Source organism: Coffea arabica, chromosome 2e (genome assembly GCF_036785885.1).
Source record: "Coffea arabica cultivar ET-39 chromosome 2e, Coffea Arabica ET-39 HiFi, whole genome shotgun sequence".
In the NCBI taxonomy this organism is placed as follows: Eukaryota; Viridiplantae; Streptophyta; class Magnoliopsida; order Gentianales; family Rubiaceae; genus Coffea; species Coffea arabica.
Window position 1 is genome coordinate 5,595,157 of NC_092313.1, and position 210,246 is coordinate 5,805,402.

The 210,246-nt window shown below is 36.9% G+C and overlaps 29 protein-coding genes and 1 non-coding gene across 46 annotated transcripts; 15 read left to right on the forward strand and 15 right to left on the reverse strand.

The window, feature by feature from the left end:
• Positions 1-6,800: 6,800 nt before the first annotated feature.
• LOC113730370 (protein yippee-like) lies at positions 6,801-9,773 on the forward strand. Its single transcript, XM_027255008.2, has 6 exons — positions 6,801-7,148; positions 7,376-7,548; positions 8,464-8,507; positions 9,152-9,260; positions 9,345-9,400; positions 9,488-9,773. The coding sequence occupies exons 2-6, from the start codon at positions 7,453-7,455 to the stop codon at positions 9,570-9,572; spliced, it is 390 nt and encodes a 129-aa protein (XP_027110809.1). The 5' UTR covers positions 6,801-7,148; positions 7,376-7,452; the 3' UTR covers positions 9,573-9,773.
• A 543-nt stretch (positions 9,774-10,316) lies between these two features.
• LOC113730371 (arginyl-tRNA--protein transferase 2) lies at positions 10,317-16,245 on the reverse strand. 2 transcript variants are annotated; one of them, XM_027255010.2, is made up of 7 exons: positions 15,666-16,245; positions 14,563-14,601; positions 14,244-14,394; positions 13,454-13,608; positions 12,460-13,309; positions 11,369-11,690; positions 10,317-10,907 (listed from the first exon to the last, which is right to left on the reverse strand). In XM_027255010.2, the coding sequence occupies exons 1-7, from the start codon at positions 15,826-15,828 to the stop codon at positions 10,758-10,760; spliced, it is 1,830 nt and encodes a 609-aa protein (XP_027110811.1). In that variant the 5' UTR covers positions 15,829-16,245; the 3' UTR covers positions 10,317-10,757. The 2 variants fall into 2 exon arrangements, with proteins under 2 accessions (XP_027110811.1, XP_027110810.1); XM_027255009.2 differs by having other exon boundaries at positions 12,460-13,608.
• A 3,966-nt stretch (positions 16,246-20,211) lies between these two features.
• LOC113730372 (uncharacterized) lies at positions 20,212-24,751 on the forward strand. Its single transcript, XM_027255011.2, has 5 exons — positions 20,212-20,860; positions 21,241-21,355; positions 22,133-22,247; positions 22,899-23,942; positions 24,282-24,751. Exons 1-5 carry the CDS (start codon positions 20,668-20,670, stop codon positions 24,537-24,539), a joined length of 1,725 nt encoding a protein of 574 aa, XP_027110812.1. The 5' UTR covers positions 20,212-20,667; the 3' UTR covers positions 24,540-24,751.
• A 971-nt stretch (positions 24,752-25,722) lies between these two features.
• Positions 25,723-28,366, reverse strand: LOC140036558 (clathrin light chain 2-like). The gene is made up of 3 exons (XM_072078407.1): positions 27,921-28,366; positions 27,348-27,501; positions 25,723-26,303 (listed from the first exon to the last, which is right to left on the reverse strand). Exons 1-3 carry the CDS (start codon positions 28,313-28,315, stop codon positions 25,956-25,958), a joined length of 897 nt encoding a protein of 298 aa, XP_071934508.1. The 5' UTR covers positions 28,316-28,366; the 3' UTR covers positions 25,723-25,955.
• A 2,788-nt stretch (positions 28,367-31,154) lies between these two features.
• Positions 31,155-34,754, forward strand: LOC113730373 (uncharacterized). The gene is made up of 2 exons (XM_027255012.2): positions 31,155-34,125; positions 34,295-34,754. The coding sequence occupies exons 1-2, from the start codon at positions 31,410-31,412 to the stop codon at positions 34,648-34,650; spliced, it is 3,072 nt and encodes a 1,023-aa protein (XP_027110813.2). The 5' UTR covers positions 31,155-31,409; the 3' UTR covers positions 34,651-34,754.
• Positions 34,755-35,215: 461 nt separating this feature from the next.
• LOC113730375 (pleckstrin homology domain-containing protein 1-like) lies at positions 35,216-36,095 on the forward strand. The gene has a single exon (XM_027255014.2). It carries the CDS (start codon positions 35,459-35,461, stop codon positions 35,894-35,896), a length of 438 nt encoding a protein of 145 aa, XP_027110815.1. The 5' UTR covers positions 35,216-35,458; the 3' UTR covers positions 35,897-36,095.
• A 3,859-nt stretch (positions 36,096-39,954) lies between these two features.
• LOC113730378 (small ribosomal subunit protein bTHXc-like) lies at positions 39,955-40,831 on the reverse strand. The gene is made up of 3 exons (XM_027255018.2): positions 40,539-40,831; positions 40,348-40,412; positions 39,955-40,262 (listed from the first exon to the last, which is right to left on the reverse strand). Exons 1-3 carry the CDS (start codon positions 40,792-40,794, stop codon positions 40,134-40,136), a joined length of 450 nt encoding a protein of 149 aa, XP_027110819.1. The 5' UTR covers positions 40,795-40,831; the 3' UTR covers positions 39,955-40,133.
• Positions 40,832-41,237: 406 nt separating this feature from the next.
• On the reverse strand, positions 41,238-46,831 carry LOC113730377 (anthranilate synthase alpha subunit 1, chloroplastic-like). 2 transcript variants are annotated; one of them, XM_072078408.1, is made up of 11 exons: positions 46,329-46,831; positions 45,931-46,115; positions 45,634-45,823; positions 44,485-44,636; positions 43,870-43,985; positions 43,525-43,771; positions 43,379-43,435; positions 43,128-43,280; positions 42,833-42,913; positions 42,485-42,571; positions 41,238-41,875 (listed from the first exon to the last, which is right to left on the reverse strand). In XM_072078408.1, the coding sequence occupies exons 1-11, from the start codon at positions 46,510-46,512 to the stop codon at positions 41,474-41,476; spliced, it is 1,854 nt and encodes a 617-aa protein (XP_071934509.1). In that variant the 5' UTR covers positions 46,513-46,831; the 3' UTR covers positions 41,238-41,473. The 2 variants fall into 2 exon arrangements, with proteins under 2 accessions (XP_071934509.1, XP_071934510.1); XM_072078409.1 differs by lacking the exon at positions 42,485-42,571 and having other exon boundaries at positions 46,329-46,821.
• A 10,483-nt stretch (positions 46,832-57,314) lies between these two features.
• LOC113730379 (probable zinc metalloprotease EGY2, chloroplastic) lies at positions 57,315-64,216 on the reverse strand. 3 transcript variants are annotated; one of them, XM_027255019.2, is made up of 15 exons: positions 64,078-64,216; positions 63,315-63,391; positions 62,428-62,525; positions 62,222-62,288; positions 62,063-62,101; positions 61,814-61,909; positions 61,474-61,524; positions 61,249-61,359; positions 60,889-60,963; positions 60,700-60,805; positions 60,471-60,564; positions 60,056-60,209; positions 58,465-58,672; positions 58,030-58,190; positions 57,315-57,813 (listed from the first exon to the last, which is right to left on the reverse strand). In XM_027255019.2, exons 1-15 carry the CDS (start codon positions 64,106-64,108, stop codon positions 57,565-57,567), a joined length of 1,617 nt encoding a protein of 538 aa, XP_027110820.2. In that variant the 5' UTR covers positions 64,109-64,216; the 3' UTR covers positions 57,315-57,564. The 3 variants fall into 3 exon arrangements, with proteins under 3 accessions (XP_027110820.2, XP_071934511.1, XP_071934512.1); XM_072078410.1 differs by having other exon boundaries at positions 62,027-62,101; XM_072078411.1 differs by lacking the exon at positions 64,078-64,216 and adding an exon at positions 63,613-63,753 and having other exon boundaries at positions 62,027-62,101.
• On the reverse strand, positions 63,831-67,609 carry LOC113731262 (uncharacterized). 3 transcript variants are annotated; one of them, XM_072078414.1, is made up of 5 exons: positions 67,228-67,609; positions 67,029-67,127; positions 66,609-66,755; positions 65,051-65,168; positions 63,831-64,586 (listed from the first exon to the last, which is right to left on the reverse strand). In XM_072078414.1, exons 2-5 carry the CDS (start codon positions 67,110-67,112, stop codon positions 64,141-64,143), a joined length of 795 nt encoding a protein of 264 aa, XP_071934515.1. In that variant the 5' UTR covers positions 67,113-67,127; positions 67,228-67,609; the 3' UTR covers positions 63,831-64,140. The 3 variants fall into 3 exon arrangements, with proteins under 3 accessions (XP_071934515.1, XP_071934513.1, XP_027112222.1); XM_072078412.1 differs by having other exon boundaries at positions 63,831-64,583; positions 67,224-67,609; XM_027256421.2 differs by having other exon boundaries at positions 67,224-67,608.
• A 1,283-nt stretch (positions 67,610-68,892) lies between these two features.
• Positions 68,893-72,660, reverse strand: LOC140036559 (uncharacterized). Of its 2 annotated transcripts, XM_072078419.1 has the most exons (5): positions 71,901-72,646; positions 71,702-71,797; positions 71,351-71,605; positions 70,120-70,273; positions 68,893-70,043 (listed from the first exon to the last, which is right to left on the reverse strand). In XM_072078419.1, exons 1-4 carry the CDS (start codon positions 71,928-71,930, stop codon positions 70,139-70,141), a joined length of 516 nt encoding a protein of 171 aa, XP_071934520.1. In that variant the 5' UTR covers positions 71,931-72,646; the 3' UTR covers positions 68,893-70,043; positions 70,120-70,138. The 2 variants fall into 2 exon arrangements, with proteins under 2 accessions (XP_071934520.1, XP_071934521.1); XM_072078420.1 differs by having other exon boundaries at positions 68,893-70,273; positions 71,901-72,660.
• Positions 72,661-72,798: 138 nt separating this feature from the next.
• LOC113730380 (auxin transporter-like protein 2) lies at positions 72,799-77,711 on the reverse strand. Of its 6 annotated transcripts, none has more exons than XM_072078418.1 (10): positions 77,095-77,709; positions 76,937-76,982; positions 76,641-76,832; positions 76,315-76,500; positions 76,024-76,136; positions 75,680-75,863; positions 75,498-75,595; positions 74,632-74,839; positions 74,289-74,546; positions 72,799-73,367 (listed from the first exon to the last, which is right to left on the reverse strand). In XM_072078418.1, the coding sequence occupies exons 3-10, from the start codon at positions 76,815-76,817 to the stop codon at positions 73,167-73,169; spliced, it is 1,425 nt and encodes a 474-aa protein (XP_071934519.1). In that variant the 5' UTR covers positions 76,818-76,832; positions 76,937-76,982; positions 77,095-77,709; the 3' UTR covers positions 72,799-73,166. The 6 variants fall into 6 exon arrangements, with proteins under 6 accessions (XP_071934519.1, XP_071934518.1, XP_071934516.1 ...); XM_072078417.1 differs by having other exon boundaries at positions 76,937-76,994; XM_072078415.1 differs by having other exon boundaries at positions 76,641-76,840; positions 77,095-77,708.
• Positions 77,712-85,700: 7,989 nt separating this feature from the next.
• LOC113730382 (large ribosomal subunit protein uL10) lies at positions 85,701-88,462 on the forward strand. Its single transcript, XM_027255030.2, has 5 exons — positions 85,701-86,249; positions 86,377-86,445; positions 87,498-87,596; positions 87,674-88,066; positions 88,169-88,462. The coding sequence occupies exons 1-5, from the start codon at positions 85,992-85,994 to the stop codon at positions 88,310-88,312; spliced, it is 963 nt and encodes a 320-aa protein (XP_027110831.2). The 5' UTR covers positions 85,701-85,991; the 3' UTR covers positions 88,313-88,462.
• A 10,150-nt stretch (positions 88,463-98,612) lies between these two features.
• On the forward strand, positions 98,613-100,456 carry LOC113730383 (nematode resistance protein-like HSPRO2). The gene has a single exon (XM_027255031.2). The coding sequence runs from the start codon at positions 98,823-98,825 to the stop codon at positions 100,266-100,268; it is 1,446 nt and encodes a 481-aa protein (XP_027110832.1). The 5' UTR covers positions 98,613-98,822; the 3' UTR covers positions 100,269-100,456.
• Positions 100,457-102,038: 1,582 nt separating this feature from the next.
• Positions 102,039-106,021, forward strand: LOC140036560 (uncharacterized). The gene is made up of 3 exons (XM_072078422.1): positions 102,039-102,627; positions 103,182-104,715; positions 105,387-106,021. The coding sequence occupies exons 2-3, from the start codon at positions 103,448-103,450 to the stop codon at positions 105,655-105,657; spliced, it is 1,539 nt and encodes a 512-aa protein (XP_071934523.1). The 5' UTR covers positions 102,039-102,627; positions 103,182-103,447; the 3' UTR covers positions 105,658-106,021.
• On the reverse strand, positions 105,460-111,378 carry LOC113730385 (glycosylinositol phosphorylceramide mannosyl transferase 1). 2 transcript variants are annotated; one of them, XM_072078424.1, is made up of 5 exons: positions 110,591-111,378; positions 109,121-109,517; positions 107,583-107,746; positions 107,396-107,466; positions 105,460-105,890 (listed from the first exon to the last, which is right to left on the reverse strand). In XM_072078424.1, exons 1-5 carry the CDS (start codon positions 110,794-110,796, stop codon positions 105,853-105,855), a joined length of 876 nt encoding a protein of 291 aa, XP_071934525.1. In that variant the 5' UTR covers positions 110,797-111,378; the 3' UTR covers positions 105,460-105,852. The 2 variants fall into 2 exon arrangements, with proteins under 2 accessions (XP_071934525.1, XP_071934524.1); XM_072078423.1 differs by lacking the exon at positions 105,460-105,890 and adding an exon at positions 106,100-106,664 and having other exon boundaries at positions 110,591-111,373.
• Positions 111,379-117,642: 6,264 nt separating this feature from the next.
• Positions 117,643-119,457, forward strand: LOC113730387 (aquaporin PIP1-2). 2 transcript variants are annotated; one of them, XM_072078425.1, is made up of 4 exons: positions 117,643-118,073; positions 118,294-118,589; positions 118,740-118,884; positions 118,992-119,202. In XM_072078425.1, exons 1-4 carry the CDS (start codon positions 117,743-117,745, stop codon positions 119,129-119,131), a joined length of 912 nt encoding a protein of 303 aa, XP_071934526.1. In that variant the 5' UTR covers positions 117,643-117,742; the 3' UTR covers positions 119,132-119,202. The 2 variants fall into 2 exon arrangements, with proteins under 2 accessions (XP_071934526.1, XP_027110836.2); XM_027255035.2 differs by having other exon boundaries at positions 117,647-118,073; positions 118,740-118,880; positions 118,992-119,457.
• Positions 119,458-121,240: 1,783 nt separating this feature from the next.
• LOC113730389 (eukaryotic translation initiation factor 3 subunit F) lies at positions 121,241-125,209 on the forward strand. Its single transcript, XM_027255036.2, has 6 exons — positions 121,241-121,593; positions 121,717-121,796; positions 122,857-123,086; positions 124,020-124,141; positions 124,225-124,338; positions 124,860-125,209. The coding sequence occupies exons 1-6, from the start codon at positions 121,372-121,374 to the stop codon at positions 124,947-124,949; spliced, it is 858 nt and encodes a 285-aa protein (XP_027110837.2). The 5' UTR covers positions 121,241-121,371; the 3' UTR covers positions 124,950-125,209.
• Positions 125,210-126,885: 1,676 nt separating this feature from the next.
• On the reverse strand, positions 126,886-127,476 carry LOC140037399 (uncharacterized). Its single transcript, XM_072081534.1, has one exon. The coding sequence runs from the start codon at positions 127,474-127,476 to the stop codon at positions 126,886-126,888; it is 591 nt and encodes a 196-aa protein (XP_071937635.1).
• A 541-nt stretch (positions 127,477-128,017) lies between these two features.
• LOC140037400 (uncharacterized) lies at positions 128,018-129,864 on the reverse strand. The gene is made up of 4 exons (XM_072081535.1): positions 129,346-129,864; positions 129,202-129,254; positions 128,657-129,041; positions 128,018-128,488 (listed from the first exon to the last, which is right to left on the reverse strand). Exons 1-4 carry the CDS (start codon positions 129,862-129,864, stop codon positions 128,018-128,020), a joined length of 1,428 nt encoding a protein of 475 aa, XP_071937636.1.
• A 300-nt stretch (positions 129,865-130,164) lies between these two features.
• On the reverse strand, positions 130,165-130,969 carry LOC140037401 (uncharacterized). The gene is made up of 2 exons (XM_072081536.1): positions 130,622-130,969; positions 130,165-130,464 (listed from the first exon to the last, which is right to left on the reverse strand). The coding sequence occupies exons 1-2, from the start codon at positions 130,967-130,969 to the stop codon at positions 130,165-130,167; spliced, it is 648 nt and encodes a 215-aa protein (XP_071937637.1).
• A 5,309-nt stretch (positions 130,970-136,278) lies between these two features.
• Positions 136,279-137,234, forward strand: LOC113729715 (WUSCHEL-related homeobox 5-like). Its single transcript, XM_027253967.2, has 2 exons — positions 136,279-136,669; positions 136,814-137,234. Exons 1-2 carry the CDS (start codon positions 136,351-136,353, stop codon positions 137,014-137,016), a joined length of 522 nt encoding a protein of 173 aa, XP_027109768.1. The 5' UTR covers positions 136,279-136,350; the 3' UTR covers positions 137,017-137,234.
• Positions 137,235-141,830: 4,596 nt separating this feature from the next.
• LOC140036561 (26S proteasome non-ATPase regulatory subunit 7 homolog A) lies at positions 141,831-146,633 on the forward strand. The gene is made up of 10 exons (XM_072078426.1): positions 141,831-142,309; positions 143,554-143,646; positions 143,755-143,836; positions 144,277-144,373; positions 144,560-144,635; positions 144,734-144,792; positions 144,903-145,025; positions 145,719-145,776; positions 145,903-145,988; positions 146,192-146,633. The coding sequence occupies exons 1-10, from the start codon at positions 142,123-142,125 to the stop codon at positions 146,261-146,263; spliced, it is 933 nt and encodes a 310-aa protein (XP_071934527.1). The 5' UTR covers positions 141,831-142,122; the 3' UTR covers positions 146,264-146,633.
• A 378-nt stretch (positions 146,634-147,011) lies between these two features.
• LOC140003879 (uncharacterized) lies at positions 147,012-148,002 on the reverse strand. Its single transcript, XM_072078427.1, has one exon. The coding sequence runs from the start codon at positions 147,858-147,860 to the stop codon at positions 147,258-147,260; it is 603 nt and encodes a 200-aa protein (XP_071934528.1). The 5' UTR covers positions 147,861-148,002; the 3' UTR covers positions 147,012-147,257.
• A 4,045-nt stretch (positions 148,003-152,047) lies between these two features.
• On the reverse strand, positions 152,048-153,856 carry LOC113730392 (BAHD acyltransferase DCR). The gene has a single exon (XM_027255040.2). It carries the CDS (start codon positions 153,725-153,727, stop codon positions 152,312-152,314), a length of 1,416 nt encoding a protein of 471 aa, XP_027110841.2. The 5' UTR covers positions 153,728-153,856; the 3' UTR covers positions 152,048-152,311.
• Positions 153,857-172,328: 18,472 nt separating this feature from the next.
• Positions 172,329-173,490, reverse strand: LOC113730393 (uncharacterized). Its single transcript, XM_027255041.2, has one exon. The coding sequence runs from the start codon at positions 173,390-173,392 to the stop codon at positions 172,445-172,447; it is 948 nt and encodes a 315-aa protein (XP_027110842.2). The 5' UTR covers positions 173,393-173,490; the 3' UTR covers positions 172,329-172,444.
• A 1,008-nt stretch (positions 173,491-174,498) lies between these two features.
• LOC140036562 (peroxisomal nicotinamide adenine dinucleotide carrier-like) lies at positions 174,499-183,784 on the forward strand. Of its 3 annotated transcripts, none has more exons than XM_072078428.1 (11): positions 174,499-174,835; positions 174,925-175,002; positions 175,109-175,183; positions 178,068-178,198; positions 179,612-179,666; positions 179,920-180,021; positions 181,189-181,257; positions 181,325-181,432; positions 181,606-181,674; positions 182,784-182,838; positions 183,326-183,784. In XM_072078428.1, the coding sequence occupies exons 1-11, from the start codon at positions 174,755-174,757 to the stop codon at positions 183,520-183,522; spliced, it is 1,020 nt and encodes a 339-aa protein (XP_071934529.1). In that variant the 5' UTR covers positions 174,499-174,754; the 3' UTR covers positions 183,523-183,784. The 3 variants fall into 3 exon arrangements, with proteins under 3 accessions (XP_071934529.1, XP_071934530.1, XP_071934531.1); XM_072078430.1 differs by having other exon boundaries at positions 174,659-174,819; XM_072078429.1 differs by lacking the exon at positions 182,784-182,838 and having other exon boundaries at positions 181,325-181,406; positions 183,326-183,778.
• Positions 183,785-184,272: 488 nt separating this feature from the next.
• On the forward strand, positions 184,273-188,703 carry LOC140036563 (signal peptidase complex subunit 2-like). Its single transcript, XM_072078432.1, has 5 exons — positions 184,273-184,513; positions 184,596-184,747; positions 185,461-185,542; positions 188,091-188,233; positions 188,344-188,703. The coding sequence occupies exons 1-5, from the start codon at positions 184,388-184,390 to the stop codon at positions 188,438-188,440; spliced, it is 600 nt and encodes a 199-aa protein (XP_071934533.1). The 5' UTR covers positions 184,273-184,387; the 3' UTR covers positions 188,441-188,703.
• Positions 187,716-187,842, forward strand: LOC140037422 (small nucleolar RNA snoR74). Its single transcript, XR_011841327.1, has one exon. It is a non-coding gene; the product is annotated as a small nucleolar RNA snoR74 (small nucleolar RNA).
• Positions 188,704-192,829: 4,126 nt separating the features above from the next.
• LOC140036564 (uncharacterized) lies at positions 192,830-198,820 on the forward strand. The gene is made up of 4 exons (XM_072078433.1): positions 192,830-193,441; positions 194,209-194,324; positions 196,994-197,237; positions 197,315-198,820. The coding sequence occupies exons 1-4, from the start codon at positions 193,067-193,069 to the stop codon at positions 198,656-198,658; spliced, it is 2,079 nt and encodes a 692-aa protein (XP_071934534.1). The 5' UTR covers positions 192,830-193,066; the 3' UTR covers positions 198,659-198,820.
• The last annotated feature ends 11,426 nt before the right edge of the window (positions 198,821-210,246 follow it).

The following is a 210,246-nucleotide window of genomic DNA, read 5'->3' on the forward strand; positions in this document are numbered from 1 at the left end:
AGCTTATGATTAAATTTTCGACTATCAAATTGTATCTGTATATATCATGCTATTGATCTCTTTTCTTCTTCAGATTTATACCAAGCTGGACTAATTACCTTTCCAAATCGTGCTATGGATATTCTTATAGAATACTGATGATATTAGTAATAGGAAGTCCTGAAAAGTGGTTTTGCTTTTTGCTGCCTTTTCTAATGTGAAGAAAGATTAACATCAGTCACTAATGATCATTATAGCTCACAAAGCAGTGATAATGCAGCTCATGATCCAACATACCATACCACCCTATATGCTGTGTATGGAGACGTATTTTTTTGTAACCATGAAATTATTAATGTTTATGTATTAATTGCCAGGTCGGTGTGATGTGAATCAACTTTCCATGGTTGTCAAAGTGTCGACCATTCCATATTATCATTTGTCCAAACTGGCAATCGATGATCGATCATTCCTCTGTTTCTTTGGTTTTTCTTTTGGCCCTTTCACGTTTGCTTTCACCCCTGATGTATCTGTCACTGGATTCTTCTGTCTCCTTACAAGTCTCTCCAGCAACTTCATATATACTTTCATTTTTTTTCTTTTGTTTTTGGCTCGTTGTAAATGAACATTTTCATCGATCTCCTTGAATCAACGACGATAATTAAATTGCCAAGTCTTTAATTCAGATCGTTTTTTGGCATTTCTATTGATTGAGTTCGATATAATGGGGTTCAAGTTAGGATAGAGTTCTTCTCACCGACTAAATTTCAAGATTGGTGTATATGAAACCGATTCCAAAATTTTCACATTATCTTGAGGAAGTTTAACCTATTTGATACGTAAATGAATTGAACATAATTAAGCAGATAGTGATGTGTTTCTGCAGAGCACAGACCAGAATATGAAACAGATAGATTAGTTTCCTGAAGTTGCAATTAGCTTGCAATATCGTCTGATTGCATGTTATCATTATGTTATCACGTGATGATGACGAGAAACAAATCTTTGTTAATTTTAGGAACTGGCTTTAATTATCACCCCCCCTTTCTTGTATTAGTTCTAATGATTGATGATTATCTATTGAAAAGCAATCATCGGCCAAGTTGTACACCATGGTGTGGGAGTTGCATGCATCATTGCGCAATCTTCAGATATACTGAACAAAGTATATTTGTTAGTGGCGTTTTCCTCTTTTTCTTTTTTTTTTTTTAAATAATTGGAAGATGGTAGATGATCAAAGTGCTGCAGTCATTCAGCAAGCTAGCATAATAATAATAACAATAATAAAATGTTTGAACGCACTCTTATGCAAAAGGGGTTAGAAAAATGGATTTTTTATTCTATTTTTATGTTTCAAAGAAATTGCTTTAGGAGTTATTATTAGAAAAGAAAGGGAGAGTAAGGGACTAAGTGTAAGTGAGAAATCTGGATTTGAGACCTTTCCCTCACCAAAAAAAAAAAGTAATAATAATAATAATAAAGGGCAGAAAATTTACTTAGGAGTGTGCGTTATTTGGGCCATGTCTTCGGTCTAAGCGTTTCCCAACTTGTATCACTGCGAGTGTCACTCTGGATCTAAGTCAGAGTTTGTTGGGCCTCCTTACTTTTTTAACGTTCTAGACTGCAAGAATTTGGGCGGGTTGAAATTTACGGGCTAAATCGTAAAAGTTGTACAGAGTTGGCAGATCGAGGTGATCCGATTGGTTGAGTTGTCAATCTGGCAAAGATGGTCTTCATTTAAATATAGAGAAAAATACTTGGGCTAATTTAAAAACCTATGCATGGAGTATAGACTATAGTTCATGTGACATATACTGTAGGTTTTTTTTTTTTTTTTTTTCACTTAGGGGTATCTCAACCTTTCAGTCAGACTAATTCCCTAGAGTTGCTAAAGTTGTGTAGAATTTTGCCCCAAGAATATAGAAAAAGGTAACACACAAGGATCAATTACGTAACCTATTAGTAATTACCATATTACGAAACCAATCATAGTATCCGCTGAGAGGCATATACTGTAGTTACATTAAAGTTTTTTTAAATAAATGACATTCTGGCCTTGCATCATTACACGGGAGTCATAAGTAGGCTTGTATACCAGATTACCATAAATTTTCTTAAGACCAGAAACTTTGACCAACTATACAAGTTTCTCAACCAGTACAGATGAGAAGGGCTAAGTTGGGCAGATCAGCTTACACAACTTGGGCTTTTTATTGGGTCTGATCTTGGGCTAAGTTTATGGCCCAATAATGAGTTATTGACATGTGTAAGCTGATCTGATCTGCCCAAAATTGGGCTAAGTTGGGTAGTTTTCAGAGAAGCAACTGGGGCTAAGTTGGGCAGATCTGATCTGGTCATTACACAGGAGCACTAAATTTGTCAGCAACCCAGAATTCAAAGTGTTATGGCTCAAAGTGGACTGACGAGAGAATATGTGGGCTTGGGGTAGTTTCCATTTTCATGTATTAGCCGAAAGATTTGATTGGATCAACGCGTGCTGACCAATCTGCAGATGATCTTGTTTAAACTTTAAATAGATAATCTTGACTACACCTTACATCCGGGTAAATTCCAAATGACTAAGAAGGAACGTCACTATAAGCAGCTACTATATCCAATTGTCGGTTTGCTTACCTCATCATCCATCCACAAAGAACAAACTACCCACAGCCACAGGGAGACCTCGTGGTCCATTACGATAAAGGGCATTTGCATTATTGCTTGTAAAGGCTGAAGATTAATTTGATGGGTGCTATCCTTCCCCAATTGCAATATATAGTCATCCCTTTTGCAAAAATCCGTAGCTCTTTTGTCAACCCTTGTGCTAAATGATAATGGAAACGGGACGAGTTGGATAACTAGCTTGCATCTTCAGCTTGCTGTACTAGTAGTACCCCACTGATCATGAATCGTTATGCATGATTGATTGTGGTTTGGCATCGTACGTGTTACTGTTGGCAAGTAGACTGGTTTACTTGTGCGGAAAGGGTGCCGCTAAGGAGGGATGTTGCATTATTGCAAGTTTAAAGTACACTCATCACCATGCATGAACAGAAGGATACACTTCGAGAATGTCAAATTGGAACCTATTTTCTTGGTTTATCTGTGTTATCCTATGTATTCATCGTTTATGGTTTGTACTCTGGGATTATTATTATTATCATTCTATTGCATTTTTATACGGTAAACATAGGCATTTTATTTGGTCGTGTCATTTTCTCGTACATAAAATTGAGCTTTGTCACGTACATCATATCACATATAAGGTTTTCTAAGCGTGTATTTTTACTTGCAGTACACACAATGCTGCTGCTCCTGTTTGTTTTCATTGTCTTGTTACATTTGGTACAATTAATTTACGGGCCAAAGAGGAAACAAGTCCAATCTTGCAAGTGAATTGATGGTTGATGCGTAGGCCTGTCAACGGGTCGGGTCTAGACCCGGATCCGGACCGGATCCGTGAAATTATTGCGGGTATGGGTAGGGATTTAATTCCGTTTTCCGGATCCGGATCCGTTTTGTCAAACAAAAAACGGGTCGGATACGGAATATAGTATTCCGACCCGTATTAGACCCGGATCCGGATATAAATGAATTAATAATTGGTTTTTTCTTTGCATTAGTTAGAATTAGTCTACAAATATATTTTTTTCTCATTTTTATTAGAAATTATAAATTCTGCTAAATTTGTTCGGGTAGACCCGACCCGGATCCGGGACCCGCCGGATCCGAATCCAGAACATAGAATAAAAGACCCGTCGGGTAAACAGGTCGGATCCGGGTCCGGTATAGTAATTCGGGTTCGGGTCCGGAATAATGAATTCCGGCCCGGACCCGGCCCGTTGACAGCCCTATTGATGCGGACATCCCTCCTTTATCGAATTTTGGAACAAAACAATCTCTAGAAGACTAATTCTAAGGTTTGTTTTCTTCGTCTTTATGATCGAATAACACGCACGCAAAGAATTGAAGAGGAATAAGCATAAAACTTTGTTATATATCCGTCGCATGGGATTTGTTTAATACATCTTACTTTTTTGTATTATTGACGGGTTATTATACGGGACGAAATTTATCCAATATACACTCTCAAATAGCAATTACGGTTTCCTTGTGAACAGGAAAAAAAATCGCATTCCAACATTCGAACTCTGAGGCCTCCGCCTCACCAATATAATCTACAAAGAATAGATTTCTGTTGTAAATTACTACGTGTCATCATTGATGTATCCCCAAAAAGAATAGGAAAAGAGCTTTTGCACAAATAGTTTATTGTGTACGCAGTACACTGTACAGCATCGCATCGCACTGATGAGTAACGTGGTCGGTCCACCCTTAGAAGTTAGACCAACAAATCCCATGATCCCACAAAAATTGTTTTTAAATTTGATATGTGAGGTCCGTGCGCACACAAGATCCTCAGTGTCACTTCTATATTTATGTCAAGTGTTCTGTTTATTTAATTTGTTATGTACTGTTTATTTAAATTTCTTCTATCATCACGTGATAAATAAAATTGGCACTGGATTTGGCACCGAATAATAGCACAGAGGATCCCAACTGCGAGCCAGTTCATTAGATTAGAGGCCTGAAGTCACGCATTAGATTAGAGGCCCTTCAGTCGTAGTCGCGATTGATAGATTCCTCAATTCATCGAGTACTTGAAGTTGGCAATTAATACTACTAATTACTGCTAATTTGGTGGAAGAGAAACTTCGGAATTCGACATATCATGTAGATTTTAGAATTTAGAGACAGGAAAGCTCCGCAACGTTGGTGGTGGTGGACTACGTCAGGTCATAATAAAATGTGTATGTGATTTTTTTTCTTTTTATTTTGGCAACAAGAAGGTTGGCTGCCTGATTGGCATTCGCTTTGTATTGACTTGAACCAACTAACGGGCCCCAAGTTTCTCTTCAATTCCGGGAACGGTCATTAGGTGATTGCGGACCACCTGACAGGCAATTCTCCTCCCCAATCCCACCTTGAAGAAGCCAATAATAAATGAATTCAAATTTTGTATAGTTATCATTCATTTAACGATAGTATATACATTGTCAGTATAGAAAAGATTAATTCATATAAATAAATTAGGATGGATATTTTTACGGTGCAACGGATCTTCTGTCCCACTTTTTATTATATTACTATTTTTTATAAATATCATATTTTAGTTCTTTTTTTATTTTGTTTAGATTAATAACTATTAACTAAGTAAAAATTAAATACAATAATTTCAAAAGAATTTATAATAGAAAATTAAAAATATAGTATAAAATTCATTAAAAAAATCTCATTTTCATGCATTTTAATTTTTGAATTTGTTAAATTTTGTGTATTACTCAATTAACAGTTATTGAACTTTAAAGAAGCAAAAAAGAACTAAAATATAATATTTATAAAAGACAAATAATTTTAGTGGTGTAACATGTTTACACCACTAATATGTTTATGACGGACAAATAATATGTTTACACCATATTAGTGGTGCAAACACCACATGTAATTTTTGAGATCGTCAGTTTGTAAAATTTATTGCTGTCGTGATTTTCCATTAGTAGACCCCAAGAAAAAAAAAAGATCACTGCCTTGATCAATTAGGGTGCATTTGATAAAATTGAAATTTGAAATTTGAAATTTGAATCCATTAAATTATTGAATTATTAAGTATTAAATATAATACATTTGAGTGCATATCACATTCAGTGATAAGTAAATAGTTTACCACTTATTTTTTAGAGCAAGTTTTATCTAAGAAATTCAATGCTATTTAATTAATTTAAATGTTCAATTTTTGGTTTATCAAATAGTTTGAATATGTTAAAATCTAAATTCATTAAGTTTAAGCGGTGAATTGGATTATCAAATAGAGCCCTAAATTTAATGAATTCAGATCTTAATATATTCAGATGTGTTTGATAAAAAAAAAATGGAACATCTGAATTAATTAAATGACACTGAATTTTTTAAACAAAATTTATCTCCAAAATTAAGTGATAAATGATTCACTTATCACTGAATGTGATATACACTCAAATGTATCAGATTTAGTATTTAATAATTCAATAAGTTAATGGATTCAGACTACAGATTTCGAATTTCAGTTTTTAGATTTCAAATTTATCAAACGCACCCTAAGTTTTTCCTTTCCCTGACAAAAGCACTTTATTGTAAGTTGATAATTTAATTTCTCATGATGTATTTTTAGTAACAAAAAATAAGTGAGTACATAAATCTTAGCCATAAGAAAACGTCATTATTAGGTGTATTTAGCCATATCATGCTCGTTTGAACGGTATATTTAACTAATTAAGTGTTAGTGCATCCTTGTACTCTTGGGGTTTGGAATTGGAAGGCATATCAATGATAATTAATAATTGTTGACTATATACTTAACCATTATCCTTCCTTGTGCAGTATCTAGAAGGGACTCTTTTTTTTTTTTGGTTTTTAACGCTTTCACCTCTCTACTACTATCTTCAACCTCAACGGTGAAGTATGCCATTCGAACTCTAAAATTGACAGCAGGATTTTAACTCTGAATCAACTCTAAGGTCTCAATCTTTTTTTTAATCCGAAACATAACTGAAAAATGTTTCTAAAAAAACTCTTATAGTTACTGATGGTTTTCTCTTTTCTTCCCTGTTGGATTATACTAGTAGAGCACTAACAAGTACTAATTAACTTCAATGCTTGAGTAATTATTTTCTTGAATTCTTTTCTTTTTCTGTCTCAAAAAAAAAATTCTTTTCTTTTTTAATTTTGTTTTGCGGAAGAACTTGGGGGTTTCCCATGGTTAATAATACACAGCATAGTATGAACAGAGAGAGCGAGGGGGTCTGACGAGATAATAATTCTGCAAGGGGCAAATGTATGGGTTGATGGACTCTGTAGTTTGCTCCTTGCTGGTGGCTAAAATGCCGAAACCTCCCCAGACCCAGAGGGAAATCTGGCGAATGGGTTGGGTTTACACTGCGCAAAGCCACAAACACGTGTTGCAAGAATTGGCAGTGTGCGTTGGAGACTTGTCCACATAAACCGCAAGAAACCCACCCACCTTTCTACAATTTCTTTCTTGGTTTTTGCCTTCCTAACCATTTGGTCTTTCTTTTGCGTCTTCCTTGCTTAGTTGCTTCATGCTTGCACCTTCATTTCTTCTTCTTTCAGAGGTTAGAGTTTTGCTTTTAGACTACTACTAGTATTACATTCTTTATTACCCTTTGTCTCTGTCCCTCTCTCTCCTTTTGTATCAATTTTATTCTTTTCTTCACTTTCACTGCATTATCTCATCGCCACCCCCTCCATAAAACTATTCTTTTACTCCCATTTTTTTATACTTCCTTGAATAGCCCAGTTCTGAATTCTTTCCCTTTTCCCTGTTTTTACTGTATACAAGAAACTAGCAAGGAGTACGGAGAGAAAGAAAATAAGACAGCCAAGGCAATTGCGTGAAGTAGTGAAAGAGAGAGAAAGATGGGAAGGCTGTTTGTGGTGAGTCTTGAAGGGAAGATCTATTGCTGCAAGCACTGTGGTACCCATCTTGCCCTTTGGGAAGACATCGTTTCCAAGGTTTTTTTCCTTCATTTCCATCTATTGTTGTTGTTAGTCTATTCGTATAAAAGATCGATACTTTCTCATTGTATCTGATTTGATTTACTGTATGCTTTCTGATTTGTCAATTCTTTCCTTTTTTGTTCCGTATGTGTATTTTTGTAATTGAGATTGTGCTTCTTCGCTGGAATTATCATTATATTGTTTGTGATGGGATTCTTTGACTTCAAGTTTGTGCAATTCTGCTGGAGTTGTTTGGTAAGCGGACATGTTTGATTAGAATTCTGCTACTTCAGTGGAAACTGGAAGGGAGGAGAAGGGGCTAATACTTTTCTCATTTGGGACTAAGTCAAAGCATCAGCTACAAAGTGATGCTCTCTCTGGTGCTTTATGTTGATTGATTTTCGAGAATTTGGCATTTCCTTCAATTCTCTATAAGGTTGTGATTTGAAGGGTTGACACTATATAGATTCATTGCCTCTCATGGTTAAAATGGGGCATTCGCTGTACTGGTTTCAAAATAGACCGAAATGCAGTACCTTGATCGTTGAATGCATTTTGTATTTTGTGAGCTTGTGTCGCGTGCTTCTGCTTGGCCATCAAGGACCTAGTGACCAGTTTTCACTTGTTATTTGTCCTGTTATGAAAATAGTATTTATGCATCAGTTAGGTTACAATATTCAAATGCATACTTCTAGCTGATTAATGGGGTTCACGTATGCAACTCTTTGGTTGATTTGAAACATGAGGCTTTACTGCTTTACACCCATGGAAAATAAGCAACCATGGAAAATAGGTGCAATTATGAATGCATTCTTCATTGTTCTAAGGACTTGAGGTTACAGTTCTTTAGAATTTGACTATTCGAATTTCTGGGAGTTTTGGTCATGCACAAAACTGACTTAGTGGTTTCCCTCTGTTCTTTTCCTTCAGTCTTTCCACTGCAGGCATGGGAAGGCTTATCTCTTCAATAAGGTGTAAGTTTTCTGGATATTGTGCACCCAATATCACAACTCAACTAGCAATTTCATGGATTCAAGTGCGTTACAGATGTATTACCTTTACACTTAATGGAGTCATCTGATGATTTTACATAATGGCTACCAGGAAATGAATTGCATTCTTAAGTTTCTTAGCCATGCAAAAGTTTCATGCTTGAGTTTTGCCTTTTGTTGATGTTCATGCTTGCCTGTAGTAGCTTGTTTATTGCTAGTATTCGTGCATCAAATTCTTGGGGATGCCCTGTAGTTTCCAATGAAACTACTTGTTGTTTAACAACTCATGAAGAGATCATGTGGTAGGCTTCTAATTCGCTTTAGGATTCAAGCATGATTTGTAACTGACCACCACCAGCGATTGCCTGAAAAAATTTGTTGACGAGCTACACATTTAGATGTAACAGACCTGATCAAAAAGCCAAGAGGAGCTCGATTAGGAATCTCTACGCCAATGCTTTTGAGTGGATTAAGATTGAAGTTCAGCTGGCTTTGTTGCCACATACAGTTTGCGGTGTCATATCTTTTCAGTTGCCACATATCCAGCTTCAGAGTTAAAATTTACTGAAAATTATCTTATGTTCATTTCACTTGAGTGATTCCTTGTCCTTTGCTGATTTTATCAGAGCAAATGTAACTGCTGGAGAGAAAGAAGAAAGAATGATGATGACTGGACTGCACACTGTTGCTGACATTTTCTGTGTCCGTTGTGGGTCCATTGTTGGATGGAAATATGTAAGATCCAGAGGCATGTTATGTTAAAAATTGTGGTACATGTTCTTCTTTATGGTACTAATTGCTTCAAATGGTTGCTTCCAGGAAACTGCCCATGAAAAGAGTCAGAAGTACAAGGAAGGGAAATCTGTACTTGAACGGTCAGTGAATTCTAGATTAAAAGGTTTTGGATATCTTTTTGAATGCACCGCGTGAATCTTGACTTGCTTCTCTTGAATGATGAGCAGGTTTAAGATTTCAGGTCCCGATGGGAGCAACTATTGGACGAGCCATGAAGCATATGTAGGAGGAAGTGACGCCGATGATGTTTGATTATGATTGAAAGCCAATTTCCATTTCCAACTGTACATTCTTGCTACTGTTATTGCTTTTTATTGGACTATTGGATTCTTAAATTGGTAAATCCTCGTGCCCTGGATTCCTCAGCTTGCTGAAAGGGATCATGTATGTAAATCTGCTGGACAATGTTCATATTGTTTGACCGAACATGGAACTTATGGCCATTGATCACAAGTTCTAAAGCTCTTTTGGTTATAACTAGAGATGCATCTGATCATCAAAACATGGTTGGCGAATGCTCATTTGTTTTGGCTTCACATTTGCTTGTATTTTGATCAACGTCAGCACTTGGCAACCACGGGAATGTCTTACCTTACCTTCGGTACTGGAGTCGAGAGATTCCAAGATTACGAACCTGGGTTACCAGTTGCTTAACAGAAGTGGAAAATTGCATTCCACAGACTTGCTGTCGATATGTTACTTCTTTCTTGGTCCTGGTCCAAGGAAACCTACTCCGCATGATATTAGGGAAGCTATTGTCCTAAACCGCTTCTGGGATGATGAATTTCTTGGTCACAGATTTTTTTTTATTTGCGTGCGAGAGTTAAAAGAGATTTGGCCCAAAAAGACTTACTTAAGGAAATGGATAAGAAGGTTTATCATCGCGACGAAAAGGAAGGTTGATATTCTTGCTTGCTTAGCATACTAAATACAGTAAACACCAATAACATTAATTAACAACCCGCGTTTGGCAAATCATGCAACTCGAAAGTCAAATCGATCAATAATCCTTCGTCTTTCCTCTTTCATAAATATTCTAGAACACCTACAAAAGAAACTGTAGAAAAGAAAGTCATGCATGACCTCATGAAAAGTAGAACACAAATAGTATCATCCCTGTTTGAAACTGAAAATGATCATCTATAGCTAGTCTCGAATTTGCAAGTGTTCGGTCATTGTCTTGCAATTAAGACATACATTTAACTTAAAACATGAAGGTCGGTCAAGATTACATCTTTGAAGCAGATTACAGGCAATTTGAGACTTAAGGTGAACAACTTGCTAAGTGAACCACTCAAAATCAGTTCACCCAAAATCAATAAGCACCAATTTTTCTTCTTTTGTTTCAAGACTCCACAACCTGATCAGCAATCGGTTACTCTAAAATTCCACGCAGACAGCAAGTTTCATTTCAATCTGTCCCGATTTTCCTTTCAATCACTCGTCTATTTCTTGCATTCTTGTCAATGGCAGATCAGGCTGATACACAATGCGCTCAGAGAGTTCGGCACCAACAGCTCTCATGTATCTCTGCAATTGGGTTTCCATGTACCTCCTTTCGCTGGAACCAAAAGCTTGACACAGGTCCTTCAAGCACAATAAGATTTAGATTAAGTTACACTGCAGTACAAAGTGGGGAAATTTGATCTACCTTAGTGAGTTTCTTAGCGATCTACAGTAAGACATTCCAGGGTGATTGAAAACAGTACAAGTTAGGTAATGACTAAGATCGAAGCATAGGCATGTGTAATGTGTCAGGGTCGCTGAATTCAAGGAGTTGTCAGCAGCAACTAGAGGTAATCTTTACAAACAGGATAATGTGTTAATATTGAAAACAGAATTACCATTTATAGACTGGCACTCCTCTTTTTTTTTTTTTTTGCCTTTTTAAATCTAGATTATTTAGAAAGGAAAAGCTAATATTTCCATAACTGTCTTACTAGATTAACATGGAAGATACCAACTTAAAAGAAATGTCTTCTCTAACGATAAAGGATACTGACAATTAGAATATACCATAATTAAAGTAAAGAATGTCATGTAAATACCTTAAATCGTAACCGCAATGACTTCATACCAATCAAGATATTACCAACATCTCCATCTTCAGCTGCTGCAGGTGGTGAAGAACTAGTTTCTGGCTCTGAGTCAACATCAGAATCTTCAGAATCAAGTTCAATCATTTCCACGTCCTCATGAATAAATACATCATCTTTGCATTCACTGAAGAGATCACCATGGAGATCTTCCATATGGTTTTGAAGAGTGGTAGGCGGCAACGGCTCCCCCTTTGTTAATGAGGCAAAATCAGATAAAACAACATATCTTTTCCTGTCAAGCAGGGGCTTCGCAACATCAAATGGAATCCACCTACAGAAAATAATGCCAGTTAGAAATAACTTAAAAGCTTGAAGACCAGGTGGGTTCCAAAGACTGTGACTTGCTGACAAAGTAAAATCCATTGCAATTATTAGTGAATATGTGGAAGAATAACATCTGCGTTACATTAAGGAAAAATTGGGCTTCATAGACTGGGGAAAAAATACTCGTTTTTAATTAAACCTTCATGATTATTTAGACGAAAAATGATGATATTCAGGCCATAATTAATCTCCCAAAACCTCACATCGATCTGTCTGACACAAATGTTAAATGGTTAAATTTAATATAAAGCTTTCTAACTAATATTGCACACACAGGGATTCCAAGGGCGACCATGTGGATTTGACCATCCCAAGCTAGCCTTGGAATACATCTTTCAGGTCATGCAACTGAAATGTACAAGAATGGTCCACCAAAAAAAGAAAAGAAAAAAAGGAGTGCAACTGATGCCACTAGTGTGGCACATCCACCCCTCCAAAAATATGCCTTTAAAGTAAAAGAATTGGATGTAACTCATCCCAAAACCGTAGCCTTCACGAGGACAAAAGCAAATTCCTAACAGCAATAGAAATCATAGTGCATAGAACAAACTTATATTGGTAACATTTAATAGGTTCATCTTATGGGGCTAAAAGTATGATATAACACCCAAAAAGAATGGAAAACAACCATGCTGTGGTGCTCCAAACTATGAGATTAATTGATTATGATATTTCACTTAGTTGTCCCATTTTCACAAGGAAGAAGAATAACTTACTGATAGCGAAGAGGGCAAAGGAGTTCAGAGGGTCGATAAGCTGCTTTGTATCTCATCTTGTTGCATGAGTGAATGTAATAACCAAGATAATAGTATTGTAGACTGGGACAATGTACTTGATTCTCTTTCACCCATCTTATTTCTTCCAGGGCTGAATACTTACCTAGTGATAAGAAGGCAAGGTCTGGGTCCCAGAATAAATATTTACTAGACAAACATTTAGGAAGAATATCTATTACACCAACTGCAACTAGCTGCCCGTCGATCAGGTACTGCTGATGGAAAGAACCAAAGCCACAAGGGGGAACTGTACCATCTCCAGTAGGAGGAACAAATATTAAGGGAGTATCAACCAGAAATCTCCTGTATGAGAATTCAGAGACCTGATCGGGAGTATCATTATGCACTCTAAGTTGGTACTTCCTGTACAAGGAATATTCTTCAGGATCATAACTGGACCTTCTCAAACGAATCTCAAGCTGCCTTCTTTTGCCTTGAGAAGTTACAAAGATTTTATTCAAGCAGCTATGTTTCCTACCACTTTCTGCAGGTAGCTGCTTCCACATTGTCCCACTTTTAACGATATCATTGTACATATTTTGGTTGCCAGTAGAATAGAAATTAATGTGCCCATTGCAAGCTCTAATTGACAAACCACAGGATTCTGGCACCTCCTTTAGGTGCCTTGCAAGAATTTCTGCAATCAATTTTGGAGAAATCTCAGGATACTGACCATTTTCCTCTGTACTGCACTTTGAATATTGTACATGTCCAATGCCCTTCTTAGCTTGTCTTAAAGCAGCAGAGATCTGGAATGATACATTGCTGGTGAATAATAAGTCTTCTGACCCTTCAACAAGTAACTTTCTTTTAGCTGGTGCAACTACTTTGACAGAAGCTTTTGGCAATTCAAGATCACAGGAAAATGCGCTTTTAACATATTCTTGAACCACAATATCTATCTGGTCTGATAAGCAGTGTATAATCTGTTCACCTTGGTTCTTCTGTTCTTCGTGATCACCTGAGGAAAACTCCATTGCCACGCAGTTTGCACTTTCATTTTGGGAAGAGCTGCAGGATCCCCCACTAATACTCCATTCATTCATTACTTTCTCTGGTTTTCTAACATCCAATGTGCCATCTAGAAACCTAGAAGAAAGTCACTTTTGTATTTAATTACTTTCACTGAAACTTTTCATTGTATCTAGATAACTTATATTTCACTGTATAATTTTGCACTCAATTTGGAATCACAATTTTGGAAAGACTAGCAAATGAGCCATTGAGGATTCCAGAATTCCAACACATAAATTGTAAAGAACCCGGATACAAAGAAGAAAGCACCAATTGGAAAAGAAGGAACCAGAGTTATGATAGCAAGTACATTCTATAAATTGGACAAACAGACAGTAGCAAATACTTCAAGATTGATTCCAAACGGTGCAAAATTCTTTTCCTGGCAAGCCGTGAACTGGAGCTGACATGAAAAATGTAGCATTATACTAGAGTTGGCATTTATATCAACCAAGAATAGTTGGATCTAAACCTCTGGAGAAATACAAGGTTGTCATTACTCACATTCACTAATATATGCACGTACGAATCAAAACAGCACATCCAACAGAGAGAAAACGATATAGGCACTTATGCGCTTCCCAATGGTATATAGATGCATGTGTATCTATGTTAACTTTGCCCAAACTTTTCTTTGCCTTGGGTGAACATTCAACGATAAACCGAAGAATAAACATGAGGAGATAGAAGGAGTTGCAACACAATAAAACCTTTGCACTCGTTTTGATACTCGAAGTTGCTCTTTAGTTGGAACAAATTCACTGGCTTCGAGACGGATGGTATACGACGGACAGCATGTCCTCTCCATCTCAGGTTTGTATACAAAGCAGCCCGACCTTCTCCAACCTCTATCAAGAAGAGCTACAATGTAGAGAGATTTCACTAAAACTCGTAACATTCAAGAAAAGGCTCCAAGATAAAATACCAAAGCAAAAAGGCCCTATTATACTTTTTAAACAACGAAAGATCAAGTATTTGCTATCTAAAGTTCTCCAGAACAACTTTGTTAGAAAAACAGGAGATACAGACCTTGATAGTCATCAACTGTCAGACTCAGAGCCCATAATCCTGCAAATTAAGAACAACAAAATTTCAAAGAGAAGGTGACACCAAAACCTTTTAAATAATAATATTCAACAAAGGCAGAAGAAGATATTAAAACGTCATATCAAACTAATTTCCAAAGTGGAACTTGTTTGCAATTATTATGAGCATGTAACATTGAATAACATTATTAATCTCTTCTTTCTCTGATATCCCTTTTAGTGGTCCAATAATCCCAAGAGAAATACATCCTTAATCATTCCTTCTCTATAAAAGATCAACTGTTGAGCTCCAAGAATCAAATATTTGGATTTCAGGTATTTAATTTAACTTTCTATCATTCTCCAAGTATTTCCAATTGAGCTCCAAAAGTAGGTAATTCAAATGGATTATATTTCAAAGAAGAGAATGTTGGTGACGTACATATATTTTTTTCTATACAGACACAAGAATAAATAAATAAAGGGGAAACAAAAAGAAAGAACTGCATTGACCATTTGAACTTGGCTTATTGCAGAAGTGATATCTTTGTCATAATCGCATGACCATTTAAATCTATCAAAATAATCTTTTGTACAAATATCCTCGCCCCGTAACTACCATAGGTTTCGCATGGAAAAAAGTAAAAATCAAAAGAATTGCATGGACTAATAGCGGTCTCATTGCAGAAGTGATATTTTTGTCATTGTTGCATGACCATTTGGAAATAATCAAATTCAGACTAAGATCGAGTAGCTGTCGTTTACATTTTGGCAATCATAATGACGGCCTATTGCCATAGTGATGAAAAATTTACTATCACCGGTATGTCGATCAGAAACAAAACAAAACCAAAAAGATAGAAGCCGAGAATTGCAGCTTTTTATGAGGAGAGAGGGTGAAGGAGTAATAAATAATCTTAACTAATTGCTCACAAACTTCTGATCGTTTCAACAGAATTAACCTCCACAGAACACATAATTCTGACAGAAAAATAACAATTCTCCCAAAAATTTAAACTTTGCCATAACAAAAAACTAAATTGAGAGCGCGATGACATCAAAATTACCTGGATAAGTATCAAAATTAAGCATAATTAAGAGACTGACCGTGAGAAATACTTGTATGACTGGCGGATCTGCAGTAACCGCAAGAGCTCCGACGGCGGCCAACATCCATGACGACGCTTTCTGCTCTGCTACTATTTTGACCACCGCTGCTATTACTGTTACTGCTGCTAGCTTCGCTTTTCATCTTCTTCTTTTCTGCCATAACCGATCTTCAGGCACCCGGAAAAAAAAAGAACAATTAATGATGATTTGGGCTATATGGGGAAGGAGAGACAATCGGCAGCCTTGTCACTGTTTTACCAGTATCGATAATGTTTAGTTGCACTAATCCAATTAATTTGTAGCATTTGACCAAAAAAATTTAATTTGTAGCAAAATATTTTTTTCCTACTGTAATTGAGGTGGCCATTTTTTTTTTTTGTATCGACCAAAATTACTTTGAACCCTCAATGATTTCAAAGATTCTCAGTTTGCATTCTCAACTTTTAAAAAGAAAAAAATAAAAGTGCACCCTAAATTGTTATTAAAGTGTTTCAAACCAAATTAACCCATCCCCAATGAACATGAACAAAATCACAGGCGTTCACTCAGCTTATTTAAGTTAGGTTCTTGAGGAATTATGGCAATTTAGAAAGTATGACGTACTCTATACATGCACATTTTTATAAGATCTTCAGGTTTTGTTTGTGTATTATACGAGCAGGTGTCAATTTTGACTCAAATATTAAATGAACTATAAGTATTGATCAAATTTGATTCATTTTGTTTATTTGTACAAATATTCGAGTCTAAGTTTGAGCTAGACTTGTTAAACTAAACGAGCCGAATTTGAGTTCGAAATCGAATCTAACTTTGGAGATGATTTAATTTGAGCTTGAGATCTAAATTTAAGTTTGGAGTAAGTAATATATATTATTTAGAATAAGTTTAATGGTATTTCTTGATTTTAAAGAAGTAAATAATACAAATTTATGTATAATTACTTTGTTTAGTAAAATGTAATATGCTTTAAATAATTTTAAATGTATTTATGTTTGTATTTATTTATTTTTATAATTACATATGTGTTCATGAACTATTCGAATAGTTCGCAAATAAGTTTGTATTTGCCTCGATTATTAAACGACTCTATTATTGTGTTTGAACTTGAGCCATTTATAAAATGTTTTTTTTTTCAAATTCAAACAATTCGAGTACCTCCGTTCATTAAAAGCTCTAACCATATCTAAACAAACGTGATATCAACTCTATGCTATAATAGGACTTGTAAACACAAATCAAAGGAGATACTCATCAAAATTAGAAGCAATTTTGTATTAGGGATTATTGCAGGTGCAGTTGAATTTGATATAATTATATATTATTGTTATATATAATTTTTAAATTTTTATTGTATTTTTACAAATCAAGTTATATGTATACATTGAATTGGTATGTACGAATAAAACTTCCACGTACAACGAATAATTATATAATAGTATATCAAATTATAAAAATATGATACTATAGAATTGCATCAAAATTCCAACCATTCCTGTATTAGAAGGCATTGGTGTGTTTAGATAGTGAATGAATTATTTGCTCTTTTGTATTTATATACATCATCAATATATTTTTCAATCATTTTTTTATCTTACGTATGTTACATCAAAAAAATGTTACAGTAATTTTTTTAAAAAATTAATCTGTTTTAGTGAGTTGCTGAGCTTCCGCGTAAAAGCCTTTTAAAGTAGTAGGTATTATTGAGCCTTTTGTGTCTCACCAACTTATGCTTCCGGAAATTAGGAAAAAGTCACCATGCATTGCCTTTCTTTCTCAATCACATTTTGGAGCTGCAGCAGTTGTCAACGTCGAGATACGCCTATCGTTGGCGTGTCGAACTTTAAAAGTTCCTTCGGTTCCCATCACATTATTCTTATCAGAACGTAAACACCTTCGTGTAGGCAAGAGAAAGTGATCAATTCTGTTTCCTTGCTTAAACTGTTATACGTGTTCACCGTAAACCACAACCACGATTCGGTTTTAAACTGTTAAATGTGTTCACGAATTCCTGTATTAAATTAGTTAATACTTGCTATTTCATTTCTGTAGAATTCATATACAGCATATTAAAATTTAAATTGACCCAGTTCAATGCATTAACAATGCTAACCACCGAATTTAACTGATTAAGATGGTTTTTAGGACATTCATCAATAGCACTGAGAGATTTTTAGACTATAGTGGTGAATTAAAACGAAAGAAATAATCGAAAGGTTTAGATGAAGTAGACAAAATAAGGTTGTGTTTGGATTGCATTTTTCTAGATTTTTTGTAGAAAAATTACTGTAGCGATTTGATATATACGAGGTAAAAAGGTGTTTGGGAAATATGTTCACGGAAAACGTAACAATTTTCTTTTCGAGAATGGCTGTCCAAACAAGGCCAAATAAACAAATAAATAAAGCCATATCCAGATCGACCCAAGAGGCAAAAATGGAATATCATCCAAATTCCAATAGGCCAGCTTTTAGCTCAACGGAAGCCAAACTGTCAAAATGAATGTAATGAAGAGGTTTTCAAGCAAAGTTCCATGGTAATCCAACTTACATAGTACTAGTATTATGTAATTGGAAGTAACTTAATTTGGGGTACAAAGTAAAACATCTGATGATACAGAAAATTCAAGAACAATTGTCCCGTGATGGACTACAACATTAAATAATTATTGATGCATTCATTACACATGAAATAGCCTACGGAACGTGATTGCAGAAATAATAATAATAATAATAATAATAATAAAAGAATACTAGCACAGGCAAATTTAAACATGCCACCCTTTGCTTCAAGAAAAGATTGAAAAGCAAAAAGTAACCTATAATAATCAGCACAATTAGATAAACCCGAATGATAACCAACTACTCTAACAACTACTTTTAGAGTCCTTGGCAGTTAGGGAGAGCTTTTAGACTCTTCTTCGGTGCAGATTGAAGGACTAAATCCCTTGACTTGCATTCATATTCAGAATTTTTTTGAAAATTTTATCAATAGTGCAAAGGCACTCGTTTTTGTCCAGTGGTGGTCCGATTCCCTCATAATTTTTCTTTGGCCATTTGGACCTACCCCTCCCTCTTAATACAGAGTATGAGTAGATATAGAATAAAAAAGTTATCTGGACTTACTCCTCCCCCTTAGTATAGAGTAAGAGTAGATATAAAATAGAAAAACTATCACTTGTGCTGATGATTCAAAAAAGGGGAAATCATTTTCCATTTTAAGAATTTACACATTTAAGGGTCCGTTTGTTTCAACATAAAATATTTTCCATGAGAAAATATTTTCAGCGAAAGACATTTTCTGTAAAAAAATTTTGATTTTTCAAGATTTGTGTGATGTTTGGTTCAACTTTTAACATATAAATTTGACAGAATGTCTGCAAGTACTCTACTCTGTTTACCATTCATGAAGGCATAAACTGATTCTTTCCCAAACTAGAAAGTAAGATCCCACAAGAATAAGCTGTCAAATTTAGGTTGATTTAAAGATTTGAGCAGTTATGGAGATTTAAACTAGTGAAGCAAAACTCAACAATCTCTTCGTCGCTCATCCCCTCCTCCTCACCAAATCTCCTCAGGTATAATTCTATCATATCTGCAAATACTCGTGATCCGTGAGAGAGAAGTGGAATCTATAATTAACGAGGAGCCCTAGAGTGGATTTGATGGAGTTGGTGATGGGGTTGCCGGAAGAAGGATAGATCTTCAGTGATGATACAAATAGACAGTTTGGGATGTTAAATTCATAATTCACGACAAGTAAGGAAAGTAACTTCAAAAGATCTATTTGTGTAAGTTGTTTTCCACTAGAGGATGAAAATTATTTTCCTAAAGAAAAGGTTTTTAGTGGTCTAATTGCATTCAAATGCTGAAAAATTTGGAAAAGATTTTTCGAAAAATATTTTCCACTGAAACAAACAAATCCTGAGTATGTTACGTACTCGTCCCATTGCTTTGTTAGCCGAGTCGGTTTGTAAGCCAAAAAAACTACATATAACATGTTACTAGTACGTAAAGAGTTGTTGGCCACCATAAAAAACTTTAAATTTTAGTGGGTTGGGAGGTCAAGGATTCAAACCCTAACTCCTATCAATGTGTTACTATTTGTGATTTCTTCTAAATCTAAAACCCCCGGTAAGCTAGGTAGAAGTAGGTCTAAGAGTAGACTAGATTAGTTGTTAAGTCTCATAAAAAAACATACTACTAGTACGTAATTAAAAGAAATCTGGAAGTTTCAAGGAGCATGATCGCAAATACATAAAACTAAAGGGGGCTTGGATCCGCAATTATCCGTCCCGCAGGAAAGAAAGCAAGAAAGAACAATCTGAAAATCTGATAACGTAACTTTTAAGAGAAGAGGAGATGAACAAGCAAACGCTCGTTTTTGTTAGTTGCATTAATAATACCCCACCCCCGTGACTTCCCCTCTCTCTCTCTCTCTCTCTCTCTCTAATCTTTGTATCTAGTGGAGCCCACGCCCCGAAAATATCAAAATCAACCCTCGTTATATTGTTATTTCCCCCCTTTAACCCCTCCAATTAACATTCGCAGCCACTCTTCTGATCTCAAAGTCCTTGCTCAGGTTCTCTCTCCGTCTCTCTCTAAACTAAAACCTCCTCCTCCTTTCCTTTAGCTCCAAAATTTTTTTTTGAATATATGTTTTCCAATGCTATTGATTTCATCCTAGAGCATGTTTTGATATCCTAGTTTTTGACATTATCGAAATAAGCGAGGGATTTTTTTTCTCTGGAGAATGCGAAAAGCTTGATGAGTCTGAGCTGATTTTTGGCTGAAATTTTGAGAGCGTTCGAGGTTTAGTATCGGATCTGTGATTGTTGGATAAAATGTTGAGAAGGATAGGGATTAAATGTTTATGTTTTGAGGTGGTGAATCGACAAAGCTAGGGTTTTGAGGTGAAAAAACAGTGATGAATTAAGTGTTTTAGGGTTTGCGTGGCTGTGGAAACGGTTTGTGTGGTTGTGCAAACTTTTTGGTTTCTCGAAATGAATCGGAGTTTTAGGGCCGAAGAGACAGGGTTGAAGCAGAGGCAGCAGCTGCAAATGGGGAGTCTAAAGACGTCGATGATGAAGGAGAAAGATGAGGAGCTGGCATTGTTTTTCGAGATGCAAAAACGCGAGAAGGAGCGGAACAATCTTCTTCTACTTAACAACTCCGACGATTTCGATGCTCCCCTTGGTATGAGATGTTGATCTTGGATTAACATTATGTTGTTTTCTTTCTTCTATTAAAAACTCTAAGGCTTATGTGGAATTTGTTCTGAAGTTGATGGAAATTTCGTCTTTGTGGTAGTTGTTGGGTGGTGCATGGATCTTTTGATAGATTTGATTTGAATATTGAGCCATTTGTTGACGTAATCCGATGGCTTTCTCCAATTAAACAAGTGCGTAGTCGTAGAATTATTGTATAAAGTGGATATATACTAGCATTAGGTTCGTGGGCTTTACCGGTTATTTTTCTGGATCACTGTTCTGTTAATCATATGTCCTTTTCTCTTCAAATTATAGCATCGTTTAATTTGATTATTGATTTTGTTTTTAATTCTTTTCTGCTTGCAGGCACAAAATCTGGTAGTTCTATTTTTAATATTGCATCTACAACGCCTGCACCAGTGCGAAAGACAGCCACCGATGATTTCCTGAATTCTGACACTGATAAAAATGATTATGATTGGTACATTGGTGAATTTGAATTTTTTTTTAGTTGGTCTTGAGCTTATTGGGTATTGTAATTTATGGAGTTATTGTGCTTGGTAATTGTTTTACCACTAGCTTTTGAAGGGAGTTTAATGCCTAACATTAACTCTATAAGTGAGAGGGAGTTTAGAGCCTTGCACTGATGAAACTTTTCACTACGGATTATAGCTGATACGTTTAATGCTCAAAAATTATTTCACACTTCCACATTTAAGAGAGGACTCTGTGAGTGTTGTTTGCTTATGCACTTTGCACTTTCCATTCTTTTTACTCTTTGCTGTAAATTCCTTTGTCAATTAAAATTTTTATGCTGCTGGCAACTTTAGTGGATCAGGACACAGCATTACCCTTGTATGTTTATCAACAGAATTATGTATTATTTTCTTTTCCTATATCCTTGCCTTTTTAATTCAGTTGAGAGGTTAAAGTACTTGTTTTATGACTTGTGGCCATTGTGGTATCTTGCACTTTACACATTAGTCTGGCTAGTAGAGTCGCATGCAAGAAGCTTATAGTCATGGAGTTCTAATGATCTGGAATGTTTGTCCTTCAAGGCACTATAACTAGAACATTGGATACTATCATATGTATATGGTAGTATTTTCTTAGGTATTCACGATGAGAGATTTCTACTTCAATTTTTTTTAAAGATGATTAGCTGAAACATGAAATTGATGGTTTTCTGTTAATTTGAATACAAGGTGCTTATAAGCGTTTTTATTTATTTATTTCTATATTTATCTAATGTTTTCAGGCTTCTTACACCTCCTGGTACTCCCCTTTTTCCTTCATTGGAGATGGAATCTCAGAAAACTGTTATGAGTCAGCTGGGAACACCTAAAGCTCGTCCCTTAACACTCAAATCTAGGGTAAGAGCTTAAGAAGAATAAGATTATAAGTATTTGTGTGCAGACTTTGCAATCTTTGAGGATTTTGGTAATATGAAATCTACAGTAGTATATGGCCTAAATTGAGGAGTTAGAATATTGAGTTTTTGACTCATGTCCTGTGATTGACCAAAGCCACTTTAGACTCCTATATGGTAAAAAGCAGTGTGTAAACTCACGCTCAATTCATTTTTTAAAGCATTGTATGCCAAATGAAATTTGGATCTCCTTGGATGAGAACCATTCCATTTTCTGCTGAAATTGTAGTTTGTTTGTCTTTTTATCCGGGATCTTGATAGGGGTTTCGTTAAAGGAAAATTGGCAATGCAGTATATCGGGGAGGTTGAGATTATCAAAACCAAAAGGATAAAAAATAAATAAAGTAAGTAAACTTCCTATCTGATTGTGTTTTAGTACAACATTGATGTCATCATATGATTTGCTGAATATATTCTTAAAGAGCACTTGAATATTCTGTTAAGACAATGTGGGTCAACAGTACATCCTGTTTAAGGCTTCCGTAGTTTAGAACTATCATTATGACTGTAATTTAATATGTAGTTGACACGTCCTGAGTATGTACTTGTGAATGTGGCAGTAACTCTATTGTGCAATTTGTTTGCTTTGTTGAAGTTAGCAAATCCACAGACAGAGAATGCAGTAAGGAGCAACTTACCATCTAGACAGCAAACTTCATCTACTGGGTTGACCACTTCGAGTGGAGGAATTCGCAGACCCTCCTCATCAGGGGGATCAAGGCCTTCTACACCAACTGGGCGCCCCACTTTAACTGCAACATCTAAATCTACCATGACCTCAGCACCTAAACCAACATTAAGTACAGGTTCAAAGCCGTCGTTAACCACAACATCCAAAGCAACATCAGCTGCCATGTCTAGACCTACAAGGTCGGCAACACCTACTTCACGTGCCAGTTTGGCTTCAGCCAAGCCAACAGTTCCACCAAGATCTTCTACACCTACTTCCAGACCTATGGTGAGATCGTCAACGCCAACTGCTAGGCCAAGTATACCTGCATCGAAGCCTACATCAAGGTCAGCAACTCCAACTCGTAGGCCTGCAACAACATCAAGTGCAACAATTACATCTGTGCCATCAGTTAAATCTCCATCCTCCTCATCAGTTACCAAGTTGGTCTCTAGCACCACAAAAAACCCAGTGCCAGCACGTTCAAGTTCTCCGACTGTGAAACCTAGGCCATGGAAGCCTTCAGATATGCCTGGCTTCTCCCTTGATGCGCCTCCAAATCTTAGGACATCAATACCAACAGATAGGCCTGTTTCAGCAAGTAGGGGTCGGCCTGGAGGTCCCACTGTTCGATCTTCATCTGTCGAGCCTGTGGCAAACGGAAGGGTCAGGCGACAATCATGCTCTCCATCAAGAGGAAGACCTCCTAATGGCATTATTCACAGCAGTGGAAGCTCTGTGCCTGCTGGGAATAGATTGCATGCCAAAGCAAATGACCATGTGAGCCCTGTTTTAATTGGCACTAAAATGGTTGAAAGGGTAATAAATATGCGCAAGCTGGTTCCACCAAAACAAGATGACAAGCATTCACCCTTAAGTAACTTATCCGGAAAGTCTTCATCTCCTGACAGCTCCGGGTTTGGAAGAACTCTCTCTAAGAAGTCCTTGGATATGGCCATAAGGCATATGGTATGGCTCCATTTCCTCCATTTTTCATTATTTAAGCATTTTCATTTAGAATCTTGTAATTGTGCTTTGGTACAAATAGGTCATTGGAAGTGTTTATTTGGTAATACATTGTTAGATCAAGCCAGATTGTCACACTTACTAGATGTTCCAATGCACATTTGGTGAAACTTGTTTCTGTGTTCTATTTCTTAACCATGGTCTTCTTTAACTTTGTGTGGTTTTAGTTGTGAGAGGTTAGATTTTTGTAAACAGTGTGGTCAAAAGTCAACTGGATTTTCTTTTTCCTTTGCTTCTTTTTCTTCCCTTCGCATCATTTAACTGGTGTTTCCTCTTGAGCAGGATATACGGCGTACAATTCCAGGTAATCTTCGGCCTCTGATGACTAACATCCCTGCCTCCTCTATGTATAGTGTGAGATCAGGATCTACTAAAAGCAGGACACTCAGTGTCTCTGATTCCCCCCTTGCAACAAGCAGTAATGCTAGTTCTGAAGTGAGTGTCAACAACAACGCGCTGTGTGCTGATGCAAGTGAAATAGAAGATGACGTTAACAGTGATAAAGTTGTTAGATCTCCTGCCAGCATGCGTGCCAGGTGAAGAAAAATAAAAACTTGATAACTAGTCGATATATTTGCCTTTCTATTATTCCATTATGAGGCTGTGAAAGTTGAAAGACCTGTTTCCTGGAAGCACTGACCAAAATTTGGCTTGCATGATTCGTGTAAAGTTCATGGACTGATAGCTGTATCACTTGAACCCGTTGTATAATCAGCAATTAAAGTAATATGATTAACCATATTTCTTGTCAACCGTTTGGGGGTGGGGGAAAGGTTTGGTTTCTATCTCGTTTCAACTTTTCTGATGAGCTTTGAATGCTGCCACATTCGGACTTTTTTCACTGAAGTGAATGTGTAGCTGCCCGAATTTACAGTACTCGGGATCCCCTTTGTTAGTTATGTGCTGTTTCCATTCTAATTTTTTATTCTTTTTGGGTTGAGGGTTGTTTTTTTCTTTTTTTTTTGGGGGGTGGGGGGGGGGGGGTACTAGAATTAGAAGGTTGTTTGCATTTAAAGGAATCGACTAACAGAATATGAGCGAGAGAAGAAGTACAAGTGAAAAATTTCGAGTTTGAGTCCTCTCACTTTACTAAAAAAAATACTCAAGAATGCGGAATTGCCCTTGTAGAATTCTCTTGCATCAGTTAACAGACTAATCTTGTTTGCACAACTACGTACCCGACTACCGGGTGTGGATGGGCAGATGGAAATGAGCGATATTGGTCATATTTCATGAAAGGTTTGCTGCTTTCTTCTGTAGCTGCGCGTAGCATCCGCAGGGGGTATCCCACTTTCGCTCTGTATGTTCACATGAAATTAGAAGATTGCTGGTGATTTCTAACCGGCCTATAATTTCAGCAATGAATAAAGTCCAAAAGCTCTTCACCATTTAGAGCGCATTCTCTAAGTTGGTTGGATTGATCGGCGCCTTGTAACGCGTTAGCTTAATGCTTGGTTTTAGCTGGCCTCTCAAATGGAAAATTTTACTCATCACAGAAAAAAAAAATCAACGATAATAGGAGATAATTCCGGACCCACCTTTTCACTAGCATGGTGACCTCCGGAAATTAATACCATCATCTGACGAAATTATTAGAATCATGCTGGTTGCTTTCATATTCCACATTAAACCCTGCGCAGAATCATATCAAAGAAAAGGCTAAACCTTCTAAGCGCATACTTCTGCGATTGCTGAACAAAAAGGTACACAAAAAAGCACCTCATACAAAATACAAGCTAAATATCATCCCTTGTAAGTGAAAATTTCCAGACCTATAGAAGAGTCCAAAGTATACAGGCATAATGACGAGTCTTAAAAAAAAAAAAGAAAGAGGAGCCTAGAAGCAATTATACTACAATGGAGAAGTTTCCCTAGACCCACCTTTTATACAAAACAGGTAAAAAAATAATTTCACGACACAGACCACGACAAAAGATAGAGCAAAGAAGAACATAATCAAGCAACAATCACCGGTGCAGGAGAGACTGTTGCAGATGTGGCATCAGAAGTAGCAGCAATAGCAGATTTGGAGTCTTTTGTGGTTGCAGGGGCTGGAGGTGGAGAATGCTTCAAGTGGCTTGGAGTGTTATGTTTAAGTTTTAAGAGTATCTGCCTCAACCTCGCCAAGTCAGTGGGCTTACCAGGCTTTGGCCCTTGGATTACAATTAAAGAAGGCTTCTTTTCTTGGTCTTTCTTACCCTTCTTTTCAATGGTAGGCACTTCATTAGGGATGAGTTCTGCAATTGATTTCCAATAATTCTTGTCTGCCTCAGCATGAAACTTCTCTTGGCTTGCCAGAAACACCTAATCAAACAATATTCTGGTCAGAAAATTTGCACAAGCAATTGTCACTCACCCACTCTTTTTTTTTTTTTGGGAGATTCGCTATTACTCATGCCTTCGTGTTGGAGCATAAAAAAGTAGAGAAAAATGTTATACAGAACTAAACATGAATAGCATCCCCGCCTTTAAGCAAATTCATACTAGACTGTGGAACTCCAAACTTATATGTCAGTTCTCCAACATGTTCAGTTTTAGAACAACAATGACCAAAAGTCAGTCTCACAATGTGCCAAGCCAGGGCAAATGCCTCTAGAGGTTGACATGGCTAAAAGTATGTTAAGTCCCTCATTCACATGGCTGCAGCCAAAACCAAAGCTTAGCTACGATTGCACACAATAAATTCCAAGACAGGGTTAGTGAACCTCTAAATGGATGTTCTTTATGTTAGTCATGTTGCTTCCCCCCACCCCCACCTCAACACAAAAAAAAAACCCCCTTTTCTTCCCTCTTGTGAGTCTGATATGATGTGCTTAGGTTACATAAAATATGACACCTAACATTTGAATTGACTCAGACATTTAAATATTTCCATACGGGATTTGCATATCACGTCTTACCTCTACACACACAACTTCAAATTACTAACGCAATTACCAACTAAAGCAGCATACTGGAATGTCACTCAACCCATGAGGCACACTGCCTGACTTGTCTGATAAGGTTACCAAATCCAGTTACTACAAATTAATTACTCATTAACATTCCTACAGAAAGCAGAATTTTCAAACCCAATGCCTTAGCAGCATAATTGCTCCCCATGGTAACTATGACAAATAGTGATCAACTGTAGTAGACCTTGGGAACTATAATCACTTCATAGCCATCTCCTACAATACCTCACTTTCACTCTTTCAGTGCCATTTCGATTCCACGAGCAGTCATGAAGCAATCATGACTAACAGTATTTGAGACAACAAGATATGCATAGACATTGTAATTGTTGCCTAACATATTCTCATGCAAAATAAATGCTGGAAGAATCTCAGTTTGCTACTGAAAATTTACCTTCTCCCTATCCCGATTAGTGGACTTGTTGCTTTCACATGTAATCTGCCTCTTCTTGTAGAATTCAAGTTTGTACACGTCAGCTTCATCAATAATTTGGCTCAGCAATTGCTTCTCCCTCTTTTCATTCTCTTCTAGTCGAATGGCATTTTGTCTGAGTATGCAGTAGAACAATTTAATAATATTGAAAAAGGAAATTATTCACGTTTGAAGAAGTCCAACCATATCAAAGAAATTCCTAATAAAATTAGGATTGACAACAACTAAACTGAAAGTAGGATGGAAGCGATTAATTTGTAACCGAGTTAATCACTACTTCCTAATTCAATCAAAGCATACATTAGATCATTAACGTTGCTCATGGACTAAAAAAGTCTAGACTCTTAAGAGTTTTGTCTACGTACCATCTTTTGAAACAGTTAAAAGAAAAACCAAAACTTCCTGGTTGAAAATCAAGTTTGGCCAATCATCGTTCAATCCAAAAAGTTCGAAATTATACTATGATTAAATGAAATGAAGTAAACCAAGACAAATTACACAATTTAGCAAGGTGACACCAGGCTATGAAATCACCTTCTCCACTCTCTAAGAGCGTATCCCTCCTCGGCCTGCATCTCCGCCGGTGGCGGCAGAATCGGTCCATTAGACTCCGAGTGTTCGCCCTCGAACGGCTTTCCATTAGATTCAGGAGATAATTCGGCAAAATCGGAGCTAAATCCTCCACCGGATACATGGATCGGTGTTGGAGATGAACTTTCGGCAATCGTGTGCGAGGTTAAAACCGGGGAGTCATCCGCCGCCGAGTCTTTGACTGACTCCGACTCGACGAAATTTGAGAACGAGTCAAATCGCTGGGACGAAAGGCGAGGATCGTAGCCTAAGTAACCATCGTCGAATGGACGAGAGGAGCCGGCCGGTGAGTCATCGCCGCCCGACTGGCTGTAAGAGTCCGTAAAAGAAGACGACATCGTTTCTCTCCCCTCTGGTTCTGAATTTGCAGAAATAGAGAATGCGTTTGGCTGCGGGTTACCCGAGTCTTTATATGGTGGGCAACTAAGTGTACTAAAGATGGGCGAGTACATTAGGCTGGATCTAATAAATTTTTCCCTGTTTAATGGGCTGGCATTAGGCCCTTCGGATGTTGCAAATGTGGGCCTAATTTGTTCAACTTTCGACATCAGTTTCCTTTTACATTGGAGAATTTTTCTTTCTTTTTTTTTTTTTTAATATTATGTGTAAGATTTCGAATTCGAAGCCTTTCACTTACACATTTTTCCTTGGTACCACCTAACTCATTCCTCTCTTCTAAAATGAAAAATTGGTAAATGATCGTAAACGAATTGAGTCCTTTCAGACTTGATTCATTAAGAGTTCAATTCGATTTCAATTTTTAACAAGTTCGAACACAAATTCCAATAGGAATTAAGGTTTAATTAAAGTATTGAATTGAGTTCAAATTTTTACATATTTGGCTGGATAATGTTCTAATAAATTTAAATAAAATTTATTTAAAAATAGTTATTAATAATTTATATAAAATTGTACATTTATCGCTTTGTTATATGGATTATATATGTATTAGTGATAATTTAATATTAATTAAATAGATTTTTGGTCTTTTGAATCGAACTCGAACCTATCGAATATTAAATTGAATCAAACCTGAACTTAAATTTTGAGCTGATATAGGATTTGAGTTCAAACAAAAAATTTGAATCCAACCTGATAGGTTGAAAGTTTGATTCAATTTGATTCATTTACAATCTTATCTCCAACAGCAGCTCAACTGCTAGGTACATTAATCACGGTAAATGTCTTGTTTCTCAAGTCTTTCCTTTCTGTCTTTTTTAAGGCTTTAAACCAAGAAAAATTCAAGAGTCTTCAAAAATGAAGACGCCATATTCTCCTCTCATTTCTTTGGTTTTGTGTTTTGACTTTCGGGTCATAGTTTTCTTGGACGTGCAGCACTACATAAAATGGGGACTCATTGAGCATTTGTGCTGGCTCCCGAGATTTTGCGGACACGGGGAATGCATTTAACTGCATGTGACCCGACCCGAGCAATTATATCGTTGGACAACTGGCTGTACTAAAGATGGGCGAGTACATTAGGCTGGACCTTAAAAAGCATTTCCCTATTTAATGGGCTGACATTAGGCCCTTTATAATGTTACAGGGCTCGAATTATTCAATGTGTTAAAATCAGTTTCTTTCTTTCTTTTTCTGTCAAAACATTTTCTTTTTTTAATTGAGAGAGTTTTGGTAAACGCTCCCCAGGACTAGCTGGTGGAGAGATTAATCTCAAGAAGTTCATTTTGCTTTCATCATTGTGAGGCTTCGAATCTACTGTAAACAAAACAAAAGGAAAGAGTGTTCATAAATGAAGACAACCGTTTCTCCTCTGATGTTTCTGGTTTTGGGCCTTTCGGCTTTCGAGTCAGAGTTGTCTCAGTGCAGTACTACAGATTGGGGAGAAGAGTGAAGGCTGATTGATTGAGCTGGGCGGAGCTGATGAGCTTTTCTGGGTTCAGTAGGCCTGATATGAGACCAAATGTTATTGGGCTTAAAAGCTAATCCAAACCAATTGTCACCAAGAAGGATTAGTTGGGTGATTAATTGATCATGAGATTCTCATCTGTACATTAAAGTTTGTCTAGGGATGGGAGTCAGTCCAGCATCCTTGAAAATGCCTCTAATTGAATTCTAGCTTGTTTTTATCTAAATCTGTTATTAAACTCTATCGAGTCACCCTACTTTGTTACCCGTCACCAAACTCTTTTACTCAGTGCCGATGTTCAGATTATCTATTGGATACCCTCTACCATCTTATTTATATAGATAGCAAAAAAGAAATTAACTTTTATAAAACTAAAATCACTACATGTATCATGTTAAACCAACGCATTAGATTATAATTTTAGCAAAAACATCTAAAAAATACAACATCCAAACGCCCTTCCTGGTAAGAAAAATGAGAATACATTATTTGACAGAAAAAACATCTGTCAGAATAGATTATTCGATGTCCAGCATGTTACAGTAGTTTCATGGCTATCTTCAGTCCAAAACCGATGTAATGGTTGGAAGCATGGCATGTGGGTGCTGCTGATCCCATGCATCCCATTTTGGGCACATCTTACCTACCGGTTTCCCCTTGAAATATCGGACAAGTGAGAAATCGTCAAATCGATGGACAAAAGTCTTCTGACCAGGCAAAATTGCGCCTTGTTCATATGATTCAACGGGAATTAATGCTCAGTCATTTTCTTATCTTTCTTTCTACGAAAGAGTCAAAGACCGACTTTAGTGTTGGGCTGGTAGAATTGGAAATGAGATAGCTCAACTGCTCAAGTATTCAATTATTTGTACGTGATCACTTCGTCTTATAATTGCTAGTCAACCGGCCATACTGGGTGAAGATGCGATTTTTGGTGGGTAGTTGAACCGATCAGAATCAGGCTCCTCTGAGATGAAGTGAGGTGTATCCTCGTGTCCGAAGTGAATGGCGGGGCTTCTCTCCTGGGATCACTCCGACGATCAAGTTAGTATGAGAACGAGAGAAAAGCAGTAGTATTGTCAAATGAACAGTATGCTTACTTGTTGGGAGTGTGTGGGGTATTTATAGAGTGGGAGTGGAGGTCAGGACGGAGAGTTCATGCTGGTGGGACCCATGTCCTGACATTACGGTTCTGTTCCCTGCCAGGAGGCCTGACTCTGACACTGTAGCCGCCTGGGCTGGATGACGGGGTCCTGCGCAGTAGTCATTAAGATCACCCAGTGCTTTATCTGAAAAGCACTGGTCCTGGGTGTTGTCAGGGGTGTTGACATCATCAGCGTCTAGCCGAGGTGGTAGCCAGGGGTGCAGAGGTCATCCAAGTAGGAGACCATGGATCGAGCCAAGCTCAAGGTCCGAATCGGGGAATGACTGTGTTCGTGTAGGAGACGAAACGAGGTCACCTCGACAACAAGGTACGGCCGAGGTGAGCACCTCACTGGGCAACACCAAAAAGATTAGAGTTGGGAAAACTTTGAGAAGCGAATCACAGAGTTCCAAACTGGGCAATGCCGAGATTACTAATCTCAATTCCTGCTACAAGAAGAGTTCCTCTGGCGCTGCTTACCGTAGTGGCGTTATATTTCACAAGTATTCCTCTGGACACAGCTTCCACAAAAACCATGAAGGGCCAAAAAGAAGCAGATGATCGTGATGTTGTTGCTTTATTGGCGTTCAAGTCCATAATTCAGCATGACCCTTATGGGATCATGAACTCGTGGAATGATTCTCATGACTTGTGTAGATGGGAGGTTATACAATGTGGTCGCAAGCACAAAAGAGTAACCAGCATAAATCTGAAAGACAAAGGCTTAGTGGGCTTCTTGTCACCTTTTCTGGGCAATCTAAGCTTTCTTCGTGCATTAAATTTAACCAACAACACCTTTCAAGGTGAAATTCCTGCCCAATTCGGCCAGCTATTCAGACTTCAGATTCTGTCTTTGTCATGGAACTCAATAGAGGGTGAAATTCCGGCAAATCTATCCCGGTGCTCCAGTCTTGTGCAACTTTCTCTGAGCTATAACAAGCTAGTTGGGAGATTACCGCCGGCATTTGGTTTTTTGCGTAATCTTGAAACTCTTGCCATTCTCACGAACGACCTAACAGGAGCTATCCCTTCTTCCCTTGGAAATCTTACTTCCCTGACTTCACTTGCTGTAGTAGATAATCATTTGGTGGGGAATATTCCCGAAACCTTAGGACAGTTGAGAAATTTAAGGGTTTTTGGATTTGGTGGGAACGAATTATATGGAACTATCCCACCTTCGATTTATAATCTTTCCCAACTTAAGACCTTGTCCGTGCCTGCTAATCAACTGCATGGAAGTCTTCCTTCAGCATTAGGCCTCATGCTTCCTCATCTTCGGTATCTCTTGTTGGCTGATAACCAATTCACAGGAATGCTTCCAGTCTCAATAACAAATGCCTCTGATCTAACCACGATTGACATTGGACACAACAGATTCAAAGGCAAAATAGCTGTTGATTTTGGAGGGCTGCCCAATCTCGTTGTCCTATTTGCGCCAGGTAATAATTTTGGGAGTGGGGAACTGGATGAAATGCATTTTCTGAGTACCATGACAAACTGTAGCAATTTGGTTGGTGTGGACTTGGGGTCCAACCAATTAAAAGGGGTGTTGCCCAGCAACATTGGTAACCTGTCTCAATTCTTCCGTATGTTGTCACTGGGTGATAATCATATATATGGAGGGATACCTTCAGTACTAGGTAATCTCGTCAGCCTAGATAATTTAATTCTAGAAGGTAATCAGCTCACGGGCAGCATCCCAAGTACGATTGGTAATCTTCAAAAGCTTCAGATGCTAGCCCTTGATTCCAATAAATTGTCAGGAAAAATTCCAGACTCTTTAGGAAACCTCTCATTGATGAACAAGCTATATCTGGGCGGTAACATGTTGGACGGAACCATACCACCATCTCTGGGTAACTGCCAAGGTTTGTTGTTCTTAGAACTTTCTCAAAACAATCTTAGTGGTTTCATACCGAAAGAAATCTTTGGGATTTCTTCTCTATCAATTTATTTAGGCCTTTCTAACAATCATTTATCTGGAACCTTACCATTAGAGGTTGGCAACTTGGAAAATCTAGCTGAATTCGATGCCTCTGAAAATCAACTGTCAGGTGAACTTCCTGAAACCTTGGGCAGTTGTAGTAGCCTCGAAAGCCTTTCCCTTGCAGGTAACTTGTTCGAGGGTTCTATCCCAAAATTCTTAAGTTCTATGAGAGCTATTCAAATTCTTGACCTTTCTCGTAACAATTTCTCTGGGCAAATCCCCCACTTTTTGGAAGAACTTGCAATAAAGACCTTGAATTTGTCCTACAATGATTTTGTGGGTAAGGTACCAAAAAAAGGTGTTTTTGCAAATGCTAGTGCTATATCAGTCGTTGGGAACAGAAGACTTTGTGGAGGCATTTTCCAACTACAGCTACCAAAGTGCCGCATCCTGAGAGACTCAAAGAAACATAAGAAGCCTCTCAGAGTCATCATACCCATAATAATTCCAACCAGCATTGTTTTCCTTGGAGTAATCCTGATCTCAATTTTCCGACAGCGCTCGTTGAAAAAGAGAAGCTATGAAACATGCTTATCGGGTGGATTATTCCTGAAACTCAACTACAAACAACTCTTACAAGCAACCAATGGTTTCTCTGCAGAGAATCTAGTTGGAGTTGGGAGTTTTGGCTCAGTGTATAAAGGCAACCTGAATGAAGAAAGAAACTTAACTGTGGCAGTTAAAGTATTTAATCTTCTCCACCACGGAGCCTTCAAGAGCTTTTGTGCTGAGTGTGAAGTATTGAGAAACATTCGGCATCGAAACCTTGTAAAGATCATAACTTCATGCTCGAGCCTAGATGTCCAGGGGAATGAATTTAAGGCTTTAGTCTACGAATTCATGCCCAATGGCAGTCTAGATAACTGGTTGCATTCGTGGGAAGAAGATCAGCAGAACAAATCTGGTAGACCAAACCTTCTTCAAAGAATTAATGTTGCTATTGATGTGGCTTGTGCCCTTGATTACCTACATCACCATTGCCACGCAGAGATTGTTCACTGCGATCTCAAACCAAGCAATATTCTCCTTGACAATGATCTCACAGCTCATGTTGGAGATTTTGGGCTAGCCAAATTTCTTCAATCACCTCTTAATTTACAGGAGAGCAGCAGCGCTGGAATTAGAGGAACCATAGGATATGTGGCTCCAGGCAAGAAAGAACTTACTTATAAACTGATTAGTATTTAATAAGATTAAGCTAAAAGTATGCAACATTATATAGGCCACGAAGTTCATTTTTTGGTAGTGATCGCTATGCTTGACATTATTGTCTAGTTGTTAAACTCTTGCCATCTGACAAAGTTTCGAAATATATGCAGAGTATGGCTTAGGTGCTGAGGTATCAACTTATGGAGATGTCTACAGCTTTGGGATTCTACTGCTGGAGATGGTGACAGGGAAGAGACCTACGCATGCTTTGTTCAGCGAAGGCCTTGATCTTCACAAGTTTGTTGAAATGGCAGTCCCAGACCGCGTGATGGACATCGTGGATCCCGTACTCCTTATCTTTGCAGGTGATAGCAGCAAATGCAGTCAACTGGAGGACTGTTTGATTTCATTGCTTAAAGTTGGCTTGGCTTGCTCCACGGACTTGCCGCAAGACAGAATGAACATGGCTGAAGTTTTTTCTTCTTTGAAATCCATCAAGGATACTTTTAGCATGGCAGGACTCTGAAACAGCTGCTATAAAGTATAAACACTAGTCCTTCAAATTCAAATACATTTGTGCTTGAATCTTCTAACGTCTCATTTGCTTACAGAAATGAAGTGTTTTTTATCTTTGCCGGTACATTAGTTAATCATCTTGAAATCCTTGTTTTATCTTTAAACATTTGGTAGTAGAACGCTAGCCGGTAAATTAATGTTGTTGTCTACCAATTGCTCATTTAAAAAGCTCACACAGCATTGTTTGGTAGGGAACTATTTAGAAGAACTTGCTGCTCCGATGAGGGATTCAGAGTAAAATTAGTTTAGGAACATCGACTTTAAGAAAAAGAGCTCTAGTGATTGATGTCAATTATGATGGAGAAGGTTTAGCTAATTGATCATTTTTTTCAAGTTTCTTCTAACTATTCGATTCTATGACGAAATAAAAGAAAAATTTTACATAATTGTGTAGTGGTTTTTTTTTTTTCCTCCCTTCCTTTTTGGGCAGTTGATGAATTCGACACACACTAGCGAAGGATCCAAAATGGCTCAATTACAATCTAACAAATCATGCTGTTACTACTAAGGCTCCGACAGAATTCTCAATCTTCAACGCCTATTTTCTGTTGCTACAATCAATCACCTTTTTTTGTAGTTGCAATGTTGCATATACATAACATAACATAACAGCCACCCGACGCAAGCTATCCTAATATGCCTCCAAATTAGAACCGACAAGAGTGGGGGAAAGGGATCAACAACCTGCCTCCTCTGCCCTTTGTGTCTTCTTCTCTCTGAAAAACGTTTTGAGGGCTTTTGAGATTCCCCAAACAAATATGGCGTCTCTATGGCGGGCCGCGACGGGCTCGGCGGGCCAGTCCAACGAAGAGCACGGCGGCGTCGAGTTCTGGTCCAACCCGGAGCGAACCGGCTGGCTTTTAAAACAAGGGGAGTATATCAAGACCTGGCGACGCCGTTGGTTCGTTCTCAAACAGGGGAAGCTCTTCTGGTTCAAGGAGTCCACCGTCACCCGCGGCTCACAGCCACGCGGCGTCATCCCGGTGGCCACTTGCCTCACGGTCAAGGGAGCTGAAGATGTGCTTAACAAGCAGAACGCCTTCGAGCTCTCTACCCGCTCCGAGACCATGTACTTCATCGCTGATTCCGAGAAAGAAAAGGAGGATTGGATCAACTCCATCGGACGATCCATAGTCCAGCACTCCAGGTCCGTTACTGATAACGAGATCGTTGATTATGACAGCAACAGGAAATAATCGATTGAGATGAGTACCGAGTCAAATCAAATTTACAGAAGAAAAGCTTTCTTCTTTCTTCTTTCTGTTGTAAGTGTGCATTTTGGTTTCCTAAAAAAGGGTGGATTTTTGTTGTGTACTCTGCTGAGTGTGCAATTGTGGATATGGATATATTACATGATGAACAATGTACTGCAGCAGCAAGTACTTTGTTTTGTGATCTTTTGTTTGAAGTTAAATATTTTACTTCTATGTATATTTGCACCTGTTAGGGTTTGGTAATTAGTTGCTTGCGGGAGATTTAATGGTAACTGTTAAAAGGTAGTTTTGAGGAACTTTTTGGTTTTGCTGATGATTCTTTTGTGTACAACTGTTTTGGAATGTCAGAGATAGCTCGATGGATGAATGAGAGTCTCTATGTAGAGATCTTCTTCACTTTTAGCTTAATATGGAGGTAATCGGATTTGGTAATCAGTGGGTTGGAAGGGCAGTCTGTGTGTGACTTCGTGGTATCTGAAATTATGTATAATGCCTAAAGCTAGACTTTTATAAAGACTGTGGCTTCATGGAATTGAGATATAGAAGTGAACTGTACCTTAAAGAGCTTGATATGGGGGTGGATATCCCTGTTTCATGCTGCTGGAAAAGGTTCTTTCTTGCCTTTTGCAGTTTGTTTAACTCCACCAAATTGGTAAGGTTCATTGTGGGTTCTTGTCAGACTCTGAAATGTGCTCTAGTAACTTGTACCAGGGATAGCACCACATTCGCTTATTTTGAGTTTCTTAATTACTTAGGCTTGCCACAGCGTAAAGCATTTATATCTCTATTCCATGCTGCCGGAATAAGTTCACTATTGCCTTTTGCAGTTTGTTTAACTCCACCAAATTGATTAGGTTCATTATGTCTTGTTCTCGACTCCTGAAATGTGCTCTAGTAACTCTAACCTGGGATTGCACCCCATTCACTTATCTTGACTTTCTTAGTTACTTAAGCTTGCCACACTGTTAAGTGTAAACCATGCATGGGCTTTTCTGATGTTATATGTGGTTACTCAATGTAATAGAGTCCAACTGGACTTTATATAAGCAGTTATGAAGAGCTAAAAATGGAATCCATCTGCTGGTCTATTTTTACACCATCTCCAATAGCTGAATCATGTGAGTAAAATCTCCCCCCCCCCCTGCCCCCCCAAGAGGCGGGGTTTTTCTCCAATTGGACGCTCTGCAAAAAAAATTTTGGTAATTTGATACATGTGTAATTTTTGTAACAAATAAGCAAGACTGACTACCTTCCTTCTGTGAGTCTGAAGTAGGACTTGGTCAATAGTTGGCGTCTGCAAAGATGTTGAGCACCCAAGCAAATGGACAAATGGTAATATTCCAGAAAACTTCCTTATGCTGTTGCTTATCTACTATTTATTCTTAAAACGGTGTGATTTTTGGTAAGCAGCATTAATCTGAAATTGCATTGCCTTTTGGATTTCTGATCAACGTTACCATGTCCAGGAAGCCATCATGAGCACTAATTTTTTCTTTCTTTGTTTGATTTCCTGCAAGGAATTGGAGGAGGTGGATGCTTCCAGAAATAATTTATTCTAGATTATGATCTTTCGTTGTTTTTTCAGTTGCTTAAGTTGCTTTAGTTACGGCATGGAACATGTTGTCAGAATCATCATGCATCTAAAGATTGTTAATGGAAGTTAAGCGGCAAGCCTGTAAAAAGTTTGCAAATTAGGGTGAGGGAAGTTGCCATAAAATAGTGGAATGCCATCAGTAAAGAAGTATTGGAAGGAAAAAATGGAAGCTTTAAACTCTTTTGTTTTGATTGTTTGGTAGAGTTTATTGACATCCACTTTGTGCAAAGATGCCCAATTGGAACTCTATCGAAGCAGTTGTTTTGGATGGGAAATTGTGTTCTCCTGAGTTTTCCTGAAACTCAGTTGCTTTCCTTGCATTGGCACCCTTAATTATTGCGGAGATCTGAATTGGAAAATGCATTATATCAACTCATGTGATCGATTACAGGTTGGTTTAATAATCAGATGAGCCGTATTTGCTGATAAAATCGTGTTAAGTGCTTCTCGTGCGAGTAGTTACAGGTTCCTGCTATCAAGGCAATTCTTTGATAGTTGAATGACTTTCCGACTATCTGCATGGAAATTACCATAAAATAACAAAGATGGCAATTCTTTGATAGTACCGTAACATGTTGTCGTGGAAAACAGGCATGTAATTAGCTACTTGTGGCATGGCTTAATCACCATCTATGTGCACTTTTGGAAGAGATGAAGTAGTTGACCCATTTTTGCCATCTTGTTTAGACGATGTGTTCAAATTAGTGAATCACTTTCACGAAGAGCACTACTTAGTGGGATTAAATTCACATGGATGGTAAGCTTCTAACTTCAACGGGTGATGCAATGTTTAAAGGGCAAACTTGCACCAGCTCAGAAGTTAAGAAAGAAGAAAAGAGATGGTGCAGCTGACTGCAGTCCTGTCATTTGCTTGTTTACACACCAATGCTGTGAATTATATCAGCCATGATTTAGACTGTTCGACATTGTTCTGAGAGATGAAATTTACGAAACTGGTCTGGCCAGGCTGATCGAACTTGCGTCAAGCTGCATATATGCTACGAAGGACAGGTAAGTGGCCACTTAAAACTCCTTGTTAATTAGCCAGTAAAAACGGGATTTAGACGTAGCTTGGTGGTTAAAGATTCTTTCCTCTTTCCACTCTTGCCAGCTTTTTCAGCCCATCTATTTCCTTCTCAAAAACAGGAAAATACCACACACCCAGCAAAAAGAAAAAAGACATAAACGAGGTTCAGCTTTGCTGATACCCATATAAATATGGTGTCATTCATTAGATTTAGAACGTTAGAGAACTGATAATGCGATTCTCATGGAGACTATAATGACATTTTTCTGTTAGTTTGCCCCGGTTGGATTGTATTTTTCATGATTTTTCATGGAAAAATTACTGTATCGATTTGATGTACGTGAGGGAAAAAGGTAATATAAAAATGTGATCACAGAAAACGACGCAATTTTTCGGCAAAAAATGACAACCCAAACAGGGCAACACCAGGATTAGCAACAAAGATAGCTTCTCTTCTTAAAGTCATCACATCTACTGAAGTTTCTTGTAGCCAGTCAAGCAGAGCAGAACTAAAACCTAGCACTAGTAGATAGAATGAGTAATCCAGTTCAGATATGAACCGTGACTTTGAAGATTTTCCCGCCATTGCCTCCAATGGCCATGTCAAGTGTGAGCGAAAACTTGCACAAGGGACTTACGTTTGTTTGGATTGGGCTTTATTTCCCCAAATTTATTTGCTTGCATCATCATTATAATTTTCAATACACCTTTTTACCTTCCCAATTACCTTTTTATCTCACATACATCACATCATAAAAAGTGCTACAGTAAAAATATCTCTAATAATTCACAATCCAAACAGACCGGCTTTAGTAGAGTAAGACTGCATGTTAAGGAAGACGTAAAAGCAGAGGTCGACAGTTGAGAAATAACTGAATGATGCGGGCAAAGCAAACAAATCAAATTCCACAGTCCGGTCGGTTAAATAGGAATATTATATGCCCTAACCGTATTCTGGCATAATCTGCAGTAGCCCTCAAAAAGAAGGAAGCATCAAGTGTACGGACACAAGAAAATCAGGGAGAAGATATTTGCTGCTGAAGATTTGAGAAGTGGGAAAGGAAATCGAGCTTGTAATTTACCTCACCAGCCAGAACTGCAATCTGTTTATTGCAGAAAGCTCAACTTAGCATGAGAGATAAATATATCTACAGAGACTGCTTCTGACCATAGGCAACAAAGCTCGCAGCCATTCTCCGGCATCAGACAAATTTATTGCCCAAAGCCTCCGCTCAGCATCAGCTTCCTAAAATCTTAACACCAGGTTCACAACCTTGCACCTTGACGAAAATCATTCTACCTGTCCCATACTATATTTTTTTTCTTTCCTACACCTAAAAGGGTGGACAATTAATTGTCCAGAGCTCGACTTACAAATAAGGAAAAATGGGGTAAAATTGAAGTGATGAGTGAATAAAATAGTAGAAATTGCAGTCCATACTCCATAGCTTAGAGAACGCTGAAAAAGACAGTGGCAACAACAAAGTAATCAAGGTAATGAAATTGCATGAGAGATGATGAGAGCGTAACTGCAAAAGCCACATGTAAGCTCAGAATTACACAACAAAAAGGAAAACCAATTAAAATCCGTCATCTGCTCAGCCTAGAGACTCGTCAATCTCAATCTTAACAACCTCGCCGTCGTCGTATCGATCTTTCCTGGGGGGCGACGGAGGTACAGCAACCCTAGGTGGTCCTCTCCCTTTCTTCTTGTTCTTTGGCCTCGCCTACGGACATAGTATATCCATATTCGAGAAAGTAAATAACTCCTGTTGAAAATATAAATAAGGAAATATAAATTAGTTCACTCACGTTTCCAAAGGAGTGATTGAAGCGTTTGCCTTTTGCAGTCTTTTTGTCTCCTCTTCCACAATAAACTGAGAGGCCAAGAAAATAATTCAATTACTTTAGCAACTGAAGAAATAGACGCATGTGAGATCGAGTTCTTTTTTTCTTTTCTTTTTGGGGTGAAGGATTAGGAGATATAATTAATTGCTACTTACTGAAAGGGAGTGTTGAAGAGGCGGGTGAGGAGAGTGAGAGTGAAGTTGAGAGGGAGGAGGAGGAGGAGGAGGAGGAGGAAGAAAGCAGGGATTGAGGACGAGACAAGGAAGGAGATAGAGGAAAACACAAGGCCGTTTGAGAGGCTGCCATTGGGACTGCTCCAGCTAACAGAGACGCCATTGTTGATGCAGCGCTGAAGGAGATGAAAGATTGCAGACAATCCCTCCGTATTGGCCGCTTAAAAATTAAAACCATTAACTTTCGGATAAAATGCCGTCAAGTCAAGAAGGATGAAGTGTCTTTTTTTTTTTTTTGGGAATTCTTAAATTACTAGTTTAGATTTTGGGCTTGTTTAGATAGTTTACTTTGTGGGCGGGCTTTGATGCTCGATGATGATGGTTGGTCCTGGGGCCCAACTCCTGATACTTGGGAGAAACGGGCAACCGTTTGATCATCAAAATGAAAGCGTTGCTTGCCCCCTCCCGGTGGTGCCCTTCAATAATATTAATGATTCAATTAACAAAGATTTCCCACAAGGATTATGTTAACAATACGTATGTTGATGATTCTTTGTTTTTCTTTCCAAGTTCAAACCTCCTCCTACTTTTTCCAGCCCGTAAGCAACATTACATCACTTGAGTTCTTTGTGAAACGTGCACTTTTCTGAGCTTCACAACCAGACCAAGAGTTCCAAGTCCTAACAAGGAAGGAAGTTGGGCTTTACTTAAAAGAGACTACAAATTATAATGCTCCATCAGAGGCTTCGGAGAATACAGGTGCCTAATTCCAGTTCTACAAGTTTTTCAGTAAATTGCAATATACAACAATGATGGAACCCATGACTCACAGAAAATGATTTTTTTTCAGCCCCACGGGGGATTTTATAGTACAGACACCACTATATTCCTTCAGTAACCCTACAGTCCCAAGTAATTCAACTTTCCACCTGCAACATCGACCTTTTTCTCAGTACAGGGGTGGGAAATGAACTCTGATTGGGTTTGATTTCTTGTTCTCTATTCACAAATGCAGACTCTGCCAACTCAATGGCGCGAGCAAGACCGGCAACTTTGTTTTCACACTCCATCTGCTCATCCTCAGGAATACTATCAGCTACAATTCCAGCTCCAGCTTGGAGGTGAGCAACCCATTCCTCACGTTTGTTGGAACCTTGGTATGAATACATTGTGTCATAGTGGACTCCAGTTGGGAATACAATTGTCCTGAGAGCCAAAGCAATGTCCATATCGCCAGAAAATGAGATACCGCCAAATCCACCACTGTAAGGCCCCCGCCTCGCCACTTCTAATTGATCAATCAGTTCCATGGCCTTCACCTGTGAGACATTGCACATGCTGGTTAGAGGAAACAGGGAAACAACTTTATGCAACAAAGCTTGGAGAGATGTTTAAGTTCGCATGAGGATTTCTAGTGCTGGATGTTATTATTATGCTTGAGAAATGATCCTTCAGTTACGTAAAAAGCCACAAAAGGCAATGACACTATTTTGAATATTCAACTTCAATTTTATTTCCTTGTATATGAGAAAACTTCCAAATTTCAGATTTTAAAGCTGGAATGTATGTTAATCAGAAGGCAAGGCATGTCTCCAGTTTAAATAAAAAAAGAATGACGCTTCCAAGTTTAGCTTAGTTTACAAGGCATCTCTTTCTCCTCAATTTCTCATTTGTATTGGCAGAGAGAGAGAAAGAGAGACCTACATTTGCAGTCCCACAGCATGGCAAAAATAGAAGCACACCAGAACACTAAACTATCACCTTACTATTAGGATGTCAAATTTCAAGGTAACCATACCATATCTAATTTTAGATTTCTTGATTGTTCTTTCTGGCCCTTGGGTGAAATGACTAAATCATTTGGAAATTTTTTGCTAGTAATTCAATTTAAAAATACATTGGGCACAAAGTAAGGATATAGTACTAACTTTTGGTGCTCCACTAACTGTACCAACAGGAAGTGCAGCACGCAGTGCATCCCAGCAAGTAAGATGATCAAGCAACTCCCCTGTGACCTGTAATAATGTCCCAATGGTTTTAAACAAAATGGTTACTCAAATAAAGCCTTCTTCAACTCTCATGAGTTTATGAAGGTGTTATGAGGCCAAGACATTTAAAGCTACTGAAATGAAACAACTTCTACCCGCAGGAAAACCGGCAACTCTCTAGTATGAAAACCAAACTATATTGTCCATACTATGTAATTACTGCAACAGGGATGAACAATTTTATTTGAAAAACTGATAGTCAACAAGGCTTTATGATGATATTCTCACCGTGGAGCTTATGTGCATCACATGGGAGTACCGCTCAACAGTCATAAGTTTTTCAACATTTACAGAACCTGGCTTCGAGACCTACATTTGACAAATCTTATAATGTTACTTATGACAGTGTAGAGAAAGCATAGAAAAATATGGAAGATCCAACATACGTTTTCTGAAAAGTCTGCAATAGATACCATATGTTTAGGGCAGGGAGCAGATCATATTTACAAACTCCCAAATATAAACATTAATAACAAAAATGCAAGAAAATTTTTTACAAGAGAGTAAAGTAAGTCAGTAAAACCTTTCCCACATCATTACGGCCCAAATCGACCAGCATTATATGTTCTGCACATTGCTTTTTATCTTTTAAAAGCTGCAGCTCCTGCATCTCATCTTCATGAGGTGTCTTCCCTCTTCTTGTAGTTCCAGCCAATGGTCGATTAACAACCCTTTTCTGTCAATAACATTGATACATCCACATTAATTCTGTATCAAGAGCTGTATACTCAAGGCCAAAGTTTAATGATTTTCAGAATTTAATCTGTAAATAACCTTCTTGACACGAGTAAGAATTTCTGGGCTTGAAGCAACATGAATACTTCCTCTAGCCTGATCAAATAATGAAGACACCATAGTTGGAAAACTTACTTCAGACAATTAAGAGAATGGATGTTCTTTGTATTAATAGAAGTACTAACCTGCAAGTAAGCCATGTAGGGACTTGGATTTATTACTCTCAGTGCTCTGTAGACTTCAAATGGATCAGCAAATGTTCTCTTCTCAAAGCGCTGACTTAAAACAATCTGAAAAATATCTCCAGCAAGGATATGCTCCTTTGCCTGTATGACAGCCTTCTTGTACTCTTCTCTTGTCATGTTACTCTTGTTCAGAGAGAATCCAAAATTGTTAGTCCACAATTCAACAGATCCTGCTGATAGCCTTGGACTGAAAATGGAAATTTAATATGTTATGATACAGAAGATGTAAAATCAAAATTGAACCAAGAAAATGTTATGATATAGAAGATTCAAACAGTAACTTACGGATCAATATTTTGTACTTTTGACATTAGTCTTTCCAAGCGTTTCATACCACTAGTGTAAGCCTTCTCTTTTGATGGATACTGATCTAACTGCACCCAGTGGATAACATATGCTTTCTGCATGAACAAGAAGGATTCTTAATAATCACTCAGGAAGAATTTCCGAAACAAATGCAATTGGGTGAGCCCTGAGAGAGATCACGGTGACCATAACTAATATATAAGGGTAAAAGCTATTTTCCGTCAATCTAGATAAGAGGCTAAGACAAGCTGGTTCATGTTCAAGAACTATTAAGGGAGGATAAAAATAGTGGTTAGTGACCTCCCACGTTCAATAAAGATTCCATGATATAACAGCTATTAAGATGAAACTCACTAAAGCTTAGATTGTGCATTAATACATTAGCATAGATCTTATCAAATTGTCTTTACTACCATAAAGCTGGCTGAACTCAGCTAACAAAACAATGTGAACAATCAAGTTTAGACCTCCTTATAGGTAATTGATTAACTTGTACATTCCATTCACTGTCTGGACTCATTATACAACACAAAAACTGAAAGAATTAGACAAACACAGAAAGGCATGCACATGCAGAAAGTGACACAAGAATACCTTCTCTACATGATCAAATACTATCACATCATCATACAGCCCCAGATGAATGTCAGCAAGGCTCCTATCATCGCGTGGCGCCTGAGAGAATGGCAGCTTCTTCTTCTCAAGGTACCTAACAGTGTCATAAGAAAAATAACCAACCCATCCACCTGCACATGATGCCCAAAGAACTCGTAATTAAGTATACAAGAAAAGTTGTAAACCTAGCAATACAGTCTCCACTTTTATTTCTGTTCACCTCTCAAGTAAGAGCCTACTGTACAATTTTTCACAGAAAATTCGTTTCAAACATTGACTTTATGTCTAAAATGCAGTAACTCTATCAAAAGACATGTCAGGCACAAAAGAAAGCACATCCAAAACAGGAATGAATAGAAAAAATAGCTACTTCCGAACTAAATTCATCTACTCCCAGTAATGGAAGGTAGTTGGGAAAGTAAGAGAAACATAATAATACCAAAAAGTGTGTGATTCTTCGAAATATATGGATGTCCATGATTATTGTCCCTGTATTAAATAAGAATTTTGACGTCTAACATTCCGATGCCTCCACCAGTTCAGTCAAGAAGAGTGCCACTGATGGAGAAGAAACAGCAAGTTTCTGGGACACACTCAAATTACATCTTCTACTTTCTACATTTGAAGTCACTAGATACTAATTTCGGTAACAGAGAGAACCCATAAAACCTCTCCATTACAACGGCCAAATTCCTGTCTATCACAAAACAATCTTCATCCATGGCTACAGCCTGCTGGAACACAATTCTGGGAAGGAAAAGCCCAAAAGTTTATGTCCATCACAAATCTTACCCTAACTCCTTCACGGAATCCTCATAATCTGATGTGCAAAAACATTACTTACTGTTCTTACAGAATAAACAGGAAGTTACAGGATACAACCTCAAAAAAGGAAAAGTATTTCACGAGTTTACTCAATTATGAAACTTCACGTTTTTATTCGAACTTCAGAAAAGTTTTTTTTTTTTTTTTGAATGATGCACAATTAAATTTTGTTTTAAAAGAAATGGAAAACCTGAGCCGACTTGAAAACAAAAGAATAGACAGATAAATAAGAATATTCTAGTTAACGAGTCCAACTAGAAAGGAAAAACGAAATTACTGGTCCGAGTAATGTTAAAGTCATACCACAAAATGTATCAGGAAGTTCACTAATCAACTGAGGCTTCCAACTTTCAGAAATTTCTCTAGGAATCGTCATCGGGTCCTCCACAACAATCTCCTTCAACTTCCCTCTGTAGTGATCCAAGATGGTGACATCATTTTCTTTTGCCACGATTTCCACCGCTGGCTGAGCACCGACCACGCTGTACCGACCCTAACAATTCCCATTTTCAACACCAGTTAAACCAAAAATCTACAAACATCATAAAACACATGCTATAATGGAAAAACCATATTCTGAAGGGGAACATAGAGGCTTACAACATGGGAAGTTCGGAAACCAGGTTCTACGGACTCGAAAAGAAAGCTAGGAGCCTCCCGGTCGTCTTCTTTAACTAAGCAGCGGTATGCAAGCACGGGAGTCAGATGATCCGAGAAAATACATTGGTAGAGCGGAATGACATTTCCATGTCTGGAAGCTTCCATAAATCTTTTTTTATCCGTCACTGAATAAATTGAGAACACAAAAGAATAAATAAAAAAGATCCACGATTGAAACAACCATGTAATTAAAGCATAGTTGAAAAATGAAGGGACATTTTAGGGATAACGATACTATTTATGGCAGCGTTTTCACCTGCACGAGTGAAACAAAAATCATGAAGTCCAGCACAGATTATACAGAAACAATTTGAGCATTAACCAATGAATGAGCGTACCTGGAGATGAAGACTGGAGAGAGCAACATTGGAGTGAAGGAAGGGAGCGACGAAGAGAGAGACGTGAGCTAAAGCTGTGACTAGGGGAGAATTCGAAGGAAACAACCGGACACAAGCGGCGGTTCACCGGAGAAAACCGGTAATTGGCAGGAGAAAGTCGATTGGGAGCATGTAGGGCTTGCATTATTAGTTTTTTTTTCTCTTTAATTATAACGGCTTAGTGCATTCAACCGTCTGAGGGACTCAGAAGAAGGAACGGAAACCAATGCTGAAAATGTGAAATGCAGCTTATTACACTTCACCGTCTGCGAATGCAACTCAGAGCAAATAAGGACAGGAAGGACAGCGGTGAGGGCACCAGACTCCAGAGGAGATTTTGGGGGATAGTACAACTAAGAAGAAGAGAGTTTAGGAATCTGGTTGAGAGTTGAGAGTTGAGACGGTGCGTCTCGTCTCGAAGTTGTGTCGGATTTTTTTACATCGAGCATGTACTCCTAATATGCACCGCTTCCAAGCCATTAGCCACTCTATTTATAGTCACACGCCTCTGCCCATTTACTCCAGAGGGCCTGTTTCACTGGGGCGAAACTTTCACACCAAAAATGTGAAGAATTAATTTTTAGGATTAATTACAATTTGCTTCCTTAAACTCGACCCTTTATAACATTTTGCCCCCATAAACTTTAAATATATATACTTTGCCCCATTCATTGACTAGTCAAATATTAATGATGAATTCTCCATCCAAAATTTTAACAAAATGGCATTAATGCCCTTACATAATAGTTCTACAATAATGCTATACTTTTAATCGGAATATAAAACATTTTGTTAGAAAAAACACAAAGTCATATGATTTAAAAAATTTAGAAATAAAAGATGGTTTAATACCAAAGAATTGAAAATTTTTTTATGGAGAAAAAAAGAATTTAAAAAATCCTAAAACATCAGCACAAGTTTTCCATTACTTATCTTTATTCCTTTAAATTGTAAACGGATTAGTTTTGATAATTTTCATTTAATTTGCAGCTGTCACAAGATTTTCACGAGTCAATAAAACGTTATTTGGTAATTTTATATCACATTCATACGTTGCTTTGTATTTTATTTGCATTCTACATTCTACATTTTTTTAAAAAAATTTAAGTTCTCTAATACATTTTTATTTTTAATTATGTTTTTTTCTCTCATATCAAACACATAAAAAGTGCTACAATAAAAAAATAAGCAAATAATTTCATTCCAAATGCACTAATTAATTTTATTTCATTTAAAATAAGTATTGCTATCGACATTGAGATAAATACATTGAGTTGGTTAAATTCTTTTTTGCGAATTATCTAATTCATTTTAAGGCTAAAAGATCGAAATGCCTAGTGTAATTGTATTTAGATGCATTTAGCAACTATAAAAAAAATAGGTGTTTATTATGTTATGAGTGTTTAAGAATTAGCCAAGGATATTTTTGTCATGAAAAATATAACTTCATCTTAACCCCATCAAAAAGTTGACTATAAAGGGTAAAGTATATATATTTGGAATTTGGAGGGGCAAAGTGTTACAAATATCCAAGTTCAAGGGAGCAAAATGTAATTAATCATAATTTTTATACATTCATTGTGTATAGACTTTTTAATTAGTGCGAAACTTCACGCGAAAAATATAAAGAATTGATCTTTTATATAATGATAATGTATATACTTTCAGCATGATCTAGATTTGAATTTAAAATCCAATCCTATGTAGATTACTCGAATATATGCCTTCTTTTAGCACAACCATGACGACTTGTAATCCATATACAAAACTTGATTTTACAACCGTGGAGACAGTTTTCTCTGGCCTTCATCTCTAGACAAAACCATGAAACGAACAACTATTAATATAATTTAGGTAAATGAACTAGTCATTAAGCTATAAACCTTCAATTTATGTTAATATGCCCACTTGTCTTACGATGTCGTCATTAGGTAACTGTATCCTTCCTTCATCAAATGATAATTGATCATTTATTCGAGGGCATTCCAGAAATGTTAACAGATCTAATTTACAGATTTTTCACCTAATATGAGACCAAAAATGATAAACAAACAAATGATGTTTAGTTAAGTTTTATATGCCGACTTATTTTTCGATGCCATCATTAGGTAACTATCTTTCCTTCATCAAATAATAATTGATCATTTATTGGAAGGTTTTCCAGAAATGTCAACAAAATGTAATTTATAAATTTTTTCCCTAAGATGGGACCAAAACAGATAAACAAAAAATAAAACAAAATGGAGAAATTTTATTACAATCTAAATCAATTATTAGTTTGGCATAATTTTATTTGAAGCATTTTCATTGGTTAAAAACTAGTAACTATTAGGTTTGATTGTAATAAATATTTTTTTCAGACAAAAACGTAGGTTTGACACGCAAAGAATACTAGTTCTTTTTACGAAATTAATGAAATGATTAGTATGAAATCCATTCGTCTCCCCAAAAGATACATTGAAACATTCATCTTTAAAGGTTCATTGGAATAGCATCTTCTTATAGTTTGTTTGTTGGTTCATTATGGAGCTAAATTCATGTATTTGAAGTAGTAAATTCATGTACTTATATATTCATGCTAGTACACATACCTTTGATCTTGTATCATTTATGAATAGAGGTATATAAGACTCATTTGTAATATTTGAATAAAAAAACATTCTCACTATTTCCTTTTCTCCGTTCTACAATCTTCATTTTCTACTTGTTTGTAATTTATTTTATTAATTTCACAATAGTTTATTTAATATTAATGAATTCTCAAAATTCATACGTCTCTTTTCTCAACCTACACTAAACGTCTAAAACAAAAAAAGCAGCACAGAACTCGGGTTTAAAAACCCCCGATTGAAAGACATTATGACATCTATTAGCATTCCACACTTTTGTCTTTTTTTCTTTTATGCTCCTCCGTCCCACTTTGATAATTATGTTTTCCTTTTTCATCTGTTTCAAATTATAATCCACTTTTCAATTGAAGAATGTGGTTATCTTTTAATTTCTCTAAATACCCTTATTCAATGTAAGTTGTTAGCACAATAAATTATCTTATTTAATATAGATTGTTAGTATTAAATATAACGTATCTCATTAATGCATTTAGATTTTTCAAAACATATTGATATATAAAAAGCCAACTTTATTTAATGTAAGAGTATTTTAGAAAAATAGCAATCTAATTTTTTTTTTTTAATAAAATTAATTATTTCTTTTAAAACTGTGTGAAAAAAATTAGAACTATCAAAATGTGACAGAAGGAGTACAGTTTACTATTTGGGTTTGTTTATCTATTTGCATTCAAAAGCGCATACACGCTTTTACTCTTAACTTTTACCTGCTTTTGGAGTTCGGAGGATCAGTCGACATCTGCTCAAAGAATTCCCACGTGTTCACTCGAAAGATTGATGTTCGTGGATTGACATGGAAGAGGGCATTAATTGTACGGTGCTGATTGTTAGTCCGCCATAGCTATCTTATTGCTGTGTTAATAGTGGTATATCCGAGAAATTGTTTTTGAATAACAACAATGGGGGATTTAGGTTTATTAATTCAAAAGTCTGAGTTTCTCAGCTTTAGATAAAAAAGACAGGAAACTCTTTCTCGGGGAGTCTAGGGGATTTTTACTTCTTAGCAGCGGGGCACCCTATGGGGTTTCCTATCCCACATCGTAATGGGGGGGTTGGGTTTCTGGGTTAATAAGTCCCCTGGACGCCTTCAAAAGTTGCCGGCTTTTGAAGGTTGTTTGGGGATTTAGGTTTATTAATTCAAAAGTCTGAGTTTCTCAGCTTTAGATAAAAAAGAGAAAAATGCAGTTTTGGTACCGAAACTTTGACGCACGAGCGGTTTTAGTTCCCAAATTTTGGACGAAAACAAATTTGGTACCCGAACTTTCAAATTTTGAGCACATTAAGTACCCTTGACGATTTTTTTCCAAATTATTACCGGAAAAAGCCATGTGATAGTCACATGTCCGGCCGAAATGGAATTAAAAAAGGCCAAAAATGCAGTTTTGGTACCTAAACTTTGACGCACAAGCGGTTTTAATCCCCAAATTTTTGACGAAAACAAATTTGGTACTCGAACTTTCAAATTTTGAACACATTAAATACCCTTGATGATTTTTTCTCAAATTATTATCGAAAAAAGCCATATGACAGTCATGTGTCCGGCCACAATTGTATAAAAAAAGGCCCAAAAAATGTCAAATGCCATTATAATACTAAGTATTAAATTTAAGGACTAATAGCGTAATAAAGAAAAAATTCAAGGACTAAATAACAACACATGAGTCAACAAAACCCAAGAACTGATACAAATGAGCTCCAATTCCAGACAAATTTTGTGACTTGATTCTTAGATTAATGTACTAGAATTGGAGCTCATTTGTATCGGTTCTTGGGTTTTATTGACTTATGTGATGTTATGTAGCCCTTGGATTTTTTCTTTATTACGCTATTAGTCCTTAAATTTCATACTTAGTATTATAATGGCATTTGACATTTTTTGGCCTTTTTTTAAATACAATTATGGCTTGACACGTGACTGTCATATAGATTTTTTTGGTAACAATTTGGAAAAAAATCATCAAGGGTACTTAATGTACTCAAAATTTGAAAGTTCAAGTACCAAATTTGTTTTTGTCCAAAATTTGGGGACTAAAACCGCTCATGCGTCAAAGTTTAGGTACCAAAACTGCATTTTGACCTTTTTTTTTCCATTTTCGCCGGACACCTGACAGTCACATGGATGTTTCCGGTAACAATTTGGGAAAAAATCGTCAAGGGTATTTAATGTGCTCAAAATTTGAAAGTTCGGGTACCAAATTTGTTTTCGTCCAAAATTTGGGGACTAAAACTGCTTGTGCGTCAAAGTTTAGGTACCAAAACTGCATTTTTCTCGATAAAAAAAATAACAACAATGGGCCATGGGGAAGAAAGGTATGCTTTTGGGGGTAGTCTAGGAATTTCATTAAAATTGCAGGCTGACAATCATTAAAATTTTAACAGTCAACGTCAACTGACTAACGAGAGGGTGCATCTGTTATACTTTTTTTTTTTTTTAAATTTGAAGGATTTTTATGTAGTTTTGCTAAACCTTAGGGATTAAATAGTAGCTTGATTAAATTTCAAGGAAAGTAAATGTAATTAACCCAGAAGATTATCATAGGCTGCAAAATCAGATTCTTTTTTATTTCTTTTATTAATACATATTTAACTTCATACTTTTGTTTCAATAAAGATAAGAAGATGAATGTGAAATCTCTATACTTCAGTATAGAACCTCTTAAATCTCTATGATTATCTCTATGGTTTGATAAAGTGTTGCCTCGAGCGGATTGGAACTTACCAATATGTAGTAAATTACGTGACCTATTAAAATCATTAATTCCAAGAATCATGAAGGCTTATATAGGATGGTGCAGCGTGGCTATTAAGTTGTAAGGATTTATTTTAGCAAGTGTCCTCAAATACCACTCATTAACGCACACATTACATTTGCTTATTTTTTAATAAGTTTAAAACCACCGATGTCGGTCCAATGGTCAAAACGTGTGTTTAAAAGTCTTCGCCGTTATTAAGTTCAAGATTAAAATAGAAACACACTCTTTAGAAGACTCTTTATTGTATTGTCAAGCAAGCAAGCTTCTTTCCTTTTCAGCGAAAAAGAACTAAGACGGGGGGGATCGAAATGGGTCACAATATGGTCTCCTAGAATCTTGACGGTCGGCACTTCTCGAAGACTTTTCCGCCGAAGTAAATACTTTCCCACGTTTGTTCCCTTTATTTTTTCTTTTTTTTTTGACATCGACGGCCGGTGTCGATCGTCCTGAAAAAACGTGACAATTGAATCAGTGCAAAGCCTCAAGCTGCGCCGTAATATCGTCCGCAACCACTATTGTTAAAACTGCGTATTTTTATAGAAGGCATCCCAATCCGAGACCGAGAGTGGTTTTCAATTTTCACTTTTCAGAACTTGGCTATCATCCCCACGAACTTTCAGAAGAAGAAGAAGAAGAACGGGACACGAACTTTCGATGAGATCTCTAAGAAAAGATCCCCATTTATCACGTGTTATTACGTGTAGGTGGTAAGCAAACTTATTTAACTAAATTTTAGCTCATATCTGTTCATGAATAGATGGATATGGATATTTTAAATTTTTGTATATAGATATTATTGGGTAACCTATTTTTTAAATGGATATTATTTGGTAACTCACCAAATTCAATTAATTCATTTAGAATTATCTTTTCTCAATCCTCCTCTCATTACCCACCGAATTTTTTTTTTTTCAAATTCTTCATTTTGTCATTACTTTTGTTTTATTATTATTATTATTTGTTGGTTTTATCTTATCATTTCATTTTCTCTTAGTTTGTTAACTTGTTAATTTTTCAGTATTACCAATTTATAACAAGTTTTAACTTTTTTTCCTATCTTTCCAAAATAAAATTTTAAATTTACACACGAAAAAAATGCTAAAAGTTCAAAATTTTTGAAATAAGTTTTTATGTTAACTTTTATAGTACTTAGTTTAGATTTTTATATTTTTATTGTTCAATTATTAAATAGTATGTAATTTTACGACATAAAGTACGGATGGAAAAAAATTAGTAATTAAGATGATTGAACATTATAAGTAAATACTTAAAACTAATGATGGGTGCAATGGGTGGTATAAAATTGATAACTTAGTTTACAAATATAAATTTAAATGAGTTTATAAAAAATTAAAATAAATTAGTTACAAATGGATAATTGGGTTACCCAATTCATTTTTTGACTTATTCATTTATATCTATCTAATTAAATGGATATAAATGAGTTGATTTATTTATACCAATTACCCATTTTAACCAATCCAACCCCGTCCAAATCACTCATTTGACACCTATACTATTAAGACATAGGATAACAAATTAACAATAAACTAATCAACAAAGTAGACGAATTACTTCTTAGAAGAGTCTCATTATTTATTTATTTACTTTTAGCGTCTATTTATTGCTGATTGATTGTGCGCCAAAAGAAAGTTCATGGAGTAATTATTGTTAAATACCTGTTCTCATTAATTTTTTCCAATTGGTTACTGAACAAACTCCAATTAGTAATATTGCTCTCAAAGTTTGTTGTACCAATGAGAACTAGGATTCTTATCATCAGCAAATACACCTATGAATTCAAGTTTTTTTTAATGTATTTTACTGAGAAAGCCTTGATTGAACAGCAATTTTTCAAAGAAAATTTGATACGTTTTTCGTGAACATATTTTTCAATCATTCTTTTATCTCACATATATCAAATCGTTACAGTAATTTTTTTTTACAAAAAAATCTAAAAAAATGCAATCCAAACAAGACTATGCATGCCCCCGCGGGGTAGCTCGAACGGTCCGCCCCCCTCCTTATGGTATGGCGACCTTCCTGACTTGTTCAGGGTTAGAGTCCCGCTGTTAACGTGTTCGGTGTGGAGTGAGGCCTCCTCTCCCGGGCTGCAGGGGATTAGTTGGACCCCGTAAGGATTGACCTGGACACCCCTGTGTCGAAAAAAAAAAAAAAAAGACCATGCATGAATTTTCGCCACAATCCGGTAAAAAGCCGCAGCATTATCTACGTGTTGACGCTTCGAACCACTTCAAAGCTTCCGTCATCTGCTCTGTGCAAAAATCCTGGTCATCATATAAGCAAAGTTTTAGTTAGTTCCGTTGTTAAACTTTTATTCTTCTCTGGGGCTACGTGATAGGACCGGAGCAGCTAAACGAGTTCAACTTCGACCGTACACATCCGGATGACGGCGTTTGAGATCTTTCTGAGGGATATTTTTCCCTTAAAGATATGGACGCTCTAATTTGTCCTCGTTTTTTTCATTGAGTGCCGCCACAAATAAAATCGGCAGTAGCTTTTGCGGCAAAATCGTACTCTCAGTTTTTTCTAAGTAGCGTGAATATTAGACATACTTAAGCATGAGACGGTGACCCAACTGATCAAATTTCTAATCGTTTTGGATTTCGATGACAGTAAGCTATAGCAGATTGAATGTACTTACTGGATTGCATAAGTGTATAGATTTAATTTGCCGACTCATATTCTTAATATATCAGAACAAGAATATTTTGTTTGGATTACTTTTTTTTTGGCAAAAATTTTCTTTTTTATTTCATATACATTAAATCGCGACAATATCTTTTTGTAAAAAAGATTTTAAAAAATAGTGATTCCAACGTGCTCTAAAAATGCATGTACTAATGATATTTTTCGTGCTAGCCATGGTACCAACATCCATATGAAACTCACTTCAAATTTATGCGCCGGCCATCAATTAACCTGCATGGCCAGTCTGATATAGATAGATCTTCCGTATCTGGCACTTTGAATTACGTACTTTAGTTTAGTACTTTCAAGCTAAACACCACCAAAAAATCCTCTACATAGCCAGGTCGCGCGCGACGCGGGTCGGTCCGAATTAGTGGGACAAAGCTTCGGATACCAGGCGGGCAACCAAAAAAAGAAAACCAAAAAATCATCTACATTTTTTTCATTATGGGTTTACATGGTTACATCGAATATAGCAAGCCTATTACAATTTACAAGTACTCATGCTAGCATCCTTTTGTCATGGAATCCCAGAGTCTAGAGAAAGACCATGAGAAGACGGTGAAGGAAACCACATTGAATTTCGCCCTAGAAAACACATGATACATATATTCATCATGTATCATGTGAAATTGACACCACAGTAACAAATATCCAGCAGATATCACGCCAAGGTCCCTCGCAAGAATTTGATATCCAAGAAAGTTACGCCAGTACACACTCTATACTCTGGAGTTTGGTAATCTTTATGAACTTTAAACTTGTTGAAGGTTTTTTGCTACAAACTAAGGTCACAAACGAATCGAATTGCTTGTGAGTCAAAATTCGACTTGAGTTCGGTCAATACTGAGTTTGAGTCCAGTTCGAGGTAAAAAATATTTAATTCGTTAGCTTGCGAGTCAGTTCGATTATATATATATATATATATATTATTTTAATAGTAAAATTACATATAGATTTTTATTATTTTATTATTTGTTAAGAAAATTTATTATTTTATTTATTATTTTTTAAAAAATTGAGCTCGAGCTGTTACATTAATAAAATAATTTTTTTTTTAAATTTGAGCTCGAGCTATTACTTTGAGAACTCAACAAATTCAAGTTTAAATTCGAGTTTGATAAAACTAAATCGAGACTCGATTCGATTAGATCAAAATTCAATTTGATTCAACTCATTTGCAACCCTACCACAAAACGATGATGACGTCTAGACGGAAATGCTTAAAAGTACTTCTTTCCTTAGATCGGTTACGCTAGCCATCCATTTCCATCTTGTTAACTTTTTCCTCTTATAGTCAAAAAAGAAAAAATAGAAAAGATCCCTCATTGTATCATGTTTGATACACGTTCTGCCTTTTTTTTTTTTTAAAAAAAAGGACTTATCAATAGGTAGGTATTAAAGGGCAAAAATAAAAAAGGAAAAAAACTCTGCTGCGCAAAGCATCTATCATGATGGCTAGCGTAACATACTACATACATAGGCAAACGCACAGCCAAGAGCTATCGTCTCATTCAACTTGAACAGTCTTCACCCACCATTCCCAGCTGGTTCTGCCCAACTAATCAAACATTAAATGAGAAATTCAGTTAGCAGTTACATCTTCTTTTGTTATACAGAATTATTTCACCTGTAAATGAGGCGAAAGAGATAAAAGTACTAATTCTCTCCGCTCTCGATCGCCTGGCGGCGGTGGGTGGGGGAGCACGGGATATGCGCATTCATGATTCATTACAAGGCTTCGGACTTAAAAAGACGGATATCAGTCGAAAAACGGTTGAGCTCTAAATCAGTTTGGATAATGTAACGGCGTGGACCAACATCGGAACCAATTCGTCCTGCCCACCTACAGACTGTAAAGTGAAGAAGCTTTGAAACCGAGTCTTAAATGAATGGTTTCGTGTTTTTAACTACTTTGATCTATTGCAGAAAATCATACTACTGCTATATAGCATCTGAAGAACGTGTCTTTGTATTCTGCAACACAAACAAATTACTACTAAAATAAAATGCTGATATTGTTCTAGTGTTTCGTAGGTTGATGTGATTATTTTTAAAAAATTTCTGTTGGAAAAAAAAAAAAAGAAATGTGACAATTGGCCGGAGCTCAACTATTGAGCCCAACAGTCTACGGACATAGTTGTAGTGTTCTGCCGCTTGGAACATGTGGGCGTCATTCTCATTCTGGCAGACGAAAATGAAGTAACAGAGATTCAGATAAAGCCAATCCTCCCCCCCCCCCCCCCCCCCCCCGCCCCGCCCCGCAAAACAAAAAAAACCAAAAAATAAAAAAATAAAACTAAAAACTTAAAAAAGAGATCGTCTGGATTATCCCTATATCAGCAATTGACAAATTTAGCTACAATTAATAATAAATAAATAAAAGACTTTTAGTTGATAGACTAGATCAGATGGATAGACTAGTTGCATGTTTTGTTTGTCCCATTCCCAATTTCTCGGTTGAATGAATGTAGTTAGGAAGAAGATTGCATGCTTCACCAATTGTGTACAAAGACCTGGCGAGCAAACAACTCTGCTCTATATTTCAATAGAGAAATGATCAAATCAAGCTTTCTAGTTAATGAGTTTCTGTAGCAGCTATGCTTCCCATAAGTGACTAATTGGCTGCATAGATGAACAAGGCACCGTAGCAAGGACCATGCTACGATGCTCAGTGAGAAGACCGTTGCATACTAAGAAGTAAACCGACACTTGAAAGCAATGCTTAGTTTTGTGATCATTTCCAAGTTCCACAAGTGAATAAGATGAAGGCTGCAACAAGTAAGACATAGCCTGAGATCCTCATTTCATATCATTCATTCATCGTGGCAAATAAGATATAACATAAATCAGAATGGAAAAAGCAGCACGGCTTCAACCGTCTTGAATATGTACACCAGATTTCCCCCTTATCTGATTGCATTGTGGAACAATTATTTGGAACAACTCATCCCCTTCCAGGAATAGGAATTGTTCCATCTATGAGACCATAATGTACATCACTTTGTCTGAATGATACTAGTTTATAAAATGGTGATTCTCACGAGCCTCAATGGGCTATTGAACAAAATTTCCTACTCTTTTAACTCTTTAACTAATACAACTCTAGAAAGTAGAAATGGCTTCACTAGTGAAAGGGAAGGGGTATGGTAAGTAAACCAACAGGCCTAAAAGCAAAACAACAATTCCAAGGGTGATATAAGTGTTGTCTGGATCAGTAATTTCTTCAGACAAAGGAGCTATTGGCCCTCTCTGCAAGATGAATATCAGAACCACCCAGTAAAATGCCACATCATTAAAGAGTGAGGCTATTCCAAGGAGCCCAATAGCCGCTGCACTCAAGCGAGCTGAAGCCTGCAAAATAATTAAGATTCATTAATTTAACATTCATATGGTGTTATATCTTTATGCCAGTATCTACTGCTTTCAAAAAACGACTAGGTTACAAGTCCAATAAAACTAGGTGACATAGCATGTCAATAGCTCTTCGTGCTTAAGATCACTTTGTTTCCCTTATATTTCTCCTCATCAATGCAGCATGGCTAGAGGAATGCAGTTCTAGTCACATACCTTCCTTCCCCACATGGCAAAAGAAATTCGGCCACCATCTAATTCTCCGGCGGGAATGCTGTTGATGGCATTAATTAGTAGTCCAGCCCATGCCCAGAGTACAAGTGGGTTTACAGATATTGCGGTGCCTTCCTTGAGGACATCTCCAAGAAGTAGCTTAGCTGTAAATGAACAAAAAGAAAGAAGAGGTTTCAGGCCTTCACAGTTGCAAATTTATTACAGGACACAGCTTGACACTTGTATCGGAGCTTCTGCAGTAATTAAACCTAATTGCGTGCAATTATAGATGTCGATAGCAAAAAGAATGAACACATAAAAAGTCAACAGGAAAAAAGCAAAGAAATTATTGTGGCTCGGGTATCCAAGAAAGCTCACTCTTGTGCCTGAAACATATGCTGTAAGGCCTCAAAAAATCTTTGTCAGAAAATTGCTTACCAATGCCCCCAGCTAGAAGTGAATCGTGGAAGACACTAGCATCGACAACAACACCAAGACCATCACTTGGTGGCAAGATAAAACCTAAAAGCAGGAGAAGAACCCCCAAGGAGAACCCAGCTAATGGTCCAGCTGCTGCAAATTTCAAGAGATCCTCCCGCTTCTTCACAATACTCAAAATCCTAGTTATAGCACCAAAAGAGCCTATCTGCCACCAATGAAGCTCTTTCATTAGACTTGCTCTGGCTTCAATGAACAAATAAGTGCAGACGGAGGAAACAAGAGGGACAGGAACTCAGATAAGACTGCAACTTAGATTTTCTGGACTCTCCTTGACAAACAAACAAATCAAAAAACAATGAAGAAGCAATGAGTTTGTTTGGACAAGCCAAATTTGGTTTGTTTAATTTGTTTTCACAAATCCCAATCACCTTTTTATCTTCCCAATCACCTTTTTATCTCACATACATCACATCACAAAAAGTGCTACAGTAAATATCTCAAATAAATCATCCAAATAAACTCTTATCCAAACAAACTCAATGTATATTTGCTTCTAAAGTAGGCATGAAGATTGAAGCAGGCCCAGCTAGGCGTTTGTGCTGATGTAGTGGCTAAGAGCTATGTTACTTGAACTCCGGTATGGATGGATGTTGGATTCGGATATGTGTCTAAGTGTCTAATTTGTCAACTATCTAAAATTAGGATACGGGAACACTTCTAAAGACTCAGACATGGGTATGTGCGTGTGCAGCAAAATATCTAGTAAATATAAGAATTATACAGTACAGCCAACATACAAGTCACAGCTCACTCAGGATTGGAGAATTCTAAAGTAACCAACAAGTCATGGCTCAAAAGGGTTCTAGTGCAATAAGGATTCCAATACAACAAGTCTTCTACATCTATGAGTTTTCTCAACCAGGTCTCCTCCTCTTCCTTCAACATCAGACCTCACATAAGTCAAAGTGTCCAAAAATTTTTCAAACTGTCAGACACATATCCCAAACCAGCACCAGTGTCATGTCATGTTGACACAGGTACTTTGGGGTAAAATAAAGAGTCCAAGTAACATAGGCTATAGATTAGGCCAGGATTGAACACTGTTTAACTCAGAAACTATGGACTTTTGCTTCAACCACAATCCAGAACCACTTGTCAAATCCTCAAAGTGCTATTAACTTTAAAACAAGTGTCATACAGATGAAGTTGGATTGCAGGTCTTCAACAAAACAGAATCTATTGCAAGGCCAAGCTCTACAACAATTTGATCCCACTGATATCTAATTGAGATCATCAGCACATAGATAAACAGCTCTAAAATAAGGAAAGCCAAAAAAAGAGCTTATGCACTATATTCATACCAGATGAACAAGGCATGATACGAATTAAATTTACTCCTAGTTAAACCTTCAATGTCAAAACCTTAGAACATGCTAAAGAATGCATAAATGACATCCAGAACTAAACTCAATGACAGCAATATCTATTGATTCTGAATCTTATGATAACAGAGAGAGGGGGAGAGAGAGAGAGAGATGGAATATAAGCCACCCTCCAGTATAAGGCGTAGAGGAAGGGGATACCTCACCTGCCAACTAGGGATAAAATACGGCACTCCTAGCTTGATTCCACTTTCACTTGCTACTAAAATGTGGCAGACTTCATGGGCACCAAGAACAAGTAATGTTACAAGGGCACCAGGAAGGCCATCCTTCAACAGTTCGAGATTGTCAAAAGTCAATCTGAAGAATGACAGGAAAAATCTTGTAATCACTAAATCTAAATTCAGACTCTTGTTACATGAATGCCACCCACAAGAGAAAAAGATGAAAAAAAAAACAGACAAATGAAAAACATAACCACGCAATCAGTAGAATTAAGGGGATTCCTTGCCCAAAACTTAAGTCAAACTGTTTGTAGTAATTTTGCATAAGGCCAGATACTCCTAAGCACAACAAGTCTAACCTAAACACATTGCATATACAGTTTGATGGAGTACGCACAAGAAGTTTGATTGTAGTGCTGGTACATTTCGAAGAAGTAAGGTGAACAAGGTGACTAATCCAAAAGCCCCTGCTGCAAACCATTCTGGAAGAGCTGCAGAATTCGAAACGAAGTTATGGTCATGCATCAGATCTAGGTGTTTCAGGTTCATCTTGTCTGGATAGACAACCGTGTTGGAAATTTTGGTAATTCGTTTCTGGAAGGAACTCTGCATAGAGAAAAAGTTACCAGTGGTATCTGGTGGCAGGGATTTTCTGGGAACCACAACCGCCACAGGCTTATCATCCTCTGGATTGATCAAAAGGAAAAGCTTATATTCATCTCCAAACTTGTCCTGTGCATAAAAAATGGATCATTTTGGAAAGTCCAAGGCCACAGAACTGCTCAAACTCCAATTCTAGGAGCAAATACACCCACCTCCATTCTCTTTGTTATCTTCTCATAACTTTTTGTAGCTTGCCCACGTAGGTTTCCCTTGAATAGCACTCCACCCTTTAAAAGTTAATTTTTAGGGTCACTAAGAAAGAAATACCAGAGATTGACAACTTTGTCCACTCCATATAATCAAAAACATTAGATTAGAGCAGCATCAGAGTAAACGAGGTAAATGTATATTACTTTTTGAAGATCTTTCACTGGTTCATGAAATTTTACCTCCATATTGCACGATGAGATTAACGAAGATATACTTTAGAGAGCAGCAAAGCCCTTTGTGTTATCCATCTTCAAACAAGAGATCGGTCATTCTATAAAAAGTCAGCTACCTAACTCACTCACCTCATAGGGCTCCTGGCCAGTGACAAAAAAGGTATCAAAACCAAACACTTGATCTCTCAGAACATCAATTGTTTCCTTTGGGATCCTAATTGATTCATCAAGTTGCTGTGGCTGTTTAGATCATATCACAGGGAAAGAAAGAATTCAAATTAAAAACTTCATGCCACATAGAAAAGGGTATGTAAACCCATATGATGTTTCATCAGTATCTCTAGTTCCTATCACCTTCACACCTGGCAGAGGTGATCCAATTGAAACTTGTAAATCCTCGCCATCCTGTAAGAAAGGTGTCAACAGAAACAAAGTTAAGAAATAATTCAGAAGCCGCACAAGGTGCAGGCATCCGTTCCAGAATGTTGTTTCTCCATCTTGTCAGTCTTTACAAGTAAAACAAAAGATTGGGGTATAAAATTCCAAACCCACTATTGGCAGATATAAGAACAGATTATCAACTGGGAAAAAAGGAAGGCTCAAGCGTCAAGTCTAGGCTATGAATCAAGAAATAAGTAATAACTAAATAACCCAAACAAAAGCAATGACGGCATAAAACTAAGATAAAATGCACCTCAGCTCCTCCCGTCTGAGCATCGGTTTCAGGACTGTGCTTCACTTCTAGGCTATTAGACTCGAGCATGCCTGTCTCGGGAGACTGGTGCTTATCCTAATACAACAGTGTATAACCATCAGAAACACTACCTATTCCAAAAATACAAATGAATTTTCCTCAGCACAGTTCTTCGCATCGAACAAAATAAAAACCAACTATAGAAATAATCACATGATCAGAGTCATTTCCCACAACTAACTCACTCACCGACTTCAGCTGATCCTCCTCGTCATGTACGCTTTGATCCTATATTATCAGAGTGGGAATACAAACCACGTCACAGGGAAAAAGGTATCAGCTGTTTCGACTTACATATACTTTATAGGACAAATATCTACTTGAATCAACATAACTACTGAACTTTACCGTCTCATTATTATCGCTTTCAGGATCAATTTCCGTCTCACTCATTCTACAGACAACTTTTCCATTTCTACGGAACAAAGAAAGCACAATCATATACTCATTCAATACAAAAGAAACCCAGAAAACTCAAGGGATAAAATACATACATATAAAAACAGATAAATTTCCGGAATAATAATCTGCATACAAGGTAAGTTTCAAGTTACCTGCGTAATTGGGTAGCCAAAAAATGGGCCTTCAATTTACGACTAATCACCGGAGGAAAAGCTAACGGCTGGGAATGGATTACAGAGCAAGAGCCGCACTGGGATAAAGGCAGGAGACTTGCTTGAAAACTCGCCCCCAAATTCATATTACTAGATGAGTTGAATGAAAAACAAGATTATGCGTACATTGATTTATTTATGTATTTATTGGGAGTAAATGCAGGGTTCTGACAATTTAATAGGTGAAAATCAATTGTTTTGCTTAAACCTTTGCTGGGAGATTGGGAGGTTTTGACAGAAATATCTTATCCGTCTTTTTCTCAAGGGAAGAATATCTCTGGACTGCAGTTCGGTGCCGTATTTTGTTCCTTTTTCCTTTTTTTTTTTTTTTTTCTTGGTTTCAGAATTTTTGTTCGTTGAGGTTTCGCCCGCCGAAAAATGAGAAATCTCTGTTGAGCTGGGATGGTTCTCGTTGGAAGGCTAAAACTTTAAGTGACTAATTAGATTCAGCCACGTGTCACCACAATCCTAATCCTTTTTCAGAACTGGGCCTAATTGGGCTCGTGCCCTGGTTTCAGTGTCCGGCAACCAATGAATAATTGGTTTGAACGAGACGGGGAAGCTTAATAGTCAATAGTTAGTATTGGATAATTGGAATAGTTTTCGTTTTTCTTCTTCTTTTTTTTTTTTTTTAAAAAAAAATTCTACCTGAAAAAGATTCTTTAGAGTCCAAATTAAACTTCGGGAAATAATAAGCTTGATTCGACAGCCCAAAAAAAAAAAAGAAAATTGCAGAGTACGTGCAGAGAATGAATTGAGTGGATGCATGCCCAAGTCTTATGCTGCAAGAGAAGGGCAGAACACAAGTTCAATATTTGGTGATTCACCTTTTCTAATTCTCTACATCCATCAGAGAGACAGAGGACTCGGACGTGGAAGAGAGAGCAGAAAGAGAGTTTGCAGACTGCAAAAACGAACCAATTGACATTAAACTGATGAAGATAATTTCTACCATATAACTTCAACAAATGAAGATAAAGAATACTGAACTTTCCAACTCGTGAAACAAAACAATAAAGACTACTAGTAATTAAGAGAAGTAAATAAAGCCACCGAGCAATAGCAGAGATGATTCAAACATCGCAAGGAGGGTAGAAAACAGACAAAGAACAGTTAGTTAGTTACCTTTCACATGCAGTGATTAAGAAGCGCAGTGCATTTGCGCTACAGCTTAAAACTGCCATTTGCACTAGTAGGTCTAATGGACAGCAATCTCCTGCCCTTCTGCTAGCCATTTCATCCAATCATAGGCAACTTTTTCTAGCATGAACAGATACACACACACACATATATATAGAAAGAGAGGGAGAGAGAGAGAGAGACTAAATTAAGAAACAGAAACATCAACGATCAAAAGGTTTTTACAACCTTTACAAACATGCATAATATTAGCAAAGGGAACTTATACTTTCCTAAACTTCGTTACCCAACATGAAGGTTTGAGGTGAGAAATAATGTAAACTAGCTTGCATGGTTAATCAAGAATGAATCTCAGCGGCATTCACCCTCCCCCTTTTGTCATCTCTTCCTAAAAGTAAAGAGGAATAAAACATATATAAAAAAAAAGAAGGTTTGATATATCAGATGCACCTCTTAAATAACAGTAGCACAGGGAAACCATGAAACAACACACGGAGGGAGGTACAGCGAGACTCAGATATCCTCAGGTCTCAAGTCCCATCTTGAGCTTCGCTTTGCCTTCTTAACAGTTCCCCAACTCAAATCTTCCCACTCTATAGCCGGTTTTAGGTCTATCATATCCTCATCCTCCTCTTCATCACTCTCAAATATCCATCCATTACATGGCTGACGCCTTTTGCTCTGAACGCGCTTAACATTTGGAGGTGAGATCTTAGGAAAAGGAGAGAGCACTGGACAGTTTTCAGGTGGGCTTGAAACACTACTACCTCCTGGTGTTGTAGGAGTCAGAGACGGAGGGGTGAGTATTACACTATTTGCACAATCCTGACTGGAGCCACCTATCTCATCGTTGTCAGAAATGCCAGCAGCCCTCCCTTTCTCACTTGAAGACTGATCCAAGCCAATGTCTTTCCAGCCTTTTCCGTCCCTGCCACTGGATGGAAGCCGGTCTGCATCTTCTGCAAAGCAAAAATAGGCAATATAACTTGTGTAGTCCACAAAACTGCCCCTCAAAATTATTAAATACTTCAATGACCTTATTCTCCATATATTGCCAAATGTTAGCATCTTAAGTACAGCATGGCAGGCATATCTCATAACAGAATCAAAAAAGATATTGGAGGACTTGATAAAAGGTTTGTTGTTTAATTATTTAAATGAAGGTTGAGGAGGATTCTGAATCCTGCTCTACCATTACTATTACTTAGCACCTGCTTGAGCAATAGTTCAAATTTTGAAACATCTAAAGAAGTTTCCAGCCATTATATTGTTCTAAAGATAAAAGAAATGGGAAACTATAAGCAAAAAATAATACATCTTATGTATTGGAACATTAGCTGTGGCTGATCAAACAGCACTGACAACTTCTTGTAAAAGCCACTCCTAGGAAAAACAAGAAAGAAAGAATAGTAAGCATCATTACCTTTGGTGTTTGCCTCCAATTTATTCTCAACAACCTTAGAGCAATTGGCTTCCGAAACTACACCAGAGGGCTCTGCTAAAGCATGTTCTGCAGCCCTTTCATCTTGCAAAGAGATATTCTGGAAAGAACATGCAAACATGAGCAAAAAATTGGCGATGCCACTTAACTGCTGCAATTGGAAATTCACTTTTGCCCAATGCAACCTGATGAATTAGGCACAATTGCACTAATACTCTTATCTGACATTTCTAGCACTGCAGCTTGTGCTGCATGGTGGAATGAATGAAATATTATGACCAAATGTTGCGGTAACTTACTTAGTCTGGGTTTGAAGACGCAATTATGAAGAAAGACCATGAACCTGTCCATTTGCATAACTCAGTATAATAGTTACCTAACCTAGTCCACTCCTAGCACATGACCAGACCATAGAATCAATAATACGAAAAAAAAAATTCCTTGGATGGTCACCGAAAAGATATAACATTGTTGAGAACATATCGAAATTATTTTGTCCATGCATTAAAGGAAGGCCCTAGTTAAGAATCTAAATATGTTCTTGTTTCTGGATACCAAATCCAGCATTCTTTTTGTGATCTATCTTGTCTTCATGGGTGGTTGGAAAAACAACTGTCTTCTGGTGCATCATTGTAATTGAAAACCAGATAAAGCAGAGACAAGCACAGAAAAAATAAGTTTGAAGAGGAGATGAATGATCACATTGAAAGTCCAGAAAGTACTACCAATAAAATCTATGAAAAAGATGCAAGAGGTACAAACAGAGGGTAAAAAACATGACACCTTTGCATGCATGCATCGACAGAAGTGGTCACGAAAGCCATAGTATTCATATGACAAAGTGGAACCAGTGTTGCTACAATGATAATCTAGTACAGAATGGCTGAAGTGGAGGCAATCAGTTATAGCAGATTGTAAGATGAACTTACTAGAAGTAAATCCACTTCGCTAACTTGATACATTTCTGACATGTCAAGTTCTACATAAACGGATTGCTTTTTGCATCAAGGTTCCATCTCAAATGTAATGTCGATGCAGTATTTAAACCAGGAAAATCCCTAATAGCAGGATTAGACTAAACAGTTACGTAGTGTTAATGAGCATATCATTTGACTTACAGTGTGAAATTTCAAAATGAAGCCTGCAACAGGATGACTATATCTTCAGAGTATGGGAGAAAGAACAGAACAAAATCAAGAAAATTTGGAATGCCCACATATTTCCTTAATAATTATTTGCACCTCGGCAGAATATACGAGGCACGTATGTCCATCCTCGTAACACCTCATTTTGTTTTACATTATACTTCAGAGTAATGCACGCTTTTGTTTATCATTAATACAAGCACTTTGCCTTAGTATCTTCAGTGCAAAAGGGCAATATTTGTTTTCACATTTCTTTTTCTTTTTTTTCGTTAAGTGCCTCAAAACAAATAAATAACATGAGTAGCTCATACTTTGCAGTCATAAAAGCAATTAAATTTAAAACACAATAAAAAAAGAGGCTGAATGCTAAACAAATATTACCCCAATACTAATACCTGTGGCAAAGCATCCTCTTTCTGATTAGGAGGAGCATCGTGCCGATCATTTAGCTCTTGATCCAGCAAAAGCGCGTCAACCAATACTTGGTAAGAGCAGTCCTCGATGAAAAACCAGCCCTCATCTCCTTGATCTCCCTCATACTCCTAAATATGAACAGAGAAACAAACATCCACAGGTAAGCACCGACAAAACCGTCCCCCAAAAATAAAAATCAGAAAAACAAAATAGGAAGATAAATCTTTGTCTTTCAAAAACAGATTGCAGTAAAACAAAAGGGCAGAAGTCAGCCGATAATAAGGGAAGCCCCCTTAAAATCACTTACTACTTCCTTATGTAAGCTACATTTTTGTTAATATACAGGGTTTTTCGGAGGCCAAACAAGGGGGAACAAAAAGAGTAAAAAGACTCGGGCGTACTTTGAGCAGCTCTTTTGCTACCCTCTTCACAATTTCCTCAGGAAACCCATAGTTTTTCGTCATGGCATCAACGGCTGCGTCCATCCTCGTATCCCGGGACTGAAAAAACCCCCTCAAAAAAGATGTCAAAAAGAGCGTGGAAAATAACCATGAACAAAAGAAAATCAGAGCTGGAGAAAGTTGATGAAAGAAAACCTTCCTAGATCTTCCTCTAGGGGCCATTATGAATAGCTCCAAAGGTCGTCAGCTCTCAACCCCCTTCACAGTTCGAGACAGTCCTTTTGCCAGAAAAAGGGAGAAAAAATAAAGACACCGGAGCTCTTTGGCGATGACCCCGTACGGTACCACTATTCTGGTATTAAAGTATCCAGCGAACACAATTTAACAGGGTCAAAAAAGAGAGGGAGAAACTTTGGGTGGAGAAAATTGAAGAGTAACAAAAAGGAATATCAACACAAAACAGAGTGCGGGGAAAGTGCAGAGGGATTTTTGGTTAAGATGGCAGAAAGGAGAGAAGAGAGGGGGAGGCTGTCCGTTGTCTCGTCGTGGGCGCTAAATATGGCAACGAGAGAGTGATGAGTGAGGACCGACTTTGGCTTTTGCTCGTAAGCAGCTACAGTATGTGAGTGTAACGTACGTACGGCACGGCACGGTACGTACGTGGCAATCGGGGAGAGGTTGTGATGTGGTAGGCCCCATTTGCATTCACCAGTTCATGTTCACTTCATGGGGGAAAAGCCACGTAGGCCTCCTCCTTTTGTTACTTAAAATTGCTTGGGCCTCAACAACCTCGGAAAACCTTTAAATCTTATAAAATTTACGAAATCAGATTCATTGGGTTCACAACCACTAGGTCCACTACTCCTTCAGGCTTCAACCATATGGACAGAGTACACAACCCAAAAAGAGTACACTCTTGCAACTTTTTCTGAAGCCTCTTTTCCTCCTAACATTTTTCTGACCCCCCAAAAAAAAAATGCATTTGAATGGTAGATTAATTGGGATGGTTTTTTGAAAGAAATACTGAAGCACTCTTCTTTTTTTTTTTTATGTGATCTATGTGAGATAAAAAGATGATTGAAAAATGTATTGATGATTCTTGAAAGAAAACTAACTGATCAAAAAAATTTATTTTTTAAGCTCATCAAAAATTTTGACTTCAGTAAAAGCTTATAATTTAGAATTCGAATCTTGTATTTAACACAAAAAAAAATAATAATAATAAAATAAATAAAAGTCACAAGTGCTCGTTTTGGGTTCATAGGTGCTTTAATGATATGTACGACCTAATATCGTGTCTTGTGACCATGGTTCAAAGTCTCGGCTCAGTTATCACTAGAACAGATTTCTCCCGTTCTAATATCGAGACGAGATGACTCCGAGATACATGGATAGTTTCAGTTGAAATATCGACCGAATCACTGAGAATTGGGTAGAGAAGTTTCCGATACAGATAGTCTCATTGAATTAGCCCAAATCAAATTGCAAATTTACATTTTATAGATTTTTTTTGCTAATTTTTTTATTATTTTTGTTCAGCAAATTTTTGAATATTATTCACAATTTTTAGGATATTAAATACTTTAAAATTTACATCTCACCGAGACAATGACCGATATACCGAAATCGATGTAAAATAATCTAGACTGTGACTGTGACTGCGACCGCGACTTTGATCCATGATTGTGACGGGTTAAAGAGTACGGATGTTAAGCGGCCTATTTAGCATAAATGGAATTTTAGTTGGCATCACTTCAACCCCATCAGAAACATTTGTTTGAAATAAAGCTAGTTAACAAAATTTCAAGTTATAAAAATATAAATATAAGCTGGCTAAACCGAGTGATATAAACATAAACTGTGATTGGCATTAATCGAGGAGTAAATATTATTATGGTGACATTTCGAATTCTAAATTTTAGAGTTTCGCTCACATCCAAATATTTTACTTTCAGTATAAATTTGCACTTATTTTCGAATTCTAACAACAAAGCATTTGCTGAATTCACAAAGGTTATGTGTATCAGCTGGCATCACAAATCCTAGAGGGCCAACATGCTAATTCTTCTCCAGCCACAAATGAGAAGCAAGAAAGAGTTGATCCAACTTCATATCCTTCTTATATGGAATAAAATTAGCTCACTTCACTTTTTACAAAAGGACAAAGAATTGATAAAACTTCTGGTCCCTTCTTTTTCCTTTTTGTGCCAAGCACGTTTTCTTCGTAGTTTCTCTTTTTCCTTGAAGGAGTACTAGGTGATGTATTTCGTTTCAGCTTCTTCCTTGTTTTCACCCCTCTAAATAAGAAGACAGTGGTGGTGATCTTCACAGTAACCATTGGCAAAAAAATTTTCCCTGCATTAAATAGCTCTAGTGGGGAGCAAAAGGGGAAAACAAGATGCCTAGATTATATACATGACAAGTACAATATGAAAAGCTTCAAAGCATATGCCCAGCGTCGTTTACTATTTGCCTCCTAGTTTTTAACATCGTAATCAGGAAAGTGTAATCTCCAACAAAATTACCTTTGGGGCTCTGCCAAGTACCTATGGTCCGCGGGGGAACGAGAGACTTAACCAACCACGTATGTAATCCAGGATTATAACATGTCCAATAAGCCGCTGCATAAAGAAATATTGCAAATTTTTACGTTGTACTGGGGCTGCATTTGGCCCAACCTACTCCAAATCCTATTTCCATGGCCTGATTCAAGATGCTGTTTTGCTACACTGCAACGAAATTTATTAAGTAGTTGAAAAGGAAACAGGAAATTCACAACTGTGCATGTGGGAATTTGACATCAACTTGATAAGATGCTGGCTAACCCAAAGGAGAAAGAAACATAAGCAGCTACTTAAGGAAACATGAGCAGCTACTTACTTCTGCACTTCTGGTGCAAGATGTCATATTTACAGCTGTAGATGATGGTGCGCCAGTAATTAGCGCATCTATAACCACCAATATCTAAAGTTTGCGTAGTAGTTAACTAGTAACATCAGTTTGGGTTAGAGATATCTGCAAAGCGAAACGGCAGAAGATCATAATTGGCAATTTGTCCATTTACCACATCATTTTGGAATAGCACCATTACCAGGAGGCAGCGATAGAAACTAATCTTCCTCATCATCAGCATCGAGCCATCCACAAGATGGTTTTTGTGTTTGGTTAGTCAGTACACAGTCCATGGGAGAGTAAGTTGGAGCAAAGTCCACCGGTGGACCGAGTTGAGGTTGCCCAGAGTCATCCTTCAATGAGTAGGACTTGGTTATAGCTTAGATACAATGCAGATTTTAAAGGTACAAAAGGTACAATGCAGTTATAAATTGGTCTGAAAATCAATAGAAAAGTTAGTTCTGAATCTTCTGATCGGATGCTGCAGATCATATATACAAGGGAGACATCCCAATCAGATTATATCAAGTATATGCAAATTTTTCAAGAAGCCCCTACAGGTAAGAAAGTACTAATGAATCACCAACTCCCCCAAAAAGTACAGATGCATTCGTCTAAACTCTCAACACTTCTTCACAACAAGGGAGTGCATATTCTACGGTACGATCAATTAGCAATATAACCCAAATTTTACCAAGTAGTAGCAGAGACACAGTTATTTTACCAAAAACCTCTGAACTCTTCGGGGATGTCTGCTGCGTCATTACTGTATATAGAGAAAGTTCAACACGATTACACCAGAAGAGCTGTCATTTTCCTTTGCTTCAGAAAATTTTCTCATGGAAAATCAGCGTTGACATTTCGAAAATCCGTAACTGAAGGGAGAAACTTAGTAAGCTCTAAGCTCTTTAAAATTGTGACAGAACATTTGACGGTAACCAACAGAACAAAAAATTCAATAGCAAGCACAATAAAGCTAATTGGCTTGTTGCAAGCAATTGGTACTTCTCTAATCGTTCACATTAGCATTCTACACATTACTTGTGCTGTATTTACAGGATGTTTCTGTCAAATTTGACAGCAAGTCATTTTAGTTTCACTGATAAGTAAATTCCGATGATTGGTGTTATGCAAATTGAAAGAATGAAATTGTCAAATTCTTTCTGATAAGTAAATCCTGATATTTGGAGTTATGCAAACTGAAAGATAAAATTGCAATTCTGTGGGGTATCAAGACTCCGACTTCTGAAGGCCAAAAGTGTGGATTACTTGACTGATTTAGTCCCCTTCTTTCTCAAAGCTGTAATATCAAACGCTGATAACCTAATCATATGCTATGAATCCTTACAGTCGCTATCAATTTCTCTTCCAAGTGCTCTAATTAAAAAATCAGCAAAGTTACTAAATAAATGGAAAAAAAAAGGCATTACCTTGGAAATGAAGTGATGGTGGGTCTGAGAATTTTTGCTTGGACTTTTCTCAGCATCAATCTCCACTGGTAGACACTTTTGTTCCTGGCAGCGCTCTTCCTTATCACACATCTCTTCTAGTGATCCAGATTTTTCACCACTCCCACTTCCATCATCTCTTCCTGCTCTGCCTTCTTGCTGTCCTTCAATAATCGTTTCAATGAGGAGCTTGTAAGAAGCCTCCTCAATGAAAATCCATCCATCCTCCCCATAAACCTTGACGGGGGGAAAAAAAAAAAAGAAAAAACCCATTCAAAACAGCAGCGAAATAGGTGGGAATTTAGTTACAAGGAATCGAGTAACATTGGAAACCTTGAGCAAGTCTTTGATGGATTTGCGAACAACATCATCCGGGAACCCCATCGGACGCATAGAATCCAATGCGGCATCAATTCTCATCGAACCAACCTGCAAAGGAAAATCTTTCCCATAAAAGTCCAGTCTTTGAAGGAAAAAATTAGAGACAAATTTAAAAAAACAAAATGCTGTTGGCAAGTGTAAAAGTATAGACCTTTCTGCGTCTATTTCTTGGGGGAGCCATGTTTTTTAATTCTAGGAGGAAGGGTGAGGAGTAGCTGAACCACAAATAAGTTAAAAGTTTAGTACTAGTTCACACTTCACAGCTTTGGCATGGGAAGGACTAAAGATGGAGTTCAGATTGATTCCATGCGTGAGAAATGGGAAACTACAAAAGCGAAGGGAATATGGAAGTTGAGCAGTCCAGATGGGCAAAAGCGGCCGTCTGGGCAAAATTGGGGAAGGTGATTTCATTTATCGGGTAACAATAATAATATACTGTACTACATATTTTTGGTTTGCATAAACTGTGCAAAGTTTTGTACACTATCCTTAACGATTGAAAGCATTTTCCATTATCTGCCTTCTTGCAAATTTGGGAGTAGTATAACTTGTGCAGCGCGATATTCAAAGAGTTGCTGGGATTTTGAGGTTGCACAAAGAAATTGGGCGGAGATCCAAGATTCCATGCTCCTTGGTCTTCGGGAAATTATTGCTAGCCGACTTTATTTTGGAAACTGGGAGAAAATCCGCCTAACTTCCAGCCCATCCCGCAAATTCCCGCAAACGATTAGGGCCAAGCAAGCAGTAAACCCTGACTCCAGTTTTGCACTTTGGACCGGTATCACTGGGGAATCATTAATTGTGTTGGACCTTACAAGTCTCCAAGAATTTTTTTTTTTTCTTAATGAGCTACGTTTCATAATAAGTTGAATGTTCATGGAGGAATCATGTAGTTTTACAAGTTAAATCAGAAATGGATATTGCAAAGTATTAGCATAAATTCCAGGCACGAGCTTTGTGGATGCATCAAAGAAACTATCTTGTCAAACGGAACCCGGGTAAAGACAACACATAGCAGTAGTGTCGTGTCAATCACACGGTAGATGAGGTGACCCAAGAAAATCTTTGCCTTGAGAACTTCATTGACAAAGAACTGAAGGGTTGGCAAATGACAATAATGTAATGCAGATGCCACGCCGTGCTAAAACTTTGACTAACTAGCCTGTAGAACCTAGTCGTACAAGCTTCAGAATTTAACAAAATCTATTACATACTATGTGATAAATGATGATATTACTACTAATAGAGACTTGGCTATTTTGCGTTTGAGCCTAAAAAATTATCAACAAGCATCCAGTACTAGAGACTAGTGCATCGATCATACATATGCTGAACAAAAATATTGGGAGAAACAACAGCACACCGCACACAAGTGGACATTGCGAGGTGGTTAGTATGATGCTAATTGCATCCCGACTCAGTGATGATGTGCAGGAGGCTTGCACTGATAGCATTTGGCAAACAGACCAAATGAATCAACCTGATTGATGAAGTTGCTCATGCTTGCCCACCCTCCGAATCCAAATCCAACCACGAAAACCCATCCCACCACGAATGTGTTCAAAACAAACATGGCGGTCCAGCTCGGTAGGAAGAATGGTGGCTTTTCTGCAGCATTCTGGACATCCAACATCAGGGTATCGTAAATTTCATAGTCCATAAACAACTGCAATAAAGTACCACGCTATCGTGCAAAATCTCTTACTAGTTCCTTCAAGATGCCAAACCAAGAAAGTAGTCTGTCAATACATATTAGATAGCATGACAAAATGTGGACAACGATAACAATATATCTGGCAACCCTAGTAGAGTAGGTATTGGTGGGTCAGCTAGCCAGCTCAATGTAGGATGTGACTAGCATTAGCAGGACTGACTGCTGCAAATAACCAATGACAAGGAAACTCTACCAAACCTATCTCGTAAATTTGCTGATATGGATTCTTTCAACCGCGAGTAAAATTCATGGGTTTATTTCTGAGTCCCCTTGAAATCTAAACCAGTAAAAAGTTAAAATTGGGACTTAGCCAATATCACATAATTGTGCTTTCCTATTTGCCTCACATGAATGATAGTGATGCTTTTCTAATCTCCCAGGGATCACTGAATCTTCTCTTGTTTATCTTACTAGATACGTCGATGTTGCTCATACTCTCCAGCTATCTAAAGGCTCCATTTATAGCGTTTTTGGATGTGCTCTTACTACGATCACCTGTCGTGGAAGCCTATATGTACTCTTCTGGTGTGACAATCAAGAAAGAAGCTAGAAGGAGCTAGCTGACTATTTAAGATAAAGTGCTCAACCCCACCATTGATGCCTACAGAAGTTTGAAATGTCCGTATGCCAAATAATTTCCCAATAATTGATTTTTGAAACTATAATTCGCAATGCTCCATGGCTAACCAGTCACAGTCAATTTCGACACAAGGGTTAGCCAAACATATGGTGTACCAATCGTGGATAGTAAATAACCAAGGGGGACAGTTCCAGCAAGTAAAAAGCATCCAAGTAATGAAAGCCAAAAGAGAATGGAACAGTTACCTGCCGCGCTGAGGCCTTTCGGTAAGTAAGCATATGTGCAAGAGAAGGGATAATGTAGACGGTGAAGCTGACTAAAAGTGCTCCCACAGCTGAATTGATTGGCCCAAAGAAGGGAAATATTATGGCCAGGAACCAAATTGGTATTACCACCGGTATCCTGACCAATGCCCTTAAACATATGCTTTTTGTGTCGTGCATCCTTACCACTTTTTCCCACACAAAATACAGAGGGGTGCAAGCAAATCCAAATGTTATGAACTGCATCAGAGCCATTTAATTAAAATAATCATCAATTACACTAGTCAAATGTGAGAATTTAGTCAAAGAAATAGTGACTAAAGACCTGATGGATTAGCATTAGAATAACAGCTGCATCACGAAAACCAGTGCGAGGAAGTAGTGAGAAGGCATTTGCATGGTCAAGGAGCTGGTCACCGAAGGCCCAATAAACAGCAGCAGCCGATGGAATTGTTAGTGTGAAGACGTAGATGGTCGCAAACAGATACACGTACTTGAATTTCCGCGGCTTCCACATTGCATGCATGATCTCCCTGAAGGAACCAAGACTCTTGCATTAGTACATTAATCCATGACCGATTTGTATTTTATACTGTCACCTGTCAAGACAAACAGAAAAGTGGGACATCTGACTTGTGTTTTAGATACTTGCTATATTCACCATCAGCTTGACATATATCACAACAAACCTATTGAATATAAGCCTGTCCATATAATTGAACTGATAACGTTACAGTCCCATTCCAAATGACAGGCGAATAAATGCTTTAGAGATTGTATTCATCCTGCAGAATAACGCTTGTTTCCAGGATAGATTTAGTCTCCATTTATCCTACAAGGATCATGATCTTCATAAACAACTGATACATGTAACAACTCAATTTTAATACCAAAGCACATGCATTTTATCGAGGAAGTACTCATGTGTAGCGCCTTCTAATATCTTTACCTGACAGATAAATAATCAGCTTTCTGATAAAACATCTCTAAATTGCTCTTCAAATAGTCTTTTTAAAACTTGTTCAATTAAGGAGCATAGTTAATGTTAGTGGTCTTATACCAGATCTGCAAACATGTGTGCTCTTACTTGATAAGAAGATTTCCCAGTATAAAGAACCGTTAAAAGACAAAAGATTTCCAAAGGGGTTTTACATATGGAAATTCCCCCGCAGAGTTGAAGAAACTACTCACACAGTGACAGCATGACCACCGAAAGTGTAAAGTACGTTGGTGGCACCAGTAAAATACAATACCAGTTTTGTTGGGCCAGAATGTTTTACCCCATCAACCTACAAAAGAGAAAAGTAATTGCTGATTTAACAACAATTTCCGAGCAAAAAAGTTAGTGATGATCAGCATCGTTTCCATCATACCTGGCCATGAATAAGGGCCGCAATAGCCAGGTACCATGCAGTAAAAGTGGTCATGCCCAGACCCAAAAATGACCAAATCCTGTAGTTGTGAAACGAGGGGATGAACACGGTAGTTGCACAACACGCCCCAAATATGTATGTCCATGTTCTCTTGTCCAATCGATCATTAATGTAATATATATTGCTGCACTTACAAGAATAACAAGATAAGTAAACTAAGATAAAAAACTTAACCAAACTTTGTAATCAAAATTTGCAAAATCTAAAGAAAGTGCTAACAGCCTAGCAAATCAAAAAAGAGAAATTGGCCTTTTGCCAAGTCTGATGATTAAAGATAGACTGACCTTGCACAAGCTATAAGCTGTATAACAGAACCAAACAGGAGGAAAGTGCAATTAAAAGCTAATCCAACAGCTTTCCATTGTGGACCCAATAAACCATCCAACACCTCGTACCACTGCGTAGACAGGTAGGAACACTCTAGTTTGTTTGAAAAAAAAAAAAGCATATTCTTAAACTGCTTGCAGACTATAATGGTGTTAGTATTTAACTATTTATTCAGTTAGTGGGGAAAAAGGCATAGACGGATTTTCGGGTTCCCCAGAAATGTTTGCAGATTCGCATATAGAGCTAACCTGAATAACATGGTTTTTGAAGCTGACATTCTCCTTCTCCTTTCTGGTCCGGTACTCAACATAGAGGACACTGATCAGATAAGCAGTCCAGCTGCCTAACAAACCATAAAATACCTGCAGAATTACTCCTGAAAGCATTCCCAGTTGGGAGAAAGAGTATGGCAAAGTCAATAGAACCTGTGCCACCTGCGATCAAATAAAGCCAATACTCGATTTTTATTTCTTTCGTATTTTCTGTTTTTCTTTAGGCACTATCGAAATAGAATTCTGCTTGTAAAAAAAAAAACACTTTAACAATGTGTGGAGGGTAATTTCAGAATTATAACCTGATTTGAGGCGCAGCTGAACCAAGCATCATAAACAGAGCCTCCATGCCAGAATAAGCTTTTGAACCTATGGATAGGCTCATGATCTACTCTTCCTTCCTCTCCTCCGTCAGTTCCGTCATTCACACTTGCGTCCCCAGCGACAATAGCTTCTTCAGCTTGTTTCTGTGGCACCATTGCTTTTTCCCTTCTCTGAAACTCTGAAACTGAAACAAGTTAAAACTAACCCACACTTCTTCGTTACAAAACAAGAGAAATACCACCAAACCGAACTCTCAGACAAAAAAGTCCTCCACCTTCAGCTCTTGGAGGGGTGTATCACCACTTTAGGCCAAATAAGTCCTGTAAATACAGCTAAAAAGTATAGCCAAAGAATGTACATGAGTACGAAAATAACTATCATCTTAACCACTTTAAGTAGTAAAGATAATCAGAGATTTGACCCCTAGTTTACCTTTTTCTAGGACAGTGGCAGAGGTCAGTGCTGTATTATTTGTACAGATTTCAGTCGGCGGTCACTACTTCTCAGAAAGTTGTTTTCCAAGGTCAGTCAGAGACCAGCCAGGAAAGTAGTAAATGCCCTTCAACAATTTTCACCAGCAGAGATCTTTCTTTCACCACTCTTCCAATCTATGGCTATCCACCAATAAATGCACCCTTTAATCTGTTTGAGACAATACAATGGGCTCTACTAGCAAAGGCAAAGACAAAACACATCAACTTTTTGAGCAAGTGAACTCGAAAAATGGAATTGCCCACACACAAAGTTCGCTTCTTGCGTACACTAATGACTAAACAGGCCTAAAGGGCTCCGTATCTTTTCTTTTCCAGTCTAGATACTATCTCCAATCTCCATTCATGAATCAAGACGTTTGGGCAGAGGAAAGAGTTATAACGAGCAAGAGGTTTGCAGGATGAGACCCTGGTTTTCAACAGGGAAAAGAAAGGATACTTTCTTACTCTTTTATTAAGCTCTGGAGAAGTGAAGAAGGCGATGAAACGCGAAATCTACCTCTCAACTGTTTCCTCGTTTAATTCTCTCGTATGTTGTTGTCTTTCAGTTTCTGAGACACTGACGGATTTTATTAGTCAGGGAGCTTGGGTTCGCTCATGACTGTATACTCATTATTGTGGGTTTTTTTACTCTTTTACGCTTCCTTTTTTTGGTAGTAATCAGTATACAGTTTGGTCAATCCTACAAAATTATGCATAGAATTTATTTGACCCAGGAATTAACGATGCACTCAATAGCATCAGAGCAATTTTTCTCTTTTTATTTCTCTTTTTTAGATTTTACATTGAAAGATGGTTCCCACCCACAAAGCGAAAATATTTAATGCTGATTAATGTACTCCTTTCATCCCACTTTAATAGTCTTATTTTATTTTTGGGTTTTTCTAACACGTTAACACATTTACATTCCACCCAACCTACATATATATACACATATTAATAATTACTATTTTTTCTTACATTTATACATTTTTTCTAATTAATTCCCTTGCATTTATACACGTACTAACAATTACTACTTTTTCTTGCATATATACACATCTCTAATTAATTCCATTGCATTTATCGCTAATTAATCTTGTATTTCTAAAAAATTAATATTTAAAATACATCTTAATGAGAGTTCATAAGGTAGACAGACCATTTCTTTTTTTCATCCGTTCTAAATTATAATCCACTTTTCAATTGAACACTATAGTTAATTTTTAATTTTTCTAAAATGCACTTAATATATTTTGTTATCGATGAATATAACATACCTTATTCAATAATTGCTTTAATTCATGCTTTAAATAGTACAACTTTCCATCAAAATTGTTATTGTAATTTAAAAAATCAAGGCTATAAAAAATGGGGCAGAGGGAGTAATTTTTTTAACACAATCATATCTGTACATTTTCCCAATAATGAGTCGTTATATAATGATAGAATTGTGCATCATTACTTGAGCCATCCTATGTATCTAGAATATTAATCATGTTATTCTCCTAACATGTAAGCTTCTCAAAACTTTTTATATTTTCTTTTCTTATCTTCAAAATGAACTTGAAAATTTTTTAATTATATTTTCAAAAGTTTATTTCCTTCCTCTTATTTTTAATATTCTGGTGTATCTTTCATGTACACCCTAAAACAACAGAAAATAAAAAGTCAACAAAAAATTGAATCTGAGTAAATTGCAAGCTAATGAATGAAATATATATATATATATATATATATTATCTGACTTTTCTTTCGGTACTTTGTTTATTTTCACTCATTGATTAGTTAAAATTTCAAAGAAAAAAACTGTCAATTTGAAATACGTCAATTGTTTGCCTGTCTTTGTAATAATCATTCATGATTGCTAATTAATGACCATTATACACTTGGAAAACTTGGAAGTAGTAACTTACTGATAATGTTTTCACGATTAAGAATTGAAACAAGAACGTAGCCCTGAAGATAGCATTCTGTTTCTAAACATGATTATTTTCTGCTGATTTACTCCAACCCCAATTCCAACAGCTTGAATATGTACGAGATAATAGGTAAAAAAAAAAAAGAAAAAGAAAAAATACATAATGACAAAGCGCAAAAGCCACCAGCCTTTGCAGTTAAATGTAGGGCATGTTTGGAAGGCTGTTTTTTGCCTAATTTTTCTTCTACTAGTTTTTTAACAACTTTCTAACCGGCAAAAGTAGCTTCTCTCTGTTTTTTTTCCACTTTCTCTTCTCCCGCTTCCTCTCCTCTTTCCACCTCTCTCCCCCCCCCCTCTCCTTCGCTAGCTGGGGGAGGGGGAGGGAGGAGGAAAGAGGAGAGAAAGAGGGAGAAGAGGGGGTGAGAGGAAAGAAAAAAAACTATCGCTGTTGCTTGTGAGGTGAGGGACAAGAAGAGGAGAGGAAAGAAAAAATTGTTTTACATCTAAAATTTTCTTTCTACAACTTATACACTAAATTACAATAAAATTTTAATCAAACATCCAAAAAAAACTCATTTGTCAAATGGGCGGCAAGCATTTGAGCATTTTGTGTAACATTCCCATGAAATGATGGAAGATGACCTACCAAAGACTATAGTACTGTACCACGTTAGATGATGGATATGACCCTTAAGAAAAGCAAGTTTCTTGTAATAAAATACCACTGCATGCTTAGCAAATAAATTGCATTGCTGACAATCTCGTTATCATTAGCAAAATTACGTTAATCTTAATGGGGAAAAGAAGGGTCGTTTTTCACACACTCATGACTCAGCTTCAGTGGTTTTTAACTTTTTATTTCCATGAAAACATCCTCCCTGTCTCAGAGCCCATTGTGTCTTTTTGACTCTGACCACCTGTAGTAGGGATATGCTATAGTAAAAGTTAGGAGGGATCCCATCAATTTAACATTTTGTTGCTGCTTATCTTTAATTCTTTTGGAAGAAGAACAGCCATTAAACAAGTTTTAGCTTTGGGGATGGGCGGGGGGAGGGGGGGGGGGTTTAGTGGGAGACCTAATGATTCAGGATCAGGTTTGTATACGTTGCAATGTAGGGTACATTCGGTCCAAGTTCCTATCAGAGGCAAAACTTTTTATCCTTATAATTTAACAAAGTCAAGGTGGTGTATCAACTATCATGAATTCACTAAAAAAAAAAAAAAAAGTAGTTAAGCAGCCGAGCCCTAAAGTAGTAATTTTGATTAATTCCCTATTAACCTAGCTCTCAATTTTCTGTTGACTTCTTTTAGTCAATTGAGCGGATCATAATCAAATACTACTAGTATGTTATTCACTCCTCGAGGCATGTCCATGCGACATATAACTGATGTGTAAACTTTAAGGCTTCTGGGGAGATAGATTAGATAACTCCAGAGAGGGAGTGTAGGAAAGAATCCAAATTCGAATTCTGTCACTTATTTTTTTTTTAAAAAAAAAAGAAAGCTCTAAAACTTCTAAGGTAAAGTGCGTTACAAACAATTCAAACCTTAGAACCATTCTTCTAATTTCGACTCATTAATTAGTTCTTCAAAAGCAATGGTCAAATTGCTAAGGCAATTTATAAGGTCTCTGATTCACTGCTCCCCCTTTCTTTCTCCATTAGAGTTTAGACATGTAAGGTGTAGAATCCCTAGAACGAAACCAAATCAAAAACATATTTGGACTCAAGACTCTGAATAGAATTTCACATTTGTGAGGTTAAAAGTACCAAGTCGATTTCATAATAAAGAAAAAAATGCAGGATGTGTTGAAAATTTGTTCAGACGAAAATGGCAAGAAGTAATTTTGGCGTAAGCATCCGGGCACGAGCACGATCGACTGAAACAGCCCTAACCCTTGGGGATTCTAGGCTAAATTATTGAAGTTTGAAGGTTTACAACACTATAACTCTAGTATCCTCACACAAAACTCCGCAAATTTGAGTTGGACAAACCTGCTTAATTAAGAGGATATGTAGTTGATGTCACGACCGTTTTAGGATCCCATGTTAAAAAAAGTACTAGTTTAGATATTTCATAAGAATCTCTTCGGTTTGGAGTATGGACTTGGACATTGAAAGGGGGAGGGTCTCACAGAACCGAACCTATTCCCATTCAGGCAAGTGTTAGTGACCCAAACTCGTAAATGGAACATTTTAATGCATGGTACTGAGTTACTTGCATAAAAGCAATTACTATTTTTTTCACGTATTCTTTCAGCTAAAATATGTACTACGAGCCTAGACTAGACTCTTAATTAAAGAGTGATCAGAACAGCTTAAGGATGGGTATCAGCATGACTTTATGTTTGCATATGTATGGTGGTCCATTCAATAATGATTAGAAGGAATCCATCGTTCCCACGGATAAAATGTACAATTCAAAAAAACTAATGCATTGAAAAGAAAGACATTTGCTTTGCAAAATCACCATACCTTCAAAAGCCATTCTCGTACGTTTTAAAGTTGAGGTTTGTAAGCTTTGCTCTTTATGGAGTTAACTTATCCGGCTGGATTTTCCTTCAAATGTCACTTTCTCTCCTTTTCCCCCAGAAGGTTGATTGGTGGAACAAAGTTAAGACTTTTTTTTTATTGAGAGAATCTGTTCCAGATAAACCCCATCCCACGAGGGTTTATTAGTTTCTTGATGAGCATCCTAGGACTTGCTCTTTTTCACCCTCCCTTTAGACCCCACCGTTTTTGTTTAAATGCTAATGGGAATGTGAATGATTAGAAGCAGCATACCATTTGTAACTAGCAGATATTCCACTTCAAACATGGATTGTCACGTCTTAGAACAATTCGATGACTCAACTGGATGTTGGATTCATTGATGGGTATGCCACCATTTTGATAATCCATCCCAAGCAGATATGCACTGCGTCAGATGTCGGACTGCGGTGGTTATACTCTTGTACGCATGTTTCACTTCCTTTCAGGTGCTAGCCATAAACATAGAGAATCAAAAATAGCACCATTTGGGCCATGGAATTTTCGTTTCAGTTTTTTGTACACTGTCTTTGGTTTAATTGTTTATTAAACTTAATTTAGCTTTTTGAACTTAATTAGTTAGTCGTTCTAAATTCTAAAGCAGAGAAGGAAACCAAGCAGCTGACCATTGTCTCGCTAATTTACTCACTATGCTTGTGACAGCCCTCCAAATGCTATTGGCAGGTAACAGAAATTTCGAAAACCATATATATCATCTTTTCAGGTTTCATAAGTGAAGTGAGATAATCCATACATGCATCTTGAACTCCGGGAGAAAACAGATGGAATTGTTATGCGGTCCGACATACTCTTGATTCTTTCTTCTTCTTCATCTTCATTTTTGTTTTCAAGGAAGATCTGACGACAAAACCAAATTGAGAGCCAACTCTCACATTTTTTTACTTGTGGTAAACGGCTTCCTATGTTGCCAAACTAACCATCTACGCAGGATTAGAATTCAGGAATTGATGAATATTGGCTTTTGCAATTGAAGGATTTATACCTTAGATAGAGCTGCTAGCAAAGCTGAAGTGTGTAAAGAGTGATTCATTTGATTTGGTAAAATATCTGATTTTATGTCATAGGATAGGAAAGGACAACACGTAACACAAAGAAGAACAAAACCGTTCAGACTTTAATTCCTCGCGCGGTCTGTGTATTATTACGCTGATGGCCTGATGCGTGTTATTATTATTATTTTTTTGAAAAATATAGATGTTTTAATTGATAAAAACTTACAGTATTTGAATAACGGTCCAAAAAATTATACAACGTTTACCTCGACATTTAAGGAGTAACAAAAGTTCTCTCCTCATCTCTGAAATTGCTTACTACATATAGGTTAAGACTATTACAATGATCCATATTATCGGATTTTCTGACACAAAAAGAGCACAATTGAAACAAGTTAATTAAACTCTTTATGTTCTCCACAAGGGTGCATGTATGTATGTCTGCTCCTGCGCCTGCCTTTATCATGGATATAAGATGTCTGTTCTCGCATGATATTTGGATCCTTCGCCAACGCTTTTCTTTTGCTTTCATTAAGGCCAATCTTACAACTTCGGCCTCATCTTGGACTTTGTTACTTGAACTTCTCTCCACCAGTGCCCATTCTACTTTAGTTTGGACTCCATGGCCTGATGCGTATTATTAAGTGATGAACTCGTGTCTCAATCCATGCAAGCATTTTTGTTGATGGTTGTGGTTTTCAAATAGGTATTGACAGACACTCGAGCCTTCCTCATTTATTGGCCATCTATCTTTATTCCATTTGATTAATAATGGGTGATCCTTATGATTCTCTGTGTGTTACTACTAATTATTAATATGGAACGCTTACATTACATCCTTTCAAGGCCTCACCTCTTTCACTGCCTGCTCACAATCTATTCGGTCGGATCTTAGATCATATTCCTCCAATTTCATCACTGTATACTACTGTCATTGCCTCAAAATGAAATGTTAAAACACAAACAAAAGAATAATAAGAAAAAAACGTTAAAGTAGAGGACATTGAGCACGAATATGGGATCATGACAGGAAAAGATGACCTGCAATCACATGCATGTCCACTAAACACAGTTGTTTTGAACAAATTTAGGGCCTTGTTGTTGCTGCACAAATCATAATGGGGTGTGTGAGATGTCTGCCTACTGGGGAGACGTGATCCGATCCGGTGAGCGATGATGCATCAAGGTCCTGGAGGTGTATTTGTGATTCTGGAGCCTTAGTGGGATAGTTCCAAGAATCAATGCCTATCAATCTTTCGCCGGTCACTTCAATCGTCGCACCATATCACGTTCAAAGACATCTATCATGCAAATCGAGACTGGATCATCATGAATTCGGGTGTCTGCCATTTACCTTACTTGTTACTACTCCAATCTTCCTATTGCTGTTTCCTGCGTCTTCAGTCAAATTCCACTTCACCGTATATTGTCTGTTCAACCAACTATTTTCAGAGTAGTTGGCCACCAGAGAGCCTTAAACTTTTCTTGAGTGTAGGTCAAGGGATTGATTCGCATTCGTCTCTAAGATTTCCTGAAAGTTTTATCAGTGGGTGCAGATGTACTCGTTTGGTCAGATGATAATTCAGTCCCTTTCGAGTTCTCCCTTGGTTCATTTGGGCCCGTCCTCTCCCCCTTAATACAAAATAGGAGTACGAGTAAAATATGAAATCCATCGTGTCATAAAAATATGTATATTATCTGCTTAATTTTTCGATAGCGTGACTTGTGGTTGGGGTGTCAGTACTGGACCTTATATCATGCTTTGCATCATGACAGCCCGCGAACCACACATTAATCAAAAGCTTTCCTTAACAATGAAACAACATGATTAGAAAAACCTCGCGTGAAAACACAATTCCATCCCTTGCTCAAACTTCCGTGGTTTTTAGAAATTAAAGCAAAATTAAGAAAATAATTACAACAGGAGTTGAGAATAAAAATGAATCATAGAATAACTATGCAAGAGTGATTTATATGAAAAAGGAAGCTGGAAAATACTAATGGTAATTTTGCCTTAACAATTGAAATGGTAATGCCTTGAAATGTAAAAGCAAGTTTTCTAATCCTCTTGTTTGTCTTTGCACAGAAGGTGCTCTGGTGATAATGGCACTCAATAGAGAAGTAACAGGACGAGTAGAATCTTGTGATGTATGTTTCTCCTAGATAAATTGGGTTTTGTGACTTTTGTCGGTATACATGCTTGTGTTCAAATCAACTCTTAAATTAAATAATACTCCCCCGTCCCACTTTGATAATCTTATTTCTTTTTTCACACAGTTTAAGAAAAAGTAGTTAACTTTGTTGGAAAAGTAAATTTAGATTGCTATTTTCCGAAAATACCCTCACATTAAATATGGTACAACTTTATGAGAACTTGAATTGATGGTAAAAAAAGAATCAACTCTCATTAAATGGGGTAGGTTTATAGTAACAACTACTTACATTGAATAAGGTTATTTTAAAAAAATTAAAATACAACTACATTCTTCAATTGGAAAGTGGACTACAATTTGGGACATATGAAAAAGGAATACAGGACTATCAAAGTGGGACGGAGAGAGTACTTTAGATTTAGCGTGCGTTTGGGTTTTGCGATGACTAATCGAAGAAAAGTACTTCACCTAACATAACTTTCACTGAAAGTACTTAGTATTAAGTGCATAAGCATGTCATTTGGATGCATGCTTAAATAAATACTTTTTTTACTTAGATAATGTGTGATTTTGAACTTTTAAAAGGTCAAACAGGCTCTTAACGCCTCATCTGGTACTCCAAGATTTAGCATGACTCTCCTGGGCCAGAAAAGACGTGGACACAATTTAAAGTTGTGGATGGAGCCAGTGTTTATGATTGGACCTGAAAGACGCTGAAACTGGGATGCTTTAATAAAGGTCACAAGCATCGAACCGGCCCATAATCTTAACATAACAATCCAGAAATCACATCATTTGCTCAACCCATCTAGCCCACTATAGGTAGCCCGTCCATACCACATTAGTGAGAGGGAATAGGAGCCCTCCGATCTAATACAATCCCTATAATCCCACCGTCCAATTTAGGTCATCCTCTTCAATCCCCAAATATAAACCCAAAACACTCTTCTCCGTCTACATCGCAAAATCTCTGGGTTTTGCACTCTACAGTTTTCCCCCAAAACCCCAAATCTGAATCGAAGAGGTTAAAGTGACGGCACCGTCGCTGTCCGCCTTGATCGAGCACTAAAAGCTTCGTCTTGGCCCTCATTTTTGCCACTCCCAAAAAACGCAAAGGAAAATCTCTTCAATTCGTATCTAGGGTTTTAGCTGTAACTGTAAAATTGCTAACTGTAAAATAGTTAGCAATAGAAGTTTAGATTTACTTTTTTTGTGAGAGTTAAGAAAAGTGAGATTTTGCGAACATGGTTACCAAGGCATCGAAGGCTGATAAGAAGATCGCTTATGACCAGAAGCTTTGCCAGCTTCTGGATGAGTACTCGCAGGTTCTGATAGCGGCGGCTGATAACGTTGGGTCGAATCAGCTCCAGAATATCAGGAAGGGTCTGAGAGGCGACTCTATTGTGCTGATGGGAAAGAATACCATGATGAAAAGGACCATTAGAGTCCATGCTGAGAAGACTGGAAATCAAGCTATCCTTAACCTTATCCCTGTCCTTGTTGTAAGTTCATTTTTTCTAAAAATTTTAAAATTTATTTTTGTGATGCAGAGTTGCGATTATCTTTGGCAGTCTTGAACTGTATGGAATGTATTTTTGTTGATACCTTTTATCTTTTTGGTGGTGACAGGGAAATGTTGGGTTGATCTTTACCAAGGGTGACTTGAAGGAAATCAGTGAGGAGGTTGCCAAATATAAGGTTTGTGAAAGAATTTTTTTATTCAATTAATTTTTTGGGTTCGCATTGGATTATTTGTCAATTTTGCTATGTTTGTTCTGATTTTCATGGTATTCTTGTTTTATGTAATTTTCCTCGTAAAAGCAAGCATAATTTTTTTTGTATGTTGGACAAACATGAACGTTATAATTGTGCCACCGACTATCTATAGAACAATATATGCAAGTAACTAAATGTTTAGGGGATGCCATATGCATAGTTGTGGACTGCTAATATACCTGCACTTCCTGCTGTATATGTGTAGTAGATTGTCTTTACCTGGCTGTCCTGGTAATGCTACCGTGTTATAAATTGCTAATCTACCTTTTGTGCGTGATTATGGATATATGGATTTTGTGCTTAAAAGTTTCTGTCATTGCTTGAGGTTCAAATCTGAGTGTCTCCATATGTGATTCAAAGAGAAACACAAAATTCTCATGTTGTGCTTGTTGTACCTAAGAGATCATTGAGTGCAAATTAAGTGGTTCGTCACTGATGTTGCTTATGTTAAGAGATGTTTAAGCTTCAGTAACACTATTTTAGAAGCATTTATGTGTAGGAATGTTTTATGGCTCACTTTTGCTTATTGTCATATTTACAGCTCACTTTTGGATATTATGTCATATGAGAGTCTTGTTATTGTTATTGGTTTAGTGGCTTATCCAATTTTTTTCAACAAGAGCTGATTATGTTTTAACGCTGCTACTTGATGTTGACTCTAAATATGAGTGTGTTGAAAGGTAGCAGATTAGGAGAGTTGTGTAAAGTTTGTTAATAACCTCAAAATGTTGTGTATTTCAATGTGTGTATGTTTGCTGATGAGCTTGACGCCTAGTATCCTAGAAATCACTTGCATGTTGATTAAGATGTTTACTCGATTTTAAAGTAGGAGATATAAAGTTTAGTATCTCTTTAATTGTATATGGAATTGAAGCCGTGTTCTTCTTTCCTTGTGTCCCCCCCCCAACAACAACCCCAACCCCAACTGTTTATTTTTGCTAAAAACATCTTGACATTGTTGTTGCTGTTAACAGGTTGGAGCTCCTGCTCGTGTTGGTTTGGTTGCTCCTGTTGATGTGGTGGTCCCACCTGGAAATACTGGACTTGATCCATCCCAGACTTCTTTCTTCCAGGTCTTTGTTTTACCTATTTAAATTGAATTTTAGATTGTCAGCCCATAGCATTGTTTTCCGACAGTATTACCTTATAGGTTCTCAACATTCCCACCAAGATTAACAAGGGTACTGTTGAGATTATTACACCTGTGGAGCTCATCAAGAAGGGTGAAAAAGTAGGTTCTTCTGAAGCTGCTCTGCTTGCCAAGCTTGGGATTAGGCCCTTCTCTTATGGGCTTGTGGTCTTGTCTGTTTATGATAATGGATCTGTTTTCAGCCCTGAGGTGCTTGATCTGACAGAAGATGATCTCATTGAGAAATTTGCTCTGGGAGTCTCCATGGTCACTTCATTGTCATTGGCCATCTCTTACCCAACCCTAGCTGCCGCACCACATATGTTCATCAATGGCTACAAGAATGTGTTGGCTATTGCTGTCGAGACAGATTATTCCTTCCCACAGGCTGATAAGGTGAAGGAGTACCTTGAGGTATGTATTTTATTCCCTTAATGGACATTTAGTGGCTTGAATTTTTTTTGTTATTTTCTGTTTTGCTGATTGTTTATTCTTTTCATCAAAAATGTTATGCAGGATCCTAGCAAATTTGCTGTTGCTGCAGCTCCAGTTGCGGCTGCTGATTCAGGTGCTGCCCCTGCTGCTGCCAAAGAGGAAGAGAAGAAAGAAGAACCTGCAGAGGAGTCTGATGATGATATGGGTTTCAGTCTCTTTGATTAAGACTGATGTTTGTCTTCAGGAAGCTTATATATTAAAATTAGCTTGTGGGACATTTGATTTTGATTTCTTGATGTTTTTATGAAGTTGACGTATCTCATGACTTTCCATTTTTTGATATACTAAAGACCATGGCACCAATTGGTTTTGACTTGTTTTGGGTTTTTGGCTCGCCTTTGTTTATTTGTCGTAGCAGTCTCTTTTTATTATGGTTTCTGGACATATTTTAAGTGATAACCGTGAACGATCAGATCCTTCAAACGTGGCATGCTTAGTATTGATTCAACATGTGGCGTCTGTCTTTCGCCAGTGTTGTGTGAATGGAATTGTGTGTTGGGGTTTCTATTAGGATTCGCGTGTTAAGTCGTAATTTCTCCGAAATTTTGTCCGGACAGGAAGGTGGTTTTTGCTCAAATGAATGGTTACAGTCTTAAAACTTTTTTATTATCAAGTAGGGAACGTGTAGTCAACGAGCATGGTGCTAGTTCAGGTTGTAGTTATCTAACCAATTGTGAGAAGAGATTGCTTGCTTAGCCCTCCAGCGAACATCTCTGTCCTCTCTGCAGGATTTTGGTGTCGATTTGCAAAATGCACGTATCCTTGGAGATGCACCGGAAAGTTTGGGTTGGACCAAAGATAATGTGTTTTGTAAGCTGCACAAAAGTTGTCTTAACACGTAATTCGCATCTGAGTGCTTTTTGATTGTTGACCCGTTGGGGTTGGTTTAGGAGTTTATTTTGCCCATAGGAAGCATGTTTTGTGGCATATGAAACCTGCTTGCTCAATGCATCTTATCTACCGGCCTATGGTTCATATTTCACTCAAAAAGTATGGTAGTCACCGAGAGAATTAAGAGCAGTTAACGTGGTTGGGCCGTTTTCAGGCTTAATTTATGACCTTTATGATTTGCCTACACTTGAAAGACCACCAATTCTAGGCGCTATTGGATTTCACAGGCACTTTTAATGAATTCCTCCTAAATCTTAAAGCTTAAATTTTACTTACGAGCGGACCAACTCATCCCTGGCCTTTGTGTTCTGCATGGCAAAGCGGCAATAAGCTCTCTGGTTTCTTTCTTTAATCCGAACCTGTTTCGAGATGTTGATCAGGAGGTACATCGTGTTGATCAGGAGGTACATCGTGTGACTCATTCATTCGATCAGTCAGCCGTTAGCGATTTTACATTTAATCTTACATCCATGTTTGTGGCGTGTGAAAATGTCGCCTGTTGAATTTTACATCCGGTTCTTTCTGACGTTGGTTGCACTTCTGAATTCTGTGTTAGGTCTATGCAGTACCGTTGGCCGGTGATCGAACGTCGAGTCGATGCTGATAATGACTACGAGGAAATTGGTCTACCAATCTTGCGGGTCCTCTGCACGATGTACCTCTGAAATTGGTCTACCAAATCATTGCTATCTCTTCCTCCTCATCCTCTTTTTTTCTTCTCCTGTTTTTTAACCAAGAAATTGAAGCAATGATTTGATTTCGGTTAAGAGGAAGGTGTTAAATGTTCAACGCTCAGATTGAACTATAAGAGAGATATCATGTGTATTTTTTTTGTTCCTTTAATGAAGCTAAATTGAGAGAAAGTGTTTAAATGCAAGCACAGTAAATCTGAAAAAAGAGTATTATCAATGGTCATTGTGGCACGCATTATAAAAAATGTAATAATAATTGCTACACATGATCCAGGGAGGTTTCCTTTTGAAAACAAACAAACAAACAAACAAAAAATGGTGAACGCCTTAAATGCAGCTTATACAGGCTGCACATTTTGAACCCGTGCATGGGTTTGCTTTAAGAGTCATCATCCGCAGTTGATTTAGACCTGAGATCATATTATCTGAATTATCCTCTTCTTTGATGATAGAATCAAAACTAGCTTTGATTTGTCCCTGCTTTGTATAGCCGGTGGGGTATGAATTTGAGGTTGTCGGATGAGGTACCATATTCCCTTTCACAATGGAATGAGATCAAGATTGCAGTTCTTCATCTCCTTTTTTAACTTTTTCTTTCTTGTGCCCTGTCAGGACCTTTTTCTAATTTTACTTGGCAGGCAATTTGTCAAAATAGTACTCGTTGACAAAGTTCTAAGCAAGGAATTTATACCTTAACAACACCGAATGGTTCGAGCTCAATCTATCGTTGATAAGATCCTCTTTGCTAGTAAGCTAGTACTGCTTTTGTAGGCTGATTGATGCCTTAAAGTTTTATCTAGAGGGGGAAAAATTAAAAGAACAAAGAAAAGAAACAAAAAGCTGATGCCTTAGGAGCTGCTGCTGTGATTCATGTTATTCTCCTCCTCCTCCTCTCTCTCAGTTATGAGTCAACCAACAAGCGTACAAGATTTTAACCGGTAAAGTTAATAGCTACAACTGTAAATTTCCTCTATATGTACTATATGCACCGGCAGGAAATTTCATCACCAAAGCTGCTATATCTTTTGAAGACCAAGAAAACTAAAGATTTTTGCTCATTTGGAGGGGGGCATCCAAAGCTTCGGCTTGTTGTTTTTGAAATGCTCATTTATTTCGTTCTCAAATGAAAGTAGTACAAGAAGTGGAATGATCAGCAAATATGCTGCTAGCTTAACACAAGACGAAGAATGTTGGATCCCTCCTCCGTGTCACATTACGCGATTGTAAAGTTCAACATGAGCATTTGCTCAAGAATTATACAGATTAATTCTCTATTAACAAAATCCAATCATTTCAGTTAAAAAAAAAAAAAAAAGAAAAACAGGATGAGAAGTCTAGCTTTGCCCTGCCTTGCTTGTCTATTATTACAAGTGGGACTGCGTCAAATTGCACTGAAACTGAGAGTAGGATAACTTGTCTGCCTCATTCACGCAAATCAAGTATTGGACGTTAAATGGGGAACTTTGATTTCCAATATGTTGTGCGGTCGTTACCGGTACCGAATATAATTGAGCCTGAAACTTTTCCACTGTTAGAGCTTAATCTTGATAATGTCATGTCGTACACCCGAAACGACTCCTAGTCAATTGGGTAACTAAAAAAACGCAATCACATCTTGATTTGATTTATGACAGTAATAAGAAAATTTAGCCATCGAAAGGTGGAAATTATCCCATGAGAAACTTTCTTGTTACAAGAAATCCAATGTTTGAAAATGAAGCAGTGGTGTCTTTGATTTATTGGGTTTTTTTTTTCAAAAATAAAGTATATTTCGCATATATATAATGTTCATGTACCGGACGGATGATGATCTTGTGAAAAGGAGATGTATACTAGAAGGGACTTTGTTCGCGAACCATGGTAATTGGAAAACCACATGTCCATGTCCTGGTGATATTACTATTAGATGCCCGAATGATAAGGTTGATTTCCTAATTTACGTCCAGAATCCATGCACAGTTCTGCCCTTTAGAGCAAGCAAACCGCTAAATTCAATGTATTTAGAATCGCTTAAGATCAAGAACGCAATACATGCATAGAATTGCGAATCTGTTATAGACCAATACAGTTGATTGAGGGAACCAATCCATAGCATCATGATGACAATTGACTTAATGTATTCGTGGATTTTGTGCTTCACTCCTTTGGCCTTTTCCACCAAGCACGACAAGATTCTCCCATTTTGTGTGTTTGGATATACACAGACGTAGTATTTGAGATATCCTATTACTGTAGCTTCTTTTTTTTATTTCTTTTGTGATGCGACGTACATGAGATAAAAAGATGATCGTAAATATAAATTATATAAGTTAAAAAAAGTGGTTTTATAATGCAAATGAACTGTTACTCGAGGGATAACTTTTGTTTAAAAAGAAAACGTTGCAAGATAGGAATTAAAGATCACAGAGTTACAGGCTGTGGACAACTTTTGGCCGAGACCAGCTGCCACAATTTGGCTTGACAATTTCGGTAAAAGGTATTTATATAGTAATACAATGCTAACATCGGATAACTACTGGAACATAACATGACATAGATTTAAAAACATGCTTCCTCAATAGGAACCAGCAGCTCATTTTGACTAACCCTAAAGCCAATCCAGCGTGACAAATGACAATTCACATTTGCGCTAATCCAATCCCATACACATATAATTGTTTTCCTTTTCCGCTTATTCGCGGATATGCGTTTTACCTTTTTCCTGTTGGTTCCCATTATCCATTCCCATGCATTGCATTTTAAGAATTTATATATATCAAATTATTACAGTAATTTTTTTTATAAAAATTTAAAAAATATACAATTCAAACAAAGCGGCCATCACCGAGTCCCGTTTCGATTTGTGCAAAGAAAGATTTAAAAAACGCCATGGGAGTATGGAGCATGTCCCTAGAAGGGCTGTCAAACGAAGCAGAGACTTGTCTAGAAATCAAATCCAAAATGTCAAACACACCGCGTCAAAGCGTTAGGGGGATTAATTTAAGCACCGGACGCGGATCATAAGACCATTCTCATTCTTCAACTCCCAAGTTCGTATGGAAAGAACCAATAATACCACTAATTATTTATAAAATCAAACAAAAATTCTTTATACCTTAAAAAGATCAAGTAGTGGTGTCTAGTGTACAGAGTACGTCGGTTGGATAATAAATTGGCGGGGAATCCACGCGAGTATGGCGGGGCCAACCACCGGTGCTTCCCATTGAGTTAGGGTATGAGTGGATAAGCTGACGCCTGTCCGTATCCCGGCGTGCAAGCCAAACATACCGTTGAGACCCCAACCGCCCAATTGCCACGTGGAGACGTTGATTTTTGGAACCGCCAATCGTACCGTATGTGTACGTCCACATACGCACGACAGGTTGGAGGAACCCCCATCTAACATGATGGGGCTGTAGTAACACGTGATCACCATGCCGAACGTACATACAGACAACTTCACCTCCGGAGCAAGTCACATGTGAAATGGGTGGCGTGATTAGCTCATTAGTGAAGCTGGCTGGGCGGCTGGCTGGCTGGCTGGCTCTGGCTTAGTTGGAAAAAAAAAATTTGCCTATGAGAAGTCAACAAGTGGGAAAAGCCGGCGGGTGGGGTCTGGAGGTTTGAAGCGGTAAACGCGGAGATTGAGTCCAACTCGGTCGTTTGCCTTTTGCCCCCGCCTAAGTTTGAATGTTGGAGGAGCAGTGGATCTCTGGATTTGGGCAAGATAACGTTCGACTTGGAGGCTTATCCAAAACCAATGGAAATCATCAACTATGGTTTTCCTTTTCTTTGGAGGCAGCCGATTTGACATCCCCCAAACCCTCCACTCCCACCCTAGCCCCCCTACGGGAAAGATAAAGATTAATGATAATGAGACAACCCCTCATGATGTCGTTAATAACAAAATTGCCCCCCCCCCGCCCAACTCCCACCAAAAACAAAAAAAAAGAGTTCAAGCAATGTTGTACGTCTAGTTATTTATTGATCAAATCATTCGATGCCAACTTCAGTATGACCTGGCGGTTATTACTCATTTAGAACTAAGAACACAATCGACAATGGACTTGCAACAATTATCCCCGTCATTTTGTCAACGATGATATTTGTACTCAAGACGGGATATGATCTCACGGAATTACTAGGAGATTTGTCGGATTCGGGAGATAGTACGAGTGTGTTTGGATTGTAAATTATTTGAGACAATTTCTGTAAAAAAATATTGTAACACTTTTTTGATATGATGTATGTGAGATAAAAAAATAATTGAAAAATATGTTAATGATACAAACAAATCAATGTGCATAAATAAAGTGTAAATAAAATAGAATAATTGACAATCCAAACACATTGATACTTGAATCCATTGTTGATGTTGTGGTAAGGAAAAGTTATTACCATCAACATTTCCAACTCCTTTTTAGGTTGTAGGTTAGTTCATCACTTGAGAATGCTAGTTTGGCACCAAAACAATTCGAAGTGTGTTTTGACAGGAAATTATTTGTCCAAATATATTTGGTTACATCATCATTACAATTTCCAATATACCTTTTTATCTTCTCAATTACTTTTTTATCTCACATACATCGCATCACATCACAAAAAGTGCTACAGTAAAAATATCTCAAATAACTTACAATCTAAACATTGAATATATTAGAAAGGGGGAGGGGGAGGCGGGGTATGAGGAAGGAAGGAGGTTCTATATACTTGCTTTGAAGATTCAAAGGACTATCCCATGGATTGGAGGTTTCTAGCAAAAGAAAATCTTAAGGTACGTCATGGAATGTATATTTTAAACTCAAATACATGTCATATAAAGAGAGGCGAAAATGTAATCTCAACCTAGAACAATTACAGCCTAATAAGTCACATGGACTTGGGGGCAAAAGACAATACTCTGTTTTACAAACCAAATAAACAAACAAAAAGAAGGCCCCAATATAGATTGATGTGACTCTTGAATCCAGAAACTGACTGACAAGAGCATCAACTTTGCACATTAAACATTCACAGGTCTCAAATGAAAAAGTACACTTGATTAATTAGAATAAGATTCAAAAAAAATCATTACTTAAACTGAATCTAATGCCTTTTCCGGGACCATTCTACATCCTTCGATATTTGTTTAATATCTCCAGCTAAAACGGATCATGATTAATCAAAAAAAAAATGTTTACATGCTGATCGAGATTTTCTAGAGTCTTTTTTTTTTTTTGCATGGACAAATTTTTAAACAAATCTCATTTGAATAAAAATTGTATTACCACAAAGTGGAAAATTTCCACTACTTCGTAAATGAGATTATTTGAGACAAGTGTTACCCTTTTAACTTCATGCAAAAGCAATGTTTTAAAGGTAAAAGTGTTGGATGGGGTGCACTATATCCGTTCAAGTGGGATAACCACTGGGCCAATGGCTCAGTGGCCACCGGGCCAATGGCTTAAATCCCTCCTTGGGCTGTAGATGAAAGTTCAAATCTCACCTGTAGCGAAAAAAATCTAAGAATTATGCTAGAGCACTCCCTTAGTCTAGTTGAGTCTGTATACCCACTAGCCCCCTACCACAGCCTCCTTAGGCTCCCCTCCCCCTAGATTATGATAGAGTAGATTATACAAATGTATCGTTGCTGACAAAAAAAAAGTGGGATGAAAACCCTGAGACATGAGGCGAAAGCCCTATAAATCTTGAATTTTTTTATATTTATAAAATATAAGAATTATTACAAAAAATGCAAATAAATATAATAAAGATTGGGTAAGATAAAGGAAATGTTCAGAATTATATAATTACCTAACTTGTGAATTACCACTACAATGGTTTAAATTACTAACAGAGATATGTAGCCAAAAAAAAAATACTAACACAAAACATTCATCTAAGCCAACGTTAGTCAAGTTGGGTTGAGGACTAGCTTCATTCCAAAAGAGTCTTCTAACTACTACATACATGATACATACAACTTACAAGTCGAGGTCAAAGAAAAGAAGTCTCATATCGCATTCATTAATGTTTCTTTACTCTCCGGTGAGTTTTGAATTTTGACTAAATATCAATTTTTTTGTGTTCTCCCGCTGGGCACGTTTTCTTCTGGGTTCGCATTCTTTTTGCTCGTAAGTCTTTGCGTTTGGTTCCCACTTTGAGCAAGTCTCCCTCTTTCTCAAACATGTGCGTTCTTTCGCTTTATATTTAGAAGGGGAGAGGTAGGGATGAAGAGACGATTGGAATTCGACATGGAGAGAAGTGTTTGCAGATTGGGGAGAGGATCAAGGATTTAGTGATTAGGGATTTTCGAGAGGAAATTAGAGATTTAATTTTAAAAAAATGGAAGAATTTGGGATTTCTTAACATATAAAAGGTTAAAAACCAAAACCAAGTAGAAAATCATAGAATAATTTAAGAGATGAATGCCTCCAACCTTAAGGATTAAAAGTCGTGCCCCAGCATATATCCTTTTAAGGATTTAGTGATTAGGTATTTTCGAGAGGAAATTAGACGGCATATGCTTACGGGCATTCATGAAGCCGTTGGACGAGGAATTGACACCAAGAAAAAAAAAAAAGAAAAAGAAGCATTATCCTCCCTTTAGTCTGCTACATGAAGTAAACAAATTGCATCTCATGCTTCTCTTCCAATGTTCAGGTTATGTTTGGATTGCTATTTTTTTAAGATTTTTATAACGATTTGGTATGTATGAAATAAAAAAATAGTTGAAAAATTACAATTCAGACACGACCATAGATTTTAGATGTCAAACTATATCATCACACACTGTTGTGCCGAAAGAATTTCTTTTGGTGGTGACAGTAGTTATAAGCATTGATCCTGAAAGGCGTGGAGTGCTTGAACCGCAAATTGTTTACTTTTAACTTTCTTTGATTTTTTTTTGTTGGTTGGAAAATTTTGCTCAAGATGATAAGGGGGCGCTCTCTTTTATGAGATGACTTTTGGTCGCATGCATCAGAAAGTAATTTCTAATCATATTAAGTAAAAAAATCCGAGTATGTTTATATAAATCACTTGCCAACCAAAAAAGAAAAAAGAAAAACCAATTACCAACCCATATTAAATAAGTTTCGACAACTGCAAAAATACAAACTGTTCATAGTCACTTAAGTGGCTTATCAACCATCATGCCGAGAATATATGTAGCTGTTTTCAGTGGCTTTTTTTAATGGAGTTTCTACTCCCATCGGCTCCCCTTTCCTGTGGATTAGAATAGATTATGTTATATGAATGTTACCATTGCGACAAAAAAAAAAAAACAAAAAAACCATCATCCCACGACTGCTTCTCATTCCTCACAAGTGAAAATGAAAAGGAAATTACTCCTTCCATTCCACAAAGATAGGCATGCTTTTATTTTTAAACAAATTAAGACAAGGAAGTTGACGCAGTCAAAACATTTAATTTGCTTCTTAATTTCTTATTAAATCTATTCATTAATACTAGTTTTAGTGTTGTATTTATTGTTCCAATCAGAACATTTTATCAATGGAATAGCAAATTTGTTGATAAACACACACTTATTAAAAATGGATATAATTGTAAACTAATTATTCTTCTAAGAAAGAAATGAGCCTATAATTAATTGAGATAAATACAAAAAAAAAAAAAAGAGAGGAAGTGAGCTTATTTTTAACGTGACGGCTTGAAAACACTTCTAGATGGAAATCTTGGAAACTTTCGAGTTCCAAAACCTTAGCGTAAACAGTCGGCTCTCGGGTGGAGTCGTTTTCGCCGGAAGGCGGAGACATTTCTACTTTGTAGTCGTTTTCAGTCTTCTTTAGCCAACGATGGCAGAAGCGTTAATCCAGACATAAACGTACCCAATATTCTACATGTCCACTTATGATGAGCTCTTCCAGAATCCAGAAGAATAAGGGAAGCATCCGATCCTAAGGCTGGATGAGGGATGCTGGATTGATTAATTCAAAGGAATAACAACGTTGTAATGAAACAACAAAAATTCTCAATCCCTAACAGTTCCATAGACTATTTGACCTTTTCATAGCCCCAATTGGTCAATACCAACACCTGGCAATCAACCAATGGGTTTATGCAGTCGCGAAGAAATAATCGTGCAAGGAAAAAAGAACAGAAAATGCACCTCTTTAAATCCTCATTAGTCTCCCAAATTTTGGATATATGAAAAATTTTGGCTGTAGATTTTTTTTTTGGGGGGAGTTGTTAAAAAAGGACATTCCAATATATTGGTTTTAAACTGATCCAAAATGATTGAATTTCTGAAACGTTTGATCGATTTAGTGAAGTAAATAGATTCCGAAAGCAAGTATAGTACCGTATTTATTAAAGGGTTTGTTTCGACAGTTAATTATTTTCTCAAATATATTTGTTTACATCATCATTATAATTTTCAATACACATTTTTATCTTCCCAATTACCTTTTTATCTCACATACATCATATCACAAAAAGTGTTACAATAAAAATATCTCAAATAACTTACGATCCAAAGAAATTGTGCTTTTGACAAGCCCAAAAAAAAAAAACAATTACGAAGAATGTTTGGGTGCCAATAGTTACAGCAGATATCCAAATAATTCCTCGTTGGTCAAAATTAAAATTAATCTACTACGTTGTAGTTGTTTATTTAATTTTATTGTCTGGCAAAATCAAATTGAAAATAGAAAAGTAAAAGGCATTATATATAGTACTAGTCAAGGACATAGTTCCAAGTTCCAAAAGGGTCAGTTTCGTCGACCGATCCAATTTGAACCTACTGTAGTAGGCAGTTTCGTCATTACCTTTTTTTTTTTTTTTAGCAAATTAATAAGTATATCCATGTATGGATAAGCTTCCCAAGCAGTAGTAATTATTAGCTGTATTACTAATTTTCTCCTTCCCACAAACCGAAGGAAAATCAATTTAAAAAAGCACACCGCCGCGCCTTTGAACTTCCGTCCCTCCTTTACCAGTTTCCACACGCCTTTCCTCTGTTCCTGTCTCCTTTCCTTGTGTCCTATAAATACCGTCCATCCTATCTCTCTCTCTCCATTCTCAAACCGAAAAAGCATCCCAAAAATTTAAACCAAATTTCATAAATTCTTCTTCCCATTTCGATTTTATAGAAGCGTTTAGTTTTATGAACAATGGTGGATTTGGATTGGAAAACAAAAATGATCTCATCCGATATACCAAGCACATCTCCTAGGCTTTCCAATATGCTTCAAATCTCCATACCTTCTAGTACTACACCAACCGTTCGGGTCGCCGATTTATCACCGGCTTCTGAGTCGGCTTGTTCGGCCTACGAGCACTACTTGCGACTTCCGGAGCTGAAAAAGCTGTGGAGCTCTCAAGATGTTCCCACCTGGAGAAACGAATCCATACTTAAACCGGCTCTGCAAGGCTTGGAGATTACTTTCCGGTTCATCTCAGCCGTTTTGTCCGACTCTAGACCCTACGCTAACCGGAGAGAATGGAGGCGGCGGCTGGAGTCTCTGGCCACCGGCCAGGTTGAGATTATAGCCTTGCTGTGCCAAGAAGGCGAGGAGGACTACAGGACGCGTGGCACCGCGCCGATTGTTGACCTGACATCGAATTCCGGCGTGTTGGTTCGCGAGAGCAGCTCCGCGGAGGTGTGGAAGCTCACCGGAGGAGATAATAAAACAGTGGTGAGCACAGCGAGCGAGGCTAGCTTGCTGCCTCGCCTTGCCACGTGGCAGAAGTCGGAAGACGTCGCCCGGAAGATCCTCTACTCCATCGAGTGCGAGATGAGGAGCTGTCCTTATACTTTAGGCTTGGGCGAGCCGAATCTCTGCGGCAAGCCGAGCCTGGACTACGATCGCGTGTGCAAGCCGGCTGAGCTCCACGCCTTGAAAAGATCCCCGTCCGATCACATGAATCTTCAAAACTCTGAAAACCAAACGCTTTACAGCGTTCACCAAATCTTAGAATCATGGATCTACACGTCGGGGCAAATTTTGAAGAGAATCTCGGATCAAATCGAAGAAAGAGAGTTTGAGAGCGCCTCCAGTAATTGCTGGCTACTCGAGAAAATTTGGAATCTGTTGAGCCAAATCGAAGATCTCCATTTACTGATGGATCCGGACGACTTCCTCCGGCTGAAGAATCAACTGTCTATTAAAGCGACGTCGGAGAATGATTTGTTCTGCTTCAGGTCGAGAGAACTGGTTGACATAACCAAGTTCTCAAAAGATTTGAGGCACAAAGTGCCCTTCATTTTGGAGGTGGAGGTGGACCCCAAGGGAGGGCCGAGAATACAAGAGGCGGCCATGGAGTTGTACCGGAGGAAGAATGGGTTTGAGAGGATTCATTTGCTCCAGGGCTTGCAGGCGGTGGAGATGGCGGTTAAGAGGTTCTATTATTCGTATAAGCAGCTGCTGGTGGTGGTAATGGGAAGCGTGGAGGCGAAGGGGAACAAGGGCTTCGTTGGGGTGGATGCAGGGGATACATTGGCTCAGATATTTCTGGAGCCCACTTATTTTCCGAGTTTGGATGCTGCCAAGACGTTCTTGGGGGACTATTGGAGCCATGAACGCCGGTGGTGCAGTCCGGAGAGACGGAGGCAGTGAGCAGGGATATGTCCGTACGGGGCATGCTTGGATACCGATAATCACAAGTTCCATAATTATTATTTTATTAATAATTGCTGTGATATTGGATTGATTAATGTAATATACAAATTCTTGTGGAGCCGGATGAGAGTGATGTAAAATTTTGACACAACAGCTAAAATGAATTGTAGTAATTCCTTTCTCGACGACTCAAACTCCAATTTACAAATCAGCAGGTTCGGATCCTACCAGCTGCAGAATTAGATATTCGTTTGGTCACTTGACAAGGCGTGATCCCGATGTCGAGCCGTTGAATTTCCTTGGCTGTGGAGGAGCGTGTATCCAATCACTGCAAGAGGGACTGTGTCACAGTTACATACCCAATCAATACACCAAAAAAAAAAAAAAAAAAAAACATACCCAATCAATAACATCAAACCCACTATTCTTAAAAGATTGGAATCCTAAAATGAGCACCACATCAAATTAATTAAAACAAGATGACATTCAAGTAAGCAATAAAGCATCAAGTATTGCTAAAACCTTATAAATTTATTAATAACAATTCAAATACATAGATAAATCTTTGAGTCTTAACTTCTACTAACCTTAGACTTCAAAATTTTGAGACCAAATTTGAACCCAGACAGAGTTGAGAGTGTTCTCTTCTTTCTCCTCCTAACAAGTTGTTCTACGTTGATTGGGTTTGTTTGGACAACTTTGATTTCAAATAAAAAAATTTACTTCACAAATTTCAACCACCTTTTTATCTTCCTAATCACCTTTTTTCTCTCACATACATCACATCACAAAAAGTGCTACAGTAATTATCTCAAATAAATCATCCAAATAAACTCTTATCCAAATTGATTCTTTTTGATAAATTTTCAAGTTGTTGCTTCCTCTATTTTTGCTCCCTATTTTTAGTTTTTTTCTTCTTTGATGGTTTCTAACATTTTGTGTGCATCGTATTTTTTATTTAGCTACTCTTAAAATTTCTTTTCTTTATTTTAGTGGTACTCCCCATCAAAATTATGTTTCACTTAATGAACTTTAAGAACAGTTGAGAAGCACTTTGACTTGGTAGAAAATTATTTATCTAAATTGACTCTTAATTATTTATTGCATTATGAACTTTTTGATTATTTGATATTGACTCTGCTATATTTCTTTAGAATGGGGCAAAGATCCAAACTTACTACACAACCATATGGAATTTTCAAAAATCAATTGACCCTACTTGGAGCGACATAGGTCCGCCAGTGTCTATCACAATTGCTTGTTTTTATTTCTTTCTGTTGCCCATTCCCGGTTCTTTCTTTTTTTTTTTTTTTTTGGTTGCCTGCCACGGTATCCAGGGCTTTGCCCTGACTAATCCGTTGGTCGACCCGGGTCGCACACCTGGCTGTGGTGGGTGAGTCTCCCAACAAGGGTAGCTGCATACGCCAGGTTTCGAACCCGAAACCTGCTTAAGCGGAACCAAGCTGCTTACCACTTGGCCCAACCCCAGTTGGTCCGGTTCTTTCTTTGGTGATGCGTATTGAGGTCGATCATACATAAAATGGTCGATATGTGGTATTGATCGTTGTTTTAACCCGTGGTTTTGTTCAACCGTCTAAGATTGGATTGGTCCTACAATCTATGGACTTTCACCCATCAAGCGAATTGGATTTTGTTTCCTTAATTTATGGACTTTAACCCACGAAGAGAATTGGATTTCATTTCCTCCAATTTTCTTTTGAGGAACAATTTGATCTAATAATTCAAAACCAAAGCCTTCACTGAATCTTGTCCTTGCATATTTGTAGCAAACAGTAGTGGTCGATATATGAGGCTTGGTTAAAGCCCAGAACAGCTTCATGAAGCCCAAACTTAGGCATGTCCAATGTTGAAAGGGCTATCTTAAGCAACAAGTGCGGGTGCCAAAAGGTTTCTTTTCCCCTCAGCCCTCGTCACCTGCCTAAGGACTCGCAACTGTGGAACCGACTTTTCCTAGTAGCAGTACTATTTTTAAGGAGTCCGCTCAGTTTCTGTGTTTCTGCTGCATCTCCCGTTTTCCAATTCCATCACGGAGTTGAGTTTTAGAATGCACACGTTGCAAACCTCTCCGAACTCCAAACTGCAAAGCTTCTCATAAGTCATATCCCTGTCTCTCTCTCTCTCTCACCCACAAACACACAAATAACGACGCGTCATCAAATTTGACGTCCTTCTTCTTCTTCTTCTTCTGTTGAGCATTCATCAATCAGATCCCAGGCCAACTTCCTGCGTTTCTTCCACTGCTTTCTGATTCAAGCACTACCACCCATCCATCGAGGGCTTTCTGTTCTAGACGTGGTCCTTTTTTCTTTTTCCTCAACGATCACTACTATCTCCGGTAAGCTGATGAAGTTTCGGGGATAAAGTCCCCCCTTTTTTTTCTTTCTTTTTTGGCTCTTTTTGATTATTTTGGTACGGAGAAGGAGTATCATTGTCGCAGGGCATGCGTTGGAAGATTCATTTTGTGGGGTTTTTTTTTTAACATTTATGAAATATGTAAAAAGATTAACGCTGTGTGCAAGACTGAATAGGGATCACTCGTTGGAACCACAGTTTGTATTTGGAAAAATTCTGCCAAGAGCTGCCCTTGTTATTTTTTTTCCCTTTTAAAGTTCCATTAACGAGTCTGTAAAACTCTACTGGAAAGTTATGCACGTAAATTAAAGGTTTCCTCATAGGAACTGAGCTGTTTCCCTTCACAACCAGTCCTTTTCAATCATGGGGAAAAATTGTCAAGTTTGCTCCTTTTCTGGAACGTGCTTCCCCCCAACGCGTTTGACGTTGGACGAAGGGAGCGCAGCACTAGACAATAATAGACATACACGTACATTATCTTTGACGAAATTGATTGCGGTACTAATTGTGGCACTGCTTTTTATCTGCTTGTCACAGGTGGGGTCATTATCAGAGCAAACCAAATCAAAGTTCTCTAGTCTACTGCTCCCCTCTATTTCAAGATCGGATAAAGATCAAAAGGCCAGCTGGGCTTTAGTTTAGAGATTTGGAAAAAAGACTTTTTTTCACGCGATTCTTATTGTTTCCTACGTTGACTGACTTTGTGTATGACTAAGATACAGTAATATCACTCTCATCTCGCTCGAATTGAACCCCCTAGACTCCTTTGTTCTTTCTTGCCTGTAATTGGTGATCAAAACAGTATGAGGAAGCTCCACATCAGTCCAGTTGGTGTGGACGTTCCACACCGAGCATTCTCTCCCATCACTAATCGTTCTTTTGCTTCAGCTCCTTCAATGAAAGAGAGGAAAGCGGATCAGTCCATTGCCTGCCAAAATTTTCTTTCCGGTTCCTTTATATCAAGAAAGTTCAACAAGTCTCTCAATTTCAACAAACGTGCTTCTATAGCTCACAGAATGAAAAGGTCTTGCAGTGCAAACTTGGATGAAGTCTTTGGGGATCACAATGCAGAAGGGTTAGCTCAAGGCTTCAGTTCGGAAGATAGAGGACGAACGTTTTCTCAAAATTCGTCATGGCAGTCGCATATTGATTTCTTGGAGCCTACAACGCTTGGAATAATGCCAGAGCCACCCGATTGGCCAGAGAGGGATTTAATACTGTGGGCAGATATTGAACAAAGAGCTAAGAGCTTTGATCTTCCCCTATCGCTTAGGATGATTAAAAAGAAGCACCAAAGAGAAGAAGCGTTAAAAGGGGTGGGAGAATTGGCTAGTTCCTCGATGACAAAGGCCTTCTCCTCGACGGTATTTATCATAGTTGAGCTGCAGAGCTATGCATTACAGATGAGGGAAGCATTGTGCAATGAAGATTTAAAGGTGATAATTTCTAAAGTTCAGAGAGACATGCATTTATCATTCGTCTGGCTGTTTCAGCAAGTTTTTTCACCAACACCAGCCTTGATGGTCTGTATGATGAGCCTTTTAGCAGAATTTGGTGTATATTCAACATCACAGGCTTGTTTGTATGGATCATTATCTAGAACCACGGAAGAGTTGGGATCAATTCTACATGCTCAAAGCGATAATTTGTCAGTGGCTTCAACAAATTTTGATAATTATGGAGTTGGCTGGGAAGCTAATTCAGTAATAAATGGCAGAAACGAAGACTCGAGTTATATATCAACATCTAGAAAGCATTTAATGGCAGATCCTGAAGAACTTTTGCAGGTTGGCAATCAAGAATTCAGAAGTGCGGCAGAGGTGTCGCTGTGGAATTCTCTTCTGGATCAAGCAACGAGAATGCAACCAGGTCCAGGCGAGATGGTTCTTAATCATGATGTGTTGCAAAAGTTTGTATCTCCACTATCTGTGGAGATAGAACCTGATGACTACATGGAATATCATAGGACTGATCTTACGTACCAGATGGGGTTGTCTCAGGATCCTGATAATCCACTTTTGCTCTGCAATTATGCACAATTTCTGCGCCTTGTTGCTCATGATTATGACAGGTGATTTTCTCAAAACATATATTGCATCCGGTTGGTAGACACTATTGATTCTTGCTGGAATTTGTTTTTGCTCGTTAATATTTCTCATTAAAATCACGAGCAAGTAAAGTATGTATTATTAGCTACTGTATTAACCAATTATGACTCATCATGCTATGCCATTACTAAAACCAAACATCACATCAGTTACTAAAAGTTTCTTTCTTTCTTTGTTTTTACCCCCTTCTTTTGGAGCCAGAAAGAACTTTTCATTTGTAAAGAAGATCAGCTATTAAAATTTTCTCTTCCTACTTAGGCCAAATATTTATTTCTATGCAGTAATGGACATAAACCACCTGCCTAGATCCATCTCATGCTTGTCATTGGTTTTAGTTTATAAAACAGCTATCTTATAGGTCTTTTATTTTTGTGTTACTTTGTTCTTTTGTCATGGCTCACATAAGACTGGTGATTATGAAGAAACAGTCCCTCTTTAGCTTATCCAATTTGCAAGGTGGCTAGGTCCAATTTACATTGAAGATTCATGTTGCATAAGATCCTTTTTTACCTCATGTTACTAAGTTTTAGCTCAGCCATGACTTTAAGGCCTGTGAGAGCAATGAATGTGAAAATTTGCCACGCTAAGCCTCGGAAAATGAAGTGTCTGACTTTCTCTTCATCGACTTTGACAGGGCAGAAGAGTGTTTTAAGCGAGCAATCCAGGTGGAGCCTCTGGATGCTGAATCCCTCAGCCGGTATGCCGACTTTTTGTGGATAGTTAGAAAGGACTTCTGGAGAGCAGAAGATACATATCTACAAGCCCTATCAATTGAGCCAGAGAATTCTTATCTTGCATCCAAATATGCCAATTTCCTATGGAGCACTGGTGGCGAAGAAACGTGTTTTCCTCTTGATGCTTCTAACAGCAGCAGCAGCAGCAGCAGCAGAGATTCAAATATGTAATTAAGTCGTTTCCTAGTGAGAATCAAGTATATACAAACCTCAGAAGTTTCACAACACTCCCTGAGGATGACTATAAGTAATCGTTAAACAGCAGGACTGGATATAGTCAATATGATTAACAAGGAGAAGAAGAGAAGCTCAGCATCTAACATTATTGAAGGGAGATATTCCCTTGAAGTGTACTAGGGAGTTGATCTATGGCTGAGAGGTAGAGTTCCTTGTAATGATGTGGCCTGTAGAAATAAACATTTGCTAATTATAATTAGATAGAGACACCCCAGACAGCCGCATGTGCAAAATCCTCCTCATTTGAGCTGTACAATGACCACTTTTTATTATTGCCAAAATTTTCAACTGAAGCAAATGCTCAAAAGTTTCTGAAAAATGAAAGATATGATGACATGCAAAAGATTATAAAACAAAACTGCATTTAGACAAAAACTAGGCAAATAAAGCAGCATTTTACTGAGCCGATGTCGATACACTGTTTCAATTTAACTTTGAGGGGTTAAGATACAAGAAAACCCCTCCATAATTAGAGTATCAATTTAACTTCGAGGGGTTAAGATACAAGAAAACCCCTCCATAATTAACAAGGCAACTATACTGGGGAGATAATGTACTTCCCCTCTGGCTCTTTCACAAGGATGATTTCTGACCTAAGTCCTAAAAGAATGTTGCTAAACTAAAATTTTCCTTCTACATTTGGTAACCATGTGGAAAGTGGATACTATTACAAAAAGACGCTTACAACAATTGACTTAGGAAGATGATTATGTGGCAAAGAACCACACAAGATAGAAAATAAAAGGAACGAAGCCATCATCACTAACATTGCCAACTCCATCACCAAAACCAACTGCTTCGACTATCAACAGCTTTCACTGAAGTTGGTACTAAGGGCATGTGCCCATATTCAGCTACAAACCTATTAACACATTCTGTCCTCCTATTGCTGTGACCTCCCAAACTACTGATCCCTGTGGAACCAATCTCATATATCTTGCCTGGATTAACACGAGAAGACGAATATCAAGAAAAGTCTCTAAAGTAAATGATTTGAAAATAATGTTCTTCAGTAGCAGAATGAAACTCAATAAATGACACTGCAAAGTCAACACATATTCTAAGTCAAACATGAACAATGTAGTAAAAATCAAAATTGTTTAATTCGATAATTGACAAGATTGGTAATGTAAACAAAAACAAAGAAAATTAACAGGCTATGTTATGACAGCAAAAAATTCTGGCAGACCACTGTTTTCAACTAAGTATTAGAGTAACATCTCTACAAGATTTTTTTTTTTTTGGTGCAGAGAACTTAACCTGTGCTAACTGCATTATCAGCGTTACTATGCATTATTGGCAACTCTTAAGTAGTGTGATCCTATGCAGGTCACAGCACCCGTGATACAATTCTCCAAGGATAGGGATTTAGTTACCAGCCAGATACATCCATATTACATACAGAGGCAAACAGAGTCACAGAACAAGATACCTTATAGAAGTCTAGTAAGACTGAACCAAACTTGGTATTGTTGTTTACTAGAGTGATCTTTTGCAGCCTCAACCAGGACAAATGTTAATTTTCTGGTTGAAAGTCTGTGTGTTGATTGAACATGTGGGAGGGTGGAGGGGCATACCATGAGACGGACAAGGTAGAGCAATAAATTTGAAAAAGCAGGCTGAACTAGAAGATAAGACACGGATGAAAAGTTGCCTGACAAGCTTCACTTACCTCTTACCCATATTGGGGGAACACCAGTAGCATTTGCAACTAAGAAAGACATTGCGATATCTTCACAATTCCTATTCATTCAATTGAATATAGTTAACTTTGGTAAACAACAGAGCAGAAGGAACAAAATAAGAGAGACAAACATCAGATGAAGCATGGAATAAAATTTCTTGGATTGAACAAGAACCTGTTTGTGGTCACATATTCTCGAATCGATGCAGGCATTTGATAAGTATACAAACTAAGATACTTCTGGTGGAAGAAGGCCGCTTTCGAAAGAACCATACTGTATGTTCCCATCCACCAAACAGACCACCATCCTCCATAAGTGAATTGGTCAGAGTTGCCTTTCTGCATGACAACTTCATGCTTTAATAACAATACAAGTAATACTCAAAGATGCACCTGGTTTTTCTTCTTTCCCAAGCACCCCTCCCCCACCTCCTCCCTGCCCCGTTTTAAAGGGGGGAAAAATAAATGCACCAAGTGCGTCAATCAGAATTGGAAAAATTTCCATGTTAGGATGAGTAAAGTAGTATTTTACCAATAAAAAAATAGCTACACAACCACAAGATGAATGGAATATGTCCATTTTAAAAGACAGAATAAGTTTACTGACAAGAAAAGTTCAAGCAATCACTAGTCAAAACCACATACTATGGATCAAAGAATTTATAGGAGTCATGATTTTAGAATGAAAACAACTGCAGTCTAAGATGCAGAATACGAGACATACTCCAGCTGCTCAAAGGCCCAAAAAATTTCACACGAAACAATAAAAACATCTAATTCAGCTCCTAAACATAAGTGAAGTGTAATTACTAGAGCATCCCAAGCGCAGGTGACGCAAAGGGTTATTGACTGGCCAATTGATCACCAAGAGTCAAGTATTAAACAAACTTTGCAGCACAACAAAAATTAACATCAGATTCTGTGTAAATTTGATAGTTCCCCATTTAGTAGATAAGGTATTTAGAATTGTAGTTTTGGTACAAGATGTCATTTTGAGTAACCAAGAAGGACAAGTTCAATTACTTCAAAATATTTGCATGCTTGCAGAAGTTCTAGCAATATCAAAAACTTATCTTGTTTAGCTAAAATTCTTCAGTAACATAACAGGAGAAATCTTCTCCTATTCCAATAATATAGAACAAGAATATAACTTCTTCGGTCTGAATTTATTTTCACTTCTTGGTATCAACTGAGACAATGTATTTGCTCCTTGAGGCAACTCTAATGAACCAAACCTTAATATTGTTGATAAAGTTTTTAGTTTCATGGATTCAAAACATCCTTATTTGGGGATGGACGAAAAGTTTTCCTTCCAATTCCAGGTAACAAGGAACATGTAAAAGTTGATGATAGTTTTCGTCAACATGTTTATTCTACTTTGACAAACACTACTATGTTCCACGAGTTAAATTAGAACAATATTATCAAATACTACCATAGCAAAGGAGCACAAAAGGCAGGACATACAAAAAAGAGAAAGTTAGCCTTTTCCTCTCCAAAAATTTATATCAAGCATGTTCCATTTCCATATATATTCGTCTCTCTCTCCCTCTCTCTGTCATGCACAAACACACACAATCTACGATGTAGATATCTGCATACAGATCTGTTGTAATGTACAAAGTTACATTCACCGCTGCAGAATAAGGATAATTCTAGTTTCAAATGGTAGCCGCTTGTCAAAATAAAAAATAAAAAAAGGAGAAGACATACCGATCTGTCAACCCAATGCATACGTGGTACAAACCCCACCATTGTATCAGGTGCACTTTGCCAAATGCTAAAAGCCAATTCAACTGATGAGCATGGGAATATGACATCATCATCAATCGAAAATAGAGCATCTGTCTTCAAATTCTTGATCTCTTTGAACCTATTGTTCAAACTGTCTTCCCTATTGATGTCAAATTTCAGTTCAATTTGTTGACCATCTCTGGAGTTTGATTCTATGACATGGTTTAAATATTTAATAAGAGAAACGGAGGGAGGATCAGGCTCGCTCCAGACTATGTGTATAGAAGTAAGCCCAGGACATGATGCATAATGAGAAATGGATTGTTTCAAGAGATCATTTCTCTTCCATGTATTAATCAACAAAGCATATCCTTTCCTGTAGACATCATGAAACACAGCATTAGAACCAACCACAACTTCTGGTAATCATGGCAAGAAAGCAAGAATAAACTGTGTAGGGGAAGCCAAGTAAGTCATAATGGACAAGCGATATGAATATGAATGTCAGCATATAATCACAACGAGTAATACTTTGACCAATGTCACAACTTATATTTAACTCAACCCTAATAAATTTGCTTCTGTTCTGCCAAATCCAGACAGAAGTATTTCTCAAACTCTAAGTTTGAAGTCTCTGTTGTTAATGAATATAGACCTAGCTCCCGCTCATACGGTTATACCAGCTACCTATGTTCTCTAGCACATCTGATCTGATAACCAAAAAGAGCTTCTCAACATCTGAAAGAGCTTTCGGCTAGGTTCTCATTACTTTAAAGACATTACACGTGTATCCGGCGGGAGCTAATTCTAATACTATATAAAATCCAGTGAAAGAATACCATTTTCTCTGTGTCGAAAAGCACGGAAATAATTGCACCAGCTGTTCTTGGTAAGATTAGACGACCAAAGAGCAAATTTGACCAAACTTTCAAAATCCCCAAGCAGCATAACTACAGAATTACAGTTGTTCATGTTTAAATGCCTATGCAAAGTGGCAAAGGATCTAAAAATGAACTGAGCGATGCAAACTAACTGCAGTATTATATTATTAGAAGCCAGATCTCACTTAAGCAATGTAATCATTGAAATAACGCAAGCCGTCGTGCAAATGACAGTTTAATAGACACAGCCATTGCCGTCTCTATTTACATCTAGCACCACCGCAAAAGAATCAGCCATACAGAGCATTAATCATCTCCATATAGATTTTCAAATTCAGAGAGAGAGAGAGAGAAGCAAGCAATTATGACTTTATTCTGCCTTAGATTTATATGCATAAGCAGCAAGAGCGAATTAATACGTATGCAGAATTACTAAATTCCTAGAGTATTTATGACTAACATAAATTTGGAAACAACGCAAGAAATGAATGCTTATTTCTAGCAATAAATGACAATTATCAATAGAAAATTTATCTGAAGAAATGACTGCACGATTCTTCAGGCAGACCTTGGGAGGGAAGGATGACCGAGATGAGCCGTGTGGCTCTGTTTCCATCCCATAAACGACGCCGCACGGCTGGCGAACGCAATCACAACGAAGACGATACAACAAGATAGCAACAGCTTGATCTTAACAGATCCAATCGCCGAGATCGCTCCTTGCCGGAAGGTCCGACGGCTGAAAAGGCTGGACCTGGAAATCATAGCCGTCATGTTCGATAACACGAAAGTCGGGAATTTTGTTAATCCTCTCCAACTTGCCCTCGAGGGACTCGCCACCGATCCGAGTCCCGAAGGACACGAACTCAGCAGCGAGTCGACTCAGTGCTTGCCATTGTCTTCCTCATACATTCCACGAAAGTGACAAAAACGGTGGGGGTTTTTTAGGTGCGCTGGACGGCAATGATGAGTGAGCTCGGGGGGTTCGTCGGTTCAGGCGTGGTGGTTGGACGGTGGTGATTTCGTCATTTTCACAACGAGGAGCACACGTGCATGTGTGGAACACAATGGAGGATTGTTTTTTTATTTTATTTTATTTTATTTTGGCAGCAATGGAGGATTGTCTGAAACGCAGTTAGTTGTAGTGGGAAAAAAGATCAGAAGCGGATGCAGAGCGGACAGGCGGGGCGGGGGCCGGGGCCGGGGAGGGAATATATTTGCCTTGTGCTGGTACTAATTACTGGGACTTTACAACCTTTTTCTGTTTAACAATGGGTGGGAGAATGGAGAATTTGCGTGTGGAGGAGGGAGTTGGTTTTAATTGGTTTTAATCGTTGGATATTTTCGGGAAGTTATTCATCATTCCATATGCTTTGATTCCCCTTTTTAGCAGCATTTATCTGTTCGTTGATGTGGTGGTTATCTTATCTTTATCTAATTTCGGCTAAAATATTCACCGTCTAAAACTAATCATATTGCTTAAAAAACCCCAAAAAAAAAGAGTCAAATTGTTTTATTTTTTTTCAATAAAAAGAGAAAGACATGTGGTTCTGTAGTAAAAAAATAGGGATAAGCATGCAGCATGCTAGATAGATTTTAATTACAAGTCTACAAATATATATATATATATATATATATATATATGTGTATTCCTGTTCCTGAACAAAGAGAGCAATCATCAATGTTATGGTCTAGCAGTTGAAAGTAGAAACAAAGTGGGTAACCAACAAATAATAACTAGCACAAATACATTAATACATACAAGCATTTGGATTGTCCATTTGGATTGGATCGGTCAAAACTGTATTCATCCAAGATTTTTTTTTTTTTTTTTTTTTTGGTGAAAAGCTATGCCTACATTCAACATTTTCAACCTCATGTCTCAAACTAACTGCAAAACTAGCTATATTTCTTTCTATTCTACTCCTCGAAATCAACGAGATCAAGTAAGTTGTGAATTACAAAATCCTTCAAGCTAGAAATCATACGTTTTTGTTAAAGAGTTCTTCCCGCCTTGTCTCATTATCACAACACGAACAATTGAAGTATCAAATGATTCCAGAAAATGCCTGAATCCTTAAACAAAGCCAATGAACAGTCGGCTACAGAAGCATTTGTGCACTTCATCTCCTTTCACCTTGATATTATCAAGTTTTGATCTTGTATGGAGTATGGCAAACTAGATATAGGGCATCTTTAGTAAGTACACCTACTTGGATTGCAGATCGCCATATTTGAACCGTTAGCTGAACTAATTGCGTACAAGTTTCTTCTTTTGTGATCATTTGCTTGAGGGCAAGAGCTTCGTGTATATTTACCAAAACAATCATAATCATAATGATAATAGTACTCTAAGAATTTAAAAAAAAAAAAAATCATCGTGAATGAGGAGGCACATCGAGCACCGTTAGCAGTGGGACCTGGACGCCGGACCTTTTTGGCCTTCGGATTCAAGTCTCCACTTTCTTTCTTGACGCTTTCCCCAACTTCGAATTGAGGAAGGCTAGAGTTGAGTTGCATTTATTTATATTTTTTGTTTTTATAAACCGTATTCTCAATATGTAAAAACTACATAAATTCAAAATTATCATACTTTCTTTGTGAAAATATTAGCATAAAATTTTTTTTTTGGCGATTTGAGTATTTGTGTTGGGCATCCACATAAATTTTTTTTTTGTACGTGAAAATATATTTGAGAGAATTTATGTATCAAAATCTATTAATTAATATATTGGGTCATATTTGGGTCATGGGTTTGAGATGACCCAACCCAAAATTAACCCAATCTAAAGTTGGGCGGGTTGGGTGCAACCCATTTAAATGAAAACCCAATATTAACCCGCCCAAAATCCGCCCAACCCGCCCAATTGCCAGATATAATAATTAGTGGCTCTGGACCATTTCACTTCCCTTGGTGCCACCAAGTCTATTATGGTTCTTTTATCACCACTAATAAAATCCTTGGTGCCACTTAATCAGTGACAATTTTATGCTACTCCTTCATCCGATGCCAGATATTCAATTAATTTAAATTAAAATTAAATATCAAGTGATAATTTAAATTGATTGAACATTTGACATAATTCCAAGGACGGTGCTGAATTGCCATCCAGAAAGTGACATCGAGAATTTCAATTGAAGTTGCCAACCTTGATTATTCGTTGTATCCTACTTAGTCATACATAATTAGTGGCTCTGGACCATTTTAGTTCCCTTAGTCTACGAGAGAGGCTAAATTCCCGCATTGTATAAGTTCCAGCGCTGATGATATAAATCATAAATGCATTTAGTTAGAAGGGTTACAAACTAAGGGACGTTTGGTAAATAAGTATAAAGGCCATGAATAGACATCAAAGTTAATACTAATACATACATTTATTGTTTGATGGACTATTATAAGAATTATTTAATAGAATGAAAGTGTAAGATATTATTTCCTATAAGAGCTTAGATTTGAAATTAACTATTCCATTGAATGAAACTCATTCCACTTCCAAATCAAACAAGCAAAGGCAAATGATCAAAACCCGTGCTCATAGTAAGGTCTATAATTTTGATCTAGATTCTGATTACGGAATACGAACGAACCAAACACTTCCTTAATCTTTCAAACTTCCGTGCTCTCCAAGACAATTACTTGCGTTCACCGGAAATAAAACGGTTCTGATGTTTATATCTGTGTACAAGAACTGAGTCCTTATTAGAAATCTTTTCTTTTTCCTATGTTTATATCCTGTTTTTACTTCGAGAAATGAACTAAAAGACGTTTTAGAAGTTATAAAAGGCATTCTTAGGAGCCTACAAAGACGTAAAACTCCTTTCAAAAGGCCACTCATCGAAATCAATAGAGTTGAAAATTGAAATGCCTCTTTCACTTTAATGCTTATTAATATGTTAGGGCTGTAGATGGCTTAAGCCATGTCATGACGCATGTTTTGTTTGGTGTATCATTCTGCTTGTGTGTGTAGATGCTTTTGGCAAGTAAGATAATCAAAATTGAAATAATTTATTGTTCAATTATCAACCTAAAGAGGTGCGAAATTGTACGATGACGTGTATGCTTCTAATGGTATCTTATCTAAGTACGGACTAATTATTTTTCTTAGTACGGAATAATTATTGGTTGGACGGTTTAGGGCTTTCGGCGGAGCCTTGGAACGCACAGCATTATCTGGGCACACACAGCATTACCTGGGCACATAGCCAACTAGCCAGGCATGTTAGTTAATTACATCATAAAACTGCATCGGCCTAGTAATTGGTGGAGGGTTAATCAGCAACTGAAGTTGACGTCGCCATATTTAGTAGCAAGAGTTTTTGCTGTAACGAAATAGAATGAGATCTTATATATAATCGTCAAAGTGCACGAATCGTGACCAATCATGTAGATTTGGCCAGCGCAGAAAATCTAATAGCACATTGACTCCATGAATGAGGGGAAATAAAAATAATTGGATTATAGTATAGCATCAGCAAATATGTAACCCCCAGAAGGATAAATATAGAATGGTCCATACTCCATAAGAACATCCATCGTGTACGAAAAACTAATCGATCGTTTCTAAGATAATCTCTGCGATCGCCAACCTGTCCTTGGCTCAGAAGATGTTCTCCGAATTAAGAACCAATTGTCCCTAACAAAAACGAAAGGAGAAAAAAAAAGAAAGAAAAGAGTTTTAGAATCGAATTGTTGAGACTGCAGAAATTGTTATATTTAGTTGAGTGACATTTTTTTTGGGATAATTGTAGAAATCTTCCCTGAGGTTTCTGGCAGTTGCACTCACCTCTCTTGAGATTTGAAAAATAGCACTAACCTTCCCCAATATAAATTTGGGGCCTATAATTGACATAAGATAGGATGAATTTACTTCTATACCCTAGAATTTAAAATTGTTAGTAAATAAATTTGGGAAAAAAAATTAGGGCAATAAACAAGCTTAAAATAACTAATTAAATAAGATTAGTGATTATTTTTTGTTTTATCAGGCACTGTAAGTGCAATTACGAAATGGTGTCATTTTGATGCTCCAACATTGTGTCATTTTGTGATTGACAGCACTTGAGAGAACAATGCAAATAATATATTTTCTAGATAGAAGAGAAGCAGAAGCCGGAAAATGTAGGAGAAAAAAACTTATGGGTGAGACTTCATAAACGAATAAGTTTTGTTGGTTTTGATTGAATTTATTTCATTTTATGCATTTATGAAACAAAAGGAGAAAGATAGTAGAAATCAAGGCAAAATCTGAGAATTTTTCTGTCAAAAATCTATGGCAATTAAAATATGATAGGTAAGTAATCCTTTATCATCTCAGCTTAATACACAAAATTGTAGGGTTAGTTATAGTATGATGAAATTGTTGTATCGATCATGAGAGAACATAACTGTGTATGAAATATGGTAAATAGAGTGAGATCGATATACTATAAAGTGTGACAATAAGTAACTCTCTTGTATTGATCAAAGGTGAATTTTCTTGTTTGATCAACAGTTTCTTTATATACTTTAAAACCTCATATTTTTTAACATATCTTTGTTGTTTCTTCCAAATTTTACTGTTGTTGTTATTCTCTTTGCACATAGATCCTCTGAGTTTTACTAATTATTTCCATCTCTTAATATTTTTCATTTTTTTACTAATACTACCTCACAAGAGGCAAAAAGGTTATGAATAGAATAAAATTATTATCTCACTTCCCAAAAAACTTTTTTAATGGCACTTTCTTTAACATAGGCTGAAGTTGCTATCAAAATCTTAAGTTTGGAGGAGGTTAGTGCTATTTTTCAAACCTCAGGGGAATGAATGCAACTGTCAGAAATCTCAGGGGAGGTTTCTGCACTTATCCCTTTTTTTTTGGTGTTGATTAGCAGTGATTACTGACTAGTAGGTAGTGAGACTAGGGACCCTGTCCAAACCGGCCACTGTCGTTCACAGTCGTGAGAAGCCTGATTTACTCCATCATGTTCACACTCGCGGGCATAATACAACAAACAAAACTCTGCCCTCCCAGCCCAAAAGAAATCCTCCACCCCCTAAGCCCTGCAGAGTTAGTCTGTGTTCCTTGCCGACATTGAACTCTGAGGTTCTGTTCTGATAGCAGAGATTTGACTTCAGCTTGGAAAATGAAGGACTATGTCCTCTTCATTACGACTACACGAGTCACCAGACCAAGCTTCATTTTACTGGGGTCAGGCCAACAAGCACGAGCAAAATGTGAGAGGCAACGGGAGGAAGAGGACCATTAATGTCAACAACTACTTCACGTTCGATGCCCAGACCGAAAGAATATATAGATCATAATTCATGCTTTATATTGTTCGATTCCAGAAAAGACTCCATACTTTCTAGGTTGAGCCTACATAAAATACTTTTCTAGGTTGAACGTGAACAAGATGCGAGTTGCTTGAATTGCAAAATTCCCTAAGAAGCAGAAGAAAAGAAAGTCACGTCTCCTACAACAATCCATAGCTGTCCAAGTGTCACTTAGCAGTGAAAAGAAGTACTTAAAACTCTACACTGCAAAACTTTTTAGTTTAAAGCTTTCGACAAAAATTTACGTTGATCTCATATGTATATATAGCCGACAGCTAGCTCCACAATATGCTGCTGCATTGCATAGAAAGTGTAAAACCCAAATTTAGAGTTCTAATAATAATTAATACGTGCAACTTTAAAGATTGAAGGATGAAACAATCGCTCAAAGTATTTATATAAAAATAAATAAATAATTCACAATATTATTATATTTTAAAACAGTGCATCACAATAAAATCTTATAAACTCTTTTGAACTCTTTTAAAACAATATTCTATTTATAATCTATCAGACTTATAACCTCAAATGATGGAGGAGGCCAAAATATTAGCTCCGAGGGTTCTAAATCACCATATTTCAGCGTGCCAAGTCTTTTTCTGCGGCTTCTTGAAAGGAAGTCAGAAGATCGCGCAATGATTCTCCATAACTAGCCCAGCGGGGTAACTCGGACGGTTCGCTCCCCCTCTTTAGAGTATGACAACCTACTTGGCTTCGGTCAGGGTTCGAGTCCCGTTGCTAACGTATTCGGTGTGGAGTGGGGCCTCCTCTCCCGGATCGTAGTGGAGATTAGTCGGGCCCGTAATGATTGACCTGGATACCCCTGTATTGATAAAAAAAAAAAAAAAAAAATTTCTCCATAACTAGTCTCGCACAATGGTATGGTAGGTGCAGTAGCTGCATTAACGTTACTCTTTAAGTTACACGGCATCGTCAATGGAACAAGCACTGTGCCATTTTCTACTTTCATTATTGTTTGTTTCCACTTCAACCGAAGGGGGCGGTGGTTGACTGCTAATTCTATAACTATGCAAATCATCATCAGAATTGAACGTTTGCGCACTTAAAAAGAGAACGTTGAGGATATATGGACCTTATTGTGCCAACTTGGATTAAATCATTAGAAGAGACTCAGCCGGCCAATGGATTGCGTCCTCTCATAAATCAAAGTATAACATCTAAGCCCTTCTAAAAAATATAAATTACTAATAATACCTGAATCAGGAGTGGGCGGTCGCAAGATAATTATAGAAATTTGCCTAGCCTATATGGTCCACTAGTGTGTATAAATGCTCAGTTCTTCCCCCACTCTCAGCCCATCAGCCTTGTCTTGAGCAATATTTCAAGCATAATTCATCTCTTGAGAGATCGACTGTCGTTTTTAGATAGAGCGGTAGAAATCAGAAATGGAAAACAAAGAAGAAGATGTGCGGCTGGGAGCCAACAAATTCTCGGAGAGGCAGCCAATTGGCACGGCTGCTCAGACCCAAGACAAGGATTATCGGGAACCACCAGCAGCGGCACTTTTTGACCCTGATGAGCTAGCTTCCTGGTCCTTTTACCGTGCTGGGATAGCTGAGTTCATTGCCACTTTTCTCTTCCTCTACATAAGCATTATGACTGTTATGGGAGTTTCTAAGTCTGATAGCAAGTGTTCAACCGTTGGAATTCAAGGCATTGCTTGGGCTTTTGGTGGCATGATCTTTGCCCTCGTTTACTGTACTGCCGGCATTTCTGGTAATTCAATTTTACATTATTTATAAGTGCAGCTTCTAACTCGTCCATACATTTGGCTAAGATGAATAGAGACTTGTTGCAAGCTAAAATTATCATTATCTAGTCGGACTCTAGTCCGAGTATGCTTAACGTTCAAATTTTTGATGAATTCTCTCATCCATTGACATCATCGTACTGTACTCCATGGACGTCTAATCATTTGATACATGCATCATATCAGGAGGGCATATTAACCCTGCGGTGACATTTGGGCTGTTCTTGGCAAGGAAACTGTCGTTAACCAGGGCATTTTTCTACATGGTGATGCAGTGCCTGGGAGCAATATGTGGTGCTGGGGTGGTGAAGGGCTTTCAAAAGCACCTCTACCAATCCAAGGGCGGTGGTGCCAACGTAGTGAACGGAGGTTACACCAAAGGCGACGGGCTCGGTGCTGAGATTGTTGGTACATTTGTGCTTGTTTACACTGTTTTTTCTGCTACTGATGCCAAGCGCAGTGCCCGAGACTCCCACGTCCCCGTAAGACTTCCATCTTTTATTTTCGACATTTGAGAAACCAACAATTCATCAATGTGCTCTCTGATCATCAAGTCTCAAGTTTTTTTTTAAAAAAAAAATTACATACATTTATTTTCTTTGGTATTAATGCGACTATGGTTTCTTGATCAGATATTGGCTCCGTTGCCTATTGGGTTCGCAGTGTTCTTGGTACATTTGGCCACCATTCCCATCACAGGAACTGGCATTAACCCCGCCAGGAGTCTTGGTGCTGCCATCATCTACAACCAGAAACCAGCATGGGATGACCACGTTAGTACATAATTAGCCTCTCAATTACCACCAAATTTTTTTTTTCTGTCCCAGTAAAGGTTCCTACGAACTTTTTGTTCTTACAATTGGATCCATGTTGTTGTAATGCAGTGGATATTCTGGGTTGGACCATTCATCGGGGCTGCACTGGCTGCTCTCTACCACCAAGTCGTCATAAGAGCCATTCCCTTCAAATCCAAGTGATGCAGTTACTCAGCAGTCTCCACTCTACTAGCAGATCAGAATTGTAGTTCGACTTTTTTAATTGTGGTTTCTGTTCATAAAGTTCAAGCATGAATGCTATCAAACTTTTCTCTTCGAATCTGAGCCCTGCTCCTTGGACTACTGCTAAATTACTAATGTCGTTGGGGGTAACTGTTTTGTGAGGAAGGCACGTTCTTTTGTGGACTTGGCTTTCAAATTTAGTCCAAAAGTGCGTGCTTATGGGCCCTGCTGAAGTAGACGGGCCTCCTGTATTTGCACGTCGTGTCAGTTTTATGGTCGTGCAATGCGAATTTGTCAATAATTATGAACACCGACACAGATCCTTTATTCGGCAAATCAGTTGTTGGTGAAATGGATCCTTTTCTGTGTTGTAGCAAATTATTTCGCTTATCGTACACCCTCATTCCCATTCCCATTGTGATAGTCTTTTTTTTTACATAATTTAAAAAAAGGTTATTTAACTTTGTTGGGAGTATATATTTAATTTACTATCTTTCTGAAATACCCTTACATTAATTATAATAATAATATCGATGAAAAGTTGCACCATTTAATAACAATCCATATTAAATAAATTACATTATACTCACTAATAATTTACATTGAATAAGGACATTTTAGAGTAGTTAAAAATTAACTATACTCTTCAATTGAGGAGTGTACTAAAATTTATGGCTGATGAAAATGGGAGACATGACACGTGGAATTCGTAGAAAGAGAAACATGATACGTGGAATTGCAAGGTGAATTATGCTAACCTTCATGAAGCTTAATTAGACATATATTCTCTCTACGGTCACGCTACTAGTGAAATTACTTGGGCAAGACTGTCTTATTAGTTTGTTTGTAGGAGCATATCTAGTCCTAACGTTTGTTATTTCGGTCCTTTTGGTGACAAATTCATGTGCAAGTTGTTGCGCAAAAATCCTTTAACTACAGACGTGCCGCAAAAATCCACTGCTTAACATTCAAGCCAAACCTTCTGAGAAGCAAATTTTGGTTCGTCTCCGAGTTTGGGAGAATCAGATGAAGCTTTCCATTAGAATTTGGCGAAACTTTTATGTAACTAACGGGAAAAGCATACTCTACAAATGTACACGTTAAGAAAAAATTAAGTTGTTTTTATTAAATCAATAAAAGTTATTAGATTTTTTTTTGGCAAAAAAGGGGTTATGGTTTTTTTATTTGGAAAACAAATAAATCGATGGAAGTTACTAAATTAAATAATCATCTTTAATAAATTTTTAATTTTGTAAGGGTAGAACTAGAAAATCAAAAGATGGCACAAAATTGTAACACCACATCCGCAACGGATCTTCTATCCCACACCCTGTGCCACTTTTTATTATATTGCTATTTCTCCTACATAAACATTATGTTTTAGTTCTTTTTTGTTTCCTTAACATCCAATAACTATTAATTAAGTAATACACAAAATTTAACAAACTCAAAAAATCAAAATGCATAAAAAAAATGAGATTTTTTATGAATCTTCTATTGTATTTTTCAATTTTCTATTATATATTACTTTTCTGAACCTATTGTATTTATTTTTTATTCAACTAATAGTTATTGAATGTTAAGAAAACAAAAAAGAATTAAAACATGATATTTATGTGAGAGAAATAACAATATAATAAAAAGTGGCACAGAGTGTGGGACAGAAGATCCGTTGCACACCACATCTCCTCCTCATACTATATATATACAGAGAGAGAGATGTCTTTTATGCTTACAAACAACATTTACCCAAAAAAAAATCATCTAATACTTTTTAACTTTTTCTTTGGTATGACTCGACGACGGGGAGTGGGATTTACTGTGGGTTTCTTTCCTTTACCTTCGTCTATATAAATTTTTTTTTTTTGTGGTATTTTGATCAGTTCCGTACTGATGGGTAATATGGGAAATCTCAATTTTTTTTTTTTCATTCTAATCATGCAGAAAAGAAATCTTTTTAAGAAAATAAAACCCAAAATTTCCCAACCGACTTTACCAAGCGAAACGAGACTAGAAAGAAATTCACATACGACCGAAAGCGCCCTTCCTCTGGGCTTCGGCCTACTAACAGCCCAAAGCTGTATTTCAAGCCTAAAAATATGTTCTAAAACTATAAAACGGCCCATTGTACAAATTCCAACCATCTGCTCTTTCTCACTCATCTAAACCCTACAATTGCCTAACACCACTCCGACTTCCATCTCTCCGCGGAACTCTCCCTCCAAACCCAATATTTGTCGCTCCAAAACAGACCGGAGATCAAACAATGGCATCGGGCGGCCAAACAATTTTGCAATTTCCCCAAGCATCGACCAATTTAACGGCAAGGATTCATCCATTAGTCATCTTTAACATCTGCGACTGCTTTGTCAGGCGACCCGACCAAGCCGAGCGAGTCATTGGTACTCTTCTCGGCTCCGTCTTGCCTGACGGCACTGTCGATATTCGCAACTCGTATGCCGTTCCCCATAACGAGTCATCAGATCAGGTTTTCTTTCGCCTCTCGATTAATTTTGCTGTCCTTATTTTTTGTTCAGATTTTTCCTCTATTTAGATAAAATGACTTGAAGTAGCTGATTTGAGTAATTTCGGATATTTGTTGTGGTTTTAGGTTGCATTAGATATTGATTACCACCATAATATGCTTGCGTCTCAGCAGAAGGTGAATCCCAAGGAAGTTATTGTTGGATGGTAACTTCAGGAACCTCTTTTTTTTTTGTCCCTTTTATTTCCCCTTGGTTGAATGGTGACAAAAAAGGTCGGGTCGTCAACTAGGAAGTTAAGGAATAAAAATTGTGGCAAAACATGTTTTCAATGTATATTATTTGCTTTAGAAATTCTTATCCTGCCTGCCTGTATTTTCAAAACATTGCCTGTGTGTGGCGCAGGGGGTCTTTTATCACGGAGTCTGGATTTCTTAATCAGGATTACTAGTAATTGATACCAATTTAAATGATCTGCTGTGTTATTTTCTTTGTTGGATTGGACAGTTTATCAGAGTGTGATATTTGATGCGCATATGATGTGGCCATGCAGCTTCGTTCATTGGTATATACAGTCTAACTTCTGGAAGCATCTTTTCCCTCTTTTTTGATGGTGGCTTCTTTGGACCTCTTAGTGGTTTTGTTGGATAATGAGAATTCTCTGCTAATAAATGACACTCTATAAACTTCGTTAAATATGGAGAGGAATAACTACCAGTAGGAGCTTTTGCTTCTTGCTCAGACTTGGCCCTTCTCTCACTTATTCTAGGCTTGCTTTCAAGTGGTCGACTGAAAAGATGAACTTCAGATTGGAATGCCTTTTACCGGTAGCAGAAGTAGGTTGTTACAGATCCTCACAAAATAAACGCCAATACAAATTGTAACATATGTATCTTATTGTAAATTTTTCTCTTCTTTTCTGGAAACGAGATTATTCTTTTACATTGTCTCTCCTTACATATGATTTTATTTCCTTTTTTTTGGGAATTCTTCATTTGCTGTGGCTAATCAAATACAATTTCAAGTATTTTACCACTTCTGCATGGAAGGTGGCCTTTTTATGTTGTATTTGTTGGATAAACCGTAAATGAAACCATCATCAGATGTGCTTTTCAAAATACTGATTTGGTGAATGGTTTATTCTTTGAGGTTGAATGGTAAATTCTGCGATTGGTACTCTGCAACTCGATATATGCAATGTTATCTGTAGATACTAATGGTAGTTTCTAAAGTGAATTAAGATGTATTACTTCCATGCTTGTTGACAGGTTTTCAACTGGGTCCGGAGTCACAGGTGGCAGTGCTTTGATTCATGAGTTCTACTCAAGAGAAGTTCCAAATCCTGTTCATTTAACTGTTGATACAGGATTCACCAATGCAGGGGCTTCAATTAAAGCTTTTGTCTCTGTTAATTTGTCTCTTGGAGATCAACAACTTGCTGCACAATTTCAAGAGATTCCTTTGGACCTACGAATGGTAGAAGCAGAGCGGGTTGGATGTAAGCCGTCTGCGTCAATATCCTTGCTCTTACATTGTGTGCTTACCTGCTATACTTAAGTGGACTAAGGGAAGTGAGGCTTGGGTTTTACCTTGGGGGTGCTAAGATTAATTTTGCTTTGTGTGGAGAAAGCATTAGGCTGCCCTTGTTAGCATCTCATCTAGTTAGCAAATCCATGGAGCTGCATTCCATTCCCCTGTTGGAAATTTATGCTATTTTATGTTAGTGGGATTTGATCTACATTGAATCCATTATATTCCCTCAGTCCTCCCTTTAGTGATCTTCTAGCATATGGATGCCGATATGGTTGGTTAGTTACCGCTGGTGATTTCTTGATGGCAGGGAATTTTGTTTATGAATGGCTTAGGTCTTTAATGGGTGTTCAAACAACAGGGTTATTGACTATTTGTCTCACTTGTTACTTTTCCTAAAAGTTAAGCCTTTAAAGAAATTACTATAAACTGGAAGAATAGAGATGATCAGATTAGCTTTTGCATATGGAACCATTTGTTTACTCCTAAGGATCCAGTCAAATAAAAATTGAAGAGGGAAATAATAAGAGAAGAAGGGAAAAAAGGACGACTAAAAAACTTGGGCCAACTGTTTCTCTGGATTGACCTATTAGTTTTGGACCTGGCTTGTTTGGACAGATTGGCACAGTCTAGTCTGATAAGTTTGAGGCATGGAAGAGTGGATGACGGGATTAGCGAATTAGAGCCTGGGATGGGTAAATTGGAGAGATAATAAGATAATTGTTCCCTTCTTTCAGATGCTGCATACTTGTAGATCCTAATGGTTTCCCTGATGTAATTCTCTTTCTAATGACTGGGTCTTGTAATAGAATTGCTTGCAGAGCTTAATTTTTACAGTAGATTTCTTTGGTTTATCACTATAAAGACAATTTTGACTTGGAAGTTCTTGTAATGATTGTAGTTGATATTCTTAAGACAACAATGGTTGACAAACTTCCTGGTGACGTGGAAGGAATGGAAGCCACGATGGAACGATTACTTGCTCTAATAGATGATGTTTACAAATATGTTGACGATGTGGTGGTAAGATCATGGTACTATATACCGGATTTGCAAGGGCACTTCCCATGGATTCTCTCTAAACCTCCTCTGAATCTTCATTTCAGGAAGGGCGCGTTGCACCAGATAATAACATTGGAAGATTTATATCAGATTCTGTATCCTCCATGCCAAAACTTTCATCCCAAGCTTTTGATAAGCTTGTAAATGACAGTCTTCAGGTAGCCATCATGTTTTTGCTATGTTCCTTCCTTTTGGCGCCTAAGATAAAGGAGTCATATAGCTCTGTGTCTCTGTTTTGTCATAAATATGCGTAAGTGTATATTTGGCCTTTGTGTCTGTGTATATGTTTGTTGAGGTACCTATTATGTGCATGTGTGTGTCTTGTGTATGTTGATGCATTTGCCTCATGGCGTATTGGGCCTCTTGTCTTTCACTTGTATATGATGATCTCGTTGTCGCTGTTGGGATCTTAAATGGCCCTTTAGTTGGTGAGGCACTGAACTATTTTGCGTCTGGAAATTGTGAGATACTTCATCGTATTTATTAAAGTTAACCTAGACCTGTAATATGTTTTTTGTTGTTTAACTGGTGGTATTCTTTGTGTTTATTTTTATCGTTCCTTGGTTCTGATTGTCTTTGATTGCTAGAAATTACATGCTTTTGTGCTGTGCTGTTATGATCATGAAGGTGAACATGTATTTATCTCTCCTGACCACAATTTTTTGTTACTTTCACATAGGATCAATTACTCTTGCTATATTTGTCAAGCATCACAAGAACGCAACTTAGCTTGGCCGAAAAGCTGAACACCGCTGCTCAGATCTTGTAATTGTACTAATAAAGTTGTCAACTGGCTCGGAATCGTCTCAACTTTTTCATTGTTACTTTTGTATGGCCAGCTCTTTAGGGATGTGGTCATCTTTTTGAAGAATATGTATTGTTCTATATTATATTCATGATTTCCGTTGTTTTTGGTGGCGGCGGTCTGTTTTCTCCCATTTCTGTACGTCCCACATTTTTTTCAGGTTAAAGGCCTGAGGCATACTGTAGAAATAGTTGCGGAACTTACAAGGTTGACGACTTTTTTCACTTTTTGAGTGCCTACATGTTCAAAGTCTGTGCCTAGTTAGGTAATACTAGAGGTGGTAAATCAACTCAATTAATTAAATTTATTCATACCTATCCATGAATAGATGGGTATGGATATTTTAAATTTTTATATATGGGTATAAATGAGTTACCCAATAATATCCATTTATTAAATGGGTATTATTGGGTAACCCATCAAAACCAATTAACCCATTTAGAATTCTCTTCCCCTAAATCTCTTCTTTTTCTCACTCATTTTTTTTTTAAATTTTTCATTTTGTCATGATGTTAACTACTTTTGTTTCATTATTATTATTATTTGTTGGTTTTATTTTATTATTTTATTTTCTCTTAGTTTGTTAACTTGCTCATTTTTCGGCATTACCAATTTATGATAAATTTGAGCCTCTTTTCTTATCTTTCGAAAATGAAATTTTAAATTTATATATGAAAAAAATGTTAGGGGTTCAAAAATTTTGGATTAAATTTTTATATTAACTTTTATAGTACTTAGTTCAATTTTTTATATTCTTATTATTCAATTATTAAATAATATGTAATTTTGTGAAATAGAGTATAAATGAAAAAAATTGGTAATTAGGATTATTGAACATTATAAGTAAATATTTAAAATTAATGATGGGTACAAAGAACGGTATAAATTGATAACTTAATTTGCAAAAATGAATTTAAATGAATTTACAAAAAATTAAAATAAATGGGTTATAAATGGGTAATTGGGTTACCCAATTCATTTTTTGACTTACCCATTTATATCCATCTAATTAAATAGGTATAAATGGGTTGACTCACTTATACCCATTACCCATTTTACTCAATCCAAACCCGCTCAAGTCACTCATTTTGACACCTCTAGGTAATACGGTGGTCGGCTTAATTTTAGATATAGGTCAGATGAAATTGCTACTAATATTTGTGAAAGTAAGAAATATGAAACCAACGGTCCCTTGCTGTTAGCCATCGCAAAAACCTTCCTTTGGGTCGTATAAGTTCAAGTTTGGCTCGTTGGTTTAATTAAATAAGTCGAACTCAAACATCAGATTGGGCTTTTTTCTAAACGAGCTTGGCTGGGCTGGCATGTGAATAGTTCTTTTAAGGTCATTAAGACTTATTTATACATTTATTCAAGCTTGTCTTACTAATTGTGGAGGTTTATTTTGTTTTGACTGTTTAGGATTTTATTTTATTTAAATATTGGAAATCTTTTTTATATTTGGTGAAATTTTTCTCATTTAATACGCAAATTAAATTAGTTAGACTTTTTGAATTGCAAAATTATATAAGATATACAAATATATTTGTGGTTTAATTTCTATCGATTTCCTCTGACTCAATTGGATCCTTCCTTAGACAAGTCGGTGTAGGAGTAAGAATAGAATTAGTGCAGAAACATTAGTATAGGAATGTGCCACTTGACACAAAACAAAAAAAAAGTCAGTGTAGGAGTAAGAATGGAATTAGTGCAGAAACATGTGTAGTATAGGAAAGCGCTAATTCACACAAAACAAAAAAAGTTAGTATAGGAGTAAGAGTAGAATGAGTGCAGAAACATGAGTAGTATAGGAAAGTGCCAATTGACACAAAACAAAAAAAAGACATTTTTTTTTCCAAACGGTATTCTTCTTATACATATATAAACTTGATAATACAAGATTTTAGTTACATAGAAGGACATTGGTCCTATTATCCTCCTGTATACTCTCTTTGAGCCACAGGGGGAAACTTTGTTTCCATATTACCTTGGAAACAAGTTTGGTTACAAATTGTGCCATTTTATGAGCACATCTATTCCCATCTCTATACACAAAAGAAAAGGTACAGTCTTGGAACATGTCACTCAAAAGTCTAATATCATCCATGATTGTGCCAATTGGTGTTTCAACCAAGCCTATCTTGTATATTGTTTCAATGGCAGCTTTGCAATCAGTTTGCATTTCAATTCTTCGCCATCCAGCTTCTCTAGCCATTAGCAAGCCTTGTCGGAGTGCGTCTGCTTCTTCCAATTCAGCTCCACTTCTGCTATACTTTCTAATGCCTCTTGCTTGGACAATGTTTCCATAACTATCTCTCGCTATCATTCCTAGCCCAGCTCCTGCTGATTTAGTAGGAATCGCAGCATCAATGTTTATCTTCACTACCCCCTGCGTCTGGTGGCCTCCATTGATGGTTTTGCATTTGGTAACTTGTTCATGTCCTGTGTTTTTTATCATTTTCCATCTGTTCCTCTTGGAACTCCAGCCATTCATTTTTTGCAGTTTCTAGTATGGCCATGTGCTCTCCATATTTCCCTTCAAACTGTCGAGCATTTCTTGCCTTTCAAATTTGCCAGATGATGTTTGATGTTAAGATGATGTGGTTTTCTCTTCTTTGTCTGCTCCTTGCCTCTAATATACCTTCCCACTATCTCCAGAAATTTGATCTCCATTGAAATAAGCCGTCCCATTATATTGGGGCCAGCTTCCATATAGGTTCAGCATTTTTGCAAAAGAAAATCATATGTTCCACTGTCTCCTCCCCCTCCCTATAACATTTGCATAATGGAGAGCCTTTTCCTGTTCTTTTGTGTATCAATTCATTTACAGGAATACTATTGTGTAGGCATCTCCATATGAAATGTTTTATCTTTGGCTTCATCCTTAAACCCCACAAGTTCTTCCACACTTTTCCTTTATGCTGTGCGTAGCTGGTTCCTCCCTATCCATGATTTTTCGTGTTCCTTTGGTTAACCTCTTTCTTTTCTAATGCATATCCCGACTTCACAGTATAACTTCCTGATTTTGAGTATTTTCAATAGACCGTATCCTTCCTGGGAAACAAATTTAGTGGCATCTGTAATATTTGTGAAGCTTCCTGCTCTGAGAACGTCTCCTCAATCAGCTTCTTATTCCATTCCCTCTCTATCAGCAAGTCTGCCACAGTTTGCAAGTCACAAGCTGGAGGTTTCTGTGTTGCTATTCTCCCGGTTGGTGATGCCATGATCCATTTGTCCCTCCATATGTTGATAGTAGTCCCATCTCCCACTCTCTTTCTAATTCCTTTTTGTAGCACCAATCCAGAGCTGTATATACTTTTCCACACCCATGATGCGTTCCTTGGAGCTTCTCCATCCCAGCCTGTTTGCGTTATTTTGTACTTCGCTCCCAGCACTCTGCTCACTAATAGGTATGGTTGCATCAATATCCTCCATAGTTGCTTTGCTAACAACGCACTATTAAAGTGCTCTAAATCCCTAAAACCCAGGCCTCCATTTCCTTTCACCTGTGTAATTTTCTTCTAACTTATCCATTGCATTTTTCTTTCCTCTTCATTTTGGCCTCTCCAGAATTTTGCCATTTGACCACATATTTCAGTACAAAGTCCTTTAGGCAACCTGCAGCATGACATTGTGTAATTTGGTAATGTCATTATGACCGACTTAAGAAGTACCTCTTTTCCTGCATAGCTGAGTAAATTGTGCTTCCATCCCTGCATTTTGGATTTTGCTTTATCAACAATGTGGGCGAAGACTTGCTTTTTTGATGCTGCTATCACTAGGGGAAGTCCCAAGTATTTGCCACTATTTGCCTCCTTGATGTTGTTCATCTTTTCACATGTTTGCTTTCTCTGTTGTCTGCTACAATTTCTGCTAAAGAAAGCAGCAGATTTGTCATAGTTAATGCACCGTCCTGAGGCTAATTCATATTTTGCAACTATCCTTTGCATGGCTCTAGCTTCCTGTGGGTGCGCTTTACAACAAAATAAAGAATCGTCTGCAAAGAATAAATGGGATAGCACTGGTTCATTCCTACTCAGTTTGAGGCCTGTAATCTGCCTATTTTCAATTGTCGTTGCCATGAGATTAGACAAACCTTCCGAACAGAACAAGAAAAGATAGGGGGATAAGGGATTCCCCTGTCTAATACCTCTACTAGGCTTCACGTACCCCACCCTCTCCCCATTAAAGTTGAAAGAATAGGTCACAGAAGACATACAGCTCATAATCCATCTTACAAAAATAGGACAGAACCCCATTTTTAACATTATTCTGCCCACAAATTTTCATTCCATCATCAGAACCTTTTTCTTTTGCTTTTTAAAAAATGCATGATTTCATGGACCAAAATGATGTTATCTACAATCTGTCTGTCAGGGACGAAAGCAGATTGAGAAGAACTAATGCACAAGGCGATAACTTTTTTCAGTTTATTGGCCAAAATTTTTGCTATAATTCTATAGAGCACATTACAAAGATTGATAGGCCTATAGTTTGCCAGAGATATAGGGTTTTCTACCTTAGGAATGAGGGTTATGCTAGTCTCATTAATGCTCTTTAAAAGATGGCCATTGCTCAGAAAACTTTGAATAGCAGACACCACATCAGTTTTAATATCATTCCTGTATCTTTGAAAAAATAAGGGTGTCATGGCGAACACGACTGCTCTAACCTCATCTTCCTCCACAGGTTGTATCAACGTCTGATTTAGTCTGCTTGTAATTGATACTGACACCCCTTCTAGCACTTCTTCCATGTCCCCTGGCTGAGATGTGGTGTACATGTCTTCATAGTACCTGCAAACCTCCTGGATGATTTGTTGATTATCCGAACACCATTCTCCATTTCCTTTCTGCAAATTGGTTATCTGATTTCGTTTCATTCTTGTCTTCACACAAGCATGAAAATAGGCTGTATTCTTGTCCCTTTCCTTTAGCCATTTGCTTCTTGCCTTTTGTGCTCAGAAGATTTCCTCAGCTTTATAGGCACTACTTAACTTTAGTTTCAATTCAACCATTTCCCTTTTTTTCCCCTGAACTTCAGATTCTTTAAGTTCCTGTATCTTCCTTTTTATCTCATTAATCTGTGTAGCTGCATTTTTTTTATTCAGTCTATTCCAACTTAGAAGAGCTATCCGACACTCTCTAATTTTCCTAGTAATCTTGAACATTTTTTAGCCAACCTATGGTTCTGCCCAAGCCTTCCTCACTACCCCTTCTGCTTCTTGGCTCTGAGCCCAGACTTGGTCGAAGACAAATCTTATTTTCATTTTCTTTTGGGCTGGTATAGTAGACAGCACCAGCATTGAGTGGTCAGAAGCCTCATTTTCCACATGTTTGCAGATTGCATCCCCAAAAGTTTGGAACCATCCTGTGCTACTCAGGCATCTATTCAACCTTTGTTTAATCTCCCCCTCATTCTCCCATTGGTTACTCCATGTCCATGGGTTGCCTTCAAAATGTATGTCTACCAGGTTAGCTTTCTGTATAAAGTTTCTGAAGCATCTAAAACTACCCTCACTTCTTTTCCTACCCCCCCCCCAATTTTTCTTCATTTGATAGAATATCATTGAAGTCCCCCAACAAAATCCATCTATTCCCCCACAACTTCATTCTTTCCTCCAGCCCTTCCCATTGTACTCTTCTGGTAGCATCATCCGTACTTGCATAGACACCAATGCACCACCATTCTTCTTTTACTTCCTCATCATAGACCTTAAGCTTGATTGAGCATTCTGAAGTATGAAGCTGTAGTACTTTTACTTCCTTTTTCCACATCATAGCTAGACCACCAGCTCTTCCTATTAGTTCTACTACTACATTATGGTCAAAACGAATCTGCTTCATGATACTATCAATAACTCTTTTTTGATTTTTCGTTTCTGATAAAAACACTACCTCTGGAAAGTGGAGGCGTATTACCTCCTTGAGTTGGGGAATTATCAAGGGGCTCCCGGCACCTCGACAGTTCCATGCCACAACTCTCATTTACACTGTGGAGGCTTTCTTGGGCTTGCCTCCATTGCCCCTAGTTGTATTTGCAAAATCTCCCCCAGTTTCATCATTTTTGGTTTCTGCTCCTCTGCCACATCAATCTCCATCATACTACCTCCCTGATTGTCACTTGTCATTTTCCTCTTACCTCTCATTTTGGGCTTTCCCAGTTCAGTTGTGATATCAGCCAGCGGCTTTCTTGTGACGCATGGCCTTTTCCTATCCTGTACTCCTCCTCTTGCATTTCTATCTTGTCTATTCACCGTGTGTAGTTGGTTCTCCTCAACCCCTTGTCCCACATTTTTACTCAAATCCCTATTTTCTTCACCTTCATCCGTCTCCATTACCTGGACTATTGCAAGTGCTAATTTGTTTTCATCTTCTTTTTCTGTTGGTTCTACATTCTCCTTATTCTCCTTCACATTCCGTCCCTTCATACCTCCACTAACTTCCTCCTCCCTCCCTACTCCCTCAATTTTTCTTGTTTTTTCTTCAACTTCCTTTGTTTTTTGCTCCTCCTTTTGCTCCTTACTCTTCTCATCATTTTTCATATCTCCTACTGTATTCACTTTACTAATATTCTTCCTAGCTTCCTGATTCCTTACCCCTACTCCCTCTTGTATCTCCCTCTCTTTTTGCTTCTGTGGTTCAACCTTTTCTAGGATACTTCCTTCTAACGTTCTACTGGCTCTTAAAGGAGAAGCCATGATGTTCCCTGCTCTTATCCATGCCCCAAAAAAAGGACATTCGAAATATGAAATTTTGTATGCTATGCATGTGGGTGGGGATAGTGAGTTGTATGATTTAGAACGCACATCTGATTCATGTTGCTTTTACCCTATGTTTCGCTTAAAATAGCAATTCGGTGTCTTTGTAGTGTTTGGTACCACTTGTTAGGCTCTCATTTTGTAAGAGTGGTTCCCCCTGAGTGGAAAGTTTGCACGATCTTCCTATACTTCCTTCGCGAGGGAAAAGATGCACTTCTAATCCTCAAAGGTTGGGGGTCGGCCAAAATCGGTCCTCAATTTTTCGCCAAACTAAAGTTAGTCCTAAAATATTTAACTTTGAGAAAATCAGTCTTTAATAATGTTTTGATCTAAACAAATATAGTTTCTAAAGTATATTATTGACCAAATTGGTTCTTAATTCTTTGTGAAATCTAACAACATTTATTAACCTAATATAAAAATGCTTGAAATTTCTATAGAAATTATTGGAAAACTCTAAAAATAAAAAAGTCTAAAAAATAATAAAATAAGTACACGATATTCACTTTTGACGAAATGATGCTAATTTGTAACTTTTACATAAAGATATACAAAACTGTAGGTACAAATTATAATGTTTAATTTGTTTTATTAAAAAGTACAAAAAATAAATAAATTCAGCACGTGCAGAATACATGCTTTTATTCCAGTGGTAAATTCAACTTTTTATGCTTCCGTAACTTATTTATTATACTCATAAATTTTCTCAGATCCTACAAAATATTAGCCACCAGTTTGGTCAATTAATATGCTTTAAAGACTATATTACTAAGATCAAAACAATAAGACCTAATTCGATCGAAATTGAATACTCAAAAGACTACAATTATTTTGACCGAAATATTGAAAACCAACTTAGTACAAGCCAAATTTTGAAGACTAAAATTGCATTCTTCCCTCCTTCGCAAAAGTCTGGTGCCGCAACTCTCAAGTCGGGAGGACCACAAAACATGCATGATTATAAGGGCTTTTTTCTTTTGTTTGTGAGATGCAAAGAAAAAAAAAAGTAAGAGAGCAAAGGACAGGAGAAGTTAAACTAGTTGGTTGACCTAATTAAGTTGCTTTCAGCCCGCTGAGAACGGGCGTCACAAGGATTTGATTAGAACCAACATGCTTTGCTATCTTGAAACGAGCCAATACAATTAAGCCACGAGCATATGGTCGAGACTGAAGTAGGATGGCTGGAAAGTGATTAGTGTCTTGAAACTTTTGATCGGAGTTCAAGCAATTTCCAATGCCAAAAGGTAAAGGAAATGGAAGAAACCTAAAAAGTGTACGTTGCTGCTGTCGTCGCATGAGGGCATGAGGCAGAAAGGTTATTAATGAAATAGAACCTGCTTCCTCCGTAGCTCTCCGGACCTATGATTGGGGGCTTCTTGCAAGTTACAAGAGGTTTTTCTCCACCTTGTAATAATGGTGTCGCGAAAATGGGTGTTGTTAGAGCTTCCATCACCGAGTCCAGACAAAGATAGTGGAGACAAGAAAGAAAATGACGGAAATTAGGGCGGCCTAGATTTCACGCGTGCCTCTTTGTTATTTTAATACGCTTCCCCTCCTGTGCTTCGCATTTGCATGGATCGATTCATTTTAACCGATAGGTATGCACCTGCAGTCTACACTATTAACTGGCAATGGCGGACCTGCTCGAATCTCACTGAAAAACATATATTTTCCTTGATTTTGTGAGCCGTATAGAAATGAGTTACGCCCCCAAAACGGCAAAACCTTCAAAGAAAGCCCTCTTTTTTTCTTTTGAGTTGGGATGAAAGATAAGTGTGGCCGTACCTATTTGGAGGATTGATGAGGACAGGTGAATCGGACGTTTGGTGCTTTTTCCCATCTCAGCTTTCTATCTTTCCTATGACTATCCCAATATAAAATGACATTGAGTTCGGCGTTGAGTGTGGAGCGGACACCAAAACTAAAAATGTGTCAACAAAAAAAAAAAATTTTTTTTTTTGCTAGCTTTCTTGTTTTGAATTTGACCGGGGGGAACAAAATCTGGAAACAAGATAGCAAAGCTAGGAAAGGAACTGAAATTCTTTAGTGCTTCTGTATTGAATTGTTAGCTTACTTCTTGGTTAGGAGACATATGGGAAACTAAATATATAATTTTACATCGCAAGCAATTTCTGGTAATTAATCGAGGTTACTATTGCTTCAATTCCATAATCGTGTTTTGGTTGTGTACTTCCATCCCATGATGCATGATGGGATGGATTAAAATTTTATATGTATGTATGATGCTTTTAAGATCTAGTGAAATTCCTAGGAGTTAGAACGCAGAATAGTGCAGTGCCAAGCACCAAGAGACAAATAAATTCGTACTTAACTATGGGTTGGAGTTCAAACATTCTCGAGAATTGCGGAAAGCACGCACAAGTGCACAACCAGTTGACCGTTTACTGTCTCGATTTCTATATAATCAACACAAGATGTCCAGATAAGAATGGTTGAGAACATTAAATAAAGGACAAGTTGGTGGTATAGATTGCGGACCTAAAAATGGGGATTTTTTTTTTTGTGGTTGCCTCTTCTTTGTACCTCTGATTTTATGAGCATATTGCACCATTTTCATGAATTCATCTGCTACTTTACTGTTTATTGAATATGGCGATTTTATCTCTTCAAAAGTGAAGCTTTGCAGTATAGTAGGGGGTTAATGGCCAATATGGTCATTCATTCAAATACTAGTACTATCTCTTTCCACTTGGAGCAAATATTTGACAATAACCTAACATTCCATGCCAAAGTTCATAATTTTGCCATTAATTTATTTTTCTTGGATATTGGATCATTTTTCAATCTTGCAGTGCTGAGGCTTTATGACTGCTTTTGCAACCCAGAGACTGAGGTTGAAAATTGAAATTTTTCGGCAGAGATTTGCATGCTTTCCATGATTGACTCCTCGACAATATAAATGAATGTGAAAGAATAAACATCACTTGAAATAATACAATTCCTAACAACAAACTAAGCTAACCTAATTTGTACTGGATTTGCAACAACAGAAATCTCAATGAGTTTCGCAAGTTCGTTAAAACTAAAAGCATGCTAGTAACTTCACTGAGGAAAAGAAATTGTTAACCTAAGACAGGAGCCAGAAGACACAGGAAAAGCCAATTCGGTTCCCTTCTTAAATTCCAGTGAGTAGTCCCTCTCAAATTTCAATTTTTGTTGCTTTATGTCCTCTGATCCTTCCCACACAACTCTAAAAAGAAGGTCTACTATACATATCCAAACAATTTTTGACTGAACTTTCGCATGGTCAGCTCAACTCAGTACCCATGTCAGTGATCAAAAGCATCCAACTAGGATCAGACAATGTGAACTTTGACTTTCACCACCATCAGCCTTCTCTGCCAGTATGATCTTTAGCATAGCAATAGAATAGTTTAAGAATTAAACTTGGATTATTTGCATGTCCTTGTGGGTTTGTCCTATTGGATTAGCTAACTAAACACTAACCACGAGCAACAAAAGGACACTGCATAAATCCCAAGAAGCAACTCGGTTTGTGGAGGGTTTTGGTGTGTAAGTTCCTATGCGCATTATTTCATTTGTTCAATTAATCTTTCTCATACGTTATTTTTTTTGGAGTAACTTCTTTCTTATAAGTAACTCACTAATTTAAAAAGAAATGCAAGAAAAAGATGGGTTATCTGAAAGTGCTGTTGTTAATGTTTTCTTTCAGGATTAAGGTAGTTGAGTACAACAATAACAATACTCCCTCCGTCCCACTTTAATAGTCCTGGTTTTTTTTCACACAGTTTAAGAAAAAGTAGTTAATTTCGTTGGAATAATCAATTTAGGTAACTATTTTCCTAAAATACCCTCACATTAATTAGAGTACAACTTTATGGGAACTTAAATTGATGGTAAAAAAAGAATCAACTCTCATTAAATGGGGTAGGTTTATAGTAACAACAACTTACATTGAATAAGGGTATTTTAGAAAAATTAAAATACAACTACATTCTTTAATTGGAAAGTGGACTATAATTTGAGACAGACGAAAAAGGAAAACAGGATTATCAAAGTGGGACGGGGAGTAAATAAGAAGACAGAGAAATAATCTTTGCAATAAGTTCACATTGAAGTGATAGTAAGTATTGAACACTTGAATTATCTATCTAAGCATGTCCGAAACTCGCATTGCAATTATATGCCCAATTGTTAGTGTCCCGATAATTCAATGCAAACTTTGAGGACTCGCCTCCCTGTCTGCTCGCGGACCAAAATTTTGAATAGTGGCAGCTTTTAAGCATGTCTATCTCCCTCCACACAAAAAACTAGACAAAAACAATTCCATCAAATCCTCAAAGTCCTATCTCGTATTTCCCTAAAATCAAAGCAGTGTGGCCTAAAAAAAGGTTCATTCTGCTCTGTACTTTAGATGCCAAATTGAATAAAACGAAAAGAAATTATGACAATAAAAAACAAGTATACATAAACATGTCTTGCCAACTTTGCCACTAGTAGTATATAATATGCACACGAGCCCACAACTTCTTTTGAGTGTAGAAGCTACCGATCACAAGTAAAAGTAGTTCACTAAGAAAGATCAGAGTTCCAGAAGCTAAGTTGGAAAAAGTTTTACTGAGTAAAATGGATGAGGGCTTTTGTATTAAGCCACGAGGCGGTGGCTATGTTGGTGGCGGTGGGACCAAGTGTGGGCGGTGGAATCCAACCTCAGAACAAGTGAAAGTTCTTACTGACCTCTTTAGGTCTGGCCTCCGAACCCCTAGCACCGACCAGATCCAAAAGATATCGTCCCAGTTAAGCTTCTATGGTAAGATCGAGAGCAAGAATGTCTTCTACTGGTTTCAAAACCACAAGGCTAGAGAAAGACAGAAGCGTCGCAGAGTTTCAATTGATGAACAAAAAGAAAATCACTATCAAGGAAAGAATTCTTCTTCTATAACACGTAAGTCACTCGTATTCATGCACAGCATTTCTTGGAATTTATTGCTTTGCACTTGTGTTCATTAGTAAGTACAGGAAAAAAATATTGTGGAGGACCTATGTGCATAATATTTATTTTTCTACATACATGTATATTTTTGGACAGATTTTGCGGAGATAAATCAGATTTCAGAGCCTGAGAGAGTGATAGAGACTTTGCAGTTGTTTCCGTTGAACTCATTCGGTACTGAATCAGAGGCAGAGAAGCAGCTGAGATTCTTCGCAAACGATTGCAAAGGGACTGCGTCGTTTTCGTACGGGATGGGAGCAGAGATGGACCATCCAACCCTGGATCTTCGTTTAAGCTAGCTCCTTGTAAAGAAATCTCCTAATTAATTATCTCCAGCTGGGACTTCTGTCACGGTTTAACCACATGTTTAGCTAGCTAGGTTATGGATGAATATTATTGTAACATGGCATTTGGAGAAGGCAAGGTTAAGTAGCACGCATGCATATGAAATTTGTTGCAGGACGGAAACAAGAAAATTGTGTGGCTTGAAAGTTTTATGTTACTGTATTTAATTTATAGCTGTAAAATGCCTGCACGTAGCTCTAGATAATTGATCACTAGGTCGGAGCTTGGAAAATTCAAAAATGCTTCGACATTCTCCTTTGCATGCAACTTTTGGTTTTTTATTTTCTTTTACTCCCGGGGTTACTCTGCCGGATATATGAATCTTTATTTTATTTCCACATGCACGTATGTGAATGCATGGAAAATGGGACTTGGCCGCTTATTCTCCCAAGATTGTCAGCTTCGAGAGAAAAAACAAACAAAGAGTATGCCATGCCAGGAACCAGAGATCAGTCAAACTGACGCCCTTAGTCGATGATCACTGACTTTCCTTTTCTTCTTTTAGAATCAGAGGAATCAAGAAACGATATTTCATCTTAGGTTGTTTCAACAGCATAAATAAAATAGACTAGAGTATACCCATAACTTGTCCTTTAAGTTAATTCTGATTAATCTGTTTCTCTTCCTCCCACTCCGAATATTAATGTACTCCGAATATTAATGTTCGTTTCTCTTGAATGCATTTTCAATGTCTGCATTTCGTGTAAGTGGTAATATTAAGAGCAGTGGACAATAATGAAAACAACTGCACGGGAATCGAGGAAACGCAGCCGAAAATTTCACCAAGCATACACGACGGTAGTCAGTGAATATGATAATTCCCATTATCAAGATGACATTACCTCCTGGAAGTTATCATCTTTCCTTGTACGATTGTAATCTTTTTGGACTCTGGAAATGTTCACATTTTAGTATGCCCACGTTCTTTGCTTCCTTTCGTGTCCATGAATTATCTCGTCTGCATTTTTTCTTTTTTTTTTTTAATAGTCACTTTTTTATCTATATATTCTACACTACTATTTTAATCTAAAAGCAAACTGGGTGTAGGAGATGATGGAAACTGAACCACTGCCTGCCCGATCAGATTGGTCGGTAGTGCACCCGTCTGGATAATGTACACTATCCTACATTATCGCGTCTGCATTTGCAGTGCCGAAAAGAGGAATAGGTGACCAGATTTGCAGACTGGCTTATACAACAGTCATATTTTTCCACAATCAAATATGTTTCCATGTAGAATTTTTACGGTTGCATGAATTAGTTCTTCTTGCACATGAAGCTTCTTGGCCGCTCCACACAATCTAACTTGGAAATTTTTGCGAGCCAGGTACGTTCATTTGCCTGCTAGCTAGGTATTTATTATTGGTCCTACTGTGCATCTTTGGAAATTTATTATGCATTTTTTTGGGGCTAGCTACTAATGTGAACCACATCAAAAATATTGTAGAGTCTATACTATACTATATATAAAGGAGGAAGGAACCTTTTCCTGTAGATTAAAATTTATCCCTTTATGATTTTTTTAAATTAATCTTCATAACTATCTACCACCATATCTCCTCTGTTTCTTTCCTCGTAACTATCCATTACGAAATAAATATCTATTTGCACATTTTATTTTGGTTAATTTTCTACACATGTACTATTAAAGTATAAAATCAATTCTCACAAAAATAATTTCAATGATTATCTTTAAAAAAAAAAAATTTTAGTTGTACACGGATTCGATGTATCTCGACTACTAGTAACTATTGATCAAGAATCAAGCTGTTGAGCCGACAACTTGAAATATATTTGACCTATGAATGCCGTTTTTAAACTTTTACATGCTTTTACCATTTTTAGAAACAGTAGGAGTCTCCAACATTATGATATTAAGCCCCTGCTTGGAGTTGCCGTGCTTTTGCTAAAAAATTACAAAAGCATTTTTAACGTGTTTGGTAAGTATCATTTCTTGAATTTAGGAGTATAGTATTTTGCCAATAAAATACTTCTGACATAAGCTCAATATTGATGCTTTTAAAGCAGCTTTTATGTTCTAAAAAATAAAAAAAATTAACTTTTAATACTTTTATTATAAATTTTGAACTAAATGAATAGATAAACATGTTTTAGAAATTTCAAATTACACAGTATCAAATAGAAAAAGTACTTGATAAATACTTTAATCAAAAGTTCTACTAATTAAGTGATTTTTGATATGTCACCCAATCCCAAAGGGATCCTAAGTACCTGAAATTATGGAAGTTCTCTATAATTGAAAATGCTGTTGTAGACTACTACAGTGAACCATGAGACATAACCGTCTGTTAGATTCACGAGTAAATGGTTAGTCCCACATTGATCCGAGAGATAGATAAAGAGCGATTAATATATAAAGTAAGGGTCCGATACCTAATAGCTTAAACTTTTGGGTCAGAGTTGGATTCCTGACTTACATATTGGGTTCTTTGGTAGATTCTCTCGAGGTGTTTCTCCCTAACAAATTGGTATCAGGGCTTCAGGTTATGAGACAGGGCTATTCATGGGCAAGTGGATTCTTCTCAGTGTTGGACTGGTGAAAATTCTCTTCTTGATGGTGGACCGAAGTGCCAAGAAATTTGGTTGGTGTTGGCCCAAGTGTGCCATGGTTTGGCAGAGGGTCCGGTTGACGTTAAACCAAAGAATCAAGGGTTGGCAGGAGTCCAAAATGCAGTTTGGATGTTGAAGAAGAGTGGTCCATATTTGGGAGAAGATGTGACCTTGGTGATAAAGGTCGGATTGCATTGAGTACTAAAGTAGGCTAAAAAAAAAAGGGTTTATCAATTTAACTTTAATGTGGGGGTTGCTCATGAAGGGAGAGATTTGTTAGATTCATAAGTAAAGGGTTGTGTCCCACATTGATCCGAAAGATGGAAAAAAAGCGGTTAATATGTAAGTAAGGGCCCAAGACCTAATAACTTAAGCTTTTGGATCAGAGTTGGGTTCCTGACTTACATATTGGACTCTTTGGTGGACTCTCTCGATATGTTTCTCCCTAACAAATTGGTATCAGAGTTTCAAGTTATGAGATTGGGCTACTCATGGGCAAGTGAATTTTTCTCGGAGTTGGACCGGTGAAATTCTCTTCTTGATGGTGGATCGAAGTGCCAAGGAATTTGGTTGGTGTTGGACCAGTGCGTCATGGGTTTGGCAGGGGTCCAAAATGCAGTTTGAATGTTGAAGAAAAATTGGCCTTGATGGTGGATCGAAGTGCCAAGGAATTTGGTTGGTGTTGGACCAGTGCGTCATGGGTTTGGCAGGGGTCCAAAATGCAGTTTGAATGTTGAAGAAAAATGGGTCCATGTTTGGGAGAAGAGGTGACCTTAGTGATAAAGGTGGACTTGCATTAAGTATTAAAATAGGGTCGAAGAAGGGCTTGTAAATTTGGGTTTAATGTGGGAGTTTCTCATGAAGGGGGAGATTTGTTAGATTCATGAGTAAAGAGTTAGTCCCATATTGGTCCGAGAGATAGATACAGAGCAGTTAATATGTAAAGTAAGGGTCCGAGACCTAATATGTTAAGTTTTTGGATCAGAGTGTTGGGTTCCTGACTTGCATATTAAGCTTTTTGGTGGATTCTCTCGAGGTGTTTCTCCCTAACACCGTCCAGATGTGAATCGAATGATCTAGTGTAGGGGTTTCTTTTGTGCATGCAACTCGGCTCGATGATCCAAAAAACCCAATGATTAGACCTGAATCCGACCCCTGAATCGTATACGGATTGGGTCACATCCAAGTCAAAGAGTTGTATGAACCGGGATATCATTTTTCTGATCCGTGGAGATTTGATTCGATCCACACGTTATTTTTTATTATCTTAGAATTTTTTATACATTAAATCCACTAATTTATAATAGTTTTATCTTTTGTTTCTTATTTTTATTTTTACGTTCTCTTCCAAAACAAGCTTCTTTGTATAAGGTGTTTAGTTTTCAAACATATTGTGATATAGTTTACGGATAAAAAATTATAAATGAAATATTTAATCTTATTTATTTGAATCACAATAAAAAAAGTATGGAAGTTACTTTATATTGCAATAACAAAAGATTAATTTCGACTAAAAACTCACATGTAAGTACAACATACCGCTTATATGATATTTTTGAAACTCAAATACATTTAAATTTCATTTTGTCTTTAAGTTTTTTTATTTAAAATTTTTTTTAAAATTAAATACAAATCAGTTATCCGATTGATCCGATCCGCATAATATGAAAATTCGAATATTTGCAATAGCAGATGCAGATATAAATCGTAGAAAAATAACTGACCCATGTTTATGAGCCAGGTCAATATTTTGGTTCACGGGTCAGATATCCGACCCGTGAACACACTTATTTTCTACATCGTTGTGCGAGAATTCCTAGTTACTATATTGGGCCGTGCTTCAAGCATTCAACTCTCATCATGGCTCCGATCCCGCTCTCCTCTCATCCCCAGGAATATTCCCATGTGGCCCACATCATTTGGGCTAACCCAACCCATCGTTGGCCCTAAAATCTCTGGCACCTGTGTTGCTTTAATTGGTCCGGATATATAATTGGTCCAACTAATTCACAAGACTCTCAGGAAGCTCCTCAAACTGGCCCTTTTTCGGGAAAGATATAAGAAATTTGCACTTTCCAACACCTTCACCGGAGATACTACCAAGCAAAAGGAGGCCTAACCCATCACTTTATCTTTTTAAGGCCCACCTTCTCTATAGACCTAAAATAGATCCTGCCCACGTTGAAGTTAAAAAATTGAAGACAGCGTGAATTGTGAACAAAGAAAAGAACGAGAAAAAGTGCAAAACAAAAGGGTAGGTCTATTTGTTTTTTTTTTTTTTTTTCCTGTTGGCCGTTTGCCTCCTCCTTCAAGAAACTCTCTTTATATTATATCCCGGGAACTCCTCCTCCAATAGGCAGACTAGTTTCTGTTGGGATTTGAAATTAATCTGACAATTTTCGCAATTGAAAATTTGGTTTAGTAATAGTAGTAACAGGTATTTTTCTTGGGTGAGAAAGAGCGAAAAGCGAGAAAGAAAAGAAAAGAGAATGGATGTGATAAAATCGCAGCAGATATCAGCGCGGCCGATCGAGAAAGTGGTAGTGCATCCACTGGTGCTGCTTAGCATAGTGGATCATTACAACAGAGTGGCTCGGGACACCAAGAAACGAGTCGTTGGGGTTTTGCTCGGCACTTCTTTCAGGGGCACCGTTGACGTCACCAATTCCTATGCAGGTTCCAGATCTGATAATCTTCTCTTTTTCTTTTTTACCCATTTAAAGTTTTGAATTTGACCAGCTTTTGTTTAATTTATTTAGTTTTATTGGGAAGTTAATGATATATTGGAAGAAAGGAAGTCGTTGAGGTGTAGGATGAGGTAACATTGGCTTTTGAGATTTAGGTTTAAGGCATTATTTTTTTTTATTATTTATGGGCAAAGAAGGAGATTGTTGAGGGGCAATTGCAGATAATAATTTTGAAGAAATGGTACTTTTTGTGGGTTTATTGAAGGGTTTAAGCTTCGATGAATTACAAATAACGACCTATGCTGCAAAAATAATAATAGTAATAATAATTGTTGAATCTAAAGAGCGTTGGGCTAGACAATTATGCTGCCCTTTCATTTCTTCTGCTATTTAGTGGTGGCAATTATATTTGGTAGATGTAATATAGTGGAGTTTTTTCTTTGAGCTTTGTTTCCGATTGGCTTAAAGCTCGGTGACTGTAGTATGTAGCTTCTCAGTGCTTCAGCTTAATTGGGTGCTGTTACTGTTAGTTTACTCTGAACGTTTATACTTCTTCAATTTTTCCCCCCGGTTGATTAAGCTTCATTGCTTTGGAAAGAGCAAAAATACAGGATTCTTCAATTTTTTTTTTTAATGGCTGCTGGCATATGAGTACTGACTTCGACAATGGCTGTAGGGGACATTGGAACATTTGTTATCTATGCATAAGAGCAGCAAAACAAATAAGGTTTTGGTACCTTGTTAGCTGTGGAGTTAGGGCTTATGACTTCTTTGGCTTTACTAGGCATTGCTGAGAGACTTGTTAGTGGTAAATGTAAGCATGGAAATAGCTGTTAAGTGTGTCTTAAGAGTATAAGACATCATTCTCCGTCCAGCAATTGGAGAAGGATTTTGCAGTTGGCTTGTGAAATTCTCCAAAAAAATATACTCAAGAAACATGTCCTATGATCAGAATTTGCACTAGCAATTGTGGAATCTTACTGTCAATGTGTTTTTGATTGGACACAATTGCTTCAATATAAGCACCTATGGGAACTTTGTTTCTCATTCAAACTTGAAACCAGCAATAGGAATTCTCCTGTTCAAATCATCCTCTTTGGTTTTTCAAGCTGGAGTGGGTCTGGTGATTTTGAATCTTTAACAGTCAGAACCTAAGTCCCATTATCACAGTTGCTGTTGATTCTTGATGATTTCCCTTATGGTGTAGCTGAAATCTTTGTCTGAAATGTGCAGTTCCTTTTGAAGAAGAAGACAAGGATCCCAGCATTTCGTTCCTTGACCATAATTATCATGAATCAATGTTTTCCATGTTTCGGAGAATTAATGGTATTGACCTTATTCTTTTGTGCACATAGTTTCTTATTTGCTGTTTGTTTGGGTCTAGCATACATTTTCCACTCTCTATGTTTTGAGTGACGCATATTTGTTTTTCAGCCAAGGAGCATGTCGTTGGCTGGTACAGTACTGGTCCAAAACTACGGGAAAATGACCTGAATATTCATGGGATTTTCAATGCGTAAGATCATCTTTATTCTATGTACATTTGTTGCCCTGAAATGGTAGAATGTTTTCTATGTTTAAGACTTACCATCAAACATCGTTGTCCTGCCGTCCACTCTCCTTCTGGTATAGTGATTGATGATTTACTGTTCAATTATATCCGTCGTGACTTTGTCACTCATCTTTGTCATGTTTGATCTGGCATAGCCACCCTGCCAAACTTGCATCATGAGTTCTATGTGAACTTTGTGGTATGTTATTTTCTCACAGTAGTTGTTGGCTAAGTGTTTGTCACCTGCTCTCACTTGAACTGACACATCTGCTTTTGTCCCCGAGATGCATCAAAGTTAGATTGGTAGAGGTTCTATTCTTAACTTCTTTTCTAGGTTAGTGTGCCTGTAAGCATATTAAAAGTCCACGCCGTCTACTTCTGATGTGCTGTCCTTTACACTGCAGCTATGTTCCAACACCTGTCCTAGTCATAATTGATGTCCAGCCCAAGGAACTGGGAATACCTACCAAAGCCTACTATGCTGTTGAGGAGGTTAAAGAGGTAGGTCCTATCTGTTGCTGTTTAGTGTTGGAGTTCTATTGTTGCCTAATTGACTAAAATAACTTGTAGTATGGACCCTTATCCCTGCCAATTAGGGTATGCATACATGGTTATTTAAGTATGAATTGAACAAAAATGAGATTTTGTTATTCTTCATTGTTCAACTGTTGTCGGGTATGTTTGCAGAATGCAACCCAGAAAAGTCAGAAGGTGTTTGTCCATGTGCCTTCTGAAATTGCTGCTCATGAAGTTGAAGAAATCGGTAAGCTTGATATACTTGGGATCTTGTTTCCATTTTTCCCCCTTTATCAGCTAGGGTCTAACATTTCTGCATTTACCTCTCATCTTGCTTGTGAGCAGGAGTTGAACACTTGCTTAGGGATGTTAAGGACACAACAATTAGTACCCTTGCAACTGAGGTTCTTGGCATTCTGATTTTATTACATGCGATACTTACGAGAATACTGGAATTCTAATTCCTTTAGAATCATTTTAGAAGATAATAATGGTCATCTTTTTGTCTATCTAGGTGTCAGGTAAACTCACTGCGTTAAAGGGATTGGATGCACGACTTCAAGAGATTCGCAGCTATCTTGACAATGTTATTGATGAGAAATTACCTTTAAACCATGAGATTCTCTATCATTTGCAGGTTGGATGATTGATAACCTTCAGTTGAGTTTCGTTATATAGGACAGTGTGTGTGGTGGCTTTCCCAATTGAACAATAGACTAAACCTCATTAAGTGTAGAATTTAGCAATTTAAACATCTCATGCATATTAGTTTCAATTATCTCTTTCGACAGACAGGTAGTACTCCCTTGGATGAAATTCTTTAACCAAATGTAGCATCTTTGTGTTTGTTCAAGCAAACATTAACCACAATGCCTTGTTCTACATTGTTATGCTAAATTTTAAAGATAAGTTGAGATGCATGGATCTACAACTTTGCGTTAGCATAGGGGTTGCAGATAGATGATTGTGCCTTAGTTTATAGTTTGAAAAAGGTTGGAATGCAGAAATTTTCTCTTATGATTAATTAATTTCCTTTTTAATACCTTTTTTTCCTAGTGATGTGGTTTAGCAAGTCCATTGACCAAGGTATTAAAGCCTAGCTCTTGTAACTTGGGATCTCAGTTCAGTTCCAAGAAGGGTGGGGATTAATTTACTAGTCATATCTATCAATTATTGAGTGCGGTGATCCATTTATTGGATTTGGGATTGGTTCATTTATGTCTGTGCATTTGAAAATATGCTTTGAAATCCAGCTAGATGAAGAGCTGAATGTATCTTGTTAGTTGCCTCTTCTAGATCCTTTGTCTAATGCTCTCAGTCCTTCTCATAGGATGTGTTCAACCTACTTCCGAATCTCAATGTGGCTGAGTTAATAAAAGCATTTGCAGGTAAATTTGGCATCCTTCATATTGAATTTGCTTTATACTTTTGAGACATTTACTTTTATGGAACCCCACCCCCAGAATCCAAAGGAAAAATTGAGTATTGGTTGATGTTGTTCCTTTCTTTTGCAGTAAAAACAAATGATATGATGCTGGTTATATACCTTTCTTCCCTTATAAGAAGCGTAATTGCTCTACATAACTTGATCAACAACAAGGTAAGATTCCATTTTCTTTGTGTTATTGCCTGCTTGATCAGTATTGTTGTACTTGATCACGTTGGGACATTAATACGTCACTAGAACTTGTAGCGTGAACATTTAAGGGCCCTTCTTTACAAGTTGTCCTTGAGGTCATTATTCATTCCTTAATTTTATGCTTTCTGATGTCGCTGACTGGGGTGTCCCTTGCGTTTTTGCAGATGCTTAACAAGGAGCACGAAAAGGCTGAAGACTCTAAGCCAGTTGCTGTACCAACAGCAGCTGGAAGCTAAGCACGGAAGTTTGTGTGTCGATAGATTGCTGGTGCAACTTCGAAGTCCTCTTTGGTGATGGGAACTTGGGCATATATTCCGATGTTGCCCTTTCGAATCGTTAGCAAAAAAGTGCTTTCATTTTTGTGTCACCTCATGACTATCGTTTGGAATGGTGTTTTACACCTTTTGTGCGGAAGTTGCATATCTTTGGTTGCTCAGATAACAGATGAGGATGTTCAACAGCTAGCGAATCTCGCATTGATGTGTACTACTATTAACCGAAATACCGATCATACTTAGTCATTTGTCTGCAGTTATTCGAGACTTGGAGCAAACGACATTGTCAAAGTTATCAGATCGCCCCTTGGTTTGTGTTGGTTTTTGCTGATTTTGTGCCCGTAATGCCTGATTTCGCAAAATTGACGCGTGTCTTGTGCCAAATGCAAGCTTGGAGTTTTCTAAACTTCTAATTCTCTAGAATCACCGCCTTTCCCGTCCTTGGAGAAATTTGAGATCCATGGACATGTTTAGTTTTATTGCGGACCAGACTAACAATTTGGCAAATTCAGTAGTAGGTGTTTTTTACCAATAAAAATGCTTTAATTGAGAATGTGAAGTGTGCTAATATAATTAAATGAGATTGTTAGGCCTTCCTCAAAGACCACGTAGTTAGTGCGGACCAACATAATGAAATTTTTGGTCCGGGACCCCTCCCCGTGAGGAAGGATATGATGACAAAAACACTTACAAAATGTAGATTACATGGTTAAGAGGTTCAACATCAAACATGAATTGGCCAAGGTTAGGCATTTTGTTCTTTTTAGTAGTGTCTCCAATTTCACGGTAAACTTTGCTAAACCTCGTAAAAGGAATAATGAATCAAATCATTTTGAGTAAGAATAAGCTCTTGCTTTTTTTCCAACACCAGATCCTATGATTAACATGCAATCCATGATGAAAGAAGCCTATGGCAGCCAAACCCAAAATATCCAATGGGTATATGCAATGGGTATCACCCTCCTCCTCCATCTTCATTGTAATCAGGCAGAACTGATTGCTCAAACTCTGCATCCATGATAACTCCATCCATAATATGAACAAGGATTTTACTCCTCTGCTGCAAATCAACATTATTGTTCGATCGGATTCTATTAACCACTAACACTCCATCTGCGCCCCTTGATATGTACAGAGTAAATCCAGCCAAGGAATCAAAATCGACCTCCTGACCATATGGAACATTAACTGCATTTATCGTCCTCGGCACAGCTGAAAATCCTAATACTCGAGTTAGTATTGCATATGTATCATTGGCCTTGTCTCCCACTAAACTATCATTCAAATGCAACCTTAAGTCACGTTCAAATGCTTTTTCCGAAGGCAAAAATACAGTAAATTGTAGATCTTCAGGTAGCATTTCAATTACCATTTCTCCAAATTTCCCTATTTTCTGATATCTCCCAACTGCTCTTCTGTTCTCGGGCCTAAACGAGGCTATGGTTACATCTGGTAGTCTAAATACTGAGACAAACAAAACTAAAGCACAAGAAACACAGAGAATTGCACATACAAATGCCACTTGATTCTTCGGAAACTGACCCCTTCTCGCTTTCATGTTCTCACCAGTATGATGATCCCTTCAGCCTTAAAATCTAAAATCAACTTTTACTACAGCAATCGGTGTACTCTACTCCCAAAAAAAAAAGGGAAGATCAATGCTTAAAATCTAAGGTCAAAGAGTAGCTCTATGCTACGTAGCTACCTTTCAACACAGGATGCTTGTTTCAGTCACAAAAAAAAGAAGAAAAAAAAAGGGCTTTTCAGCTTCTTTTGCTTCTTTGAACCAACATATCTAGCTTTGCAACGTATCCCTTGAGAAGAAGCTGAAATCAAGGCATTATATACATGTCAGACTCGGACATGCGCAATCTACAACAGATATAATAGTTCTTGAACAAAGAAGCATCTTACTTAGATGTTTCCTTACGAAGTTCAATTTAAATATTCACTAATTTTGAATTCCAGCATGCATAAAATAGAAATAAAAGAGATCAATAAGTCCATTTAAAAGAATTAAGTAAACAACCACATTTCTGCGACCACAAAAGAGGGGAAATAAACTAGAAACAAGACGATAATTCAAATCAGGGAACAGATTGAATCATACTGATGAAACCTTAACCTGAAAATCCCCCCTAAACATACATTCAAGGATACCTGTTTAACACATGCTCTTAAATTTCAGTAAGATAGAGATAAAAAAAAGCCCAAAATTTTCGCCGTAGAGATGATAGATATCTAAAGGATTGCAAGCTTACCTGTTAATGGGAGAGTTAGGAGATCCACATCCTGACATCAAATCTTGCCCGCCGGCTATTGAGGAAAATCCAACTTAGTTTGTGGAATCGGATTCTGATATATCTAAAAGCTTCCGATGGCGAAACTCACCCCAGTTCCCAGTTCCCAGTCACCCTCGCTCCCTCGCTCGACTTTGGCTATAGGAGTTATTCCCTCCGTCACTCAAGCCAGGTGGCAAGTATTTTACACGCACCCCCATTTAGTTTCACACTTCCCCAAGCTACCGACCACGCGCTTCCCATGCACTTCCCTTGATTACCTTCTTTCAAAGCTAGAGAGATTTCTTTTAAAATTAATCTTTATGTACACTTACAGTGTATATACTTTCATCATTAGATATATAACACATAATTCGAATTTGTTGAAACTCAAATTCTACATATGTGTCATATATCCAACCGTGATAGTATATACACTATTAGTGTATATTTGCTCTTCTTTTAAATGATTGTTTTTTGGAGTATCTTTTTTAATAAATTTTATATACATTATCAATGTATACACTATGATGCTTGAATTAATGATACATGAGCAAATTTTAAATTTTAAATTCAAGTTTTGCACGTATATTATATATCTAATGGTGATAGTATATATAAGATTAATCCTATCTTTTTTATAGAAGTTTTTTCCAATAATTGTTTTATAAGGAACGTGTATGTGAAATTAAAGTGTAAAAAAATCTTTAAAAATAATTCATCCAAATATTATCCACCAATTAATTGACCCAAAAAAACAAATCCATATTTCTTTGGATAATAGATTATTTGAGATAATTTTGTGAAAAAAATACTGTAACACTTTTTTTATGTGATGTATGTGATATAAAAAGATGAATAAAAAATGTGTTAATGATGCAAACACGTCAATGTGTAAATAATGTGTAATCCAAACAAACACAGTAGTATTTCTTTGGAATGCTACCTTAAAAGTCAAAAGTTTTCTGATAGCTTCCAAACTTCCCACTCTTTTAGCTTGATATTTCATTAAACATATTCTTAAATAAAAACAGAACATAAACATATCTGCATAAACATATCTGGTGCATAACATCCTTTTAGAAACGAATAATTATAGCTATGTTTGATTGGACGTTTCCATTGTTGTGTGGGAAAAAAAATGATTAATGAGGTTAAAAAACAATATAATAAAAAAATTAAAATTAGTGCATAATATAAAAAATTTGATATAGTATTAAAGTTATGGTGAAGTAAATTTCAACTTAAACTAGCTCTGACGCAAATAATAATATCAAATTAAACATTTTATATGTTTAATACTTATACATGTTCAAAATAAACTAGATTATATAAAATAATTGTGTGTTTATCTTAAAGTATTATCCTTTTAATTAAGTAATATATAATTCATAAATTAATAAATATATGTTGTAAGTATATAAGTTTAGTACTATTTTTTACTTAAAAATATAAGTAAAACACTTTAAATCTTAAAACATGTTTGATTTTTCAAAAATTTTGAAGTTAACCCAATTTCGATAGAAATCCCATTTTAGAAAAATGGGCCGTGACAAACCTTTACATGTATGAGCTTAGGATGGATCGAGTTTACTTTGTACGGGCCAACAAGTGAAACTCTTCTTTATTTTGCGTTCAGGATCGTATAGCCCAATTAAGAACAAATCATACTGATAGCGGGTCAAATATGATGGGACGGGTCAAACACACTAAGCGATAGTCTTTTGTGCGAGATGGGACGGGTCAGATTGGGCTCAAATAAGTGATAGCGGGTCAAATATGATGAGGCGTCTAAGCGGGATAACCGATGGTGATTAAGTGAAAGATGATGTGAAAAAATTTACAATGTTGGCTCTTTGATTTTCTATTTTAGGTAACAACATTTTTTGTGTTCTAAAAATAAGGCTCATGTTCATGAATATTTCTCTTTTCTATGAAACATAAACAATTTTAACAAACTCTGTTTTTTTTTTTTGTTTTTGTTTGTCAAATTTTACATACTAAAATTGAAAAACACCAAATATAAACATTACCAAACGGGTCCAAGGGTTGAAAACAAAATGGAAAACATTACTTCAGGTGTTGTTCTAAATTCATAATACCTTTTAGAACCATAAACCACATAGTATTTAGGTACCAAAAACAAACTTACAGAAGAACCCCCAGTAGATTAGAACTATTTTAGTGTAATTGAAACTTATGTAGGTAAACTAGCTTACCCAAAAAAACAAAGAGAGAGAGAGAGAGTATAAAACCTAAACAAAACAAATAAAGGGTAGGTAAATTAGGCCAAAGTAAATTGTACCAAACATATTAAAGTTGTAAAAAGATACTCCTTCTATCTCGAATTGTTCGTCGCATCTCGAAATTTCAACTTTTTAAAAGTAGTGGATTGATGATGATATTAGTACCCTTATTTCCAAAATTACCCTAAAAATTTCAAATTTTAAGTTTGAATTTAGTATTAAATTTAAATAAAGACGGGAATAACATTGAAAAAAAGATATCAAAAATAACTTTGACTTAGTTATTTTTGAACATTTTAAAATGAAAAGTATAATATTTTCAATAGAACAACGGGAATAATAAAACTAGTATAGTATGACGTTCAGGGCTAGTATTTGGCGAGGTTGTTATTTGGAACAATTCTATCATCCCTATTAAGCACCATACTCATAATTATAATTTAATTGATTTTTACTGCATTATTCAGTAATTTAAATTCTTAAAATCATCTTAGAGTTGATATCTCTTTTTACATAATCAAGGATGAGCTGATGATACTCACAAGTATGATACTCTTAAAATCATCTAAGAATCGATATCTCTTTTTACATATTAATGGTGAATTCAATTGATACTCATGAATGGATAGAGTACTCAAAACGCGCCGAAGAACTCCCCTGTTATTTGACCCCAAATGATTTTGATATTTAGAATCTTGATTAGGACTCTGGATTCGGTACGCAGAACGCAGACGCAGGAAGTCATAATGGCATCCAGTACTCCACTATGAGAATGGAATTCTGATAATTGCGGTCCTCGGCGGCTCCCTCCTTCGTCCATACAAATAAATACGCCAAAAAAAAAAAAAAAATTTTCCAATCCCAAAAAGCAGTAATCCTAGGAAGCAGGAACAGTCCAAGCACACTCACGCCTCCACGTTAGATTTTCTTCGCTGGTATATATATTAATGTGCTCAGAGCACTTGGCCTTATCTAACTGCAATCTTCCCAAAAGGGAAAGAAAAAGTAAAGGACCATCACTTTGCATATCGAACCTTCTTGTTCTTTCCTTTACTTTCTTTGTCTCTTTTGATCTCTCGTTTAAGAATCCTAGCACCAGGAATGGCATGCGTATAGTCATTTTAGTTAGTCCAGCGTTGATTTGTTCATTATTGAAATGTCAGGAAGTCAACAACTAACTACTCCTGTCCCTGCCAACAGCCACACATCCTACATTGAACTTTTCCGTTAAAACTCAAGTCTAATTAATTAGATTACGACATAATTAAGAACGACAATTACAAGACACTATAGGAATATATCACGACAACTCCACACAACCCCACAAAAAAAAAAAAAAAGAGTCAAAATCAGCCCATGTCTCGTTCTCCCCCACCCTTACTTTCAGACAATTTCTTCTCTCACATCATCTTTGATTTCTTGCTCCGGGTGCTCTTAATTTTGCCCAAATGATATTTTTAGCAGGCCCTCCTCATCCAGTTTCACTAATAACCCGACGACACGTATTGCATGAATTCCTGGTCGGACTCCAAACCGTCCATAGTCTCGGGTGCCAAAATCACCTCCAGATCAACGGTCCCACCCCCTTCCCGTCCAGGAAAGGCCGAAATCTTACCATCAAACTTATTGGCCTTCCCGCTCCGGACAGCCATGGGTCTGCCCCACCCGAAATCGTTATCGTACATGGGGAATCTAGGAGAGCTTCCCATAGTCAGCATCGCACCGTCGAAATTCCCAAGGGGAAAACACCGTGGGTCCCGTTCCCAATCCTGTACGTTGCTCCTCACCGTAGCGTCATCGTACGCCAACACAGTTTTATTCAGCTGCTCGGCGCACCACCGCAGATCATGAGCCAGGATGTCACCGGCAGAAGCATACGTTGGGATACTTTGAATTGCGTTCCCAAAGTATAACGGCTCCAGCTTCGGCTCGAGCCGGTTGCGGCAATTCACAGCCATACGGAACGTGGTCGTTTTGGAAGCTGGTAATTTCCTGGCGCGTGTCACTCCCCGCCACAGTAACGCGGACAGTGCTTGGAATGACGAAATCTCAGTAGTCTTACTCTTATTCTGTTGCTGGGTTAACGGCGTCATCTTGCCGTCGAGCCTCGCTAGAGGATCGTGCCTCTGTTTCCCCATCAATTCAACGACGCGATTGACTTCGCATTTCTGGTTGTTGGCTATAGCTTTCAGCTTCAAGATAGATTCCCGGGTGAAACTTAATATCCTCTCCCTCACCGGTGCGTCAGCGTCGAAGGTAATCTTGGGGCCACCGGTGGGGAGTTTCAGCACCGCCGGTGATATCAGAACAGATTCCCGGCTAAAGTCCGGAGTCCTGGAAATCCTCTTGATTCCCCTAGACACCTCGGCAAAGGTATTGAAAAAGTTCCAGAAGGAGGTACCATCAGTGACGGCGTGGTTCAGGGAGCAGCCAATGAAAACTCCATCAGCCAACTCGGTCACCTGAACCGCCAAAATAGGCCTAAAATGGCCCTCATAACTAATCATACCATCAAGCGAGAAGAATTCCTTGACTTGATGAGGAACGTCAATGGAGCCAAGAATATCACGAATTCTAACGTGGGAAGCATTTGCATGGGTAAAATCCACGCCAGCGTCGTTACTGGTGATGTAAATGTGGCCGTCAGAATCAGTGAAGAGCCGGCCGGCGAGGGGCGGGAAGTGAGAGAGAGTGGTGGAGAGGCTGCGCTTGAGAAGTGAAATGAGGTCGGAGATGGGGAAGGGAGGGCGAGTGAAGAGACATCCCTTCTGGATGTAGTGGCAAGAGAGCATTGGGAGGTCGGAAACGGAGAGTTTAAGGTCTCCTAAAGTGGAATCCTCAGAAGGAAAAATGCTACATTTGGAGACAGTAGTAGTGCGAGACATGGTAGAGAAAAGCATGTTCTTGTTTTCCTTTGCTTTTCTAGTATTGTGGATGCTAAATTTGAGTCACTCAAAGCTCGCTCTCTTTCTGGGTGCTCTCACTTGGGAGGTGGACAATATCAACTAAGGAGTGAGGGACTGAGGAGGAAGGGGGAAACGGTGGCTATATATAGGGAGTTGGGTGCATGCACAATGCCTCAAACAGTAGGATTGCTGTCAGTGGTGACATTGGTGTTGGATTTGGTTAATAATGATCTCGGATTTCTTACATTTTTTTAATCATGGTTCGTAAATCTGGAATGACTTGAATGTTTTTTTAAACCAAAAAAAAAATTTTTTTTTTTGAATAAGTTCGACTCTAATCATCCTTACATATTAAAAGTTAAAACATGCTTTTCTAATCATGAATCACTTATGCTAGTTTTTATAAATCACTCATCAATGCAACTCTTCACGGTAAAATTCCAACGCACAATCTCCTGTGATTAGACTAAGCAACTTGTGCTGGCAGGATTGTCATATACTCCCTCCCTTTTTTTATAACTGACGTTTAAGAAATTTGCTCTAGTGTACTTTTATCTGTCGTTTTATTATCCCCATACAATATTAATTATTTTTTCACAATTTTACCCTTTTATCTCTCTTTTCCAATACAGGGTTATTAATTACTACTCCTAGTAATTATTGCATTGCTTTTGACCTAGTAAAATAGCACCATTTAGTACTATAGTGAGAGAAAATATGGGTGAATTGGATAATTAATGAGGGTACAAATGGAAAGTAGTGTACAGATTTAAGCAATGAAAAACTTTTCTTAATTAGTGTGCAAAACCTTAAACGTCAATTATAAAAAAAGGGAGGGAGTAGTTGATACTCTCCTGTCCCTTGGATCATGTTGTGGGGTGGATTATGTATGTGTGAATGGTTTGTTGTTGTTGTGCCACTCAAAAGATCATGACTGGTGGGCACGTGTACTAGCTATTGCACTTACACTTGTTAATTTAATACTTGCGCCGTTGACCTTTGGCATACCATCTCGCGGGTGTGTATGGTAAAATTGAAATTTGACAGTTGAAATTTGAAATTATTAAATTAGTAAATTGTTAAATATTAAATTTGATATATTTGAGTATATATCATATTAAGTGATAAGTGAATAGTTTATTATTTATTTTTTGAAGTAAATTTAGTTTAAAAAATTCAGTATCACTTAATAAATTCAGATATTTTAGTTTTGATTATCAAACACGTCTGAATATGTTAAGATCTGAACTCATTAAATTTAAGTGTTAAATTGAATTATGAAACAAGGCTTTAGATATTGTGGAATTGAGGTAAAAATGGATATTGCAGCAAGACAGTATACACACGTCAAAAACATATACGATTTTTAGTACAACTATTCTAACAATAAAAACATAAATCTTTTATTTAATTATGTAAATCACTTTAAATACAAAATGTTAAAGATAATGAATATATCATATGATCTAAACTTTACAAAAAAATTTTCTTAACCAATCATACTCATCAACATTCAAGAACGATTATCCCTAAATTGAGTTATATACCACTAATAATACCTGATTTTAAAACTGAATAATACGTATTTTTTTTCTTGATTCGAATATATACCACCAATAATTTCTGGTAAATAATACGTACCACACGAGACGCGTCATAATTAATCTTGCCAAGCTTCATTATTTTGGTTGATCTAAAATCCAAAATACTGGTGGTTACAACAAACAAAGGCATCATCTATGAACTTCTCGAGTTCTCGTAACCGGAGAAATGATTAAAACTCCAGAGAAAATAAATTGCGTGGATGATTTGGTTTGTATCATTATTTAGCCAGACATATTTTGATAAACGTAGTGGATGATTCTCTCTCTTATTTTCGTTCGAGTAGACATTCAATCTATCTAGGGATTAGGGTTCAGACTTCGGTTGCAATTCGTTGAAAACAGGACCAGGGGCAAGGCAGTTATGTGCTTTTCTTTTTTTTTCGGAAATGGAAATAAACACACATACGCAACTAATTAAACCACACACAGGATTAAACGAAAAATCGGCCCGAAAGCAATCTAAGGGAGACCCACAAAGAACCACTGTTCAGTCAATTGGTGATAGAACAGGGCCCCTATGGACCTTACATCTAGAGTGAAGACCCCACGATCTTTCGATGTGGGATAAGAAGTCCCTAACCCCTCCCGTGCACACCCTCACCAGCGAATGGGTTTGTTTTTTTCCGAAATGGAAATCAACACAGTTATGTGCATTTTGCACACGGCGTAACTTTGTTTGCATATGGTGTAACTTATTTTCAACAACGTGTAACTTTAGAACAAAATTTTGTGGATCCCATACATATTGTTAAAATCGAAATATAAGATAAAATATGAATTGTACAAAAATTTTTGGCCAAATATTGGCCGTGAATTGCAACCGTTCCTGCCCCTCTTCGGTTGAAAACAACATCCACAAGGTCCCTCACGGTCAATATTAGGCAATTATTAATGACACTTACAATGTTTTATGATGACACTTTTATTGCCTTCATCATTATAATAAAATGGAGTGTCATTCATATCTCAGTCATGGTTAAGGACGGGCTAAATCCATACTCCAAGTCTCTAAAATTGCACTTCCAATACATTATTGACTTGCAACAGAAGCATTAATAACTTGCACTAGTATTAACAGTAAAAGTTGTACCTCGTTATGAGTATTGTTTTGGACTTACGACTGCCAAAGGAGAGATGAAGACAGGGGACGGACTTCAGGGATGCTACACGTCACACCGCTGCTATTTCCGGTAAAAGCACTAAAAGCAAGGATCAAGAATTAAATGAGTGGCATTTTGATGACATTAAGGAGAAGAATCCTCTGAGATTTTTTGCTGCGAATCCCAGCTCGGTCTTCCTTGAACTCCTCCACAGCTGCAGTAATTTTACTAGATTTCGCGGTAACAGAAAATCGTCAAAACCTGATGGCTGATTTAATGATCCTTTATTCTAACAGTGCTGCATCTTCTATGATCCAACTACGTGTGTTGAAACTGTGGAAATCTCCGACAGTAAAATCTCGCGTGGCGTACATGCAAAGGCCTTTGCTAGCACTGGGGAGACATTAACATTGCCTTCGGGTCTTCGCAGCTGCGACGGGATTCGATGTCTGCAACAGTCAAAATGATAAGCAAATCAGGATCCCAATAACATAAAAATTTCATTTGGCTTGAAAAAATCAGTTCTTCAATGAGATAAAAGGGAATAGAATTATCTTTTGCCCCATCATAATTTTTTTTAAAAATTTTTTACTTTCGCTCACTTATTGACAAATAGATTCCATTCTTTTGTCAGTACGACATTCATGAGCAACCTAAATGTAATTTCCAGCTTAAAGTGGGAAAAACTATACTGTGTACAGATCTTCCTCTATCAGTAAAATTGATAAAAAAAAAATAAAAGACTAAAGAGTTAAAGAATTGCCTCTTGCACTTAAAAAATATACAGGGTGAGAAGTTTCTTCGACGAATTTAAGATTTTAGTCAGTACAAAAAGATCATGATCTGTTGAAGGAAGAGCCAACTATTTACATTCTGGACGTTGGCTGTCATTCTCCTCACTCCGAGAAAAGTCGGCTAGGCCATGGATCCCTCCGGTACTGCAAACCCATTCGGACGAGTTGGAGAGCTGTCTCCTTGGATACACATTTCATATTTTATTACGGCTACTTGCCCTTGGCGGTTGTCTTTTTAATTAGCCGGCCGGCGTGTGTTTTAGATTACCTTATTGGAAAATGTCGGTTTGTGTGATGAACAATTACTCCCCAAAACCGTCTTTTTCTGATTCGTCGGCGTTTCCTAATATAATACACTATTTTAACTACCAGAACAACAAAACGGATGTATTCTACCGAATTTCCTATTGGTCAGTGCTTCGATTAATTAGTCTGGTTTAGTTTATAGTTTAACTTGGCAGGTCCATGCACTTCTTCTTTTTCAATTTTTATATGTTTTTTTAATAAAAAAAAAAAAAAATCGGTCCGTGTCCTTTAATCCTTTTAAGTTCATTAAAATATAATCCTTGTGCCTAACCCTAAGATAAACCGAAATTTCTCCCTGAACTTGGACACATTAACTGTTACAATTTGGAGCGTGCCAGGGTTCTCTCCTCGTGTTTGACGGTTCAGGCCAACCGTCAAAAAAAATTTAAATTAATATTTCCATCTCATCGCTTCGCTAGCTTCAGCGTGTGGCCAAGGCATCCACCAATTAATCTGCTGCTAGGCACTCCCAAATTCTAATCATCTATTCAATATGTTAATCTAGGGTATTATTTTAAGAGTAAACTAATAGGGCATTATTTTAACATCAATCAGATTAGAATTCAAGGTAGAATGCTTGAAAAATATGTATTGGTCAACTCCTTGTCCAATCCGCTCATGTATAGGGTTGGATTACTTTAACTATGATATTAGATAATCAATTTTTATGATGTTCTTTGTATTTTTAATGACCAAAAAAAAAATCTAAACTTTATAATCATCCAAGAAGTAGTTTTTGCTGATTATGATTATTTTCGATAATTAACTTTTGTAAAATCTAAAGCAAGTGAGAGCCAGGCCATAGTTCATCATTCTAGTGCAGAAAATCACGATAAACTTATATCATGATGTTTGCTATATAAACGGGACAATAAGATAGAGGCATAGCCACCTAACTAGCCGGGATAGGGTTTAGCTAGAATAGTTGTATGTATTCAATCTCTAATTTGCTTTGTCACTTTATGATAGCATGGGAGCAATGGAAAAATTCAAAAAAAAAAAAGGGTATGTATTCTCATGCTGACGGGTGTGAGTATTTTAATCTTAATTAACTGCAATGTTGTTTATGTCTGCCTTTAAAAAGCTAACTTAAGCCAATGATACAAGTGCTCGATCCCCTATAGTTTTTGTAAGCACATCTCTATTAGTGATTCAGTTTTTCCATGAAGTACGTTTTTTACCTTCTTCCTTTTATATCGGACATGCAGTGTCCGGAAACTATCTATAGCTGTCACACCACCCTCCCCTAGCTAAAATTTGAGATCAAACTTTTTTTTTTCGAAACATTTGAAGTTGTATTCATGATTCAAAAGCTTTACACTTGTATAGGAACGGCACCAAGATGCTATACAAAAGTGTTAATCACACCGATGATTGTGTCATTACTCATCCCTACATATGCCTACTGCATAGTTACTCACAACTTCACATATTTCATCATTTTTGTACCTAAACAAAACGAACATTTTTGAAACAAAGAGCTTAAGTTGTTGAGATCAAACTTAGCTCGCTGTTTATTTCCACGAGTTTTTCATCTTTGAATTGTTGACTTCCAGCTTTCGAGCTAGTTGCATATATATTGAGACTCGGTCACGGTAGGTTTAAAGGAATACAAACCCTACCGGCCCCCTGAAAAAAGGGCTAAACTCATTTATTGATTTGATGACACGCACATCAACATATAGATGTTGTTACCACCTTTGTATCTGCGTCGGCCGCTTCTGGTTGTTCTACACTCCTAATGCTAGCTGCAACAGTATTCCTAAACTTCTCTTGAACATCCCATGCATATAAATTGTCAGTCACAACAATGAGGAAGGCTAACGTTAATATGTGTTTAGATAGCAATTATTTACTTGCATTACAGGCGCATTTTTCAACACGTTTTTTAAAAATATTTTTAATCATTTTTTTTATTTTACACGCATCACATCGTAAAAAATATTACAATAATTATTCTAAATAATATTCAGATAGTCTCCTATATAACCACATTTTTTTTTCCAAGACACCCACAAAAAACCAAACGCAGAATAGGACATGGACGATTTCTTATGTGGTGGAATTGAATTATATGCCCCCGCGTGAATGGTCCAGCGGCAGCGCCTCTCACCAGTGAACCTTGAGGTCACAAGTTCGAGTCTCCGCTCCGCTGGATTCCTCCGCGCACTTAACGCGTTCGGGCCGGGTTGGGGCGCCGGGTCCGGGCCACAGGGGATTAGTCGGGCCTCGTAAGGATTGACCCGGACACCCTGTGTCGACAAAAAAAAAAAGAAAAAAAAAAAAGGAATTGAATTATATGCTGGGTACCAGCCGCGCGCTGTTTCGTCAACAGATGATTAGTACATTCATGGTATCTATACCTGCCTTGAATGATTGAATATATCAATGCCTCACTTCATTTTCAATTTTCCCGGTTGGAACTATGACTACGCAAGTCAAATTTTGACGGCATTTGCATGTATTTTATAGATGGCATTCGTGTACCTTCATCTAACTCCCTGTACGTAACCAGATTCCCCATCAAAATTCTCCGAACTCAACCTTAGCCGGCTATCTATCTATGAGGCTATCCCTCTGCCTGAAATGAAAGGTTCAGCCCACTTAACCCCCTTCGCAGAGTCAACTATTGCTCCCTTTCTGAAGAGAAGAGACTTCTGTCCATTGTTTATTGATGGATCCTTAATTATGTCATTCTAGCTATAAAAGAGTCCGCATTTAATTATGTATTATATGAATTTATGTTCGACGGGAATTGTTTAATTTTGGGTTTGTTTGGAAGGTATTAGCAGTTAGGACAGCGTTAGGATGCATCCTATTTGATGGTAGTTGCGGTTCTTGGATATATTTTATAGTGTACAAGTGGCCTCTTCTGATTTATGACTCCCCAATTAATCAGTAATGAGTGCGGGGTAGATTAGTCAAAAATTTATTATTTACTAAAATACTCTTTACTCACGCTAAAGGTTGGGTGTGTGCACTTTACAACTTGATCGGTAATAGCACATACATAAAATATCAAAGAGTAACACGAAAACATCAGAAAAAGGAGAGAAGAACGCTAAAATGGATTATATGGAGTAACTTGAAGATTGTACTCAAAGGAATCTAAAGCCCAACCAATAATTGGTTTGGTCGACTAGGTGTCAATAAGACAAAATAATTAAGTAAAAGTGGGCGGCATGAATTACCAGTTTTATTCGTGCTGTATGCTCTTATCCGGAAGCAAGAGTGTTTGGGTACCAAATTTTTCTAAATAATAATATTTCGCTTGCATCATAAGCACATTTTTCGATCTATTTTTTTTATATTCTCAATTACTATTTTATTTCACATACATTACATCATAAAAAGTGCTACAGTTTCTCAGTAGTTTTTTAAATTTTTATAAGGAAAAGGGAAGAAGAATTCTAAGGAGATCAATTTTATTTGAAAATAAATTAGAAAAAGTAAACAGATGCTCCTAAACGCTGGTTATATTCTGTTGTTCTTCGTTTAGTTTCTTCTTCTCGTTATCAACCGGACAATGCCGGCGTTGGAAAATAATATTTATTCGTTGCCACATGCTTTTTCAAAGTGAAAGAAAAAGCGCCGATATATATTAGTTAAATATGAGACTCCAACTATTAGAGGTTCTAAGTTCAAATAGCCTAACTTCTTCTTATTTCTTAAATCTCATCTTGTTCTTACCGGAAAAAAGAAAAAAAAACTATGATAAAACCGAAATTGCGCAACGGATCTTCTGTCTCACACTCTGTGTCACTCTCTGTCAATTAATAGTTATTGAATCTTAAGGAAACAAAAAAGAATTAAAACATGATCTTTATGAAAGAGACAGAGAGTGGCACAGAGTGTGGGACAGAAGATCCGTTGCGCCGAACATGGTAGGCGATATACCACCTAAGCCCATACATCACTAGATTGATTTATTTTATTGATACTACGCCGTAACTTGAATTTATACATCACTGATACTAGCAGTTTAGATCAATACAGTAAGTTGAATTTATGCATTATTGCCGGCTTCATCAAGATTAATATACTACTATGTAATACCCAATTTACGAATCTTTGATGTTTTAGGTTCATCGAGCTCAGGATGTTCTTTTTTTTTTTTTGTCTAATATTTTTTTCTAACAGGAGCTTTTGAAAAAAGCATTTTTTTTCTAGAGATCGTAGCATGAGGACGATTATTGTGATATACCCACTGACGTCGAAAACCCATATAATTGGGTTTCAAAGAGCGTTGAACAAGAAGTGTGGTTTCAGATCAAAGAAGAAGTCGCAATCATAGCTGCAAGAGTGAGCAAAAGAAACAAAATGCATCGCCGTCGTCGTATTTTCTGAGTCCACCAGAACAAACGCAATTTGGCTGGTCAGAGATGTACAGTGCTGATAATCTGTGTGAATATGGGAGGTGCATTGCATGTTGTCTGCAAATTAATAAATGCAGAACAATAAAATGGATAGGGATACTATGACAAAGGGGAGGTCAGTGCAGGCTTCCCAATTATGTGAGTGCATGTTAATCATGTTGCATCAAACGAAAGGACAAACCAATTCATCTTCTCTTCCCCAAGCAGAGGCTGGCTATTGTCCAGGTGTACTTTGTAACGCCACAAACTGCAACAGCTAGATTCTTGAAGTTGGTAAAAAAAAAAAATTTAACTTAATGGACATTTTTAGGAGACAGTTTACGGTAGGATTTTCTAAGAATTAATAGTATGACCATGTGGTGCGATGCCGGACCGAAATATGACTCGGACTTCAGTTTAAGAATCTAATTTTGTTGTAGGAAGATACACCACAGAAACCGGGGGATCACGATTCACGACCACCCACAAGATAATAAATCACTCCGAATTGGGAAAGTTGTTTGGATTGCATTTTTTTGAAAGAGTTTTTGGAGGAAAAAGTTGATGTAATACTTTTTCAAATGTAATACGTGCGAAGTAAGAAAAGATGGTTAAAAAATATGTTAAGAAATTATTCCTTACAAACTCAAAAAAAAAAAATTCCAAAAATTTCTCAAAACAAATATGTAGAACGTATACTTTTAAGCCACCTTTAAGTTTATTTAGCTTTTTGTTTTTCAAGTTTTTACTTTACACACTTAAGAGATTGTTGCTACGCCATATTCATTTGAACAACTATACAGATAATTGTCATAAATATAGTTTTAAAGGATACGTGAGGTAAGCCGAGTTAATTTAATCAAGGCGCACAAAAGTATCTATATATATATATATATATGTATATATATATATATATATATATATATATATATATATATATATATATATATGAAAGTAGTTATTTTAATCAGAATTGTTTCTCACTCCAACGTGGCATACCTAATTAAAGAGAATTAACGGATTATGGGTAACTTGGGTTTTACCCATATTAAATCCTATTTGGATTATATTATATGTTTAAAAATTATCTCTAATTTTAAAATAACTTTAAAAAATAACTAATCTTATCTTAATGATATTGCTTTAAAAAACAACTAATCTTATCTTAATGATTCTGCTTTCCATCAAATTATTACATATAGAACTATAGTAAAACCTTTTCAAATCACAATTATTAAAATCTTACATATCCCAAATTACTTCCTTAATCACAATTATTGAAATCTTACACATCCTAAATTACTTCTTTTCACCACTATACCGTTGATTAATATTCAAATTGTTCATCATTTCTTCCCTAAATTTTGAATTAACTTAGTGTAAAAACGAAAATTAACTGTTACACGAATAGATTTATCAATATTGTTGAAAACTGAATATTTATCGATGAAGAAAAATGAATTGCTGAATTTTTTCTACTTAACTAAATATGAATATATAGTTCTAGATTTATGGTCATTATAAAGTTTAAATTATATAAAAAAATATTTCTAAAAAAATAATATCTACCAAGTTTTTGATATGGGATACGTGATTTGATGTATACTATTTTATATTATTGTGAAAGTATATAAACAAAGCTTTAAAAATTAGTAAATAATTGAATGTTCAAAATAAATTAATTTTTTAAAGTTAATATAAATGAATATGTAGGATTGCTGTTAATTTTTGTATATAATTTATTTATATTTGTATAAATTCACGATAAATAAATAAATAAAACCGTGCTAAGGCACGGGCAAAATTCTAGTTATATATGAAGCTCAAATTAACCACTTCTGTTGGACTGCTTAACTAATTGGTGCGAAGAACTTGTAATTGGGAATCCATTCACGGGTTTCCATTCAAGTTTGTCCACGAAGAATCTCACTTCTCAGTACCTGCTAGCTAACAAAAAACTAGCGTTTCCTTTTAGTCCATGGGAGTCGAATTCTTTTTCTTACACCGAATCCATTACAAGGAAGAACGCAATGATAACCACCGAAACCCCATCCCTCCAGGATCCATGCATGTTGAAAGGAGCAAGGGGGACTCTGTATCAGCATGGCACTTTGACAGAATGCAGACAATCCGGCTGGGTCACACCACAGCAAATGTGTTGCAATATCCTATGGGTATCAGAACAAAGTAGCAAACAGCACCAAGTGCCGCGTACTGATGAATGTGATGAAATTTTGCTAGTGGGATTACCAGCGGGCAAGCAATATAACCAATCTTGTGGCGACACATCCTTACCATCCACTTGATTGTGTGCCAACATTTCTTGTCCTTAGTCAAGAATATATCATTATAATAGCAGCAGTACAATGAGGAAAATATATGCGCATCTCTGCCATGAAAGATCCGATCGCAGTACAGTTATTCCTAGGACAAACAAGCCATACTTTGCTCGAAGCCTAACCCCCCCAAAAAAAAAAGCACTGTAACAGGTTTAAATAACTTTTAATCTCGCGTACACAACATCACGTTACAAGATATTATTACAGTAAATGATTTTTTTTTTTAATTAACTTTTGATCCAAGCACCCCATGAATTATAATTTGTTTTCTGATATTTGGAGGGCTAAGCTGTCTCCAAGTTCTAATCACTACTACGTATTGATTTGGACCTAAGAGCTTCGAGGCTATTTTTTTTTTTTTTTTTTGGAGTAAATCACTTGCATTACTTGAAAATCCTGGCACACAAAACAGCATCGAGTTTGAATTTTGAAATGCGTGTATCGGAATATGCTGACAGCAGGTTTTTTTTTTTTTTTTTTTTGTCGACACAGGGGTATCCGGGTCAATCCTTACGGGCCCGACTAATCCCCTGCGGCCCGGGCCCAATACCCTAACCCGGCCCGAACACGTTAAGTGCGCGGAGGAATCCAGCGGAGCGGAGACTCAAACTTGTGACCTCAAGGTTCACTGGTGAGAGGCGCTGCCGCTGAACCATTCACGCGGGGGCGACAGCAGGCTTTCAGTATGTGACTTAATTGGGAATATGTTACCCGGCTACACACGTGTCTATCAATCCATAGTCAGGACAGTGTAATTTACAAAATCATTTCCAATACAAACATATTAAAGACTTGGTTTAACAAGTTCGATGTAAGTTCAGAAATACAAGTCGTGCTAAAACAAAGATTTGATGCACAATTTGAATTTAAGTACTTACCGTCAAAAGATTTACAGCTGACATTATTGATTCTATGCATTTTCAATTAAGGCATATACTGTACTAGATAAGTGGCATAACCAACTCGCTTTATAAAAATTGGTCACCACAAAGTATAAAGTGCACGTCTGTCTGATGTAGTTTAGGTGTTCAAATCTCTGCACCTAAAAAAGGTGTGTATTACTATATTTTTTTTGATCTAGAGGTGAGATCCTCTCCCGTCACATTGAGTCCTCCCTTAATTTAGGTTAGAACAGGAGTAGTATAGTTGTTGCCGCATAGTAAAAAAGAAAAAATGCTAGATTAGTGATATAAAAGGTCGGATATTCTCAATGCAGTAGACAAACATTGTTGTACCTGGCACATCATGGTCGTAAGAGGAGTATGCACCAGATGATTGATTTCATACGCTTTAAGTACATATGTGTGTGTACAGGATTGCACAACCAAGATGGTCCGGTCCCAAGCCAGAAGGAGCCAAAGCAATAAGGAAGAAGCATAATGAAGACCGTCTTCTGTATCTTTCTCCTTGGAGGTCATCAAGAAATTATAATCTAGGCAAAGTACGAAAAAGGAGGAAGCATTCAGGGGGACCTTTCGATTTCTTAATGGTGGAGACAGGTGTTTGTGTCCTAACTATTAATCGTGTTGGATATTTTTCAAATGTGGGAAAGCGATGTGGTTATTGGCTAGATCGGACAAATTCTTCGAGGAGCAGCTTATCTGATAGACTTCTTTGGACAAAACATGTTAAATCACTTTTCCAATGGATCTAATGCATTGAACGACATCATTTTCGTTTCCACCCTGTTAGATTATACAACGTCACTGCCAAAGGACTCAAATAACCAACCTCAAAAAGGCAATAGAAGATAAAGCGCACAAGTGGACGTTGACTTAACAACTCACAAAAAAAAAAAAAAAAAAAAAAAACCACTCAGAATAAGCGATTTTTTTTCTTTTTTTGTACTAAGGATCCGTTTGATAAAATTAAAATTTGAAAACTGAAATCTAAATTCATTAAATGATTGAATTGTTAAATATTAAATCAAATACATTTAAGCGTATATCACATTCAGTAATAAGTGAATAGCTTATTACTTATTTTTGGAAACATGTTTTGTTTAGGAAATTCAGTGACATTTAATTAATTCATATTTTCATTTTTTGGTTATTAAACGCTTCTGAACATATTAATATTTAAATTTATTAAATTTAAGTGTTGAATTGACTTATCAAATAGAGCCTAAGTACCAGGGACGAGGTGATTTAATGGTCAAGGACTAGAAGGGCCATCAACGAATATTAATATGTTCCTTACTGTTTATTTGAACTCAAATTATGAAGAAAAAAAAAATTTCATTGCATCATAAACATTTTTTTAAAATTATTTTTTAGTATCTTACATGCATTATCTTATGAAAAGTACTATAGCATTATTTTTAAATATGTTTCCACTAATCTTTAATCCAAACACTTACGTGTGTGTTGGATGCTTATGCAAACTTTTACGACATGATAAGCATCGAGCACAGGAGCAGTAATTTAGAATGCGATAAACATTAAAATATTTGAGAGCCCTGACAATTGTGCTTGATTCTTTTTTCATTTGATCTTACTGACTCCTGCTGTTGTTTTACACATTCCAATAGAAATATACAGCAGAACTTTTGTTCATATGAATGACACGGACACGGTTAACAGTTTAAGGGTCAATACACACTGCCAAATTAAGCAAACTACTCAACAAGGACGTAATCAGGCATTAGAAAAAAGAAAAAAAGCGCTTTTACGCTAGAAGAGGTTATGCATGGGATAAATTTCTTAATTAATTCATTGAAGAAAATACCCGTTCCACAAAATTAAATAAACAAAAAAATTGCTCGTCATTTGCATTTGCTTTAGGGATAGTTGCTGACTGATCAAGTCCAGCCATTGGTTGACAATCTTTTTAATTCTTAGTGCTTGAATTTAGCAATCAAAACAACATCATCATTACCGGACTCCACTTATTACTGTATATATAGGGAGATGAACACCTGAAAAAGGTCTCGGGCATTTGTTGCAAGTTGATTGTTATCTTGAGAATGTCTTGTTGCTGTCCCTCCCTTCTTTCGTTGAACTCTGCCCTAATTTATGCTGAAAGAAGTCTTCGGCACTGAAACCGATTACCGAAACCATAATGATGTTTCTCATTTTAGGGAGTGGACTAGACAATAATTAGGCAGGGGACCCACATTATCAATTTATAGGCTGCGCATACAACTTAAGGCCAGACCTTCTTCATACGTTACGCATAAGCAGTGAGAGAGAAATCATGGGTTGATTCCACTTTCCAGCCTTTAATTATATACGCATTGCCATCTTACTCCCTACACGTGATAATCAGACACCTAAAGGACTCCGTTTGGATCGGTAATTTTTTGAAAAACAAATTTAACATATACAATGTTACAGTAATATATAAATAAAAATAATTTTAAAAATACAAAAAATAATCTCATTTACGGCAAAAAATTTTCACCTATATTGTTATAATAAAGTATTTTAAAAACACCCCTAAGAATATCTTATCCAAACGGAACCTAATTTTTAAGCTGTAAAATTTGTCCCACTCAAGTGAAATTGTTGGTGGAAGTGGAACAAATTTTATCCTTTGAATGGGACAAAAATGAGATACCATTTTAGGGGGACCAGAGTTAGATGACTTTTATGCTTTAGGAGCTCGAGTATGATAGGTTTTATACTTTAGGAACTCATGTATCTCATTTTATGGTTTCAAAACTAATGTGAAAGTTTGAATACAGTTGAAAACTAAAGTATCTCATTTTATAGATTAGAAACTAATGTGAAAGTTTGAAATACAGTTGAAGGGTGTAAAATGAAACTAACCCTAAATAGGACTGTCAATGGGGCTGGGCCAGCCCGAGCTCGGCTCGTTCGGCCCGACAAAAAGCCCGATGAGCCCGATTATTTAGTGAGCCGGTCTGAGTTTGAGCCTAAAAATTAGGCCCGAATTAAATATGAGCCGAGCTTGGGCCTTATTAGACTCAAATCCGATATAGGCCCGGCCCTTTAATCACCTATATATATAATATTTATATTTTGATATTATGTATAATTATATATCCAAATATATTATTACTAAATACTAAATATATATATAAATTACAAAAGACAAAAATACATCAAAAGACTCTTTCATGAGCTTTCTTGAGAGCCAATATTAGTATTGCATAACTAAATCTCTAACTTTTCTTATTGGTTGAGTAAATTTTTGTATTGACATAATATTGGTTGATTTCTTTTTGGTCTACAAACACAAAAATCATCAAGCATATTTGGATTTAAATCACAAGATTATAAAAAAAGTTTCAACTTTTAAAGATGTATTGGCTTATGATCGCATGTTTTATTACTATTTTTCATGCATTTTGAACGAATTAAATATAAATATTGTTGAAAATTTTTTTGGTTTATATACTTTTTAAGAACTATTATTTGTTCATGTTTAGTTTTAATATTATAGTCTTGTAAATGTTAAATTAGTTTTACAACTTAATAGTTATAGTAATTATATTAAGAAAATTAAGGGGTAATAAGTGAGCTTGGGCTAAGCCCGATTAAGGCTCACAACCCGAATATTATGTGAGTTGAGTATGAGCTTTACATTTATGAACCCGAAACTCATAGCTCGAAACCCGAAAATGTTTCAAATTAAATGAGCTGAGCTTGAGCTCCTCAAAGCCCGGCTCATTAGGCCCGATTGACAGGCCTAACCCTAAACGATCCAAAATTCTATTTCTCTTCTTTGTGAGGGAATATATAGGAGAATATCTTTTCTTTTCGTCCGGTATTATAGCAACGCAGCAATAAGCTGCAGGTAAAGATACGTCTGAATACAGCAACATGATGTGAACTCGATCTTTATTTACATGAAAATGTAACGTATCCATCCTCTCTGAAAGAAAAATAGCAGTTCAGAAACAGTTAAGGGTCCTGACATTACAAGACCAGAAAAAGTAAAAGCCGTGCTTGGTTGGAGTTGGAACTCAGAACTGAAAAGGGCAACATTCAGTGCATGTGAAAGATTCTACAGTATGATGAGAAATTCTGACTCTGTCAAATGTTCCAAGACATTAATTCACCATTAACAGGTACCTCGCGTTCTTTTGGGCCTTCTCAGCCCGCTAATGGTACACAAGCCTAAAGTCAAAGCCTACTGACTCTGGTCTGCGAACAGCCGAAATCTAAATAATATGTTCTTGCAAACAAAAATTGTGAAAACCGTGCAGCATCCTTAGTTGGACGTCGACCGCCTTCCAGCGGAAAAAAAAAAAGTAGTTAAATTCACACTTCTCCGTTCTCACTAACACCTACCCAGGATGAATAATTTGTACTAACACTTCTCCGTTCTCACTAATTCGTACCATAAATTTTAAGGTTCATACAAATTAGTGATTTTGGATTAAAAGAATGTGGATTTAGACTCCTTAAACGCTATTCATCAAAAAAGAAAGTAACAAACACCCTGAGCATGCAGACCCTTGACATTGACCACCAAACCCAAATGAGAAAAACCTGACCACCAAACAAGAAGATCCGAGCCCGACAGCCCGAGAGAATTTGCAAAATTGGGCAAGAGTCTGGAATCAGGTTGACATTACCATTAGGGCCAGAAAGAGTTATTAAATTCGTTCGTTGTGTGGTGCGCTGCAGCAAGCCAATAAGCAAAACCGATAAATTTAATTAAAATTAATTCATGAACTCTCCAGAGGAAATTCATAATGCGATTTCACTAGCTGTGTACCGTACTAAAGCATGCCAATAGCTAACAGCATAAAAGAAAACGATAATAGACTTTCCAGGAGGCATTCATCCTCTCATTTCTGGGTTCAGTGAAAGTCTGCCGTTCATAGATCAGGCCCAACTCGCTTCCTCGCATTGCTTCCCACAATTAGGGCAAAAGTGGCTGCGCTTAGGTCCATAATGCACTACAATTAGTAAACCACAATCGATGAAAATTTTGAAGCCCTTTCCGCCCCCCAAAAAAAAAAAACTCCTTATTTAATTTTTTTTTTCCAGAGACAATAACTGTTGTATTATCTAATCTCTCCTACACTAGGAGTAGGGGACGAACCCTAAGGAGACCCAGAGATAATCCGGAAGGAATTGAATCACCACTGGACCAAATGAATGCACTACACACCAACCTGAATTTTTTTAAGCAAAACCACTTTGAACCCTTGCCTCCCACCCCACCAAGCTTTAATGCTTTAGTAGCGGCCACTATCCCAAAGGCTGGTGGCTTCCTTATTTAACTGGAAACCACGTTTTGCACTTGCAGGAAGAAGATCATCAGGAGGACAACTTCCTTTTAAATTTAAATAAAAAATAAACACGAGAGGACAACTTCCATAACCTCCAACCGACCAAACCAAACCAACCAACATGACGGTAGCAGAGGTTCTTAAGAAACCATAACCTCCAACCAACGAATATGACATCATCCAGCCACTAGTAATGCGCACTTGACAACCCAGCCCTCTGTACTTTTTTTTTTGCCAGCAACGATACATTTAATAACCTACTCTATCCTAATCTAGAGGGAGGGGGAGCCTAGAGAGGCTTGTGTTAGGCGCTAGTAGATATACAAATCCAACTAGACCAAGAGAATACTATGGCACTACCTTTAGATTTTTTTTGCTACAGGTGAGATTTGAACCCTCACCTACAGCAGCCCAAGGAAGGATTTAAGTCCTTCCCTAGTGGCGACTGAGCTTAGCTCAGTGGTTCCATCCCCCTGTACTTGACAACCAAAATTTGTGACATCTTAGATTATAAAGAATGATTACACGAGAAAAAGCAAGTATGAGGTAAGCACAACATGCGCAAGCAATGTACACTTTATGTTGTGGCATTTTGAAGAGATTCAACCTAGTATCTGAATACAAGGGATGGCCAATCTAGAATGATAAAACCATTGGTCAGTGGAGGCAGACGCTTTATGTTGTGGCACAAGCTGACAAGTTAAAGGATGTAAAGAGAGAACATAAAAGGTTAGTCACATATAACTCAGAAAACTACTTTTTAAGACTTCAATCTCTTAAAATCTCTAGATAACAAATATAACAGACTATAACTCCCACCACCAATCCGATGTCTCAAGCTCCATGTTGCATGGAGCTTAAAAAATCTAAGTTTGAATCTAAGCTCAATGTTGCATGCCTTTGATTCGGCTGTTAACTTTATGTGATTCATTACTACAAAGGTACCTTCTTAGAAGAAGCATAAGAGAGTATAATGGAAAATAGTTATTCATTTCTTTCACTTTTCAAATCAGTAGACACATTCTGGTATAAGTGACAACAAATTTATGTTAAACAAGATGGAACAGCTATTACCTAAAATTCAAATATAAATGCAAGAGGATAAAGGAAAAAAGGGCACATTATGAGTATGTGTGCCATCTATACAAGAAATTAGGTGTTATCTCATAAGAGTAGTCTGTAGGAACTACCTCCTTTTTCTTCCATAACTATAAACCCTGAGCAACCATGTTCCTCATATTGAAATGTCAAATTTCTTACATAGTTATCGTTCAAACCAAGCATTGACACCGTCGATGCTATCCACATGTTACAACAAACTTGATGGTGTAGGGGCAGAGGGAATCTTTAATCCCCAACTAAATGGTGCCCTTTGTGGACATAAACCTCAAAATATACACCATGTAACAGCAATATCTCAATTCTCAGGAACCATAATTCTGGACTGTTGGAATCTAAATAAAGAGCACCTGAACAAATCAAATAACCAAACCCAAAAGAAGGCACACGAAACACATTCAAGTTGCATATGCTAAGGATGACAATCGTGTTAATAGTAACATGGCAACTTCGTTCATCAGCAGAAGCAATCAGCAAAAGAGGGTGGCATCTTGCACGGCTTTTGCACGTGTTGGTGTATATTTTGATGTTAAACTATATAACCACATAACCCTGATAGGTAACAGAACAGAACATACACACTAGCTAATTATTCCTTCAGCCAATGTTGGTATATATTTCGAAGTTAACTATATAATCATATAACCCTGATAGGTAACAGAACAGAACATAACCAACAGTTGATTATCCCTTCAGCCAAAGTTTATATATACGAAAAGAGTTTCCTGTCCACTGGACTCGCACAATCAATCATCATTCACACCATAAGCTGAATAAGATAAACAAACTTTATATACACATCCATTGTGACCATATACTTCCAAATCAGCCATTGAACATTACCTCAAAAGCAAGGATCTTTAAAGTAATTTCAATTAAATTAACATCAGTAGTCAACACGATAATCGCTGTAATCTTCCCTGGCTGCCAAGTCACTCTCCACCCTGTCTGCAATCTTATCTTCTTCATACTTCAATCCTTCCTCCAATGCCAACCCCCCAAGGGCTCCCCCCACAGCCCCCACTGCCAATCCTGCACCTAGTCCCAACTTTGCTCCGCGCTTCTGGTGGTCATACGGAGCATAATCCACAGGCGCGCTCGGCCCTGGCCCACCATAGCTCGATTGCCGGTCGAATAACGGCCGGGGAAGAGGAGGAGGCGGTGGCTGCTGCGAGTAGTAACCTGGATAGTAGCTTGAGTAGGGGTCCGAGTATCCGCTGTACTGGTACGGGTGTGGTGGTGGAGGAGGAGGAGGAGGGGATGGAGCAGCAGGTGGCGGCGCAGGGTGGATGGTGTAAGGAGAGGTCGAGTATCCTCTGTAGTCGCGAGCGGCGGAGTGAGGGAGAGGAGGAGGAGGGGCAGAGGAGTAGTAATAGGGGGAGGGAGGGGTAACTTGGTAATCTTGCACGGGGCGTTCACGAAGGGCGAGCTTGAGGCGGATCTTACCCTGAGGACGACCAGAGGGCCGTCGGAGGTCGAAAGTTCTCAGCTTGGAGGAATCATCCGGGTCGACCAGGTCCTTGAGTTGGAACCGGAGTGTACCAACCAGGGGCTTAGGTGTCTCTGAGGGTTTGGAGTGGAAGATCTCGAGAGTAAGTAGGGAATCTTGCGGGGGAAGAGTTAAAGGGAGGACGAAGCGCTCGTTCCAGACAGGTCGATTGGAGCCGGAATCGTCGGATTTGGTAGCCAGACGGCGGTCGGGGTCGACCCAGAAGATGACGTAGGGCTTGAGGTCACCGTTACGCCAGCTCACGTTCTTCAGATGCTTGGCGGAAACAATCGTAATATCGAGATCGTAGAGTTTCGACGGCGGGCGAGAGGCGGTTGCTGCCATGGTGGTGAGGAAGGGAGGGTGGCAACGTGCGACCCGTTGAGTGGGCTGCTTTATTGGGGGATGAATGGAATTTTCTTTTTAATGGTATACTACAAAAGGTGAAGGTAAAGGGCACAAAACAATTACTATAGCCCCCACAAGAAGAAGAAAATTTAAAAAAAAAAAAAAATCGTTTAACACATCCATCATATGTCATTAAATAAATTTTTTATTTTTTACTTTTAAAGTATTAATTTTATATTGTTTATAATTTATCTTTTATTGTAAAAATACTAATTTTATTTTCCTTACAAATTCAAATTAGCAAAATTCGACTCCAACCTAAGTTTCTAATCATTTTTTAGCTTGAAATACACCGCGTGATTTACATACAATTATTTTTTATGTATAAAAAAAATCAAATCTCACTTTTTTAGTGGTAAAAGTGAGTATGAATTAGATCGAATCTCACTTTTTAAGAAAAAATGAATATAGTTTCAGTCGGATTCTATTTCTAATGGATAAAAATAAATATGAATCGGATCATTTATTTAATTACAAATAAAATTTAACTTTTTTACCCTAAAACAATAACCATATATGAATCACATGATGAATTCAAGATAAAAAAATTGATAAAAACTTTGATTGGAACCAAAATTTACAACTTAATATTATAAGAGACGTAAATAATAATAAATTCAATTGATTTTGAATTTATAGCATAAAATGATTATTTTCTGTCTTAGTTATATACAGCAACATAACATTTTGTTCTTGGGATACGCTGTTAACAATTACCATTAAATTTCTCGCCCTCTTGAAAGATAAACAATTATGGCAAGGTAGAAGCCTCGAACAAAACAAACACATTTAAAAATGCCGGTAAGAGCATCATTATACAGCTAATACACAAAAATGGTGGAAAGGAAGGGGGGAAAAATAGAAACATAATATATATTGGTCTTTTTCATAAATTTCATGGAAAAGGTTTTGTGATTCTGTTTTGTGTTGCAGCCTTGTAGGAATGGCCAAAAGAAAAGTCCAAATCGACCCCACGCCAGTCTACACAAGGAAGGTCATTTTACTTCCTTTAAACGGAACACCAACCCCTTTTAACTTCTTGCAGAACCTGCGCGGTTGCGTAACTTTGATTTCATTTGCTAGCTACTCTACTTCTAATTTCCCTCGCTAGTCCCTACACACTACACAGTACCCCTGCCCAATTTCACGGATTCTGCTTCCTAATTTTTTTATACTTATACTTCCCATTTCGATATTTTCTCCATCATATTATTGTTTCTCCAAATTTCAATTAATTAACACACAAGAAATTGATAGAGAGAGAGAGAGAGAAAACATAAGAAGAACAAAAAGTTCATTATGTCGGACGCTTTGATTAATGGACTCGCCGGTGCCGGTGGTGGTATCATCGCTCAACTCATCACGTATCCTCTCCAGACCGTAAATTCCTCACTTAAAATTCTAATCTCGCCGGAATATTTTGCTGATCCTGTTTTAGTTGCTTATTGACGTGTTTTTTGTATTGTTAGGTAAATACGCGGCAACAAACGGAGAGGGATCCGAAACGGGAGAAGAGGAGGCATGGAACTATTGAACAAATGATCCAGGTGTTTCCTTGTTCCTTTTCCTTCCAATTTTAATATTCCGAGAGGTTTTGCATATTTTAGTTTTTTTTTTCCCTTTCCGGTTTGATCTTAGCTGCATGATCTGCAGGTCGTAAGGCATGAGGGTTGGGATCGGCTGTATGGAGGCTTGACTCCATCTCTGGTCGGCACAGCTGCATCTCAGGTCAGCTCATTTTAGTTCATGTCCGTGTCCTTACGGCTAACTTACGCTGCCTGTGCATTTGGTTATCACTAGTGGTGGCTGTCACGTACAGTTGCTAGGAAATATACTAGGACGGCTAAAATGTTTCACTAATAACCAGGGACGGAGCCAGAAATTTATTTTTGGGGGGGCTGAAGTGTATTAAAATTTTTTTTTTGTGACGAAATAAATATATTTAATAAGTAAAATTTAGAATCAATAATTATAAAAATAATAAAAACATATAATTATACATACCAAAAAATTTGTTATTGATTAACACTTGAAGTATTGGTAGTTGTTGCACTCGAATAACGAAGAGGAGGCAATTGCATTCTGCGAGTCTTCATCCGTTGAAAACGCTGCAATATTTGCTCATTTTCAATTGTTGCAAAAATATCCTTCTCGATGTATACAACCAGACAGTCATTCATCCACTCGTCTCCCATTTTGTTGCGCAAATCAGTCTTGACAATATTCATTGCAGAAAATACTCTTTCAACAGAAGCAATCGCAACTGGTAGAACTAATGCCAAGTATGGGATAAGGTTCCCAACAATTCTTCTGTCTTCTTCAGTTTCGGAGTTTTATGCATCCTGAAAAAGAAAAAGCGAAGGAAGAAGACCATTGGTCTTGGTCGGGCAATTAAATGATTAATTGCAAAATAAATCTACATCTATTTTCTATACATAGACTTCTCCAATAAGTACCAAATGGTTCGAAATAGAAAGCATTGAATTGAAGGATTTGCAGGCCGCATACGTATTTATCCGGCCCGTTATCATTATTAAAAAAGCGATGTGTGTGATTATTCCTCTTAATCTAGCAAGGCATTATTGAAGAATTGAGTAAAGGTTCCCAAATTTAAAATGCTTGAATTGGTAGAAAAGCCCCCGCAGGTCATCATGGGTTTATGAACTCGCAAGTCATCATGGGGGACATGATCTCTTCACACAAATTTGCTAAACCAAACAAATAAAGAAAAGAAAATAAATTAATGTTGTCTACAGCCTCATCAGTTTTTCGAGTTTTACTTGAGAAGATTGCAAGTACTTCTCATGTTATTTCCCTGCATTAATGCCTACAATGTCTTTCAGTTCCGAATTGGGTAAGTTGGACGACTCCCGCGTCCGCCTTATTGGCCTCATCCACACCAAATACTCTTAATTGTCCTTGAATAAGAAAGATTTTTAGGAAGGGGAAAACAAAATTTAGATTGTCATCATTCTCCATAGGTTCCGCTGAAGTACTTGCCAGTATAAAACACTACACAATTTTGTCATGAAAAGAAAATGGATGTGTGTGTGTATCACTCGCTACTGCTATTGCCATTTGCCTCTATTTATTTGTCTCAAAAAAGACCTGGAGGATCAGGCTCAAACAGAAAGTGAGAATAATCCACAAGGTCTTCTTCATCTTGTTGATTATTCACGTTGCCGTCACCGCCCAACTGGCTGGGCTGGCCGCCGGAATCCCCTATATATAGGGGGTTTTCCGGCGGCTTGGGGGGGGGGCTTAAGCCCCCACCAGCCCCCCCTTAAATCCGTGGCTGCTAATAACTATATAGAAAATTGTCCTTGAGTGGTAAATTTCGTGACATGAGAAATATCTTTCAAAGCGCGGTCTTTTTATTTTAGTATTGAATCGGTGATGTAGAGCCATCATTGCGAAAGCCGACTACTTGGAGTGACTTTAGGAGAGTTTTCCTAACTATCATCAATAGTTATAAGTGAGTGAAGCATGTGGTTCCGTGACACTGGGAAATGTGCCACTGTCTTAGATAGGAGTTTTCATTTATTTCAATATTTTCAGAAACAGAGACTGGTAATGGTTCCTGCTGAGGCTCATATTAGCGGGTGAAATTACTTGAAATTGTCCTTGTAAAGGTTGCGCCACACCCCCCCCCCCCACCCCCACCCAACAACCAAAAAAAAGGTTCAAAGAAACTCAAATTCTCTGCAGAAAATTTTGGATTTTTTGATTCACATTTTATTTTAAGATACACACAAAGGATTGGAAGTATCTAGTATGTACGTGGCTTTGTTGGTTCACATTTTATTGGGCCAAAATCATATAAAATATGAAAACACAGGTGCGTACGCTGATGGTTGTCACCTTTCTTTGTGAGGTTAAATGCAAAGTAATCCTGATTTCACAATCCTGGTTATATCCAGTAATACGACTTGTTCATTATGAATTATGAGTTCACATTGTGCTGTGCAAAAGACTTAATCTTCCTGCTACTTTTCGTTGTGCGGAGGAGCTGCTTTCATATGATGCCCTGTATCATCTATATGACTGATATTCTACAATTAACAATACTTACACCTTGAACTTGAGGTACAAACTACTGACGTTTTAAGTTTCTCTCTATCTACCATAGGAGGCTTGTGGATGTCTTTCACTTGTGTTAATTGTACCTTGTCCTTGTAATACCTTCTGGAGTTCGAAAGGATCTAAAATCAGAAATGTTATTCTGTTCTCTACTGCCATCTTTTGCGCTTGATTTGTCATGTGATCCATAGACCTTTTCTTATAAATTTAGTTTAGGAGGGAGGTTACGGCGTGAAAGCATATGGCCTATTGCTGTCTGCTGTTGTACTTGTAATCTTAACATCAGTAAACCAAACAACAAGTACTTCAGTAAAATATTATGCCTTTTGTTTCTCTCAAAAGCAACTTGTGCTATGAACTAACTTTGCTATGAATGAACTAACTTCATTTGTGGAAAATACCTAATTCTTTGAGTCTACCTTTACCTTTTCCTAGTGGCTATATTGCAAAATTACATTTATATAAAGTTGTGCTTCAAACCCTGGTAATTGGACCTCTAATTTTTTATGCAATTGCAATGTCCATGGTACAGGGTGTTTACTATTATTTCTATCAAATATTTAGGAGTAAGGCTGAAGCTGCAGCACTTCAACGAAGGAGAAATGGTGTAGGTGATGGATCAGTTGGGATGTTCTCATCACTTGTGGTGGCTGCTTTATCCGGGTAATTTACTTCTACGGAATAGATTGAGATAATTTCCTGCTGGATACCCTTGATTGATCATTATCATTGATTCCAGCTTTAGTAGCAGCAATGGTATACTTTTTTGGCCTTGATCTGAAATGTTCATGCTTCATTGGGCAGCAGAAAGCATATGAATACACCAAAGTGGAGTAGATATTGCAGAATAAATAATTACCCAATAGATTCAGAATGTTTGATATGCTGTGACACCTATCTTGCATCTATGTCTTTGAACTATTGGTGCAACCTCTTCTTTCTTGGCAGGACTATAATTTATAATGCAAATTGCTGAAGTGATGCAGTTCAATAGTTTTTACCTCAAAAATTAATTGTAGCACATGCTAATCTTTACATTGTAATTCTTTATCAACTAATATATTTTGCAGTTTGTTCTTGCCTTTCTTCTTATTCACAAGTAAATACAATTGTACAAGTTGTGTTTAGAACTAAAAGAAGAAGTTGGACCTCTTTAGCTCAGGCTACTAAAGCAAGTAGCAGCCAGTTCTTGGAGGTCCTTCCTTGCTATAACCTCCATTAGCTTGCGATGATGGGATTTTTTGGGTTGGCCAAATATCTGAATATAGTAAAGAAATGTTGTGGTTCAGATTTTTAAATGCTATTTAAAACCTTGAGTCCAGAGTCATTTGGAAACAAATAAAATTTTGTAGAGTTTGATGAGTGGAAGTAAATTTTAAGTATAGACTTTTCTAATGAAAAGGAAATTTAGAACAAGTAGGCAATTTTTGATGGTATAACATCTATTTTGTTTTGTTGGATGATTTTATTCTATCCATCTCTGCCCATATCTCATTGAATATTTTGAGAGTTTCGCTTGGATATTGCCCAATAGAGTAAGCATAATATAAGCATCCACATGCCGGGAAATATAAATTGCATCAAGTATAATCTATCAGATACAAAATATATAAGTGAGTTTTCTGAGAATTACTTGATTTACCTTTGCATGCAATTAATAGCTCATGGGAAAAAATATTTGAGAACTGCACCCAGATATGATGACAAATACCTCATTCTAAACTTCTGTTTTTGAGATCTCAGAGTGATACATCTCCTTGCCTTTCCAGATTCCAGTATACCTCTGATTCACCAGTCTATTGTAGAACTATCAAGTTGACTATGCTTGGCACTTGTGATGCTATCCCATAATTGAAAAGATTGGTTTTAGGCACATAATTTTTGTTGATATCATATTTCCTATCACATGCATATGATTCTAATAAATCTAATTTTCCTCCTTGCAATTTTTGAGCAAGATTCATATTTTTTTATCTTAGGCATATTATTCTAATGACAAATATAAATTTCCTCTATCAACTGTTTGAGTCGCAAGAGTTCAGCAAATAACAGCAACATTTGTTTTTCCTTGTACAGCTGCGTAAATGTTTTGCTGACTAATCCTATTTGGGTAGTTGTGACCAGAATGCAGGTACACTGCTATTTGCACCTTGCATATGGTTTTTGATGATCAAAACCATGAAAATTTAACTTTGTTCTCAAAGCCATCTTGGAAATGTTTAAAAAGAAAGAGAATTAAGATATTTTTGCTTCTTAACTAACTAAGACAAGAAACAGAACTTGATGATATTGGTTTCATTGTTAGACAAGTATGAACTAGATCGATCTCTCTCTGTTCAATGTTTTCATATTTGTGCTTCTTTTTCTCTTGAATTCTCATGCAGACTCATACCAAGAAATCAGGAAATTGTCAACCTGACTCTACTTCATCAGGGGATACTATTCTTGCTGCTCTAGAACCTCCTCCATTTGGGACTTGCCATGCAGTTATGTACACGTGTTTGTTGTAGCTTATATTTTTAACGATCTATCTAATATCTAATGGGGACTCCTGAAGTTCCACTTTATCATAACTTTTTACTGTATAGTTGGTCCTGAAAATGTTAAATTTTTGGGATAAAGATTTTGCTGCATATTTAACCGTGATGCTTCTCCATTATTATTTTTCTAAGTGTTAAAATTTTGGTTACATCTTTCTTTCATGGTTTGATGGTTTGTGTGATTTGGACTTTTTGAGTGGCATTATGGAACAGAGCCAATGCAAAACTACAAAGCAGTTAAAGAAGGAGATGGAGACTGAGTAGGCCCAAGGGTGTATGATTTTTAGGCCTGTGTAGTTTCATAGAGCCTTGACTTGTACCTTTAAAGATTTGGAAGTCAAAAAAGCTTGCAGTTATAGAAATATATCTGATCTATTAAGTTTGATGTGCAATATTGACATGGTTAATACAAATTTGAGCAATATCAGCATTATCTTCTGCATTTGATGTTATAAACAGAGCAATAGTTTGATAGCAAAATGTGCTGGTCTTTTATAAGAGAATCTTGATTGTTTGACCAACTGATAACTTTTGTTCATGGTAATCACAGTTTATTAATAAACTAAGCTGTCACAATTAATGTTGTCTACAATGTCGATATAGAATACTTACACTAGTATTATGATTACCTAATTGAATTTCTTCTAGTGTTAATTATTCAGGAAGAGTCATACGAACTATGTCAAGTTTTTTCTAGAGAGAGGAATGAGAAATCAGAAAATTGTTGTATGCAACAGAGCATGAAGGTCAAATATACCATGCTGCTTATGATTTCAGCCAGAGATTGTAGTGTTCCACTATGAGATTCATCTGGTTGTGAAGTCTTGAAATTGATATCTTTACTGTGTAGAACCTTAATTATATAGTATAAAGATTCTGTTTAATGGTTTTTCTTGTGTAGATTGATTTTAACTTTTGTATCGCTGCAGAATATGTGCAACATGTCAAAACACCGAAAGTACATATGATTTGTGATTTCTCCTTTTATTAGTTTCTTTTGATGGCTTAACAATGCAGAGTTGTTAGACAGCACTTTCCCAACTATTGCTTCTACATATTTTGTTGACATGAGAGTTGTGCATATTTTTTTACTTCTGTGATGCTTGCCCACAGATCCAAGAAGTCTATGATGAAGGTGGAGTTTCAGGATTCTGGAGAGGTGTTTTTCCGACGTTGATCATGGTATGGAACAAATAACTGCTTTAAGTTCTACAATGTGGTCAATGATTGTTCTCATTGTTGACAACAGGTCAGCAATCCTTCAATACAATTTATGCTGTATGAAACCCTTTTGAAGAAGCTGAAGAAACGTCGTGCATCAAGCAAGAAAGGTAGCAATGATGTGTCCGCTTTGGAGGTAGTCTTGCTTCATTTCCTAGTTCCTGTTGTACTTCCCATCCATACAATTTTGCTTTATTTCCTTGTTCCTGTTGTACATCCCATCCAAACAAATTTTATCTTCACCCTGAGATTTTGGGTATTAGCATGTACTTTTGTTATTAAATGTAAATGAACTGATCTGGTGCATAGGTTTTTTTGCTTGGAGCTGTGGCAAAACTTGGTGCTACGGTTGTAACATATCCTCTTCTTGTTGTGAAGGTAAAATAAGTTTCTACATCATGTTTCTTTATATAACGGCTTGCATTATCTTATAAGTTTCTAAATGAAATTTCAACTATTCTATATTTGTGAAAATTCTTGTAGACATGCGTTGCATCTTGCTATTGTACCATAAGGTATTAGTGCTTGAGTAATTATTGGTCTCCTTACAAAAAAGGTTAAGACTGGCAAGCTATGTCTAGAGAAAAAGGTAACTGAAGCGACCTTAGAAAGCATGCTAATAGCGGAAACATTACACTTGTGAGCTCAGGAGATTGTAATAGAAGTGGTACCACTGTCTATGTATGCATAAAGTAAGCCTAGATAGCTAAAGAGCCTTCCCCATTACATGAAATGGGACTTCCAAGACATTGTAACCATATGAAATTAGAAAATGTGTCCAAAAAAAAGTTTGGAAGATGGTAAATCATCTGATATAGAACAGCTAGAATGATAAACCATCTTGTAGAGAAACAGCAAGTACATGTGCCCTATGAGTTGATTCTCAACAATCCAGGAGGATCAGGACGAGTTATTTAACATTACAGCTGGATGCGTGAGAGATACTACTTTTGAGGGGCAGTGGGAACTGTAGCTCTTGGCTGGACTAGTGTGGTTGGCGTGCTTAGAGTTGTAATATGTAGTCTGGATGGACAATTTCTGCATGATATATGAGGATTTGGAAACATATTTAACAAGCAGAGGGCTATGAGCTGGTTGCTTATGGTGAGTGAAATCAGGTTAGGGTGGACTGGTTATCAGCCATATATAATGGTTTGCCTTGCTTTGCAATGAATTTACGTTTCTATGGGGGTACTTTTCTGATACACATTAAATAGCATTCCATTTGGTGCACTAGCTGTCATAATTAATTAGCTATCAGGGAAAACACTTTTTTCCTTGACGTATATTTAGTAGGTGGTATCACTGTTCACAGAGCATTTTAGGCAATCGTGGCTCCAAATGTTCATCAAGCAGTCATGCTGCAGTGCTTATTAATTAAAGGCAAACCAATTCTTCAAGAATTTGATGGTCGGCTTGTTTAATCACACTGCAGCTCATCGTTACCACACAAGTGTTTCATTTTCTATTTCTTTCTGTTGTTGCAGTCTAGACTTCAAGCAAAGCAAGTAGCCAGTGGAGATAAAAGACATCATTATAGAGGTGTGTAGATTGATTATTTCTTTAATTTCTGATGAGAGTTAGAATTTATCCTACAGTTTCTTTTTGACTGCACCTTTTTTTGGACATTTTGACTAGCCCTTGGGATATGGAAATGTCACTTGTCGACCCACAATGGAAATGTAGTAGTAGAACCTATTTCATTTGTCTGCAGCTAATACTTGTTCTTCATTGGTCACACAAGACATTTATACCCAATATGCAATTTGAATATATTATGTTGCATCTGGCCGTTTATTTGCCCATTTGCCCATTTTGGGAACTTTGCTATGGGTTTAGAAGATGCTACCTGGTGGGAATTCCAGATTTAGCTTTGAGCTAATAAAATGTCTCAGGTATAATATCGGTGAGAAAAACAGTTGAATTTAGAGGTACAGGTTCAAGTAAAAGTTGCCAGAATTTACTTGGATTTGTGTTTGTTTGATTCCTGTTCCTACCTAGTTATCCATTTGCTTTTGATCAAATTCAGGGACCTTGGATGCTTTCATCAAGATGATACGTTATGAAGGGTTTTATGGATTTTACAAGGGGATGGGCACGAAAATCGTACAGAGCGTTCTTGCTGCTGCTGTTCTATTTATGGTCAAGGAAGAGCTTGTAAGGGGGACCAGATGGTTATTAACGAAGGATGCCGTCAAAATGGTGAAGTCAAAGCCTTCATCGTGATTCTTCTTGTATGGGATTCTCGCCAACGTGTATCTTCGTAAATCATACATTTGCTTGCTGCAAATACTTTCGGAAAGATGATTCTTGTATTGTATTGGGTAGAACATATATATTTTAAGGAAAATAAAATATGTTTAGCCTGTTTTAGCACTTATGTCAGATATTTTACCTTGTAATCTTTTCACCAATGCCTGACAGATGATTGAGCGATGTGTCACAATTATTCAGCTATTAATCTCACTGGATTGATTGAAAAGCTTTAGGGATTTGTCCTTTTTAAGCTTTAGGGATTTGTCCTTTTTAAGCGATTTGTCCTTATTAATCTCACTGTACTTTGATGCGTACAAATCACAATTGATTGTATAAACATTAATGGATTTTTGAACTCGATAAATCAGCCACTGTTCTTTTCCTCTTATCTTGAAATACAAAGCATTAGAAGTTTATTTTTTTTATCATGTTGGTGCATCTAGAATTGCATCGAAAACAACCAACAAAGCTAAAAGAAAAAAGAGGTATGGAAGAGAGTAGGCTACCAGATTATTTCATAGAGGGTTGCAGCTGTTTACTGTATTGTTAAGCCAGGTAGAAAAGAGGCAAAATAAAAGGATAAAAATGAGAATAAGATTTTATTATATTTATATATATTTTTTTTTTTTTAATGTGCGCGCTAATGGAGTGCTTTGCCCACTAGGAGTGATAGTAGTAGAAGCCCAATGATTTAAGGCTTTTAGGCCCAAAGATCCTCCTACCACGAGTGCTGAAATACGAACGACCCGCGTCCTGACGTCTTCTTCGACCTTGTAACTGTCAGTCGCAGAAATCCACTCCATTTTCAGACAAAAGCCCTAGTTCGAGGAGGAAAATGACGGACAAGAAAGGAGACACTATTGCTTCCTCGACCACCAGCAACAGCAAAAACACTCCTAAAAAGGCTAATCTTCTGGATCACCACTCCATCAAACACCTCCTCGATGAGTCTGTCACTGAGGTATGCTTAGACCCGTGGTACATCTGTATGCATCTGAACTGTTGTTTTCGGGGAAATTGATTTTAGGGTTTGTTATATGCAGATCGTGACCGGCAAAGGTTTCATTGAAGATGTAAGGATGAGTAACGTCAGATTGCTGATGGGAAGCATCATCATTATAATTGCTCTTTTCGCTCAGTTCTACAACAAGAAATTTCCTGAAAACCGAAACTTTTTGATCGGCTGCATCGTGTTATATCCTTTCAGAGTGTTCAATGTAGTCGTGATTGATAGAAATTTCATTCTAGTTATTGTCCTTCAATTTCTCTGCTATCTGAATTTATCTTTTTATGACAGAGGCAGAAAATTGGTAGAGAAAAAGAGAGTTGATTTTTTTGCTTGTGTGGGTTTTGGGAAAATGCTGCCTTTTCCGGCTACTTTTCTTTATGAGAGATTTTTACATCAGAAAACATTCTTCAAGGGGAAACTTTCAGCGTCTGGTTGGGTATTCCTCTAAAGAAAAAGGTAAAGGGGTGCTGTTGTATGTGGACAGTTTTAATAGGGTACAAATTTTGTATGTTTTGGAGCAAAAATATGAAGCAGAAAAGGATTCTATGCCTAGGAGGTGCAAATTATGGATATTGGATGGTGATTGATGCCATGGCTTTAAAATTGCTTGTCTAATCTGGATGTTTCAGGGCAATGCCATTGGAGTGTGTACATTATGCTCTTATTTGCTAAATAAATTTTCTATATGGGCTGTTTTACATTTTAAATTTTTATGAAAATTGTAAAAGGAAACATATTTGCATAGAATAAACACAGACTGCATTATGTTTGTTGCCTTGTTCTATTTGACGGTTTATGGTTTGTGAAGAATGAAGTCTATAAGAATACTACCATGCTGTAGAGCTTGACTGTGTATCTATCTTCAATTGTCTTGTTTGTTTTATCTTTGACTCTGGCAAGTATATTTTGTTCAACGGAATTCTTCAGCTGATCATACATACAAAGGAAAAGAATGCGATTTTATTCACCCATCCTCCTGCTGTAAGTTTTTCCATGTTTCTGGGAACTAGTTGCTGTCAGGAATGTTTAGTTATCTCTGCATTTATCTCTGTTTTGGTATGATTGTTAGGAGAAGATTCCTTTTTAATTAAACACTGAGTCTGTAGCCCTATGTTTTAGACTTATAGGAACTAACACTAAGAAAAGGCTTTTACACTATTGAAAAGTTAGGGAAGGAGGTAGAAGCAAAGAGTAACTCCTTCAGGATGTCATTCAGTGATAATATCTGTGTACCAACTGCTATCTATGACCAATTTGTCATGATCATTATATGGTTTTGGTGGGATTGCTAGGTTTGTAGTTTCTAGCATGATTTTTGATATTCTTCCTATTTGTTTTGAAAAGAACCCATATTGTGTTGCATTAGATAATATTTGGTGCCGTACAAGATAAAAATTTTATACTTCCTCTTTTGAGTTTCGATGCTTATGCCTGATGGGCCACCCTTTTTTTTTTAATTTTTAGGAGAAGTCATTGAGATGTGAAGGTGGTGAAATGATGTATATGAAGTGTTAAAGGAAACATTTGGCAAATTCTATATGATGCAATCAGGCTAACTGTGTACATTAGGAAAAATAATCTCTTTACACAGGTTCGGTTTTTTGTCATAGTCTGAAGTTTGTTAGAGAATAGATTTATCCATCTCTAATTGCAGAGTGGGTCTGACAGTAATTTGCAGAACATATCACAAGTTGATACTTTCTTTACTGTCCTTCTTATACTATTCAAAGTGTTTGCTGACTCTGACATCCTATTTTTATATAGTTTATCTTTTTAAATTATTTGATGGAAATTGAGCCAAGCTATTTTAAAGTTAGGTACCTAATTGTTAAAGTACTATTACATTAGTTAGTTTCCTGGACTTCTTGTGTCGGTTAAAAAAGTTATCCATGTCGAAGTCAAATTAGTCTTCTTTAGGTGGTTGAAGTCCGAGTCTGATTTGTTTTCTATTGTTGGATTTTGATATTTAGGAAACTGATTAGTATATATAAACTACTGGTACTGCTAGAGTGGAGTTGTGTTTTTTGTTAAGTTTTGAGTTAATATAATTATTGAGTATTCGTTTGTGTTTATTCTCCTCCTTTTCCCACATATTTTTTTATGTGTCAAAATAGCTTCTGCTGTGCGTGGTTTTTTGTGCCTATGTTTAAAGAAGCATGTAGAGTACTAACTTTTTATGCCTGAACGCCACCAAGTATTGGATTCAAGCTCTCGGTCCTAGGAAGTTGTGAATATGACTTGCAGAACTTTTTTCTGTCGTGTTTGCTTCTGCTACTAGCTTAGATATCACTTGAATGGAGTTCATGCACCTTGATGGATCATTGTTGCACTTTTTTCTTTTGATGTTTATGCCACTAGCATCCTAATTGTGCCTGTTTTAACTATATTGGGGTCCTTCTTAGTGTATAATCAGACTTCAGAGGGGTAGATGTCCTGGTCTGGCAGGCTAATGGTCATATTGAGCACGGTTTGTAGGTTACATTCCAAATTGACTTTTTAGTTGGACTTGGGTTACCTCAAGAGATAATTGCCTTTACCACCTCTGATGAGGCTTCAACTATCCATTTGTAGTTAAGACTCTTTCATCTGTAATGGCATGTAGCTTGTGTAGCAAATCTACACATTAGTGATCTTTAACAAGATAGCAAATACTTGAGCTTTCTGTAGCATTTGCTATTTGATTAAGCTTCCAATTTTAGATCTAAGTCCTTAAGTAAATTGCTGCTAACATTATGGGTTTGGGATTTTTGTTTATGGTTGAGGGTCAAGTTGCTCAGCAAATTTATTCTGGGGATCTAACTACTTTTTGCAATCTTCCTCGTGTTTGTTGATTATCTTCCTTGTGTGATAAAATGGAGTGGCTGAGAGCAGTGGATGCCACTTTTTTATGCTTTTCAGCTTTAATGTATTACTTGTGATGTTTTTAGGAATTTATTCTGCGTATGTGCCATGACTTTTCTAATCATGATGTTGGATTTACCAAATCTTCCCAAGGCCATTGTTAATTGTGCTGGAGGTTAGTCTTAATCTCATATGAAGAACCTTCCTTTTTAGAACTAAGATCCAGGCAATGTGCTAGGTTTTTTTTTTCCCTTTTCTGTAGATTAATAACCATGAACAACAGTTGCATGTGTTGTAAGAGAACCTGATGAAATGAAAGGCCAAAGGCTTGTTGCCCATGTAGACAAGTCTTTCGTGATCATCAGGGACATAACCTGCATATTTATGCATGAGCCTCTTTCTTTGCCTAATGGGGAAGGTTCAGTAAATGCGGTACATGACATCTTAAACGCAAAAAAAGGTGATGGTATTTTGAGTAGGTTACCAATTTTGCTGTGGGGAGAAAAGTCTTGGCGGTTGATGAACCTTAATAATGCTAGCTGCAACAAAGCTTTTATCTTTTCGTGAAAATGTCATATTTTGATTGGCTTGTAACTTAATGTGGTGATCTTTTCTTTTTAAGAGGACCACTGAACAGTAATATTTTGTGATGATAGTCACCTTGAAGTTGTAATTTTTTTATTCACAGGAATCTTTTAGTAGCACTGGGCTAGTTGTCTCTTCCAAGTTGCCAAGGTTTTCTGATATGTACACACTTACCATAGCGAGCGCAGATCCTGATTCAATATCTGCAAAGCCTCAAGTGGAATTTACCAAGAGCGTTACCCAGTGGTCTCTCTCTATCTCCCCCCCAACCCCAAAAAAAAAAATCCTAATTTAATTGGGATTTTCACGTGTTGCCAATTTTCAGGTTTCCTCATTGCTTTTGTGTGTTGTTGCAGGTTCACAAAGGATGGAGTTTTGGTGGAAGGCCTGTTTTGGAAAGATGTTGAGGGACTAGTAAACGAGTATACTAGAGAAAGTAAAAAGAGCAAGTGACATTGCTCATCAGCTATACGTTCCACCGGGACTGAAGTAGGTTCTGTGACTCTTACATGAAACAGATGAAGTTGGTAAAGATTGTGCTTGTAAAAAAGCTAATGGAGCTTAGACAAGACTATTCAAAATATGTCTTGTGAACGGAGCAGAAAACAGTTCTGTTGAAATCCATATGGTTTTCATGATTCAACTGATGAATTTGTCAGGACTTGAATTTTGGACATCTTTATGGAACTTATAATACAATCCTGGCTTATCCATTATCAGTTGTTTAACATGCCCTTCCTTTACATTAAACACTTTTCTCTGTCTCAGGCTACTTGCAATGCTCATGATTTGAAATAAAAATAGTTAACCAAACAGTGCTAGCTGATAATCCAAAAGAGCATAAATTGTGATGGTTTAGATCAGATATAATTCTTTAGCATAACATTTGCTCACTAAGCGTTTTTGCTTTGATGTTTGATTTGATCAATGATGTAGACATGTCGCATTTTTTCAATTTGTTCAGCCTCCTCTACTCCCATGATTGTCTCAGTCAGTATTGATTCCATGTAACACAGCGTTGCATTGTAAACATCAAACTGTTGATTGCTCCATGTTGGATAAAAACCATTCAATGGAGACACAGGAGCCAAGTCTAAGAGAACCCTGAACCATGTTAAAGCTAGTCTTGACGGGATTTCTTTATAAATGTAACACAACTGTAAGCGGGTTCATAAATTGCTGGTTGACTCGTCTTTAGACCTACCAATTAAAGCAAGGTAGATTCACTGGGTTCGGCCTGGCCGTTTAACGCAAAATTCATAAAAAGACTTTTCTTGTGCCTTCGCTGAAAATTGTCACTACCAATTCGACGGTCCTCCTCACTGAGAATGGTTTATATTTTTGTCTATTCTGCTTTTTAATAAATTTCTTTTCTTTTGTTTAGGCTAACAAGTAACGATAGGTTAGAATACTGGGATAATTTGAGAAACCTCCCTGAGGTTTTCTGATAGTTTCAATGGGTACAGCGAATTTTGAAAAATCTCGCTTGTGTCCATTTTTTAAGCTTTTTTTATCATTTACAATCCATTTTAAAATATACTATTGAAAATTTCACTTTGAGATAGTAAATATAATATCATCCCAAATTTTTCCTTTTGTTGTTGTAATAATAAAGAATAATAAATGAAAAACAAAAAAAAAAAAGTATGAAGGTTTACTCTAATTCGACAAATTATAGTGTGTTCTTTAAATGCCAAGAGTTAATATTTGATTGTTTATTTGAAGTTTTTATAAGTTACAAATATAAATATACATTGCTATAATGTATTTTGAGTTAATTTAAGAAATTTTATAAAATGTTTGCATTTTTAAACTTTTTAATTTTTTGTCTAAATCGATGGTTGGAAATTAAAAGATACAACATGCTAAAAATTATATAAATTTGTTTGTATTGTTTTTAAACTGGTGCAAAAAAATGCATGATCATGGTTGTAAATTATTACATGTTATTTTTAAGAGTATTATAAATCATTCATACTTTTAAGTAATTTATCATTTCTTGTCTGAGCCAATTACACAAAAACTATTAAAGATTTTTTCGATCTTGTTATCAACTTTTAATTTTTCATTAAAGAACTACATCGATCAATTGACAAAAATTAAGAGATAAATTTGGCATGTTATGGCCACTAAGAAATCACAAGAAAAAAAGAAAATTTGGAATGAAATTGTATTCTCTCTTCCAGAATGAGCTTTTTAATATTATATTTTGAAATGGGTTTCAAATATTATTAAAAAAAATTTAAAATAGGAGAAATAAGTGAGATTTTTGAAAATTTGAAAGTGTCAGGTGAAACCATAAGAAACCTTAGATGAGGTTTTTGAAATTATTCCTAGAATATTTCCATGCTAAAAACTTGATCCTAACACGAGATCAACTAATATTTACAACCCTAACTCTCTATTTACGAACCAAAGAAAATCAAACCCAAAAATAAAATAGGCACCGAACAAAAAAAAAAAAAAAAAGGAAGAATGACTTTCCACAACTCCCAGAATAGGGGAATATACCTTATCTTTTATTTGGGTGGACGGAATATACTAATTCAGGTCGTTGGTTGGCAATAATATTAATGTTACGTTAAGTAGGGCTCTCTGATGTTGATAAATGAGGCTGAGTGTCGGTCCGTCTTAATTCCTGGACCTTAACAACGTGTCGGATGTGGACTGCATTTGCATTCCCTGCATCCGCGTTTTCGGAGTTTGTCAAATCAGATTATTGTTTCTGACATCTGCCCGTCGCCCAAGGCCCAGCCCACGCTACTACTTTTCCCAAGACTCTGGACGCTTTTATTAAATACTACTAGAAAATTATATGATGATTTTTGGTTCTAGTGAGCACACGTGCTACTGTCACGAGTTCTGTGCACGCTTCAAACTTTCTTCACTGTGCTGCACTTTACTCATGCATGACTAGCCAATTTTTTCCAGTTCGACACAAAATATCAAATATATATATATATATAAGAAAAAAGTATGTGGTTTCCCTTTAATAAAAATTTTTAAGGCTTTTCATTTTAAATGTAACATTTTAACAAAATGTGTTGTACATGACGGTTGAAAAACATCTTTCATACTGTGACCAATGGCAAATATTCACTCTTCGTTGGCGTAGATTTTGTCCTTTATTTACAAATTCTTAGGCGTATTGAATATTCTCGGTATTTTGTCGACTTAGTGAGTTTTTTTGCACCATATACTCTGTTTATACAAGTCCTTATGATCCATAGCTGCAGCAGTTATCCCTTGACTTGCATTCTTGTTCAGAATTTTTTGAAAATTTCATCCGTCGGTGCAAGAGCACCGATCTGATTCGTTGACTATTCATTTCTCTCCGAATTTTTCATTGAACCCTTTTATATTCCACCATTTCCCTTAGTGTAAAGTAGGTGTAGATTTAGTAAAGAATTTATCATATTTGGAAAAAAAAATAACTGCAGCAGTTATGGTGTGTACCTATAGGTGGCGATCGACATTTTTCATGGTTATCTTCATGAGATGTTTTCTGATCTTGTACAAAATCGCCACATAAATGTAAGTTTAGACAATAACAGCACAATATATTATGTTTGCATCCTTAGGATCTCAATACTTGTTAATTGTTATGTACCAACTTTTGGGTATTCAATTATTGGAACATGAAGGAAATGATTTCCGGACATAACATGCTAGGAGACAGAAGACAATGTGCTATCATTATATCAACTACGTAAAGGTTCGTTGGCTTTATCTTAGGCAATGCAAACATGATTGGTGGCAGAAACGGTGGAAAGTAATTTGGGCCTTGTTTGGATTACCGGTTTCCGTAAAAAATTACTACAGTAATTTTTTCATGAAAAATCACGAAAAATGCAATCCAAACACAACCTTGGACTTAGTAATATTTCAACATTTACGTAGAATCAAATATAAAGGAGGACCTTTTCTTTAATAATATAAATGAAAAATCTGAAATTCAGACCTCGCGCTTTCTACGTACCATCCAATCACAAGGAGGACTTATTTTCTTAAATTATGTTAGTCCACTGGTATTGTTAGTAGTTAATAGTAGTTATTTTAGATCATCTATTACCATGAGATTGTTAATTACTTCTTCATAGCTTGCAATTACTTATTCTCACACACATTACAGCTAACCATTGCGACTATATTGGGAGAAAAAAAATCTTATGTGACAATTGCAAAACACGAGCTATTTCTATTTTAAGAAGTTCATCATCAAGAATCACAAATTTGTAGTTAAAGAAAAAAATAAAAGGAAAAAGAAAAATGGGTTAGGGGAAGGGAAGAGAATACTAGTATCTAAGAAGAGAGCTCAAGTGAGAAATGTCAAATTCTAAACATACACAGTCTACTTGCGCTAAAAAGGTCAAAAAAAGGGGAAAAATCAGGCCGACAACTACAAGCGAAGAAAAGTGTAGTACGAAACATGCAAATAGCGGATAGCATAAGCCGGCTGTCTAAACTGGAGTGAACCATTTCCTCGTGTAAGAGGAGCGACTTCACCGTGCTGCTCAAGTAGATATTTATAAGGCCGACACAACTCAAGTAGATATTTCTCAACATAAGCCAGGTTTTTAGTTTAATAATATTTATTTAGCTATTTTTTTTGTATGGTTGAAGATAAACAGAACAACACGCGCTGGACAATATTCATACTCAAACCAACCAACCAGCGAACGGTGTCGATGACCTGGCACTCCGATCTTCACCCCCATTGGTCGAAAGGTGGATCCCACCGCCACCCAAATCCATACATCAGCTGACGTCGTCACCCACTCATGATTGCCCACAGCAAATAGACCCCGGACTCCAAAGTCACCTTTGATTGCATTTCAGTAAAATTATTCAAGTCCGGGGATCCCCCGTCCTCCCTATATAAAGCGTGTCTCTATTCCTTGTCATCCCATTTGCTGCTGTTAATCGTTCGGATATCGGAGAGGCGAATTAAATCATTGATAGTAGCTATACTTTTTAAAAGATTTTATATCAAATTCGCCGGCAATTCAGGAGAATCGGCTTAGGGTTTGGTACCGATCGAGGATATATTTGTTCGTGATTATTCGGAAGTTTATTAAAATGGATAACTCGGGAAAAAGCCAATCGATGAACGATCGGAAGATGAACGATGCAGAGGATCGCACCGATCGATCCAATGGCGGCAGCGGTTGTTCCGATGATTCGACATCAACCCTTAATGCTTCGTCTAGTGTATTGCGGCCGAGTTCTTCGATTTCGCGAGGTTCGGAGGTGACGGCGGAGATCTTGGCGGAGGAGGGCGGGAATTTACTGCTCCAGCAAAGCGATAGAGTCGATAATCTTGTGCAGTGGCTTCGCGCGCTGGATGTGCAGGTTATCGGTGCTTGTCGGGCTGACGAGAGGCTGAAGCCGTTGCTCAAGCTGAATGCCTCCACCGGTGCTGCTGAAGATCGCTTGCTTGCTCAGTTGACCCAGGTACTTTTACAAAATATTCGCGTTAACAAGATTTTGTGGTCTGATAATGATTAGTTTGCAAAGATTTAATGCTACCTTGCATTTGATTACTCAAAATTTCGCTGGTTCTGGTAATCTAGTTTCATTGATTACTAGTTTTTGGTGGGATTTTGTTCGCTCATGGTTTTTAATGTTCTCTTTGGAAGATAAATTCCAATTCCCAATTTTCTTTCTTCTGATATGTTAGCCTAGTTTTGCTGGTTTTTGGTTCTTTAGGCTTTCATTCATTTTCAGTTGATAAGGGGAGAAACTTGTTTAGCTTGATGATCAGCACGACCAGGAAGAAGTATTTGCATTATGATTTCCGGATAAATGACTTAAATACCCAATATAACCGATCTTAGTGACAAGTTGTGGATTTGAATCACTCTTTGAATGGAACTGGAAGTTTGGTGATGTCATCTTTAGATTGCTCGATTTGTAATATGCTGTGCCTGTTGTCAATGATGCTTCCAGTTTAATAATGCTTTAACTTCATCATTTCAGCATGAATAGAGGAACAAAATTTGCATAATTATTTGTGGGTAAGCGATTTAGGTACCCAATAGAGCCTAGTATAGTGACAAGTCTTGGATTTGGAGTTACTCTTTGGAACTGACATTTTGGTGGTGTCAGATTGATAGTGCCCAGCTTATAATATGCTGTTATGCTTGATGCTTGTAGTTTTGTGTAATTATGCTTTAACTTTGTTGTTTCATTAACACAGCCTTATTATGTTCATATTACAGCAGTTTGAGCCATCAGAGGTTGGCATGCTAGCAAGGTGCTTGTGTGCCCCCCTTGTTTCTGTTCGCGTTGGAAGGATCAACAAGATAGGGGGCCTTTTTTGTCCAACTGCTACAAGGTAGTGGCGATTTTTACACTCCCAGATGGATTCTAGTGATGTGTGCTATGTGATTGCTAAGCTTCATTTTTGCTTGTGCTAGTTATGTTTTAGCGTCTAGGTACAAGTTGACCAATTAAACTTTTGAAAATCTTGTTAATTTCAATTTGCTGTTATAACCAGGTAAAGTTCATAACATATACTTTTGTTTTGTCCAGTATCATTGAGATGATGAAAAGGATATCTTGCTCTTCTAAATGAGATCAGGACCTTTCTATTAAAGATGATAAGAGATTCTGGTTTGTGGTATTAGGGATGGGAGTAGAATTCCCATTTTACAAGTTTGAGTGGGTTTAGTTTGCTATTGTGGCTGCTTTTCAGGGTATGATCTATAGCACTAGATGGTTGGGTTTCTGCACTCTGAAATGTTCAAGGTGTGGTACGTGAAATTTTGGGTTGGAAGAAATTAAGAGTGGTGTTAATGTGTTGCGTCTTTATCTTTTCTGGAGTTCATTTTGTAGAAGTTTTTTAATTGAAGTTCTGATTAATGCATGAGCCTTGAAAACAGATAGCATAACTTTCTGTTTTCGGTGTCATATTATTAGCTTCCCCACGAGGTCCATTGGTCTGATGCTTTTACTCGTTGCTAGCTTTTATCTGACTTTTTGGTGGTGATGTTGACAATTTTAGCATTCCTTATTAAGTTTTTAATATACTTTCTTTGGTTGTTCTCTAGTATCTACTCCTGCTGGAGGATATAAAGTGTAATGGTGCTGATACCCTTTTTCTGACTTGTCATTTTGTCCGCTTACCTGTTGAATGTTCTTGTTTAAATCTATCATTGTTTCATATTGCTTGAATTTATTGTATTGCTGAATTTTCTTGTTTGAATTTAACAATTTAGGATTTAGTGTGCTGTCCTTTCAGTTGAATTCTAATGAGAACTGCCTGATTTTGTTTTGTATGTATTTAGATGCATGTGTTGTACCTTCTTGGGCTTCCATAGGAATAAACTTTTCTAGGAAAACTGTCATTATTCTGTCCCTAAACTTGTTTAGGGTTTATATTTTGAGTGTCTTGTACATGAATTGCAGACGCATCTTAATCATCACTTGATCGGTACTTCATGCTGGATTCTATCTTAGACTACCCATCTTGATATGAGACTGTTCATAGCTAGGAGGTGCATTTTGACGTGTGACGACACCATGGAGGTTGGTGTTTTGAATATTTTCTATTACATGGGTTTGGAATGGAGGTGTAGATCCTTTCCTTTTAATTTGATAAATTTTTGTTGTTGGGTGCGTGAGGTCATTGTTATCATAGTGTTTAAGTTGTCTGACTGTGGATCTATTTATGCTGATGTCTTTATGCATGAGTTTTTTTTTTAAATCTTTCTAACATCACTCTTTGGTATGCTTGCCATACATCCAAATGCTCATGGAATAATTATCTGCCATGTTTTTGTGGACCGTATTGCTCTATTCCTGTCCCAAAATTTAGTTGATGTTAGTATTGGTTAAACTGACTTTCCTTCTTGTATAAAGGAATTACCTGTCATGGATAATTGTACTCTGGTGGGTGACTTGAGTGAATGTAGTGTTGGAAGCTGTTTTTTAAAATTATTAATGGTGTAGATGTTCATCCTTCCAAATAAATATATCTTTTGACTTGTAGGGAAAGTGGACGTATACTATTATGATCTCTGAATTAAGAAGAAGTAAAGGTAGCTTCATGCTCCTATATTGTGTATTTATCTTGGGCAATTTGATTTTCTTGATCATTTCTATTTGCTAGTCTCTCTGAGTTAGTATGATTATTTTCTTGTTCTATATATGCATTGCTATCTATTATCAATGCAAAATTAAAATGCCTCTGCAAGGATCTAGGATCAAGTTCTTTAGCTGAAGACATTGGTTTCTATTTGTTTTATACTTTTCATTTATCTTAACCCTAGGTTAAATCTACTTAGCAGTTTTCCTGCCAATGCATGCTGGCAACTATTTTACCAATTTCAGTTAGACAATGGTGGCTAAGTGTCATAATCTTGTCCATTAATTGGTCAGCCTAGCAATTTAGGTGCTGATTGCTTTATATGTAGAATAGGGATTTCAATGAAAAAATGAATGGTAGTAATATTTAGGATCACGATTATGCAGCTCATCATCTCTTGGAAAATTATAATTTGTGGAAATTATTTCATTTTTTACTACTAGAACTATTAATGGTAATTTGATTCTTATCCACGTATGAGGTCGATGCAAACATCGTTTCCTGGTGTTTATGGTTTTTTTTTTACTATATTGGCACACAAATCAGGTTGCTCTACCAAATTGAAGTTTGGTCCCTCCCAATTGATTCTTTGCCAAATGGAATTAGGATTTGAACAAGGAAGAGAGATTATGTAGCTGAGTCTAGGTGGCAGAACACACAGATGTAAATTTATATTTGTATTTATGTCACTCTCTCTTATAGTGCATCCACGTGTATATACATAAATGTGTGCGTGTCAGTGAGGGAATCTAGAGCTGCGCATTGATTGATCCGTAGGGAGATCTTCTATGATAGCTTTTTTTTTTTTTTTTAAAAATATGTATAAGTTGTGAAGTCAGGTATATTCTGCTACGTTACTTCGGGGGAGTTGTATTTTTTCTGTTTACTGAACTACAGCATTTCTTTTTGCCATTTAGGGGAAATTTGAATCTCACACTTTTGCCAACGTCTGACTTGCGCATTTCATTTATTGGAGATGATGGTTTGCTAGAGCGACTTGTAACCTTGACATCTGAGACTCAGTGTTCTGCTGTGGAAATTGAAGAGATCTTAGCTGATAAGTCTGGACGTTCTTTCTGTGTAAAGATCCCCAGTGATGAGATCTTTTACTTTTGGTGTTCTGAAAAGTCTAGGCTTCTGGGGATTGAATTGCTCAGAAAGGTTGGTGTTCTTAGCACAAATTAAACATGCATGCATTAGCATCAGTACTAATTAGATTTGTTCTTATCCTCGTATAGATGAAGGATCTGTTGAAAAGAAAACCTTGTCTGGCTGAGTTAACTGGAATTAGCGAATCACGCCTGGAGAGTTTTGCAATTCATCTTCGAGCTTATCTGGTTGGACCAACGTTGACTAATGCTTGTGGAATTCCTGCTGTTTCGTTAACCTCATCTCTAGATACCTCAGTTGAAACTTCTGAACTTAATGTTCAATCGCCGGTAGGATCTTCAAAGCCGTCTCGTTCCAGGCAGAGTTTAGGTCAAGGATCAAAGACCAGCCCACTCTATCAGGGTAGTCTCAGCCCTAGGCCTAGTTCCTTTAAAGAAGGTGTAGCAAGGAACCTAGCGTCCTTGAGAAGTGTTTCCAGGGAAAGGTTGCGGCGACGTGGTGACAGCTATTTATCATGCATTGACAATCTAGCTGCGATGCCATCTGCCAGTGGCCCAATTGCTTCTAGTTTAAACCACGCTGAGGATAAACTTGAAGAAGCAACTGAAACTAGTCTATTCCCTCCATCCACTCGTCTGGAGTCTGTACCTCTTCGTGAGGATAATGTTCTTGGCTCGTCAAACCAAGTTTCTTCCATGGGTTCTTCTCTTTCCTCTCCTCTTTATTGCTGGTGCCCTCCTGTTGCATCAACTCGGCAATGTGCCACAGAAAGTTTACAGTGTTCTACAACATCATCTGACTTGGTGTCTCTACCAACTTTGTTACAAGTTACTAGGTCATCTGGCCTTTTGGCATCGAAGCCACCTCTTAACCTGGCAGATGTTGTTCCTTTAGATTTCCCCCCTCTTCTGCCAGAGCCGTTGGTTAGGTTGCCATTGTCTATTCCAGCTTCGCAGCAGATCCCTACCTTTACACCCTTGATGTGTGACCCGATCGTTCACATTCCTGTAATTGATGTGTGCTCCTCTGGCCAAGGTTATTTAGTAAGTGCTGGCCCTGCTATTTCTAATGCTATTCCACCAATGTGTCCAAATCTGGCTAGTCCACTCGTTCCTGAAGCAGATTCTATGGTGGAAAAGAGTGCAAGGGAGACGCTCCGCTTGCTTATTAACAGTTCTAATCAGCCCAACCCGCCATTGATGGGTGTGTTGCCTTCGGTTTTGACAGATGGTAATCAGATGGAAAACATTCTCTCAGTTGGGAGCAGGGGTCTTTACAGCGGAACAAGGGACATCGATGCAATTACAAGTAGCGTGGCAGCTATAGGCTTTGTGTCGTCATCTGATAGATTTGTCCTTAAAAGATGCATTGACAGAGATAACCTGGAGCAGGAAATGGAGAAAGCAGATGGCTCTTGTGGGTCCAGTTCTGATGATGGTTTTCCCAAGTCTAGGGACGGGAGATTCGATTGATTCGCTTCTGCTCATTTCTTTATTTTTTTTTAAAATTTTTTTTTCAGAGATGATGTAGATTCAGTTTTGAGATGGAACTGTAGATATGTTGCTGTAACTAGTTTTGAATTCGTGATCTGCCTTTGAAACTGTATGATAGCGAATTTTTTCCCTTTTTTTTAATTTTGGGAATAATTGGGATTACGTGGCAAAATCCTATAGACGATTCCTATAATTTTTTTGTTTTGGGGCGGGACTGGACCCAGATTACAGAGAAATATGATAGATCTGGATAATTTTGGACGTCTCAATGACATTGAACTTTGTGCCCAAATATTATAGTAAGGCTTAATAGAACAATTTGCTTTAAAAAGAAGGATTAATTTTTTTATAATGATAGTAAAAAGAAGGATTAATCCTTTTTATAATGATAGTGTATGTATTGTTAATTTTGATTGAATGATAATTGTATAAAATTTTATTTTAAAATTTTAATTTTTACACACGCGTCATGGATATAACAATATTAAGTGTACCTTACTAGTTGGCTTATAGATTATCTCATAAGTTGGTTGATAATTAATTAAAGGGATAAATTCAGATACCTCTCCTGAGTTTTCTGACAGTCTCACTCTCCTTTCTTGTGATTTCAAAAATATCACAAACTTTTTCAGTCAGAATTTAGGTCCCATTTCTTACATCATCATGTCCAAAAAGACTTAAATACCATCACAAGTCAGCTAATATTTCGTGATTATCAGGACAAATACATTCCAATTCACGTAATTACTTTTTCTACGCTATATCTAATCTCCCTTTTATATGTATACATAATCAAATAACTAACACCTAACATGATGTACATTTTTTTAACACCTAACCATTCCAAATTTATGCGTACCATTACACTACCTTTTATAGATATACACAGTCAAGTAACTAACATCTAACATAATGTATATATTTGTAAACTGATTGTACCTCATAGATCACCTCGTATAAGGTGTTTACAGGCAAATTAGTATTAGTCATATAGATAAAATTACATATCCACTGCAGCTTGTAAGGAGATGCACAAGTGAGTCAAAGAACCAATAATCATTCCAAATGTATACATACCATTGCACTATGCGTATTACTGCGATGACTAATTGCAATATGCATGTGAACAAATAATTGCATATTCAACAATTTCTATGCATCGTACTTGGTCAATAACACGGTGTACATTATTTCAACTAGATTGTACATTCACTAAATATTTATATACATGCTACTTATTCAAGTAAACTACCTCTCTACTAAATATTTAATGCACTCTCATAAGCACTAATGGTTGATTTAATATGCAATTGGAACAAAAAATCATCTAGTAAAACCTTTTGATATAATATTATTGATAAATAACATATTGTATCTGAAATTATCCCTTTTTTCTAATTTATTTTTTGTTTCTATTAGTTTTCATTATTTCACTAATATAACTTGTACACTTAACTCAGGGGCATTTTGGAAACAAAATTTCCCTTCTTTCCTGAAAATACTTTTTTATGTTTACTTTTGACATCATGGGCTAATTTTGTTACAAAATCTTAAACCTCAGGGGAGGTTTGTGATATTTTTGAAACCACAGGAGAGGAGAGTGAGATTGTGAAATTATCCCTTAATTAAAACTTGTCTCATAGATTCAGTTGGAAAAGTGGGTTAAGTCAAAGTCTATGTTTTCAGACTCGGATAGGGTATACACTCGGTCGAGCTCAGGGATCAGGGGTCAATGAGTTGGATCGGGTTCGATCGGAGTTGAACCAGATGATATCATAAATAAAAATTATTTAAAAATTAAAATATTGTATATAAAATACTTAAAAGTATGTTAATATTAATAAAGGTATATTCATATATATTTGATGTTTGAAATATATTTAACAAGAAAATATTAACAAGTTTATATTATTAAATGAACATTAACAAGTTTAGAATTAAAATTATGGATTTGATTGAAAAATAAGATCAAATTTTAGGACAACATTTATAAAATATGAAATATTTGAGGTATATTAATAAGGCATAGAGTGGAAAGGTAATTAAATCGAATGTTTCTTATGTAAATTTTCCTTCCCTCTCTATAGAGAACTGTGTTAATAACAATTGTTGGGTGGGCTGCGGTGGGTGTTCATGTAAAGCAACTTAGTTTTGTTATACTTGTACGATGCCCAAGCCCAACCCCTTAACCAGAGTGGATTGAAATTTACAAGTATTTATTAATTTCTTATTATCAGCCTGCTCCTTTTTGTTTCGGCGCCTAATTTAGCTCCAGAGAACATGTTACCTAACTAACTAACTGGTGTAGATGTAAATTTTTGGCTGTAATTGTGGATATGACACTTTGTTGACCAAATCAGTTGGTTAATTTTTTGAATTAATCTTATATACACTGACAATTTATACACTATTCACATATATGCAAGTAAAATTTGGGTTTCCCTTTCAAATTAAGATCACGTATTACACATCTAACGGTGAAAATGTGTACACTGTATCGAAAATTGATCCTAATATTTTGCTGCCTTTGAAAAATCTCTAGTTGAAATGTTGAATGGTTCCAAGATCACCATTTTCTCTTGTAAATGAGTCCAGCAATTGCAAAAGGCGAGTCTGAACCCAGCAATTCTTGGGATCGAATCATCTCCTATCTCCTAGTCCAAGGGCTGTGCAGAAAAAGCCCAAAAAACCTGTTGATCGGATCCGCATCCAATCCACCATTGCTGATATTCGATCCGCGGAGCTATAAACTAGTCGGTTATGTAGATCGGATGCGTAATTGATTTAAGATGTGTTTGGTTCTCCATCAAATGAAATTAGAACTACACTCTGTAAAATGTTTTTGTTTCATGATATTCAAGTCAGTTCCCGTCCATACGCCTAACTACGGTGCTCATCTCACCCAGCAACATAAGATTATCTTTTCCATGGAATTTTGGAAGAACTTGGTTGAATGATTACCCCTTCACTGGAGCAAATTTGCCGGGGGACCCTTCATTGCCAACATCACCATCATCCGGTGACTCGCGACTTCACCGCTATGGCGGTTTTCTGGAAGCATGGAGAGAGAACGACATTTAATTTTCAAGAAACGATGAGCATTAAGCATTTAAGTTTGTTTTTGGAGTGTTATGGCTCCGCTCAACTTTAAACTCTATTGAGTTTATGGGCTTGATTAAACCATCGTCATTTCTCCTCCTCTGGAGGGTTTGAACTTTGAAGCGACGTGGCTTTATGGGCCAAGTAGAATTTTCCGGTTCATAGCATGCGCAAGCGTTAGTACGATGAGTATTTTACTTGTCACCAGACAAAGCAATTTAGTGTTTTTAACTCCAGTGCTGGTTTAACGGGACCACCGTGCTGGTTGGTTGGGTGTGGAAATCCTGGAGCTGGACCACCATGCCCTGTCTAATGTCAACTACGGATCAAGAAATTGAGGCCATCAATGGCCAATGACCAATCCCTCTTCGCCTGCAGGTGCTCCCTATCATCCTCGAGAGAGTCTAGGATGTTGAAAGCCAAACGTTTGGCAAACGAAAAAAATTTCTTGGTAACGAGGTTTTAGCCCCTGCCCTTTAGCTACCGTTCACGCAGGACGATTATGGAGAGCAGTAGAGAGTGGGGCAATTGGTTGTAGTATTCATGGCAGGCATCTCTTTTCTTATTCATTCCATCAATAAACACCCCCCTAACCAAAACAAAACAAAATCATCTCAAAAGGAAAAGGAAAAAAAAAAAAAAGAAGTTGTGGATTTGTACGTCACAGACTCGCAGCTTCTTTCTTCTGTTCTTCCGATTAGTGGGGCGATAATTATCTAACAACGACATTAACCACTTAATGAATGAGTTGGTGGGCAGAGTGATGAAAGAAGAATTCCATTAGTCTTGTCAATGGACGGGAAAGGAGCTAGGAAGGAGTTTGTAGCCCCGAAACTTTAACGCCCTCAATCAAATGCGTCTTCGCCAAAGATAGAAATGATTGGAATAATGCCAGAAAAGTGAACTTTCCACCATAGATGTACAAGTGTCCACGTACTAAATTTTGAGAAGTCACGGAGCGGTTCGCTACTGGATAGACCAGATCCATTGAAGTGTCAGTCCATGTTGCAGTAAGATGCTGTGGTCCTTTCTCTTCTTTTCCTGTTAATTCTGTTCCATTTCAAGGGTTGTATGAAAAGTATTAGTATCAAGAACTAGAATACCATTAACCAAAGTAGAGCTGCGGTCTAAACCGTAAATCAAAAGACATAGATATATATATATATATATGCCTTTTCTATGCGGCTTTGGAAGATCCTGTGTGATACTACTGCGTAATCTCTTGACACAATGCAAAGCCAATTAGAGAGGGGAGGGTGGGGGGGGGGGGTGTAAACCAAATCGCCAAAAAGCCAAATTTTGGTGATAATGACATTACTTTCCCTCAGAACCTTTTTGCCTTTTTTTTTTTTGTCCTTTTTTGCGCCTTTAATCTCGTACTCGCACAGCTGTGCATCCAGAAATGAGAAACCAAAGGATGGATCAAAACTTCAGAAAAAAGAAAAAGGAACGAATTGTCCAAACTTTTCTTGACATACTCCCCTGTGCTTGCACTGTTGCACGTGGGTGAGAAGCTCAAACTTGAAAGGCAAACATGTTTCAGACTGCATAAGATGAATAATAGTTTAATTAGCTAAAGTTGAGATTCTACAAATTGGTGTTCTAATTTTTTTTTATTTTTTAATTCACATCCCTTGTTTATTAAAAAAATTTTATAAAAAAATGCATTTTTTTTTTCCAGACGGAGGGGTGTTCGAGTCACCAGGTAAACTGAACCCGACTAATTCCCCCGACCCGAGAGGAGAGGCCCCGTCCCCTCGAGCACGTTAACTCTGGGATTCGATTCCTGATGAAGGAGATGGACGACAGTCGCTTAGGAGCTTCCGTGACCAAACGAGCTGCCCAGGAGGAGGGGCTACAAAAGAAATGCATATGATGATGGATAAACAGACGTAAACTGTTTTAGTTTATAATAATGAGTGCTCTAGACAGGAACTACTCCTACGAGTATACGTAGGGTTGGACAACTTTTTTTTTTTTTCTGTGAAACAAAAAAAAAAAAAGAGTCGGACAACCACCAGTAGAAGTACAGTGTTAGACCCACAAATTGCTCCGTTGTGTATCATTACTGTTGTGGCATTATAGCTCTTAGTCCTGGGCTGGGCATCAATTTTAATCTATTCTTAGTAGGAGTATTCAACTTGATAGCTGAAATAAGAATTAACAACATTAATTATTTTTGAATTAAACTACAACCCCCTCCAACAAAAAATAATAATAATTATACCCCCCAAGAAAGAGACAATTTCATGGATAAATATTGCAAGCGGAAACTGGTCCCTCTTCACTTTCTGACATTTTCTGAATATGTATATATATATATGTATATGTCCTAATCATAGAGTAGTAGAGTACTATCACAGTCTAGAAAGGAGAATGTGGCCACAATCAGTAACTGGTGGCGGCGTACTGCTAGTCGCAATAAATCTGCTCTGCACATAATAATAATTATTATTATTATTATCATCGTATAAATAAATAAATTATGGCCGCTTACGTTGGGGGAGCAATAATGTCAACTAAACTACAGTAACCGAAAGAAGAGCAGCAGCAGCAGTGTATGAGGGAGACATTAAAATATAAAGACACCAGATTTAGGCATAAAGCAAAGCTTCACTAACAAAACAAAAAAAAAAAAAGCAAAGCTTCACTAATGTCTTAAAAAGTATGATGTGACCGCATAACATTTTTTTTTTTTATCCCCACATCGACGGCTACATATAATTTTAAAAGTAAGGATGCTTGAAAATGAAAGGAGAAAACAACAGATGATTTGCAGACAAGAGCCGCGCGCTCTCAGAGATTGAAAAAATATTTGGATTGCGGTCGTGTGTATGTGAGGTGACCTGCGACTGACCGTTATTTCGTCAGGTTCGAAGATTAATAGGAACAACCCTTTCTTTAATTAATGGGATAATTTCAGAAACCTTTCTAATAAAGTCTGTTTGGATTGTTAAATTATTTTAAATAATATTTCATTTATATCATAAATACATTTTTCAATTCACCTTTTTGTATTTTTAACTATTTTTTTATCTCACGTACATCACATCACAAAAAGTGCTACAGTAATTATTCCAAATAATATTTTAAATAATACTCTAATCAAACACACTCAATTTCATTGAGCTCCCATTAGATTTGAAAAATTACACATACCTCCCTTGTGATTTAAAATGATAATTTTACCCTTAAATATTTTAATGAAATTACCTTATTTGGTATGTTTATATTTAGAATGAGTTTTAAAATTATTTTTTCATTATTTTTTCTTTCTTATTCCTTTTTTTAAAAATTTTTCGCTAATAAAACTGTAGAACTACCACTATTGCTTCTAATTTCTATATAACCAAATATCGAACTAGTGATTTTTTTTACGAGTTAATTTTATATATAATCCAACATTTTGATGATCTTTGTTTTCTATTTTTTGGTATTAAAATTAACAATAAATAAAAATAAGCCCAAAAGCACTATTAAATTATGATAATTCCACTACTTAAAAAATTCATAAACTCTAAATGAATTATTTGAAGGGATAATTTCAAAAACCTCTCTTGAGCTTTCAAACAATTTCACTCAACTCCCCTTAGATTTAAGAAATTACACTTACCTCCCATAACATGGTAAAGTACCTAAAATGCCTTCACTTGGTAGAAAATCCTCAATTTAAAGCAATAGATTTACAAAATTCTATTTTTCTATCTCTGGTCTATTTTTGCTCCTTTCTTTTCTAGTTAATATACTATGCCCTTTTTATTATCTTCTATTTTATGGATATTAGCAAATTGAAATTGCAAAATTGACAGAGTGAGTAGATTATGTACCAAACTAGATGGAAATGAAGAGGCTCACATTAATAGATAAATAAATAATGAAATTGATTATTGAAATAGAAAGAAGAACAAAAGATGTGGAATTAGTCATATTTTGCTTATTGTCAAGAAATTTTTTTATAGAATGCCAATAATTGCATGAGAATTTCTTTCATTGGATGAGAAATTTTTTGTTATGATTTTATTGTGGAGGTAAAATTTATTCTCTACTTTTGAGGTATTAATATTTTTAAGGTCATAAGAGAGTTGTAATGGTGGTTTTAGACTAGATGAGCTTGTATTGAAAAGGTATTTGGGTATTGAGATTTAATTTTGGGGTATAAAATTGGTTGTCAATGGTATGTGTGTGTATTTTTTGTATTTGTATTTTTATTTTTTTGCATGGCAAGCGTCGATGTTGTATATGCAATTTGAGATCTTTTGGACAGCTACTTAGGTGGCGTTTGGTAAGAGGGTTTCGGAATGGAGAATTGGAATAAATCCCATAATTATTGTTTGGATTACTACTATTAAAATTGAAATTTTGGAATCATATCTAAAAATTTGAAATTCCCCAATTTCCAAGTAATTTGGAGGATTTTGTACAAAACCCAAGTCTGATTCCCATTTAGAAACAGGGCCCATTCTGCCACTCGTTAAAAAAATTAATATATAATTATACGCATGTATATAATTATATATAATATATATTATAATCATAATATATATTATAATTATATACTTTATTGTAATATTAGTATATTATAAAATATATTATTAATTATTATAATATATTTGTAATAATAAATATAATTATAATTATTATATACACATATATAATATATTATAAAAATATATAATTTAATTATTTAATTAAATATAATTATATTTATATAATATATATTATTAATTTATTAATATTATATAATAATATATTTTATATTATTTATAAATATAGTTTATTAATAATATATAATAATTATTATATTTAATATATAATATACATTATAATTATATAATTATATTATAATATTATAATATTTGTATAATTGTATTTAATTATATATAATATTTAATTTAATTAGTTACAAACTTATAATAATGATATTATTAGTTATACGTATTATATAATGTATATTAGTATATGTAATATAATTGATATTATCACTTATATTAATAATTATACATGTTTACTAATAAAAATTGTTAATTAGTTATACTAATTTTACTAATATATTTAATTAGTGAAAATTTCTTATATCCCATTTCAAAAGAGCCAACGAGCCAAATATCAACTATAGTAATGATATACATTTCTAGTACTGAACCAAACAGTTGGATTGGAATAACTGACTCCATTCCAAACCCAAAATGAATGATCCCAAATCCGAATCCAATTCCAAATTGCGAACCAAACGCCACCTTAGATTTGGAGTTGATGGTTTGATGGTTGTTAGGAATTAGGTTTGTCGATTTGTACAAAGTGTGGAAAAAAATGATTGAATATACTATGTTTTTCTTTCTTACTTTTGTAGTAAAGGGCAATTTAGGATTTTTTTTAGAGAAAATCTAGTTTGTTGGACCAATATTGTTATATAAATAATAAAATAGGGGAGATATATGTAATTTTTAAAACCTGAAGGAAGCTCTCTGCAATTATTAAAAACCTTAAGGGAGGTTTGCGAAATTATCCCTTATTTCAACACTTTCTTTTCTATTTTATAAATCTAAATCCATAATAAAATACCATGAAAAGTATCATATCATAGTAATAAAATTATTATTATAGTTGTTTATCAAATAGTAGATTTTGACATGAAAAATTTGGCATATTTTCCTTATAATTATACTAAATAATCTTATAATTATATAGAAAAATAAATTTAAACTCATTACGCATGGACATTTTTGGGTACTCATTTAAAAATTTGATCAAGTCAGTATTATTTTAAGGTTTTGTTACTAAAACTATCAAATCAAGGAAGGTAAGTGTAACTTTCCAAATCTTAGGAGAGCTCAGTGAAATTGTTAGAAACCTTTCTGAAATTATCCCTTAATTAATTACTAAAACTGTTTTGGGCGGAAAATACATAATACTAGTGTATAGCTTTTGGTAATCCATTTCTTTATCAAACCACCTATGCTATGCAACCAAAAAAAAAAAAAAGAAAGTCGCATACAGTGAAGGATAATAACTAGAAAACTATCAGACAAAGAGGGGTCTTCCAGACTAGGATAGGGAGCTTTAATTATTAATCGTCAATGGTCTGGGCTCATTTTGTAATTTGTGGAGTAATAAAGTTGGGAAGATGGATGGGATTCCATGATCGAGATTAAAGAGCAGATGGGAGGTATAAATTCGTCTCTCTGTTGCTCTGTGGTGTCCCTTTGCCTGTTCTCCCCTGCACTGATTACATTTCTGGTCACCTTTTTTCACTTCACTACTTCTTCTTCTTCTTCTACTTCTTCCTCGCCCAAATTATTTCCTCTTCTTTTTAGGGTGGGGCAAACTACTTAGATTCCAATCACTCTTAACGGAGCACTAAGTAAATTTTTGTGGGCTGAGCCATTCATTTTTATTAAATTACTAGTATGCTGTCGTACTTTGATGTGAGGAGAGAAAAAGACAAAGAAGAAACAGGAGGCTCCTGGTGTAATGGATCTTGGACGGAGAGTTGGAGACCCGGAATCGCCCCAGCAACGTTGCTCCGAAACACTAGTACTACAACAACAGTAGTATATTTACATTAGTGGACATGCTGAAAATCCGCAGGTCTATGGCCTTGGTGATATCTTTCATTTCACGTCTTTTTTCTGGGCGTGGTTCGCTAAAATCATACTCAAATCAAATACATAGGGAGTGGAGTACTCTTTAGTCTGTTGCCTAGGCAAAACATAAATAGAAAAAGCTCTGCTCCGGTCAGCTAACAAGCTATTTCATCAAATTTGAGCATCATAAAATTCCTGTCCATCAACCAACGGATATGGGATATGGGAGAGGGGATAAAGTCTTGCCTCTCATCACTGTGTTACTATACGTGATTTCTTAAAAATTCATATGAGTATGTAGTGCACTCATCTAATCGAATGGTAATTTAATACTCGTCGGTTCTCCAATTAATTTAGTTGGACCTTCCCTTTCCTATAATAGACTAGAAATAGGGGTAGAAGCCTATGTTGTCGTTTGACGCAAACCCAACATTTTTTTTTTTATTTCCTTGTCCAATAGCATGAGCAGTTCTTGTACCACTATCACAAGATGTTTTCTGAATGATAGTTTGGGTCTCAAATTCTCGATAGATGTATGTGTTTAGTCCTTGTGATGATTAAATTGTAGATTGTCTCGTGAGGAAATATAGCAAGAATGCAGGCCTAGTACGATAGTTAGACAACTAGTGATTATTCAATGACTTGAATGCGACATGCCGGATGACTACGTTCGAACACCTCTCAATTACTCACTATTTTGTATTTTATGTAATGTCCAATTGATGTTAACTTTTTGTACCGTTGCTGAAAATGGACTGCATTCGTAATTCCCTCCTACCTCTCGAATTAAAAAAAAAAGAAAAGAAAAAGGAAAGGAACTACGTTACCTTTAGTATTGACCAAGGTAGAGAAAAGCCTTTAAATCATTTTGAGTTTTGGTTTAGTGATCATTAAAAATGGACTATATTCCTCTTTGACCTATAGATTGGGGTCAGAATTTTACTTATAGTGAAAAAAATTCAAAGAAAGTGCTGAGTATACCCCCTTACACAATCTCTTTAGGACAGATTAGATTATAAAAATATTACTGTTATGGCAAAAAAGAAAAAAAAGGCGCTTCCTATAATACCGTCTCCTAATCCATCTTAATCTAGAAGGATGTGAGAGAAAAAATGTCCCTAAAATATGATAGATTAAATTATAGAATAAAATTTCTATAATCTAATCTATTATAATTTAGAAGGAGAGGGACCTAAGAGAAAAACGCCTCCTATAAAAGGATAAATTAGGTTATAACTCCTATAATAGGATAAATTAGATTATAAGAATGTTATTATTATGTCAAAAAAGAAAAAAAAACCACAGCATGATTTGCTTGCTTCACAAAATCGCTTGTTGTGTTATGACCGTATTTGCTTGCTTATTTAGCAGTAGTACTACTGTTTAGGTACCTAATTCCTTTTCCCCATGAGATGGTCAAAATTATTCTCAACAAAGTAGCTACATGATCATTTCTTTTAGTATTCCTCAATGTAAATTAACTTTATTACTACTGCTATTATTTATGAATCAAACTATTTAATAATCAAAATAAATAAGGTTAATTTGAAATTGGTTCGTGAAGCAGCTAAATCAACTAAATAATTTTAGTATTAAAGTTTGAAACACTTTACTAAAAAAAAAATCTCCGAACTTGAGTCAAATAATAATCAATAAAGCAAAAAAAAAAAAGAGAGAAAGAGAGAGGGGGGGGGGGGGTGGGGGGAGCAATCACCCATATTTAATGATCCGGAGGCGAACGGGGAACCGCAGCAAAAGAGCCAAGGCTTACACAAACAACCCCGCTTCAACCCCAGGTAAATAGCAGCTCAAATAATAATGCCGGCGCAAACAGAATCTACCGGCAATTAATCCCGAATCTCGTCCCATTTCCCCATTTACCCC

Coding starts and splice junctions, on each gene's coding strand:
- LOC113731262 (XM_027256421.2), bottom strand. CDS start 67,250: ATGGCCCCTAGAGGAAGATCTAGGAAG. Junction 67,128..67,223: donor CTAGAGGAAGATCTAGGAAG/GTTTTCTTTCAT, acceptor GGGTTTTTTCAG/TCCCGGGATACGAGGATGGA. Junction 66,756..67,028: donor TAGCAAAAGAGCTGCTCAAA/GTACGCCCGAGT, acceptor GTTCATATTTAG/GAGTATGAGGGAGATCAAGG.
- LOC113729715 (XM_027253967.2), top strand. CDS start 136,351: ATGGATGAGGGCTTTTGTATTAAGCCACGAGGCGGTGGCTATGTTGGT. Junction 136,670..136,813: donor GAATTCTTCTTCTATAACAC/GTAAGTCACTCG, acceptor ATTTTTGGACAG/ATTTTGCGGAGATAAATCAG.
- LOC140036559 (XM_072078420.1), bottom strand. CDS start 71,930: ATGGCTCCCCCAAGAAATAGACGCAGAAAG. Junction 71,798..71,900: donor CAAGAAATAGACGCAGAAAG/GTCTATACTTTT, acceptor TTTCCTTTGCAG/GTTGGTTCGATGAGAATTGA. Junction 70,274..71,350: donor ACCATCACTTCATTTCCAAG/GTAATGCCTTTT, acceptor TACTCATTGAAG/GATGACTCTGGGCAACCTCA.
- LOC113730372 (XM_027255011.2), top strand. CDS start 20,668: ATGAATCGGAGTTTTAGGGCCGAAGAGACAGGGTTGAAGCAGAGGCAG. Junction 21,356..22,132: donor GATAAAAATGATTATGATTG/GTACATTGGTGA, acceptor TAATGTTTTCAG/GCTTCTTACACCTCCTGGTA. Junction 23,943..24,281: donor ATATGGCCATAAGGCATATG/GTATGGCTCCAT, acceptor CCTCTTGAGCAG/GATATACGGCGTACAATTCC.
- LOC140036558 (XM_072078407.1), bottom strand. CDS start 28,315: ATGTCGTCTTCTTTTACGGACTCTTACAGCCAGTCGGGCGGCGATGAC. Junction 27,502..27,920: donor GCTCTTAGAGAGTGGAGAAG/GTGATTTCATAG, acceptor CTGCATACTCAG/ACAAAATGCCATTCGACTAG. Junction 26,304..27,347: donor CTAATCGGGATAGGGAGAAG/GTAAATTTTCAG, acceptor TTGTTTGATTAG/GTGTTTCTGGCAAGCCAAGA.
- LOC113730385 (XM_072078423.1), bottom strand. CDS start 110,796: ATGACGGCTATGATTTCCAGGTCCAGCCTTTTCAGCCGTCGGACCTTC. Junction 109,518..110,590: donor GGTCATCCTTCCCTCCCAAG/GTCTGCCTGAAG, acceptor TGATGTCTACAG/GAAAGGATATGCTTTGTTGA. Junction 106,665..107,395: donor TCCCCCAATATGGGTAAGAG/GTAAGTGAAGCT, acceptor GTGTTAATCCAG/GCAAGATATATGAGATTGGT.
- LOC113730377 (XM_072078408.1), bottom strand. CDS start 46,512: ATGCAAGCCCTACATGCTCCCAATCGACTTTCTCCTGCCAATTACCGG. Junction 46,116..46,328: donor TCTCCAGTCTTCATCTCCAG/GTACGCTCATTC, acceptor CAATTTATTCAG/TGACGGATAAAAAAAGATTT. Junction 45,824..45,930: donor GTTTCCGAACTTCCCATGTT/GTAAGCCTCTAT, acceptor GGGAATTGTTAG/GGTCGGTACAGCGTGGTCGG.
- LOC140037400 (XM_072081535.1), bottom strand. CDS start 129,864: ATGAAACGAAATCAGATAACCAATTTGCAGAAAGGAAATGGAGAATGG. Junction 129,042..129,201: donor TGTAAGATGGATTATGAGCT/GTATGTCTTCTG, acceptor AATTGAAAATAG/GCAGATTACAGGCCTCAAAC. Junction 128,489..128,656: donor TCAGCTATGCAGGAAAAGAG/GTACTTCTTAAG, acceptor AAAATTACACAG/GTGAAAGGAAATGGAGGCCT.
- LOC140036564 (XM_072078433.1), top strand. CDS start 193,067: ATGGATAACTCGGGAAAAAGCCAATCGATGAACGATCGGAAGATGAAC. Junction 193,442..194,208: donor TGCTTGCTCAGTTGACCCAG/GTACTTTTACAA, acceptor TTCATATTACAG/CAGTTTGAGCCATCAGAGGT. Junction 197,238..197,314: donor GGATTGAATTGCTCAGAAAG/GTTGGTGTTCTT, acceptor ATCCTCGTATAG/ATGAAGGATCTGTTGAAAAG.
- LOC113730382 (XM_027255030.2), top strand. CDS start 85,992: ATGGTTACCAAGGCATCGAAGGCTGATAAGAAGATCGCTTATGACCAG. Junction 86,446..87,497: donor AGGAGGTTGCCAAATATAAG/GTTTGTGAAAGA, acceptor TGCTGTTAACAG/GTTGGAGCTCCTGCTCGTGT. Junction 88,067..88,168: donor AGGTGAAGGAGTACCTTGAG/GTATGTATTTTA, acceptor AATGTTATGCAG/GATCCTAGCAAATTTGCTGT.
- LOC113730378 (XM_027255018.2), bottom strand. CDS start 40,794: ATGGTTTTAATTTTTAAGCGGCCAATACGGAGGGATTGTCTGCAATCT. Junction 40,413..40,538: donor CTCTTCAACACTCCCTTTCA/GTAAGTAGCAAT, acceptor TTGGCCTCTCAG/TTTATTGTGGAAGAGGAGAC. Junction 40,263..40,347: donor TCAATCACTCCTTTGGAAAC/GTGAGTGAACTA, acceptor CTATGTCCGTAG/GCGAGGCCAAAGAACAAGAA.
- LOC113730380 (XM_072078418.1), bottom strand. CDS start 76,817: ATGGTGCCACAGAAACAAGCTGAAGAAGCTATTGTCGCTGGGGACGCA. Junction 74,840..75,497: donor GGTGGTCATGCTGTCACTGT/GTGAGTAGTTTC, acceptor TGGTTCCTTCAG/GGAGATCATGCATGCAATGT. Junction 73,368..74,288: donor GAAAGGCCTCAGCGCGGCAG/GTAACTGTTCCA, acceptor TTGGATGTCCAG/AATGCTGCAGAAAAGCCACC.
- LOC113730383 (XM_027255031.2), top strand. CDS start 98,823: ATGGTGGATTTGGATTGGAAAACAAAAATGATCTCATCCGATATACCA.
- LOC113730389 (XM_027255036.2), top strand. CDS start 121,372: ATGGCATCGGGCGGCCAAACAATTTTGCAATTTCCCCAAGCATCGACC. Junction 124,142..124,224: donor AATATGTTGACGATGTGGTG/GTAAGATCATGG, acceptor TCTTCATTTCAG/GAAGGGCGCGTTGCACCAGA. Junction 124,339..124,859: donor TTGTAAATGACAGTCTTCAG/GTAGCCATCATG, acceptor ACTTTCACATAG/GATCAATTACTCTTGCTATA.
- LOC113730392 (XM_027255040.2), bottom strand. CDS start 153,727: ATGCTTTTCTCTACCATGTCTCGCACTACTACTGTCTCCAAATGTAGC.
- LOC113730375 (XM_027255014.2), top strand. CDS start 35,459: ATGGCGTCTCTATGGCGGGCCGCGACGGGCTCGGCGGGCCAGTCCAAC.
- LOC140037401 (XM_072081536.1), bottom strand. CDS start 130,969: ATGAGAGTTGTGGCATGGAACTGTCGAGGTGCCGGGAGCCCCTTGATA. Junction 130,465..130,621: donor CGGATGATGCTACCAGAAGA/GTACAATGGGAA, acceptor AACTTTATACAG/AAAGCTAACCTGGTAGACAT.
- LOC140036562 (XM_072078428.1), top strand. CDS start 174,755: ATGTCGGACGCTTTGATTAATGGACTCGCCGGTGCCGGTGGTGGTATC. Junction 175,184..178,067: donor TCGGCACAGCTGCATCTCAG/GTCAGCTCATTT, acceptor TCCATGGTACAG/GGTGTTTACTATTATTTCTA. Junction 179,667..179,919: donor TAGTTGTGACCAGAATGCAG/GTACACTGCTAT, acceptor ATTCTCATGCAG/ACTCATACCAAGAAATCAGG.
- LOC113730371 (XM_027255009.2), bottom strand. CDS start 15,828: ATGGCAGAAAAGAAGAAGATGAAAAGCGAAGCTAGCAGCAGTAACAGT. Junction 14,602..15,665: donor TCATACAAGTATTTCTCACG/GTCAGTCTCTTA, acceptor CTTAATTTGCAG/GATTATGGGCTCTGAGTCTG. Junction 10,908..11,368: donor CATTGCGGTTACGATTTAAG/GTATTTACATGA, acceptor TTGTGCTTGAAG/GACCTGTGTCAAGCTTTTGG.
- LOC140036563 (XM_072078432.1), top strand. CDS start 184,388: ATGACGGACAAGAAAGGAGACACTATTGCTTCCTCGACCACCAGCAAC. Junction 184,514..184,595: donor TCGATGAGTCTGTCACTGAG/GTATGCTTAGAC, acceptor TGTTATATGCAG/ATCGTGACCGGCAAAGGTTT. Junction 188,234..188,343: donor ACCAAGAGCGTTACCCAGTG/GTCTCTCTCTAT, acceptor GTGTTGTTGCAG/GTTCACAAAGGATGGAGTTT.
- LOC113730373 (XM_027255012.2), top strand. CDS start 31,410: ATGCCGAGATTACTAATCTCAATTCCTGCTACAAGAAGAGTTCCTCTG. Junction 34,126..34,294: donor CATAGGATATGTGGCTCCAG/GCAAGAAAGAAC, acceptor AAATATATGCAG/AGTATGGCTTAGGTGCTGAG.
- LOC113730393 (XM_027255041.2), bottom strand. CDS start 173,392: ATGGCAGCAACCGCCTCTCGCCCGCCGTCGAAACTCTACGATCTCGAT.
- LOC113730379 (XM_072078410.1), bottom strand. CDS start 64,108: ATGGTTTCCCTGTGCTACTGTTATTTAAGAG. Junction 63,392..64,077: donor GTGCTACTGTTATTTAAGAG/GTGCATCTGATA, acceptor TCGTTTTTGCAG/TCTGCAAACTCTCTTTCTGC. Junction 58,191..58,464: donor ACTTCTAGCTGGGGGCATTG/GTAAGCAATTTT, acceptor GTTCATTTACAG/CTAAGCTACTTCTTGGAGAT.
- LOC140003879 (XM_072078427.1), bottom strand. CDS start 147,860: ATGAAAGCGAGAAGGGGTCAGTTTCCGAAGAATCAAGTGGCATTTGTA.
- LOC113730370 (XM_027255008.2), top strand. CDS start 7,453: ATGGGAAGGCTGTTTGTGGTGAGTCTTGAAGGGAAGATCTATTGCTGC. Junction 7,549..8,463: donor GGGAAGACATCGTTTCCAAG/GTTTTTTTCCTT, acceptor CTTTTCCTTCAG/TCTTTCCACTGCAGGCATGG. Junction 8,508..9,151: donor GCTTATCTCTTCAATAAGGT/GTAAGTTTTCTG, acceptor TGATTTTATCAG/AGCAAATGTAACTGCTGGAG.
- LOC140036561 (XM_072078426.1), top strand. CDS start 142,123: ATGGATGTGATAAAATCGCAGCAGATATCAGCGCGGCCGATCGAGAAA. Junction 143,647..143,754: donor CATGTTTCGGAGAATTAATG/GTATTGACCTTA, acceptor TTTGTTTTTCAG/CCAAGGAGCATGTCGTTGGC. Junction 143,837..144,276: donor ATTCATGGGATTTTCAATGC/GTAAGATCATCT, acceptor TTTACACTGCAG/CTATGTTCCAACACCTGTCC.
- LOC140037399 (XM_072081534.1), bottom strand. CDS start 127,476: ATGAATGGCTGGAGTTCCAAGAGGAACAGATGGAAAATGATAAAAAAC.
- LOC140036560 (XM_072078422.1), top strand. CDS start 103,448: ATGAGGAAGCTCCACATCAGTCCAGTTGGTGTGGACGTTCCACACCGA. Junction 104,716..105,386: donor GTTGCTCATGATTATGACAG/GTGATTTTCTCA, acceptor CGACTTTGACAG/GGCAGAAGAGTGTTTTAAGC.
- LOC113730387 (XM_072078425.1), top strand. CDS start 117,743: ATGGAAAACAAAGAAGAAGATGTGCGGCTGGGAGCCAACAAATTCTCG. Junction 118,590..118,739: donor CCCGAGACTCCCACGTCCCC/GTAAGACTTCCA, acceptor TTTCTTGATCAG/ATATTGGCTCCGTTGCCTAT. Junction 118,885..118,991: donor AGCATGGGATGACCACGTTA/GTACATAATTAG, acceptor GTTGTAATGCAG/TGGATATTCTGGGTTGGACC.